This window comes from Ambystoma mexicanum, chromosome 8, assembly GCF_040938575.1.
Source record: "Ambystoma mexicanum isolate Mex_15411 chromosome 8, UKY_AmexF1_1, whole genome shotgun sequence".
In the NCBI taxonomy this organism is placed as follows: domain Eukaryota; kingdom Metazoa; phylum Chordata; class Amphibia; order Caudata; family Ambystomatidae; genus Ambystoma; species Ambystoma mexicanum.
Window position 1 is genome coordinate 1,083,825,318 of NC_090929.1, and position 288,358 is coordinate 1,084,113,675.

Here is a 288,358-nt window from a genome sequence, read left to right on the forward strand (position 1 = left end):
TCCGATATCCCCTTAGTAACCTCACCTTATGTTTGTAAAAGATGAGCTCTCCATCCTGCGTGTCTTGCAGGGGCGCGTAGATACCAGTTACTTCACTGGTTTGAAGGCGTTGGGAGAGTTCCGGTAAGCATTGACTCTGAGGTCCCAGGCGGGATTGGTAAGTATCAAGTTCAAAGAGTTCAATGTGCCCGATGTTCACTCTTATCCCCTTCCTTCCTTAAGTTGCAACTGAGTTCGTGAGAAGAAGGTCTCGTAGCTGCTGCTGGCGTTCAGGTAAGAGTCTGTGTTACCCAACGCTGTCCGGTAACTATTGCATGCCTTAACGTGTTGTTTTTCTCCCTCTTTACAGATGCAGCATATGAAGATCTGGAGAATAATACCGCCGGTGGTAAGTCAGGTAAGTCTATGGTGGTAAGAGGTATTTGTTGATTCCCTTGGCTCACCTTGTTATTCTTGTGCCCCTAGGTGCCGGAGTACGGCGAAGAAATGATGGAGACAGTGCCAGATCGAAAGATGCTGTGAGAACTGGTGAGTATGGCATCGTGCTGGAGCTGGCGAAGCGACGCGTGCAGGACTGATGTACTTTCCAGGTCGGGAGATTAAATGGATCCGGAATCAGGTGAGGAATTTGAAATAAGTTCGTTTTCTAACCTTGTCCTTTTCTTCCTCTTTATTCTAGGAGCTCAGGATTCGAGGCGGGCGTGGCAGAAGACTGGATGCTGGCTGTGGGTATGCGGGCGTGGCAGAAGACTGGATGCTGGCTACAGGCACGGTGAGAGTCACGCTGCTGGATGCAGAATAACACGAAGCATGTGCTGCTGTTCGGGCGTGGTTTAAATAGCCTCCAAAGTAGTCCCAGGAAAAAAGTTCCCCAGGACCACACCGAGTAAAAAATAGTCCCTGTAGTAAAATAGTCCCATCCAGGCCTGACGTTGGCTTGGATTTATTTGCAGCATAGTCTGCATGAGGTAAGTAATGTCTATGAGCCTGGCGCCTATGGCGCCAGGACTGATTTTTATTATGAGCCTGGTGCCTACGGTGCCAGGACCGAACCCAGACAGCCCCTAGCTGGGGCTGCTGGGGTTTTTGTAAATGCCTGGATGCCTGCTCCCGGAGCTGATGGGCTTGATCCGGATGCCCGGGGGTAGGCGTCATGACAGTTGGCTCCCCAAACCCTTTGGGGGAAAGCAGTGGTTTAGCCTTTTCCCTTTGCGCCCAGGTAGCTGCACCCACACATGTGAGGTACCGTTTCCGTTAGGACACCTGTGGGAATGCAGGAAAGTAGGACATGTGGTGTTGGCGGCGTGTTTTGGTGGGTGGGCACAAGCACAATGTCTGAAAATTGTGTTTTTTCACCACATTTCGGACTCTGCCGGGGATTGTGGGTAATACACTCTGGGGCGATTCGCGCAAGTCACACCTCTGTGGATTCCCACGGGTGTCTTCTTTTCGGAAATGCATGGGGTTCCCTGTTTTCCTTGGTGGCTGCGACACCCCAGGCCCAAATTTGTAGGTTGGCTCCCCAAACCCTTTGGGGGGATAGCAGTGGTTTAGCCTTTTCCCTTTGCGCCCAGGTAGGTGCACCCAAACATGTGAGGTACCGTTTTCATCAAAACACCTGTGAGAACGCAGGAAGGTAGGACATGTGGTGTTGGCAGTGTGTTTCGGTGGGTGGCAGAGTGAAATAACCGAAAACTGAGATTTCCTTGCCAAATTTCAGACTTTGCAGCGGGTTGTGGGTAATACATTCTGGGGCAATTCGCTCAAGTCACACCTCTGTGGATTCCCACAGGTGTCCTCTTTTCAGAAATGCATAAAATATACTCTGCCAAAAGACTTGCTAAGTACGTCTGTTTACGCCGTAAGCATAAAACTCCTGTGTACCATGGCTCAGTTTTTGGCTTGTGGTTTTGCTTGTTTGTGAAACATTACGAAAAATGTGTGATTTCCTAACTGGAAGAGTTGGGGGAATGTAGCGGGGCATTGTTTTTCTCAAAATTCACAGAAGCCATTGCCTTACCGGGCCAACCATGTCCACCACATAACCTTTTATTCTGTCATTTTTGCGATTTTTCCCCAAAGTATGGAATTTTTCCCTACATAATTGTTGCCTGACCTGCACAAATCACCCCTTTCTGAACTTGGGATTTTGTCTATTTTTAAGAAATTTATGCCTTTCTGTCTTCCCATTCAGTTTTCCTACCTTTCTCTTCCATTCCGTCCTTGCATGTCCTCTTGGAAAAAAAAGGCCAATTTCGCCCGCCTCTCACAAAATGGCTGGTCATTGTGGCAGCATTGGAGACACAGGGGACATTAGCAATTGCTGCAACGTATCTGCTGAAACAGCAGCAGCAGTCCAGTCGTTTTCAACATGGTGCCACCCGTGTCCTGCGTTCTACTTCAGTTACTCCGTGATTCCGGACAGGCGTGTCACATCCCTCCTGCTAGCTCCTGCTCGAGGTGACGCTCTCTGCTTTTTCCTTTCTTCCTTCCCGTGCCTTGTTCCTTTTTGCTTGGCTTCCATTGTCTTCCTTTCCCTGTGTTCTCCCAGTTGCTGTCAGTTCTTTCTGACCTGGCTCCCGCTTGTGTCCCCTTGACCGCTGACACTCTCTCTTCATACTGCATAGTCCTGATCCCTGGCTTTTCTGGCAAATGTACAAAAGAGTTTTGTAACGCCTTAAGGAGTAAAGGGTTGGTCTAAAGAGTTTCCGAATGATATAACCCAGGTGTACCAACCCCACGTGTAATAGTACTTTCTCTTGTTGATACAACCCTGGCTTACTCCGATAGTTTCTTCCTTTCCTACCGAATTGATTCAACTATCCCAAGTGGGATTTTTAGTCCGTTGGCTTTTCCCCTGATTTGGAGTTTTCATTTGGGACTCCACCTTGCTTTGCCCACATTTTCACACAACGGACTAGCAAGGTGGCCGCCGGACAGGATCGCCCAAATCTGTTCTCCGACCACCTGCATTCACGCAAGAAGACCTCCAAGTCAGACAAGAAGCACGGATCCAAGGTAACTGAACCTACATTGGATAATAAGTTTGAGGCACCCAACGGAAACCCCTCTTTATTTAATAAAGCCGCTTTTACCTTTTACCTATTCCCTAGGATTCCCCTGGCGTGTGCTCCAACTGACTAGGGACATGCTACGTCAGCTCACCCTTACTTGGAGGGGTCTCGGGTATGCTTAGGGTGAGTCTGGCACAACAGACTGCCTACCTAAGTTCTGGTACCACCCACACAGTGTGTGGCCAGAGGAAGGCCTCTATGTGTCGTCCCATCTTACTAGGCACCTCAGACAGGCCACCACACTATCCCATTACCTCATGCCAGGGAACCTCCTCTAAACCCCCTATTGTAAATAATAGCCATATATGTCATCCTACCCCATTTAACTTTTAACTCTACTTAACATAACCCCTAACACTTACCCCAACTCTACCCTTCCCCGTACCTAACAATGACCTTACATAACAGTAATTAAATAAATATATACATATAACTATACATACATATATATACATTAACTTACCACATATATACTACTAAAACACCATGGGGTCATCACAAGTTAGACGGATCCCGGTCGTAAATCTGCCGGGATACCGCCCAACGCAATTAGCATTACTGCAACTTGGTCCGGCGCTATTAGCTCTGGATCAAAAGTTGCAGTGGTGGGTTAAGTCCCAATTGTTTTGAGTCCTTAGGACTCAATGGGGCATTTATGGCACAATTACTGTGGCAGTAATTGTGACGCAGTAATTGCACCAAAAATGGGGGGAAAGTCAGCACATTCACCTCCAGCTCAATTCTGGAGACGAATGCTCCAAGGTTCCCCCAAACTCAGGATTCGGCAGAACGGTAATGCAGCGGTAATAGCGTTACTGCCACATTTGTACTGCTCCACCCAACTCCCGATGAGGCCCTATGTCACAATTGGGTGACTACTGCAGTCTGTCACCCCCTTCACACTACCTTTGTGGGTCTATTCTTGGTTGCACTGGCATTGCGCTGACTGGTGCAGGGCTGAAGGCAAAGCTAAACGGTGGATAGCTGGTCCTGGCTAGTCCTGGTAACAAGGCTGGATGGTGGCTGGCTGAGCCTGTCCTCTACGGATGATAGCTGGGGCCTGGCCCCTCTTCTTTCTTCAGGGTGGCCCTGTCCACGACATGGGGCCACCCGTACCCATTATGCAGCCCGGGGAGGATGCCTGCATGAGTGGGGGGACGTCCACGCTCTCTGACATGCTCCATGGCCCTTCTTTACCTTCAGAGTGGGCCACCTTGGCTGGGGAGCCCACTGCCATGACCACCACCACACCTGCGGCAATGTTCTAGTCAGGAGACGTCTGCATGTCAACAGGGGACGCCGCCGTGATCACTGCTGCGCACTGCAGCCTTCTTCTGGCCCGCCCCCTCAGCAATGCAATGCACTGTTAGATGCAGGGGCGAGCTGTGATCTTCACCTGGGGTGCTCCTGTTGGGATGCATGCCCAGCTTCCCTGTTCCCCCCAAACGGTTTAGATTGAGAATGATACGCAAGGAGTGATTGTAGATGATGACACAAGGTGGCAGCGGGAAGTGGGGAGGTGCACACCAGGGGCGATAGGATATTAGAGCTTGTTGTAAGTGTAGAGGTTGAAGTAGTTAGGTATTTTGAGCACCAAAATATATTGAACCGCTGCCATTTTGGAAGCCATGTTTATAATGGCCAGGACCCAGTTCTGGGGAATAAGAGATGTAGGCCTTAGCAGTAGTGCACATTCCCATTCCTGTTCTCATCTCAGGCAGTAGACAAGAAGGTCAGCAATCTAATGGGAGGCAGGGCAGAGGTCTGGAGCTGCAAAAACACCCATCCCAGTTTTAGGGCCCTCGTGACCCCAGACCCACAGCCATTTTATTTGAACTACCAGATGTTCACCATCGGAACCCCTAAATCCCTCAGCATTCGATTGATTAGTGTGTTTAGAGAGGGCGGCCCAGGCAGGAGGCAAATGCCAAGGGGGGAGCAGAAGCAGGATGCCCTGTGATTTGTACTGCGAGGTGCGCAGGGTGAAAGTAACAAAGTTAGGCAAACGATGGGGAAGCGTGGAGGGGGTGCCAGAGTGTCTGGGATCGGATGAAGCTCCTAGCATTTCAGAGAGCTATCTTGATCTCGAGAGTATCCACTGAGCTCATGTCTAACTACCAGGTGCACATTACATGGTTAATATTTGGGGTGAGGAGCCTTTTCAACTAATGAACCAATTGTGTTGCGAGGGCCCAAAGTCAGCAAGGCCGAGGACCACGTGGAAGATTGACACAAGGAACTGTGACCAATTACTTGGTGTCCGCTAAGGAGCAGACTATATGTATATAGGGGACAGCTAATGAAAGTGATGAGATAATATTGTATATTGTTAGCATCACGAGTGACGCTGCTGCCTTTTAAAATATCTTGTTTGCTTTGAACTAACCAGTGCGCTCCGTGGCAGTAGGGTTTGAATGCCCCTGGTGGCATTTATTTTCCTTTGTGATAGTGAAACCGTTGTTTTCCTTGCAAAAGGTGTATCAAGCTTTTTTACCCTAGAGGGTTGCATTTCTTTTTCATCTGGTTGTCTGCCCTACACTCCACTGGACGGCCAGAGGCTTTCATTCTCCCAGGCCGCTCAACGGATTAACCCAGGACTTCCTCCTCCTTCTCCTCTTCACCCAGGTTGGCTGCTGAGGCCAACCAGGGACTTAATGCTCACAGCTCCACCCTTCTGGGTGGAAATGGCTTCGCTGTTCTCCTGTCTTCAACTCCAGGGCTGCGCCTAGAATACACAGCCCGGGACGACTTCAATGAAGAGCCTGCCTCGCTGGCTATCAGACGAGCCATCAGGAGCACAACCGGGCCGCCTGCTCTGGGCCGCCCCCCAAACGTGGCCTGGGCTGATCTTTATTAGCCCAGGCAGCACTTGGCACTCTGCCTGGGGCCTGGATACTGATGTGCCTGTCCGGTCTGGCTGCCGGATGGGCCGACATCCACCACAGCCCCGGCCCCAGGCCCTGAGCTAAGCAGCTCAGCCCCCTTGGATTCATAACTGGGGGGACCCTCACGTGCCACACAGGCCCACTAGCTGGATTCAGGCCCTGTGGAGGGCCGCTTGAGGCAGCTATCCCTTATCCCCCCTGTAAGGAACTCATGGTGGCAACAGTAAAGACAGACACAAGTGAGCACAGTTCAAGGGTGTTTATTAAACTGTAAATGCAGGGTGGAAAAAGGCCTAACCTAAACCTGAATCTAAGATGGGAGCGTCGACCATCAAATGAAAAATAAGGCAGTCCTTGTGGCGTCTTGTCAAAGTAATAGGGCCTATACTAAAAAGAAACTATTGCCAAATACTTACAACTAATTACATAAAGAGTGTGCGATAGGGTGTTCAATAATGGAAAAAGTGTTAATAAATAATAAGTCAGGATGTGATTGCCAGAGGTCTCCCTTGGCCACGTTTTTAGCACAGAATGGAGCACAACACACACTCGAGCCTTCACAGCACGAGCTAACAGTTCCAATCAGCTATCAGATTCTTCCATGGTTAAGTCTCTTAGTAATGAAAAAGTATCTTGCCTTTGAGGCCCGATGCATTCAACAAACAAACACAAAGTTCTGTTCACATATACTTAGGGTGACGGCTTCACCCCTAGGTCCCCCTCTTCCCGGCGCAGACTCCTCACCAGTCGTATTCCACAAAACAACTAAACAGTTCCTTTTCTCAATGAACTTTGGGTGATGACTTTTCACCTCTGGATCTCCCTTGTCCGGGCTCGGACCCAACTGACAAGGGGACAATTCATTTCCCCTGGTCTTGCATTCACAAATCTTCAATGTCTTTTTAAACAGTCTATCAGGCTGTGCCCTTGGTTGTCGGCTTCCCTCTGCCAGGTTCCCTCTCTCCAACCTTTACCAAACAGTACAGTATGGGACTTTAGACTTCGCCCCTTCTCGTTAGCAACCCTCCGCCGGGTTCACTCTTGACAACTTTACGAAACACAGTTCATTACTGTATTTACCATGCAGGATTTATTTCCCTTCTTCACAATCATCTGTCGTTCAAAGACTTTCGGCGGTACAGGGGATTTTACAAGACCCCTGTATGACCACTTTGACCTCTCTTTGCCTCTTCCCAAGGCCTTCTGGTTATGGTAGTCTCTTTCCCCCCACTTTCTCAATAGTTCCTTAAAGCTTGCCAAAGTTCAAATTATCCATTTGCTACTTTTCATTCAACACACCCCGGTTTCTTAACGACTCTCCCCTCAACTCACCGGCTGTGATGAACCGCTTCACTTTCTTCTCTTTCGAGTCACGGTTGGTACCACAGAGACCAGCGTGTCTCCCCAGCTTGGTTATCAGCGGAGGAGGGTCTTGTGTACCACGCCCATCTGCTACAACATACGCTGGCTTTTGTTTGCGGATTTATGTTTCCATCTGGGGAGGTTTCACAGACCTTGATTGGAGTGGGCAAGGTCTCTTCTCTTCTTGTCACGCTCTCGGCATTTGCCGTCTTTCGCTTCCTCTTGATCTGCCGTGCTGAGTTAGCGCTTCCTTTGTGCGGTCTGTCTTGCTCTCCCTGTGCTCTTGTGCTCCACCTTTTATCCCTGTGGGGAAGGGCAAGGGTTGTCAGGTGTGAGTGATTCTGGTCAATTGCTTGAATTTGCCTGACCCTTGTATTGGGACATATCAAGTAAACGGCTATGGTGTTAGTCTGTTGTCTTTCGTGTTGTGCGGAAGTGTTCGTGTCGGAAAAGGGGCAGCAGTGCTTTGGAATATCCTACATGGTAGGATGGGGGAAAGGTGTTGAAAGAAGGGGAATACTGCATCTCACCCTTCAGTGTCCCACTGCCACTCCCCAAGGGCCCCCCATCCAGGTGATCCTCCCTCACTGGCCGACCCCCAGGAGCTGGATCCCATAGCGATGGCCGTGTCCTGGCCACCTGGATGACAGATCTCTGGGCACTAGCTAGGGAGACACCTTCAGTCTTTCTCAGATTCTCCTTTCTTGTTCTCTTCCCCAACTGTCTTTTTCTAACTGTCCGCCTCTCTGCATTCTTTTCACTTCCTTGCCTAGCCCATTCCTGGGCAGGTGGGTTCAATTCTATTGTTCTTTTCTTTTTAAACATTCAATCCAGCAATATGGTCCGCTGGATGGTTTAGTGCACACACAGGACACAAAGAAATAAAACGCACACTATACATTAAATAAAAACCTTTATTACCCTAGTGTGTGTGTTAAACTTTATTTCGATCTCAAAAAGATCATAGAAGTCATATACAATAGTCTACAAAATAAACAAATAAAACATAAAAATGAGAAAGAACTAGCACCGTTGAAAATACAACATCACATACTAGATTAAAGCTTCAAATGAACAGGTTGAGAAAATAAATAATACATTAAAATCGAATTAAAAGACTTGGGGCAAACAACTAAATATCCAGTACCAGGGAGTTTTCCGCTGCAGCGAAACCTATTTAAGTCTCTTCCTCCAGGCTTGTAGTAGATCATTCCCCATACTGTAAATTGCTAATTCACTAGTCCCCGCCCGACACAGATAAAGCACATCCTTATCCTGTCTCACATAAAACTGTTTAAAAAGAGGTCAATATTTTTTCCTGAAATGAAAATATTCTGGACAGAACAAAATAAAATGGATTAGACTTTCGATTTCATTTGGGCAAAAGGGACAGACCACTCGATTGCTCGGATTCCAATGATGCTTTAGGCTGCCAATGGGAGAATACCAAAACGAGACTTCATATAGAGGGCTTTCATAAGTCTCAACTGCATTCTGTCCAAATACATTTTAAACCACAGGTTCTCTTTCCATAACAAATAAGGTGCTATGTTGGCTGAATTTGCAAGTTTCGTGCGAGTTTCTTCCACTTACATATGCCTTTTTTAAATGCATTTTAAAATTTCCTGGAATTAAAACGTGTTGGGACCAATAACTTTCCATCCCCAAGATTGTCATCTCATTTCTAATTGCTGATAATCATGGCACATTACAACCACCCGGCTGAGTTAAAACGTCCCTGACAGCTATTCTGTAAGGGCCCAAATTACTATTTGACCAGAGTCTAGCCCAGAAGAACGCTGGCCTCATTTGACATATGGAGCCAATGCTCTGTAGACCCAACTCCTAGAGGATCGGTATGTTAGGTGCATTAATTGGCATGCCCAAGGCTGATTTAAACAATTTCCTCTCCACAGTCTGGGGAATACTAGAGTTACAGATGCCCCACAGTTCAGCTCCATAGAGAGCAGCCTGCCTGGGTTGACTTTTGTAAATCTGCAAAATAACATTTACCGGGTCATCCCATGGGCCGGAATAAATCTAGATAAAGCCCCACACTGCCTGGTCAACTTTAATAAAAAGGCAGAACAGGCTTGGGGCAAGAGCACAGCACTGCCTGACTCCAATATTAATTTTTATTCTAGGGGTGGATTGACCCTCCGGCGCATACCTGATTATGCCCCATTGTTGCTACAGAGCAATTAAATTGCTCTTAGCAAGCCAGGTGGCATGCCCAATTTAATCAATGCATTCCAGAGGCCTCTTCTAGGATATCTATCGAACACGGTCTTTAAGTGAATAAACACTGCATAGATGTTCATGGAGCGCAATGCTACATATTTCTCTAGGATCAAATTAATCCTTAGGACTTGATCTAGCGTGCTGATGTTACGCTGGAAGCCAGCCTGGAGTTGGTGCAAAGCCCCCACCTCCCGGCTCCAAACATCCAGGTGGCCCAACACCGTTTTAGCAAATACCTTGCCCCCTGCATCTTAAAGGGAGATGTTCCAATAGTTGACTGGGCAACCCCTATCACCCTTCTTGTGAATGGGGACAATTATTGCTTGGGTCCATGAATGAGGCACTATGTTCGCTTCCATTAGGGCAATGAATAGTTTTAACAAATAGGGGAGCCATATGAATACCTCCTGGTGATACCAGTCAATTGGGACCATATCCGGTGCCAAGCTTTCCCCGGCTTCTGCAATATAAGAGCCTCCTCAATGTCACGCACAGTCAACACCAGCGGAACGATCAAACCCTCCTGTGTCCTGTGGCTTATCAGCCCTCATTCCCTTATCATTAGAAGCACGGTGTTCTGCCTAGTGGAGATTTTCAAAGTTGGCAAACCAGGCCTCCTCCGAAATGCCGTTCTGGTTTAAATTTCTGTCAGTGGTCCTCCCAGCCCTAGGATATTGCCAAAAGCCCCCAGGTCTACTGCCAAAGAGGCCGGGAGGCGATTATCGCACAGTTGAGCCAAATGCTCCATCCTCCTGATTTAAGTAATTTGCTGTATGAGGCCCTTGCCTCAGCCAGGGCAAAAATGCCTCCTCCCCTGAGCCCCTTGGCATGCTCGATTAGAGCCTTCTTGGCAGCCTGCCATTCCCCGTCATACCATGGGATATTGCGTGGTGCCCTGCTGCCAATGGTATCGATTTATTGTTTATTTGTTTAGCGCCTATACACAATGTGTTTCAAGGTGCTTCAAGGAGGGAGGGAACATGGGAGGATACAGTTACATTCTTAAAGGTCCTTGAAACAAATCAGAACGTGTAAATAACTATCATATCATAATCAATAGTACAAGTGCATGGAACAGTAAGGGAGAGGAGAGGAAAGAAAAAAGGAGACAATACTAGCTGTAACATTTCTATGCCTGACAACAATTGTTGCAGTGCAAGAGTAACAAGAGGAGGGGGAGGAAGGGAGGTGTGGGTGAGAGAGGAGAGGAACAAACAAGTAACTATCTTAAAAGGGTCAACGCCTGATCAAGGTAGTACTGGGAGGAAGTGGGAGGAAAAGACAAGAAGGGAAAAAAGGGGGGACAGACAAGCTGTTATCAAAGGATAGAGACAATGATAAGAGTAAGTGCTAAGATAATAGAAAGGGGAAAGGGGGCAGGAGGAGGGTAAGATAGCTAACAGACGGTCTCAGAGGGCCAGTGGGGGGTACATAGAGGGACACAGGGGCCAGTGGGGGTACATAGAGGGACACGGGGGCCAGTGGGGGTACATAGAAGGACACAGGGCAAGTGGGGCAGAAAGAAGGACACAGTGGTCAATGGGGGTCCATAGAGGGACATAGGGGCCAGTGGGGTACATAGTGGGACACAGGGGCCAGTGGGGTACATAGAAGGACACGGGGGCCAGTGGGGGCACATAGAAGAACACGGGGGCCAGTGGGGGCACATAGAAGGACACAGGGTGTGGACACAGGGTTCTTTCAACATGCTCATTTGGCATGTATATACAAAAGGGAGTAGTCAGTATTTCCCAAAGGGCTTAATTCTGAGCTCTGGGAAAAGATCTGGTGAAAAGTAGTGTGGAAAGCAAACATTCTACCTCCAGTTTCCAGCACCACTACTGTGAGGTGGGTGGAAGGACTGGAGGGAAGCTGTCATGTTTCCCAGCTGCAAAGCTGAGCAAATCTCTTGTTGTGGGCCAGCGTGTATACCAATGTCACCGCCGAGCATTTCTAATATGTTTGCCACTTTCCTGATGTGCAAAAGTGTGAAACATTTCGTTGACCTTCTGTAAATCAGAAAAGTGCTGCTGACATCTGGGTAATTTCTAGGAAAGACTTGTGCAGTCATGTTAACAACACCTCACAGGTGCCCTATTTTAACTCCTTTTCTAAATAATGCAAAAGTGAGACTGCAAGGAGACTGCGCTCACAGTGTCTGCCCTGCATTACTGGCAGTCACTAGGGCCTTTGTTAGGCCGACTGTCAGGGACGTGGAAGAATTGAGGCTTTGATGTCAGTATGCAATATTCTTTCTTTTGCAGAATGCTAGTCAGAGGTCTAGACAGCCAGTGGCCCACGATATAAGTAATGGACTCTATATACCTTTACCAGTTGTTTTACATTATTAACCTTGCTAGAGCAGAAGGTCTCAAATCGGGGCTCTATGCTCCCGTATATGCCTGGTTTTCTGGTCTCTAAATCTATTGAGCACCACTTAATGGCACGCCTGGCTCCAGCCTTTACCCTGATGGGTGCGATTTTTCCTCTGCGATCACCCCCCCACCTTTAAGCCAAACATTGACCCTTTTCAGGACATTAAAATCCTGTAAATGTTCCCAAGATTCGACATTCACCATTCACCAGGATGTAGTCTATCAGGCTACACTTGGCGAAATTTCCAAAAGTTACAGCTGCTGGGCAATCGCTTGGGAATCTTCCATTGCACGCCCTGAGGCCAAGTGCCAAAAACATACTTGCTGCTGCCCCGGCAAGTCTATAGTTCTTTTTAGAACAACCCGCCACCAGTTCCCCCACTCCCCACAACCCATCCTCCTCACCAGAGAGCCCCTGCATTCTTTCAAGCGGTTCAAATTGATTTAGGTCTCCAAAGATGACAATTTCTATCTGACCAGCTTGCCTTTCCCTCCACTTAGTAACTTTTTCCTCCAAAAACGGGAACAAGGAATTACTAGCGGTGCTATCATATACAAATTAATAAGAAGGACCATAGACCCAAAAGAACAACATAGGTATATTTCCATAAGATGCCTAGAGGGAGTTGGGTGCATGCCTATTTACGTGCATAACTTCATCTTAACGCACAGGCTCAAGCCACCACTTGGACGCCCTTCCTTCCCTTCTGTTGCTGGTACATGGAAAACTGCAAAGCCCTGCAACTCATGGGCCACCAAGTACCAAGTTTCCTGCAGGGGTATTATGTCATAGGAACACACCAGTTCTAACCAAGGTGGATCTTCCCGATGTTTCTGAAGAACGGCTATGTTGCACAATTGCGTCAATTTCAACGTTTCATGTGGAGCAGACAGGGGGGTTTGGAAGTACTGTTGCAACATTAGAATCATGGGCGGCTCTCATAGGATGTCATTGGGGGACCTAGAGCGCCAGGCAAACCTAGGGAACCCCACACATTAACTCTAGTGGAGTCACTGGTGGGTCGAATTTCCTGGGATGGAGAGCGCCTGCTTCGACGTTTGTGTAATATAGGAGCATGGTGTTCAAGGGAGAAATTGTTACGCTCACCTGGTCTCTGCGGGCATGTCGGGGGTTGCTGGGAGAATGGTCATCTGCAGGACTGCTGGACTTGGTAGCTCGGGCGGTATAGTCTGTTCTGGGTCTGCTCCTAGGATGGGAAAGCGAGGTTACCTGTGGACTACTAGTACGTGTGTCCGCCCACACCTCCCTCCTTGCTGCTCTACCCCTTCCCCTGATAATATGCTCCTCACCTGGTGATAGTGTTTTGTGGGCTATCCGTCCTGCTGTTCGTGCAGGGGCGCTTGTTGCAGGGCAGAGACTCTAGTGGACCAAGTTACGTCCCTGGTCCGCTTGCCCAGTCCGGCTGCGGCTAAGACTCACCTGCCCTGTCTTGCCAAGGTAAACCTCTCCTTGTCTTCTGCTTGTTGTCTGTCTTTCTCTTGCCTTTTCCTGTTTGCTCTGTCTTCTCTTGCTTTCTTTCTTGCTTTCTCTAAACGTGTTTTAACATTGTCCTTGCTTTTAGCATTAGTTTTTGTGTGCTGTCCTTTCTCACACGTGTTTTTCCCTTCCTCCGCAGGTGCCGCAGTGAGCTGGTGTCCGGGGGGCAAAAGCGCAACCTACTCCGACATGGATGAGTTACGCGGAGAAATGGAACGCTGAGCACAGCCTGCAGGAGTAACTTGGTAAGTGTGGCTGTGCGGGGTTTAATGTTTTAGAGTGCGCGGGCATCTCTTTGATTCTGTTCTGACCTGTTATCTTTCTGTCTTTTTCTTCCAGGTGCCGAGTAGCTGTAGTTCTGAGGATTGAAGACAGGGCCTCTGCTGAAGTTCCACATCGGCGTCCGGTAACAGGTAAGTGTTGTCCTAATCGTGTTGGTTTTGTCTTCTTTCTTGCAGCTGGAGCTGGAGTGTAGCTGGAGTCAAAATAGGTCCTGATGCTGGAAAGAGCTGAGAGCTGGTCAGTGGTGAGCGTTTTGCTGCTTGGGAGCAGTGTAATGCGAAGCACAGATTTCAGCAGGGTTGGAGCTTAAATACTCAACCACACCCTGCCACTCCCAAAAGACTAGCCCGCATGCAGACAGAAGCAGTGACTCAACAACCCTCCATCTTGGGAATAGGGATGAGCACTTTCTGGTTCCAATGAGCCTGGTGTCAAAGGCGCCAGGACTGAGTCCAGTTGACTCCTTTTGGGGCACCACGAGGTCTGTTCAGAGTGGGACCCAGGGAATATTTAAAGGCTCCCACTATATTATTGGGCACGAGTGCCTTTGAGCACCAAATTGTGACAGAAATAGTGGCTATGTGAACACCCAGTGATCCGTAATACAGACTGCTGTGTCATTGTTTATTCATATAGTGAGGTTCGAGGGGCCCACCTACTGGCCTCCCGGGAACCCATGTGAAATGGATGATAATCCTTCAACAGTGATAGGCAAATTAGGCCTTTCATAGGAATGGTTAGTGGTAACATTTTAATACGAGAAACCGGGCACACAGCCCCTAGCAAAGCCCCTGGGATTAACGTCAGCATGCTTCTCAAACGGTTGCTTATGACTAGCTGAAAACCCATGTTTTGCAATGCACTAGAGTAGAGATATAACAAGGTAGTTATCGCTGAAGATACAAGCTCAATTAGAACCCATTTGTTGCACTAGACCAATTGGGGAGTTCAACACCTAAGATATCGGCACTGGCAATGGACGAGAGACCCGGAAGATGTTTCTACAAAGCTAACAAAAATTATCTATTTAAGAAAGTGCTCTCGGCTTTAGGGTTAATTTCCTCAATTTTTACAAGCTTCCCGAGGCTTGGCACATTATCCTAATCATGACATAAAAGTTTCCATGGTGCAGGTTGAAAGGGGCCCCTAGGGGTCCCTCACGTCTATGGAAACAAGGCAAGTCACCACACACGATAGATACGCCAGACACGAGGTTGTATTCCCAAAGCTAGGGTTTATTGCAAAGCAAATAGTCTCAGTTGGCCAACTCGGTCTCACGTCCCGCGTCGTGTATCTCTAGACCTCGAGGGACGCAAGAGAGCGAATTACGTACATCAGTTACATATATACAAAATGCATATTATACAATCAGCTGTGACATGTTTAACACCCCCCTTTATTGGGTTTCTTTGAACTCAGTGTGATGATGGACACTTTCGACGAATATGACACCTTCAAATATCTATTCTAGTAACAATATGCAATTTTGCAAGTGCGGAGACATCTTTTACTTGTTGAACAGAACACAGTGCTTCTGTTCTTGGAAGCAAGCTACATACGGGGGAAGAGTCACATTCCAGACCTTGCTATCTATGAGGTGCTATTCGTGTCCTGGGAGCCGACACGCTCTACAGGGCTCGGTAAAGGGGGGCCGTAAGAAGAGCATAATTCAAGCCTTTAGCTGCTTTATTCTAACATGTTCTACCATATAACGAGATTGGCTGGCAGCTGTGAAATTATTAAATGCCCTGCGGCTCTGCTTCAAGGCTACATTCGGGAGGGAGCCTGGCATTCCTTCCCGGCGCTGCCTACGTTGTGTTTCAACAAACTCTTATTAGCCTCGCGGCCCTGCGTCCTTGTCCTTTCACGTTCAGACAACAATATTGACAGTCGAGCAGTGTAAGCAGAGAACAGAACGCAATGAACAATTGTTAGAAAACAAAATGGCGATCCTTGTTACATCAAAATGGCCGCTCATTGGTAAACTCGGAAACCTGTATTTCTATCGTATCGTGCATGTGACGGTTGGCCCACGGCCACCAAAATACGTTTTCCGTCAATCATGAGAGGTGTCAGTTTTTCTAGACTGACAAACCCTCCTTTGGCCGTATGCCAAACGTCTCATTCATCTATTGTATGCTCCTCTGATGACGATAAGTCCGAAGCACTTATGTCGGAATCTTGCATGCTATTATAAGCATCATCATCTTCATTAATATCTATAGCCATTAATTCTTTCACTGTTTTTATTTCATGTGTGTCTCTGTCATCCCGGCCATAAGTTTGTTTTCTTTTTGTTATCATAAGCATACATCCCTTCGTACATCCCTCAGTTACCTCAGTGCAAACTAACGGTAGGCTGTGTATGCAACAACAACACGTTATGAATATTCCAAACACCACTACTAATATCAAGATCAACTTCCATCCCCAAGAACGCAGTATTCCCCAAAACCAGGACTCTATTCCCCAGCCCCCTTCTCCAGTAGGGAGTTTGGAGCTTAGGGCATGCATTTTCTTTATTGCTTCAAAAATCGTAGGGGAATAGTCATCTACAAATACACAGCATGCTGATCCCACAATCTTGCAAATTCCCCCACGATCAACCAGGATCACATCGAGAGCCATTCTATTTTGCAGCGTCATTAACCTGATTCCTTTTTCTTCCAATGTCATGTTAAATAGTATATCTGTCGTTGTGTTTATGGTATCTTTTAGTATTCTGGACAGTTGCCTTATGTTATAGGAGTTCACTATCTGGGACAAGAATGGAATGAATGATTTTGCTACGTCAGTCGCTATCAAAACACCTTCGCTACTCCTTCTGGTTCTCGATCTGGATAGTCTGGCCATGTCTGCTGTTTCTAAGAGGAACACTCCCGGGAACAGTAGACCTAGGTAACATGTACCTCCCCAGTTTCTGGGCAACCAAGGATATGCTTTCTCTCCACATATAAAATAGACTGGATCTCCCACATATATTGGTTCTATTTCCCCTTTTAATACCAATGTATTCATGCATCCAGATTCCTACTGAATAGGAGCCTTTCTTTTTTAGACAAAAAGGGGCAGTTCTCGGGTTATAATTCACTGTGTAAGAAGGGGGAACTGCATCTTTGTTCCCGTCTGTTCTTACACGAAACGTCATCACAGATGTTTTAACTGGTGGGGACAATCTATCTTGTCTATTTTGTCGGGTTATTTTTCGCATACTTTTTCTCGTAGGTTCTGGGATCATCACTCGCGCTTTATGGAATATGGAACAACCCACATGCCTCATAATTATTTCCTCAAACTCATTCATGTTTGTTCTGTCGAATTGACCCGTACCACTCTTATTCCATTTCCCATAGAACATTGCACTTAAAGATGCACTACATGCAGAACTTAATGGTAATGGCTGTACATACCAACCTATTCCTTTCCCAGCATGCGGCGGTAAATGGGCACATACCCAACAATTAGTTTTCTTTAGAATTGCATGCGTCATATTCATAATGAGTAACAGCGTATTGTTCCCATACCCTTCTCTGTGTCTTTCTTCCATTGGGGGCAAGGTATAAGTAATCACCTGAACCGGGCTTTCAGTAGTGGATATATTAACTATTGGTAAAAACATTCCCAATGGGTGTATAGATTCCACATACCATAACACCAACGCTGTCGTTATTGGTACTACCACACTCATAAAGCACATTATTATCGTGAAAGCCAGCATACAATTTTTTTTACGATGCGTTTTCCTTAAGTTTACAGTCTTTATAACTAACTCATTCTCAGCCGTGGTGCAGGAGGAGGCTGAAACCGGTCCCGACATGTTTCTCATCGTCCTTCTTCTTCCTAATTAAAGTTCGTTGTGGATATTTCTCTTCGTTGCACTTGTCCTGATGTCAATAAGTTCAACGGAATTGTCACAGTTCAGTCTGCCAGCCCTTTATAGCCTGGATTTGCTTATTTGTTTTAGGCTAGATCACTTGTCCTTTCTCATACTGCTCAGAGGACTTCTGATCAGTTATCTATTGCCTTAGTACCATGTGCGCCCAGCTTGTCCGCTCTGGTTCCGGACACATGTACTTTTTATGATCGCACCGAGGAGCCGCGAGTCTTGAATTGTCCGATTTGCACAATTCTCACGCTTCTCTCCTCTACACCTCTAGTTCCTTCTCCGTCCATGAGCGGAACCAGAGGTTAACATAAGCACCAAAGAACTGTGGATCACTTTGTCTTTCGAGGCCGTAAATCATATCGCCTCACTCCTGGTATTGTGTGATCCGTGAACAGTGCCGGTGCACTTCCAGATCCAGGCTCAAAGTCAGCCTGTGGTGCTACGGCAGGTGCTGGTGTGCGCTGCGCCAGTGATGCAGATTCGGTCTTTGGCGTGCTGGCAAGTGCTAGTGGGCGCCAAAGGGGTACACGTTTAGTGTCTGCCGGTATTTGCAATGCAGATTTCGTGTCAGCCAACAGTGATGTAGATTCTGCTGGGCAACGTTGGGGCACTCTTTGCCCTTCCCCCTTTTTGGCAATCTTTTCAGGCTTCGTTTTGAGTTTCACTTCTCGCTCGGGCAGATTTGGTGGCAGTTTACTGGCAACAGTTTCTTTCGTTTCTGGGACCGCTGTCTCTTTCCGGCCGTCTGGGTCAGGCAAGTCTTTCAGCGAAGATGTGATCTTTTTGGCATGGGTGGCATGGATCCACGCTTTCCGTCCATCCACCCGTATCGCCGTCTGCGTTGCCAAGAGTACTTGATAGGGGCCGCGCCACCTGGGTGCTAGTGATGATTTTCTTTCAAAATTCTTAAGCAGCACCCAGTCGCCTGGCTCCAGTGCGTGCCCCGGACCGGTGTATCTCATTGGTAGAGCCTCCTGATGAATCAAACACAATTTCTGCATTAAAAGGCCACAATAAGTACTAAGCACAGGATGTTCTACCTCGCTAAGTCGTTTTGGCTGAGGTACTCACCAAACATTTGCCGGCCTCCCCATTACGATTTTGTACGGGGAGAGCCCCGTTCTAGCCTGTACAGACGTACGCATGCATAATAGCGCTATTGGTAATGCATCCACCCAACTCAACTTGCTTCCTGCACATATCTTGCTTATTTTTGACTTGAGGATCCCGTTGTGCCTCTCCACAAGACCGGCCGAACTCGGATGTCTTGAACTATGAAATCTCTTATTAATCTGGAGACCTGCACATATCTGTAATATCACTGCGCCCACAAAGTGTGGACCGTTGTCTGACCATAGGACACGGGGCAAGCCAAAACAGGAAAAATATTCTTTAAGCATTACTTTTGCCGTAATCATCGCTGTGCTTTTAAGGGATATGCCTCCACCCACTTGCTGAATGCACAGATCACCACTAAGACATATTTTAAGTTTTGGCATCTCTCCAATGGATTACCTCAAAAGGCATAGAGGGCGGGCCAAAACTCCCTACCGGAGTCACTGTTCCCTTTCCTACATTGTGTTGTAAACACGTGATAAAGTTCTGCACCAACCTCTCTGCATTCTTCTTTATGTTTACATTCTGCCATACCGTAGACAGGTGCTGTATTATTTTTTCGCACAGATGTGAGTAGGGCTGTGAGCCATTGTGACCATTGCAGTCACATAAGAATTTGCCAACATCCAGTTTTTAGTTCCCTTGTCCACCCAACAACCCTACAGATCTAATTCAGCAAAGCCCTCAGCCCATCCTTGTATCTCATCGGCCGTGGCTTTGGCCTGCATTTCTTTGACAGTGGTAATTCCATCTTCTATCATACAGGGTACTTCCTCAGTCTGAACTGTCATCATTTTATTATTCAAATCAGTGGCAGTTTGTTTCGCAATTCTGTCTGCAAACGCGTTTCCCTTTCCTACTTTGCACGTTACCTTTTTATGTGCCTCGCATTTCACTATTGCTAGGCGCTTTGGAAACGTGAGTGCAGACAGCAATCGTACAATCAAAGGGCCATGTTGAATTCTGGCACCATTTATTTATTTATTTAAATTTATATAGCGCGCAAGCAGCCCAGGGGCATTGAGGCGCTGTTACTTGCAATAACTTAGTTACATGGTACATATGATAGCGATTGTTGACACATTATGAGTAGTACAGGAAATCATACTGTTGTTACAAAATTGCATTTGGGCGTAAATTACAAACCTAAATGATAAGTATTTGTGCTGATGTGTCGGTCCTTATGTGAAGAGGGTAGTTTTCAGTGTTTTGCGGAAGGTGGTGAGGGAGTCCTCGCCACGGATGGTGGGAGGTAGGGCATTCCAGAGGGTGGGCGCAAGGTAGGGGAAGCTGGACCCACCCGCTTTTACTCTTTTTACTAGTGGCACAGAGAGCATGTTGGTGTACGGGGATCTGGTTGGCCTGGTGGTGGAGACAGGGTGGATCCTTTGAGAAAGGTAGGCAGGAGCAGTGAAGTGAATGCACTTGTGGGTCAGTGTCAGGGCTTTGAATACGATCCTTTCCTTTATTGGGAGCCAGTGGGCTAGTTTCCTGGCTTCAGAGATGTGTTCTCTTTTAGCAATGCATGTGATGTCAAGAAACCTCTCTCTGCCCAGAGTCGACCAAAGTTATGAACCACCCCAAAAGCATACTGACTATCAGTATATATATTCACATTCAAATTTTCAGAAATCTCACAGGCTCTGGTCAATGCTATTATTTCTGCGGCTTGTGCCAAGTTGTAGGGGATTCTTTTGCTTTCTACAACGCTCTCTAGGGTAGTGATAGTGTAAGCGGCAGTTGTCGTGCCATCAGGTAGTTTAAAATAAGAGCTGTCACAAAATAACTCTCCATCTGGCTCTTTTTGTGGGGTGTCACTTAAATCAACTCTCCCCTTTGTTTCTTCCTCAGTGACTATTAAGCAATCATGGGGTGGTGAATCGTTGTCACCAATTTCTTCTGTGGGTAGTGGCATTAATTCTGCAGGATTCATAGCGCTGCACCTCATAATTTGGATATTGGGCGCGAACAAGATAATCTCATATCTTGTCAGTCTAGCAGAGGTGAGGTGTTGCGTCTGTGTCCTATTTAATAGAACATCTATGGCATGTGGCACCATCAGAATTAAAGTATGCCCCAATACCATCCCTTCCGTTTGTTTCACTGACGCAGCAGCCGCCGCGACAGATCGCAAACATCGTGGTAGGGCGCGCGCTACAGGGTCCAGCGCGGAAGAGAAATAGCCACACAGCCTATTTCTTCCACCTTGTTCCTGTGTCAAAACAGCTAATGCACATCCTTCACTTTCACACACAAACAGTCTAAAAACCTTTTCAGAATTTGGTGTGCCCAAAACTGGAGCAGAACACAATGCAGTTTTCAATTGATCAAACGCTCTCTGACATTCCTCATCCCACTGTAAAGGCATGACCGCATCCTTTCTAGTCAAGTTCACCATCGGTTTCACAATTAACGCAAAATTACCGATCCATTGTCGGCAATACGAAGCCATGCCTATTATGGCTCTGACTCCTTTCTGTGTCTTTGGAATAGGCATACAAGAAATAATTTCTATGCGTTCTGGCGTTAGCCTTCTCCCTTCTTTCGAAAGTAGGTAGCCCAAATAGGCCACCTCTTTTCGATTATATTGAAATTTCTTCAGACTAGCTTTATGGCCATGTGCCGCTAGGTGTGACAATAGTAATACAGTGCTTTCTTTACAAATCTCCTCTGTGTCAGCAGCTAACAACAGATCATCTATGTATTGCAAGAGTACGCAACCCACTGGTAATTCTAGCATGTCTAGCTGCTCTTTCAATGCTGTACTGTAAATACTGGGACTTTCCGTGTATCCTTGCGGAATCCGCGTAAATGTAAATGATCGTCCTCCTAATGTGAACGCGAACAAATATCTGCTGTCCTTGTCCACCGGAATGCTAAAGAAAGCATGTTTTAGATCAATTACACTAAAGTATTCTGCTGAGACAGGTATCATTGTCAATATTGTAGTGATGTCTGGGACCAAAGGAAATTGTGGATCTACTACTTTGTTCAGCGCGCGCGAATCAATTATGAAACGGTATGGTACTTCATTGCCTCCTTTCTTAAACACTGGAAGAATCGGGCTGTTACATGTACTACCTGTAATTTCTTCAATTACCCCTAATTTCACCAAATCTGAAACAATACTTTTCAATCCTTTCTCTCCGTTAGCTGAAATTTTATACTGGGGAATTCTTGGCAGTCTAACTCCTTCTTTCAAAACGATCCTCACTGGCTCTATCTTCAAGCATCCTACATCGTTGTCATGCATTGCCCATATACAGGTTGGCACTTTACTTAACTCTCCTGGTAAGGTTTCAAACATGAATTCTGACACAGGGGCATCTTGTGGCCAAATCGTCAGGAACACCCCGTCTGACGTACAATGTATAATCGCACCTAGCTTTTTCAATAAATTTAACCCCAACAGGTTCTCCCCACAATTTTCTGTTAGGAGAAAAGGACAATGTTCAGTGAATGGTCCTATGGTAACTGGGACTGGTTGGGACACTGGGTTTATGACTGGTGTACCTGCGAACCCTACGGAAACATTCTTTTGCCCTGACAGTGGTATATCCGGAACCAAGTGATGGTCTATTGAACACTTTTGCACTCCTGTATCTACAAGGAAGCGGTGCTCCTCATTCCCGACTATCATTTCTACGTAGGGTCCTTTCTGATTCATGGGAATAGACACTGGTTCCGACCCCTGCCCTGGGCTATCCTATTGGGGAAATAACACATCATCCGATGTATAATCACTACAATTACTGTAATATGTATTTGGCTGTGTATCGAAAACGTTCCCACTCTTCCCTCTATTTCCCCCCACTCTGGTTTCCATACTGTTGGTTTTGCTGGCCCTGATTTTGGTTTTGGGCTTGGTTTTGATTACCTCCATTATTGTGGTGCTGCTGCATACTATTCCTATTTGGTCCATTCGCTCCTTGGTGCCCTCTGTGCTGTCTTCTCTGACCAGACCCATTTCTATTCTGCAGATGTGGACATTGCGCTCGCCATTGTCCTTCCTCCTTACAGTACGCACACTGATTTGGTCCCAATGGCCTCCCATGCATATTCGAATTACTCCTTCCTTGTGCATTCCCTCTCCCTCTATTATGTCCTGCTACTTGCTGCAGTAGCACCCGTGTCTTCAGATTTACCCTATCCTTCTCCTCTTTCGCTTTCTCCGCATTCACTCTGTTCTCATAATACTGGGCCATGTGTAATACTTCGCCCAGCGTTTTTGCTTGCCATGCACTCTCTGATGTCATTATTAGGTTCTGGATTGGAAGTTTTAACCCCCTCACATATTTGTCAACAAATAGCCTCTTCCCTGCTTCTGAGCTCACATCCTGCCCACTGAAGTCTGTAAATACTTCTTCAAACCTATTAAAATAAGCTGTAGCTAACTCATCCTTGCCTTGTACACATGCAGTCAATTTGTCCCATTGAATTCTTTTTTCTGGGACAATTTCTTTTAATTTCTGTACTATGCGTGCTGCTAATGCTACCAGGTTCGCTCCCGGTGTTCCTCCAACCGCTTTATTCCTGTCTTCTATTACCAAATCCGCCCGTGTGGCGCCAAAGGTCGTTATGTCATCCACCTTTCTTATTTGCTTCCATTTGTCTGTTGGCAGGATCACTGGGAATATTAGGTCTATGTCACCCATGGTAAGCACGGATGATTGTAGGCAGGTCTCTACTTCCTTGTAAAACCCTGCAGGATTCTTTCTTATATCGGGAATCGTCTGCTTTATGTTGTTCACCTCCTGTCTGGAAAAGGGGACATGCACATATTGGGCGGTATAATGGGCTGGTGTTACCTGCGCCGCTACGGTGCCCGCTGCAGGAATTTCTACTTTGGGCACAAAGGTAGGTGGGACCCTCTCATAGGAAATGCCGCACTCACTGTCCCTCCCCCTTCTCTCATGTGCAACAATATTCCTAAGTCAAGCGATAGGGCTGTTTCTCCTGTCCCTTGCTCTCTTATATATCGCAATTATTTCAGGGGTTGGCCTTGTCGTTTTTTATATCTTTGTCTAGTAAATGTTCAGCCATCGACCGCAGTGCTTTTCTTTTCATGGGCATGGAATATTCATTGTGGAATACTGGGATACGACATCCATCTGAATGCTTCTCGTATACATACTTTCAATTTGTCGCCCCTCTGTACTGACGACATTGAATGTCGTCGTTGTATGTATGGCTCTACCGCTTCCTTCCTATCTCTCCCGATATCCTTACCCCTGTACCCAGGTGCAGTAAACATTTCAGCATAATCATTATCCAATTCATTTTTAAGCTCAAAAAGTCCATATACATGTTCCCTTACTTCTTCATCTCTTTCTCTACAGCGTGCTAATACATTCAAATCTAACAATCACTGCAGTGGTAATTTCCCAATTAACTGTTTCCATCTCTCCACCAAATATTCACCCATACATTCCAACACTACCTGTCTTTCATTGCTTCTTCGGAAGTCATACATCGAAGCCAATACTGCCGTCCCATCATTCCCGTCTATATACATTTCTGCCTGTTGCTGCAATTCCACCTTCCTTTCTTTGCTGATCGCGCTGCGAGTTACCCTTGTGCATCTACTTTGTTCAGTCCCGCCTCTCGCCCCCGTGGTTTCAACTTCAACCCCTGGAGGGACGAACAGTACCGCGTCTGTATCTAAGGCGGGAGGTGCGGATGGGACAACAGAAGCGGGGAGTGTCTGCTGTGGGCCTGGTTGGCTAATATGAAGTGTTACGTGCGCGGTCTGTGGCTGTGGGAGGGCTTGAGCTACGGGAGGAAGAGTTTGGGCTTCGGGAGGGGTTTGGGCAATAGTTACTGACGTGTTTGGCCTCGCTTCTGATCTTGGGCCTTGTTTCGTATGGATCAATATGTTTTCTATCAATTCATCTGCTATGTGCAATTCTCGTTGTGGGTATATTTTTTCTATATTCAACTGGTCACGTCTACCTGACCTCCTTAGACTCACAGTCCACTCCTCCTCCTCCTTTTCTTCCGCTACTTCACCTTTCGATTTATGCCTGCGCGCATGCTTCGCTCTACTTCTAAGTCGGAGCATTGCTTCCCTTCTCCAGTCCTTAACGATATCAAATGCTGCAGGACGCGCTTTCTTTCTTATCAACACCCTTTCCAGGTTATCTATTCTCGCTATCTCAAAACTACCATTTATCGGTCACTGATGTTCTTGTTGCTTTCTCGTTTGCCTATGCCAAGTCTCACAGAATATTATCGCTCCCACACCATACTTCACATACATCTCATACGCCGGCGTTCCCCCAGGTGGTGCAATTTGGCCATCTTCCAAAGATTGTCTACCACAGCGGAAAAACCCTGCTAGGGTGGACAATAGCCCAGGCATGTTTCAACCTTCCCCCTGGTTAATCAACCTTAACTAGGGCGTTTAATTTTGCAAAGTCAACTCTCAACCATTACTTTGAATCGGGGAATGACTCACCTGATAAATCAATTTGTCCTCCAGGACACAATTCATCTGTATACTGACGCAACCAATGACGTCGTATTGGCGTTTCTTGGCTTCTGCTTCGTTTCGGGAACCTCGCCTCCTTGTTCTCTGGCCAGATACGCCGATCAGGGATCAGATGTGTGCAGATCTGCAAAGGAATTTCTCATCACTTCTACAGGGCGACCCGAACACCTCTTGATCCCGGCTCGATCGTCCCGTCCTCGCCGTTCTCTGCCTTTACTCAATTACAACGTACACGATGGAACAAGTGGGGGAGGGTCCCTATTCGGGCGCCATCTTGAAAGGGGCCCCTAGGGGTCCCTCACGTCTATGGAAACAAGGCAAGTCACCACACCCGATAGATACGCCAGACACGAGGTTGTATTCCCAAAGCTAGGGTTTATTGCAAAGCAAATAGTCTCAGTTGGCCAACTCGGTCTCATGCCTCGCTACATGTATCTCTAGACCTCGAGGGACGCAAGAGAGCGAATTACGTACATTAGTTACATATATACAAAATGCATATCATACAATCAGCTGTGACATGTTTAACACCCCCCTTTATTGGGTTTCTTTGAACTCGGTGTGATGATGGACACTTTCGACGAATATGACACCTTCAAATATCTATTCTAGTAACAATATGCAATTTTGCAAGTGCAGAGACATCTTTTACTTGTTGAACAGAACACAGTGCTTCTGTTCTTGGAAGCAAGCTACATACGGGGGAAGAGTCACATTCCAGACCTTGCTATCTGTGAGGTGCTATTCGTGTCCTGGGAGCTGACACGCTCTACAGGGCTCGGTAAAGAGGGGCCGTAAGAAGAGCATAATTCAAGCCTTTAGCTACTTTATTCTAACATATTCTACCATATAACGAGACTGGCTGGCAGCTGTGAAATGAGTAAATGCCCTGCGGCTCTGCTTCAAGGCTACATTCGGGAGGGAGCCGGGCATTCCTTCCCAGCGCTGCCTACATTGTGTTTCAACGAACTCCTATTAGCCTCGCGGCCCTGCGGCCTTGTCCTTTCACGTTCAGACAACAATATTAACAGTCGAGCAGTGTAAGCAGAAAATGTGCTGCAAAGCAATTTGAACAAAAAGCAATGAGCAATTGTTAGAAAAGAAAATGGCGATCCTTGTTACATCAAAATGGCCGCTTATTAGTAAACTCGGAAACCTGTATTTCTATCGTATCGTGCATGAGACGGTTGGCCCACGGCCACCAAAATACGTTTGCTGTCAATCATGAGAGGTGTCCGTTTTTCTAGACTGACAAGGTAAGTAGTTCGATTTGGGACAATGGATTGAAGGTGGAGGTGTGTTTCTTTGTCATACTGACGAGATTTCCATAGCGGTAAATTCTGGGGGAGCGCTCAAAAGAGAGTACAAATTTGATCGGAGCTTCTCGTTGTTTGCAGCTGTTTGTGCTGGTGCTAGCACATCTGGAAGAACGATGGTGATGGGTGGAGGGCACAGCCATCTGTCTATTGGTCTTTGTAGGACTACCTGCCTAGTTGTGCCATCTCCCTGGTCTCTGGTAACCAAGGTATAGCCCACTGTAACAGTCGGAAGCTGAAACTCGGTCACTGCAGATGGAACACGTGGAACGGAGCAGCCACCGGACATAAATTTGTTCTTCACTTGAAGCTTCAACCATTGTTTTTTTGCTTTTACGTGCCCGCGATGGGCTGATCAACATAGATAGTTCATTGTGAAGGGCAACTAAGGCATGCTCCTCGGTTTCCAGAATTGCTGTCACAGGATCCTGCAACATAATGGCAGTGGCGTCAGCAGCAGGTAATTTTGATGCCTAGAACGGCGTAGCAGAAGAGTGTTGCTGTGCAACAGATGGTAAAGCCTTGTCCTCCCAGGTTGCTCCTGAAGAAGATGAAGCCACGGCGATCTCCAGTAATGATTCTGAGGACCCCAGATTCTTCCATTTGGGATTGAATTAGATTGGCACTAGAACCCAATATGACATCAACCGCCCTTACCAGGGTGTTTTTCATATCACATTGGTCCTGCAGAAAATTGCTGCATTACTGTAATAGGGCATCCAGTTTGGACGTAAGAACATCCAACATCATATGTCTGGAAATGTCTTCACCAGGAGAATGCACTATAAAACTCAGGTGAGTTGAGTTTGTGACATTATTTTCGACCTCAGCCTCAATCTCACTATGAAACTCTCCTCAAGTAGAAAGCCGATTTACAAGGTCCGGGCTGGCCGAGAGATTAGAGCCAATTATGTTTTCGTGGCCCATAGCTATCCCTAGAACGATTCTCTGGAATTTGCTGCATGCGTTTAGAAGGGATTCATTATTATCAATGAGGGGGAAAACAGTATGTACACTTATGCCATCATTGGTAGAGTATGCCCGTTAATGACGGGCCCGTTGTTAGCATCCTCCCCATTCCCATTGAGCCCTCTGGGAGCTCAATTGGGAATGGGGATGTACTGGTTCCGGGTCCCGAGAATGGGAATTACCGGGCCCGCTAAAGTCCGCATGGCCCGGTAATTCCCTATTTTTGGGACCCGGACCCTGGTTTGGGGGTAGCCATGCTGGTAAGAACGACATGGCTACTTCCAAACTCCTAATAAGGTCCAATGTCTTACGCCACTACAGGCAGGTGAGGGAAGGGGCCAGAATTGTTATGCTGTAAGACTGGTTTGGAAGCCAGAGGGCCCTGATAAAGTTGCTAGCAAAGGTACTTTGGGCCTTGCTTTGGGTTAAACAGTGAGGATTTTTAATTCCCCTGAATAACGGATGAGGGCTGCAGGTAGGGAAAATAAAGCAGAGAGACAGTTTTCCTGGGACAGGGGAACAGGGGCATAGAACTGCCAATTGTCCAAGCTCATACTATACTTGAAGAAATGAAATGTATTTGCATGTGCATTGCAACCAGTGTCCGTATGCAGTTACATATCGTAACTACACAAGTGCATAAACCTATCTAATATTCACTATAATATATCAATAGCGTTTCAAGCTAGGTTGTAAGTGTGTAGTGCCTAACGTTGGGTCGTCTGCCAGCCAACCAACTACAAACTGCAGCTGTCCGGCCAGAAAAATACAATTCGAAGTGGGGCACTTTCATTCCCCTAGATTCGTAAGCCCTTTGAAGTGTGCTTAGGGAAATCCTATGTCTGCCTCCTTTCCACAAGAAGCCCCAAAACAATGTGTCCAGGTGTCAGAAGAAGTGTCTAGGAATATTGTATGGTACATTTATGAAAAAGTATAACAACCCAGGGAGGGCAATCATTTTTAATAACGCAGCTCTGCCCTTTACTGACAAGGGTAATCTACCCCAGAACTCCATTGACTTTATTAGTCTGTCTAAGGCTACTTTCATGTTACAATCATGTTCCGTTTTGACGTCATGGAATACATCAACACCCAGATTGCTAAAAGAGTCTGCGGACCATTTCAACTGTAGGGCCGGGAGCTGCACCGTTATTTTACCTCTTATTCCCACCCGTGGGAATAGACATGTCTTCTCCCGGTTAATTATAATGCCCCAGAATTCCGCAAAGCGATCTAGCACATCGAGCATCTGCTGTAGATTCGCCTCAGGTCGTTGCACACAGAGCAGCATGAAACCTGCGTAAATGGAGACTACACGAGGAATGCCATCTATTCTTATCCATGTGTCTGCATGTTTTTCCCTAAGGAACGCCGGTATTGGGAGCAATGGGTATAACGCGCAGCCGTGTCTGGTACCCTTGTCCAGCTCCGAGATTTCTGATATGTGGCACCCCGTTTTTATTTTGGCCAGGTGCAGTGTTTACTAGCTTCACCCACTTCAAATATCCATGACCCACATCAAATCGCTGAAGAGTGGCATACAGCTAATCCTACCTAACTGAATAAAATGCTTTAATAGCATCTAGTGACGCCAGAGCATAGTGTCCACTCATGTATCTGCTACTGTCAATTATATGGTATACACGCTGCAGATTCCAAGAGGTTTGTTTTTTTGTTTGTTTATTTATTTGGTAATAGGCACCAAACCCTCAGGTAGCTGGGTGCAGCAGTTACAAGAATATTTGAAGCTTAGTGACAACATGTCCGTAGGACCAACGAATACAGAGGGTAAAATATACAGGATATATACAGTAATAGAGTCGACAGAATGATACATTTAGAATCAAAAGAGTCGTCCAGAAGTCAGAAGCACAGATAGGTAGAGTGGGCGGGCAACATATTAGATGTCCTTAGCTCGAAGCCAATTTAGCAGATTGCGTCTAAATCTGGAGTATGGCTGTTCCGCTCTAAATGCAGGGGGGAGTGCATTCCAAGAAAAAGCAGCTTTAACTGGGAAATTAGCCCCACCAGCTTTGGCGAGTCTAAATCTGGGCACTTCTAGGCAGTGGTGGTTGGATGATCTAGTATGGCGAGTTGAAGTTCTTCTGGTCAGTCTGGCAGAGAAATAGGGGAGTTCAGCATTATTAAGGCATTTGAAGGTGAGAGATACAGTTTTAAGGAGCATCCTGTCACTGATTTTTAGCCAATGCTGATCTCTTCGGGTGTTGGATATATGCTCTCTGCGGGGTATGTTCAGAGTTGCTCTCAGAGCATTGTTTTGTAAAATGTGCAATTTATTTAGGATATGTTTGTTAGCGCCTACGTATAAGGCGTTGCAGTAGTCTAGCTTGGACATTATTAGTGCATTGGCGAGCGTGATACAACTATCTTTGGATAGAAAGGGTCTGCAGGCCCTAATCAGTTTACAAGTATAAGCCGTTGATGAAGCATGGTGCTAACTTGTTTTTTTAGTGATAAGGTAGAGTCAAGATAAAAACCTAATGTTTTAACCTCAGTTACTACTTTGATTACGTTGCCGTCAATGTTGAATGCAGCGTAGCTGGGGCTAAGTCTTTTTAGGTTAGAGTCAGAGCCCAGAATCAGAATCTGAGTTTTGTCGTCATTCACGCAGAGACCATGTGAGGCAATCCATGCCTGAATGAGGAGGTATATCTTATTTACCAGAGCCGTGTCTTCGGGGAAGTTTCCCGAAAGGTGTCATAGCCACAGGTCCCAGAACACAAAAACCACACCATCTATTGATGGGGGCAATGGGTCACTTGACTCACTTATGTCCCTTTGGGACCCATAAACACAGGGGCCCTGGCTGGACTCAGTCCTGGCACCTTTGGCGCCAGGCTCATATAGAGATGTGAGCAGGAAGGTATTACCCAAATTGGTCGTTTACAATTGTTCGAATGAACAATTGACCGAATTTAAAGGGTCACAATTGACCAATTGACCGAATATATATATATATATATATATATATATATATATATATATATATATATATATATATATATATATATATATATATATATATATGGGTTTTGGGGGGTTTGGCGTTGGGTGGGGGTTGTGGGGGGTTTCCCCCCACATATATGGTACAATTGACCTTCACAATTCGGTCAATTGTGAAAAGGTCAATTGTCATTCGAGCAGGGCAGGAGTGCTTTTATTTTACAAGAACTTTCCCGGAGCTGAAAGCCTTTATTCCAGACAACATCCTCATATGCTGACTCATCGGGTGTGGCTCGCTAGGTCTGGTCTTCATGTGCTGACTCATTGGGTGTGGCAGGCAGGCTGAACCGGGTGGGCGTGATTTCAGAAGCTCAGCTATATAAGCTGCTCCATCCTTAAGGCCGTGCTTCGCGTTACTCTGCACTCGCATGCAATGTGACACTCACCGCCGCTTGGACCAGTTTACTTACCTTTGAAACAAGGGCGTTCTCCTGCAAACTCACCTCCAGGAAATCGGTGCTTCATCGCTTCATCTGCAGACTCATCTCCTGACATCCAGTGATTTTGATCCCGACGCCGGAGCACCGCACTCCACATCCACGAACCCTGTGAAGAAGAACAAAGACAAGGTTAGAACATCCGTCCTAGGGCCGCGCCACATTTAAACCCTGCGCGCCCCCTAGTTAACAATTTACCAGCTACTGTACCGCTGCAGCTTCGTTCCTCATTCCCTCCGGCTGCCGCCTCGAGCTCCGCAGCTTCTGCCGGGCCAGCAACTTCACCTGCAAGGGAAGAAAGCAAAAGAGCAAACATCAAAAGTGGAACGGACAGCAATACAAGACAACAAACTTTACAATACAACAAAAACAGACGAGGAAAGATAAAGGCAAACAAGAACACTTACCTGAAGTATAGTGGCTTAGTCGCAGCAGGACTGGACTACCACGTGCAAGGGACCAGTGAAGGAACTCGGTCCAGATCATACAAGTGCCCCTGCCAGAAGCAGCAGGATGCAGTGCTCGCCAAAACTAATCAACAGGTGAGCTTTCCAGGGACACCGCATCCCACGGGTACCACGGTTTGGGAGAAGGGGTATGGAAGGGGATCAGGTGCACAAGCTGGCATACTCACGCCCCCTATTCACCACGCAGGAGCAGTCCTGAGCAGCATCACCTATTACCATCAGTCACCACATATGCGCAGAGGGCGAAGTCGGACCCGAGCGACCTCACCCCCGGGAGGGCTGAAACCGTGCCCCAACGCCTCCGCAGAGACCAGATGAGCGTAACAGAACGCAAAGCCTATTCGAATCTCTGCCTGGGCATTATGGAAACTTTTGAAATGGACCAGTTGGCCATATTACTGGGAGAGTTACAGGCTGAAGATCATGCCTCAAGACAGGAAACCAATGCCCCAAGGAGGGATCTAATTGTGAACCGGGAGCGGACAGATGAACTAGCAAGGCAAATGCTCCAGGCATACCACTGCCGGGGTATACCCCTCCTGCCGCGCCTCCAAAGCCCACGCTAGTACAGGTGGTTCTTCCAGGGGGGGTTCCCCTGGCCCCAACAGAACGCTTCACAGGCGATCTGAAAAAGTATGCCATCTTTATGTCTTCTACATTTCTTGTGCAGACCTGGGGCATTCCCCAATGATCAAGCAAGAGTGGCATTTGTACTCTCATATTTGGGAGGTAGTGCAGCAGACTGGTCAATACCCTTGGTAAACCAGGATGATCCTTTGCTTCGAGACTTCTGAGGTTTCCAGCGTTAAATGGAGAAACTATTTGCACGGCATACTCAAGGGCGGGCTCTGGACAATGAACTGTTATCACTACGGCAGGGTAATCAAAATGTACTAACATATATCACTTCCTTCAATCGTCTGATAGCACAAACTAACTGGACAGAGGAGAAAAGAACTACGGTCTTTTACCGATGCTTGCGAGGGGAACTTAAGGACGTATTAGCCCAAGTGGTAAATCCCCCGGAAAGATGTGCTGAATACATTGACCTGACAGTGCAGCTCGATCACATATTGCAGGATCGGAAGATGGATCGGGCTAAGGCCGAGGGGCGGTCGGTCTACGTGCGACCCTGTGAGAATCAAAGCAAATCACACAATCAGTCCGAGCCAATGCAAATCGGATGCTTGTGGAGCCCACTCACCAAGGCAGAAAGGGAGAAAGGGAGACAGCAGCAGGTTTTTTAATTCTACTGTTGTAAGGCAGGTCACTATCTCCGAGAATGCCCGGTGAAACCACCCAGGAAAGCAGTTGGAGCAACTGACAAGGGTGAAGAAAAAGAACAGGACTCGGGAAACTCCAACGCCCGGCAAGCGTAGGGGTCCACTTGTCGAGCCGTGAAAAAGAAACTATACAGAACTTACATCTAGTCATCCCTGTGCTCCTGGTAAACCACAAGCAACCGTTGAAAATACATGCCTTGGAGGCATACATTGACAGTGGGGCTGTGGGAAATTACATGTACCATGATCTGGCTACCCGGATAGGCCTTCCTCTCTGACAGAAGCAGGTTTCAGAAAACGTCACAGCAGGTGATGGATCTCAGCTATCATCCGGCCCAGTGACGCATTACACTGAGAAGGTCACACTTCTGTGTCAGGACGGTCACCAAGAGGACATCACCTTCGATCTCATCGGCGCTCCTCAGTTCCAGATGATATTGGGAATGCCCTGGCTGGAGACCCACAATCCCAGGATTGACTGGCGTAAACGAGTTCTGACCTTTCCCCAAGACTCTGCCGACACCTGTTATAGCAATGTATTCTCATTAAAAGGTCTTACCAACCCAGGTTTGTCGAAAAAAGAAACCATACTGGGCCTCACCAGTTCACTACCACCTGAATACCTGGATTACCAAGATGTCTTTCAAAAAGAGCAAGCAAACACCCTACCTCCGCACAGACTGTATGACTGCCAAATCGATCTGGTACCTGGAGCTCAAGTTCTCTGCAGCCGGATTCACGCCCTAACACAACAGGAAAACCAGCATCTAAAAACCTACCTCGATCAGTATCTGACAAATGGCTTCATTTGTTCGTCCAAGTCCCCTGCATCCTTGCCCCTCTTTTTTGTGCCTACAAAGGAGGGAGACCTGAGAACTTGCATTGACTACAGAAACCAGATCATGGTAAAAAACTGGTACCCGTTACTGCTTATCCCCGAGCTCTTGGATCAAGTAAAAAATGCTCCGATACATACAAAACTAGACTTACGAGGGGCCTACCATCTAGTAAGAGTCAAAAAAGGAGACGAGTGGAAGACGGCCTTTCGCATGAAATATGGCATTTATGAATATCAGGTTATGCCATTTGGACTATGTAATGACCCATTAGCGTTCCAATTTTTCATGAATGACGTGCTCCTCGAACTGTTGGACATCTGTGCTCTTGTCTATATTGATGACATTCTTATCTATTCGACCACCAATGATGACCACGTCAACCATGTCCGGGCAGTTTTGGAGAAGCTGCGTCTACACCGGCTATATGCAAAATTGGAGAAATGCTTCTTTCACTTGACAGAGGTAGAATTCCTCGGCTTTATTCTCACACCACGGGGCGTACGCATGGACACGTGCAAGGTAGACGCTATCCTTAACTGGCTCTCACCGACATCCATAAAGGGAGTACAGAGTGTACTCGGGTTCGCCAACTTTTATCGCCGGTTCATTCCCGGGTTCTCCCAGATCGTCCATCCAATTACCTCTTTGCTATGGAAAAATAAACAATTTAATTGGTCCGCAGAGGCAGTGAAAGCCTTCCAGGAGCTAAAACAAGCATTTACCACAGCACCAATTCTACGGCATCCTCGACCAGAACTACCATGCGTGGTCGAAACCGATGCTTCCAAAATAGCAATGTGAGCAGTCCTGTCACAATGAGACCCCGAAACAGGTCAGTTGCATCCCGTGGCATTCTGGTCTTGCAAGTTTTCAGCCCCTGAATTGAATTACGCAATCACTGATAAAGAACTGCTAGCAATTAAGGCAGCTTTCAAAGCCTGGAGACATTATCTTCTTGGAGCTAGAGATACAGTCACCGTCATCACGGATCATCGCAATTTAAGACCGCTAAAGCGCAATCATCACTCCAACTCCGCTGGGATCTCTTATTTGCGGAATACGACTTTGTCATAACCCATAGACCCGGAATACGCAATGGAAAAGCGGACGCCCTGTCTCGCATGAGTGAGGGAGAAGAGGCATTCACTACACCAGACCCCGTGGCCATCATCCCTGAAGGACAAATCCAAGGCATGATTGCCACAACCACCATTCTAGACAACTTAAAATCTGACCTGCAACACTTGATGAGTCCACCAGCGCAACAGGAATGGCTAGGGAAGGGAGACCAGTAAACGATCATGGACAACCTACCATACTACCAAGGACGATTGTACATCCCGGATAAGAAATTACAGAATCAAATCATCGCAAACTATCACGATTCATTAGTAGAGGGGCATCCGGCAATTGCCAAAACCCAAACTAAAATAAAGAAAAATTACTGGTGGCCAACTTGGCGAAAGGACATTGTCCAGTTCATTGCAACCTGTGGCACCTGTGCACAACACAAGTCCCAAATACAAAGTCTGCTACGTCCTTTAGAAGTACCCCCAGCACCTTGGCATATGCTATCAATGGATTTTATTACAGACTTTCCCTCCTGTAACGGATAAAATACCATCTTAGTCGTCATAGATCTGTTTTCCAAAATGGCCCACTTTATTCGCCTGAAAGGTCTCCCAACTGCTTCTACTCTGGCTACCGTGTTTTTGGAACAGATCCTCTGGCTACACGGGTTCCCAACAATATTGATATCAGACCGAGGAACTCAGTTTGTTTCTGCATTCTGGAAAAGGTGTTGCAAAATTGCCAAAATTGACCTCTGGTTATCTACAAGCCATCACCCCCAAACAAACGGCCAGACCGAACAGACTAACCAGACCCTCGAGCAATACATAAGGTGTATGCTACAACAAACCGAGGATACCTGGAAGGACATACTTTGGTTAGCAGAATACACATATAACAACTCCATTCACACCAGTACGGGACAAAGCCCATTCTACATAGTGTACGGTCGACATCCACGGACATCCGTTTTTGACCCACTCTAATCATTAGAAATGCCCGCTGTAACAACCTTACACAAAACCATCACCCAGGTTTTTAAGGAAGCAGCAGAGCATCTTGCCAGAGCCAAAGAGGAACAGAAGCAGTTTCCGGATCGACACCAAAGGGAAGCTCCCACCTACCAAGTCGGAGACAAGGCTTGGTTAGCATTCAAAAACATCCCCCTGAAAGGACCACGGGCGTTCTGTCCCAGATAACTAGGTCCCTACACTATCAAGGCTGTGATCAACCCTACGGCCATGAAATTAGAATTACCGGCCCACATGCGGATCCACCCAGTGTTTCATGTCTCCCTCCTAAAACCATTGAAACCAAGTACGCGGATCGATACTCCACCGGATCCCGAAATAGTTGAAGGAGAACCAGAATACAAAGTTAAAAGGATCATAGACTCTAAGATGGTCCGATCCAAGTTATACTACATTATAGACTGGAAAGGTTATGGACCCCAAGATCGGACCTGGGAACCCAGCGAGCATGTCCACGCTCCATGATTAATCAGGCAGTTCCACTGCAATAACCCCACTAAACCAGGGCCAAGGGAGAAACCACCCATGAGAGTGGCCTTGAGGGGGAGTGCTCTCATGGCCACAGGCCCCAGAACACAAACACCACACCATCTAGTGATGGGGGCAATGGGTCACTTGACTCACTTGTGTCCTTTTGGGACCCATAAACACAAGGGCCCTGGCTGGATCAGTCCTGGCGCCTCTGGCGCCAGGCTCATATAGAGATGTAAGCAGGAACACTTTATTTCAGTGCATGAGTGCTTTTACTTTATTTCAGTGCAGGAGTGCTTTTATTTTACAAGAACTTTCCAGGAGCTGAAAGTCTTTATTCCAGAGAACATCCTCATGTGCTGACTCATCAGGTCTGGCTCCCTAGGCCTGGTCTTCATGTGCTGGCTCATCGAGTGTGGCAGGGTATGGCAGGCAGGCTGAACCTGGTGGGCGTGGCTTCAGATGCTCAGCTATATAAGCTGCTCCACCTGTAAGGCCGGTGCTTCGCGTTACTGTGCACTGGCGTGCCACATGACGCTCACTGCCGCTTGGACCAGTTTACTTACCTTTGAAACCAGGCGTTCTCCTGCAAACTCACCTCCAGGTAACCAGTGGTTCATCGCTTCATCTGCAGACTCATCTCCTGACATCCAGCGACCTTGATCCTGATGCCGCAGCACTGCACTTTGCATCCACAAACTCGGTCCCTGTGAAGAAGAAGAAAGACAAGGTTAGAATATCCGTCCTAGGGCAGCGCTGCATTTGGACCCCGCGCGCCCCCTAGTTAACAATTTACCAGCTACTGTACCATTGCAGCTTCGTTCCTCATTCCCTCCGGCTGCCACCTCGAGCTCCGCAGCTTCTGCCGGGCAGGCAACATCACCTGCAAGGGAAGAAAGCAAAAGAGCAAACATCAAAAGTGGAACAGATGGTTGCGCTTGCAGAAGATGGCCCGCTAAGTGAGTGCTCCGAGCTGGGAGGCACTATCCTTTTTGAAACCTGCTGCGGTGCGTAATAAACTCCTGCACCAACAATGAGAGTCTGCTACTGGAGACCCGAGCTAGGTTCCGTCCGAACCTCAGGCCATGAATCGGCTGTATTCCTGAGATCCAACCCTCCTAAATCGGACCGCGGGTCTGCGCCAACCCGATCCGCCCCCCTCTTCCAGAGGGGACTGCCTCCCACTCCGAGGATCTGGGGCCTGCAGTGAGGGAGGGGTGCTGGGCCCGCTCAATTATTGCCTTTTCTCCCTTCCTGCTGGAAACTGCCTGGCCCTGCGGAGGGGTGGCATCCTCCCTTTTCCAGCATGACTGCAACCACACCGGCTCCAACAATCGGATCCCACGACCTGACCCTGACACTGAGCGGGCCCACTCCGCCGCCTCTCCTGAGGCGGGGGGCTCCCACTGCGGACCTCCTGATGCTGGCAAGCCAAGTGGAGACAGTGGCTATGGATCCTGCCAAGTGGTGCACTGGCCCACCAGCAATCACGGTGAGTCCACGGGGCCTCAGGGGCCTCGCTCCTCCCCACACTGAGTGACATTCTACCCGCCCTGGTTGTTCTCCCTTCCCCGGCAGCGCGGCTGAGTCTGCCATTTTTCGCACTATCCTCCTCCACGGGCTGCCGCGTGATGGGGGCTGTGCCTTCACCCTACCCCCCACTGCCTATCGCCCATTGGAACTCCGCAGTACCTGTGTTCCCCACGGAATCCTCCACTCAACTAGAACTGATACACTACCCACGAATCCCTACCTCATCACACTGTCCCGGACTGTGTTGGCCTGCATAGGGGATGCTGCTGGGTATCTTTGGTTGCCGGATCCCTACATTCACTCACTCATTGGGAGCCCGCTACTCACAGTTCAACAGATTGCCGGCTGTGGCGCAGCGCGAGACATCGCCTACCCACAATGCATCGCATCTAAACTACTTGCATCGCCTACTCTTCTTTGGCTCGGGAGGCAGGCCTATTCAACTGGGGCCCACTGTGGGCCCCCACCTGCCGGTGTTCCAGGGGCACCCTAACTCACTTCCAACCTCCTACACTTCAACTGTTCAGCGACTCCCTAGCCACTGGGATTCCCAGCTGCCCTGCTCCGGGACATAAAGTTTCCCCACCTTCTACCCTCTCAGGTGCTCCTGAGCTCATAACACCACGGCTTGCATTACTCCGCCACTGGCCACAGATCCTGTGCTCTCATACTTCACTCATTCGCACCACTCTCCACTTTCCATCGGAGTGCTCCTTCACCGGACCCCCGGCACATCTGCATAACTGCCACCTGGGTTGGTGCCTCTAGCTCCAGTTTGTGGTTATCCCTTGGATGTTCTGCGGCCCCGCAACCAACCTGTGGGTTTGCACTTCATAGTTCACTCAAGAACTGCAGGGCATCCCAAGCACCCCTACTCGCTCCCCAGACTGCAGCCCATGACCTACCTTCTCTCCTTTATTCCTCAATACATCCTCTGCCAGCCCAAACCTGCAGGATCACCCCAGGTTAGCACCATGACTAAAGGAGCAGGGAAAAAACAGTGCCCCATCAACATGTTCGCAAAAACACTGTTCAAACCGGCCGAGGATGCACCGGAGCATGAACCCACCACTTCAACTCCCCCGGACTCCATAGGCTCACAGAAAATGTTGGAATACATCCGCAAGGGCTTTACCACGCTACATACCAAACTGGATGACATGAATGGCACCATATCTTCCGTTAAAGCTCAGATTGTGAAAACAATTGCCGGGTGGCTGAGGTTGAGACGAAGGTGAGTGCCACTGAAGATGACTTGGGCTCCCTCAGGGCAGAAGTCTCCCCACTCTCTAGTCAAGTACTCGAGGTGGAGAAAAAGAACGAGGATCTCGAATCGTGTTCGAGACGTAACAATCTCTGCATAGTTGGGGTACCCGAGGATGTCATCAAGGAACCCATGGGAGACTACGTGGAGCACACATTACTAACACTCCTCGACTCCCCAAGGCTTTCTCCACAGTTCGCAATAGAGAGAGCCCACCGTGCCTTAACAGCCAAACCCAGGCCGGGCGAACCTCCACACCCCCGCATAGCTAGTGTCTTAATTTTCCGTGATCGAGACGCCCTCCTAAGGGCTGCGAGAGCCAAAGGTGAATTATTCTTGGGGTCTGCCAGGATCCATCTGTACCCTGACTTTTCGGTGGCCATCCAACAGGAGTGCAAAACCTTCCTGGCAGTCAAAAAGAAACTGCGCAACCTGGGGGTCAAATATTCCATGCTGTACCCTGCCAAGTTGAGAGTCGAACACTCCAACCAGGTGGTGTTCTTCACAATCTCGGAAGAGGCCTCTAAATTCATAGATCATTTCCCCGGCTGACCACTCCTTGACACGCCTCTACATTAATGTTGTGTTTTTCTGTTGGACTCTCACTGGTCGGGACACCTTCCTGGCCCAGACATATAGGAGATCTACTCTCACAGTCATGTGCTCATTTTTTCACTTGCCTCAATGACGTGCTGATCTCCCCTGTATAAGGTCCTACCTATGTTATGCATGATCTTTTCTCCAGGCACCATACTTATTCTTAATTGCCCCCAGCCCGGAGCACCGGCACCAGGCCAGTTCACAGGCCCCCAGGCATTGATGCCATTGGTTTGGATTTGGTTATTGGGGTTTGGGTTTTCATTCCTCTGTTTGGTGGAGGGATGTGGATGGGGGTGGGAGGGGCTGGGTGTTATGTTAAAAAAGGCTTGATGTTCACGAAGGAAGTAGAGCATGAGACAGTTCCGGGTCAGTTGCATAATGGTTGGTGCTTGACCGGTATCGCGGGCTTGGGAGCCACCACCCCTTCACATGTTAAAATTTAATGAGTACCTCTATACGGATGGGTGATGACAGTTTAACGTTCATGAGTTGGAATGTACAGGGGTTGGGGAATTACAAGAAAATGAGACAATTACAACTTCATGCTGAGCGTCATCTACAAGAAACGCACGCTTGCACCGAACACTGTGGAAAGTTTGCTAAAATGTGGGGCCCACAAAGGTACTTCACTAACTATTCCACCCAAAGCCGGGGAGTTATGATGCTGATCCACAGAAGCCTTAAATTCAGCTGCAGGTTCTCACGGGTCGACCCTCAGGGCAGATATGTGTTGCTCCAGGGCACCCTGCAAAATAAAGAGGTGGTTCTATTGATTATTTACGGTCCTAATGTTGATGATCCCGAGTTGTTTTACCTACAGCTAGCCTCCCTCTTAGATAGCTTCCCTCTGATACCGATCCTATGGGGTGGCGATTTCAACATAATATTAGACGTGAACCTAGATAGATCGGGCTCCAGACCCCGCCAACTCTCCAAAGCAGCCCACTCATTTTGACATCACTTCCCCGACTCATGATCATTGATGTATGGAGACTCATTTACCCTGATTCCCGTACAAACTCCTTCTACTCCTCAGTACACGACTCACACTCGAGGATCGACAGATGGCTCATATCAGACATATTAATAAGGAACGTATCACACTTAACGATTCTCCCTAGAACCCTTTCCGACCATTCACCGGTGACCATCTCCCTTTGATGGGGTCAAGATCATGACCAAAATAGGCTTTGGAAAATAAAACGTCACTCCCTACTTGACACAACCTTCAGTTCCGAACTGGAGACCGCCATTGATGATTTTTTTTAAATCAACACGAATTCGGTATCGTCACAGGCCACCCTCTGGGAATCATTTAAAGCCTACATCAGGGGTATTGCTCATTCCAAAGAAAATGGCAACCTGAAAGTGATTCGGGGAGATATCATGAAAAGTGAATCAGCACTTGCCATCCTCGAGTCCCAATATGCACTACATCAATGCGTTGAAACCCTAGCCTCCTTAGGCACGGAACTGGACACCTTTCACTCCCTGAAATTCCTTGACAACCCCAGCCTCACAAGGAAATACGGGGAGGGCGAACGCCCAGGTCATAGTCTAGCCAGGCTTCTCCGCCAGGAGTTTGGATCCCCAAATATACCGGCAGTGGAAAGACGCAATGGCACCCTAGCCACACTACCACAAGACATCCACTCCGAATTCCTAGCCTTCTATGAATCCCTTTATTCAAATGCTCAGAGTGTCCTGAAAGCAGAGGTCGATTCCTACCTAGACAGCCTTCCCCTCTCGATCCTCTCTTCCGAAACCATTAGTTCACTTGAGAGGCCGTTCACCTCTGAGGAGTTCTCAGAAGCAACGATTCACTGTCGTCAGGTAAATCACCGGGCTCAGACGGCCTCCCAATCGAATTCTACAAACATTTCAAATCCCTCCTAATCCCTCACCTGATGGCCCTGTGGGAGGAAGCAGGTGAAGTGGGCAAGCTTCCCCCCTCTCTGTGTGAGGCCATAATAACGGTCTTACTAAAGCCTGATAAACCCCCTACCCACTGCGGATCGTACCGTCCCCTCTCACTCGTTAACTGTGATTTCAAAATTTACGCCAAACTATTAGCTTTACGCCTAGCCCCCTTCATGTCACACATCATCAACCCAGATCAAGGGGGATTTATTCTGGGACCCTGAACTTGAGACGTCTCTTTAACATAATAAGTAGAATTAACCCAAACATACAAGCAGTGGCTGCCACGCTGGATATGCAAAAAGCATTTGACTCTGTGTCATGGAGGTACCTCTGGCAGGTCCTCGAAAAATGTAAATTTGGACCCAGTTTCCTCTCCTGGGTTAGGCTGCTGTATGCGGACCTGGTGGCTAGGGTCCGCACCGAGGACAGATGCTCACTACTCTTTCGAATCGCCAGAGGAACGAGACAGGGCTGCCCCTTCTCTCCCTTAATCTTTGCCTTAGCGATGGAACCGTTTGCAGACATGATGCAACAGTCCCATGCACATAGAGACCTGCGAACAGCCGGCCAATCGGACATCATCTCATTATATGCCTATGATTCCCTGCTCTACATCCGCTCTCCTGCTACCAACCTCACCCCGATACAGAAAGACGTTGTCCACTTCGGTCACATCTCCGGACTCAGGGTAAACTGTTCCAAATCCACCCTTTTCCCACTCACTGACTGCACACGCCCCACTCCTGACCTTATGGGGTTCACATGGACCCAGTTGAAATTTACTTATCTCGGTGTAGAGGTGGCTCACCGGTCTGAGTTGCTATTAGAGGAGAACTACCTGAAATCCCTCATGAACCTTGCGGTAAGGGCATCGGGCTGGGTGAGACTCCCAATGTCCTTAGCAGGTAGGATAGAGGTATTAAAGATGGTTGTACTACCCCAACTCCTATATAGATTTATCAACATCCCCCTGTGGCCGAGTGAGGGCTTTTTTCAAGCATTACCCGCACCGTCAACACTTTTTGTGGCACTCAGGCTCAGTCCGACTTAAACTAGGAACGTTGACCACCCCCATGGAGAGTGGTGGCTTCCATGCCCATGACTTCCTCAGATACTGGCTAGTGGTGCAAGCTCAGTTTGCCTCACACTGGTTCAACACATCCGACCCTCCCTCTCACGTCAGACTTGAGAGATTGGCAGTCAGTGATCGAGATATCCGTTCCCTAATCCTCACGCCCATGCTGGCTGTCCTAGACTCACTTGACCCCGTAGTTTCCACATCCCTCACCCTTTCGAAACTATTAGACATGGTTAGACACTTTCCATGGTGAACTACCGCTCTGGAGAGTGGTGGCTTCCATGCCCATGACTTCCTCAGATACTGGCTAGTGGTACAAGCTCAGTTTGCCTCACACTGGTTCAACACATCCGACCCTCCCTCTCACGTCAGACTTGAGAGATTGGCAGTCAGTGATCGAGATATCAGTTCCCTAATCCTCACGCCCATGCTGGCTGTCCTAGACTCACTTGACCCCGTAGTTTCCACATCCCTCACCCTTTCGAAACTATTAGACATGGTTAGACACTTTCCATGGTGAACTACCGCTCTGGAACTTCCTCCCTGAAGTCCCACGTGTATCACCAACCATCTTGCGCCGGTGGGCCGAAGCAGGCTGCAAACTGGTCTGGGACGTCTTCAAGCAGGGAAACTTCATTGAATGGCCGGACCTTCCACCTTCCCTGAGATGGAAACCATCTGCATGGCTCCAATATTCATCTCTCCGGAAAACCCTTAAAATGAAATACCCCAATTACCCCACGATACCACCGGATGACCCTGTAGTCGCGGAGTTATTCACTTTCAACACCTCGAGGGGAAAGGTATCCAGACTGTATTCCCTGCTACAAACCAGATCTACCGCCCTCCATTTACTAAACTGAAGCATGCATGGGAAGAAGACCTGGGGGTGGAAATGACCGACGAGCGTTGGACCCTCCTGTGTGCACACACTCATAATGTATCCTTCAACTCCTGTTTCAAGTTAATCCAGTTCAAAGTATTGCACAGATACCACTACACCCCGAGCAGACTGCACCATATGTCAAAGGATCACTCCCCAAGATGCCCCCGGTGTAGTTCCGATACTTACATCCACATTATATGGACCTGTCCCCATCTTACCCAGTTCTGGAGGGAGATCGGCTCCACCATGTCAACTATCCTAGATCAGACTATCACCCCGTATCCAGCACGGCCATGACTTCCCCGAACTGGGCCGCAACTCCAAAAAACTAGCTGGCCTCTGCATGCTACTCGCTGTGCGCTGTGTCCTACTGAGCTGGCTTCGGGCCGGAGCACCCACACACGCACAATGGCTCAGGGTGGTTACATGGGCCTCTGATACAGAAGAATCCTAGTCTAACCAGCAGCCAAAACATTCGAGGCCTAGAGACATTCCATCGAAGTTCCGATCCTACATGACCTCCACGTATACTGACTCTGATGTTGAATCTCTCATCCCTCACCGTCCCTCACCCCCCCCCGCAACCGCCTCTTGAATTCATGGTTCCCCAGTCCCTCATCCGTTCTGTTGCTGGTCCCCATGTTTATAATCATAGAGCATATGTATATTCTGTACCTGTACCGTATGCACTGTATATGATTGTACTACATTTACTGCTACTCGCTTCTCTTGGTGTTGTCAAGCTAAATAAATAAAAGTAAAAAAAATGTTTTTAAAACAAGTCGAACGGACAGCAATACAAGACAACAAACTTTACAATACAACAAAAACAGGACTGGACTACCAGGTACAAAGGACTAGTGAAGGAACTCAGTCCAGATCATACAAGCGCCCCTGCCAGAAGCAGCAGGACGGAGTGATTGCCAAAACTAATCAACAGGTGAGCTTTCCAGGGACGGCACTTCCCACGGGTACCACGGTTTGGGAGAAGGGATCTAGAAGGGGATTTAGGAGCACAAGCTGGCATACTCACGCCCCCTATTAGCCATGCAGGAGCAGTCCCGAGCAGCATCACCTATTACCACCCGTCACCACATAAGCGTAGAGGGCGAAGTCAGACCTGAACGACCTCACCCCCGGGAGGGTTGCAACCGTGCCCCAACACCTCCGCAGAGACCAGGTGAGCGTAACAAAAGGGGTATGAGGATCTGGGTGTCATCAGCATAGTGTATGTGACGCCCAGCCTGTCAAGTTTGTCAAGTTTGTCAAAGAGTGGCTTGGTAGAGGTGTTATACATTGTCGGTGAGACGCATGAACCTTGTAGGACACCACAGATAATTTGGATTGGGTCTGCGGAAGCTGAGGCGGAGAACACTCATCATACGGTTAGCTAGGAAGGATTGTACCCAGGCTATGGCATCACTCGAGAAATGGGCGGCTGAGGCTAGGTGTTTGCATAACATGCATGAATCCACCAGATCAAAAGCTGCCGATAGGACGAGGAGGAGTAATATAGCTGTTTTACCTTTGACCTTCAACTCATCGATTTGTGTCTTTAAATCAATTAGTGCCGTTTCTGTACCATGTTGTGGTCTGAATCCGGATTGGCGCGATCCTAGTAGGTGGGTAGCCTCAAGTTAGCTCTGGATTTGGAGGTAGGCTACTCTGTCAATAATTTCGAGGAGGAACAGGACTGTGGTAATCGGTCTGTAATTAGTAGGGATGGCCGGGTCTAGGGTCTGTTTCTTAAGTAGCGGTAGTACCCAAGATTCTTTGGTGTTGATTGGGACAGTGCTCATATTAAAGGAAGCATTAATTAGCTAAAAGATAAAGGGTGCTAAATCTCTAGCTGCACCCTTAATTATTTGTGCCGTGCAACAGTCACCCTGGCAGTTAGAAGGCTTCTGGGATAGTATAACATTTTCAGGTATGGAGATGTTAGTGAATCTGAAGGAGGTATCAGAGCTGGGTGTTACAATGGGTAAGGTAGGATGCGTCTCAGTGGAGCGCAGGTATGCTTTTATGTTAGCTATTTTAGTCTGCACAGTAGCTATTTTGTTGGATAAAGCATTCTGGATGTTGGTGCACCATTGCTTATCTTTAGGGACATTATCTGTGGGTGGAATGGGGTTTTCCATTTCACAAAGGATATTGAATAGCTCCTTGGTATTAGAATTAGCCTTAACGATTCTGTCATTGAATGTGTTCCTTTTGGTATTATTTCTTTCTTGTACATGTTGTCAAAGCTAGTTAGTAAAACTTTGTTCTCGTCCGTAGGGGAGTGTCACCAAATAGCATGGTGTTTTCTTTTTTGGAGTCGTAGTTCTTTAAGCTGGGGCGTGAACCAGGTATTAAGGTGGGACTTTTGTTTACTTTTATGTAGTTTGACTGGCGCAATGATGTCAAGGGCCTTGGTCATAGTGTTATTAAAGTTCTCTACTAGTACGTTTGGGTCGGAATTATTAGTGAGGGAAGGGAGGGTAGGGAGGAGGTGAGGAAGTAATTTTTAGCAGTGATATCTTTTTTACTTCTGGTGGGGAGAGGTGGTGCCATGTCACTGTCTTTCTGCTTTTGGGGCTCTATTGTTTGTTTGTTTGTCTATTTTATTTGTATGGCGCTCCGAACCCAGAGGTAGAAGGGCACTTAAAGAAGACGGTTACATAATTGTGATATAAAATTTTCAATATACAGCAATTTACAGAATATACAGACATAGTTAAGCAGTGGGAGGTGTACGCACATATCTCTGTGGTACTACAGTTACAGATGCAGCAGTTTACAGGGAACACATATATGTTTAATCAGGGGGGAGTGTAGCCAGATATTTGTGGTGCTACTCTTTGTTGAGGAGCCAATCGATAACATGTTTCCTGAAAATCTGGAAGGACTCAATAGTTTTAATGTTAAGTGATAAGGTGTTCCAGAGTTGGGAGGCGAGCACTGTGAAGCTGGCTCCTCCAGCTCTCTTTAAGCGGAATCTGGACACTGCCAAGCATAAAGTGTTGGAGGATCTAGTGGTTCTGATGTCGGGTTTCATGGTGAATTTATTAGTTAGGTATGGTGGGGCTAGGTGGTTTAAGGCCTTGTACGTGAGGCAGATGGTTTTCAGATCAATTCTTTGGCGTATGGAGAGCCATTTGCATGTTTTCCTCGCAGAGGAGATGTGCTAACGCCTGGGGATGTTGAGTTCTGTACGTAATGCGTTATTTTGAAGTACTTGTAAGTGTTAGTTATAGATTGGTTAGCGCCTAGGTACAGGCTATTGCAATAGTCCAGTTTGGACTGTATGGGGGCTCTAGCAAGAGTGAGGCAGCTATTGGGTGATAGGAAGGGTCTACTGGCCCTGATAAGTTTGCCGGTGTAGGCAGAGGCTGAAGCGATCATGTTGGTTTGTTTGGAGAGGTTGGAGTTGGCATTGAGGTAAAAGACGAGCGTTTTCACACTTTTGGCAATCGGGATGGTGTGACCGTCGATGATGATGATGTTGCTGTAGTTAGGATTAAGTTTAGCCAGGTTGCTGGGAGAGCCAACAAGGAGAAGCTCTGTCTTCTCATCATGCAGGCAGAGGCCATGAGAGGCCATCCATGCCTGAATGATGGAGAATATTTCGTTGATCCAGGCGACATCGGCGTGGTAATTGCCTGTGATGGTGAGGAGTATCTGGGTGTCATCTGCGTAGTTCGTGTAGGTGACACCCAGACGGTCCAGTTGGTCAAACAGTGGCTTTGTAAATATGTTATACAAAGTGGGGGAGACACAGGAGCCTTGTGGGACCCCGTATGAGATAGGGATGGGGTCTGCTGCAGCTGTTGTTGAGAAAACCTGCATGGTTCTGTTTGCCAGAAAGGATTGTATCCATGTAACGGCAGAGGAGGAAACGTGAGCTGCAGTGGCTAGGTGACTACAGAGGATTTTGTGGTCAACCAGGTCGAAGGCCGCTGAGAGGTCTAAGAGGAGTAGGATCGCGGCATTGCCTTTGTCTTTGATTTCATCAATCTGACTTTTGAGGTCAACAAGGGCAGTTTCCGTTCCATGCTGAGGTCTAAAGCCAGATTGACGAATTCCTAGCAGCTGGTTAGATTCCAGATATTCCTGAATTTGCAGATAGGCAACTCTGTCCAGGATTTTTAATAGGAAGGGGACTGTGGTGATGGGCCTGTAGTTGGTGGGTATGGCTGGGTCTAGAGATTGTTTTTTCAAGAGCAGGAGAACCCATGATTGTTTGAGGTTGCTGGGGACTGAGTTATTGATGAATGATAGGTTGATAAGTTTAGTGATGAAGGGGGATAGATCTCTAGCTGCGTCTTTAATGATCTGGGCGGGGCAACTGTCCCCTTTGCAGTTCGAGGTTTTCAAGGAGGTGATGATTTTTTGAACTTCTATCGTAGTTACTTTCTTGAATGTGAAGCCTGATTTGGTATCGATGGACGTTGGAGGGCCAGGGTTGGTAAATTTGTTGTTAGAGAGTTGTTGGCGTTTGTCCTCAATTTTGGTTTGGAGTCCTGTGATTTTGTTGTTAAGGGCGTTTTGAATGCTGGTGCACCAAGGTTTGTCTTTCAAGCAGGTGTCAGTGGGTGGAATGGGGTTTTCTAATTCTTTTAGAATTTTAAATAATTCTTTAGTGGAGGACCCTGCCTGATCAATCCTGATGTTGTAGGCCTCTTTTTTGGTGCGTATAATCTCACTTTTTATAGTGCGGATATATTTGTGAGATTTGATTTGTTTTACGTGGAGGGGTTAGTTTTCCATGTGAGTTGTACCTTAGCTTTCTTTTTCCTGAGTAGCTTGAGTTCGGGGGTGTACCACGAGTTCAGATGAGCTCTTGGTTTGGCTTTGCGCAGCTTCAGAGGGGCAAATGTATCCATCGCCTTGGCCGTGGAGTCATTGAAGGTGTCAATCAGTAGGTGTAAATCAGCATTGGCTGGGAGTGCGTTGAGGGTGGGTAGGACCAGGAGTATAAGTGCTTCTGCAATAATGTTGCGTTTGTTCCTGGTAGGACAGGCTAGTGCCAGAGGGCACTTCTTAGGTAATACGTGATTAGTGTTAACCTCAAGGAGGATGAGGTGGTGGTCCGTCCATGCCAGAGGTTGGGGGTCCTTATAGATTGTGTTGCAGTTGTAAGTCGCTACCCAGTCGATAATTCTGCCCTTCTGGTGGGTGGGGTGGACATTGAGTTGTTCAAAACCATGTTCTGTTAGGGCATTAGCTAAGGATGCGGCAGGTGCATCATTGGGGTCGCGGTAACCAAGGTTGAGGTCCCCGAGGATAATATTCTGCGGTGATGGCTTGGAGTTTTCAGCAATGAGAGATGTGATGTCTTCTTCAGAGACCCCAGGGGTGTCTGGGGGTCTGTAAATGAGGTGGAAGGTGATTGTGCTTGTGGGGGTAGTTTGCATTTTGACTGTGAGTAGCTCACAGGATGTGAGTGATACTGACAGGACTGATCTGAAGTCTAAGGAAGATTTGGAGATGATCGCTACGCCTCCTCCTCTAGCGTTAGGTCTATCAGCTCTGAGGATAGAATAATTGTCTGGGATGGCTAGTGATAAGTGAGGTCCCGATGCTTCATGAAGCCAGGTTTCTGTTAGGGCTAGGAAGTCTAGGTCGTTGGTAAGAATGATATCAGCGATTTCTGTGGGGTGGGCAGCAAGTGATCTGACGTTGAGTAGGGCTCCTTTTAGAGGCAGTAGTGTGGGCTTATTGGGCGCCTTGTGCTTCTTGTTAGTTTTGGTGCTAGGTTTGGTAGTAGGGCTGCCGGTTGTACTGGGGAGTCTAGTGCCTAGTCTATTGTTGTGGGTTATGAGATTAGGAGGGAGAGAGGGGATCGGTCCAGGGGGCTTGGGTAGGGCAAGAGGCTTAGTGTTTAGTTTGGTGTGGTTAGGCTCAGTGCTGGGCCTGAGGTGGCTGTGGGTTGTGTCAGTGTTTGCTGGGAAGCCAGTGTTTATGGGGGATGTAGAAGGTAGGTGATGAGTGGGTGGGAAGGGGGCAGGGGTGGTAGGAATGGTGTAGGCAAGGGATAGTGTGGTGTCTAGGACATCCGAGTTTGGCTAGGCCATCCATGTAAGTTATGTAACTATTACCGCTGCACGGTACACTGTCCAACATGATGCAGAATGGGAACATGATGAGAGCGAGCCAGGTGATCATGGTCTGGCTACCCCGGGTATGTGGTATGTGGTGCTGGAGGCTTAAGTTGTAGCGCTAGTTGGATGAGCAGCCCAGGCAGTGGCTTGCGGATAGCTAGTTTGGTCTGGGTAGGGGGTAGACCTGTAGGGCAGTATCTAGGTTCGGGTAGAACCCTCAGCTAAAGTGCAGTGGGATAGCTTCTAGAATTAGGGTAGGATATTTATGCAGTGGGGCAACACCTAAATTCAGGATGGTACATTTGACTAGAAATGCAGTAAGGCAACACCTAAGCAACACCTAGAATCAGGATAGTATAGTATGTGATTAGACAGTCTGAGCATACATATTTAGGTAGGGGTAAAATAGGCATGCAATGATGGGCAGTAGGTGAGGTGGGAAGGGGTGCGCTTAGTGCTAAATTAGGTGTCAAGGCATGGCTGTAGGCTGGTTGTACAAAGTAAATGACTCGATACAACAATGGAGCTGCTACAAAATTTCAGGTATCGGGCACAGCAATATTAGGCATGGCAGTTGGCTCAATACTAGAATGCTAATGTCTAGGCACAAATGGGAAGTTAGGTGTTTATCTAGCACAGCCTTAAGCAAGATATGAAAAGCAGGTGAACAGGTGTTGCAGTGAACTAGTTAGAGGCAGAGATTGCAAAGTGGAGGTGGTCAGAGTTCCGGTGACAATACCTTATGCCAAAGTTAAGCAGATGTGGTAGTGTTTTGCTGAGCAGAGTTCCTGGCAGAAGGCAGAGTCAGGCATAGACAGGCTGAGACAGAGGTTGGCCTTGGATCGATGGCCTTTGCAGAGATGGCCGGCTCACGCCTCCCGGCGTGCTATTGGCCAATAAGAAGGCAGTGGGGGCCAATGGCAGTGATTGGTGCTGCTGCATGGAAAGAAGGCAGTGAATGGAGCCTAGCGGCTCCAGGCATCCATCTTGGAGCGGGGTGCCATGTACATCACAATGTGGGAGCACAGTGAGCGGAGTGCTTTGTGCTGGTGTTAGCACTCAATCCGTGTACATATCTCCGTGTAGAGGATGCGGCGGGCGGCGGGCACAATGCAGTGCTTTTTTAATGAAAATTAGGCGGCGCAGCAAGGATGCTGTGGGCGGCCCACGGGGTCTAACCTTGATGGAGGGAAGCTCCTGCTTCTCCTCCTCAAGGGGGGACACTGCTCCAGCAGTGTTGTTGGGAGCTCCTGCTCCTTGGCCTGGTCGGGGTGAGTGGGCAGGCTAAGACGGGAGTTGGTCTCAGGTCGATCGTCTTTGCAGGGATGGCAGGCTCACGCCTCCTTGTGGAAGAGAAGCCAATTAGGTGGTGGTCGGTCCAAGGTTGTGGTATTATTTTGGTGATATTGATATAGCAGTTCAAGATGACTACCCAGTCTAATATTTGCCCTTTGATGTGAGTGTGGGCAAGGGTATTTTGGGTCAGACCATGTTCAGTCAATAAAGTTTGGATAGATTGGGCCTGTTTGTCATCGGGATCATTGAAGCCCTGATAGAAGTCTCCTAGCAGTAGAAGCTGTGTAGCATCTTGAGTAGTTGGTGAGGAGACTCGAAAGGTCTTTCTCAAAGGTACCTATTGGACCAGGAGGTTTATATATCAAGAAAATAGTTAATGTGCTATTATTGGAGATAGGTAGTTTGGCTGAAAGTAATTCACAGGATTTGATTTCAGGGGGTGTGGTTAGCCTTAATGCCAATTTAGTTTCGGCTATAATAGCAAGGCCGCCTCCTCTGGTATTGGGCCTGTCTACTCTAAATATTTGGTAGTTATCTGGTATAGCTAACATGAGGGCGGAACCTGCTGCATCATGAAGCCAGGATTCAGTAACAGCCATGATGTATAAGTCGTCAATAGAAAGTATGTCTGCAATTTCGGTAGTATGTGCCATAAGAGATCTTGCATTAATGAGGGCTCCTGAATGGTTGTCTTCTTGTTCTGCCCTTGGAGAGGGCAGGGTCTTTGTTTAGGGTGTTTGGTTTCATTATGAGTGTGAGGAGAGGGAGGGTTAATGTGGGTCTGTATATTTTGCGGGGTTTCTAAGGCTGATATGGAGGGATTTTGATCTATGGCGGTAGTATTATGCCTAAGGTGGGAATCTTGGGACCTGATTCTGTTTGTCTTGGGCTCATGGATATGGGGCAGTCTGGCTCGGAGTCTAAGGTTTCTCTCCTGCGAGGGGCAGGGTATGAGATTGATGCAGGCCATTATTGTGAGAGCGCAGATAAGTGACAATCGGGTATTAGTCCATTGGATCTTTATGGTGTGCATAGTTCTGTTAAGACTATAATATTTAGTATTCCTCAAGATATGTGTGAAGCCAGATAAGGGCTAGGGTGGTAGCCGGCAGGGCAGGTGCTGAGCAACTAGGCTGACCCACCTTAGTGAAGTAATAGCAGTCAAATGGACTAATTATGCATGTGAGAGCAAGAGGTAGACTAGTCCCTCAAAGGTAGTAATCTGGTATAACTCAGTAGGGCTTATGCAACGCAAAAGAAATCAGCTAGTCACCCAACGGCAGAGATACATTCAAATAAGGTAGGCTAGTCCCACGTTAGCGTGATTACATTCAGGGCAAATGAGTACATTCAGAGCAGATAAGTTTGTCTCACATTTGCATAGTAGTAGTGTAAGCAGATGGGCTAATTTTAGCATATTTAAATAAATTCAGAACAAGTAGGCTAGTATCCCAATACTCTAGCATGGATACAATCAGGTCGAATAGGTAATGCTGTTAAGAAGTGCAAAAGAGTACTGACAATGCTTTGTGGGTAGCAAAGATAATGCAGCTGGCAATAGCGTGGGCACCTTAGGGGTGTTGTGCAGTATTGAGCCAATTGCTGTTCACCAAAGGTCTTAGACAAGGGGTGATAGCATAATAACAGTGATATGGCACGCTTGCAAGTACATGCTGATCAAATATACAGGAAATTGCATAAGCATTTTACTTTCAATAGTAGCAGATATCACTGGCAGTTAAAGGTCAGGGTTTTTGCGCCAAATGGGGGGTGGTTATTTGGTATTATTAATCTGGTATGGGCAGTGTCGTAACCACATGTAAGTGGTTGCTGGATGATTAGAACGTAGCACAATGTTAGGGGCGTTGTAAATAGCGGACCTTACTGCTGCGAGTCACAAGCGTTGGTTTAGTGTTAGAGTAGCTAGAAAGAGTTCCGGCAGGGGAAAGGGAGGTGTACGAAGATCCTGGGATGTGCACAGGGAGAGGGTAGGATGAGCAGATCGAGGGCACTGAACTAGTCCAGCAGAACATACCTCATTTCTTTCGTCCCTCGTCCCCCCCGGCTCCGACAGGCTCGGGACAGGGATTGCCTTTGTGTGTGTGCCTTCGTGGGGTAGGCCGGTTTACGGCTGCCGGTTTGGTTGGTTGATGAAAAGGGAGCAGAAGCCAATCGGCATCCAGGTTGTGGTTCTGTAGGAAGGTTAGAATGCTGATGGTGTTTCGTTTCGGCAGACGGCCATCTTTGAATGTAGAAACCTCGTTGTTGGCGATGGTCGGTCACTGCATGCACAGGGATTGCTCTAGGAGAAGGGTTATCTGCTGTACGGTCGCAGTTATTAGCAATATGATACAATGCTAGAGCATGTCGTTTCGCAGCGGTGGGGGAAATAATTACAGAAGATGTAATTATATATGGAATTCAGCCAACCCGGCTTACCTTGCAACAGCCTGTTGCATTAGGCATTCCTCCACAACGGATCCACTGCTGCTGCAGTATTAGGAAGAGCTCCTGCTCCTCCACGGGGTTCGGCAACGGTGTCCAGGCTCGGGACAGCGATTGCCTTTGTGTGTGTGCCTTCGTGGGGTAGGCCGGCTTACGCCTGCCGGTTTTGGTTTGGTGATGAAAAGGGGGCAGCAGGCAATCGGCATCCAGGTTGTGGTTCTGTAGGAAAGTTAGAATGCTGATCGGTGGACGGCCATCTTTGAATGTAGAAACCTTGTTGTTGGTGATGATCGGTCACTGCATGCACAGGGATTGCTCTAAGAGAAGGGTTATCTGCTGCACGGTCGCAGTTATTAGCAATATGATACAATGCTATACCATGTCGTTTTGCAGCGGTGGGGGAAATAATTACAGAAGATGTAATTATATATGGAATTCAGCCATCCGGCTTACCTTGCAACAGGCTGTTGCATTAGGCATTCCTCCACGACGGATCCACTGCTCCTGCAGTGTTAGGAAGAGCTCCTGCTCCTCCACGGGTTTCGGCAAAGGTATTCCTCCCTGAGATGTATCCAATCTGGGCTGGATGTATCAGATCTGCCAGCACACCCTTTTGTTTTTTGCCAGGAGTGCAGTGAGCATTTTGCTGTTCAGATTGACCATTGCAATCCTCCTGGGGTTTATTTTTTTTCAATATTGGTATGATAACCGATTTTCTGAGGCTCAAAGGAAGCACTCCGGTCTCATAGGACTCTATGTATTTGTTTATTTGTATATTTGTATAGCGCACCAAACCCGTATCATCTGGGCGCTGGTTACAGTACAGTACAGTAATTGAGAAGAAGTAAACTACAAGTAATTGCATAAGTATAGTGTGGGTAACCTGGGTGATCAAAGTAGTAGGTAGTACAACCCTCCTTGTTGTAGTAGGCATAGTATAGCACAAGGTGCAGGTACACAGTTGAGACTACAATTTGTTATGTCAGGGATTACAGATAGTACATTACTCTAGGAGGAGGAGCAGATACAGGAGGTTAGTAATCTTGTGAGAAAAGCCATGTTTTGGGAAGGGAACCTGCGTCCTTCAGCTTTTTGTATTTTGAATGTAGGTAGGAGCAGGTTAGATTGAGAAAATCTGGTTAGTCTATTCGATTGTTTTTTCTGAAATGTATTGGTAGGGTATTTAGGGGCAGTATTTGCTAGACATTTGTATATAAGAGTGAGGGTCTTGAAGTGAATTCTCTCCCGGATAGGAAGCCAATGGGACTTTCTTCTGGCGGCAGAGGTATGTTCTTTTTTTGGGATATTCAACATATTCTATGAACATCTCTAGCAGCTCAGGGGTAAGTTTGTCTCCAAATTCTTTATAGAATTTACCCGGTAGGCTGTCTACCCCAGGGGTTTTACCTGCAGGCAAAGATCTAATCACCTCCTTTATCTCTTCTGCCGTAATCAGGGCGTCTAGCACCGCAGCAGAATCCTTCTCCAAACGAGGCAAGTTTATCAAAGACACTGCCTCTACAAGCTCAGAGTCCCCAGTGGGGACCTTTGCAGAATAGAGGGAGCTATAGTATCTAAAGAAGGTATCAATGATTTCACCCTGCATTTTCCGAATGGTTCCCTGTTCATTTGCTATGGAGCAAATAATTTCCTGTATGGCCTCACTCCAGCAGAGCCAAGCCAGCAACTTGTCAGGTTTATCTCCACTGTTGTGTAGTTTTTCGGTGTATTTGGCATAATTAATCCTACCCAGCCTCTCCCATCATGCAATACACCTGTGTTTTAGTGCTATTAATTCTTGGGGTGTGAATGTGGCCTTAGAGTGTTCCATTTATGGCACCTCCAGCTGCCTCTGCACACTGTCCAGCTCGCGCATGATATCTTTTTGTATACCTCCCATTTTACTCAAGGCCTCGCCTCTGATTACAGTTTTGAACGCCTCCCACAGCGTGATGGCGGCCGGTGCACTGCCAGTGTTAAACTCAAAATATAACCCGATATTCACCCTAATGTGATCTATGAAGTTCTCGTCTTGCAATGCCTCTCCTCTTAGTCTCCACATCGGAATCGGTGGTCTGGGGGGCGCATTTTGCCACGTGAGTAGGAGAGGGGCATGATCAGGCCTTGTAAGTAGTCTCAACAAACTCCCCCGCCTTGTCTATCCCCGTAAACACATAGTCAAGCCTAGTGTGAACAGCTTGGGGGGCAGAGTAGTGCGAGTATCCCCGGGTTTTCCCATGTAGGTTGCGCCACACGTCTCAACTGGAAAGAGCTCAAGAGGGCGTTCAATAAGATTTCCTACAAGGTTCATCCATTTAATAACCTGTAGTTTTAAGAATTACTAATGAACTACCTTTTCCACTATTTGTTCATAATTCTTTACCTTATACAATTGTTTGTCAGTTAGTATTTATGAGGATACGTCTCCCGTTTTGAGATACTGGCCCCCCAAGAACAAAAACCTGGGGGTTTACCTTTATCGATATAACACAGTTAGTATTTATGAACTTGATTCTTAATAAATTATAGTATATATGTATTATTAAACACACTTCCATGTCTCAATAAGAGCATGTACAAGGGCCATTCTGCCTTTGTCGTCTGTTTTGCCTTGCAGGATTTTCACATGGACATTCAGCGCAATCCTTAGCAAGACACCCCTGGAATAAAGAGAGTACGTGGAACCAACAGTATATCCGCCCCATTTCCTAGCCAATGTGTTTTGACTGTAGGTATGTTTCTTGTAAAATTGCTATCCCAACCTTTTCCCTACTCAAATAAGACCACACTCTGGTTCTTTTTATGAAACTATTGAGCCCTCTGACATTCCAGGTTAGCACCCTTATACCACCCGCCATGTCCCCAGGAAATTTAGGACCCAATGAAGACCAGGGCTGCGCTTCCACCTGCATGTGCTTTCCCACACAAAGCAACTAGCAATAGCAGTAACCACCAGCATGTCAGGCAAGTTTAAAAGTGAAACATACCAACTTTCCAACTCCCATCCGACCCTATCCCAGCCCCCACCCAACAGCAGCCCAGCAACGCTCGGCCTGCTCAGGCGCATCCGCTTCTCACGCAGACATACGGCAGCCGCGAGGCCACCCAGCCTCACACAGCGGCTGGATACCATCAAACTGGTATCCCTGAATATAGCCACACAAAAGAGGGGGTTCCTGCAGTCAGTCTTCTTCACGGGCCGGCCCGAAGGAGTGCGGTACAAGTTACGTCAATGTGGGCATCCTGCAACAAGTATATGTTGCAATGCGTAGCACCATAGTTCCAAAAGGGTGCAGCCACGGGCCTTGTGATGTCATTCATCAGTGATTTACTAGCGATTGATCGCCCGGAGTTGCTGCCGTTTCGCTCCATTACATGCTGTGAGCGCCCAATGCCCTGTTCTCTCTTCTGCTAATACTGTATTTCGAGTATAACCACTCTTCAGGTGGGGAAAACTTCTTCATGTCCATCCACGCCTTGTGGATTCTGATAAAAAAAAGACATGCCTGTTATATCCGCCCTACGTCCCGCAGCGCGGTGACGTAGGGCAGCTAAATAAAAGCCCCGCCCCCTGGAGTGGGAGGCAGTTCCGGGCGAATGCAGACCAGCGTGTGTGTGTGTGTGTGTGTATCTTTAGCGCTCCTGCCGAGGCCGCGCTCAAGGCCGCGCGACCTCCTGGACCGGAGCCAGCCCCTCGTGCTGGGCCTCCGGGAGAACAGCATTTAACAATGGCGACGAGGAAGTGAGCGAGCATCCACGCGCTCCACCACCATTTCACACGCGGATGCCACACGGACGCTCCGTGTACATTTTTGGACACCCGGTGGGGGCCCCCACGCTCACGTGACCCCCACCCCCCCAAAAAAAAAAAAAAAAAAATATAAAATTTTTTTTTCTTCATTCCCCTCCCACACCTCATCCTCAGGGGGTGAAATTTTTTTTTCTCGTTTTCTCCCGGTCATCACCTGCACAACGTCTCCTGCATGGCACACAGGCCACGAAGCGCCAATCGATCGGAGCACAAGTGCCGGTAGGAACTGTCACCACGTGGGACACTGCCTCACCACAGGGTGCGCACGAACCCAGAGGGCGGAGAATCGTTGACCAAGCGCACGCAACACCATGGCGACTGGGTCATCTACCCCTGGACCCTCAACACCGTCCAGGATGGCGGCAAACCTGTCAATGGCGTCACCACCGCCTCGCACGCAGGGGAGTTCGTCGACGTTGATCCAACCATTCGACCCATTCACAGACCCATCATCCAGTGGGCCCAGATGGCAGCTATGGCTACAAAAGTTTGAGATGGCCATGGAATGTAAGGACATCACGTCATCCAGAAAGATGAAAGCTCATCTACTCCTCAGCGTGGGCGACGAGGTGCTGCGCATCTTCAACTCCCTGGATGTGGATGACGGCCAAGACGCATACCGGAGTGCAAAGGACGCTCTAACAGCACATTTTCTCCCGCAACTCAATCCAGACTATGAAACTTTTATCTTTTGCACGACCATCCAGGCCACCGATGAGACTCTCGATGCCTACCACACGAGGCTGAGGAAGCTGGCCATGTCGTGTGAGTTTACGAACACTGAAAGGGAGATTAGGAGGCAAATCATAAATGGAATTCACTCGGAGAAGCTGAGGCGTCTCGTGCTCAGTGAAAAGGGCATCCCTCTACAACGCATCCTGGAACTGGGTCGACAGAGGGAGCTTGCCCACTCCAGGGCCGCCAACATGGAAGCGACCCTACAAAAACTCCAGCCGTCACTCTCCACAGTGATGGTCGCTCAAATCTCAGACAGACAATCAACGAGAAGCGAAAGTGGCAGCGGCTACACCCAGAACAGGTGGCAGCCTCGAGCACCAGGACCAACAGAATGTGGATGGTGTGGGGGTCAAAGGCACGGAAGGCGAAACTGCCCGGCGCAAGGCACCACGTGCGGAGCATGTGGCAGGAAGGATCACTACGCGAAAGTTTGCAGATCACCGAACACGCCACTACAGCCTCCGCAGGAAAAAGGGTCATCGAAAAAAAAGAAACAAGCCAGCGCGAGGAGGGTTGCGGTAGTCAACTCCTCGACGGAAGAGGAAGGGGATGACCTCTCAGCCCTACGACAAACAGCAGGCACGGAGAACGAAGGAAAGGGCCGAAAGGTATACCTAGTATCGACACTGAACCAAGGGCCAGCACCGTCGAAAAGAACCGCCAGGCGACGAAAATGCATGGTCAACATACAAGGCCAGGACATACAGATGACCATTGACACGGGGGCCTCGGTAAACGTCATGCCAACCACCGTTTTCCAAACCCTCGTACCACCACCCGAGCTAAAATCCACAGACACTCGGTTATTTGCCTACGGCAGTCGGAGACCCTTACCAGTCATCGGGAGGTTCCGCACCACTCTTGAGCATGGCAAACAGAAGTTGTGGTTGAAGATCTATGTTGTCAAGGCGGGAATTGAAAGCCTGCTGAGCGGAGATGCGGCTGAAGACCTGGGCGTGGTCAAATTCATATGCCACATTGACGACACGTCCGAGGTCGAGAACTTCCTCAGGCAACACCCCAAGCTACAGAAGGGGCTAGGCTGTCATAAGGGAAAGACCATCAAACTACATATTGATCAATCAGTGCAACCACGTGCGGTAAGACACCGAAGGACACCGTTCCACATGAGGGAACAGGTTGAGAAGGAGTTAAGGTCACTCGAAGCCGCTGGCATTATTGAAGAAGTCACGGGACCAACACCGTGGGTCTCCCCGATGGTGGTCACCAGGAAGCCCAAACAGCCCGGAAAAGTTCAGATCTGCATTGACATGCGCCTGCCCAATGCAGCCATAAAAAGAGAACGACACATAACACCCACAATTGATGAAATCATCACCGACCTCACTGGATCTTGTGTGTTCTCGAAGGTAGACCTAAAGGCGGGGTACCACCAGCTTAAGCTCCACAGAGAGTCGCGCTATATCACCACTTTCTCAACCCACCTAGGTCTGAGGAGGTACAAGCGCCTGAGCTTCGGCATGTCATCGGCCGCGGAGGTTTTTCAACAGACCATCCAGGAGGTCATCAGTGGCATACCAGGGGTATTGAACGTGAGCGATGACATCCTAATACATGCACCGGACACCAAGGAACACATCACGAGACTCAAGACACTACTGGGCAGGTTGGAAAACGCCGGACTCACAATTCATCGAGAGAAGTGCGAGTTCCTAAAACCAGAAATAACTTTTTTTGGATACAGGTTCGACCGCACCGGCATATCACCAGTCCCCCAGAAAGTGGCGGATATCCAAGCTGCCAGACCCCCAACGACTCCCACCGAGGTGCGCAGTTTTCTGGGAATGGCCACCTACTGTGGCAGATTCATTCGGAACCTAGCAACCCTATCCGAACCGCTGCGGGAGCTAACAAAGGCCAGCACCAAGTGGGACTGGGGGCCCGAATGCCAGAAAGCATTTGAGAGCATAAAAGACTCCCTATCAACTGATACCAAGATGGCCTACTACGACACGGACCTCCCGACAGAACTATTTGTGGATGCCAGCCCAGTGGGACTTGGAGCAATCCTGATGCAGGTCACAAAAGAGGGCACAAAAAGGTCGATTGCATATGCATCCAGGGCGCTCACAGCAACGGAACAAAGGTATTCCCATATAGAAAAGGAGGCAATCGCCGTTCTATGGGGGTGTCGACACTTCCACATGTACCTATATGGGCGCAAGTTCACGGCGATCACCGACCACAAGCCCCTACTACCAATCTTCATTGGGTCATCGGCGCACCCACCAGCCAGAATCACCAAGTGGCTGCTACACCTCCAGCAATATGACTTCGAACTTGTCTACCAACCGGGCAATGGCAACCCCGCGGACTTCCTGTCGAGACACCCACGACCAGCCACCCAGCAGGAAGTGCTAGTCGCCGAAGAAACGGAGGAACACATTTGTCAAGTAGTCCACACCATGAGGCCCAAAGCGATAAACATTGAGGACATTGCAACAGAAACCCAAAATGACCCCTGTTGCGATCTGGTAAAGGATGCCATCATGTCAGGCAACTGGAAAGAATTCATGTCGCACACACGCAACAGAACCGAGGGCGCCAAGGAGTTCCTAGCAGGCATGTTCACGGTTCGACAAGACCTCTCAATCACTGAGGGAGGGCTCCTGCTAAGGGGTGACCGCATCATCATACCCCAAAGGCTGCAAGACAGGATAGTTGCCTTAGCGCATGAAGGACACCAAGGGCTCGCAAGAACAAAGGCCTGGGTCAGACACAGGGTATGGTTCCCTCACATCGACGATCGTGTCGAGGACCTAGTGAACACATGTCTACCCTGCCAAATAACGAGTGGGCCACCAGACCCAGAACCAATCCTATCGGCCGAGCGTGGCCGGGCACGATGGGAAGCGATCAGCATTGACTTTTGCAAAATCAGAGAGGGTCTACATCTACTGGTGGCAATCGATGATCACTCACGCTATCCAGAGGTCGAGATACTGGAGTCCACCGCCGCGGAAGTGGTCATTCCGGTGATAGAAAAGATGTTTGCCACCCATTGTCTGCCCACGACCATTAAGAGTGACAATGGACCCCCGTTCACAGGGGAGGAATTCAGGTCATACCTACAGGAACTGGGCATTAAATACCACCACATCATGCCAAGGTGGCCACAAGCTAATGGGGACGTCGAGCGATTCATGAGGACCATCAACAAGGTACTCAGAGTGTCAAAGGCAAACGCCAGCCCGTGGAGGATTGACCTATTCCGGTTCCTAAGGAACTATCGGGTCACCCCCCACAGCACCACGGGCATACCACCTGCTGACCTTATGTTTGGAACTATCATCAACTCATCGATTCCCCATCATCCAAGCAGGACCCCTGACGACGTCGACAATGCACGCGTGGAAACGAGGAGAACACGTGCCAACGCTCACATGAGCGCCAAGAGAAGAGCAAGGCCCTCAAACTACAGAGTGGGTGACCAAGTCATCATGTTGCGAAACCCCACGAAATCCAAGCTAGACACCAGGTACGAGGAACTGCCATGGACTATCAGCAACCGGCGCGGGACCATGATAACTGTCACCCGGGGAGATCGGAAAGTAACAAGGAACGCCTCCTGGTTCAAGCCCGTGCCCCAGCATCTCTGGACGGATTGCGAGGGGCCTCACGACGACAACGAGCAACAAAGCAGCGACGTTGTTACAATCGTTCGTCCTGCTCTCCCCGATACTAGTGCAAATCCAGCTCCCTCGCACCGTCTCAGGCATTCCACGCACTTGGCACTCGGACACAAATAACCCACAAAGCCAGAAGTGGGGTTGTAAAAGTGCTGTAATGTTAACACACACACCAGGCTCTGGAGGGCTGCATCGACTCTGCCCCCTCCCAGGCCTGGCTCATACTTATGTACAATGCAAAGCTACATATTAATCTCCTCCCATTAGCCGTACGTATTCATAACAATAGTTCATTTCGCCGAAGAAAAGGCAATCAAGTACATTTCGTAACTTCAGATTGTCTTTGCAAGTCAGGCTCTTATCAACCTTGGGACTTGAGCCAGCAGCATCCGAACTGTGTACATTCTCGAAGGGAGGGCTGTTCATGCCCGTCTCTGCGAGGCCTGCGGCATTCCACAGCTAGCTGGGCTGGTTGTGCTCTGGTGGTTCTCTGCGACATCTGCTTTCATGGCTGTTAGATGTTTAGGCCAGTCCTTATGTCAAATCATTAGGCCAGTGTTCCTGCTTCAGATGTGATGTATCTCGAACCAAAAGAAAGTGCAGAATCAGAAATGTACCACGTAACATGTGCCCACTTTTTTTTCATCTCTTCTTATTTTATCTATCAATCACTAACGAAAACCCTTGCACTACTTCTACATAAGCACATTGTAATAAAACTATTCTTACTCGATAAAGAAGCAGAAAAATAACAAAAAACATTACCAAACTAAGACAGCTTATTTATGTCTTTACTCATCTAAAGCCCTTCACTGTACTGTATTGCATAAACACTGCCACCTATTAACCTCAGCCATAATCTACAGTGCATCTAAAACAAACATAACTACATGTCCCGCCCTTTCCAGCTCTGAGCATCCCTGTCACTCTCACATTCAGCAACACCACATACATGTGCCTGTCATGTTTGTTTGCACTGTCCAAGTCAAACTCTCCCTTACTTTCCAATAGATAGTAACCCTCTAGTACCTCCCATTCCCTAGGTGCACCCGCAGTCAGTGTCAGCAGCCACTTGTCAGTGCTTGTCATATTTTTCCTAAGTAGCATCTTCCATGGTGAATACCTGGTCGCTGAAAACTCTCTCAGCAGTCCATGGAGAACAAATGACAGCCAGTCTTGCCACTGTGTGTCTTTCTCATCCATCTGTTTGAACTGCTCCTTCTTGGGCACCTCTTTCTGTTTGTTCTTCCATTGAGCCACACAAATGTCCATGTGCTCCTGCCACTCATCTTTTGCTGTGGGCCCCCAGGCCCTCTCTGTCGGGCACTGAAATGCATTGTCTTGCCCTTTCTCTGCATTGAGAAGCTGAATCATTAGTTCATCCTCTGCTTTCCAAATACCCAGGAGGCGCTCACATTTCCTTTGATCCTGCTTCTTGCTCTTCTGTAAGATAATCTCCACCACTTCAAGCTGTGGCCCCTCCATCAAATGACACTCCTTATCTTCTATGGATGCCATTAGCTCTGGTTGTGGATCATTGTCAGGTGCCACGGGCCACTCTCGCTCAGATGCAGTTACCATCTTTCTTCCCAGATGCAGCACCACTGATTGTGCTTCACCATGCTTTGCTCTTTCCCCCCCAAACACTATTAAGTGACGCTGACACTGACCACCAACTTCATATGTGGGCCTGTCAATGTGCTTCTCTGGTGGACATGCCCTGAAAGCGTCTTGTTGTGATTTGACATTCTCTGGCATGTATTCGCTTGACACTACACCTTTCACTATCATCTTGTTCAATTCCTTGTCTAAGGTGCACACTGCACAGTCACCTGTCCTTCTGAAATTCAGTTTATTTATTGCCCCTTTGTCTGGACATGCCTTCCCCCATTTTGTCAGGACCCCGTTTGCCAAATCAGTCATTGCATCTCTCTCTTCCAAAATGTCCTCCCTCCGGTATCTTCCCCCACTTCCTTCCCTTTCTCGGAAATACATAGAGCCATCCCCACAGCGTTGTGCGTCATCCACCCCAACCCCCAAAGGCACTGGTGCTGGCACCTCACATTCCTGCCCCTCTTTGTGTCCTCTCTCCTCCCCCTCCTTTACTAACACTGTTTTTTTCATTTTCAGCCATGCGTCATCAGCTGCATTCAGAATGTCTGCCCACCCCTTGGCGGATCTTAACCTTTCCTCCACATTCCCTTCAACCACCCTCCTTATCTCTACTAGCAGCTGCCATCTTGTGCCGATCATGAACTTTTGTGTAAGCATTACTTCAAAATCTGAGCGTCTCTGATCACTCTGTACCTTTTCTTGTGATTCAGCACTTCCTCCCTTGTCCATTCCCTTCACCACCCTTTGTAACTGATGTTCGTGGGCAGCCCCAAACTCCTTCTTCCTTTGTACCGACTGGGGGATCACATCCCAATTGTGCAACATGCTCTTCAGCCTTTCCAGCACAGCCCTTGCCCCCGACTTATATGACAGATCTTCACCCGCCTCTTGCCTTGTCAGTGGACCGGCATCTGCCATGTTGCCACTGAAACTGTATTCTGTAATCTGTATTCTTTAATCTCTTTTATTCCTCTTTTATTCCTCTTTTTATTCCTCTTTTACTCAACCTTCAGACAGACCTCCCACTCTGTGCCCTCTACAGCATCGACCCTACACCCACTCTCCACGCCCCGGTGCTCTGACTGTATTACAGGTGCCTAAGAATGCTCTGCCCTATCTTTGTATTATTCCTAGAGTCCCTGAAGACTCCAAATTCCCCAAATTCCACTACCGCAACATGCAACAGGGTCCGCGAAAATGTTTTCACTTACCCGTTGTATTGCTGTTATCTCAGTGCACTTGATGAACAGAAGAGCTCCCGGGTTTCGCCACCATATGTTACAATCGTTCGTCCTGCTCTCCCCGATACTAGTGCAAATCCAGCTCCCTCGCACCGTCTCAGGCATTCCACGCACTTGGCACTCGGACACAAATAACCCACAAAGCCAGAAGTGGGGTTGTAAAAGTGCTGTAATGTTAACACACACACCAGGCTCTGGAGGGCTGCATCGACTCTGCCCCCTCCCAGGCCTGGCTCATACTTATGTACAATGCAAAGCTACATATTAATCTCCTCCCATTAGCCGTACGTATTCATAACAATAGTTCATTTCGCCGAAGAAAAGGCAATCAAGTACATTTCGTAACTTCAGATTGTCTTTGCAAGTCAGGCTCTTATCAACCTTGGGACTTGAGCCAGCAGCATCCGAACTGTGTACATTCTCGAAGGGAGGGCTGTTCATGCCCGTCTCTGCGAGGCCTGCGGCATTCCACAGCTAGCTGGGCTGGTTGTGCTCTGGTGGTTCTCTGCGACATCTGCTTTCATGGCTGTTAGATGTTTAGGCCAGTCCTTATGTCAAATCATTAGGCCAGTGTTCCTGCTTCAGATGTGATGTATCTCGAACCAAAAGAAAGTGCAGAATCAGAAATGTACCACGTAACATGTGCCCACTTTTTTTTCATCTCTTCTTATTTTATCTATCTTTTGTGTAAGCATTACTTCAAAATCTGAGCGTCTCTGATCACTCTGTACCTTTTCTTGTGATTCAGCACTTCCTCCCTTGTCCATTCCCTTCACCACCCTTTGTAACTGATGTTCGTGGGCAGCCCCAAACTCCTTCTTCCTTTGTACCGACTGGGGGATCACATCCCAATTGTGCAACATGCTCTTCAGCCTTTCCAGCACAGCCCTTGCCCCCGACTTATATGACAGATCTTCACCCGCCTCTTGCCTTGTCAGTGGACCGGCATCTGCCATGTTGCCACTGAAACTGTATTCTGTAATCTGTATTCTTTAATCTCTTTTATTCCTCTTTTATTCCTCTTTTTATTCCTCTTTTACTCAACCTTCAGACAGACCTCCCACTCTGTGCCCTCTACAGCATCGACCCTACACCCACTCTCCACGCCCCGGTGCTCTGACTGTATTACAGGTGCCTAAGAATGCTCTGCCCTATCTTTGTATTATTCCTAGAGTCCCTGAAGGCTCCAAATTCCCCAAATTCCACTACCGCAACATGCAACAGGGTCCGCGAAAATGTTTTCACTTACCCGTTGTATTGCTGTTATCTCTGTGCACTTGATGAACAGAAGAGCTCCCGGGTTTCGGCACCATATGTTACAATCGTTCGTCCTGCTCTCCCCGATACTAGTGCAAATCCAGCTCCCTCGCACCGTCTCAGGCATTCCACGCACTTGGCACTCGGACACAAATAACCCACAAAGCCAGAAGTGGGGTTGTAAAAGTGCTGTAATGTTAACACACACACCAGGCTCTGGAGGGCTGCATCGACTCTGCCCCCTCCCAGGCCTGGCTCATACTTATGTACAATGCAAAGCTACATATTAATCTCCTCCCATTAGCCGTACGTATTCATAACAATAGTTCATTTCGCCGAAGAAAAGGCAATCAAGTACATTTCGTAACTTCAGATTGTCTTTGCAAGTCAGGCTCTTATCAACCTTGGGACTTGAGCCAGCAGCATCCGAACTGTGTACATTCTCGAAGGGAGGGCTGTTCATGCCCGTCTCTGCGAGGCCTGCGGCATTCCACAGCTAGCTGGGCTGGTTGTGCTCTGGTGGTTCTCTGCGACATCTGCTTTCATGGCTGTTAGATGTTTAGGCCAGTTCTTATGTCAAATCATTAGGCCAGTGTTCCTGCTTCAGATGTGATGTATCTCGAACCAAAAGAAAGTGCAGAATCAGAAATGTACCACGTAACAGACGTGCCGGCGCAAGACCCCGAGGAAGAATCCGCAGGGGATCGCAGCTGGCAATCACCGAGACTGCCCAGCAGTGAGGACACATGCAGCGAAGGTGAGCAGACTTACGAACCGAGCGGGGACAGCCCCCAAGCGAAGCGGTACAGTCTGAGAAAGACCACGAGACCGCCTGCGAGGCTGAATGACTATGCATGCTAAGCCAAGAACAGTGGCAGGAGTTTATAGTTGAGCATGTTGTTTATGTTGTTTGTTAGGTTGGTTTGAAATAAAGGAGGAATGTTATATCCGCCCTACGTCCCGCAGCGCGGTGACGTAGGGCAGCTAAATAAAAGCCCCGCCCCCTGGAGTGGGAGGCAGTTCCGGGCGAATGCAGACCAGCGTGTGTGTGTGTTTCTTTAGCGCTCCTGCCCAGGCCGCGCGACCACCTGGACCGGAGCCAGCCCCTCGTGCTGGGCCTCCGGGAGAACAGCATTTAACAATGCCTTTGCATAGTAGCTTGAGGCGAGCTGAGTAGACCATTTCAGCTGCGGTCTCCTGAGCCGCTCGTTTTTGGGGCAATACTGGCAGGGACGTCATTTCACAAAAAGGCCAGGGGCTGCGAAAGTGACTTCACACATGCCCTTGACCTCTGATGACATCACAGGAAGGGGTGTCATTTGACCCCACCCTGAAGTGACATCACGGGAAGTGATGGAACACAACATTTCACCCCTTAACAAAACAGGAAGTGGCATCACATAGCATTTTTCCTAAGTACACTACGAAAAAAATAGTTACGATATCACTGTAATTTGATATACATTTCATACAAGAATGGATCACCATATCAGTGTGTATCGGCCCATATGACCAAATTACTGTGAATGTAAGCAGATGTCCCAGACCAAATTATAATGGTGTGTAATTATATAGCACTTACGCTTAAGCACGTTATATAGATCAAATATACATACAATATCACCCAACCTGTGTTGGTGCTCATTTATCAACCTCAGAAGGATGAAAGGCTGAGTTGGCCTTGCCTGGATTTGAAACTGCAAATTGCAAACACATTGCAGCAGCAAGTGCTCAACCCACTGAGCTATCTTACCACCTGTAGCCATTTTACCGGCTATAGTAAAATGAGCAATTACGTGTCTGAATGTTGTCAAAGTCAGAAAGCAAATTACACTCTGTAGTGGATACCATTAATCTGGTAATTGAGATTTAACAGCAGGCCAATTCATCTGCAGGTTTGGTGCAAAGGTGGCCACATGTCAAGCCTGCGTGGTTCTACTTTTCAGGCTTCAGAGGTTGCCAAATTACATACCATTGTGAGGGTTCATAACTGCGTATTAAAGAATTTAGAGTAGCACAAGGAAAGCAGCTTCACATGGCATGCCGTACTCTGGGCACTCGTTACCTCATGCATGCAAACAAACACCCTGAACAGCATGCCATGGAGATAGGAGACGCATTACAACAAAGCATTAATTGTGGCACAATTAAATCAAGGGCCACTTTATGTGCTCTGGTCAAAATGTCTACACTGTACACAAGCTTTTAAGCACAAGGATTTTATCAAGTGACCAAGGACACTGAGATGGAATATCTTTTGATAATCGTAACAGAGACGACTGCAGAAAAAAACATGCTATAACTCCAACTTCCGAAAAGCAAAATAAATAGGGCCTAATTTCGAGTGTGGCGTCTGGAAATAAGGGTGCCGGTCACACTGTACCGGCACCCTTTTCGGATCGCCAAACTCCAACTCTGCCTTCCGGGGCCGTTACGCCCAGCAGGTCTGACCTGCGGGCGCAATGGCCCCGGAAGGCAGAGTGCTTACGGAGGCACTGGCAACGTTAACAACGTTGTTGGTACTTCCGTAAACCCATTCCCGTGGAGTCCTGTAGGATTCCACGGGAATGGGGACTTCCTGAATCTACCACCTGATATCCCGGGCCACCGGGACTTGTAATGTCCGGGTGGCACTGGGATATCAGGTGACAGATTAGGTGTTACGAGGACAGCGGCAACCCACTGGTAACACTGGCGGGTTACCGCCGTCCTCGTAATGAGGCCCAGAGTCCAAAATGGATGCTTATTCTACTCTAAATGCTTTTTGGACGTTTTTGTCTGCATTGTGAATTTTAGGTGTTTAGGAACAGACTAAATCAGTGGCTCACCCCCTGAAGTGTGCGTGAAATAAACCTTTAATGAGTCTAGCAATTATTGTATAGAATTCCAGAAAGACAAATTATTTGTTATTCCTGTTCTTTCTTATTTAGGGTCACTGCTCAAAGTGTTGCACTTGTGGAACGTCCTGTTATTTTTGAGAAGCCTGCATAAGAAGGCCAGCCACTCCAGAAACAAAGAGCCACATGGCATTGGCTTAAATAAAAAAAAGGATTTACTAAATTGTGTATTTTTTTTTAAGGGTTATCAAGGTTGACCTCGGGGTCACAGCTGCGACCCCTGGTTGTCCCCAAATGACATCTCTGCATACTGGGCTAGTTTCTTCTGGATGTGGAGTGTATAGTCCGGGTATATGGCCAGATTTGCAGATGCTCTATCAATCACGCCTCCATTTCTAGAGAATGCCAGAATCTTTTCGCTGTCTTTGTAGTTCATAATCCTGGCAATGATCGGTCTCGGAGGAGCACCCGGCAGAGGCTTTTTATTCATGGATATATGTCCTCTTTCCACTGTGAAGCCCTGCGTGAGTGCTCGGGGCCCTATCTTTTGTAGGAGCATGTTTTCTACATACATAGTGGGGTCTACTCCCTCAGTGCCCTCCGGGAGATCAAATCTGCGCACGTTTCTATGTCTCGCCCTGCCTTCCGCATCTTGTGCCTCGATCTTCGCTGTTTTGTCCGCTAAAAGCCAGACATCCTGTCGCAGCAGACCTACGTCTATGATGGCAGCATTAATTTTGGATTCAAGGCAATTCTGCAGGGCAGCAATAGCAGACAAGACTTGGTGGTCGCTACCCTCCTGAAGCCCTGATGTCTCAGAGGCACTTATGGGCTTCTGTCCTGCCTGTAATTCCTGCTTTCTACTGTTGGCAAGGGCGTCCATTCTGGTTTGCTTAGCCTTACCGCATCCAGACCGGCCAAGCATGTTTTTTTAGTTCAACTCACAGCCAGCGGAGCAGTTTTATCACAGGCAATATGGCAGCACCACAGCGGGAACATACTCCCTCCCCTGTGTCGATGTGTGCACTCAGTTTTCTAGTATGTAGTGGTAGAGGAATACCAATGCTATCGACACTGGTGGACAATATTTACTTGGACCTCACTCTAGAGTCTTTTGCGTGCGCTCTGCATGAGGCACTAGAGGACACTCAACTCTGCCCTTCGCCTGTGGTTTCCGAGCCAGTGATGCCGTGCTCAGCGTGTTGTTCAGTGTGTTGGAGGATGCAACGCAGCTCAGATTATAATCGGATGGTATACAGCGCAGAACATACTGTGTATAGTGTTCAAGACCTTTGTGTCCATTTTACAGGCAATTGTGGTGACCACTATGCCTCTCTGAGTCACTGACAGCAGGGCACTCCTAGCAATGGGCAGGAATGCCCAGTTGTGTCTTTGGGTAAAGTCTAATGGCAGTGATGGAGCGGAGCAGGCACACAACATTAATGCCCGATTGTTTAGGGGCTTTCAGTAGCACCGGTAATCACCACCTCACCGGGCCGCCGCCGCCCAATCCGACATTTGCAATCTCATACTTCAGTGCGGCAGCGGCTCATCAGCAGCGCACCATTGAGGCACAGGGCGTATCTGCAGTGTAGACCGCCGTCTGTTCTTCCGGTCGCGCCGCTCAATGTGCAACTTCACCACAGACCTTGTGCCAACCGCTGCTCCCACCGCCGGCTGGCGCTTTTCACCAGGAGTATCTTCACATAGAGGCAGACGGGCGGGATGTTCTCTGGGGCGGCTCCACTCAGCAACTTTCTCTGTCTGCTCTTCCACTCACCTTGGCAGATGGCCGTCTTCACCACTCAGCAGACGCCATCTTGACGGGTAGGCCGCCGCTCAAAATTTTACGAATTCCGCGTTGGCAGGTGCAGATTCACATTTCAGACCCTCTGCAATGTTGCACGGGGACCTTTCAGGGTTCCAGCGCTTATTCTGGTTGTCTGTTGAAGGTGCTAATGGCCATCTATATGCGGATCAGGCAGGAGATCTCTTGTGTTGCATCCTCATCGCATGGCTGCAGACCACGCCCCCTGAGCTCATACTGTACTTATGAGGAAGACAATTTTCATTTATGGCAGACCAAAAACCCCTGTTGGTTAGATTCAGTCTTAGAAATAGCTCTCTCCAGCAGTTACTGCTTGATTTCAAATGTATACGATATATTTGGTCGGAGTAGCTTGAACATCCATTGTTTGCAATTCTGCCCTTGCAATCAACTGTATGGAATTCATGGTGGCAACAGTAAAGACAGACACAAGTGATCACAGCTCAAGGGTGTTTATTAAACTGTAGAGGTAGGTTGGAAAAATGCCCAATCTAAATCTAAAATGGGAGCAAGCTTCGACCATCAAACAATAATAAGGCAGTCCAAGTGGTTCTTTGTCAAATAAAAGGGGTTGCCAGTCAATTCGTCGAAAAAAATTGGTCGACCAGACAAATGGTCGAAGCAAATTGGTCGAAAACCATTTCGTCGAAATTTTTTTTTTTCTATTTTAACCCTTTATTTATTTATTTTTTTGGGGGGGTCCCCCCCAACCCCCCTTTTTTGCCTTAAAAAACCTTTTTTTGCCTAAACGAACACCCAAAAAAAATATATAATTTAAAAAAAAAAATCGACGAAATGGTTTTCGACGAAATTGCGTCGACCAAATGTCATTCGACCAATTTGAGGTCGACGAATTGACTGGACACCATAAAAGGGCCTATACTAGAAAACCTATTGTCAATCCTTACGCCAAATACAAAAAGAAGTGTGGGATAATGTTCATAAGAAAGAAGGAAATGTTTACAAATAATAAGTCAGGATGCAGTGGTCAGGGTCTCCCTTCCCCACGTTTTGAGCAGAGGAAAAGTAGGATTCTGGAGCACAGCACAGCACATGCTCGAACTTTCCCAACATGAGCCAACAGTTCCGTTTTCGGGTATCAGTGCCTTCGGTAGTTAAGTCTCTTTTCTACAAAAAATCTCTTGCCACCGTGGACCTGATGTATTAAAAATAATAAACAAAAGTTATTTTCATGGGTGATGCACGTTGGGTGATGCCTTTCACCCTTGGGTCGCCCTCTTCCGGGAGCAGATCCCTAGAAAGTTCCTCAATTATACCAGGACCTCCGATAGCTAGGTTTTCTTGCTTTCGAGTGCCTGACAGGTACAAAGGATCAGAACAAAGATTCAACAAAAAGTTCTAGAGTTCTTCTCTGGTTTTATTTGGGTGATAGCTTTTCACCCCTGGGTTCCCTCTCTTCCGGCTCAGACCCCTCTCGAATCTCAGCTTCTCTTTGTCGGGTTCACTCTGGCATGGCATGCATTCAAAGTCTTTACCTCTTGTACTTTTCTTTGTTGCTTTCACGGGTCAGTCGGTGTTGGCTTCTCACCCATGGATCCCCCTCTTCATGGCTGCGATCTGACTCGACTGTTCGCCTCCCTCGATCAGTTTCACTATGGCTTTCAATGCAATTTTGTTGGTGACATTCACAAATCTTAATCGGCCTCATTATAAGTTTGCCGGTCTGGGAACGACGGTACCGGTAAGCTTGCCGGTACCGTAGTTCCCAGACCGGCAAACTACAAGTTGTGCTCGCGGGTGCCTTTCTGCCCGCCAGGTTTGACCTGGCGGGCAGAGGGGCACCTGCGAGCACAGCATGTCGGATGCACCAGCACCGTTTTTAACGGTGCATCTGGCCTCCCCATTCCCATTGAGCCCTATGTGGGAGTGGGGAGCATTCAGTTCCGGCGCTCGCGGATGGACTATTACCGGGTCCGGCAGGGCCGCAATGACCAGGTAATTGCCCATTCGCGGGTGCTGGAAATTTTTGGAAGTTTGGCGGCAGCCTGCCCGTTTTACCAGCAAGGCTATCGCCAAACTTCTAAAGAGGCCCAATGTCTTGTTATACACTTCACTGTGGACATCCCTCGGCTGGGTTCACTTTTGTCAACACACTGTATTTCAGGACTTTCGACTTCGTCCCCTCTTTATCGGCATCCCTCTTTCAGGTTCACTCTTGCCAATCTTGTCAATCGTGCTTTTCTCATTCAGCACTTATGATGCAGGATTAATTTCCCTTAGCTTCACAATCATCTGTCAGTCAAAGACTCTCGACTGTACAGAGGATTTTTCAAGACCCCTGTATGACTACTTTGACCCCCTTCTCGACTTTCCCAAGGCCTTCTGGTTGTGGTAGTTTCAACAATTGAGTAATCGCCCAGAGTTTCCTGAGTGAGCACCCATGTGATGCTGGACTCCTCTGTTGCTGGCTTTCCCCCTTTTTCATCAATCGCTCTTTATGCTTTCACAGTTCAATTAGCCGTTTGCTACTTTTCGTTCAACACAGTTCGGTTTCTTATCGACTCTCCCCTCGACTCACCGGCTGTGATGAATCACCTGGCTTTCTTTCTCTTTAGAGTCAAGGTTGGTACCACAGAGACAAGTGTCTCTCCCCGGCTTGGTTATCAACAGGGGAGGGTCTCGTGTACCGTTGGCATCTGCTGCCACACACGCTGGCTATTGTTTGCTGTCTTACAATTCCTTCTGCTGAGGTTTCTCAGGCCTTGGCCGGAAAGGGCAAGGTCACTTCTATCCTTGTCACCCTCTCAGGTTCGTGCCGTCTTTCTCCTTCTCTTGAAGTGCCGTGCTGAGTTAGCTCTCTCTTCGTGTGGTCTGCCTTGCTCGTATTGCGCTCCACCTTTTATACCTGTGGGGAAGAGAAATGGCTGTCAGGTGTTTGCGATTCTGGTTAATTGCCTACCCTGCCTGACCCTTGGGTTGGGACATATCAGGTAACAGTTTTAGCATTTGTCCATTGTCTGTCGCAATGTTAGTAAGTGTTTGGGTTGGAAAAAGAGGGCGGTAGGGTTCCTGATTATCCTACGGGGTAAGATGCTGAAAAGGTGTTATACAGGATTATGGCCTTCGTCCTAGGGGTTTGGGTGAATTCATAAGAGTGAGATTGGTAAGGGTTGTGGAATGAATGAACATGACCAGAGTTTTTACCGTGACCTGAACAGGGGAGGATTGTGGTAATGGTAGGGTGTTGTTAATGCTGTATACTGGGGTTTCGGGAAAGAATAATCAGAGGGATGTGAAAAAGAATGGTTGGGAGTATTCAGGTAAAAACCAGGAAAACAGGGTTTCTGGGAGAGGTGGTTTTTGAGTCCAATGAGGTTTGTGCTCCTAGGGGAGTTACCAGATGCGGAGGGGTTGGTAGATTTTGATAACGCAGATATTTCACGAGGAAGGGTGGTTGATTTGGAGTAGCCCATGAGAGTCTCCAATATTTCGTCTTCCTCACCGGTGCAATACCGCGTCTCACCTAGGACATTCTCCTGAACAGAACCCTGGGCTCCCCTATCCAGGTGATCCTCCCTCGCTCGTCCACCCCAGGGTTGGGATCTGAGTGCCAGCCCTTCCCTTGCCACCTGAATAAGGGATTCCTGAGGTCTGCTTGGGAGAATACCCTCAGGTTTCTTTCATGCCCTTCCCACATGCTGGTTGGACTGCAGTGTTTCATGTGGAGATTCCACCATGAAACACCCAGACTGCTGGTCAAGGCCTTCGAGCATGTAACCGGGATTGTTACCGTCAGGACTTTTAACCCCTTCCTGGTCAATCAGAGCATGCCCAGAAGATGGGTCCAAGAGTTCTCTGACTTCCCTTGCTCTTTCAATCTTCCTTACCACTTCTTGAGCTGTCTTCAACTCCTCCTCTATACTTTCAGGACAGAGCTCCCTAATGTGTCCCCACTCCCCACAAAATAGGCATTTTTCTAATGGAGAGACTTCTGAGTCACTCAGAGATATAGTGGATGTTGACCCTCGCCTATCTTGTTTCGGGGGGGCTAAAATATTTTTGGGTGATATGACTGTTCTCCAGGTTTTGCTCCTCCTGGTCAATATAGGGTTCTATGCATATCTTCCCATTTGGGTTTCTCACCTTTTCTCTCTCTACTTTTCCATTTAAATAGTGTGATTGGGGTTCTATGATTACATTTTCTGTAGGAGGGGTCTCTAGGTCTCCTCCTGATGTTTTATTAGATGAATTTCCCCCCTAGGTGTCATAGATCGGGTTCTCTCAGGTGTTTTCCAAGGGGTTTCATATACCAGGACCCCTACTCTGTCTCCCCTACAGATTTATACAGGGTTGGGTGAGAAGTTTAGGAAAACGAAGATTAATTCATCTTCACCAGAACAAAGAGGTAACCATTTCGCCTTATCTTCCTTGCAGGGTAGAATATAAAAGGACCAACCGAAGGGATATTTTATCTTTATCTGTAAAGAGAATAAGGCTTTGTCCCTTCCCTGTAGTACATAATCTTGAGGGCAGAAAAGATAATAGGTGTTACCCTCAACGTTCCTTCAGACAGATGGGATGGGTGAGAAGTCAGGGGAAGAAATTGGATTCCCATTCACTGTTCCATGGGCATGAAGGGAGGCAGCATGTTTTCTCTAGATCTTACCCCTTCGGTAGAAAAAGGGGTTTGATTGGATTTGCCTATTGACTCGAAGATTTCTGAGTCATCTCGGAGGGAGTTGTTCATTCGTTCTTTTCCGAATACTGCAGATAGGGCACAGGAATCTTCATTCGGTCTTTCGTTATATAAGTGGGCTCTCCAACTACTATCAATTGAATCATATGCCACACCTGACACCATATGTAAGGAACAAATGGTGGCAACAGAAAAGACAGACACAAGTGATCACAGTTGAAGGGTGTTTATTAAACTGTATAGGTAGGTTGTAAAAACGCCTAATCTAAACCTAAATCTAAAATGGGAGCAAACTTCGACCATCAAACAATAATGAGGCAGTCATAGTGGTGTCTTTGTCAAATAAAAGAGGCCTATACTAAAAAACCTATTGCCAATCCTTATACTAAATACCAAAAGAAGTGTGGGATAATGTACATAAGAAAGAAGGTAGTATGCACAAATAATAAGTCAGGATGCGGTTGTCGGGGTCTCCCTTCCCAACGTTTTAAGCACAGGACAAGGTAGGATTCCTGAGCACAGCACATGCTCGAGTTTTTCCAGCATGAGCCAACAGTTCTGCTTTCGGGTATCAGGGCCTTCCTTGGTTAAGTCTCTTGTCTACAAAAAGTCTCTTGCCACAGTGGACCTGATGTATTCAAAATAATAAACAAAAGTTATTCTCTGCTTGCTTGTTGGGTGATGCATTTCTCCCTTGAATCCCCCTCCACTGGGCGCAGATCTCTAGAAAGTTTCTTGATGATACCAGGACTTCGATAGCTATGTTTTCTTGCTTTCAAGGGTCTGACAGGCTCAAAGTATCAGAACAAAAAGTCAACAAAAAGTCCTAGAGTTCTTCTCTGGTTTTATTTGGGTGATAGCTCTTTAACCCTGGGTTTCCCCTCTTCCAGTCTCATACCCCTCTTGAATCTCAGCTTCTCTTTGTCGGGTTCACTCTGGCATGGCATGCATTCAAAGTCTTTCCCTCTTGTACTTTTCTTTGTTGCATTCACGGGTCGGTGGGTGTTGGCTTCTCACCCTTGGATCCCCCTCTTCCGGGATCAGATCAGACTCGACTGTTCGCCTCTCTCGATCGGGTTCACTATGGCTTTCAATGCAATTTTGTTGGTGACATTAACAAATCTTAATGTCTTTTTATACACTTTACTGTGGACATCCCCCGGCCGGGTTCACTTTTGGCAACGCACTATATTTCGGGACTTTAGACGTCGCCCCCTCTTTATCGGCATCCCTCTTTTGGGTTCACTCTTGCCAATTTTGTCAATTGTGCCTTTCTTATTCAACTCTTATGATACACAAGTGTTTCAGAGCGTGACAAGGCAAGGGAGGGGAACAGGTGAGAACAAAACAGCAATCTTACTAGGCCCAGTGACATTGAGAATGCGCAAGTGCATGGGAATGGGAAAGGGGAAAAGTGCATGGAGGGGGAAGAGGTGGAAAGTGCAGAGCAGAGGAGAAACAGATAAATAATAATAAATAAATAAAATAAATAAGTACTAAAGGCAATAAACGTTGGCCGTGCAGCCAGCAAGTTGCAAGTGCTGTGTTTAAGGCAGCAGACAGGGTAAGTCGGATAAGTGCAGAAGGAAAGAAAGGGGGGTGGGAGACTGTATGGGTACAGAAACAGACCCCAGTGCAAGGGGTGGCCCAGAGGCAGTGCAGGAGGGTGGCAGGGTAGCAGGTAGCTGGGCACGGAGGACATAGTGTGGTCAGGTGCACAGTGCCAAGGGAGAAACAGATCAGCAAGGGAGAGGGGGGGGCGAAGGCAGAAGCAAAGAGGAAGGTCTTGAGGTGCTTCCGGAACTGGAGATGGTCCTCCTCACGTTTCAGAGCGGCAGGGAGGCTGTTTTAGCTTCACAATCATTTGTCGGTCAAAGACTTTCGACTGTACAGAGGATTTTGCAAGACCCCTGTAGGACCACTTTGACCCCCTTCTTGCCTTTACCAAGGTCTTCTGGTTATGGTAGTTTCAACAATCGGCTGATCGCACAGAGTTTCCTGAGTGTTTACCGAAGAGGTGCCGTACTCTGTTGCTGGTTTTCCCCCTTTTTCATCAATCGCTCTTTATGCTTTCACAGTTCAATTAGCCTTTTGCTACTTTTCGTTCAACACAGTTTGGTTTCTTATCGACTCTCCCCTCTACTCACTGACTTTCTTTCGCTTTGGAGACAAGGTTGGTACCATAGAGACAAGCAACTCTGCCCAGCTAGGTTATCAGCAGAGGATGGTATCGTTTACCATTGACATCTGCTGCCACACACGCTGGCTATTGTTCGCGGTCTTACGAATCCTTCTGGGGAAGTTTCTCTGGCCTTGGTCGAAAAGGGCAAGGCCTTGTCACCCTCTCGGTTTGCACCGTCTTTCGCCTCTTGTTGAACTGCTGTGCTGAGTTAACTCTCTCGTTGTGCGGTCTGACTTGCTCGTATTGCGCTCTTCTGCTCCGCCTTTTATCCCTGTGGGGAAGAGAAAGGGCCATCAGGTGTGTGTGATTCTGGTTAATAGACTGACCCTGTCTGACCCTTGGGTTAGGACATGTCAGGTAAACAGTTTTAGCATTTGTCCGTTGGCTGTCACAATGTAAGGAAGTGTTGGGTTGGAAAAGGAGGGTGGTAGAGTTTCTGAGTACCCTACGGGCTAGAATGGTTATAAAGGTGTTATACGGGATTATAGCCCTCATCCTAGGGGTTATGGTAAATTCAGAAGAGTGAGATTGGTAGGGCTTGTGGAATGAACGAACATGACCAGAGTTTTTATCGTGACCTGAACAGGGGGTTTGCGGGAATGGTAGTGTGTTGTTAATGCAGTATATGTCATGAACCATCAGACGCGTCCCTTCTGGACTTCCTGGTCCCTGACACGTAGGGGCTTGCACTCAGCAGTACTTCCAACATGGCTGTCAAACACGGAACGCTGTTTACCAGATTCCGCGTCGGACGCATCACGTTCTATAAAGCAGACACGCCCCTGCGGCCCTGCGTGTCTCAATGCTACCGCTTGCAGTGGCTAGACGTGTGCTGTCGTAGTTCGCTCTTGCTAACTTCATTGATTCCTGGTTCCTGGTTCCCCTATTACTTCCTCCTCATTCATTCCTTCCCTTTTTGCCCTCACTTGCATCCCGCATCTCCGTGCACTCGCTTTCCGAGTATACGCTTCACTGTTTCCTGGACTTCCCGGACATTCTGAACGATCCAGGAATCGGACGCTGAACGCACGCTGGAACCGGAGGACATACGCACAGGGTTATACAAGACCCTCACTGTGCGCAAGAAGACTCCACCGAAGAACTCTACTAAACAACGCAGACAGGTGAGAAGGGAGGAAACCTGTGAGAGATTGAGACTCCAACAAACCGAAACTGACACGGACATGGAGGCGGCAGTCCAAGACCTCATGCGCGGTATGCAGGAGTTAACAACAGAAGTTCAGAATCTCAAAGCCGAGAATGCCGCATTAAAACAATTAGTCTTGACACGTGATTCCGCGACCAAGGAAAGTGTATTGCTGGGTGGAGTAGTGGATAAATATGATGGTTCATCAAAAAACCTTCGCGGATTCCTAGATTCGTGTTTAGTCCACTTTACCTTTAAGCCCTACTACTTCTCCACCCCCAGGGCAAAGGTGGGCTTTATGATCTCGCATCTTTCCGGGAATGCATTAACTTGGGCTACGCCCCTGGTTAATTCTGGAGATGCCCTCCTGGATGACTATGATGGCTTTGTACAGGTTCTAAAGACCTTGTTTGACTGCCCAGAATAGGTCTACAGCACCCAGGAACGCCTACTGGATTTCCAACAAGGTTCCCAGGATATGCTTACCTATGCGACACGCTTTAACAACTGGCCAAGGAAGCAGATTGGTCCTCGGAGGCCTGCTTTACCCTTTTTCGAAGAGGACTGATTGAAGAAATAAAAGATGAGCTAGCCAGTGTAGCTCGCCCAGGTTCCTTCCAGGCTCTTATGGACCTCTCTCTACAAATAGACTTCCGCATTCAGGAAAGGAAGGCGGAAAAGAAGAAGACTAAGGTGCCTTAGCAAAAGACCTCCATAGAACCTTCCTCTAAACATGAGCCCACTCCTGCCCTCACTACAGACCCAGAACCCATGCAACTGGGGGCCTTTCGTGGACATATATCCCCGCAAGAAAGATTGTGACGGATTCACACTGGGCTGTGTATGTATTGTGCCTCAGATAAACATCTTGTAAGAGAATGTCCCTTAGCTCCTCCACAGCGTTCGGGAAACGCCAGGTCCCGATCCTAGACAGAGCACAGCTTCGGGAGAGAGATGTTTGCTCCACATCTATCCTATCCTTGAACTCTCCTGGACAAAACAATCTTGTGATCTTACAGGCCTTTCTATCGCCATCCAAGAAAGAAACTTACCCCATTTTGGCATTGGTGGATTGTGGAGCCATGGGGATATTTATAGATCAAGATTGGGTCACTACCCACCACATTCCATATGAAACTCGAGGCATCATGCAACCTGTAGAGGCTATTGGTGGAAGACCTCTCTCTTCAGGACCCATAACCCTACAAACCAAAGAGATCCAACTCTCGATAAACCATCATCGAGAGGTGATCAAATTTGACATCATAAAGTCTGCCCACTATCCAATGGTACTGGGTATGCCTTGGTTACAGAAGCACAACCCGTACATCAACTGGGCAGCAGGATCCTTGTTTCTTGGTTCGGAGCACTGTATGTCTCACTGTCTATCCATGGATTCCTCGTCGACGTCCTCTGAAGGTACGCTTACAGACCAGCAGGGCCCATTCACGGTCTCAAATATTATCCTGGTCCCCAGGGCCTATCAGAAGTACACTGATGTGTTTTCAACTGCCATAGTTCAGGCCCTACCTCCTCACAGACCTGAAGATTGCGCTATTGATACTGAACCCTCAGCGGTGATTCCTTTCGGAAGGATGTTCATTCTATCCGAACCTGAAAAAAGGGCCCTCCGAGAATTCTTGTATACCAACCTTGAAAATGGCACCATACGACCATCCAAATCTCCGGCGGGAGCTTCCTTGTTCTTTGTTCCAAAGAAGGATACTAAGGAGCTTAGGCCTTGTCTTGATTATCGTGGTCTAAATCAATGCACCCTCAAGGATCGCTAGCCATTGCCCTTAATCTCGGATATCCTGGAAGCAGTTCGAGGAGCTGTAATATTCACGAAGTTGGATCTCAGAGGTGCCTACCATCTGATCCGTATAAAGGAGGGTGACGAATGGAAAACAGCCTTTAGAACACCCTTTGGTCACTTTGAATACCTGGTCATGCCCTTCGGACTCGCCAATGCCCCAGCGGTCTTCCAACGTTTCATGGACCGGGTGTTCTCCGACATGCTATTCCTCTTCGTCATAGTCTACCTGGACGATATTCTGATATATTCCAAGGACCATTTTAAGCATGAAGAGCATGTTAAGGCAGTCTTACAGCGGCTACGTGAACATAAGCTCCTGGCTAAACCCGAGAAATGCCTTTTCCATGTCTCTACTGTTCACTATCTAGGATTTGTTCTTAGTCCAGAAGGAATTGGCATGAACCCCTCAAAGGTAAAAGCCATACTATCCTGGCCTGTTCCAACTACCGTGAAACAGATTCAATACTTCCTGGGGCTTGCCAACTTTTACTGGAAATTCATACCTTCCTTTTCTGAGATAGTTCGACCGATTATTACATTGTTGAAAAAGGATACTCCCTTTCTTTGGACAGCAGCCCAAGATGAAGCGTTCCAACGACTGAAGGCAGAGTTTTCACAAGCCCCTGCCTTGCTCAACCTGGCATCGATCGACCTTTCTTAGTGGAGATGGATGCCTCCAACTATGCCATCGGAGCAGTTCTAAAGCAGGAATTCGAGGACAACTCAGAACACCCCATTGCTTATCTCTCACGAACCCTAACTTCCAGCGAGACTCATTATTCTGTCTTGGAAAAGGAACTGTTAGCCATCCGTCAAGCCTTCACAGAGTGGCGTCATCTGCTCCTGGGAGCAAAACATCCTGTTCAGGTCCGTACAGACCATCGGAATCTTCACGTTTTACAATCTCTGGAATGTAGGAATAGTCCTCAAGCCCGTTGCGTCTTCTTCGCCCAGTACCAGTTCCAAATCCAGCATGTCCCTGGAACACACAACATGATTGCTGACGCCTTATCCCGACGTCCCGACTACGAGACTCTTGAAGATCGGTCCTTCCCAAAGGTGTTTCCCCACACAATTTTTGTAGCCCAAGATATCAGTCTCCTGGAAGACATTCGGATTCAAACCCAGTCCTCTGAGATCTGGAAGGAATTTACAGGGAAGAATTGATGGAATCTTCGAACAAAGGAACGGGTTCAAGGATAATGGCCTGGTCATCCCCAAACAGAGACTGCGACAAAGGATTATAAGCCTCTGTCACGATACCCTTCATTCAGGACACCGTGGCATCACCAACACTCTCCGTTTGATACAAAGACAATTTTGGTGGCCAAAGATGAAGGTTGACGTCCAACTGTACATCCAAGCCTGTGCAGTCTGCAATCAAAACAGGCATGATAACAAGAGACCGGCGGGTCTCCTACTTCAACCAACATTACCAACAAGGCCCTGGGAATACATTGCTATGGACTTTATTGTGGAATTACCACCCTCCAGGGGATACACGACTATCATGGTCACCATTGATCTATTCACTCACATGGCTCATTTTACATTATTATATAAACTACCATCTTCCTCAGAACTCGCTGGACTCCTCCTGGGACACATATTCTGACTTCATGGACTCCCTTCCAAGATCATATCAGACAGAGGGCCTCAATACATATCCCAATTTTGGAAACACATATGCCGTACACTAGGAATCCAACGTTCCCTCTCCTCAGGATATCATCCACAGACTAATGGAGCTACAGAACGTGTGAACCAAACCCTAGAGCAATATCTTCGTTGTTTCACCACCAAGGTCCAGGACGATTGGTCACTCTTAATACCTGTGGCTGAATTCGCCTACAACAATACAGATCACTCGGCTGTCAAGACCAACCCTTTTTTTTGCAGCCAAGGATTCCACCCTTCGGTTCTACCATCCATTCTTCCACATCCTACAACAGTACCTACAGTTGACTCCTGGATTGAAACTCTCATCAACGTACACAAGGAAGCCAAGGAACACCTAGAAAGGGCCCGAACTAACACCAAGCATTATGCAGACTCCAAAAGAAGACCAGGGCCTTCTTATGCAGTGGGTGACAAGGTCTGGCTATCCTCGAAACTACTACCTCGACACTTACGACCAAATAAGCTGGCTCCTCCTCCCTACTGATGAGGTCCAACCAGACCGAAACACGTGTCTGGGGATGCTGTTGGTACTCTTGCTCAGAGGAGAATTTCCTAGCATTTCAGTGCTGGACTGCCCCAGGGCAGGACAAAGACTGATACGTTTGGGATATTTCTTCTCTGTGAAAGATAGTGAGCTAAAGACTCTGGGTAAGTCTCTCGTAACCAGGACTAATGTCTGGCAGAGGGACTCCCAGGACCCCACTTGTTAATTTGCATATTTAAGTAACTTTGGGTCTCACCCTAAGTTACTAGGGTAATCCAGATGTGGACCCCTTGCTCACTATTCTTAGAGAGGCACAGCTCCTCCCTACTGATGAGGTCCAACCAGACCGAAACACGTGTCTGGGGATGCTGTTGGTACTCTTGTTCAGAGGAGAATTTCCTAGCATTTCAGTTCTGGACTGCCCCAGGGCAGGACAAAGACTGATATGTTTGGGATATTTCTTCTCTGTGAAAGATAGTGAGCTAAAGACTCTGGGTAAGTCTCTCGTAACCAGGACTAATGTCTGGCAGAGGGACTCCCAGGACCCCACTTGTTAATTTGCATATTTAAGTAACTTTGGGTCTCACCCTAAGTTACTAGGGTAATCCAGACGTGGACCCCTTGCTCACTATTCTTAGAGAGGCACAGCTCCTCCCTACTGATGAAGTCCAACCAGACCGAAACACGTGGCTGGGGATGCTGTTGGTACTCTTGTTCAGAGGAGAATTTCCTAGTATTTCAGTGCTGGACTGCCCCAGGGCAGGACAAAGACTGATATGTTTGGGATATTTCTTCTCTGTGAAAGATTGTGAGCTAAAGACTCTGGGTAAGTCTCTCGTAACCAGGACTAATGTCTGGCAGAGGGACTCCTAGGACCCCACTTGTTAATTCCCCGGTACTATGGCCACTTTTCCATAAAGGAAATTATTAATCCAGTGGCCTTCCAACTCAAACTACCAGACTCCTGGAAGAGGATCCACCCAGTGTTTCACACGTCTCAAATGAAACCCTACGTCCAGTCCTCCCGGACTGCTGCAAGGTCTACCCCTGTAATTGTCGATGACCAGCTAGAATACAAAGTGTCCAGGATATGTGACTCCAGGTTACAGACGTGGTCAGCTACAGTATCTGGTTGAGTGGAAAGGGTACCCTCCCAGTGAACGCACCTGGGAACCAATCTCAAACCTAAATGCCCCCAGATTACTCAAAAGGTATCATCTTATACTCCCGGGCAAACCCGGAAGAACAGGCCTTCGGAGGAGGCATGCTGTCATGAACCATCAGACGCGTCCCTTCTGGACTTCCTGGTCCCAGACAGGTAGGGGCTTGCACTCAACAGTACTTCCAACATGACCGTCAAACACGGAACGCTGTTTACCAGATTCCGCGTCGGACGCATCACGTTCTATAAAGCAGACGCGGCCCTGCGCATCTCAACGCTACCGCTTGCAGAGGCTAGACGTGTGCTGTCGTAGTTCGCTCTTGCTAACTTCATTGATTCCTGGTTCCCCTATTACTTCCTCCTCATTAATTCCTTCCCTTTTTGCCCTCACTTGCATCCCGGATCTCCGTGCACTCGCTTTCCGAGTACACGCTTCGCTGTTTCCTGGACTTCCCGGACATTCTGAACGATCCAGGAATCGGACGCTGAACGCACGCTGGAACCCGAGGACATACGCACAGGGTTATAAAAGACCCGCACAGTGCGCAAGAAGACTCCACTGAAGAACTCTACTAAACAACGCAGACAGGGGAGAAGGGGGGAAACCTGTGACAGTATACTGGATGTGAAAAAGAATGGTTGGGAGCATTCGGGTAAAAACAGGGAAAACAGGGATTCTGCGAGAGGTGGTTTTTGAGTCCAATGAGGTTTATGCTCCTAGGGGATTTACCAGATGTGGAGGGGTTGGTAGATTTTGATAAGGGAGATATTTCACGAGGAAGGGAGGTGGATTTGGAGTAGCCCATGAGAGTCTCCGATATTTCGTCTTCCTCACTGGTGCAATACCGCGTCTCACCTAGGACATTACCCTGAACAGAACCTTGGGCTACCCTACCCAGGTAATCCTCCCTTGCTCGCCCACCCCAGGGTTGGGATCTGAGAGTTCCAGCCCTTCCCTTGCCACCTGAATAAGGGATTCTTGAGGTCTGCTTGGGAGAATATCCTCAGGTTTCTTTCATGCCCTTCCCCATGCTGGTTGGACTGTAGCCCATAACGGTCTCCAATGTTTCATCTTCCTTCGCGATGCAATACCGCCTCTCATCCGGGGTATTCCCCCGAACATAACCCCGGGCTCCCCCACCCAGGTGATCCTCCCTCGCTCGTCCACCCCCAGGGTTGGGAAGTGAGAGCGCCAGCCCTTCCCTGGCCACCTGAATAAGGGATTCTTGTGGTCTGCATGGGAGAATACCCTCAGGTTTCTTGCACAGCAACATAGAAGCTACGTCCTGGCTCCGGGTAGGGCACACTTGAGGACCAGATTGCTTCAATGGCTGGAGAAAACTGCTAGAATGTGAACATTGTTCAGTTGTTGTTCTTCCACAGACATGGAGTAGAAAACCCGAGCAGTTAAAGCAATTGAGTGTGATGATTTGTTGTTTACCGAGTCTCTGGCCATCTGCAGGGGAATTCACTGACATGCGGAAGAATACCCCAGTAGTTACAGAAATGGAGGGTGGTGTTTTGTTGTTCTGAGTCACTAGATGTGTGCACGAGAACTGCCATGGTAAACCTTCCCATGGCTACGTTCGATTTGCCTGTTAGAACTTGAAAGAGACTATACAAGAATGTTGGGCACACGGGTGCGAAGGCTATGACCCCACAGCTCATCAGAAAAGGTCAAAGGAGGTTTGGCACACAAGTCACGTGTGGATTGTGCATATGGCAACAGTGGGCCTAGATTCTGGTGTGATGGCTAAACACTGATAGTCGTCCACACTACTAATATTTGGAAGACAGCTGTAGGCAAGGGCAGGGATGTCATTTAGGGGTCACCAGTGGTCTCCCTTGATACCTCTGTGGTCTCCCTTGCTATCCCTACATTTTTTTTTAAAGTGTCTGGTTTTTTCTTTATTTTTTGCAAGCTCCTGGGCTGTGGCCAGCGCCATGTGGCTCTTTGCTTCTGGGGTGGCTGGTTTTCTTTTTCAGGCCTCTTTAAAAAAAATGAACAGGGGTTCCACAAGTCTAACACTTTCAGCAGTGACCCTAAATAAGAAAGAATAGGAATACAAATTGTGCCTTTCTGGAATTTTATACAATAATTGCTAGACTCATTAAAGGTCTATTTCAGGCGCACCCTAGGGGGTGAGTCATTAAGTCTGTTCTTAAACACCTCAACTCAGCATTTCATTCTTCTGAGGTCGATAAATGATTACCAACACAGGTTGGGTGATACTGTATGCATATTGTTTCTATATAAAGCGCTTAAGCGTAAGTGCTATATAATAACACATCATTATCATTTGGCCACGGGCGTCTACTTGCATTCACAATAATTTGGTAATGTACACACTCATTTTAACGATACATATGGCGATCCATTTTTGTTTGAAATGTATATCACATTATAGTGATATCGTAACCATATTTTTCGTAGTGTACTTAGGATCAATGCTATGTTATACCACTTCCTGTTTTGTCAGGGGGTGAAAGGTCATGTGCCATCGCTTCCCGCGATATCACTTCGGGCTGGGGTCCAATTACATCACTTCCTGTGATGTCATCGGGGGTCATGGGTCGTGTGGTGTCACGTCCACTACCCCTGGCATTTTGGTGAAATGACGTCCGTGAGCAAGGGGACACCAAACCCCCCTTTTCCTAAAAGTAAACAAAAGGCTGCAATGATGAATAGAAATGATGTGCAATTGTGCATCCAGGAAGCCCAGTTATGAGCCAAATATAATTGAAGGGGGACGCATGATGCATCTTTGAGAAAACTAGATGGAATTCTTGTGTGATTGGGATGAATCAGCTGCATCTTGCGCCAGTGGACTGAGGGCCAGAGGTGGGGGCTCCGTAGGCTGGTCAGCTCACAAAGGAGGATTGGCAACCCTTGACACAGGATTCCTGCAATGTAGCTTAAACGGCTAACGCACTTTCTTGGAAGTGTGAGGGCGGGGGGGGGCATAACGTGCTAAAGGGAAGTGTAGAAACCTGAAGATCCCTCGAGCCAACACCTAGTCCGGTGTAAAAGCCCACCAGACCATCGGGATAAAAAGGAGAGATTCAGGAACCGCAGGTAGCCTTGATAGTGGTCACTGCGGAAGGACATCATATGCGAGCTGTGTTTCACATAAGCATCGTTTTTTGGAGGGTGTATAAGATCTCTGTCCTTGGTTCTCTGTAGAGGCAAAAGAGAAGTGCTGACTTCTCCAGAAGCGACCTGGGAGAGATGCCAGCTGAGCGCGTTGATTGATGATGTGCCATCTTGCATTTCTGCACGAGCCATCTTGCAGCGAAACAGAGCTGCAGCAGCACACACTACCTCCCCTGCAGAAGTGATAGAAAAGCAATAAAGGACGCTGGCATGTGCGTAAATGTCCGACAATGGGTGGTGGGCACAGAAGGAGCCACAAGGCAGAGGGTGGACCAGCACAGGCATTGAACGAAAACCTCTCAGCTATAACGAGCAAGACTGCCCCTCAAATCCTTATTTTCCACCAACTTCCAGTAAGCAACCAAGCAAATCACCAGTTATGTTATCATATTACACCTTCTCTACAGCATCGTTTGCTCTCTAAAGTTTCCATGCCAAACTGGAATCAAGTTAACGCACGCGCTTTCTAGAATATGTGCGTGAGCTTTTCCCTGCAATCTTCTCACATGCGCCATTGTGCCACCAAATGACTAAGGAATGTTATAAACTTCAAAAGGGGTCATGCATGTCGAAACGTTAAGGGCACGGAGGGGACTGTCTATTTGCATTTATAAGAGATCCTTTCCGTGCAATGCTTTTCTTTTCTAAAATAGAGGGGAAATGCATAAATTATATAACACAGGCGAAATCGCAAAATCGCTTTTACTCTTCCCTTTTCCAGCACGTTTTGGAAAAAGTGTAAATGCCGGCCACAATTAACGATTGCGGGAGGCATTTACAATGGATTCCTATGGAATCCACCTGCTTTTACCAGGTGGTATTTGCGGGCACATTCTATAGGAATCCATGGATTTTTGGGGCCATGAAAATCCATGATTGCGGAAAACCATGTGTAATTTGATGCTGGAGCAAGAATGCATAGCAGAAACGAATATCCCGTTCTGTGCACCAATCTGCCTCCAAATAAAATAGCCCTCCCTCGCCCCCCTGCCCCCACTGCCACCCCCCACCCCCCCGCCTGGGTATATAAGCAAGGCGTAAACAGGGTATGCCTTGTTTTATCCCTTCCTTTTATGCTGCAGAGGTTGTGTTCAGAAGAGCAACAGCAAAGTTGGAAGGATGTACAAACGAAAAAACAAACTTGAAACATGCACTCGTGCTGAGCAGGGGGATGTCAAAGGTCAAAGTAGGTGAATGTAGAATGTGTCATTGATGTAACCCCTATATTGCTTAATCACAATCTCCATTACCCGATGTCCTGAGTTGGTACACCTGCAAATAGTGACAGCTGCGTTTGTTGCTAGCAAATGAATAACATGAACTCTATTCCAATGTTTGCTCCATATGACTTACAAATACCCATTTAACTAAACTAGGCAGCAGAAAACATGACTTGGGGTAAAGGAGATTACTATTGAGTAACAAAGCCATCGCCATTGTTGTCCTTTTTCAAGAAACACCAACGCAAAACAGTTGGCTTAGAGTCCACACATGTATTAAACAACCAGGCAACTACACAGGAACAACCTATAAACCTAGTGGTTTTATTGATCCTATAAAATGTGGGACATGCAGTGGATTGCATTATTGAAATGCATTCATTCTTTGCAAGTCCATCCACTAGACTTAATTTCTAATGGGACAAAAGGTTATTTGAGGAAGCCCACACAGCTGACATACACATGACTACAAATGAAGCACCCCAGACCTGTCTCAAACAGTTACTCTTTTAAGCCAACCCCTCTTCCTGTGTCACCAGGAACTATGGAAATCTGCAAATACTGCCATATTCTCTGGGGAAAGGTCAAGAGAATGAAGTATTGAGAAACATGTAACAAGGAAAACACGAATTCAACAGACACAAAGGACCAAATAAGGGCATTGGAACACAAATGTACCCATTTCACCAACACAAAAAGTCTACAATGGAGAGTTTACATAGTCAGAAAATGTAAGATGACCAGTAGTGATGTTCCAAAAGGTGGCAACTGCAGAGACTTGAGAACTAAAGTAAGATCCCAAAGGGAAGAGGGGCCATAGACACCAAGGGAAAGGAAACAGCACTTGGTAACATCCATGTAGCATAACGGTCTGCCCAGCATGCTCTAGATCTGTTAATATCGGTCCACTGCACCTTCATAGTGGCTACAGATAAATCCTTAACAAACCAAAAAATCCTCTTGCAAACTTTATTTGCTGGGATTGAACGGCTTGGGTCCTATGGGTGTACACCGGACCTAAAACCGGGCCAGTGCTTTGCCTCATGTCCTCATAGTAGTAGGGCTTCAGGACTATTGAATGACCACTAACTCGTGTCTAGATAATCCTACATAGTTTAATCCTAAACTTTGCACTTCCAGAAATATGGTTAAAACTGATCCAGAGTTTCAGAGGATATGGCTGGACTATGAGTGGGACTATACTTCCCAAATGAAGCCACTTCTTCATCGCCGCATCTGCCCGAGAAGAGAAATAAACTGCATCTGTCCTTTTGTAATTCTTGCAAAATTTGCTCAAACTTTGCAATTAGTACATTTGGGATTCCACTGACACCCAGTGACATACCCATACACAGACACATACACCCAGGCCACCTCTATGGGGAGTTAGGGCTGAGCATTGCTGTACTGTGATGATTCACCCCACATTACCTCTGCCTGTTTTGATTCCACAGAATGCCCTTCCCCCATGATGTAATATCATTGGGGGTGATGACTGTGTTATGTCTACCACATACCAGTCTTTCATCTATGTCATCCCTTTTATTTGCAACTTGCTTACTTTGTCTGAGCACCCTAAAGTAGTGCTTCTCCAATTTGGGCTTTAGATAACAAATAAAGTAAAGGGATTAATCTTGGCCACCAAGACATGACACCCTTGCCTCCTGATCTTGGCTAGCATCCTCAATATCATTGGAAAGGCAGTATTTAATAGTATATTCATCTACTAAAAGCAGAGGGCATCTGTCTCCAAGGGTCCCTGTTCCTGAGAGAACATTTAACTAGGTGGCAAAAAGGCCTAACCATGGTTGACTGAGCCTCCTCCAAGCTACATAAAGCTATCGTCTCCAAACTGAAATCCTGAGACGATTTGTTAACAAGGTCCCCTCCCGCACAACTGCAGAATCGTATTGGCCGAAATAGAAACATTTATTTCTGCCACCTCTCTTCTGAGCTGCCGAATATGACAGAGGTTGCCAGTTGGTTCCTTATGCCCGTTTACAAACTACTAGCTGGGGTATCCAGCGTTGCCCGTGTCCTGGTCGAGTGGTGTCTCATGTGCCCTGTAGGATGCTAGGGCTCTTGTTCTCTTTCAGAAAGTCTTGCTTCAGTTTGCTCTGGCAACTCATTTGCCCTGGAGAAAGTGTCTCATGTCCTCTGGTCGGCAAGTAGTGCTGCTGTTTGTTGCTGTGTTTCAGAAGCTCTTGACATTGATTTTCGCTTTGCATCAGATGGAGCTTTTCCAAGTGATGTCTGTTTTTTGAGCAGCATGTTTTAGTCACTCAATGGTTTCAGCACATTTCAGGAAATGTCCAAGAAAGATAGATTTGTTGCGCTCTCTTCTCCTGAACGAACTTAAGTAAACTGTAAGCTTGCCATTTCTCATATTTGGAGTGGTGTGAGAAAAAGAAATTACATTTTCTTAATTCCCTTTAAAAATGCTTCAATAAACACTTTTGAACTGTATACAGTAGTAATGCATTTCAAAAGAATAACCAACACATAAAACATTTTGCTACAGACACTTTTCAAAATGTTACCTCCTTCTAGTACCTACTGTAGTGAATTGGGGTGAGCATCAGTAAATGAGGGTGTCTACAGAGTGAATTCTTTGCATCCAAACATAGACTACAATCTTTCCCCAGACAAATGAGGAATCCATGCAAATTTTGGTAGCAGTGGGTTCAACAGTGTCGATTTGTATAGCCGGACTAACATACAGACACACATCCAAACATTTTTGCTTATAAGATTTTTGCATCCAAACAGACTACGATCTTGCCCCAGACAAAAGAGGAATCCATGCAACATTTAGTAGATGTGGGTGCAACAGTGTGGATTTGTGTAGCCGACAAACATGCACACATACATACATTCTGCTTCATATATAATTGCTCCTCAATTCCCCTTTTTAATCGGTACTGACAACACCTGCACACTAAGTACACACAGAATTGCTGCCAACTCTCCCCAGTTTAAAGGTTCTTCCACGGGGGAGCTAATTTTCTATGAATTCTAATTGGATGGCGTGTAGCCATTACATTAGCAGTGCAACGTTGTCACATCTAGACAGGGATGGCGGGTTTGGAACCGCTGGCGTTTTGGTCTGCCATAACGTTCCCATCACGTTCTTCATTCTTACCTGCATCGCTCTAGGTGTTGCACGCGCACGTAACCGGAAGTATATATTGCACCACTTCCGGGTTGCGAGCGCGTTGCAACGTTTCCGGATTCTCCTGAGGTGTTGCTGTCGCTCTCGTTCGCTTCTGTGTTCTGCTCCCTCGCCTTCCTTGTACTTTCCACTGTGTACCTCTTGTTCTCCTTCTTTCCGCTATCCTTTCCCTTTCTCTTGCCCCTTCTGCCGCCTTCAGTTTCTCTTCATCCTCTGCCTTTCCTCCCTCTTTACTTTCCCTCCTTTTCCCGTACCCTGTTTAGCCGACCCAGCCGGTCTTTCGTTATCGGCTCAGCTCCGCCCAATCTTGCCTTCCTGTCCGCCGTGTACCAGGACCCGGTCTGCTCTACGAATTGCCTTTGTCTAACCCCTTGCATCTACGCTTCCGCTGTGTACAGAACTCTGCCTGTTTGCCGGACTGCCTCTGCCTTGCCCTTGGTGCTTATCCGTCCGCTAAACACCTTCTTGCTTGTGGAACCATCTTTAGCGCCACCCATTCAGCGGCGCCCCCATTCCCTGGAACCTCCATCCACATCAAGCGCTAGCCACTCGAGTCGGAACCTCATTTCCTTGGATTGGGCCTTTTCGGGGTTTTTGTGCCTCCGGCTTTTTCCCCGTTATTGGTGTCTCCGGAAGGGTTCCCCCCGTTGCACCCTTTATTGGTGACACTGTGGCATCCTTCCCGGGACGTCCATTTCTTCACAAAAAAAGGAGAGACCTTCAGACTCCAAGAAAAGGAAATCCAAGAAGAAGGTAGAAGGTGAGGAGTCGGGGGAGGGGGGAGAACCGGAATTGTCCAGTGAAGAAGAAGATATTACAGACTACCGTGATAAACGTAAACGGCTCCCCACTGCCAAATTTCCATCATTATCATGGCGGAGAGCAAAAATGCAGAGCAAAAGACAGCATATACGTGTATATATCGCCTTTTTCCTGCTCTTTTGTACCCTGCAGTAAAAAGTAAGTAAAAACTGCCTGACATAATTGTGAGCATTTCTTGCTCACATGGCAAGTAGCGCACAAAATTAGAGTTAAATGCTGCCCGACATGCTCGCAGCATTTCATTTTCATTGTGAACACTGCTTACCAATGCACGCACAGTAAGCAGTGTGCACAATTAAAAATAAACACTGTCCGACATATATCTTCCCCCTCATGAGCATTATGTTTTCCAATGCCCTCAGTATCTCTCATTCACGTGCCAATATGTCCAAAGCATATCTTCGCACACATTTATCTTTGGGGTCTACCTCCTAAACATCAACATTATCTTTTGATGAGGGGCATGAGGAAGTATGAAGAGTAACTCGTGCTTCTTTGTGAGCGTTTCTTCCATCTTAGACAGGAGCTCCTTCAATGTCGCTTACATCAAATGTTTCCCATTTGCTGAGTCATGAGCCCCCTTTTATCTTGTTTATCCCCCTCATGGAATTGGGAATAGTTGGATGTAAGCCTTTCATTTCCCGTTTCATTGAAAAATCTATCTGTTCTTGGTGTCTCTTTCTGACAGTGTTGCTTCTCCAAACATCTATGTCCCTCACACCGATCACCTGTTCAACTGCCTTGTTTCCACATTTATAACTAGTGTGCGTTTACAACTAGTACCCTCTCATAACTGTGGAAGACAATTTTACAAATATAAATGTTCCACCATCTATAGTTCTAGGAATCAATTCCATGAGTAGGTGCACACTGAACACTAATGCTGAAGAGCATGGCCTGGATTCCCCAAAGCCTGCACATCCCCAAGGCCAATGTGTAATTCCCAAATTAGACCCTCCATCCACCCACCACCGCTGGTACCCAGCTATTACTCAGGTGCCTAGCCCTATTAGCCACTAGGAGACCATTGCATGAGCTCCCCCACCCCCAGCCCATCTAAACCTCCTTTTGATTTCTAACAAGTGAACAACCTGAAAAATATAGCGTGTGCTGTCCTCCCAGCACCTGGTGATTTCCAAACAGGAAATTAATAACACAACAACAACCAGCCTGTCTCAACGATACGAACATGGAAGTAGGTAAAGCCAAAGGGTCATCTGTAGGTCAGAATCCAGGTTTCTTTTTTCTCATTATAGGAATCCACACCATTGCCTGACTCATTAGTCAGTACAGGGCCCAGAAAGAGGCGCGAGAAGTGTGAATGTGAAAGAAAACAGTGACATGGGATAATCATGGACTGAAAACCGTTCTAAAAAGATTCTACAGTAAACTCTAGAATTGATAGTGAAAGTAGTCTGTAGATAAAGAAAGTGCTGCAGCATTTTGGACAAAGTAAACTGCAGAACGGTCTATACTGCAGTTATGATAGTACAAACGGTAGTTTAGTATTACACTTGCCATTTCTAAATTGATTGGTGAGCATCAGTTATTTCTCCATTTTGCATTTTTGTCTTTGTAATGAATTTTACGTGATTGTCAAAGTTCAGAGGGGCATGCAGTTTTGTAGTTTTACATCATAACTGTTTATGTTTCAGATAAAGAGTTAGAAAACAAATGAAGGAACGTCATTTGCTGCTAATACACAGGCCTCTTCTTAATGGAAGGGTGGGATCTGTTTTTTCAGGGTGTTGGGTACACTTCACATTTTTTGTGTGGCCTATTCGACACCTATAAGCTGAAACTATTAACATTACAGATAGGGAGAAATGGCATCTGAGCAGAGACACACTGCTTGAAGATGTTGTTTGGTCATTTTCCAAGCCATTGATTCCCTATGGGCGATGCCAATCCCTATGGCTCTTCCCACCAACTATATACCCCTCTCTGCTCAAAACACCTCCTCATCGGAACTCTTTCGGCTCGCTTTAATTAAGCCTTACGATGATACTTTGCACTCGAAAGTGCCTGCCAGTGTTTTTTCAAAGCACTCTTCTGCGAGTTAATGACTTAATTGCAGCTGTGAAAACGCTACTGGTGTAAGAAAAATGTCAACCAGGCCTGCCTTCAGCCACTCGATGTGCGTGTCTTTCATTGAAGTCCTGTTAAAACATGCATTGGCAAAGCCAATTGTTTTGGCTTGCATATAAGTGTTAGGGATTTGACAGGTACTGGTTTTAGATGCCGAGATACTCGCACCATTTTGCACCTGCTACCATCAATGATACCACTACGGCAGTGCCTGTCAAGTGCCTTTCCCATGCCTGCACAAAAGCCCAAATTGTTGGCATTGCCAATGCTTGTTTTCATTATATTGGTGTTTATATGGCAAGAGTGAATAGTGCCCTATTAGGACCATACCGTTTTATGTTAATGCCATATTGTAGAATGTAAAACTCAAGGGTGATTAACGTCAGGCAAGCATCAAACATAAGGTGACTATAAGTATGGATAACACATAGAAACAGTATCCATGGCAATGAACATACCACCCCAAACCCTCTTACACCCATTAGTTGATTGATTGCTCCTCAAAATAAAGCTGCACAAACACCTACTTTAATGCGCATTTTTACTTGGAACTACCAAACAAAAGCTTGGATTCGTCTCAAATATACTGCACAATACTGAAGAAAATATACTGCGAATACTCCATTGTATATTTCCTGCTCTATTATAAAGATTAAAAAAAATATGGCATCCAGTGATATTATCGTTACAAAAACCATTGTTGGGGAAACAATATTTTTGTACCCACTATCCAGCACTTTCCCCACATATTCTTGGACTGGAGTTTATATAATTGTGCCAGTCCTAAAATATGTTGGGTTGTGTGTTTAAACAGATTTACCCAACCATTTTTTTTGCAGCATTAATGTGGCGCTAAACCTCCCGTTCTAAGGGCTGGAACGGGGTAACGGCATGGCAGCCCAAGTTAATGGAATGAGCGCTGCCAGGCCGTTACCCACCGTTCCAGCCCTTGGAACGGGGGCTTAAGGCCATTAGCAACCCAGATTACCAATTCGGTAACCTGGGGTGCAAAAAACAAAACAAACAAAAAAATCAAAAAAAACGTTTTCAGTCATTGAATGGGACACCTTGCCCGTCCCGTTCAATGACTAAAAATACAGTCTTAAGATGGCCATCCTCATAGAACTGTGAATATTGGCTTGCGTCGCATCTAGATAGAATTGTGAAGATTAGCCCGCGTCGCATCCAGATGGGACTTTGAAAGTTGACATGCCCACACCTAGACAGATCTCTGAACATCGGCCTGTGCCACATCTAGATAGTATTAGGAACGCAAACAAGTGCCACATTTAGACAAAACTGTGAACGTTAGCATGCTAAAGGTCAGGTAACCCACTAACCAATATAAGCTCAAACTTTGCAAACTTTTCTCAGTCAAAAAACTCACACAACCATCTCTCGCACAACAAGCCGCACGCACTTCACAACACTGCAACAACATATAATCTGGAGCAACAGCACACGCGGACTGACACAGATCCAACACCCGCACTAAAGCTCATTATCTGGTGTATACCGAGCTGAAGCTGCCAACAGAACACCACTCCTCTCACTATCCTACACCCTCTTCACCTTACTAACCCATCCCACCTTATCATTTGCAGATCCGCCAGAGCGCCTGGGGACCAATTCCGTTGGTGACGGTGCACGGTACAAATACCTTTAACATTTAACATTTCACATCATGAAAAGAGAAGGCAGGGTTCTGTACGGAGCCCCTCTTCCCTTTCCATGGCAGCCTGCGGGAGCCAAGGGGAAGAAGCAGCTGTGGCAGTGGCCCGTGCCACTGCCCAAATAAGGTAAGTAGGGGGAGTGAGAAAGGAAAAAGAAAAGAAAAAGGGGACGGCGGGTGGGGGAAGATGGTAGCAGGGAAGCGACCATCAGGCGGCATGGAACATGGGCTGAGATCGCCAGTTCCAGCCTACGTTCCTAGCCACCTGATTGGCTGGCTCCCCCCACCAGGGCGCTAATATCACATATAACCTAACAACACTATAGTTAGGTTTGCACAACACTTTACATATGAAAATGAGAAACATTTTGCTCTGTAACTTTTGACCCTGTTCATTAAAAGTCATTTAATTTGGCAAGCAGCTGACCTGGCCACATCTGAACACTCGTATCAAATATTTTTAAGTTGTATGAACATTTAAATATAGAAAAAGTGTTGAAAAATGTGTTTATTTTGCATTGGGTTTTCCGTAGACCCAAAAAACACCTTTTTGAGATGAATATTTCAAAATTCTCTGCGTTATCATTGTTCACATACTCCTGGCCCTTACCAGAGATTAGTGCACGCCGGAATCTAGCCTTCCTCATTCACTTTACAATCCACTAATTAGCCCTCTCTCAGCCCATCAGATTTAGGAAATTTGGTGAAAGGTTCTTTCATAGAATTCGTCATATCTGTGAACAAGAATGGTGGAAGAAGATTAATTATTAAACATATATCACTTTAAAGTTATAGCAATCTGGTTATTTATATTGGGCTCCATGCAATCTGCTTCCAAGTGCTGCAATAAGAGATGTCATTATTATAACCCACATGTACTACTCGATTTATCGATCTTGAGAGGATGAAGGGCAATGTTGACTTGACCAAGGTTGTGAACTTGTGTTGCATGGCATTGTACCATGTCCAAAGGTCGCAGGTTCAATGTGAGGTAAGGGTACACGCGGGTGGAGTCCACCGCCTTTTTTCAGGAGTCCCCCACTTTTGACCAGCGGGCAACTTGATATGCTAATTTCTGGTGACACCACATTAAATTGGTATGTTAATGAGTTCCCCCACCTTTTTTTGTTAGGCCGTGACCAGTGTATGTGAGCTTTCTATCCGACTGCAGTTTGATGGGAATAAGTCAGAAACTACACTAGAAGCTGTATACATACATAATGGGGAAATCATTGATTAGAGTAGGTATTCCAAACAATGATGCTGTTCTGTGATACTCTGAAGCGCACTTCCACATACTGCAGAACGCATTGCAGAATATTACAGCTGCAATTTATGTGCTAAAGATTCCAATAGAAATAACTCAATTTCAGCTGTAAATGCTGTAGAAAACTAACATATACTATACACGTTTTAAATACTGCAAGGTGGAAACCATTTACCACAGTATTTACTACAATTGTTCACTTCTTTAATATTCTACAGTAAATTACTATAAAGAGCAACAAATAGTAGAATAGAGATGCCTTAAATGTACTGCAGTTTCTAGTAAATTACTGCAGTTTAGTTGTGAATACTATAGTATATGCCATTAATGCACACACATACTGCAGTGCACAAACTATATACTACAACAGTATGTATAGCAAAACAGCGTGAAACTATACAGTGTACTATAATATGCTGCGGGACACATTGCAGTATGCTGTGGACTAATTTACTATTTTTATGAGGGGAGCAGTGCAGTAGATCAGCGACAAATCCGAAATAAGAAAGTGGAGAAGAGTAAGTACAGGATTTCGTTATTTGAGCTTCAGCCAGTGAAACAGAAATGAGAATATAGAGAGCGAAAGAAAACAAACACTGCTACACCCTCAGACCCTCTTCACGCCTAAGGTGGCTCCGGGTCCAGGCCTCAAAAGGGTATTAAAAGTCTCCTTGATCCTGGACCCCAATAAAGACAGTCTAGGAAAATAATTACTAGAACCCAACTGCACTAACGCTAACAAGAACACAAAGGTTCCAATTTATTTAAAATATATAGAATTCACAACACAATAAATACTTGAATGAAAATATAGAAACACAATAAATTCTGTCACCACCAATCAACACATTTATTGTCGCAAAAAAGTCCAAACAATAACACCATGTAGGTAAGAGATTCTAAGAAACAAAAATAGCCTTCAACATATACTGACCTCTGGAGGAGTTTGAGTTTCAAGGCACTTTACACATAAAATAACATTAAAAACCACATGGTTTCACACATAACCAATGAGGGTCCAAGTTAGAGTATGCGTTTTAGGATCAAAGTCCCACCATCAGGGGTTGGTTTCTGAAAAAGTAATGAGCAAAGTATTGTAAGAAGTATGACGAATTGAGAGATTCAGTCACTTTCTCCAAGGTGGAGCCCTGTCCTGTGATGCTAGGGAGGTGAGCCCGCTACACAAAATTCCCCCCATGGTTAGCGGTAATCGGGACCTCACAGGGAGAGACTCCCCTCTTGGGGATAAAGACTCACTTTCCAAGGAGGCACTCCCTTCCCATTATCCTACAAAACCCAATGTAACATCATTAATTCACAACTCCCTAGACTCCTCTTACAGATGTTACTCTGATGCAAGGACAGAGGAAAAGTATCAGTCTAGTACTATGAAGAGTAAGAACACTGGAGTCATAAAGAATGCTTATCTGACAAACACTGAGACGAAGAAGCCAAGAGGAGTTATGACAAACACGGCCCAAACACAAAGGAAGGACTGCCTGAGAAGCCGGGGAAGCCCTAGCAGTGCATCATAAAAAAATGAGGTCCAGGAGAACACGTAAATGAAGCCCGGGAAATTCAAAGTGGCCAGATCAAGGAGGCTGGGAAACCTGGGAAGACGCTGTTCCACACGTCAATGAACAACTACTGAGGAGAAGTGCCAGCAGTGTGCAGTACACCAAACAGACTGGGGGAAGCCTGTCAAACTCCCACAAGGGAGGTGCAACTAGGGCCGGAGAAGAGACCTCACATTGGCGTGCCGAGAGGTGAGTCGCCAAATACGAACCTGAGGAGGTATGTCTACCAAAGGAGAACCCGAGCAGAGAAACCAAGCAGGAAGATTGTGGCCTGAAAGGGAAATAGGTGAAGAACCATTCCATCACTTATACCATCTTAGACACAGAAGTGTGTTGGAAGAGTGGTCCGAGAAAAAACAGAGAACAGCACTGATAAAGTGAAAAAATGAAAGAAGGAACGCCGAACCAATGGCACAGGCCCCTTGCACAGCAGGTAACGGGGAGAGTTGGAGACCCGGAGAGCAGGACATATATGTAAAAAGTGATGGAGATATCATATGCTGTAAGCAAAACAAATATAACGATTAGAGAAAGCCCCCTCGTCCAAGTGAGAAGGTTAACCACCAAAGGGGAGAGCATTATACAAAGGTTTCATCATACTTGTCCCAGTGAGGGGTATTTATATCTGAAGTGTGAGAATTATACGATAACTAATACTTGTTCGTCCCAGTGAATGGCACAATGGCCAGAAAAGTGAGGCACATTTAGGAACACACCAGACTCCCCCCAGTGAGTCATTTGGACTTTCATCCTGACGACGAGTTGTGCTAGGTAAGGAAACCTTTAGAATAGGGAAAGTTAGGCATTCTCCATTATTTTGAAATAAAAGCTTTAAAAATGGCACCTGTTGGTCTGTCTCCTCCTTCTGACCTACCAAATATGGTGTCAAGAGTGGGATGCGACACAGCAGATAAAAGTAGGGGGACCCTAAAATGCACTAAGCTAACACCTAGAGCCTCCCCTCCTACAGTAGCCACAACTGAATCAATAGGGTTCGTTCTACACAGTAGTACTGACATTACTATAGAAGCAGGTGAAAGATAACTTATCCCTAAGGAGTTGGTACTATATCCCTATCCAAGAAGCATGCCTCAGATTAGCCTCTAAATCAGGGCGTTCATGGAGATATAGCCTAGACGTCATGGCAGGGGTAATTGACCCCAACCATAGGGGTGATGTAAAGATTCTGTTACATAACCACTCAAGCCATGCATATGAAGTCAAAGTAGGGGAGAAAATAGCAGAGGGAAGTTTAGAGAAGTCTATATTCTTTGTTCCCCAGGAGGTTTCCGAACAGGATGAAACCGAAAGAGGTCACTATGATTTGGAGTGGCGGACAAAACCTCACTCAGAAAGATAAACCAATCCCTCAACGAGAAGAAACTGAGCTTATTCTGGACCTAGCTTTTGCCCAACATAATGATTGCATTTTAGTTGAGGCTTTTCGCCAAAGCGATCCCAGATGCAGTAGGTCGGGTTCAGGCTGGCCCTTACTGTTTTGTAAAGAAAGGTCTCCTTTACAGAGGGAACCTTACACCTGAGGGTGCTTTACAAAAACAGTTGGTACTTCCAAGAAGCCACCGCAGGGTAGTGCTAGAACTGGCCCATTCTCATTTGACAGCTGGACACCAGGGAGTGAATAAAATCCAGGGTCAGATTATTCCAAGGTTTTATTGACCGGGATTATATGCTGACATTAAAATCTTTGTAGTAACCTGTGAAATATGCCAGATGACTACAAGTCAGTCCATCACTCCAGCACTCTTACAACCACTCCCTGTTATAGAAGCCCCCTTCTCACTTATTGGGATGGCCATTGTCGCGCCCCTTGAACCATCTCGGTTAGGAAAAAGGTTTATATTAGTCATACTAGAATATGTTACAAGATACCCAGAAGCCTTTGCCCGCCAAAACAACACCAGTCAGCAGATACTAAAACATCTTCTGCCATCTCGGGGTGGGGGTTCCCTTGGGAACTCTTAACCAATCAACGGACCACCTTCATGTCTAAAATATTGTTGTAGGTTAAGGAACCATTACAAATGAAAACATTATGGACCTACGTTTACCATCCACAAACAGAACAGACGGGCCTGTCGAACATTTTAATCAGACAGTGAAAAAGATCTTGAAATATCTGGCAGAAGCAGACAGCAAAAATTGGGATATGATGATCCCTTGGACACTGTTCGCAGTAAGAAAATCACCCCAGGCTTCACTAGGCTATTCCCCTTTTGAGCTCCTTTATGAAAGGGAACCTAGGAACGTTGTCATGCTGAGAAAAACCTGGGAAGAGGCCGCTGTACACATTTCTCAGACCACCCAACATCTGAGGCAACATATGACCGTAGTATGAGAGATTGTTAATAAACATTTAGAACAGGCCCAAGAATCTCAAAAGACCAGATCTGTTAAGAAGGCAATTGCCCGCTCTTTCTCTGTGGGTCAAAAAGTACTAGTTCTGTTACCCACCTCGGACCAGAACATTTTATGAAAGTGGTATGGATCGTCATTAAGAAAAAAAAGGCCCCTATAACTATGTGGCTTCTCAACCAGATAGGAGGCACAAAACCCAACTGTGCCATATCAATTTATCAAAAGAGTGGAGAACAGACCCCACTGAATATTCTTCAATAACTATGGCCACTTTACTAACTGAGGTGGGATAAGAGAATGATCTGGTCTCTTCTGAGTTAACCTTAGCACAACAGGGGATGTTAAGGATCTTCTACATCAATTCCCTGACGTCTTGAGCGATCAACCCGACCGCGTGAAGAATTTTATACATACTATTAGAAGTCTTCATTGAAAAGTAGTGTATGTAAAGCCCTAACGAGTCCCTGAAACTCAGGAGGAAATAATTCTCCGAGAGGAGTAAGATATGTTAAAATCGGACATATTAGAGCCGTCAGAAAGTCATTGACCCTTGCCAATAGTCCTAGTAGCAAAACCGGATGGGTTGTGGAGGTTTTGGATTGATTTTAGGAAGTTAAATTGTGTTTCCCAATTTGACAATTATCCTATGTCTAGGATCGATTATCTGATCGACATATTCGGAAAGGCACACTACATCTCCACAATCGATCTGACCATGGGTTATTGACAGGTTCCATTGAACCCTGCTGATATGGAAAAAAACTGTTTCTTCCACTCTTCAGGGATTATTCAATTTTAAAGTGTTACCTTTTGGGTTACACAGGGCCCCTTCTACTTTCCAAAGATTGATGGATCAAGTGTTGCATCCCTTTTCCCCATTTTTGAAGTGCATACCTCAATGATATCCTCATTCATAGTGAGACTTGGGAGGAACATCTTTTTCACCTATAACAAATAAAGCCCTACAAAAAACAGGTTTTACAGCTAATCCTAAAAACTGTCATCTGGCTCAATTAGCTGTTAAGTACTTAGGATTTTTTGTCAGCAATGGTTTAGTACAACCGCAGACAGAAAAGGTTAAAGATGGCCAACAGACTCCCCCTTCCAAAAACAAAAAGAGAACTGGCGAATGTTATCTATGCTTTGCAATCCCCATGTGGACTTTTTTACATGGGTCTGACGACGCACAAGTCAGGACACAGCAAAAGTCTCAAATCTGCACACATAATCCAAGATCTGCAGTGGCTTAACATTTTCAAGAGAAAACACATTCTGTGGCCCAACTTTAATTTATTATTTTCGAACAGGTTACTCCACCTAAAAGAGGGGGAAAAGCACTGGGTTGAAACCCTCCCTTTGTTGGGAGTGGGTAATGTGTTGCACTTAGATGGAATTTGGGGGTGGGCCATGTGTGGGACTGTGGGACTCCCCCTGCCCATGGTCGGACCATCACACTATTGCCTTCAAAATCCCACACTCAGAACGCCCCAGACCAGCTCACCCTGCCAAACCTGAATGCATGGCCCGGTGCACAAAAACCCCAACCTCAACACTACCAACCCTGCACTGCTACTTGCCACCCTGGTGTAACCCCCTCCCCACCCTCAGTAACAGACCCAGCAGCACTGGTCGACCTCTACAAGCAATCTATTGCACAAGCAGTCAACACGCTTGCCCCTCTCAAACTCAGGAAAGCCAAACCCTCACTAGAAAAAAGCCTGGTTCACTCTTGAACTCCTTGAAGTCGGTGCCAATAAGCGTGCCGCCGAGCAAGCTTGGAAAAATAAACCGTCCCCTGCCTCCAAAGCCCTCTTCTCCTCCCTCGTGAAAAAAACTACAGAAAGGAAATCCACGCTGCCAAAGCCAACAGCTACAATTCCATAATCAGTAATGCCTCATTCAACTCTGGGAACTTTTCCCAATTCTCTGGGAGCTACAGACCCCCTACCCACAGCCAGACCTGACAGTAGACACTACCAGGTGTGAACAAATCTAAGACTCCCTCACTGCAAAGGTCAACTCCCTTAAGGGAAAAATACTTGCCAAGCAACTTGCTATGCTAACCAAACCATCATCGCCTACAGCACCCAGCCCCTTACCGACCCACACCAGCACACCATTCAACTTCCACCATCGCAGACATGGACATCACCAAGATCATCAAGTGCCTCAAACCGTCATGCTGCAAAGCCAACTTCCTTGAAGGAAGCATGGGTCTTAGCGCTCCTCAAGAAACCCTCCCTCCATCCGTCAATACCGGCAAACTACCGCCCATTACTATGGTATCCTACCTCTTGAAGATCCTGGATCATGTTGCCTTTATCCAGGTTCAACAGTATCTTGGGGAAAATAACATTTTGGGAACTTGCCAATCAGGATTCCCCCCCAAACACGGAACTAAAACTGCATTTGAAAATAGAGCACCAAATCCTCTGCTCTCAACTTGCCTCAACAGCGAAATTCTCTCCATCAGCCACCAATTGGGTGAGGTCCTTCCTAGCTAACAGATCTTCACTTGTCTTCATCGATGTCTTTTCCGCTGAACCTACTCCTGTCACCTGTGGATTCCCCCAAGGTTCCGGTCTCTCCCCCACCCTCTATAACATTTATACAAAACCCCTCTTCAACCACTTTGATCTACTTGGCATATCATAATCAACCTACGCTGATGGCACGCAGCTCCTTATCCCGCTCTCCGGATCATACGCCCAGGACTCAGCCACCATAAACTCTGCATACGAGGTCATACAAAATTGGATGGCTTCTCACCTACTCTGCCTCAACAATGACAAAACCGAACTCCTCATCGTCGGCTCAAACTCCACACTTCGCAACATTGATCCAGCATACAAGGAATTTTCACCACACCTGCCGCTGTGAAAACTCCTGGCGTCTACCTGGATGCCAACCTCAACTGCTCACGTCTAGTGAACTCGATCGCCTCAGCAGCAGCTTGCACAGCCAAACTGCCTTATGCCAGCAGGCCCTTCCTCTCCACTCCCAACTGCCTAACAATTGCAGGAGCTATCACTGGAGCCAAGCTCGACTATTGTGATGCCTTATTTTCCGACACCTCGGAACACAACCTGAACAAACTCCAGATGATTCACAACAATGCCCTCCGAGCGGCCATTGGCCTCTCCAAATCTGACCATATCTCCGAAGCCAGGAGAGCTGCACACTGGTTGCCTATCGGAGAAATTATTAAGTTCAAAACATTTACCCTGGTCCACCGATGTCTCTCCAACACTGCCCAACCTACCTCTCGCGCTGCATGGAGAAAGACACCCCTGCGCGACCTCCGACATCGTCAAACTCTCACTTCCTGAAGACCCCCAACTTCAACTGCCTCTCAGTAGGGGGTAAGAGCTTCCCGGTCATGGCTGCCAAACTCTTTAATAATCTTCCACCAGAACTCAGAAAAGAACAGACCTATTGGACCTTCTGCAGAAACTTAAAGACTTGGCTGTTCAACTGTGTTCCTCCTAAGACTATTCCATCCCGCTGCTGCATCTCCCCACCCCGTCCCTTGCTCTCTTTTTTACCTTACTGTAACATGTAACTTTGTACCTTAATGTAACTAGCGCTTAGATACCCAAAGGGGTTTTGTGCGCTGTAACAAATGCAAAACTAAATAAATAAATAGCCAGTCTATTACACCAGAAGTTGAATGATGTTAGCCGGTCTATTCAGCTTGGAAGATGTATTAGGATACCCAATCTATTGCGCTTAGAAAACTTTAAAAGGGTAGTCTGTCTTTTGCGCTTGGGGGATTAGTGAGGGTAGCCTGCCTATTGCGCTTGGAAGATGAATTACGATAGCCTGTCTATTGCGCTTAGAAGACGCTAGGAGACTAGCCTTCTATTGCGCTTGGAGGATTAGTGAGGGTAGCCTGTCTATTATATAGATGATCTTATCACACAGCTACATCAAAGACAAAGATCCATCTGATCCTCAGGATACATATTCATGCACCCCTTCAGTGGCTATCTGCTGGCGTTACGCCTAGCCACCCGCATACATCAGAATGCAGCGACGATCTACAACATAAATGTGGTCTAGCTGGACACACAATTTTTCGCCTCCATACACCAGACTAAAACACAAAGCACAACATCTCTGCCATTAGAATGCAGCAGCGATCTACCACAAGAAATTCGGTCTAGCTGGACACATAATGAGTCTCTTGCACTTGCGCACTCTCCTGACCACCTCAGCACTCATCCACATGCCTGTTCTTAATCGGTAGCTTACTGGAGCTCAGCCAGTCCACCTAACTCCCTATCCTGGCTAAATGTACAAGCATTCTGAACCTTCGGACAATTTTCCCATACCTTGGAATTCAGTCCCCCGAGGGCGTTCCCATCACAAGCACGTTGAGGCCATACTAATGGGATAAAGGCGCTATGTAAATGACAAACTACTACTACTACTACTACTACTACATTAAACCCTAAGGGGATGAATTTGGATTTTTATCTGGACTGATTTTTATGATGGGCCTGAAGATGTGTTTTCTCTCCACTACCGGCCATTACTGTGGTTTCTTCCCACTGGAAACAACTGCATATGTAAATAGGCTTTGATGTGTGAGCATGTGTTTGCCATTGTCTTCTCAGTGGCTTAGTAGTTGAGTATAATATGAAGTATGATTCCTTCTACAGGGTTGTGGACATATGAGGTGATTCCGTTGTTTGATTTGATCTTTCAACTTTTCGGACACCCTTGCAGGTCACTATTTTTCTTGTTAGCATTATTATACTAAATAACACCCATATGTATCTTTATTATTTCTTTACACATTTTATTTTGATAGATGTTCTCATGTTTTTCTTTACTTTATTCATGTTGATGTTGGGGATGTCTGTAGTTGTTTGGTTGAGCACAGGGTGGACTGTTTTTCATTTGCAAAGATCAACACACAGATAACCTCTCCAATATGGTATTTTCTTTGTGTTATTGATTTCTACGCCACGTACCTGGTGTGTGTGTCATAACTGTGCACCCGCCACTACTTGTAGGGTTGGGCGCCACACTTATTCGCTCGCGTCCGACACTGCTGCTGGTTTACTACTGACTGACAATTCTGGTACGCTGCGTTCCTCTCTCTGGCGGTGCACTGTTGTTGCACGGCTGTGATTTACATTCTCAGCAATAGTCCTTTATTTCTTCAGTGTTTAGACGGCACGGACCGTACTCTGATTCTCTGTCTTCTGTTCTGAATCCCAGACAGGTACTATATGACGTTGGTGCATTAACATGGCTGTTCAGTGTTTTTGAATGGGCGTGCCAATTCACGGTGACTTTTCTTTCTTTTTTCTTCCTGGTTTTCAAATGTTTTTCCTGAATTGATGACTTGATGACTATGTGTTGTCTTTAGAAAGTGAACCTTGTGTAGAGATTACAGGCCATTGGCCAATGCAGGTTAGGTTGTAGATGATTGCTTTTCAGTATAACAAGACTAATGTTGTGTATTTACTGTTCTTTGAACTGCCTTCTTGCAATACTTTACTCATTACTTTTTCAGAAACGCTTTGAGGGTATACCCCTGAAGATGGGATTTGTGTCACGAAATGCCTAGGGTAGTCGAACCTCGACCCTCATTGGATATGTGTTAAACCTTTTGGTTTTGATTGTTATTTTATGTTTTTATGGGCAGATAAAAATGGAGGTTCCACAGCATCTTGTATCATGGCACATTATGTACAGCACAAAGGGTCAAGAAGCACATCCCCTGAGTGGAGCTCAGAGGAATGGGCAGAGGAGCTCACAGCGGAGGATCAGAACCTCTCCCTCAGTTTTACGAGAGTCCTGGGGGACTCATTAACACAGGCTGATAATTCAATAAACACTTGAATGAAAATACAGAAATACAATAAATTGTCACCACTAATCAACATTTTTTTTGTCTCAAAAAAGTCCAAACAATAACACCAAGTAGGTAAGAGATTCTAAGAAACAAAAATAGCCTTCAACATATAATGATCTCTACAGGAGTGTGCGTTTCAAGGCACTTTACACATAAAATAACAGTCAAAACCAAAATTTTTAACACATATCCAATGAGGGTCCAAGTTATACTACCCTACGCGTTTCGTGAAAAAATCTTCAAGGATATACCATCAAAGCGTTTCTGCAAAAGTAATGAGTCTTTAATAGAATCAAGACTAGCCTGCGCTGCAAGCCTGGGCACTCTTCATTAAATTGGAACCTTTGGGCTCCTGTTAGCGAAGTGCAGCTGGGTTCTAGTCATTTTTTGCCCAGACTGTCTTTACTAGTTTCTTGAGGGGGTTTTCAGGGCAGAACTCTTTTCCAGTATGCACCTGCACGAATGATATTTACCATCAAATGTATTGTACCTAACTATATGGAATGATATAAACTTGGTGTGCAGTGCCCATCCCGAAACTATACTCTTGATCCTGGATCCTGTCATGTTGTGTTGCGCTGAGATTCTCATCAGGCACCCCGTGAGCCCCCCAACCAACAGAGCAAACAGGACGCACTGCTTCTTGTCTGGGCTCCAGAGGCGCATTGGCGCTCACGTGACACGCCCTCCTTGTTAACCCACATGCAGCAGAGTTACATAACTCTGTCGGGTGTGTCTCCTTGAAGGTACAGACACCACACTCCTCCTTTTTCATAATAACAAAACACAACAGGATGTATAAAACGGTATAAACGTCTGATGTAATAACATTTCACTGCAAAACATTACACCCCCACCCCCCATTCCTAATTCAACAGACACCCATGTCCCCACTCGGTCCAGTGGACAGGCTGTGCAAGTTCAGGGTTCCAATACATTGTCTAGGGAGGATAGCTCAGGGGCAACGTGCTCACCTTGGAAGCAAGACAACACGGAGCACCACAAGTTTGATCCCCGGGTCCGCGCTTAGAAACTTCTGGGTATTAAGCGCGTTATAAATAACCTATCATATCATATAATCATGGAATTGGGCAGGCTTCCCCCTTCCCACTCTCTGGGGATATCTCCTGCCCCCTTCCCGTCTCGGACTCACCTCACCTGCGTCAACTCGACCAAGGGAACTTGGCGGGTGGCAAGAGCCACCGCCGTCGTTGGGTACCTGGTCACAGTCTCTACTCAGGGTCACCTCCGGTCTGGCATTCACTGTCATCTCCGCTCGGCTGGTTTCCCCCACCTTCTTAAAGAAGCTGGCATTCCGGGTGACAGTCGAAGTTCCATCTGACGCCGTCACCACTGAGCCATTGACTGCAACAACGTCCAGGGGGTTGGGCTCAAAGTCAGGGAGAGCTTGGCTTTCTCACCAGTACCTCATCGCCGGGGCTTAGCTGATGCTGTCGTAGGCCTCTTCTCACGCTCTCACCCTCCATCCATGTCCTTCTTTCCCGTTCCACGTGGGTATCATCGATCACTGCTGGCTCCCGCACACCAGCATCAGGTGTTAGGCCCCTCGGGCATCACTGAAATATTGGCTCCGCTGGGGCCACTCCGGTCAATGCATGAGGGGTAGCTATGTACTCCCTCAGGAATTGGTATAATGCCCGCTGTAGGCAACAGCCCTGTCCGTGAGCAATTCTGAAGACTTTGTTGAGGTCCTCATAAATTGGGTGTGATCTTCTGGTGACGGATCCCATATTCCTCCATGAGCTGCGCAAAACTGTCTTCTTGGAATGGTGGTCCGTTGTCCCAGCACAGAGTCTGGGGAAGCCCATGAGTGGCGAAGATCTCGTCGAGAGCCACAGCTACCTTTTCAAATGACACTGACTCGACAAACTCGACTTCGGGGTACCGTGACCACTCGTCCATCACCACGAAGAAATTAACATCTCTGCCATTGGACCCAAAGTCTGCATGTACGATTTCCCAGGGCCGTGTTCCTCTGGGTATGGCTTCAATTAGAGGCTCCCGCTGTGCTGGGGAGGCTGCTTGGCGCCACACACAGGCCGAGACAGAGTCTTCCACCACAATACGGTCGCCGCGGAGCGGAAACCCTGACTCTATGAAAGTTATTTCATCCCTCACTCTCCATAGATGTTCTAATGTTGTCTGCGCCTCTTCGGTTCTCCTCCTTAGGTTTTCCACCACCAACCTCCATTCACCCTTGTGAAGTGCCTCCTTGAGGTCCTGGAAACACTCACCTGCCTCCGCCGCCCTCTCCAACTCCTGGAGGGACATGGAGTTTGGGGTCGCAGAGTCAACGAGCAACTGCACATGCTCATCAGCCTTATCCACATTGATGTTCTCACCTTCTTCTACCCCATACCGCGGATGTCTTGACAGGTAGTCAGCCGCATTGCTGGTACCAGGGCGATACACCAACAACACACCATATTTGAGGAGTGCCAGCATCCACCTCTCAATGTATGCCAGGGGCTTTGAGGAGGATCCAGTCATGATCGGCAGCAGTGGCTTGTGGTCCGTCACCACAGTTACCGGTTGGCGCAGCACATACGAAAATCCCAACATCCTCATAGCACCGCAAGAGCTTCCCGCTCTATCTGATAATAATGTTGCTCAGTCTCCGACAAGGCTACTCGCATAGGCAATGGGCCTGACCTCCCCTTGGACATCCTTTTGGGTGAGGACTGCACCTAGACCAAACAGGCTGGCATCCACTATCACCTCTGATGGGAGAGAGGGGTCACAAAAGGCCATGGTGCCTTGTGCAGTGAGGGCCCCCTTCACGCCATCAAACGCTGCCTGCTCTATCGGACCCCAGTGCCACGTGGCATCCTTTCTAGTGAGGCTCTGCAGGGGTTCCGACCTTGAAGCCAAATTCCCGATGAACCGACCACAGTAAGTCACCATCCCTAAAAAGCTGCAGACTTCAGTCACATTTTCCGGTGGTCTTGCTTCCATAATGTCTTTGACTTTAGGAGGATCTGAGGACACCCCTCCTTCCTTAAACAGGAACCCAAATAATTTGATGTTAGTCTTCAAGAATTATCACTTATCCTTGTGCAATGTCAGTCCCAGCTCCTGGAGTCGCTCTAGGGTCTTTACCAGGCGTGCCATATGTTCCACCTCTGTTCTGGCAAATACCAGGATGTCATTGCTGATATTCAGAAAGCCGTCTAGATCTGCCAGGTTTCCTCAGATGATGTTCTAAAAAAACTTCAGCCACTGAGAACACACCACAGCTCAGTCGCTTGTACCTGTACAACCCTTGATGTGTAGTGAAGGTTGTGATGTACCTTGAGTCAGGATGCAGCACGACCTGGTGGTACCCTGCCCTCAAGTCCAGTTTCGAGAAGAACTTGTCACCTTGCAACTCTGCAATGATGTCATCGATCGTGGGTGTGAGTTGTCGCCCGCCCTTGATCGCCTTGTTCTGTAGGCTCACATCTACACATATTCTGACCGAGTCAGGTTGCTTTGGCTTGTGAGCGATGACTATGGACACCCAAGGCGTGGGCCCATCAACCTTCTCTATGATGTCCAAAGACACCAAACAGTCCAACTCCTTGTCCACAAGGTCTTGCTACGAACGCTCCAGCGAGTGGGATGGGCTACTTACCCCCAAATGTGAAGGCGCTCCCCTTCGGCTTGTGAAACATGTATGGCACAGTCATGGCGTCATAGTGCACTCTGGCCATCACATTAACCGATTCACCTGTGTCTACCAGCACCGTCATCTCATTTACATGAACCAGGCATTTCGGTTGTCTTCGGGTGGTGGATCGGAGTGCACTTACACTAGAGATGAAAACTATGTTTTCCTCATCGTCCCCCTCTTCCACTTCCTGGGCTAATCTTTTTCCCCCCTGGTCCACCAAGGCTATGTTGGGCAGGCGCTGTTGCCGGAAGAAACCTGCCCGGATTGGTCCTCTCTGCCCCACCACCCACACCGGTGTCCTGGACATGAGTGCATAGTGGTCCACTGTTCCCCACCTTCCACATACCTCCCTTGTGCAGGACATTCCGCAAGATGCGGGAGGTTGTACCCACATTTCAGGCATGACTCAGGTGATCTGCCCCCTCTGTACCGTGGGGCACCTGTCGGCCGACGAGCACCACTCCCCCCTTGTCCTCGGCCAACGTCACACGGTGATAGTGTGCGGTATAAATATCCTTTAACATTAACATTACCATTACCACCTCCTCTGCCTTTCCTGGCTGAATAGCCGTGTCCATCTTTGACACCCTTCTGCCACCTCATGAGAGCGACCCAGCTCCAGTATGCAAGGTAATGTGAGGCCAGGTTCACGCATCACCTGATGTCTGAGCTTCCCAGACGAACAGCCCTGTATAAGCCGTTCCTGATCATGGACTGTTTGTTATCCCAAGCACACGAGACTACAATGCGTCAGAGGCGGACATAAAATGTGTCCATGGATTCATCATCTTTTTGTTTTGCAGTGCACATAAAGAAACGCTCATAGTCTGCATTGGGAAGAGGCAGAAAATGTTTGCGCAAAGAATTTTTGGCTTCCACATACGAATCATTGACCAGTTGCAGAGATTGAAAAATGTGATGAACCGCTGGGTCTGCAGGGAGGTCATTTGGGGATCGCCAGGAGACGCAGTTGCGACCCCTCTGGTCTCCCTTGCTACCACTGTTTGTTATTAAATGTTATGTTACTTGGCATTTACATAGCGCTCTATATATCATTGGTATGACCTCAAAGTGCTTGTAGGTGAAACGCCCTCGGGAACCGCAGCTCAGGTCAGCAGAGAGAGATGGTGTTTTAGGGTGCGTAGGTTTACCAGTTATGTGTGCAGCTGATGTAATTGTCGGATGGTAGCTGCATCCTAGCATTAGGTGCGGTGTCAAGGTTATTCGTTGGATGTGTACAGTCTGGTGGGTGGACATCCAGACTGAGTTTGGCTGTGTTAGGCCTGAAGGACGCTTATGTGAGCAACTTGGCCGAATTTATCATGGGCATAGCTGTGTTCTAGTTGTGTGATGGTGTGTAGTAGAGAGTAGGCATAGTGATGTGATATGATATGATGGTTCATCTTTAAAGCGCTGAGACCAGGCACGTGAACAGGATGGCAGGGAACTCATCGACACACAGACACAGTGACAGTGGGTTGGTCTTACAGTGACAGGAGGGGGCATACGGATATATGGCAAAAGCATGGGGGACAAGAAAGCAGAGTACATAGTGACACATGGGCACGGTGGGCACACATGGTGACGAGAGGGTTGGGATACACAGTGACATCACGGGAACAGGGTGGCAGGGAGCACAGTGACACACGGACACACAGTGAAGGGGGCTGGGCTTACAGCGATAGGATGGGACATAGGGATATAAAACAGCCGCAAGGGGAACACAAAAGCAGGGTACACAGAGAAACGTGCACAGTGGGCACACACAGGAACTAGAGGGTAGGGAAATTTTGTCCATTCCATCCATTCATCCCACCCATCCATTTCATCACTGCATCTGTCCAGTTCCTCCATTTCTTCGTCCATTCATTCCATCCACCATCCATTCCATCGATGCATCAATCTATGTCTTCAATTTCATCATCCATTCGTTCCATTTATCCATTCCATCCATTTCTTCCATTTCTTGATCCATTCATTCCATCATTCAGTCCATCCATCCGATGCCTTACATCACATTTTATCCATTCCATCCATCCATTCCATCCATCGATTCCATCCACTCCATATATCAGTTTCATATACAAACATTCCATCCATCAATTCGATATACATACAGTCTACTTATTCTGCATGCATCCATGTCATCTTTTCCATCCATTCATTCCACAGGCGTCCATCCATTATATTTATTCCATCCATTCCATCCATCCCCTCCATCCATTCCATCGCATCCGTTCCATCCATTCCATCCATTTCATCCTTTCCATCTATCCATTCCATTCCATCCATCTATCCATCCATTCCATCCCCTCTATTCAATTCCATCCATCAATCAATTCCATCTATATATACCATCCATTCCATCCACCCATTCCATCCATCCATTTCATCTTTTCTATCCATTTCATCCATCGATCCATTTCATCCATTCTATCTATTTCATCCATTCTATCCATTTCATCCATTCTATCAATATCATCCGTTTCATCGATATCATCCGTTCCATCCATCCATCCTTTCCATCCATCCATCCATCTATTCTATTCCATATACATATATTCCATCCATTCCATATAGATCCATTCCATCCATCCATCTATTCCATATAATGGATTTGTCATAAAAACCATACGATTGGTGTTCTTACTTCGTTGGATTTGAGTCTAGCTGCAGTGAAGAGTATTATAAAGAGCTCAGGCAGATGTTTGCCTGCATCATATTTTTGTGTTGTGCTTTGTATAACCACGTTGATTTTAAGGCACATGTTTAGACGAACATTTACCACTGCACTGTTACAATTATTGTGGGACAGTTAGTATGGATTCATATTCTTGATTAAGCCGATATCCAATTCCACTGTGTAGTGGTCTGGTAGGTGAGATCTTGTAATCAATGACTGCTGGTTGAGCGAAGAGAAGTCAGTTTCAGGCAGGAGAACGTGAAATGTCATACCAAACAGGGGGCAAAAATTCAAGTTGCAAGACACTAGCCAGCCATAAAAAAAATAATTACTAAATAAAATTTAAAAAGTACCAGCTCAATTGTATACATATACACGAAGGCCTCCAGATAAGGTTCGTACCCGGCCTTATTATACATGGAAATCTTGTAAAGACGACAGCTTAATTATTATCCTGTAACAAGAAAGCCAGCCACTCAAGAAACAAAGAGCCAGACCAGCTTTCTTGTTTTCTAGTTTAGGCCTCTTTAAAAAAACAGTGTAACAAGTGTAACAATTTGAGCATTGACCCTAAATAACAAAGAATGGGACTAACAAATAATTTGTCTTTCTGGAATTCTATTCAATAATTGCTGGACTCATTAAAGGTTTATTTCAGGCACACTTCAGGGGGTCGAGTCACTGTTTCTGTCTGTTCTTAAACACCTCAATTCAGCCTTTCATCCTTCTGAAGTCGATAAATGAGTACCAACACAGGTTGGGGGATATTGTATGTATATATGTTCTATATAAAACGCTTAAGCGTAAGCGCTATATTATAACACATCATTATCATTTGGCCTTGGATGTCTGCTTGCATTCACAGTAATTTGGTAATATGGGCCTATACACACTGATATTAGCGATACATATGGTGATCCATTCTTGTACGAAATGTATATCACATTATAGTGACATTGTGACCATATTTTTTGTAGTGTACTTAGGAACAATGCTATGTGATGCCCCTTCCAGTATTGTAAATGGGTGAAAGGTTGTGTTCCATCGCTTCCTGTGATATCACTTCAGGGTGGGGTCAAATGACGTCACGTCCTGTGATGTCATCACAGGTCAAGGGTCGTGTCACTTCTGCTACCCCTGGCATTTTGGTGAAATGACAACCCTGCGGGCCTGCAGAGTACAGCAGTGTGGCCACCTTGCTCTTCTCATCCGTCTCACCCGTGGTCCTGAAATACATGTCCAGACGGTCAATACATAGTTTCCACCTTGACCCTAGACTCTATGGGGCCCCAGAAACATCATATTTGGACATCAGTGTGAGTGAACCCTGCTGGCGCGGGACACGGTCTCCCACCGAGACTACTGGCCCTGACTTTGCTTTTCCGCCAGCTGCACCACCATCTTGCTGGAATTCATGTTGGTGAGCGCACAAGCACCACTCGTAGCCTCAGAGGCCGCAACTCACAATGGAGTCCCAAAAAGATCAAGAATCCCCCACACAAAAATTGAGCATGCTGACAAGCCACACTCCAAGCAGTGTTCAAAAATAGATAAGTAACCTTATTCTTCTTAGTCCACTGATCACAATGATAAAAGAAGAAAAAAAAAAAAAGTGTTTTCTTGCTAGGCCTTTCCCTTCCCCTCACCTTGCCATCCAGTGAGTAAAGGTCCAGAAAAACACTAATCACTCCTGTGCAGGTGAACAAAATACCCCCTTCACCATGCAGCGGTTCCAAAAATTATGTGGGAGGCTCACGAACACTCCACGAGGGAGCTGCAACCGTCTCCAGCACGTATTCACAAAATGGTGGCCGTACACGTTATGTTCGCCGACCCTGCGGTATGATGCTAACGAGCTGTGCTCGAAAATCACTGCCACACTGGTCCGGCAGGTTTGTTTGTTTTATTTGTTTATTTATTTATAATGCGTGCCAGACCCAAAGGTATCAGGGCGCAGGGATACAAGAAAACTTACAGCTTATGTTGCACAGAAATATAAAATATAAAGAAACAGGAAAAACTTTCAAATGATGTTACACAATGATATACAGAAATAACAAAAACGGCATACAGTCATAGAAGTATTAGGAAAGTATAGTTAGTGGCGGTACAGAGATGCTGATGGAAAGCAGTAATCAGATGAAGCAGGAAAATAGGACAAGAGCATACAGCTAATTACAGTGCAGGTAAGGAGAAGGATAGTGGTATTAGAGATCATTAACTTTGAGCCAGTTGATTAGGTTCAACAAAAGTTCAAGTAGGTTTAGTCAACTCTCAAGGATGGAGGTAGGGAGTTCCAGAGCTGGGCAGCTTTGACTGCGAAGCTGCTTCCGCCGATTGTGGAGAGTTTGAATCTGGGGACAGTCAGGCAATTAGCATTGGCTGTTCTGGTAGGCCTACTAGAGGATTTTCTCTTGAATCTCTCATTGAGGTAAAGAGGCGCGGTATTGTTCAGACATTTTTAGGTGAGTGAGGCAGTCTTCAGGTGGATTTTGTTGTGGCTTGGGGGCCAGTTATTTTGCCTCCTTGCATCTGAAATGTGTTCTTTCCTAGCTATACCTAGGGCAGCTCTGAGGGCATTATTCCGGAGTGTCTGTATTCTCCTGACAATGTATTTATTTGCTCCAATGTATAGGGTATTACAGTAGTCCAGTTTGGACAGGATTAGGGCTCTGGCCAAGATAGTACAACTATTGTTGGATAGGAATGGTTTACCTACTCGGATTAGTTTGCATGTGTATGCAGTAGCGGAGGCCATGGAATTTACTGGGTTCATTTAGCAGAGCGACCTCGTCGCCAATGTTGTGTTGTGCCTTGATTCTCATCAGGCACCCCGTGAGCCTCCCCCAGCCAACAGAGCACACAGGACACACTGCTTCTTGTCCGGGCTCCACGGGCGCTCTGGCGCTCACTTGACACACCCACTTTATTAACCCACAGGCGGCGGAATTACATCACTCCGCCACGTGTGTCTAAAGGTACAGACAACACATGTCAGGTTGCACGTCATAATCTGTTTTCCCTTTCCCTTCCCATATGCTGCCTTGGCTTCAGTAAGATTTAACATCCAATGACTGGAAATACTGAAAAACAAACAACACAAAATAAACCCATTTCATAAATTAACACCACACTGATTACTGATTTCAGAGTGCTGGAAAAAGGAATTGTTTTGTCAAAAAGCTTCTTCCATCTTTTTAAGACATGGGGGTTTTTAAATAATGTTTAATGGGCAGAAAATTGGAGAGAATATATATGTTGTTTGTTTTGAGGAGTGGGCTACAATAGTGAGAGTAGAACCACATCCCTTCAGTTGTTTTGGTGGAAGGATGTGTTCCTTAATTGCTACACAGACTAAGCAATATTAATGGAACTGGAAATTCTGATCTGGGAGGTAGAAGCATATGTCTGCAGCAGGCATTTAAACACCCTGAGCTATTTTACATGGATTGGAACATGCGTTCACCAATTTTGATTTCATTTCTTTTTTTTATTTTAGATTTTGACTACTCATTAATGATCTCATATTTAACACATTCATTTTTTCATATAGATTTCTATTGACAAGAACGTTTTTTTAATTAAAAAATGCACCTGTTTCTATTAGACACTCCTTTGCTTATACCGGCCACAACTCTTTCAAACTTCTTAAATACCTGCACTTCTTAGAGGGCGGCAGTTCCCAGCTCCCTCCCCCAATACGGTTTCTTCACCGGTTAGGTTCCCTCTCGATTTCTCATCCCAGATAAAGCCCAACTTCTGTACACGTGACAATAACTACGAGAAGCCATGCGTTGCTGTTCTGTGAATACACTGGTCCACTCTTCAGATGAGAGGTGCTCCCGACTGCAATAAACAACTCATTCTAAACACGTAACCGTGGATCCGATTTCACCTACCCTGAGAAAATGCAGATATTTTCTAAAGAGTGACTGTGAAAGGCGAACAGACAAAAGACGGCATCCTGGGAACGTGTTTTTTTTCTCGGCCTGTTACCTTCTCCGCACGCCACCCAGGTTTAGCCGGTAGACAAGAATACACACAGCATCTTATTGACATGTTCTTTTAGGGGTAGTTTCAGATTTCAAGTCACAACACAACGGCAGGCGAACCACATGAAGGGAAAAACCTGTGGAAATAAAGGAGACACGCGTTCCACACAGAGAAACAAATGGACTCTCAAATGCTACTCTTTTAAGCTGACTCAAGAGCATCTATCGTGGTTGCTATGCTGGAGCAGCGCCACCAGTAGGTGCTAAGGGAGGCCTTGTCGAGTGAGATGATCAATGGATATTTTGTGCAGGAGTGGAACTGTTCTTTATTGTATTATTAATGTATTATCCAAGTAAGAAAAATGCTACTGTTCTGCTTTTATCTATGGAGGTCTCTCTAGGATGGCCAATGGTGAATTAAATCACTCACTAAATATTGGGCAAAGTGCTGGCAATCATTTCTTAGTTTTCTTTTGAGAGTTTAGCCGGCGCCATAAATTTAGCCACATATCCTTGCCAGACTCAAAAGGTAAAGCTTAAATACACTGATATTTAGGAATACTAATATATTTGAAGAGTTTTTGTAATAAACCCAATAACTGTGCATATCTTTTCACAAAAGGATAGATGACAGGGCATTGCATGTAATATGTATCAGGGTAGAAGTACGTCACTCACACCATAGGCCATCCGAATCAATGTCCACGGTTGGATTGAATGTGATGAAAAAAAAGGCATGGCCACCAAAAACATACATGCCAACACTCCCAATTTGTTCGGGAGACTCCCGATTTTTTCGAGAAAAAATGTGCTATTTTTGACTTTCTCCAGCATTGGATCTTTCATAGATTCACATGCTGTGAATATTCCCTGTCTTCAGGCTGGGAATCCTCAGTAACATAGAGCAGTTTAAATTTAAACTGAAAACTTTCACTTTTGTGCTCTATCACAGTCATGTTGGGTCATACTGCCCACAGCCAATAGGAACACCTCCCTTAACTCTTCCCTTAACTCCTCCCTGCGGCCATCTTCAGATTATTTACTGCACGTTAATGTAAGGAATCCTCAAAAATCATCTCTTCAACATTTCTATGAATAATTTTGGATTTTAACATCATTTACATGAATAATTTATATTTTTCGACATCTACTCGACGACCTGCGTTGGCGGCGACAGTTCCCACCACCAGTGATCTTCAACGAAGCTTGTCTGCGCAGTTGGGCCCACCTCATGGCTGAATCCACGAGGAAGAGCCTGTTCAAGGCCTGTGCCAGCTGTGGACTGAAGAATGTCTACATAGAGGATCATCAGGATGACTGCCTCTACTGCCTTCACCCATACCATGTCATCCAAGACGTGAGATCTGCCAGTCGTTCTCCAACAAGACACTGATGGATCGACATTGTGGCTTGAGGATGCCGATGGGGCCTCTGACTCTGTGTTGGTACAGAGTCATTCTTTGTTACATCAGGGCAGGACGGCCCAGCGAACCACCTCTAGTAAGACTGCACAAAGTCCAGGCCAAAAGCAAGAAGAGGCATAAAGAGACCTCTGGCGACGAGCCAAGATCCTTGCATAAGGACCGGTCTTCACCAAAAGTCAGTGCCCAAGGGAGGACGGCAGGGAAGGAGAGCCAAGACCCTTTCCATCGCCCCAAAGAGACATCTTCATCTAAATTCACGTCTAAATCTGGTGGCCACTCTTCACCTTCGACGTCGAAAACTGGCTTGTCGTTTAGATCGGTGGCGGGTACGTAATCACCGATGACCAGGCCTCTCTCCAGGTTGTCTACCCTAAGGCCGTCAACACCTTCCACTGGCAACAAAGCCACCGTCGGCTACGACTACCGCATCATCGACGAAACCGTCAACGGCCACAACCTTGTCATCGATGAAACCGTCAACAGCCACAACCATGACTGCTGCATCATCGAGAACCTCATCAACGGTATCTACGCTGACATCTGCGATACGCTTGTCGACGGCACCGTCAACATCCCCGTCAATGGGCAAAAGGTGCATCTTCCCATAAGATTGTTACCACCGCCATTATAACTGGCGTCGCCGACACCCAGACCAGCACAGTGTCCGCATTGACGGCTCATCCAAGAGCGTCATTCCCCAACCTTGGGGTGGCCCTGCTACTGGGAGGTATTGTTGTCTCAGAGCCAAGTCCTTCCCAATCGGAAGAGGTAGAGGAAGCACATAAGGAGGCCATCAGGTCATCACCGTCGTCTCCAGCATGCAGGACATCGCCTCCCAGAAGGCAATCCAGCTCACCATGGGCTGCGGCAAGCCTGATCAGACTATCACTGTTACAGCATCTGCATTCATCTCAGACACAGGACAGTTTGCCTTTAATGCAGCCAGCTCCATTGCTGCCTCCACAGGGAAACACATCACTGGACCTTTCATCCACATTAACTTCTCTGGCGGCAACCCTGCAACAGCCCCGGTGCTGGTGCCTCCTAGGCGACAGCACTAAGATGTCCCTGGGCCCTCAAGGGAGGTAGAGGACATTCCTTGACCTCTCAGAAGGGGAGAACACCTGTCAGTACCGCAGAGGCTGTCCAATACTGGAACAGACTGATCCCGACCAGTTGGATGACGTGGTGTCCACTCACATTTCCCATACTGATGAATTTGATGACTGCATCGCAGGTGATGGGAAACCATTCCACTGAGGGACTCACCCCTTGATGAGGTAGGGGCCTTCCATGCGCTCATGTCCAGGGCGGCCAAGATGTTCGGCCTTGCGCCAGAGGAGCAGCACAAGGAAAGTGTGTTCTACCAATGCAGAGAACAGCGCAGGAAATCTGTCATGTCCATCCCTCGGTTGGAAGATGTCTGGGAGGATGGCCTGGTCACCTTGGCACACCCCGCAACTGCCCCGGCTAAGAAAGACCGATTCGACAAAAAGTACAGAGCCACAGAGAGTGCTGCCGCCAGCCTCCACACCCAACACACGCCAGACTCCGGTGTCTCTGCTGCTGCCAGGAAAATGTCAGCTAACCCATCGTAATCCTGCTCTGTCCCTCCAAACAATGAAGGCAAGCGCCTCAACGCCTTCTGTAAAAAGATCATTACCACCGCGGCCATGACTATCACAGCGACAAATGCAATGGCCATACCCGCACGCTACAATCGCAAGCTGTGGTAAAATATGGGTCCCCTGCTAGAGTTTCTGCTGGTTAACAAGAAACAATTGGCATCAGACGATCCCATCACGGTCTCTGTGGACATGGCCGATACTGGGTTTCGCTGGCTTGGGAATGAAGCAGTTCTACGCAGGCAGGGTTGGCTCATGGTCAAAGACTTTAGACCCGATGTCCACGTTCATTGATATGTATGCCTTTTGATTGATCTGCCCTTTTTGGGAAGAAGATGGATGAAGCCTTACAGTCCATAAAAACAGACACAGAAACCGCTCGCTCCTGGGGCACGCTATAGCTATGCTTTTGTTCGGGAAAAGGGTGTTATGGCAGGACTTTGCGGGATAACCGTTCCACGTACCAGTCTTCCTCCTCTTTCAAGACCCTGTACTCATCAGGGGACCAGTACAGAAAAAAGTCTGAGTCCTACAGGCGATCGCAGCGGTGCTGCGGCGCTGTGGCTCCTCCCAATCTAGGGGCCAGTCTGGCAAACAGACATGATCAGCCCAGGTCCTCCTGCTTCAGCACCCAGGTGGGAGGATGACTGTCAAGGTTCATCAAAGAATGGGCAAACATCACAACCGGCAAATGGGTGCTATCCCTCCTCAATTTGCTGGGGTTCGTGGACTATCCACCACATTCCTCCTGCACACAACCCAGAAAAGTTGCAGCACCACTTGCTACAGGAAGTATGAGCTTTGCAGCTAAAGGGCGCAGCGGAGAAGGTCCCAAAGGAGGAGCTGGGCATAGGAGTATACTGCCGCTACTTCCTAGTAAGGAAAAAGTCACTGCACAAGTTAGGGCGTTGGAGGCACATATTAGATCCAAGGGTGCTCAACAAGGTCCTAAAGGCACAAACGTTCTGCATGGTCATGCTGCGGCAGGTGTCGTCCCAGCTACAACAAGGAGACTTCTTGGCATACCTCAACCTTGAGGAAGCCTACTTTCACATCCCTATTCAATACTCAAACCAGTGCTACCTTCGCTTCATGGTGGCAGGAGTACATTATCAATTCAAGGCCCTTCCATTCGGCCTGCGGTCTGCTCTGTGGAAATGCCTTGCAACATTGGTGGCCTATATGCGTCAGAGGAGAGTTCACATCTACCCGTATCTAGACGACTGGTTAGTGAGAGCTCCTTCCTATCTGCTGACAGAAATCAACACTGCCACCACCATCCATTGTCTACAGCGACTGGGTTTCTCCATCAACTTCCTGAAGTCGTGCCTGGTTCCATCGCAACAGTCACACTATCTCAGAAAAAGACTTGACACCCAGACCTGCAATGCCAGGCCCTCAGACGAAAGGGTGGTGGCTCTTCTGCAAAAGGTGCGCTGTGTCAACGGCCCCCAGGTTCGCCAGTCCGCAACTGCAAATCCCTGCTGGAGATGTTGTCACCATGCACCCTGTTGATCACCAACTGCTGCTTATACAGGAGGCCGGTGCAGTAATTACTGCCCGCTGGATCCAAGCCTTGGGGTCCTGGGATGACGACATTGCTCTGACACTGGTTTTCAGGCGGAGCCTTCTCTGGTGGTCATTGAAGGAACATCTGGTGCAATGCGCCCTCTTCAGGTTGCCGGACCATCAGGCCACTGTCACAATGGATGCTTCACTGGAGGGCTGGGGTGCCCACTGTCAGGACCAACATACCAGAGACCTTTGGTCGGAGGAGGAAAAGAGCCAGCACATCAATCTGCTGGAGCTATGGGTGATTTTTCTGGTCCTGAAGTCTTTCCTACCCTCCTGAGGGGAAAGGTGGTACGGATTTACACAGGAAACAACATCAATGTTTTATGTCCACAAGCAAGTAGGGACAAGATCCCCACAGCTTTCCAAGGAGGCCCAAGCCCTGTGGCATTGGGCTCTTCAGCACATGTTTTTCATTCCCATTCATCTACCAGGGATTCAGAACACTGTGGCAGACTCCTGGCGATATTTTTGCATCGCAATATTTTTGCAGCGAAAATATCACATGGAACCCTCAGCAGGGAGTTGTGCTCTTGTCATGAGTGGGAACTGCACAACGACAAAGCTTCACCTGTTGTTTCAGAAGTGGGGCACTCAGGAGATCGACCTTTTTGCCACCTATGCAAACAGTTGCTGCAAGACCTTTGCCAGCCCCTTCCCCCATCCGGAGAAGTTAGGGGACGCCTTTGCATTTCCATTGGAAGGGAAGTTTCTGTATGCATTCCCCCCAATTCCTCTGGTGCCTCGAGTCCTACACACCTTCAGACTGTATCGGTGTAAACTGATATTAGTGGCCCTTGGTTGGCTGAGACAGTTTTGGTACTCCGTCCTCCTTGCCCTCTCGTCAGCGGCACCTATCAAGCTGCGCCCACACGAATTCGCTCCCGTCCAGGAACCAGGGGGCAGTGCTGCACCATGACCCGGCCCCACTCAATCTGACGCCCTGGCTCCTGTGTTCTTAGAATTCAGAGCGCTGTCCCTTCAGCAATACTGCCAGGAGGTCCTGGCACTGGCAAGAGCTCCGTCTACCTTGAAGTGCTACAAGAGCAATTGAAACGTTTTCAAGCATGGTGCAGGATCCACCAACTGTGACCTCAGACCATCTGGCTGGAGGATCTGTTGCCTTATCTGTTGTCCTTGGCTCAGTCTGGCTTGACACATTCCTCCATTAAGGTGCACCTGGTGGTGATCTCCAGGTAAAACCGCTCCACAGAGGTGCCATCCCTGTGGTCTCACCGGCTGGTGAAGGAGTTCTTGTGTGGGCGATCTTTTCCACCTGTCTGTCGCCCAGCGCCAGTGTGAGAGCTAAATGTGCTACTCGCAAGGCTCATGAAGCCGCCTTTCGAGCCTATGCACCAAGCATTCATTAAACATCTTTCCTGGAAAACAGCATTTTTCATGGCAGTAACTTCGGCTAGGCGAGTTAGTGAAATCCAAGTGTTTTCCTCAAAACCGCCCTATTTGACGTTTCACAAGGACAAGGCTATTCTATGTACTAACTCAACCTTTTTGCCTAAGGTGCTATGCTCTTTCCATCTCAATCAGTGGGTGGTTTTGCCCGTGTTCTTTGGCACACTGATGTCTCCCACAGAGCGGACCCTACACACTCTGGATGTAGTGCGCATCCTCAAGTACTATGTAACTCGTACTCAGTCATTCCGTACAACAGATCAACTGTTTGTGTTTTATTTGGGCCTTCTGGGCCCGGTAAGACACTCTCAAAGTCTGCCATTTCAAAATTGATTGCAGCCTTTATCTCATTCCGCCATCAACAGGCCATCAGCCCGCTTCCGGCAGGCCCCGGGCGCACCCCACCAGGGCAGTGGCAGCAACAACTGATGTCGGCTGCCTAACATCTGCCATGCAGCTGCCTGAAGATTGGTGCATACATTCACCAGGTTCTACTGTTTCGACAGACATTCTGCAGAAGAGTCCATAGATGGCCAATCAGTTCTGCAGAACCTTTTTGCGTGAGGCAAGTCTCCAGGGGTAAGTTATGCTGGAAGCTTGCTTCCACCCATAGGTATTGCTGTAATACTGCTTTGTAATCTATTTACAACATGTGAATCTATGAAATATCCAATGCTGGAGACAGAATAAGTTACTTACCTGTAACTCCGGTTCTCCAGCATTGGTATCTTTCATAGATTCACATGCGACCCTCCCACCTACACCGCATAACTCGTCTATTGGCTCTTACTGCCACTCACGTGCGCTTGTCAAATCTGAACATGGCCTACAGGGGAGGAGTTAAGGGAGGTATTCCTATTGGCTGTGGGCAGTATGACCCAAAATGACTGTAATAGAGCACAAAAGTAACTAGCGGTAATAGCGCCCAGCATGCCCCATAGAGTCCTATGGTCTCTTAAAAAATGCTGACTTACAACCTTACGGAAATTTGGGATCTTGCGCTAATAACGCCGGACTGAGTTGCGGTAACGCTATTTGCACTGGCGATATCCCAGCGGATTTACCGCTGGGATACTGCCATGGCTCTGATGAGGCCCTATGGCATTGATTGGAAGGCTGCACTATATTGTGAGATGTAGGAATATCCAGCTTTAACTGACATACTGCCCATCCACAGAATGGCCATATTACCAAAGGGCACACATGTTAAAGCATCTTCATTCTCATAGAATCTCATCTCACCCACTGGCAGCCATTTTCTTCTACCTCCTCGTTGGCCCATGAGCTCTTGGGCCTGTTTTCAATGGTCAGGTGTCATCTGTAAGCCTCTAGAGATGATGAGTAAACAAAAAAAAAACTCTGGATGGATATAGTAAAGAGATTAATTGAGCTGGTTTTAAAGGACTACCGGGAAATCAGAAGGTAGGGCTGGTCAGTTATACTTCAGAAGTGTATCGTATTGTCAAGATAAATAGTCATGACAGTAAAAAAGAAGGCCATTACATGTTATGGGCTTTGAGGATGGTGGCCATATGTACAGCCAAGTAGGGTTATGGCAGTTCACTTGAGAGCTGTTCATCTTTGGGACATGTAAAAACACATTTGAGTACCCAAAGATGTGATTTAAGCTCTCATGAATAGTGCTCAGGTGATCTAGTAAGAGGTTTGGTGGACCTAGTAGATTTAGGATTTATCTCACTCTAACGTTTGTCATTGAGTGGGTGATTTCCTTTAAGTTACAGTGCTTGTCTCCTCTATAAGCCCACCTTATGCTCTAACACACAACAATGCTAACCTATCATACAAATCTGTCATTTACTAGAATGTATGTGGCACATTCCTATAGATGATTCCCATGAAACCCTAGCATGAAGAGAAATCGAAGGCAGATATGTTATAGTGATGTGATATATTTGGAGGAAATGTGGTTCATTCTGCGATAATTGCCTCTTTTGTGATGCTTACAAAGGAATGTGTACCAAATGAGGCCTACACCCACTGCCCAGTCTGTTCTCGCCTTAGACACACACACAGGAATGACTCACCAGGTTCTGCTGCCCACCCTTGCAGCAAGCACATATTCAAATGATAGGATAGGCTTCTTCATAGACTAATGGCACTACTTTACTCTGTGGCCTAAGCCTCGTGGTTATCTGCTAATAAGCAGAGAGTCAAGACTGCAGAAGAGTGTACTAGTCAAGGAATGTGGACAGGTACTCTGATGATTGCTCAGCCATTTTAGGTAGTCACGTGACATCAGACTGACAATCAGCTGAGCGGCCAAAAGCTGCCAGAGGCAGTCTAGGTGCTGTGATGAAGTTGCATCCCTGCGGTTAGGAAATTGGGTGAGAAAGACACTGGAAACTGACGAGGAGGCCACCCGCTCTATAATGGCAATCTTGGAGGAGGTATATGGAGGATCCCTCACAGTCCCTCCCTCGTTCTCAACCTCTGCAGCAGGGCCAGCCGTATGACCTCAAGCCACAATTCTGATGGGCATTTGGTCAAGGCAGACGTCTCTCAGTGTATGCTTCTACAATCAAGGCTACATAACACAGAAACACAACAAAACTGTAAGTATAAGTATGGGGAGGTTTAGGCACCAACATCCTTCTTGATACCAAGAAGGAAACCCATACTTTATAGCCTCGGCCCATGGAGCCAGCAATCAGTATTCCAAACATAAGCAACTCTACATGGTTTGGATGCATGGCTTATGATGAATGGCTAATCAAAAACATTTTACAGGTATTTCTAGTGAAACCCTTGTGGCCTTAATCCCTGATATTACATATCTGTGAAATGGAGAAGGAGCAACACCCAAGTGTGGGAGTTTGGAGACAAGAAGACTCTGCCAAAGTGAGCAGAGAGAGTGAGTAGAAGAGTGGAGGAAGGAGGCACAAGAGAGGGCAAAGGAAGGCATTGGAGAACAGAAAGACCAGGAAGGAGAAGGAACATGGAGACACTACACAGAAAAGATTGGTGTTGGAGAAGGGAGGGTGAAGAAGGAGCTATGTGGGCGAGTTTGGTGTTTTAGGAAGGAGAAAGCAAGGCAACAATGGAAGAGGTTGGAAGAGAGAGGTCGAGAAAATAAGGCGTTGAACATCAGAGGGAGGGAGTGGTTGGTATTTATGTGGGATAAAGGAGGAGAAAGGAGAAAAAAAGATGACATCAGGCTTGGTTGGAGAAGAAAGGAAGGAGGAGAACATCAGAGGCAAGGAGAGATTGCAGAATGGTCACGTCGTGGAGGAGAAAAGGGGCATCATGGTCCCCAGTAGAGAATAAACATTGGCCAAGCCAGGAGGGCCAAGGGCAAAAGGGGGTGACGAAAACAGTGGGGTCTAAGCTGGAGTTCAGCCAACATACAAACACCAAACAAGTGCATAGCCTTAATTACCTGGGCCCACAGTTGGTATGGGCAAAGCACAGAAAGCAGGGGGACAGAAGAAAAGAGAGAATGATGATGATGATGAGTATGACGACGACCACTGCCAAGGGGAATTCTCTTAATGTACATATTTCTTCAGGACCCATGATGTTCATTTGCCTGCCTGGAAGGTGCTGGGACTGTTTATTCTGTTTGATGTCGAAAGCCTGGAGGCACAGACTGCTTATGGGCCACGACATTTGTGTATTGTGATCATCTGCACACCAGTTTTCATTAGGACAAATACATCCACTGTACTCTTTCAATATCAACCCATCTGAGCATGGACCTTTTTTCTTCATTTTATTTCCTTAACGGCAGATTTAGTAGCCGTCACGTGCCTAGCATTGAGGCTGGGAGTGGTCTCTGGAGGGAAAGGACGCTTAGACAGGTCTAACATTCCTTAATGCACCTTTACAGACTTTGCTTGCTGGGGGTTCATACCAACAATGCATTTTCTTTCCTTTAACAATACATTTAAAAGGCTATTATTTATTACGTGAGATTGGTTTGTAAATAAATTCAGTATTTACTGCTGTGGTGGACCAGGTCTAGGGTGTCTGCATTTTCAGGTGTCCTTTGCCCTACTACACCTTCCCAAGTCCAAAGTTCAGGACAAAACAGGCAAACAACTCTCACAACAAGCTCAACGCCCTGGAGGATTTTTGGTCACCCCGTCACCCACAGAAACATTTTACACTTTGTTTCACTGAACTCAGGGGACAGTGAGCGCATGTACACTGCTCTCACCATCTGCATCACTTGCATCAAACACCGATAATCCTTGAAATCCCTGAAGGTTCCTAGGCATGCCTCTGTAAGGGGAACAGTCACTCTGGAACAGAGTCTAAATGTCAGTGCTGTGACCAATCACAGGATTTCGTCACTTCTCCCCAGAGGGGAGCCCTTCCTTGTGAGGCTAGAGAGGTGAGCCCACTACACAATATTCCCCCTAGGGAACTCCATAACCCTCCATCATATGAGCACCTCACACATCAGGGTCTCAGGAAAGGAAATCCGACTTGAAAAAAAAAAACCTGTTATTGCCCAACTAACTTCAAGGAAAGCCAAACGTACCAAGCATAATAATGCCTGGTTTACCACTGACCTTCTTAAGCTGCGGACCAGAAAAAGAGATGCACTCTCCACCTGGAAAGCCAAACACTGTGCGCCTCATCACGAGTTGGGCGGTAGCCGTGGCGCTATTAGCGCTGGGGCTATTAGCGCTACCGACAAACCCCCCGGCGCTAATAGCGCCGGATCACGGGTATGGCGGAACGGTTGGTTCCCATTCCCCATTGGGCCCATTTGGGAATTCCTCATTCCCCATTGCGCCCAATGGGGAATTTCCGCGCTATTACCGCTGTCGGATTTCCCGTCGGCGGTAATAGTGCCGAAAATCAGCAAATCTGCGGCGGATTTGCCCCCAGCTCAGAGCTGGGGGGAAATCAGCCAAGGCCATGATCTGGCGGACCCTTAAATGCAGCGGTAATAGCGTTACCGCCACATTTAAGGGTTACCGCCAAACTCGTGATGAGGCCCTGTGACTCTGCAAAGCTAGAGTTCAACAAAATCGCAAAAGAATACAAACTAGCTATCCTCAGAGCCAAAGCCACCTCGTTCAACACCAGAATAGCCAATGCCAAATCAGACACCAAGGAGATTTCTTCCATTTTCAGGGAACTGCCCACTACCCCCACACAAACCATCACCAAAGATCAAGCCTGGTGCAACAGCATCCAATCTGACATGCTCTGCAAACTTGAAACTTTACATAGCAAAATTCAAGCCCACCAACAGCCACTATCACCAACAGTCGAGACCCACCAAAAGCAAAACCTCCCTAACCCCAACACCAGTGAAACGTCATCGCCCTCCTGAATGCCATCAAGCCATCCAAATGTAAAGGGAACATCTGCCCCTTGCCCCCATCTTCATTGCATTCATCAATGCCTCCTTTGCCACTGAGCATGTCCCAACCTGCCTGAAGGAAGCCTGGGTGTGCCCACTCCTAAAGAAACCTACGCTTGACCCAACCAATCCAGGTAACTACAGACCCATCACTACGGTTCCCTTTCTCCTAAAGATCCTAGACAAAGCAGCTTACCTGCAAGTCCAACAGTTCCTTGGAGCTAACAGCCTCCTCGGCCTCCACCAGTCAGGCTTCCACCCAGGCCATGGTCCTGAAACAGCTTTGATAGACCTCAAGAACCAAATGGACGACATCAGAGATTCTGCCAAACCAGCCCTACTCCTCCTCCTAGACCTGTCGGCTGTGTTTGATCTCGTCTATCACAAAACCCTCTGCCACCACCTCTCATCCTCTGCAAACCTCTCCCCCAACGACACAACCTGGATCACCTCATTCCTCCAAGATAGAGCCATGAGAGTCTTCTCAGACCAAGCCTGCGCACTCCGGAACATCATACAGTGCAGAGTCCCTCAGGGCTCATGCATATCACCCACCCTTTACAACATATTCACTAGGCCACTCCTCAACATCCTTGACTCACTAGGTATCACATACACACATTAATGCTGCAACACACAGTTCCTTCTGCCACTATCTGGTGACTACGAGTCCAACACCAAATCCCTAAACACCATCTACTCCACCATCCAAACATGGATGGCAGAGAACTGGCTATGCCTAACCGGAGACAAAACTGAGCTACTCCTAATTGATTCCCCAGAAACCCTAAGGAAACTCGGCAACCAATATAGTGCATTCACTATCGACAATTCACAAATCCCAGTCTCCCAAGCAGTCAAAACTCTCGGAGTCTACCTCGACTCCAACCTCTCTATGACCAGGCAGGTGAATGCTATAGCATCTGCTGGTGCCTACCACTCCAAACTTCTCAACACAGCTAGACACTTCCTCACTGAGCAGAACTGCCTAACCATAGCCAGAGCGGGGGCGTGACTAAACAGCCATGAGCTAGGACGCTTCTCTCTGAGGCTCCTGCTAATCTGGCAAGATCCTGCAAACGCACGCACGTTGATGCCACTACAAAAGCACCAGAAATGGAAATCTAGCTGTGGGAACACAGTGCACATGGGACCGCAATATCGGAAAGCCCAGCGGTGCTGAAATGCAACTAAACGAACGAAAGTTATGAAGGAGCTTGGCGGCTTTGGAAAAGAAAATGGCGGTGCACACTGAACAAAGGATCGGCTGCAGCTACTGTAGCCAAAGGACTGATACTGTTGCACGGAGGGAAGTTTGACTGCGCAGCCCTACCAATAAGGATAGAATGAGCTCGGAGAAGTCTGATGGCGGCAGTGCTCGCAGACCCATTACTCCGAGGATAAGCGAGGAGACCGGGAGAGGAGCGCCCGAACACCGAATAAATCAAGCCCAACCCGATGCATACTGCCCTCAAGCAGTGTAATATGAGGAGACCTTCAGCCACTTGTTGGACGGGTTTTAAGAAGATTCACAGTGCGACATCCCAATATTGACCCGGACCGGTGCGCGTATGACCTCATAGCGCTTCAATGCGGTCAGGTCGGGAGAGGAAGCACGACGAAAGGAAAGTACCGCCCGAAGTATCCACTACTAATGCAGATTTTGATACGAGAGATTGGCACCACCCATTAACAAGCCCGAGAAGACAGCATAGAGCTGCGACCAGTGACACGGCGGCTGCAGCGAGGATACACTGTACGGGCCAAGCTGAATGCAGCTACCAGAATACACTCCCACCTTAGACACGCAACCTGAACAAGCAACGCTCAATGTTTGTGGGTCCTGAAGTTGCCACATACACGTGAAACCAGTGGGAACAAGGACCCTGCAAGACCAGAACAGGGCAAGTGCCAGACAATGCCAACAGCAGAGTGTGAGACCATTACCCACGCAAAACTGGAAGGCATACCAGCATACAATGGTGGCAACTGCTGAGGACAAGGACTGAACACAGGCTCGACCGGGACCTCGTAGCAGACACCAGTCCCAGAGGTCAGCACGCAGGAGGACATCTGACAACCAGACCTGAGAGGACTCCCAGACTGGCAACAGGTGGGGGTAAGGACAGTACACAGGACCGGCCAAGCCAGTGTAGCAGACAGTAGACTCAGAGGTCGGCACGCAGGTTGACAACTGATCACCAGACCGGGGAGGACTCCCAGACCAATCAGCAGAACACGGTGAGGTGGCAAACAGAGAAGTGACCTGGCCAATGAATTGAAGGAGCTCCCCGGATGATCAAAGGCCCACCACGCTCATGGGCCCACCTAAACACTAGTCAGAGTGAGCACAGCCCAGCACAAGTAAGAATGAAAACTGCACTGAACGACGCCACGCAGCATACATTTTAACAGCAACATAGGCAGTTAAGGAAGGTCAACCGCGCCGGACTGAGGAGGCATAGGGGCCACGACCAAGCTTGGGAGCTGCAATAAGAGATCTCTGACACTAAATCCACTCATCTAATCAGTGCACCTCAATACGCACTAATATCTACAGACGCACCCCACACCGCAAGCGCAGCTGGCAGCCCACAATTAAATCACAAGCACCAGACAAGCCAAGGCAAGCTGAAGGATCCGAGAGACTGGCCCCAATCAGTGAATTGATGCACTAGGTGGCACCGGAATTGCATCCAAGTTGCCCAAAACAAAGGGGAAGCAATCAACAATGGAAGAACTTACGAAAACACCACAGGCACCGGAAGGTGTCAGAAATAGAGAAAGGAACCAGCCAACAGACTCTGCACCAGCACACAATGATCAACAGATCCTAGACGCGATTGCGGACCTGAAAATAGCATGGGAAACCAAACTGGAGGCAGCCATGGTTGAACTCAAAACATCACTGGATCTTAAAATTGGGGCAGTGCAAGAGGATGTAAAGCTACGGAGACAGACGTTAAGAAAATATCAGAACGGACAGGCCAACTGGAGAAAGAAGTAACCACCAACACAGCAGCTTGCACGTCACACGCTTCGGAGATCCACATACTGAGGCAACAAGTGAGCAACCTGGAAAACAGAGCAGAGGAAGCGGAAGGACGGGCCCGCAGAAACAACATATGCATCGTGGGGCTCCCGGAAGGAGAAGGACTGAATCCCACAGATTACATTGAGACCATGCTATTGCAAGAAATTGAGTGAGGATCGCTTACCGAAGGGTTCGTGGTGGAGAGAGCACACAGGGCCCTGACAAGGAAACTGCCACCAGGAGCCCCCCCGCACCCCTGAGACCGATAATTGCCAAAATATTGAACTAGAATATCCTGGAATTTTTCTGGAAAGGGGGTACAATACAAAGGGCATCCGCGTCCATTACGGCGTACCTGGACTATACACTCCTGGTGCAGAGGCAGAGACTGAACTATGGGACTGTGAAGAAGAGACTACTGTAAACGGGCCTTAAGTACATGTTGATGTACCCTGCGATACTGAAGAACCACAAGAACAGGGCACTGTTTTTCGAAACCCCAGAAGAAGTGACAGAGTGGCTGGATGCACAGAACTGCCCGTCGGGGACGAGCAAACAGAAGGAGGACGGAACAGAGAAGTGAAGCAGTGAGTCCAGAGCCCGAGGTGCTGTATAAACTGTGACATTGGGACTTGAATATAAGATAGAGCAATATAAACTGGGACACAAGCTAGAATTTAAGTAGAAGAATGCAGTCGTGCATAGTATATTGTGGCATGATGGCGGGAGATACAGCGGACTCTATATCATACCCCTACAGATAGTTTAGACAGGTTACCAGTAGTATGGTAACCCCCTGCTGAGTTCCTAGCACCGGCAAGCCGAGAAAGGACTACATGACGGACCGCCTGAGATCCAGGGATGGAGCTGGGCAACAGTTGGGGATGGGAAGGGAGAGGGGAGGGAAGGGAGTTGGGGGATTTGCTGTGTTATTAGTTAGGGCACGAGTTTACGCACATGCGCTGCTATGCTTGCAGCGGAAAAGGAGGTGGGTGGGAGGGGGGACTGGATATGGTTGAAACATGGGTGATCTTAGGATAGTAACTTGGAATGTCAGGGGGCTCAACAGTTACTTGAAGAGAAAAAAGATCATGATGTTCCTCAGGAGACAGAAAATAGATATTGCCCTAATACAAGAAACACACCTTACGAAAGAAAAATAAGAGGTGATAAAGAGAAAATGGAAGGGGACCTTTATAGGTGTAACATATTCAGTTTATGCCAGAGGGGTGATCACTTGGGTGGCACCACATGTCCCCTTCCTGTTGTTACAGTCCACGGTGGAGCCTGATGGAGGATGGTAGCAATAGGGAGATTGATTGAAAATAGAGAAATATGCATTATCAATACATACGCCCCGAACCAAGATACAGTAGCCTACTTTAAGACCCTATATAATAAGATGAGCCCATACCAGGGGGGCATGGTCATATGGGGAGGTGATTTTAACTGCACGCTGGACCCAAGGGTAGATAGGTCAGATAGGAAATACGATAAACCCACCCCCACTGCCAGGGCCCCATGGACCCTGCTGGGAGACCTTTGGCTAGAGGATATGTGGAGACTACACCACCCACATGATAGACATTGCTCGCATTACTCGGCCCCACAAAATTTGTACAGGCGGCTGGACTATATGTTCGCCTCACAGGAGATGACGGGAGAAATAGTGCGATCAGAATACAAAGCGAGGGTCCTCTCGGACCACTTGCCACTGGTAGTAACATGGCAATACGTGCCTCCAAGAGTTAGGATCCCAACATGGCGACTCAGAGCCGAAGCATTGAAAGATACAGTGTTCAGGGAGGACTTAAGAGAAGAAATCATAGAATACTATAACACTGGGAGTGTAGATTCGGCCGGTACTCTAGGGGAAGCATTTAAGGTGGTGGTGAGAGGATCAGCTATAGCCAAATCTAAAGGGCTGCAGGGAGGCATACTACAGAAGTTGCAGAAGGCGGAGGCCGAACTAGAGTCAGTCCTGGGTAGAGGAGGTAACTCCCGGGACGAGGCTGAAAACATAAACCAATTGCAGAAGGAATGTGCAGGGCACTAGGAGAGATTATGCAACCTAAACTATAAGAAATACATAGAAAGACAGCACACTGGGGGAGACAAGCCGGGGAGATTGCTGGCATGGCTGTATAAAAGCGAGACCCCTAGACCAACCATTAGAGCAATAATGGGGAGAATGGACAAATACTAGATACACAAGAGGTCGTGAACAGAGTTCCTTGAATTCTACAAACGATTGCATGAGGACGTGGGAGGAGGCGAAGGAAGCGAGATAGCGGAAATACTAGAGGATATTGGCTTACCAAAAGTAAGTGCTGAAGAGCGAGAAAACTTAGATGCCCTGATTACCTTGGAAGAACTAGAAGCGGTGGTTGAGCAACAACCTACCAGTAAGACCCCGGGAGCAGATGGACTCCCCAGTGAGTTTTACAAGACGTATAAGAGGGAAGTGCTCCCCCCACTAATGGCAATGTTAAATGAGGCATTCGAGACAGGGATACTGCCAGAATCCCTGAGAGGCGATTATTATCCCACTCCTCAAACCTAATAAACCAAACACAGATTGCGGTTCGTATAGACCGCTCTTGATGCTAAACCAGGACAGCAAGATACTAACGGCTGTGTTGGCAAATAGAATGAGACCGATCATAAGCATCCCGATCAGACCGGATATGTCCCGCACAGAAGTATATCCGACAACCTCAGACGGCTCCACCATGTCATAGAGCAAACAGAGGGAGACACGCGCGAGTTAGCAATTTTATCGCTGGATGCAGTAAAGGCCTTTGACTCTGTCAAATGGCCTTGGCTGATGGCAGCCCTAAAAGAAAATGGAATGGGACCCGGGTACCTGAAGTGGGTGAAATTACTATATAGCTCACCGTTAGCCAGAGTCAAGACGGGAGCAATCATCTCAGAAAAGTGGCAACTCAGTAGGGGCACAAGACAAGGCTGCCCTTGGTCCCCGATGCTATACATCCTCGCATTACAAACCCTAGCGATATACCTGAGACAACAATATGAGGAATATATTGATATACTTGAAGTACCCTGAGGAAAATCTGCAATACATTTTAGAAGTAATGGAGCGATTCGCGTTGCTCTCCGGCATAGCAGTCAACCCTAGCAAGTTGTGTATATTCCCCTGGGAAGGTATATAGTGGTCCCGCGGGAACAACTGCCAGTATTGCAAATACCTTGGGAGACCAGCACCTTTAGATACCTGGGGATTGACATCTATCATACAGTGGAAGTAGAATATAAACATAATGCAGAGAAAGCGGTAGCAAAAATCGAGAATAGCATGAGGTTCTGGACTAGGCTTCCCTTGGCCATGAAGGGGAGGGGGGCGCTGTTGAAGATGGTCGTATTACCCAGGCTACTACACTTGTTTGGGAAAATACCATACATGATACCCAAGCGATTCTTTGTTAAACTTCAGAGTGTATGCAGGGGCATTATCTGGCATGGAACTAGGAATAGGATAGCCCTATGGAAGCTACAGAATACGTATGACAAAGGGGGGATAAAACAACCTAATTTTGAGATCTATCATTTGGCTAGTCAACTACAATACGTGTCTAAGTGGTTAGCAGAAGACTCAACATCAGAGTCCAGACTGTTGAGATCTGAATGTGCCCCGTTTTTCTTGAAAGAGTGGATATGGCTGCCCAAACAAGAGATAAAAGGGCAGCCAGGGGTGTTGGAACTGGGATGGAAAATATGGCGTAAGGCTTGCCAGGCCATAGAAAACCCGACCCCATGTTCTCTGCAAGTGCCGTTAGTGGCACCTCCCGGAGGAGATGTGCAATTGAGGAAGATGATCCATAGGCACTGGGAACCTGTGGGAATTGCAACAATGGGAGACATATGGCAAGAAGAAGTGAAAGAATTTAATGCGCTGGTAGAAGAACGGGTTTACACCCATGGCAGTATATCACTTATACCAGATTAGTGCGGCGGGTGAGAGAGACCTGGTCTGAGATAATGCTGGAAGATCAACCCGATACGGCCAATGAAACAATGTATGATGTCGCACAGGGAGGACACAAGGTTTCCCGAATCTATGAATTGCTGATGTCCAGAGTGGGTAAGGAAGCGACTCGGCTGAGACGAGACTGGGAGGAGGAAGCAGGGGAACTCATGACAGATGGGTTGCGGTAGCGGGTCCAAGGGTATCATAAAAAAAGTGTCTAGAAATGCGAGACTACAACAAATACAGCTATATGTAACCCACAGAGCATATATGACCCCCCAGATGATAGCCCAATTCAAAAGCGCAGAATGACAAATATGCCCCAAATGCGGGGAAGAAAAGGCAGGAATGATACACATGTTTTGGGCATGTCTGGAAATTGGGAAGTTCTGCGAAGAAGTAGCCTTCAAATTAAATGAGAAAGGGATCAAGCTAAATGTGGAATCAGTGTGGGAATGCATGGTAGGGGGAGTTTCCTAGACCAGATCAAATGAAACACGTGAGCAAACTCAAGGACTTGGCTTATATACTTGCCAAGCGCAGAACTGTCATGGGGTGGAAAACATGTAATAGACCTAAGGTAGAGGTCTGGTGGAACGATCGCCAGAAATGGACCGAAGCAGAAACAGTATGGAATTAAGCGTCCAGTAGGTTAGGGGGGGGCGGAAACCCTGACGGCCTGGAAACACTTAGTGGCCGCACTAACGAGGTCCACTCATGACTGTTCAAGCGATGATACCTCCGAGAGTACTGATGGGGAGGCACCCCTAGAAGGGAAAATGGCAGAGGGCGAAGTGGAGTAAGCTCGAGTTGGGGAGTGGGTTGGGGGTAAGCAGTAGATATTTAACGGCATTTCCATGATGTTTAAAATGTTAGGACAAGTACTGCTGGGGTTGTTCAATGTTGACTGTTTGTTGTAAAAAACGAATTAAAATTGTTTTAAAAAAAAATAGCCAGAACCATAATTGGGTCCCGACTTGATTACTGCAACGCCCTCCTGGCTGGCACCGCCACAAAAAATATCCGAAAATTCCAAACTGTCCAAAACAATGCGCTCCGGACTGCCACCGGCATCCCCAGAAGGGACCACATAGCTGCCAGGAAACCAGCCCACTGGCTCCCCGTTAAAGAACGGGTCATCTTCAAAACACTGGCACTCACACACAAATGCATCCACAATACAGCCCCCCAGTACCTAACACAAAGAATCACAAAACCACACACAGCTAGACCTACCAGAACCCCATACATCAACGAATCACAGTGCCTAAGGTATTGAGAGAATGGGCCGAAAGCTCCAGATTTAATTGCCTTCCGCAAGGCAACTAAAAGTATGCTGTTTGTCTGAACCTGCCACTCCAGACATACAGGGCACCACCCACTATATTTCAATGCTATGATTGTAACTGCCACATGTAACTAAATTACCTGTAACTACTATACGCTGTCCCCATGCAACTCAACTTCGCCACACTGATGGTAACCTGTAAGCAAAGTATGCACCTGTAACTAAGACACTTTTCATGTAACAGCGCCTCGATGCCTCCGGGCTGCCAGTGCGCTTTATAAATGTAAAAATAAAATAAATAAATAAAAACTGTTTGCTATTGTGATGCTACTTCTAATACGCACATGAAAATCAACCATACTGTGAAGAAGAAGAATAGAAGAGTAATGCTGCTAACTCCACCATTGAAAATTGACAATACTGTGAAGAGTAAGAATAGTAGAGTGACTATGATCCTCCGCTGGTGTGGATCCAATTAAGCAGCTCAAAAAGATAAGAAGGGCTCTTATCAGGGAGTCAACAGCAGGAAGGAAAAGCCCAGGATTTTCAAACCTTCGAAGCAGCGATGGCAGAACGAAGCGAGGAATTCCTGTGCCCCAAGAAGGCAACCAGCTGGTGTACTGAGGACATACCGAGGGAGCTGGAACCAGGACAAGGAAGAAGACGAAAACCCCAAAACAGACAACCTGTCGTGAGTGGCGGTGTGAACAAAAAAAGGGTGGACAGTGCCGTCAGTGAACAGCGCCAAGACATCCACAACTGGGACTACGCGGAATGAGTGTCGCGCGAGCAAGTGGGTTGCAAAAGACTGTGAAGCCAACCTGACCAGAAGGAGAATAATTCCCACCATGAGAACAAGCCCTGTGATGCCAAACCCCTGGAGAGAAGGTAACGGCGACAGCGGGAGACCCGAAAAGGGAGCTCAGAATTAATGAACGTGTAAATCATACTCATCGCAGTGCATATGATGATTGGAATTCAAGAGTAAACCATAGCTGGCCCAAAGGCCGAAATTCCAATGATAAGGAATTAAGAAATAGCAACGAAGAGAATAACAAGAATAATTATCTCTGTACCAGTGAAGGTGAGAGCAATCAAGCGGGTAGTAGAAGAATAAGTGAAGAATACTTGGGGATACAGCTTACTCATCCCAGTACAAAAATAAGGGGACGCAGCCTACTCGTCTCAGTACAAGAATAAGTGAAGAATACTTGGAGACAGAGCCTACTTGTCCCAGTACCAGAATAAGTGAATACTTGGGGACACAGTCTACTCGTCCCAGTACAAGAATAAATGAAGTATACTTGGGGATACAGCCTACTCGCCCCAGTACACAAATAAGTAAAGAATATATGGGGACTCATTTTTCTCGTCCCAGTAGAAAAATCAGTGATGAGTTCTTAGCGACTAAATCTATTTGTCCCAGTATATCAATAGCAAATAAAGGAAACAAGTGGATAAAGAGTTCACAGAAGAAACGTTGGTTTGGATCAGAACAAGCAAGTCTAAATACAAGGAGCGAGAAAGAGACACTTCAAGTTGCCATCAAGGGGATGTGTCAGAACCCTCATTGGAGAAACCAAGTGACTTTTGTACAGGAAGAAAAGGGGACAACCCAGAGGTGGAAAAGTCCCCTCAAAGAACTAAAAGAACTGGTTCAAGAAAAACTATTTAGAGATAGCGTCCTAAGACTGAGCAAGCGATCCAGGAGAAGGGAGTCATTCTCATTTACCCCTTATTGATTGTTTTGTTTAGTGGTAGATTGAGGACAGATTTGTATTTGACAAAGGACGGACTATTGTTTTTGGACTACACTATTGACGACAAGCACCCTAGTTAGTGTTGTGTTACGTAGGGCAAACCCCTAGAACAGGGATAGATAGGCCTTTTTTTATTATTTACATAAAGTTGCGCTACTGAAATGCCACCACTTGGTCTGCCTTCTTCTCATGACCTACCACAGCGGACACATAGAGCATGAGGGGGCTCTCATACAGTATGACAGAGGACAGTCAGACTCTGAAACTCTTCTGTAATTGGTTTAGTTAGGTTGCGTTTGCCAGCTATAGTGCAGAAGCTTCAAATAAATCATCTTTATGCACTGCTTTGAGGAGCACTCCTTAAGAGCAAAGTTATGTTATAGCATGTTCATTGCTAATATAGCGATCATGTCTCTTTAGTGCAGATTCACAACACTGAGTGGGAAAATAAGAAAACTGGTGAGATCAGCCAGAGCTCCAGATAGGAATTTCAAGTGGGAATATATTATCCCCTTATTTTTGAAAGTGGCAGGGAATTCTTTGTTTTTCGGGAACAAAAAGATAATTCCCATCCTACGTGGGGGAAATGTTATGCGACTGGACATTTATTTAAACTCTAAAACGAATATATTTTTGTAATTATACTTCTTTCCATGTACTTAAAAAATGCTTCATGTGCGATGACCACAAAATAAAAACACATGGTGGTGTAGACTTAAAATATGCTGCAATTCCATTGCACTATTTTCACCCAATTCAAAAAGTGGGAATCCAGGCACCCAAATATGGTTGCATCATATAAAGCACCTATCCCCTTTAGTTGTCTGCAACCTTTGGCTCTGCAGATGCTTTGAACAACTTGCATCAGCATTAGAGAGTACAGTACATGATAAGGGATCAAAAGCATGGTCATTTGGAGTGACTCAAGCTGCTGACCCAGACACCCTGAGTCTAAAAAGGAGTTTTATCCACAAAGCTAAGTGAAATGTTCTTGTCTCTAACCAAATGGACCGAAGATTGCCTAGATTTAGGCAATATGACCCCCTGGGCAGACAGTAGTAACAACACCTTTGGATTTCAGCAATTGCATACAGGACCTTAACATACTAAATGCGGCTCCTTGGGTCGGCTGCTTGGCAAGAACTTATTTTAATTTTATTTATTGGTTATTTGTAATGCGCCTATACACAATGTGTTTCATCACTTAGATATTCTAATATTCTAACAAAAACCCTTGACTGAAGAGAACACCACTTTGATTGCCTTTCACCTCAGGGACGTCATTTCACCAAAATGCCAGGGGTAGCGGAAGTAAAGCAAAAAAGGGCGCCTGGCTAGGCCCTGATATGCCCAGGTGGGTACACAATAATATTTCACAATTTATCAGGGTCAGGGATCACATATGAGGTCCTTTGATGTATTATTACACACTCGTAAAACGAATAACAGAATTCTTAAGATATTGGGTCAACCAAATCTTGACCCCTTAGTTGTTTATTTAACAAAGCAGTTTCTTCATATTTTACAAAACAAACCCAAAAACTGACATTTTTTCATTTGACAATGTGGTAGTCCCACTGTTTACCATCCAATTAGATCCAAAAGGATTTAATTCAAACAATGCACATTTTCTATCATTCTTGATACAGTGTTTACATGTAAGCGGTGTTCTCGAGAGCAAGATGCAAATCTGCAGTACCAAACAATACACAATAAATTATGACATAAAATACAGAACATTATAACAGGGAGGTCGACACTATAATGTTTTGGCCAATTGAAGTTATTTCTTGAAGCTTTTAGTGAGAGTGGCCTTCTTCAGGACGGGGGGGAGTGTTCTCCATGTCCGTGGGGTATCTGTCAAGGAACAACGACAGGTACGAGTGTGTATTAGAACGGTGTGTGATCTCAAAGATGAACTATTTTCAAAACTTAAAATTCTTGTTAGATGCTCATGTGAGCCAAAAAATCTGACGTCCATATTGGAACGCTGCTTAGCAGCTTATCGTGACTCACATATACTGCGGTAAGTGTTCGTAACAGAGTCCCTCTGTCATTAGTGGGGGCTATTTTCTTAGTCAAGCTCCATGTCCAAATTGTGGGTATTGAGGAATCCTGTCTTTATCTGTAAGATTAGAAAAACGGAAGAAATAGGGGGGGACCCATATCAGTGTTGGTGTAAGGGTGCCGAGCCTCCACTTTTACTATTCTCTGAAGGGTGTCTTACCTCATAATCATGCCACTGTCCATGCCTTAGGAAATGTCCAGCCAGATATGCGGACGTATCAGATGCATATATCATGGTCGTAATATGTTGATCTAAAGACAAACACACAGGAGAAACGGTATCACCTATTGTTCTTCCTATGGTTGAAACCCCATGTAACGAGTGATAACTGCTGGTAGAGAATCATGTTTGTGCAGGTTAAAAGTGCCAGAAGTTGGCACATAATCTCCAACGCACGCATGTGGTGCGTGCTCCGTGAAGTGCTAGAGGCTACGAGCGTAGTGTCCGTTACTGATCTCATATAATATGACGTGAGAAGACATGCCTGAGCGTGTCTGTGAGAGGTTTGCCATATCCTCTGTTCCCGTAGGCATATCTATTTCGGGGCAGCGAGTGACTCTTGATACAATGGATCCCTGAGATCGAAGTGCTCTAATGTGACTGATAGTGGTGAAATTCTATACTCAAACAGATTGGGGTGTCACTTACTAATTTAGAAGATCTGCCAATTCTTGGAGCAATGTAATGTGCACGTTGCTCGGGAAGACGCTATGAAAGCGAAACTGAATCATTATAGGGAAGGCCCACCCCCACTACTGGCGTCCAATCAGAAGTAGACAAGTGTGTCAATGTAGCAGTGGGTGTGTGCGCAGTGCTGCACTGCCATAGGCTGTAAGGGTCAGCCGGTCCTAGGGGCCGGTTGAGTTCCTGTGTATAGAATTACTCATGGAAATTACCACTGTAACCACGGGGTTAGATGTCTGGGTGAACACCTAAGGACAAACATATTGGCATTTAATCATTTGTCATCTTGAGGCCTGCCACTTACGGATAGGTGCTATGTTGTCAGAGTAAAGCATCATTAGACTGCAACTGCGTTACACGTATACATGCTTGTATTGTTATAAAATATTTTATTACATTTCTCAAACTTATAGCGTAATATGTGCATTACCGTGGAACATCTCCAAATAGTGCCCCGTTTGTGGTGGTTATAATGTTTTAGAAAGACAGATGAGCATTTTTGGAACATAGAATTTCATGTGTAAATCCGTATACATTCATATGTGCAGTAAATATGTAAATTCGTCTTGTGTGAAGATACTTTATCTCACCACTTATTGAATATTGGAGAACAATATGGATAGCTAGTACATATCCCAAATCATTATTACAGGTCCAAAAAATATGACCTCGGTGCTACTATGGTCATTTAGTGCATTGGTTCAAGCCACAACACAGAAACATCCCCCTGGTAATAGAAGTGACCCGTGGATGTCACATATGTCCATTGTCACTGCATTGATTATAAGTGTCCCATGGAGTAAACTCCCCATGTTGCATGAATCACGTGCTAAACCGATGGGAGGTACATAAGCCTTCTAGTCAAACGTGGTTAGTTGTTGGATAACGTCTAAAAAGAGAGACCCTTGTTAATGGTCAGGGGACCTGGATTACATCAGCATCTAGTGAGGCTGTGGCTATATATCCAGATTGGTGAAAATTACATCTGCCTCTGTTTGTTAGTTCCAAAAATGTTTCCATTCAACTGTAATGTTTAATACATTTTTGACAGTGTCTAGTTTGTGTACCCATTGCGGTTCCAGTTTTGTGAGGGATAAATTGATGTCACCTCCTCTTTTTTGTGGGGTCAGTTGTTGGATAATGGACAAGGATAGATCCTCATCAGTATGTCCCAATCTTGTGAAATGGTCAACAAGTGGTTTGTCTGCAATCTTGTGTTTGATACATGACCTATGCTCACAGATACGTTGCTTGATTGGTCTGATGGTTTTTCCCAATGTAAATTAAATCACAGGGGCATCTGATGACACAAATCACAAACTTGCTTTCACAGTTTGTGTGGTTTTTGAGGACCCAATGAAAGTCTTTGTGTCCAAATGTTTTACTCGATTTTGTGTACTTGCAGGCCACACATTTCCCACAGCTGAAATGACTTAAAACGGGTGGTAGATTCCATAGTGTGTTTGCTTCTTTATTTGGTCCAATGAATGTGTGCACCAGGGTGTCCCTCAAGTTTTTTATTTTTCTTAAATGCAAACATGGGTTTCCTCTCCAGAGTACCCTCTGATGAGGTACCCGTATTTGTTGATGGATGCTTTTGTCAATTTGCTGAGTGGATTGTATGTGGTGACACATACTGTCTGGTTTATTGGATTCTTGTCTTTGGTTGTGAGACAGATCTCTCTGTCTGTATTGGCTGCTCTCTTTTTAGCCATTTTGATATAGCCTCTCTCAGTTAGACGAGTTTGCAATTGGTTGGCATGAAATTCATATTTGTCTGTTTCTATGCAATTCCTTCGTACCCAGTTAAATTGACCATAAGGAAGATTGTACTTGAGTCCTTCCGGGTGTTAGCTTGAAAAATGCAGGAGACTATTCCTGTCCGTAGGTTTTCTAAAGAGTTCAGTCTTGAGGCTGTTTCCAGATCGGTAGATGTGTAAGTCTAGAAAATCTACTGTTTGATAGTCCCATTGTAGGGTGAATCTTATGTGGTCATTGCATTTGTTGAGCCACTCATGGAAAGCTAGAAGATCTTCTTTTGTGCCATCCCAAATCAGAAGAACGTCATCTATATAACGTCGCCATAGTTTGATGTTTGATTTATAGGGGTTGTTGTCACTGTAGACATGGTCATCCTCGTATTGAGCTATGTAAAGGTTTGCCACATCCGGGGCGAAGGTGGCGCCCGGGGAAGAGAAAACATACCCTTACCTCAGAGTAACTTACTAAAGCGATCTGCAACAACATTACAGCAATTATAACAGATGCAGTAGGGTAGTCAATTTCTCAGGTAGTTCAGGTCCATCAAGTGGCAGCGATCCCAGTTCAGTAGGTGGAAGTACATCTTCAGCTCCGGCTCCTCAACACCCTTTTTTCAGAGAGGGGGCAACTGGGACGCCCCAGGAGGAGACCACAGCAGTCAGGCCAATACATGAGCTCCCGGCAATGGTACTCCAACCAGCCATAACTCTGCAAATACTTATTTTTAACCTATCCTCCAGAAATGTAAAGGATGCAGAAAAAACACTTTTAGAAAGAGGCCTTTCATTTGTTCCATCTACGAAAGTGTACCCTTTTCAGACCGAGGCGGAACTGAAAAGATTTTTCAGGAATTTAAGACTCAAATACTTTTTCGAAATCTATATACCAAGAAACCAAGACACCTCAACGGTTATCGATGAAACACGAGGTCAGGAACAGGAAAACATCACAGGCTTCAAACCCAAATCTATTTTCATGCCACCTCCACACATCATCCCAGTAGAGTTTGATACATTCGAAAAACTGGTCATGAAAACAGTATCTGAAGGATTGTCGCACAAGAACTTTTACTGAGACAACCTCAGCCAGGAAGAAAGAAAAGCTATCAGAGAACTTAACTCAGATCGATCGATCACTATAAAACCGACGGACAAGGGAGGGGGCATTGTGGTGATGGACACCACTGACTACAACCCTGAATGCTTACGACTGCTAGCAGATGCTACCTCATATAGAAAATTGAACAGAGACTCCACCCAGAGAATACAAGAGGAGATCATGAGCCTCACCAAGTACATGGAAGAGGAGGGCTGGATTTGCGAGGGAGAATGGAAATTACTCAACAAAACACAACCCAAGATCCCAGCATTCTATACCCTACCAAAGATGCATAAGCATGCGACCAAACCCCCAGGAAGACCGAGTGTGTCGGCATGCGACTCACTCCTCGAACCACTATCCTTATACACGGATTACTTTATGAAAGCCTTTGGTGGCAAGATGAGTTCCTACATAAAAGATACGACAGATGCTATCAAGACTCTACAAACAGTTGATCTAACATCTAATTGCATTCTGGCCACTATGGACGTGAAGTCATTATATATCTCTATTCCCCAATGAGAAGGCTTGGAAGCTTTAACAACATGTCTCAACAAAAGAAGTGATATTACAACAACACCTACGAACTTCATTTTGTTATGTATCCGCCTGGTAATGTCTGAGAATTTCTGTTTGAAAAACAAATTTACCAGCAAATAAGGGGAGCTAGTATAGGCGCCACCTTCGCTTCAGATGTGGCAAATCTTTACATGGCTCAATACGAGGATGACCATGTCTACAGTGACAATAACCCCTATAAATCAAACATCAAACTATGGCGATGTTACATAGATGACGTTCTTCTGATTTGGGATGGCACAAAAGAAGATCTACTAGCTTTCCATGAGTGGCTCAACAAATACAATGACCACATAAGATTCACCATAGAATGGGACTATTAAACAGTAGATTTTCTAGACTTACACATCTACCAATCTGGAAACAGCCTCAAGACTGAACTCTTTAGAAAACCTACGGACAGGAATAGGCTCCTGCATTTTTCGAGCTATCACCCGGAAGGACTCAAGTACAATCTTCCTTATGGTCAATTTCTCTGGGTAAAAAGAAATTGCCCAGAAAAAGACAAATATGAATTTCATGCCAACCAATTGCAAACTCGTCTAACTGAGAGAGGCTATCCAAAAAAATCTATCAAAATGTCTAAAAAGAGAGCAGCCAATACAGACAGAGAAATCTGTATCACAACCAAAGACAAGAATCCAATAAACCTGACGGTATGTGTCACCACATACAATCCACTCAGCAAATTGACAAAAGCATTCATCAACAAATACTGGTACCTCATCAGAAACAAGTATACGCTTGACAGGAAACACATGTTTGCATTTAAGAAAAATAAAAACTTGAGGGACACCCTGATACACACATTCATTGAACCAAATAAAGAAGCAAACACGCTATGGAATCTACCACCAGTTTAAGACCATTTCAGCTGTGGGAAATGTGTGGCCTGCAAGTACACGAAATCGAGTAAAACATTTGCACACAAAGCCTTTTATTGGGTCCTCAAAAACCGCACAAACTGTGAAAGCAAGTTTGTGATTTATGTCGTCAGATGCCCCTGCGATTTAATTTACATTGGAAAAACCATAAGACCAATCAAGCAACGTATCTGTGAGCATAGGTCATGTATCAAAAACAAGATTGCAGACAAACCACTTGTTGACCATTTCACAAGATTGGGACATACTAATGAGGATCCAACCTGGACCATTATCCAACAACTGACCCCACAAAAAAGAGGAGGTGACATCAATGTATCGCTCACAAAACTGGAACAGCAATGGGTACACAGACTAGACACTGTCAAAAATTGATTAAACATTACAGTTGAATGGAAACATTTTTGGAACTGACAAACAGAGGCAGATGTAAGTTTCATCAATCTGGATATATAGCCACTAGATGCTGATGTAATCCAGGTCCCCTGACCGTTAACAAGGGTCTCTCTTTTTAGACGTTAGCCAACTACTAACCACGTTTGACTAGAAGGCTTATGTACCACCCATTAATTTAGCACGTGATTCATGCAACATGGGGAGTTTACTCTAAGGGACACTTATAATGAATGCAGTGACAGTGGACATATGTGACATCCACGCGTCATTTCTTTTACCAGGGGGATGTTTCTGTGTTGTGGCTTGAACCAATGCACTAAATGACCATAGAAGCACCCACTGTAATATTTTTTGGACCTGTAATAATGATTTGGGATATGTACTAGCAATCCATATTGTTCTCCAATATTCAATAAGTGGTGAGATAACGTACCTTCACACAAGACGAATTCACATATTCACTGCACGTATGAATGTATACAGATTTACACATGAAATTCTATGTTCCAAAAACGCTCATCTGTCTTTCTAAAACATTATAACCACCACAAACAGGGCACTATTTGGAGATGTTCCACGGTTATACACATATTACGCTATATGTTTGAGAAATGTAATGAAATGTTTTATGACAATACCAGCATGTATACGTGTTTCGCAGTTGCAGTCTAATGGTGCTTTACCCTGATAACATAGCCCCTATCCGCAACTGGCAGGCCTCAATATGACATATGATTAAATGCCAATATGTTTAGGTGTTCACCCAGACATCTATCCCGGCAGTTACGTGCTTTCCATGAGTAATTCTATACACGGGAACTCGACCGGCCCCTAGAACCAGCTGACCCTTACAGCCTATGGCAGTGCAGCACTGCGCACACACCCACAGCTACAGTGGCACACCTGTCCACTTCTGATTGGACGCCAGTAGCGGGGGCGGGCCTTCCCCATGACGATTCAGTTTCGCTTTCATAGCGTCTGCCCGGGCAACGCGCATATTGCATTGCTCCAAGAATCCGCATGCACCACCAGGCGCGCATCACCGGCAGATATTCTAAATGAGTAAGTGACACCCCGATCTGTCTGAGTATAGAACATCACCACTATCAGTAACATGAGAGCACTTCGATCTCAGGGATCCATAGTATCACGAGTCACTCGCCGCCCCGACATAGATATGCCTCCGGGAACCGAGGATACAGCAAACCTCTTGCACACACACCCAGGTATTCCTTCTCACGACATATTATATGAGATTAGTAATGGACACCACGCCGGTAGCCTCTAGCACTTTACGGAGCACGCACCATATGCGTGCGTTGGAGATTACGTTCCGACTCCCAGCACTTTTAACCAACACGAACGTGATTCTCTACTAGCAGTTATCACTCGTTACATGGGGTTTCAACCATAGGAAGAATAATAAATGATACCGTTCCTCCCGTGTGTTTGTCTGCAGATCAACATATCACAACCATAATATATACACCTGATACGTCCGCATATCCGGCTGGACATTTCCTAAGGCATGGACAGTGGCATGATTACGAGGTTAGACACCCTTCAGAGAATAGTAAAAGTGGAGGCTCGGCACCAGCACTGATATGGGTCCCCCCTATTTCTTCTGTTTGTCTAATCTTACAGATAAATACCCACAATACCCACAATTTGGGCATGGAACTTGACTAGGAAAATAGCCCCCACCAATGACAGAGGGACTCTTTTACCGCAGTATATGTGAGTGACGGTAAACTGCTAACCAGCGTTCCAATATGGACGTCGGGTTTGTTGGCTCACACGAGCATCTAACAAGAATTTTAAGTTTTGAAAACAGTTAATCTTTGAGATCACACACCGTTCTAATACACACTCGTACCTGTCGTTGTTCCTTGACAGATACCCCACGGACATGGAGAATACTTCCCCCGTCCTGAAGAAGGCCACTCTCACTAAAAGCTTCAAGAAATAGCTTCAATTGGCCGAAACATTATAGTGTCGACCTCCCTGTTATAATGTTCTGCATTTTATGTCACATTGTGTATTGTTTGGTACTGCAGATTTGCATCTTGCTCTGGAGAGCACACGCTTATATGTAAACACTGTCTCACGAATGATAGAAAATGTGCATTGTTTGAGTTAAATCCTTTTGGATCTTATTGGATGGTATACAGTGGTACTACCACATTGTTAAATGAAAATATTTCCGTTTTGGGTTTGTTTTGTAAAATATGAAGATACTGCTTTGTAAAATAAACAACTAAGGGGTCAGGATTTGGTTGACCCAATAGCTTAAGAATTCTGTTATTCATTTTACGAGTGTGTAATAATACATCAAAGGACCTCATATGTGATCTCTCACCCTGATTAATTGTGAAATATTAAGGGGTAGTGGAAGTGACATTATACGACCCTTGACCTTTGATAACATCACAGCACAGCAATGTCATTTGACCCCACACCGAAATATCATCACAGGAAGCGATGGAACACGACCTTTCACCCCTTGAGAAAACAGCAAGTGGCATCACATAGCATTGCTCCTAAGTACAGTACAAAACATATTGTTACGATATCACTATTTCATGCAAGAATGGATCACCATATGTATCGTTTAGATCAGTATGTATAGGCCCATATTACCAAATTACTGTGAATGCAAGCAGACGTCCATGACCAAACGATAATGATGTGTTATCATATAGCACTTACGCTTAAGTGCTTTATATAGAACAAATATACATACAATATCACCCAACCAGTGTTGGTACTCATTTATCGACGTCAGAAGGATGAAAGGATGAGTTGAGGTTTTTAAGAACAGACTAAATCAGTGACTCACCCCAAAGTGTTCCTGAAATAAACCTTTAATGAGTCTAGCAATTATTGTATAGACTTCTAGAAAGACAAATTATTTGGTATTCCTATTCTTTCTTATTTAGGGTCACAGCTGTGGAACCCCTGTTCTGACCCCCAAATGACATTCCTGTTTCACCTTTCTAACCAGCCTACCTCTGCAAACCTCTAAAAACGATTGACTTGTAGAGTTATTAAAAGCAGAAAGTTTGAATCTTTTAATACATAAATCATTCTTTCAATTAGGCTCTCTTTAAAATGTATCTCTCCAGGTTGAAAGATGCAAAATTTTGTTGCACGTTATGGACACAGCAGCCCTTTTAGAACGTCTGTCTTGTAAATCAGCTCATCACACCGGTACACCCTAACCTTGGTATTCTATTGATTTTTTTGAGAAAAGCACAGGGCAAACGGTAGATCTTCCCTACACACGAGAGCAAAGCCACCTGGACCCCCGTCTGAAAGCAGTGCAAGTCAGCCAGTGCCAAGGCTAAATGTCTTCATTACACATTATTGAAATGCAATTGAAACTGCATTAAACTCAAACTCTTGTCCCCACTGAACCTTGTTCCACTTGAAGGCTTCCTGGATCATTGGACGAAAACATTTCTACAATGTGAAACAATACCACAGGGACCGCAATTTCAAACCATGAACACAAAAACATGATTGTGTTACCACGCCTGAGACATCCTAATCCAATTGTTCTTGGGTGCAGGCTATAATTTCAGCATTACAGTTCAATATAAAATCTTGCCCTCCAAACCCTTGCACTGCTTTCATTATGAAAAAATGCATAGAAGGAATACTTACATTTGTTACACATTTCCTGAATTCCTCACTGGAACTGGATGTGGTTCCTGATATTTTCAAACTATCATGGGGGCTCCTTTTTGCCAAAGAAGCCCTCGCTGATTCCTACATCTAAAGACCATTTGCAAGAGAGCCATTCTTAGCCAAAATAATGAATGTATTGTCAAAAAACAATCCAACATTTTGTGTAAAAACACAAGCATACAGATAGACAACCTGGTTGGGACACAGTAACAAGCCTAATTCGTGTTCGGAAAGAGCTGCTTTGGCTGATAATCATCAGGCCACCCTTCTGATCATGCTGGAGTTATCTGCTGTATTGGACACCTTGGATCATCGTATCATTCTACAGAGATTGGGTTTTGTGGCTCGGGTGTCGGAAGATGTCCTAAGGTGGTTTGAATCTTTCTTAGCTCGTGACACCTTTTAGTTGAGTGATACGTGGAGGCGCTGATGACCTGCTGTCCACCTTTTTCACATATGTTCATTAACCACTGCATGACCCTTTACCTGAAATGGATATAGGATAACATTGCTATGCTGATAACTCTCACCTTCATTTTCGAAACTTTCCAACAACGGTCTTCAAGCCAATGCAAAATTGTCAACCACCATAACTTGATTATATCTTGGATGGATTAAACTAAACAGTACAAATGCAGGACTTGCAACCATTAGCAAGGTAGCGATCACAAAAACATCACCCATCCACCTTCGGTTTCAGATGCCTTCGCTCCTCTACAGATTCTGCCCAAAGTAAAAGCCCAAGGCATGTTCTTTAACTGTCTGCTTGATAGGTCTTCCCATATCTGTTTTGTCACAAGTGTAACTAGTTACCACATCAGACCTATCAGCCACACTAGTTTACTACTTACTAAAAACCATCAAGCAACGATGGCCAGAGATATCACTTGGACCAAGGCTCACTATTGCAACTCCCCTGTATGAAGGTGCCGCCTGAGAGATAGTCTCTCGTTTGCAGGTTTTACAAATTAATGTGGCCTGCATGATCACTTACGCCCCTCCTTTTGCTCATGCGACAGTCATTTTCAAGAAACATTATTGGCTTCATGCATTGGCCAGAATAACGTTCAAGGTGGCATTATATACATTTCAATAACCTAACCTTCATGTTCCTCTTCAGATCAGTGCTCCTTTCTGTGGCTCAGTGTCGAAAGAGGGGTCCGCCTATTATGTTTTCATTGTTTCCTATTTTCATTTGAGAATATTTGTACTCCCTTTTTTTGAAGGACGTTTTTGACTACTTTAGGGCGCAAAGGGTCGCATTCTCCACTTATCTCTAGAGCTGGGAGTAGGATAGAAGGAAGGAGGGTGCATCCTGTTGCACATGGAAGTGATATATAGCAAAACATTACACCCAGATGCTGTTTCAAAAGGCTAAACTGGAAGATGCAAAAGCAAATGCAGACTTTAGAGGAAACGAAGGAAGAGGAGGAGAGTGTGAAGAAGGACGAGGAATCAGAGGTGGCAGTTAAAAGAAACAGGGCCTTGCCATGAGTTTGAAGTCAGAGAGCACAGTGAGAGCGGCACAGGAGGACAGATGTCCCTGTCAAGCTGTTCCCCTTCACTGCATAATACCTGCAGGCAGATACTCTCTGCTTCCTCTCTCTTGCTAATGGATACCTTTACCCTCACAGCCTAGAGCTAAGCAAGAGGAAGACAGAGAGATGCAGTCAATGTCACCCTCTTTCTTGGGCATTCTCATACCTTGTCATTTTCCCATCTCCAGGCTGGGAATACTCTGTAAAGATTTAACAAAAGAATTCTAAGAAAAACAGCATCACCATATGTAGCCTAGCCACCTAATTTGGGTTTATCACCCTTCAACCAATGAAGTGGGCAGGCCTTAGTCCTGCTCCCTCCATCTTCTGGCCGTCCTGAGATTATTTATGGCACGTTGTGCGAATTGAGTCCTAGGAGCATGCTGCATGTCCATTTGGTGTTTAGAATCATTTTCAACAGATACAGACGAATTTCGTATCTTTTTATTTGCGTCTACAGATAACACATTAATGTCTGAGGAGTTCAGCTGCTTACTCTTAGAGTGGGGCAAGTATTGGGGGGTAAGATACTTCTGACAGACTCTTGTCAGGATTCCTTGCCTGCTGAGCAGGAGGGATTCCTTGCACGCTTAGCAGGAGGATCCTGTGAGAAGTTTATCCAAGCCACATCTCTCTTCAGTTCCTACACCATGTCAGAGTCTGTGAACCCTAGAAAAGAAGTTCTCTAAACAGTCCAAAGTGCCTCATGGGCCAACCAGAGAGAGGGTCCATCATCTCAGCAGCAGCCGAACACTGCTATTCCACCACCTGCTCAATGTGCCATCTCTTTTGGACAGCAACACAGAAGACTAACCCCTTTTGTGAATAAAAGGTTCTGAGCACATGGGTAACTACTGTCACAGCAACTAATTCCCTTTCGGAGGTCTCCCTTTATAAAAAGGGAGCTGTGGAAAAGTATTTTTAATGTGATAGAGTTCGATAAGAGGCAGAAGCATCCTAAAGGAGGTTGAGGTGGTATCGACTCAAGCCTTAAATATAGCACCGGACATCGCTGAAACCAGGTTAAAAACAACTCCTGTGCCGAGTTTGGCTGAAGTGTACAGCATTCTGGCACTACGTGCAAGTCAAGGACACGGACATGCCCTATGTCTGAGGGCACTGTGAGTGTTCAGAAATGAGAGGCGGACACAAAGAGGCATTATTCTCAACATTAGCCATTTTATTAATGAAAAGGGGTTTGGATAAAGACATAACTTTCCCTATCCTAACAAGAATGTCCCTTCCTATAAAACTGAAACTAAAGCAAGATGACCTTGCGTCCAAACTCAATCTGACCCTCACACTAATACATACAAACAAAATGTGCAAGGTAAATTTATATCCCCTAGAAAAACTTTGTTGATGACACACAAGTCCTACTTAAAGTTACCGCCAATCACAGCCTAGACCTTGCCAACATCATTCAGCTCTACAGCATCATCCAGGCATGGATAGCTACCCATCACATGTGCTTGTAGGCTCCCCTCACCATCTCAAACACCTAGACCCAGCTTCTCCCCCTTCTCCATTGACGGCAACATCACCCCTGTTTCTAGCCATGTGAAAACCCTGGGAGTCTTTCTTGACTCAGAACCATGCAAAAACATGTAAAAGCCATTGCATCCTCTGCAGCCTATTCAACCAAACTCCTCAACCTCAGCAGAAAATCCCTGTCCCATGACAACTGCCTCACGCTAGCCAGGGCCATCATTGGTATTAAACTGGATTACTGCAATACCATCCTTGCAGGAACCGCCACAGAAAACATCACCAAATTACAACTCATCCAAAACAATGCTGCGCGGGCAGTGTGGGGGATGAAACGTTCTGACCACATCTCCCTTGTGAGACGTGAAGCCTGTTTGCTCACAATTAGAGCTTGCATTGAGTTTAAAATACTGTGGCCCTCATTACGGGTCCGGTGGTAACCGTGGCCGTAAAACCGGCTGACCTGGGTCAGTCCTTATTTGGGCATGCATTCTCCCGTGAAATGCCAAGCTTTTGCAGGCTTCTGCTTGCTTCGTGTGTGTGCGTCCAGGATGTGGGCTGGACTGTCTGGTTCCAATACACATCCTGGGTGCCAGAGAGTCTGGTGTGCTGTGAATGGTGGGACCACCGTGGTCCATGATTGGTCCACGTATAGTATGCCTGTATGTGAGCAGATCTCCCATTGGATCCTCTTTGTTTTGGCACGAAGGAGATTTTGGATAAGCGAAGGCTCCAAACACCCATACCATGTCGATCTCTAGAGTTCTCACTGAACGAAGGATAAGATCCAAGTATCCTGAAACTAAGAAGCTGAGTCGAGGAACCACTGGTGACCCAATGGAAGGTTTGGCACTCTGAGCCCTCTGTTGTCCCGCTGGACCCCCTCTGCATCTGGTCATCCTAGAAGGTCTGCGAAGATGCTTCGACCCATTGGAATAGTGGGACCAACCATTCTGAGCACCTTCCTCAAACCCTGCAAGTAAGCCTTCTCGGAAGTGTCCCTGGGCCAGCCAGTGGGCTGACCAGCTTGCGCAGGACCTTTGCTCTGAAACCGCTGCCGTTTCAAGGAGGACCTTGAAACTTGGTGCCTCGCAAGCTCTGTGTTCATGGCACTCTCACACAATTTTGTACACTTAGCGTTCCCAGGTCTGGAGTAAAGAGAGAGCGCCCGAACCAGAGTACATGCGGTTACCGTGTCGCCCAGCCGTGGTGACGAACTTTGCAAACTCATTGCAGCTGTGCTCCTCTGTGCCCTGAAGCCTGCTACAGTGGAACTGGCCTGATCCATCCACCAGGAGAGGAGAAATCGCCACTGTCATGTTTGGGAATCAACGCTGTATCTTCATTGCTGAAAGCCGCAGAGCCGCGATACTGCCGCATTTGAACCTGCAACGGAAGTGGACTCGACTGCCGAAGTTTGGTCCGCAGTGCACCGGGGGTCGGTGAGTAATTGCAACCCTAACCGGTGGCCCCTAGTGCATCCATCCATTTTTACGCACAAGTGGCACCTGAGGGCCCCACCCTCCTTTCCACTGGTAGTGCGAACTACCAAACTATTCCCAAGTCTTGGAACCTGCTCTGCCCTGTACGGGAGATCCTCCATGAATAGTGGGAACTTATTCTGCATCACTTCGCCCATCTTCCTGTGCTGCTGCAGACCCTTCCAGAGACCCCGTTTTTGCCCATCTGCATTACCACTTGCGCCAGCATTGCAAGTACATTTGAGCAATAGGCTCTCCTCTTCTTAGGGACTGGATTGCCTTTCAGTTAGGATTGTGTTTGAAGCAGAACTGCCTAAATACTCTTTGCACTACATGCTTTTTTCCCTTTTCTAGGTTGTGGACCCATTTTGTGCATTAACCCTTTGGTCTTGTATATATGTATTTTAGTAGGATTGTGTTGGTTTAGAAGTCTTTTTGTTAATAACTATTGTGTTGAAACTCAAAGGCCTTGAAATAAAGGTATTTGTATTTTTAATATGTCTACACCTGACTGGGAGTGATTTGTAAGTGTCCTTTACTCTGTGTGCTCATTGAGGTCTTTTAGTCACCCTCTCCCCTCCTGAGACCTAGCCTTGACCGCCGCCAATGCTACCTTGATTGGTCTGGCTTGTCCAGAAGGTTACCCTGTTCCAAGAAACTAGGCTGGACTCAGAAATCCGTCTTAACAGTACGTCATTATTGATTGACCGCTGTACATATCTCTTATCTTGCAGAATCCTGCTAGTATCCAGCTGTCAAATGCGCCCCCTTCCAATTCTGGTTTGAAGTCGGGATTCCCGAAGATCGGTGTGAAGGGTGATGGGATTGGCATTAGGGCCCCTCTTTTGACCGCTGTGTCCCAAGCCTCAATCCCCACCCCCACAACCTCGCTTATTTTGGTGTTGGGATGTCTAGAATGTTTATCTAGCCATAGTAGGTTAGAGAGGGGGGGGAGCCCGCCACTGCCCTATCTTGATTCGCCCAGATGTGTTGGAGAGATTGTGTAACCCATTCTTTAATGACTCTCAGTTGTGCTGCCTCGCAGTATCTAAGGAAGTGGGGAAGTGTTAGTCCACCTTGGTCTTTCTGTGCTATTAGGGTTGACATCGCTATTCTGGGAGTCTTGTGTTTCCATATGCTCACCATTTTATTTAGTGACCTAAAAAACGATCTCGGGACTTTTACTGGTAGCGTTTGAAAGTAATAGAGTAGTTTCGGTAAAACCGAAAATTTTATAACCTCCCCCACCACGAGATGTTGAGGGGGTTCCATTTCACTGGGTCTGCTTTCAGCTTAGCCAAGATCTTTGGGTAGTTGGCGTTATACATCTGGCCAATCGAGGGCATTAGTGTGATCTGTAGGTAGGTGATCCCTTCTGGGGCATTATTCAGTTCTGTAGCTTGGGCCAGTTTGGCTACAATTGCGGGATCCTCGGATAAGTTTAGGATTTCTGATTTTCGTTTGTTCATTTTTAGGCCGAATATGGCAGCAAATTTGTTTAGTTATTTTATCAGCCTGGGGAGTGAGAGTTCTGGGGTCGTCAAAGCTATCAACATATCACCTGCGAAGGACATGGTTTTATGTTCAATCCCCCCATCATTATTCCCTTTATCTGGTGTGATTCCCAAATCCGAATCAGGAGCGGCTCCAGGAATATCACGTACAATAGGTGTGAGAGAGGGCATCCCTGTTTGCTGCCTCTACTCAAGGGAACTTGTCTCAACAGGATTTCATTTAGGGATATTCGCAACAAAGGTGTATTAAAGTTGGCTTTGATCATTTGTAGGCATCCCCCCCCGAATCCCATGTTTTCCATTGTTTGAAAGAGTTGTGTCCACTCCACTGTCAAAAGCTTTCTCTGCGTCCAGGGACACGAGAATAGCTGGGGTGCGGGTGTGTTCTACTTTCTAGATAAGGTGGGTTACTCTGCAGGTATTGTCTGTGGTTTGTCTTGTGGGTATAAATCCCGATTGGTCTAGGGCCATTAGTGTCAGGAGCAGCCGTGTTAGTCTCTCCGCCAGAATTTTTGTGTACAGTTTTGCATCCAGATTAATTAAGGCTATCGGACGGCATAAGCCTGGAACTGATGGGTCTTTTCCTGGCTTAGGGAAGACTACCAGTTTCGCTTCGTTCATGGAGCTTGTTATGTTCCCATTGGTTCTGAAGCTATTAAACATGTTTGTTAGTCTTGATATTTTTTATAGAAGGCATCCGGGTAGCCGTCAGGGCCCGGAGCATTGTTTCTTGGGAGTTTTTTAATTGTGCTGAGGACTTACTCTATCTGTATATCCCTGTCCAATATCACCTTGTCTTTTTTTACGATCTGGGGGAGGGTAAGCTCCCCTAAGTATACCTTCTGTTTATCTAACATTGGTTCGCCTGATTTATATAGGGTTTGGTAATAGGCCCGCATTATTTCCCCCATCTCATCAATGGATGTCTTTTTTTGGCCAGATTTGTCTTTTAATTTCAGTATTGTAGTATTCCGTCCCTTTTCGCTGAGTTGTCGTGCCAGTAATTTGTCCGCCTTATTGGCGCTAATATAGTATTTATGTTTTAGTCGTAGGAGCGCTATTTCCACCTTTTTGGTTTGTATCACTCCCAGTTGGCCTTGTATATGTTTCAGGGCAAGTTTTGTTTTCCTACTGATGTTATTTACTAGCTTGCTTTGTAGTCCCTATAGTTTTCCTTCTAGTTCTTCCTCGCATTTGTTTCATAGTTTGTCTCTTCGTGATTTTATAGCTATTAGGTCGCCCTGTAGAACCGCTTTGAAAGTTTCCCAAACTATATTCTGGGGGTTGCACCTGTGTCATTTTCAGAGAAGTAATGTTCGATCTTTTCTTTTATTGTCTCGACTATAAGACTATCTTTTAGTATGTCTGTTGGGAATCTCCATGTCCATATTTCTCCCCGCCCCCTGTTAATGTTGAATGCTGCCGTTATTGGGGCATGTTCTGAGAGGGTTATTGGTCCTACTTCTACATTGTCCACCTTCCCCACTAGGCCAGTGGATGCCCAGATAAGGTATTCTTGATTGGGAGTTGTGGACGTGTGAGAAATGGGTGAAGCCCTGAGTTTCCCCTTTCGTGGCACGCCATAAATCGTGGAGAGTTAGATTCCCGAATGCTTTTTTCAGGGTTTTTGAGGGTGCGTTCGACACTACTTATGCCTTTGCGCTTCTGTCAAGTCTGGGGTCCCATGCTAGATTGAGGTCACACCCCAATATAATTTCTCCTGTGGTGAATCCCTCTAGTGTCATCAGGGCCCCTTTTAGGAATGTATCCTGCCCCGTGTTGGGGGCATAGACAAGGCTAGTGTCAGTTGCTTCCCTCCTATGTCTACGTTAAGCAAGAGATATCACCCCTCTTTGTTTGCTAAGAAGTAACGTACTTGTGCATTTAGTCTGTCTTGTATGGCTATTAGAACACCCGCTCTCTTTTCCTCTCTGTTTGCTTGGTAAATGTGTGTTGCCCCTCTTATTTTAACCTGGGCCCTGTCTGCCTTCTTGATGTGTATTTCTTGATACATGAGGATGTTCACTTGTAGTCTCCAGGCCCGACGCCCTCATTTCTTCCCCTTTACTGGAGTATTCATCCCTCAAACGTTATGTGTTAGGACTTTCATTGGTTTTATGTTCCCATTAGCCATATTCCACTAATTCAGTTACTCTATCCTTGCTGCTCCACCCCTGGCTGGTTCTCCCCTATCGCTCTCCTCCACCCCTTCCCCTTTTTCCACCCGCGTGACCCGCGTTCTCCTCTCCCCCAACTCCCCTTTCCCCCTGAGGAGTGGCTAGGTTCCTAGAAACGCACAGACAAAATGTCCTTCACACCTAGCCCCCAAACAGCCTCAGGTTTAACTTGTGGTGAATCCTAAACCCCACTTGAGATTCCAACGTCGCCTTCCTTCCTCCTCCCGCCAGGCCTTGGGTTATGTGAGTCCGGGTGGGTCTCCACCCCCTTGTCAGAGTTTGTTGACCTCCATACTTGTGTGGTGTCAGGACTTGGTTTATCATCATCTCCTCCTACCTCCTCAATTTCTTTTCACCACTGCTTTCCATCCCTCTCATTTCCCAGGGACTTTTGCTCGTCCATGAGTTGGGCCCTGGTCATCTCCACCTTCCTGGTTCAAGCACAGAATTTCTTCCCCTTCCTCACACGTTGTGATCCTGTGTTGTCTCCCTTCCCATGTAAACAGGAGTCCGAACAGGAATGTCCATTTGTATCTCACTTGCTTGGTCGTTAGGTGTTGGACTATTGGACGCATTCTTCTTCTTTTCAGGAGTGTGGATTGTGCAAGGTCCTGGTACAGTTGAACTTCTTGTCCTTTTACTCTCAGTGGACCCGCTGTTCTTGCCTTTCGTACGATTTGTTCTTTTTGGGCGTATGATGTTACTGCTGCCAATATATACCTTGGTCATGCCCCTGGTTCAGCTGGCCTTCTTGGACCTACTCGATGTAGTCTGTCAACCTGTACCTGGGGTCCCGTGTCCTCTACTAGAATTTTTGAGAAGAGTTGGAAAACTGTTTCAGATAGGTCTTTGTCTTCCACCGACTCTGAGAGGTTTTTAATTCTGATGTTGGATCTTCTTGATCTGTTTTCCAAGTCCTTGCATTGGAGTTCCAGGTTGCTAGATAGGTGGGATTATTGTTCCAGTACCACATCCAATTTTTGGGTGTCATCGTCTATTTTTTGCACCACTTTTTCCAGTGCATCTGTCCTTTCTTCCAATTTCGCAATGTCTACCTTTACCTCCTGCAGAGATTGTTTCACGTCCTCCTTCAGCGTTTTAAACTGTTCCTGAAAGGAGAGTAGAAACTGATTCTGGAATTCTTTGAAGCAATTTTGCATGTCCACATTGGTCATGGTATTGTTCCCCATTTCCTGCTGTTCTTGGGCAGGGGTGTCTCGAATGGACCCCCCCCCCGTTGCATTGTCGCTGTGTTGTCCGAGCTTCACAGCTGCTTTAGATTTTTAGGTTGTTTCTTTTGGGGAAGGATTGAGCTGGGGTTATGGTTTTCAGTCTGGATTTGGACATAAATGCTGCTGATGTGGTGCTGTTTTTACTCTCCCTATCAGTGATGCGTCGGATTGTGATTGTTCTGAGGTGCGTTGGTTCTTGGTGGGGACCCCCCCTCCGGACTTTCTCGCTGAATGCGTTGGTTCTATATAATAGAGTGGCGTCCTCCTCTTCCCTTCGTCCTTGCGTGTTTTGGGGGGGTGGGGATTCTTCACCCTTTTTCCTCTCTGACCACTTCCCCAGTGGTCTAACGTGGCTTTCTCTCTCGCCTGCTTTCTTTTGGGCTTCCTTTCTTTTGTGCTTCCAGCTGTGGTTTCCTTCTTTATTTTTAAATTTGTATTTATTTATGGTAAAATTAAACATTTTAGCAAAAAACAACAATCTTTACAATCATAGCCATGGTTTCCTTCTTTGATTAAACCAACAATTTTTAGACAAGACAATCCTAATGTCTCTGAGGGTCCATCAACTGGTCCTTCTTGTTGTTTGCCTAGCTCTTCAACTTAGGTTCGGCCTTTAGATCTTTTCCAAGTTAGGCTCCAGCACCTTTCAATAATATTGGACCATCGCTATAAGTAGAGGTTTCCTCCTTTATTGAGACCCCACTGTTCCGGTATAAACTGGTGCTGGTGTGTTATGGGGGACGGGGGGAGCCTCTGCCCGTGGTTCTGTAGAGGCTATGGTCCACTGCTGCATTTCTGATCTTCATCGTGGGCCTCCCCTTGCTGGTGCTGGATGCCTGTCTGTCACTTTCCTCCCCCGCGTGTGGTGTCTCGTCTGTAGCTTTGTGAGTAGCATTAATTTGTGTTCAGCAGTGAGGTGCGTATTTCTGGTGGGCCATTTCTTGTCTCAGGGGGCTTCCCTGCCTTATGCTTGCTATTCAAGCTCACTGCGCTGTGGTGCCTCTGTTAGGGGGCCCCCCACTGGGTGTCGAGTACAATTTGCTGTCGCCGGTGCTCCTTTCTCCCGCTGATCTTTCTCCGGGCGGGCGTGTCACATTCTCCGGTTCACTGGGTGCGAAGCACTTTCTTGCTGGTGGGGCTCTGCTCTATTGGGGCCAGTACCGCTTTCCCCCTGTTAGGTTTTTTCCAGGGCTCTCGTTGAGTCCCTTTTTGATGTGGAGAGGTCTGCTCTCCCTGGCGTTGCCCTGATAGCTGTCTCGGTATTCCTGTGCAGAGTATCCAGCTCCCCCTGTCCAGGTCTCCTTGTCAGAGGTTATTTCGTTCCCTGCCTTTTGCATCCACAGGGGGTGGTGGGTGTTCCAAGGCCAGGGCCTCGTGTGGCGCTCCTCGTTTGGGTCATTCTCCGCTTCCTGGGGTTCTCTTTTCTTCACCTTGGAGTGTATTTGTAGGGGGGCGTGGCCAGCACGCATGCCGTGAGGACAGGCATCCACAGAGCTCCGTCCGCGATCCTAAGTTAAATGAATAACTATCGCTAATTCTAAGCCTGCAACGCGAGGCAAAAACAGAATATTGCAGGGGAACCGACTCCCGGCACTCAACAGCAATCCAGGGCGGAATCGGAGAAAAGAAGCCAGAGAACGAGAAGCCCGAAGCCGAGCCCCTAGGAATCCAAGATGGCGGCGCCCAACGCGGAGCAGAACTAAAACAACCTCGGCCCTCTGGGCCATCCTACGGATTACCGCAGCTTGGGGCGCCGCTGCGGACGAGCCAGCCGCCTGCTCCACCAACCGCATCCCGGCCTAGGCGGGCGGACGCCTGAGAGCAGAAAACCACAGCCGGGGACCGCGGCGGCCGCGGCCCGAGGAGAGACTGGTGCGCAGGCGCGGCCGGGAAGGAGATCAGCCCGCTGGGGACGGAGGAACAGGAGAAGAGGAGCTGGGCCCGCGGCGCTGATCCGACTGCAAGCGGGTGAGACCGGGTAGGTGCACGACCGAGTGGAATCACGGGGGGCGCAACAAAAGGTGGCGAGCCCCCATATAAAACGCGGAGCTCGGAGTGCGAGGAAAACCTGCTTTAACTTGGCCCCTGGGCGGTGGGGAGGCGCCGGGGCCTGCACCTAACAATAATAAAGGCACAGGGGCGGCCTGGGGATCCCCCTGATGGACTGCATTGAAAGCGGCTGAAGACCGTCACCCCACCTGAAGCCCGGTGCCCCCCCAAACACACATTGGTCGCTACGGCAGCAATAGGACAACCAAGGGGCAACTGTTAATGCATGACAAACGGTCATAGGGAAACCCTCCACTGGAACAAGCCTCAAGTAAACACAAGGCACCAGTAGTTGGGGCACCGAGAGAGACGGGGCCCGCCCAACAACAACTAGAAGACTAGCTTGAAACACACACTATCAGCACAAATCAGCGGGCAAGAAAGTGAGGCAGAGAAGCCCACATTACAACCTAAGAAGCTGGTCACTGGCCAGAAAGGGAACCAGATCTACAGCACTAACTAACGGAAGTAAATAAGGGCCACGAAACCTGTGGATCAAGACCTGGAACAGGCCACCGAAGGGACCCGGGGAGAGAGATGTCACCCCCAAGGGAAAACTGAAACTGGTCACGATGGACTCTTTCACGACGGCCAAACCCCAGAGACAGCCACAACAGGCCCAGGAAACCTCGGGGGAACCCCCACAACAGGAAGAGGACCTTAAACACGCGCAGGTCTTACAAGCAATATCGGCCCTCCGCACATCGGTGGAGGGGAAGATAGAGGAGGTGAAATCGGACATACAATTTATGCGTCAGGATGCTCGCAACCTCACTGAAAGGGTCACGACGGCAGAAAATACACTACAGGACACTGTGGAGGGTACCCAGGAATTGAAAACGAAAGTACAAGAACTTGAGCAAAAGGTGGCGAGGCTGGAGGCGCGCTCAGAAGATGCCGAGGGCCGAGCCCGCCGAAATAATATTCGCATATTAGGAGTTCCTGAGGACTCGGAGGGCCCAGACCCGACCGAGTTCATCGAGACACTGCTACTACAAGAGATAGGCCCAGGGAATCTTTCCCAGGGGTTCTCCGTGGAGAGAGCCCACAGATCCCTTCAGAAACGCCCACCGCCAGGCTCACACCCACGGCCAATTATAGCCAAAATCCTGAATTTCCGTGATTTACGATACTCGAGAGAAGGAGGAGAAATCAAGCGGAAGGACTCGACAATAGTCATATACCCAGACTATACACCCACTGTGCAACGAGCAAGGAACTCCTTCATTCCAATAAAAGCACAACTACGGAAACTCAACCTAAAATACATGCAGCTATACCCGTCACGCCTCAAGGTCCTACACAAAGACAGAGCGATATTCCTGGAGAGCCCCGCCGCAGCAAATTTGTGGCTGGAACATAACAACCTGGCTGATGGCAAAGATGACACAGCGAGAACAGATATGGGATGATGACCTACCCGCCGTAACGAGAAAAATAAGGAGACCTCACCATGCGAGGCCACCAAAGCGGACAATAAACTACAGCGGCATTCTATAGAGACGAAAGCTGGATCGGACGAGAGCTCGAAGGATCACAAGAGCACGAAGAAGCAACCCACCCCTACGGAAACAGTGTGGGCAATCCACCTACACGCATCCTGATCCGGAAGGCTAGAAGTGGCCTGGAAGGCTCGGGAACCCCTGAGCGTTGCAAGTTGGAAGCAACTGCTGGGGGCAGTTCAAAGTTGCACTGTTTGCAGTTTCCATTCAAAAGAATGGACGTTACTACTGTTGGTAAGTCTCCGAAAGAGGAAAGAGGGAGAGGAGGGGATGAGCTGAGGGAGGGGGAAACCCACACCCTGACCCATACGGGGAAGGAATCATCAACACCAGTACCAGGCTCATGGACACAAAGAGGGGGAGAACAGAACGACCACCATACCCGCTTTAAACCACCATGACCTCCACGGCAATTAAAATCTTGACATGGAATGTGCGAGGTCTGGGGACATATATACGCAGAAACAGAATCAAGACTTACCTGCATAGAAAAGGGGTGATGATAGCGCTATTACAGGAGACCCACTGCACAGCGGACTCACTGGCCAAACTCCAAACACACTGGGGAGGGCAGGGATTTGGCACAACATACTCCAAATATGCCAGAGGAGTGTACACCTGGATACACCCGCAGCTCCCCTTTCGCCTGACTAAATCTGAAGTAGACCCGGAGGGAAGGTTTGTAATGATAAGGGGGCACATAGAGCAGACAGAAATATGCATAATGAATTCCTATTTCCCTAACAACAATATACCGGCCCACCTGGACTCACTATATCCCAAAATTGTGCAACATAGAGATAACCTGCTAATATGGGGGGGGGGGGTGATCTTAACTGTGTATGTGATCCAGCATTAGACAGATCCATTCCCCACCCGAAGGGCCCATCAGCAGCGACGATGGCACTGACCGCAATGATAGACAGGTTGGACCTGGCAGACGCATGGCGGGAAGCACACCCAACACTAAGAAGATACTCATACTACTCGTCCCCACATACGCTATACACGAGATTGGACCACATCCTCATAGGCAGGGAACATTTGCCCCAACTGGATGGAGCGCAATATTTGGGAAGAACCATATCTGATCACTCCCCACTTTTGGTAACATGGAACCACAATGGCCCTAGACCCCCGATTCCCATGTGGAAAATGCCGGCGGAAGCACTCAAAGACCCAGATTTTAGGGAGGAATTACAAGACTCCATAGACAGCTACATAGAAATTAATGTGGGAAGCGTAGAGCATAGCAGCACTGTGTGGGATGCCCTGAAAACAGTGATAAGGGGGGAAATCATTGCGAAGGCAGGGGGAATCAAAAGACAGCTCAGGAGGGACCTAGATCAGCTGGAGAAGGAGATAGAAAAATTAGAAGCAGCGCCCACAGGGGCTCGTGATAGGGAAACGGAACTTCGGAAACTCAGGGAGAAAAATTATATGGCGTGGAGTAGACTAGAAAAGCTCGACTACACGGCCAAAACGAATAGAACACACACTGAGGCGGACAGACCGGGCAGGCTGTTGGCCTGGCTATGCGGAAGGGAACACCCCAGGCACCCTACCACCTCACTGCGAGATGAGGACGGGAACACACATCACATGCAACAGAACATAAACGACACCTTTAAACGCTTCTATGCACAACTCTATTCACATGAGGAACAAGTCCCTCCAGGACAGATCACTGACACCCTGGATGAGATAGGGCTCCATAAGATGTCCCCCGAACAAGCTTTGACACTAGACACTGCAATCACGCCCGAAGACATAACAGAGGCCATCAGGTCCCTGGCCACAAGCAAGGTGCCTGGAACGGACGGTCTGCCCTCAGAGTTTTACGAAACATATGAGACATCCCTTACACCTCTGCTACATAAAGTATATCAAGAGGCATACGAGAGGGGAGTACTGCCCAAAAGCATGAGGGAAACACTGGTGGTCCCGATCCTCAAGCCAAACAAGCCGGCAGATCTATGTGATTCCTACCGCCCATTGGCAATGTTAAACTATGATGCCAAAATCTTAACCACAATACTAGCCAAGCGACTGTCCAGAATAATAGGGGACATAATACACACAGACCAGAACGGCTTCATACCAGGCCGAAACACGTCAATGAATCTGCGCAGGCTACAACACATCATAGCGCAAACTAATGAAGACGGGAGCTCATACGCACTAATGTCCCTAGATGCCATAAAGGCGTTTGACTCCATCTATTGGGAGTGGCTTGAGGCCGTGCTCAAGGGATTCGGCTTTGGACCCGGGTTTATTAGATGGGTTCAGATACTATACACCAGACCAAGAGCTAGAGTGAAGTCCGGGAAATATGTATCAGAAGCCTGGGACATACAAAGAGGGACCAGACAAGGCTGCCCGTTATCCCCAATGCTGTACATATTGGGGCTGGAACCTATAGCGATCTATTTTAGAAAACAGTTCTTTGACGCTGGTATAAGGCTAGGAGGGGTAGACCACATCATCTCGCTTTACGCAGATGACGTCCTCATATATGATAGAGATCCACAATTAAACGTGCCCACCATGCTAGAAGTCCTGGATAACTACTCCAAAGTATCCGGTATCCAATTCAGCAAGTCAAAATCCTGCATGTTCCCCCTGGCGGCCCTGAAACGCGCAGACATAGGGGCACTTCCGATGGTAGGGATTAAATGGCAAACCACCACATTCAGATACCTAGGCATCCAGATAATGCACACCCCCACACTAATGCATGAACATAACACAAAGGCAGCACTGCCGGCCCTGCGCAGGTCCATGAGCTTCTGGGCACGACTCCCCCTTTCAATGATGGGGAGGGCCTCAATATTCAAAATGATTGTATTACCGCGATTCCTATATGGGTTCCAAAACGTACACTATTATATCAAAAAACCCTTTTTCCGACTGCTGGAGTCACTAATAAAGGAGTTCATATGGGGAGAAAATAGGCACAAAATAGCACTGTCGATACTAACCCTGCCATACGCACAGGGCGGCATTCAGCTTCCTAATTTAGAAAAATACTACTTAGCAGCCCAACTTAGCTTTGTATCTAAATGGTTTTCTGACGAACCTACCGATGAAAATCCCCTGCTACAGACCATGATTCTCCCGCTCCACCTGAAAGAACTGGTCTGGGTACCCTCCAAACTGCTGGGAAGAGCACCCCACATAGTCACCCTGGAGAGGGACATATGGCGCAGAGCGAGAACACTCACTCACACGCAGAATGCTTACGCACCAGAAATCCCACTGCTTGCAGATCTATACACAACGGCCACCGACCTGAACCAAATGTCATGATGCCTACCTCCAAGGAGCCAGGTCCGACCCAGCAACCCCAGAGGCAGGCATCATTTCCCCCAGGGAAGTGCCAGCGGGCCCAAGCTGGGGCCCTTTGGACACAGTCCTGGCGCCTTAGGCGCCAGGCTCATGCTGGACCCCTGTCCTGGCGCCTTAGGCGCCAGGCTCATAAAGCTAGACATGTGTTCAAGTGTTTTAAGGTGCACTTACCTGATGCAGACCATGCTGCTACATCCAGGCACTCTTGAGGCCTGAATGGAACTACTTTACCTGTGGAACTACTTTCCCCTGGGTGTGGTCGGGGAAGGATACATACCTGATCGGTGGAAGGATACATACCTGGAACTTCTTCCAAAGCTATTTAAACCACGCCCGATCAGCAACCCACACTTCGCGTTGTTCTGCTCCTCGCAGCTGGACGCTCACCGTGTCAGCTCCTGCATCTGGACTTCAGCCACGCCTGTCAGCACCCTGGGTCACCTGCTAAGAGAGAATTGGAGAGAAAGAAGACCTTACCTGCTAAATCTGCATCACGGAGACTTCACACCGACGATCCTGAAAGGGAAGACATCATTTTAAAAGCATTTTGTTTCGATCGCTGCAGCGCTGCATTTCACTCACCTTTCCTGGGCACCTCCATCTTCAGCAGCGATCATCCGGATCCGCAGCCACTTCCCAGAGCCTAGAGAGAAAAAGACAAGAACACAAGGTGAGAGAAGGAAGGGAATAGGAAAAGCTCAGTTTCCTTCTAAGACTTACCTGTTGGGTCATTCCCATTTCATTTCGGGTCCTGCCGCTTCCTGGCATTCGGGACCCCGGCCCCTATGGGGAAAAAAGACAAAGACATTGAATGAGCTAATGCAAAGACATTACCCGAACGCTCATCCAGAACTTACCTGTCATTTACTGGAACTGCACGTTTCACTTCGGGTCGGCGCCATATCTCCGGCATTCCGAACCCCGGCCCCTAGGGGGAAAAAGACATAAGCGTTAGCGCTTGCAGCAATAAGACAATGAATATTATTATTAAGCTTGAACTTTTGAACTTGCTACAGAACTCTTACAGCGCCTTACCTGAATAGTCAAGCTTATTTGAACTCCCATCAAACCTCAATCCAGTGAAGTAACTGGGTTTCAACGCGCCCCTACATCAGAAGCAGGATGGAGAACTCATCCTTCCAGACCCTAAGGTGAGACTTCACGGGGAATCGAGGAAGGGTATCGTGGAGGGCTGGAAGGGAGTGGGAGGCTTGAGCATTATTCCGTCAGTAGGTAATGCTCCCTTTTCACGCACAGGGGAATATTCCTGCGAGCCAGTGAGTCCATCTTCAGAGTCCTGCGCTTCACCATAGAAGAAGCATCAGCACTCGAAGCCAGACCTGCGCCTCCGTGGGGATCAGGTGAGCGTGACAGAACGCGAAGCCTACCCACAATTTCCCACCCGGGCGCTATGGAGACTTCCGAGACAGATCAGCTGGCCCAACTTTTGGGGGAATTACGGGCAGAAGTGCACTCAGCCCGCCAGGAGACTAACGCTCTCAAAAGAGAACTGATCCTATCCAAGGAAAGAACAGATGAACTGGCCAAAAGGTTATTGCAGGCCCAGGCAGGGCACACTCCTTTACCTAATTCCGGAGATACTTCCACATCAATGGATTTGAATAACCCGGTACAAATCGATCTACCTGGACACATGCCTTTGGCCCCGCCTGAACGTTTTGCGGGGGATCCCAAGAAATATGCCATCTTTATGAACCAATGTCGTTTACACTTTCTATGCAGACCCGGGGCCTTCCCTAACGACCAGACCAAGGTAGCCTTTATACTATCTTACCTCAGTGGCAGTGCTGCCGATTGGTCTATTCCATTGGTAAATCAGGATGATCCCATTCTCCAGAATTTTCAGGGTTTCCAGGCCAGCATGGAAAGATTGTTTGCTCGACACTCTCAAGGACAGGCCCTTGATAACGAACTGCTATCCTTACGACAAGGTAATCAGGATCTTCTGTCCTACGTTGCCACCTTTAATAGACTGGTTGTGGAAACTGGATGGCCAGAAAACAAAAGGATCACATTGTTTCATCGAGGCCTGCGCGGAGAGCTTAAGGATGTTCTAGCTCAGATAGTAGATCCACCCCAGGTCTGCGCAGACTACATAGACTTGGTGGTTCAACTTGATCACAGACTTCAAAATAGAAAAGCAGATTGGTTCAAGTACGAAACCCGAGTACCGATCAAAACCCACGCTAACTCCAAGAGTACCGACGTATCCGAACCTATGCAAATCGGCGGTGTTAAAGGACCATTAACACAGAAGGAACGAGAGAGAAGGCGGCAAATGCAACTTTGCCTGTATTGCGGGACTTCCGGTCACTTTCTTCGAAATTGTCCGGTTAAACCACCTAAGAAGGTGGTTGGAGCCACTGATAACGATTTATTGACACCTGATTCGGGAAACGAGCTAGCCCGACAAGCGTAGGGGTCCGCTTGCCGAGCTTGAAAACAAACTCTTTGACCTCGCATTTTGTCATGCCAATGGTGCTCGTGGACCCAAAACAGCCTCAGCTGTTGCATGCTATAAAAGCATACATCGACAGTGGAGCTATTGGAAATTACATAGACCGTGAATTGGCTTTCAGGATTAAGCTCCCTCTCCGCCCGAAAGTAACCCAAGATGTCATTACTACAGTAGATGGAACCGAAATAGCCTCAGGGCCTGTAACGCATTCCACTGTTGAAATGACACTGGTGGGTCAGGATGGACATCGGGAAGCAATCGTGTTTGATGTGATCAAGGCTCCACAATTTCAAGTAATTCTTGGAATTCCTTGGTTAGAAACACATAATCCCAGAATTGACTGGCGAGCAAAGAAGATATGTTTTCCTGATTGTGAACCAACGTGTTACCCAAGAAATCCAGTTATGGGTCTAGCCTCAGCAACTTCCACCCCTGTACAGCTACCGTCAGAATACCAAGAATTCCAAGACGTTTTTCAGAAGGAACAGGCTAACACGTTACCTCCCCATCGGTCTTATGATTGCCAAATCGATCTGGTACCCAATGCTCAACTACCTTGTAGTAGGATTTATGCTCTTACAGAACCTGAGAATCTACATTTGCGTCAGTATTTAGATCAGTACCTAGCCAATGGTTTTATTCGCCCGTCCAAGTCTCCTGTCTCCTCAGCTCTGTTCTTCGTGCCGAAAAAAGAGGGCGACCTTAGAACATGTATAGACTATCGCGCCCTAAATCAAATAACGATTAAGAATCGTTATCCTCTGCCCCTGATCCCTGAGCTTATCGACCAGGTGAAAGACGCTTGTGTGTACACCAAGTTAGATCTCCGAGGAGCTTATCACCTGGTGCGTATAAAAGAAGGCGACGAATGGAAGACTGCATTCCGCACCAAATTTGGGCTCTTTGAATATCAGGTGATGCCCTTCGGTTTGTGCAATGCACCTGCCGCCTTTCAGTACTTTATGAATGATGTTCTTCGGGAACTTATCGACGTCTGTGTCATTGTTTATATTGACGACATCCTGGTGTACTCCTCTTCAGAATCCGATCACAGAAAACATGTTAGGGCAGTTCTTGAGAAATTGCGCCAGCACAGACTATTTGCAAAGCTCGAAAAATGCGTTTTTCATACCACAGAAGTGGAGTTTCTCGGATTCATCCTGACACCTCAAGGAGTCCGAATGGACTCGCGAAAGGTGGACGCCATCCTCAAATGGCCATCTCCTAGCTCGGTGAAGGGAGTTCAGAGCATGCTCGGCTTCGCCAATTTCTATCGAAGATTCATCCCGGAATTTTCCCGAACAGTCCAACCCATCACAGCTCTCCTAAAGAAAAACAAACGCTTTGAATGGACTCTTGAGGCCGAACAAGCCTTTCAGGACCTGAAAACCAAATTCACCTCTGCACCTATATTGAAGCACCCGCACCCAGATCTCCCTTACATTGTGGAAACCGACGCATCCAGTTTGGCCATGGGAGCTGTCCTGTCGCAAAGAGACCCAGAAACTAACCAACTACACCCTGTGGCCTTTTGGCCCAGGAAATTTTCTCCTCCTGAAATCAACTACGCAATTACCGACAAAGAGTTACTGGCTATTAAATCTGCTTTCAAGGCTTGGCGTCACTACCTTCTCGGGGCAAGACACACCATCACCGTAATTACGGACCACAGAAATTTACAGTATTTAAAGACGGCCAAGGCTCAATCTTCACGACAACTCCGATGGGCTCTATTCTTTGCGGAATTTGATTTTGTAATTACCTATCGCCCTGGCTGCAAGAATGGTAAAGCGGACGCCTTATCCCGGATTGGCATGGAAGAACCCAATTCGAGTTTAGAACCTGTGCCAATCATACCTGAACAAAGAATCTTAGGCCTAACTTCATTGCAAACTATTGAGGACATCCAAACGCAAGTAAAACAACTTCTAGACTCTTCAGCCTTACTGGAATGGAGTCAAAAGGGTCCTCATTACACCGTTAAGGATGACTTACCCTACTTCCAGGAGCGGTTGTTTCTGCCTAGTAAAGAATTGCAAGAACTTGTTATTGCCCATCATCATGAATCATTAATGGAAGGACACCCTGGTATCGCTAAAACGGAGGAAAAAATCAAACGCCACTTCTGGTGGCCTTCTTGGAGAAAAGACATAAAGTCTTTTGTATTGCCTTGCGGAATTTGCGCCCAAAACAAGGGTCAAAAGAAAAGGCCAGCCGGCCTACTTCAACCCTTGGATATTCCACCGGCACCATGGCACACCTTGTCAATGGACTTTATAACTGACCTGCCTCCTTGTGCTGGTTACAACACTATCCTTGTAATTGTGGATCTATTCTCCAAAATGGCCCACTTTATCCCTTTAAAAGGTTTGCCTTCAGCTTCCACCTTGGCCAAGGAATTTCTGGAGAATATAGTTCGCATACATGGTTTCCCTTCCATATTAGTCTCGGATCGTGGAAGTCAATTTATCTCCCATTTTTGGAAGAAGTGTTGCCAACTAACACAAATAGATGTGCGGCTATCCACCAGCCACCACCCCCAGACCGACGGACAAACCGAGAGAACCAATCAGACTCTCGAGCAATATCTTCGGTGCATGTTACACCAATCCGAGTTAAATTGGAAAGACATCCTTTGGATCGCAGAATATGCATACAACAATTCAGTGCATTCTGGAACCGGACAAACTCCTTTTTATACTTTGTATGGCCACCATCCTCGGACCTCTGATCTAGATCCACCTCTGACCCTGGAAATGCCCGCAGTAAATCATCTGCATTCCACAATAACCCGAGCCTTCAAAGAAGCTGCAACTCATTTACAGCAAGCCAAGAAAAAGTATAAAGAAAACGCTGATTTGCACCGAAGTAAAACTCCTCCTTACCAAGTAGGAGATCAGGTATGGCTAGCAACGAAACATTTACCCCTCAAGGGCCCGCGAACCTTCAATCCCAGATTCATAGGACCTTATCCCATCAAGGCTATAATCAATCCCATGGCCTTTAAACTGGATTTACCGTCTAACATGCGTATTCATCCAGTTTTTCATGCATCACTTTTGAAGCCAGTACAACCAGGGACCCGACTGTCCAAGCCTCCAGACCCAGTTCAAATTGAAGGGGAATTAGAATTCGAAGTTAAAGACATTTTAGACTCCAAGGTGTTAAAGTCCAAACTCTTCTATCTTGTTGACTGGAAGGGATATGGACCTCAGGAGAGATCGTGGGAGCCTAGTAACCATGTTCACGCACCTCGATTAATACAAAGGTTCCACTGGAGATTTCCGAACAAGCCAAAACCCCCGGAGGGAACAACCTTGGGAGGGGCCTTGAGGGGGGGTACTGTCATGATGCCTACCTCCAAGGAGCCAGGTCCGACCCAGCAACCCCAGAGGCAGGCATCATTTCCCCCAGGGAAGTGCCAGCGGGCCCAAGCTGGGGCCCTTTGGACACAGTCCTGGCGCCTTAGGCGCCAGGCTCATGCTGGACCCCTGTCCTGGCGCCTTAGGCGCCAGGCTCATAAAGCTAGACATGTGTTTAAGTGTTTTAAGGTGCACTTACCTGATGCAGACCATGCTGCTACATCCAGGCCCTCTTGAGGCCTGAATGGAACTACTTTACCTGTGGAACTACTTTCCCCTGGGTGTGGTCGGGGAAGGATACATACCTGATCGGTGGAAGGATACATACCTGGAACTTCTTCCAAAGCTATTTAAACCACGCCCGATCAGCAACCCACGCTTCGCGTTGTTCTGCTCCTCGCAGCTGGACGCTCACCGTGTCAGCTCCTGCATCTGGACTTCAGCCACGCCTGTCAGCACCCTGGGTCACCTGCTAAGAGAGAATTGGAGAGAAAAAAGACCTTACCTGCTAAAGCTGCATCACGGAGACTTCACACCGACGATCCTGAAAGGGAAGACATCATTTTTAAAGCATTTTGTTTCGATCGCTGCAGCGCTGCATTTCACTCACCTTTCCTGGGCACCTCCATCTTCAGCAGCGATCATCCGGATCCGCAGCCACTTCCCAGAGCCTAGAGAGAAAAAGACAAGAACACAAGGTGAGAGAAGGAAGGGAATAGGAAAAGCTCAGTTTCCTTCTAAGACTTACCTGTTGGGTCATTCCATTTCATTTCGGGTCCTGCCGCTTCCTGGCATTCCGGACCCCGGCCCCTATGGGGAAAAAAGACAAAGACATTGAATGAGCTAATGCAAAGACATTACCCGAACGCTCATCCAGAACTTACCTGTCATTTACTGGAACTGCACGTTTCACTTCGGGTCGGCGCCATATCTCCGGCATTCCGAACCCCGGCCCCTAGGGGGAAAAAGACATAAGCGTTAGCGCTTGCAGCAATAAGACAATGAACATTATTATTAAGCTTGAACTTTTGAACTTGCTACAGAACTCTTACAGCGCCTTACCTGAATAGTCAAGCTTATTTGAACTCCCATCAAACCTCAATCCAGTGAAGTAACTGGGTTTCAACGCGCCCCTGCATCAGAAGCAGGATGGAGAACTCATCCTTCCAGACCCTAAGGTGAGACTTCACAGGGAATCGAGGAAGGGTATCGTGGAGGGCTGGAAGGGAGTGGGAGGCTTGAGCATTATTCCGTCAGTAGGTAATGCTCCCTTTTCACGCACAGGGGAATATTCCTGCGAGCCAGTGAGTCCATCTTCAGAGTCCTGCGCTTCACCATAGAAGAAGCATCAGCACTCGAAGCCAGACCTGCGCCTCCGTGGGAATCAGGTGAGCGTGACACCAAATCAGATCATGGGAAAGGGAGGGGGTGTGCACCTGGGGAGACCTATACAAGGAGGGCACCTTCAGAGAATTTGCCACGCTACAGGACAAAGAAGGCATTCCCCCGGGACAGTTCCTCTGGTACCAGAAGGTCCGTGCTGCGGCACGAAGCAAATGGTAAACATGGCCGAAGAGCCGGATACTGAATCACTATTAACCTTGCTATACAACATGGGAGAGGGATGCAGACCAATATCCCTAATATACAGTCATTTGAGTGATATACCTAAACCCCGAAGCAAGGAGATGAAAAGCAAATGGGAAATAGATATAGGCAGAGAATTGACAGAAGGGGATTGGAACAGAGCGCTTACATTTCCCAAAGAGGTGTCAAGAAACCACCGATTCCGGCAAATACAGATGAATGTACTGCATCGAACTTACTTAACTCCGAAACGGATAGCCAAATTTAGCAGACAAACGCAGTCAAACTGCACCTGGTGTACGAGGGACAAAGCAGATCTAATCCACATGATGTGGGAATGCCCCAAAACGAAGACACTGTGGGAAAAAGTGAAACAGACGTGCGAGAAAACAGGCACGACCAAATACAAATGGTCGCCCGAGGAGTGTTTGTTGGGAACCTACCCCAGATTAGCCAAGTTAAAGCACACAGTCAGACTTATGGACATAGCGTGCATATTGGCCAAACGAACTATAGCCATGTCCTGGAAAAAAACAGCTGGACCACAATATAAAGCATGGCAGGGAGAGGCAGAACGATGGTTGCTGGCCGAGACTAAGGCCTGGGAGGAAAGTGTGGCCAGATCTACAGACGAGTCAAGCAGAGCCCTCGAGGCATGGAAAGAACTTACCAGGAACATGTTTCTCCCCACCGACGACAAACCACCCTGAGCCTATGCCCAGAAACGAACATAGCTGCAAGTCAGGCAAGGAAACCCAATGGGACCCAAAAGAGACAATATGAGCCCCGGGAAAGCACCCCCCTCCCAACCCCAAGAGCAACCTGAAAGACCTTTCCCATCCTCCCCTGCCCCCTGGCACGAGGGAAGCTGAAACATGCGAAAATATCAAGGAGACAGTTGTTGTTGTTTGTTAAAGTTAAAAGTAAAATGTATCACATTTGAGTATGACTAAGGCACGATGTGGAAGATATGTAACCGCTATTATTAAAAAATGCCAATAAACAAATTTTAAAATATTGGAGTGTATTTGTATCCACCTCTGCCGGCCGCCATCTTGGAATGAAGACTAGTCTCTTAGAGACATTAAGATTGTCTCTTTCTACCAATACTCTCCTCAAAGTGCTTAAACAAATGTTCTTTCCACAGTGTCGGTTTGAATAAGGTAAAGCAAAATCTTTACTATTTTTCAGGATGGCCAAACGAATGACCTTTTCGGCATAAAGTTTCATACATGGTGAAAGGCACGTCTTTTCAAAGTTTCTGGTTGACAAAAAGTTCAAAGGAAACAAGAACTTAAGATGAACAACTCTCTTTTCAACATACCGATTGAAAGTGAGTTTCCCGGTACACTCTCCTGCCAGGAAACTCATCAACTGTAAACTCTTGATATCCTGGTTTACTTTCCTGCCAGCAATATCCCCTTTTCGGCCCATTGAGATCCCCTGTGTACTCCCTGCCAAGTATCCTTGCCCAAAAAAGGTTTCACTACCTGATGTCCTTAGCAGGCTTCTTTGCACATTCACTTTCTCACCTGATATCCATATTAGGCTTCTCTGCACATTCACTTTCTCGTTTCCTTTTCACAAGCTCTCCTGACTCTTGGCAATGCTTGTTCCAAGTATCTCCCAACTGACCTCTTTAAGTCAGGAGTCTTACAACATAGTTGCCCCTTTTGTGCTTTTGGCACCGTTTACACCAAGTTGCACCTTTTGTTCTTTTGGCACTGTCTCTTGACTTAGGCAATGCTGGTTCCAGGTTTCCCCAACTAACATATCATGTCAGGAAAATTGCACCACATTCTTCTTTTCCATTTAATTCTTTTATGTCGATATTCAAAAGTACTTTTCATATGCTTATTAGCACATCCGCATGTCCTGGAGCCCCTTCACTATAAGGCTGACTCACCGGCTCTTCGGGTTGCGGTTGAGAGATGATCGCGAGGTGCTGGCTCCCCTTCAGTGAAAAAGTCCTGCTGGGTCTTTGCGTCGGCAGACAGCCTTTGCTGCCAAGACCAGCGCTGCCTTTTAGGACTGCATCTCCACTCATGGCTCCGCTGCACGCCCTCTGCTTCCTCTTGACCAGAGCTTCTCTCCGAAATCCCTGAACGCCAACACATGTCTTCTGGCGTGCTCCTCTCCCCACAGTCCGTTGGGTAGTTTTTGTTCTGCCACCTGCCACGCTTCCAGCTCCGCGCACTCTGCAATCTGCCTTCTCTCTCCATCCACGTTCAGGTTCCTATCCTGTCCTCGTCTCCGTTTCCTGCAGGTGACTAGAGTATTTAAGGCCTGTGCAGCTGATTAGCTTTAGGACAACTAGACTGCACATTGTTCTCAATGTCATATTTCCTCCACATGAACTCCTTGCTCCTCTTCCTCGTCACAATACTTGATGATTTCTGGGACTTGAGTACAAAGAGGTTTTAATAGATTTTACATCACATGTTTGAACAATTGTACCCACTAGACAATTACAATACACATCAGATTTTTCACAACGATATGCCATTAAAGATTAAGGGCCTCATTACACAGTAGGCGGTAACCATGGCGCTATTAGCGCCATGGTTGCCGCCGGTATTTTACCGTGTCCGCCTTGGTGGATGGCGGAATTACCGCCCTACTTCAAGGTGAGCGGGGGCGGTAATTCCCCATTCACCAAGGCACTTCCCCATTCCCATATTTGCCCCCATAGGGCATAATGGGAATGGGGAAGGCGCTAATTACGGTACCGCAAATTGCGGTACCGTAATTAGCACCATGGTCCCTTCGCGGCACCCCACTTTAACGGCTGGTAAAACCAGCCGTTAAGGTCGGGTTCCGCAAAGGGAACTCGTAGTAAGGCAGTAAGGGTTTACCGGTACCGGTGCCCTTACCGGTACCAGGAAACCCTTACCGCCTACCGTGTAATGAGGCCCTAAGTATTTAAGATTTCCTCCTCATCAAAGTGGGGAAAATACTGTGTCCCTCCTGTTGGTGCCATCACCCCTACCCGGTAGTCATCTCCTCCTGCATGATCCTTCATCCGGATACCACCTCCTGGGTCTGGATCAGGTAGCGGCTGCCTTTCCCTGGCCATGGAGGGGGAGATTGCCACTGGGGAATTAGTGATGATTCAGCAGGTTTCATCAAAGCACGTCTTCAGAAAGAAAACAGACAAGAACTGCAGGCCATAAAAACAGACACTGAAATAGCTTGACCACTGAGCACCGTGCAACAGAAGAAACTGCTGTGACCCCTTTCAGCAGGTCAAGGGTCAGATCAACTACAGAGTACAGATGGACATCTTGTAACTCCCGCTGGCAGTGATACCAATTTTCCTAGAAGATCATCATAAAGACAGCACTCACTACTCGGTTACCAAGAGAAGACGACCCTAACGTCAAAGACACACTAAACCAAGCAGGCCTGACTCCAAATTGACCCATCCATCCCAGCCCTTTACCACCCTGGTGGGAGGCTGGATCACCCAATTTCAAAACAAATGAGTCACAATCATATCAAACATTCTGCAGCAGGATACAACCTTGGATTTCATAGTGAAGCCTCTGAGGGCTCACCCAGCACACTGAATAATACACAGCATGGCTTTCCTCAAAAAAGAAGTCAAATACCTCGTAAGCAAGGACACCCTCAAAATAGTCCCTCTTCCCTAAAGGAACCAAGGGGTACAAGAATAAGAGAAAGAAATGGAGGCAGATAATGGATATCAGATTTCCAAACCCGTTCCAGAGAAAACAATACTTCAGGATGGTCACTTTACAGGACATGCTGGTGTGCATGGACCTGTAAGATCTCTATTTTCACATTCGTATCCGTGATCTGCCCTGGATTGCATGAGGGAAGGCTTTTTCACTTTGTCAGGGCAAATCTGCACCTTTGGAGTGCGCGCTGTCTTTTGGGCAGGTCATGGCTTAAAAGGGCAACACGATGTATCCAGCATAGGAGCTCTAGGCAGATCACTGCCTATACAGGCAAAACACAGGGGATGCCTGAGATTCCAAGTTGGAAACAATCCCTTGCCGTTCAGAGTCTTTTCTTTAGGGCTACAGTTGACATTGAGGATTTTCCGTTCAAATGCATGGTCCTAGTGGGAGCCCACTTTCGCAGTGGACACCATGTTTATCCACATCTGAAAGACTAGCTCAACCACATGTTGATGATGTCAGGAGCCCAGAGGTCCCTGAATGTGACAATGATCTTGAGATCCCTGTGACTGTTTACAATCCATGTGAAAACATTGCTCCATTTGGTTCAGGCCTTGGTAAGACTGTTAATAGAAAGAGTGATTTCTTTACAAGGCATGGTAGACTCATGAGCCCCAGAGAGCACACCTCATTGAGAAAGCACAAGTCCCTCTTGGGGATCCTTCCCTCGAGCATTGCACCAACACACCACTGAAGGATGCTTATGATACAGATTAAGGAATAACTCACCACAAGCAGGCATCCACTCTCAGGCTGGCTCATAGCAGGACAGAATCCACTTAGATGGCGAACTGAGAGCTACGGTTGTGAGGGCACATGCAGTGGTGCACTGTACTGGAGTGCAGTCCTGCTTCGCTGTCTCGCCCGCTCCTCCGGTACGAAAAAACACTGGCGTCTACGTTGCTTGGCAATGTGGGAGTCCTCACCTTCTGCCTCGCTCTCACACCGCGTCCTGCTTATTACATCCGCCGCAGGTGAAGTCTGGGCAAAGTCAGCCCTTGCTGTCTGCAGCGTCCGTGGCTGCCTGAGAGCCACATTCCATCTAAGATTGCACCTGTCCGGTTGTGAGGGTGTCTGCAGCGGCGCACTGTATTGGAGTGCAGTCCTGCTTTGCTGTCTCGACCGCTCCTCCGGCATGAAAAACACTGGCGTATACGTTGCTTGGCAACGCAGGAAGCCACACCTCTGACCTTGCTCTCATCCAGCTTCCTGCTCATTACATCCACCCTAGGTGAAGCATGGGCAAAGTTGGGCAAAGTCAGCCTTTGCTGTCTGCAGCTGTCCGTGGATGTGACGCGGCCTTCAAGCAAATCCATCTGTCACCAGGTGCCTCTGTGATTCTCCAACTTGGCCGACCATGTCATATCGACCTGATCGACCTGACATCCGAAAACCCAGCACAACCATTTCTCCAAGTTCCTGGTTCAACGTTCTATTCTACTCTGATCCTGGTAACATATTTCACCTTCACTTCTGTTTTTATCAGTATGCCTGCAGAAAGCAATCCTTCCACTTCTAGACCTACCTTTGCTCGCAACTATGACCATCTTATTTACCCTGTATGTTCTACTAATGCTGCATCTTGGATTATGGAACGCAAGATCCGTCTGCAACAAATCCTCTGCTATACTGTACCTCTTCCCAAGACTCAATTTACACTTTCTCTGTATCACAGAGACATGAATTCCTCCGTACATCACCACGGTCGCTGCCTCTCTGACCACCTCACAGACTTCTTTTTGCCATGTATCTCATCCCATTGCTTGCAGAGGGGGTATTGGCATCCTCTATCAATCTTCTTTCTCACTTATTTCTTCGTCTTTGGTTCTACCTACTTACTCTTCGTTTGAATGCTCTTCCAATATCTTTTCAAAGCCCTATCCTATTTCTTTTCTTCTTATCTACCATCCTGCTGGTCCCCTTGGATCTTTTTGTGATAATGTTGATCATCTTCTTTCCTATATTCTTCCTACCTCCACCCCTTTAATTGTGTTGGTTGGGGACTCCAGCATGGCCGCCGACACAAGGTAGACGTGTTGACGGCTGCTCCCTAGTCCCAGAATGGTCTACGGTGGTTCCCACCAACCCTCATGGCTAAAAGTGATGGAAAGGTGAAGTTCATCACCCCTTCCCCCTCCCCCCGAAGCACAAAAAGAGGCGAAGAACATCGGTTGTGCATCTGGCTGAGGGACAAGTACCGCATCGGGTGTGAATGGAGAGGCAGCCAGCGGTACGAAAAAGGGGGTGTGAGGGAGGCCAGCCCAGGAAGAGAGCCGGAGAGGGAGAGGACTCCGGCACCGAGGTGGGTGCAGCATAGGAAGGGAGGCACCCTGCTGGAGAAGCGGAGTGGAAAGAGTCCAGTGAAGGAGCCGTTGGACTCCACCTGCAAGCAGCTGCAGTGTCAGTGGGTCCGGTAACAGGAAGAGCCGACACGGAGGTGCAGCACCTTGTGAAGTGGGCCCCCCAGTGAGGTGTCATAGAGAGGCAGCGGAGGGCGGCTTTCCACACCAGGCAGGCGAGGAGGAAGATCTGCGGGCCAGTGGACCGGTGGGATCCGGAAGAGGGACGAGGTGAGCCACAGCCCCGGGCAGCAGGAGGGAGGAAAGCGGGTCCATACAGCCCAGAGGGAGACTGGAGAGGAGGAGCAGAGACCCACGGCCCCCCGTGGCAACTTCTGCACAGGAAGGATTCACTGCCAGGCACTGCGGAGAGTACGGAGAAGTGCTTGCACTCTCAAGTAAGGAGGCAGGCAGGGGGACCGGAAGCGCGGGCATCCCTCAACGGGATGCCTGCAAAGAAGAGGCAGGACCCCATATAGCCAGCTACGTCCCTGCCTGGATGAAGGAAACTACGAACTGCAGGCCAGAATGGCAGTGAGCGTGTTAAGATTAAGGGCATACATACTAGCCCCAATATAAAGTGGGGCACAATAGAGGGACCACAAGTGGGGCAAGACCAGCAAGTTAGGACCCCAGGAAGTGGGGGCCGGGAGGAGCGGGAGGCAGGCCTAACCAGACAAAGGTCCTGGGTTGCGATCAGTAGGACCAGCAAATAAGTAAGGAAGGAAAGAGGGCGCGGATTAGACCAAGGAGACTTATGCCTGGAAGGACCCGACACACTGGGAGTTCAATCCCCAGTTCCCAGGGGGAGGGGGGCAGCAGCTCCACAATCACCGAAGGGGAGGCAAGAACCCCCCGAAGGAGGGAAAGTCACAACCACCCCTCTGCAGTTGATAAAGATTGAGGGGGTGAGACCGTCCACATTGGTGACACCTCGCAGTGCACCAGGGAGGGAGGAGAGAAGGGGACCCGACGAGTTGGAGGGCAAGCCATGGAGACACAGCCAGAGGAGGTCCCAGGAGAGTGGGAGATGCTGAGGGAGGTCGGTGAAGGCGAGAAGGCTAAGAAGGACAAAGAAGGACCACACAGAGAAGTGATAGGGCTGGAGATTTCCAAAGAGCGGAGGGGGAGTGATCCGCAGGGCGGAGAAGGCCCCAACCTGACCTCAAAATCTGCGGCACACCCAACCAGAAAACGCATGACAGAGGGGACAGCGACCACAGCCCTCAATCACTACCAAGGCGAAAGGTCGACCAGCGAAAACAGCCCCACCCACTGGGGATATGTAACGCTCACCTGACTCCCACGGAGACGCTGACCAGGTCTGGACTGCTGCGGCCTCTTCTAAGGTGATGCGCAGAACTCGGAAGACCGACTGGACAGGACCCCCAAATCTCACTTGTCTGACTCGCAGGAGAATCCTTCTGCAGATGGAGAAAGGGGATTAACTACCTGCGGAGTAGCGCGTCAGCCTCGCACTTCCCTCTTTCACTCTCCTCAGACCACCTCTGAAATTCCTCGTTAACTCTCACCTTAAGGTTTGAAAGGACGAGCTCTCCATCCTGCTTCTGGTGCAGGGGTGCGATTATATCCAGTTACTTCACTGGTGTTCGGATTGGTGAGGATCCAAGCTTACTTGACTTTCCTGGCAAGGTGCCGTAAGTATACTGTTGTAAAAGTTCAAGAGTTGGCCTCCTTTTCTATTTGCCTTTATATTCAGTAGTCCGTCTCTTATCCCTTTTATTACAGGTGCTGAGTGAAGATTTCGCGTAGAGGAAACAATTCGCCGAAGGTAAACTCAGGTGAGTTTATGATGGGTGGTTCCTTTAATGTCCTTATATTCACCCACTAATGCGTGTGTCTTTTTTCCCCATAGGGGCCGGGGTACGGTACTGCCGAAGAAACGGCGCCGACCCGAGATGAGGAAAGATTCTCCCAACAATAATCAGGTAAGTCTTATGGCGAAAATCTGGCTTTCCTCAATATGTTCCTTTTGCTCACCTTTTGTTCTTCTCTTCCCCCTTAGGCGCAGGTATGCGGCGGATAGTGCAGATGGTCGCTAAGGAGCACGGAGATGCCTCGTGAACAGGTGAGTGGAACGCGGCGCTGCAGCGAGCAACGCAATGCGTCTTTAAAATAAATTTCTTCCCTTAGGATCGCCGGCGTGATGACTCCGGACTCCGGGTAGAAGCAGGTAATGTTCTTCTGTTCACCTTTTCCCTTCTCTTCTTTCCTTTCAGGTGTTCCAGGATGGAGGCGGGCGTGGCTGGAGTCAGGATGCAGGAGCAGACACGGTGAGCATCCAGCTGCTAGGTGCAGAACAACGCGAAGCGTGAGCTGCTGTCTGGGCGTGGCTTAAATAGCCCCCAAAGTAGTTCCAGGTACGTATTCTTCCCCGGTCACGCCCGAGTGGCAAAATAGCCCCACAGGTAAAATAGTCCCTTTCAGGCCTCAAAGAGGTCTGGATCTGGCAGCACGGTCTGCATCAGGTAAGTTCACATAAACACTCCCTTTATGAGCCTGGCGCCTATGGCGCCAGGACTGAGGTCCAAAATGAGCCTGGCGCCAAAGGCGCCAGGACAGTGTCCAAAGGGCCCCTACTAGGGGTTGCTGGCCTTTTCCCCGGGAACATGATGTCTGCTTCCGGGGACGCTGGTCCTGGACTGGTTCTCCGGGAGTAGGCATCATGACAGGATACCCCAGGCACACTCCCTACCATGTGGCCGGCATTAGAAGTTAGAGAACAGGGCAAGGGCTGCTCGGACCGCTCAAAGGACGGGATGGACTCTGAGAACGAGGAAGGCAGTGCCCCAATGACAAAGCAGGATTTCTGCGGCGAAATACTCTCTCTTCAAGCCACCCTAGCCAAAACTTTGCAGGATCAATTCAAACTGATGAGAGCGAACCTCAACTCAGCGCTGGACCTCAACTCAGCGCTGGGGAGATGAGGCATGAGATAGGACAACTAGGGGAACAAGAGTACCAGCTTCAAAGGGGCCTACAGGAAGCTGACAAAGAGGCTACAGCGAACAGCAAGGCGAAAGAGCACCTGAAAGTGTAACACAAAATGTGGAGATACAGCTTGAAGACTTAGAGAATAGGTCACGGAGAGTCTACATAAGAATAAAGCCAATGCCGGAATCAATACTAGATAAAGATCTTAAGGGGGAAACGCAGAAAATCTTTGAAGACCTACTGGGGGGAGGACCCAGAAACAGTGGAACTGGACCGGATCCATAGGGTGGGACGGCAGAATAACAACCCCAACGCCAGACCACGGGATGTCCTAGCGGCATTCGCTAGATTTGGGTAAAAAGAGGCGGTTCTCAGGGCAGCTAGGCAGCAAGAGCCGGTGTGATACAGGGGCCAGGAGATAACATTATTCCAGGACCTTGCGAGCAGCACGCTAACCAAGAGAAGACACATGAGCCCTATACTGAGAGAACTGACCAAAAAAGAACATTGAATATAGGTGGACCTTCTCGTTTGGACTGATGTTCAAGTGGGAGGGAGTCCAGAAATGAGTAACCGCCCCACAAGAAGCGGCAGACATAATCCATTTGGACATAGCTGAGGGCTCAGCGAGAGAGGAACCCCAGCATCCGAGAACAAAACTAGACCCAGGCCATGGGAGTGGTCCCTAGCGGGGGAACGCTGCAGAAGGAGGGCATCACTGAGAGGCCCGTTCCAAAGAGGGGGGCGGTGGCTGAAGAAGCGAGGAGCAACGAGGGATAGCGGAATCCCTACAACGCCCATAAGTGGAGCCAAAAGGGGGTGTTGGAAATTCTGATTATAAAAAAGGCAAAGGGAACAAGGGGTATAAAACATGTTGGAACCAGTAAGGGTAGTGGCACCTGAGGGAGGAGGAGAAGGGTGTACGGGAAGGGAAGGGGGTTAGGCTCAATCCAAAATTGGGGATGGGAATGGGGGCGGGGGAGGTTGGGGGACGGAGGAGGTGGCAGCAAGCATTCGGGTAAACCGGAGGGTAAGGAGGGAGTGGGTTCAGGAGGGGAGGAATGGCAACTACAAAGGACAGAGAAGAAGGGAACAGCCAGGGAGCAGGACTGGGGGGGCAGAGGGAGAGTCAAAACAGGAGAAAGGGATAGAGTTTTATGTGGTGGGGTAGAGGGGCAGAGGGCGAGACCAAATAAGTTCAAATGTATGACACACAATGTGAGAGTGCCTAACACGCCTTTAAAAGGATAAAACTAGAGAGATTCACAAAGGCAACAGGGCCAGAGGTTCGGACCTTATAGGAGACTCACCTCATGAAGCAGGATCAAGGGTGTCTCAAACTTAGAGGTTTTTCCTAGGTGTTCCTCACATCGGGCCCCACCAAAGCAGGAGGGCTGGCATTGGCCTTTAGGAACAACATATATTTCAGAGTATGGGATATTCACAGGGACACAGGGGGAAGATACATACTAGTCAAAAGGGGAACACAGGGGAACAGAATACAACATAGTATCAGCATATGCACCAAACACAGGCCAGGAGCGCTTTTAAGGGGAGCTCTTGAGGATGGTGGAGGTGTTCACAAAGGGACACAATCCCTATGGGTATCTCAATCTGGCGTTGAGTAAGAGGGGAGACAGGACAATGAGGTAAGGCCATGGCGAGGAAGCAGTGGCATCCCCTCAGTTGAGAGGAATTCGAGAATATGGGACTAAAAGATGTCTGGACAGCACTGGAGGACATACTTTCCTCTCAGGGGTACATGGCACGCAATCCAGGATCTATTATATTTGTGTTTCTCTGCGTCTTGTGAGGAGAGTAGATGTTACACTTTTCAGACGTTGGTCATGGTTACATCGGAAGAGAATATGTGGATCGATTCGTCCTAATGCATTACCAAGAGTAGGAGATTCGGAGTATGCAAGTATATGCAGTCTAGTTGTTTCACGTTCCCAATGGACGCCTGCTACGATTCACGTGATTTCATCACGCTTCCAACAGAGGCCTGCGGCGAGTCACATGATCACATTTAAGGATCGGAGACTGTCTCTGCGATGCGTCGCTACTTTGGAAGACGCTCCATAAGTTCGTATCCTAGGCTCCTTTCATTCTTCTGAGTTATTGATCGTAAACTGTACTAACCCATTCTTTCTTACTTTCACTTCAGAATTCCATTCCCGTGCTTTCCTTCAGGGACTCTTACGAGTTTGTCTCTACTTCCGGGTCTGCATACATTCCCCGTTCCGCTTCCCGCAAACATCCGTTCAGAACATTGTGGGACCACAGCGTTTCTAGTAGCAGTGAGTCTCCTTCTCTTCTGGTTTCGTAGTTTTCTTTCCTTGTTCCATTATTCACCCCTTCTCCTATCCTAGGAAATCCCGGAGGATTCAGAGTTACGCTTACATACTCCAGTCTGTCTCGAAAGGACACACCTCTTTGATCTTATGCAAACTCATCTTGGAACTTTCAGTAAGCACTTGTACTTCCTTTTTATTTCTATTTCATTCGACTTACCTTAATCCATCACTCACCTGTCATTTCTTTACTCTGTAGACACCAAGCTCCAGGCTCTCCAAGATCCCACGCGTTAAGAAGCCTTCCATCTGAAGCACCGTTCATCGTCGCCTCCCAGGGTTTTATTCCCCAGAGGGTTTCCCTGGGGTTCGTGCTCCTTCCCTGCTGGTCGTGTAGTTCCGGGTGGAGGGAGGAGCCGGGTCCTCAAGGCAATCTTCACTATCTGCTGTTGCTGCTTCCATACCGGCAAGTTTCGACCAGGTTAGTGTGCATCCATTGATAAATATCAGTGTTTTGGTGTTAACCTTAACCGAACTTATTGGCAGTTGTAACAGTAGAGGGGATAGAGGTCAGACCCTTGGGGATAGCGGACCATAAGCTGGTTTCAATGAGCCTGAACACGCCAAATCACAGATTGGGAGTATGGAAATGGAAGCTCCTGGGGGAATTACTCAGATACCCAGTGCAGAGGGAGGAAATAGGGGACAAGATCAAGACGTTTATCGAGTTGAACAAAAACTCAGAGATGAACTAAAGCATTAGGTGGGATGCTTTCAAAGCTACTATGAGAATTCATTGCACAAATGGTGCAGAGAGAGAAAACGATGAGGGCTCTAAAAGCCCAGCTTATGGGAGAAGTGGAGGAAGCATGCCAAAAGGCGGTGGATTTACCCACGAGGAAACCGCTTAAGGCATACAGGGGTGCGGTAGGGCAATTGGAGATACTCAGAACTAAGAAAGCAGAGAGTGCAATGCTATGAATATTATGCTAAAGCAAACAAAGCTGATACTCAAGGCCCGACTATTGATGGAATCGCAGGGGCAGAACACAATAGTGGCAGTAAACGATGAAAGGTGACAGAGACTCACCCGAACTGAAGAAATCCAGGAACGCCTGGCCAGGTACTATAGCACCTTATACGCCTCCCAGGACCCACAGGGACAGAAGCAGATATACTTCCTAGAGAGGGTACAACTGCCCAAGATTCCCCTGGAGGAGCAGGAACTCCTAGGATGGGAAATAACGGAAGAGGAAGTGCGAAGTACGATTGCGAAGCTTCCCCTGAATAAGGCCCTGGGCCCTGACAGCTTCCCAGCTGTCTTTTACAAAACATACGCCCACATACTAAGCCCCCTCTTAGCCCAACTATTTAGTACATTCCAGGCTTCAGACCGCATCACAACATCATGTAGAAGCCAAACTCATGCTTATTCCCAAGCCCAATAAAGACCCTGCAGAGTGTACCTCATACAGGCCCATCTCTTTCATAAACATAGATGTTAAAATGTATACTAAACTACTGCTGAAGAGACTGGAAACTCACCTCCCCTCAATGATCCATCTAGACCAGGCGGGGTTCGTCCTTGGCCGGCAGATGGCGGACAACATTAGAAGAGTGGCACATTTGGTGGGAAAAGCCCAGAAAATGGCCACCCGTGGTCTTACCTGCACTAGCTGCCGAGAAGGCATCCGACCACGTGAAGTGGCCGTTTCTGTTCAGAGCAATGGAGAAAATGGGCCCGGGGGAGACTTCCTCAAAATGGTCCAAGAGAATTACTAAAATCTGACGATTCACTTGGAAGTGAACAGGTCCATTTTGCGGCCCATCAGTCTGGGTAGAGGAACCAAGCAGGAGTGCCCACTTCCCCCCCCCCTCCTCTACGCAATATATCTGGAGCCCCTGCTACAGGCAATGAGGGAGGCTAAGGAGATCCAGGGGGTCCCCTTTGGGGGGACCCAACATACAATCATGGCTTTTGCCGACAATATGCTACTATCCCTCACTAGTCCCAAAGAATCGATAGAAGCATGTAGAAACCTACTGGCCAGGTTCGGGGAGGTGTCGGGCTTGAAGATCAACCTGGGAAGGTCTGAACTTAACGCTGGAGAAGGAGAAAGCCAGAGAGTTGAAACTATTATTGCCATTTCTGTGGCGCTCTGGGGGGATTAAATACCCGGGGGTTAAAATCACTCCTATCAGGGTGTTATGCAGCCAAATACCCATCCACACTAAGTGCAATAAGGAAGGACTACCTGAAATGGAGGAATCGTAGGGTATCATGGATGGGCAAGATGGCAGCAGTGAAAATGGTCACGCTCCCACGGCTGCTCTACCTGTTTCATGCGACCCCACTGATAAAAACTCAGGATTTCTTCAGGGAACTAGGGAAGGCAACTGGAGATTTCATCTGGGGGGCGAGGGAGAAGCCACGGATTACCCGCCGCCTACTAATGACACCAAGGAGGATGGGTGGATTGGTGCTCCCCAACTTTCAGCAATATTACGAGGCTGCGCAATTGCACGTGATACAGGAGTGGATCTCACAGAATGAAGAGGAGCAATGGACGCAGATGGATTGGGCCGTGGCACAACACGATCTGGGGGAGGTCTTGTGGCTCCCATGCCACCTTAGGCCAAAACACCTATATATGAGCGTCATTACAAAAGCGCTACCGCATACATGGGATAAAGCAGTGACGAAGCAAGGGATCACAACCTTCCCTTCACCGTTCACTCCGACTTTTACTAACACAGATTTTACACCAGAACTGGAGTGGGGGGGCCTTTAGAAAGGGTGGCTGTAGGAAGATTTGGGACATGTTCCTGGGAAATACCGAGTGAAATCCTTCCAGGAGTGCAAACAAGAATTCAGAGTGGGAGATGGGGAGAGACTTATGTACTTTCAAATAAGACATTGGGTCACGAACAGGGTTATTAGACAGGCAGCCACCCATCAGCTCACCCCATTCGAGAAATGCCTGCTGACACATGACGGATCAAAGGGACTTATCTCTGGTCTATACAGACTATTGGATGGGGCCTCCCCCCACAGCAGAATTGGTTGTACATGGCCTGATGGGAGCAGGTGCTGTGTAAAGCGGTCACTGGCGAGGAATGGGAAAGGCTTTGGAGGAAAATACAGAAGGTGGCGAGGGAAGCACAGCTCCAGGAAGCATGGTACAAATAGCTATTCGGGTGGCACTACATACCGGCTTTGCTACATTGCATATTCCCGGAGGTATCCAAGGAATGATGGAGGGGTGCGGGGAGGAGGGAACCGCAGCGCACATTTGGTGGCAATGTCCCAAAATTAGGCCGTTCTGGATGGAGGTTCTCCAGGCTCAGGCCCAGGCATTTGGAGAGGGGGCAGGAAGGGACCCTAAACACGTCCTGCTGGGACTGAAGGGAACGGGGACAGAGGGGGTAAGCGGAGGGAGACAAAAGGCAAGGGTGATATTAACTTTAGCAGCAATGACCCTCATAGCACAAAATAGGAAGGGTCCAATGGTCCCGACGGAACAGGAGGGGCTCCGAAAGGTATTGGAGCTGGTAGCCCTAGAATGGGCCACATATGCAATGAATAATAATTTGCGGAAATTTGCATCGGAATGGGGGGAAACACTGGCCTTCCCGGAAGGAGACTTTAGAGCCCAATGGTACCCTCAAAGACAAACTCCTGGACCTGAACTAGCGGAACCCCAGGGGCGTCAAGCAAACCAGAAACAGAGACTTCAAGCTGCCAAGAATGGGAGAGGGGTCAGGGGAGGGGGGGATCTTTAACTTGTTGTAAAATCAATAAAGAGTAAAAAAATACAAATTCTGTTGGGTGATTACAATGTTCACCTTTCGTCGACACACTCCACTCTCCCTCTTCTCTCAATTCTTGACTCTCATTTTCTCCACCCCCTCTCTACTCCTCCATCCCATACTTCTGGTTCCTGTCTTGATCTTATCTTTACTTCGTCCTTTTTTGGCTTCCCCGGTGTCCTCTCTCCCAGTCCATCTCTCTGACCGCTATCTTCTTTCTGTGTCACTGTTTCCTCACGTTCCTCTATTTTCTTTCCCACGTCATCATTTTATTGGCGTGACTTATGTAACTTTAACTCCTCCTCTTTACCTCCACTTGTACCTCCGTCATTCCTCCACATTCCTCTTTCTCATCCCTAACACCTGACAAAGCTGCTTCTTCCATCTCCTCGTCTCTTTCTTCCTATATTGACTTGCATTACCCCTTATTGCCTTTCCATCCCACTCGCAAACCTTCTCAACCATGGCTTTCCCCTCATTTCTGTTCTATGAACCGTTTCCTCCGTCATCTTGAAAGACGCTGACTCAAGACCAAATCTACAGCGGATCATTCCTTATTCTTTTCCTATCATGCTCTCTACTCTCTATGATGACTGTTTGTTCTTTGCTAAACGTCTATACTTTTCTCATCTCCTACACACTCACTCTACCCACCCTAGGCGACTTTTTCAAATTCTTTCTCGGCTTCTGTCTCCTCCAACCCTTGATTACTCTTTGACCTATCACGAAGTTCGACACTGTCGATCACTCTCTTCTACTGGCGTCTCTTTCTTCCTTTGGTTTTGTGGGCTCAGTTCTTTCTTGGTTTCAATCTTATCTATATCAAAGAACATTTTCTGTTTCTTGGGCTGGCAAATCATCTAAATCTTTCTTGCTTGCCCATGGCGTTCCACAATGGTCCGTCTTGGGCCCCTTTCTTTTTTCTCTTTACACTTCCCGTCTTGCTGCTGTTATTTCGTCATTTGGTTTTTCACACCACTTTTATGCTGATGGCACAACTTTTCCTCTCCTTTTCTTCTTTTTTCTTCTGAGATTTATCACATTCTGCTTGTCTTCTGGCTATTAAATCTTGGATGTCTTCTCACTATCTTACACTTAATGCTGGGAAAACTGAAGTTCTCTTTTTCCCGCTAACACCCTTTGCCTCTCCCCCCTCCTTTATTTCTTTCCCACCATCCCAGCTCTCAATCTCATCCACAGCCCGAAGTCTTGGGCTTTACCTTGACTCGAGTCTTTCCTTCACTCATCACATTTCTCTACCCTTGCACGCTTGCCGCTTTCACCTACACACTATTCGTAAAGCTCGTCCATTTCTCACTTTTCAAGCCTCTAAATTGTTGATTTCCTCTTTGATCTTTTCCAGACTCTTTCATTGTTCCTCTGCTCTTTTTGGGCTTCCTATTTCCCATTTTACCCCTATTAAATCTGTCTTTAATTCTTCTATTTATCTTCTTTGCCTCCTTCATTTCCAAAATTCTATCTCCTCTTCTCTTTCCACTCTTGGCTGGTCATCTTTTCAATTAAATAAAATGTTCTCTGCCCTGTCTTTAAATGCCTCTATGGTCTTGCTCCCAACTATCTCTCTGTTCTGGTATCTTCTATAGCCCTTCTTCATTCTATTTCTGTCTATTCTTTATTTCGTACGTCACTGAAGTCTCACCTCCTGCAACATGCTTGCTTGATTGTTTTTTCTATTTTTTGCCCACTCATGTTATTGTACCGTTCCCTGTTCGCTGTACAGCGCCTTGATTTAAGGCGCTTTATAAAACATAAATAAATACAAATACCCTTCGATGGTGGGGGGGATATTCAGCTAAACAAAGGTGTGCAGTTTCAAGACCTTTACCCCCCCCCCACCCCCTTGACAGATTTGAATGATATATCCATAGAGGTGTGGGATCTACGTTTGGAGAGCCTTCAAGTGAAAGGACATTGGTCCTCAGGAAAAATGCATCACACATAAGCATACAACAGTGGAGGGCAGTGTGATGAAGTCACATTGTTTAGGCTGGGTGATGGGGCTCACGTTAACCGTGTGGGCTGTGTACAACCACAGCAGTCCATGATGTAGGGTCCACAGGCTAGTTATGGAGGACCCCCCATTGGTGCCCCAGGCCATCACCAGCCTATGGACAAAGTAATATTACATGAGTCCCGGGTCAGAGCCCTTATTCTGAAAAGCTTTCCTCCACCTGGAAACTCTAGTGAGAAAGCATGGATCTGAGAAATAATTGTTGCATCCCCAAAGCTATAAGCATCTTGATAGACATTCCAGGCTTCCTGGGAGAGGAAGATGACACTCGGGGGTCTCAAACTACCGGTCTCTGATCCCACCAGGCACTGGAATGCTACCCCAGCTCCTCAGTATCGGTTATCAGCATAGCCATTGTAGACACAGGTTCCCCTCTCACTCACTACCCTTCATCACCATAGGCCCATACGTCTTCAGAAGGTCTGGGGTTGTGATGGTCCATGGAAAGCCCCCCCCCCCAAATGACACTGGTGTATGACCAAACGGTCTGCCCCTTCAGACATCCAAAGCTGGAAAGTGGAGAAATCAATGCGAATGAGAATTCCCGGAAAGAAAACTTGTGCTTTCTGATCACTCACAGAATAGACCCACTTTGGGGATGCTGCTGTGGACACTGCCACCTGGGAGTGGGAGACCGTACAAAAGAAGCTTGTTCCTTTTAAGATCCTCAGGTCTGTGTGCTGTGACAGCAGATGTATGCAGTGCTGGGCTCGTGCAGGAAAGATTCACCTCAGTAACTGGGACGGCAACTCTTCCAAGTAGCAGCAATCAACAAAAATAAAACTGGTGCCCAGCATTAATAAATGCTCAGACTGAGGACCCAAACTACTGTGCACACTGGAATCACACACACTCTCAAAAGTAAAATTCAAACACTGCAGGGCCAATTTGAGTCCTTGGCTGCCCTGGAGGTCCCACTGAGGGTAATAATGCAATTAGGAGAAGTCAGTGGGAACAAGTACCCTTATATGAAGGGCCTGGAGCATTTGACATACATTGGGTTGGAATTTTCAAGAGAGAGAGTGTGTTGCGCAGCAGAACAGTGATTTGTGTAGGAGAGAAAGTGAGCAAAACATTGGGGGTTAAAGTGGCGATGAGGAAAGGAGTAGGGAAGAAGAGACAGCACAACAGGGGTACAGATAGTACAGATAGAAAGTGTGCTGAAGGAGGAAAGAATTATGGGGGAGGAGGTTCAGAAAGAAGAGGGAAAGAAAGTGTAAAGACTGCAGGGGGGTGTCTGTACTTCTGCCCTCTATATGGTTGGGGTAGAGGCACAGAGCACCCGAGCCAAGGTTCTCTATATGGCAGCTTGGATGAGCAACCAGGGCTTAAGCTCTCAGGAGGTGATGCAGGCTGGTTCTTAAGTACCGCAAGTCCCCAAACCCCCACAAAGGAATGTTCACTCACTATGTTAGGTGATAACACAGCTTCTTTATATAAAATAAGGTTTAGATAAATATATACATAAACATAATAACACTTTGTACTTTGGCAATACTATTCTAATAGTGGCAATACTATATACTCTATGTGGTACCACAAAATACTTTTAGATTCAATTTAAAACGCACCCATAGCTCGCAGTTTAAAAAGTATAGCAATCATGAGCAAGGTGCAACTGCAATCAAGGGAGAAAGGCAGATTCGTTTCAGAACACAGGCAGTATATTTTCTTTAGACTTAAATTGTGATACTGTGTGAGGATCCCCCCACCTGGGCAACCTGTAAGGGAAATGTTAGGGTGTGCCTTATCTTGACTATTAGAGCTCAATCAACAACAAAAATTCAACAAAGGTCTGCTTTACTTATACAGGTTCCGCCACCCCAAAGTGCCTGAGATGCTACAGGAGAACAGGATCCAATACGGATCTGGGATCCCTCTATGATTCCTGAGGCTGGAAGATGCTCTGTCTCGTCACAGTACCTTTGGTGACTTGGCAGGCAAAGAGGTGGAGGTTCTTAGCTTCAATCGACGGGACCACTTGAGGATGGACTCCCTTTGCAAGAAGGAGTCGCTGGGATGCTGAAGTCAAGAGAAAAAGAGGAACCAGACAGTGTCAGAAAGGCAGCACTGCCAGTCTTCATGTTGGTCTCCGTTGGTGGGTCATTACTTGGGCTGAAGAGGATACGACCCATGGGGACTTTGGATGCCTTTCGGGGACAACGGATGCAGTGGCAGAAGTAGGTATCGGGTTTCAGGATTTCACAGTTTAACGACCTTTGGTTCTTCTGTGCTGCAGCCGCAGCACGGACCTCTGGGTGGCTTCTGGTGACCTGGACTCGACCATTGGACTGTATGCCTTTCAGGGACAACGGATGCAGTGGCAGAAGTAGGTATCGGGTTTCAGGATTTCGCAGTTTACTGACCTTTGGTTCTTCTGTGCTGCAGCCGCAGCACGGACCTCTGGGTGGCTTCTGGTGACCTGGACTCGACCATTGGACTGGACAATGGACCCTCACCAAGGGTGGACCGTCGGAACGTCTTGTTCATTTTTTGGTGGTGGGAACCCCACCTGCAGGCCTTCCTATGCACATGGTAAACTGGGATCTTCTTTGGTAGGAAAAAGTGGTCAGATGTTGTGTCAGGGATGTCCCTTGAAAAGTTCTTTGATCAGGTGGAACTTTGGCAGCTCTGGGTGACAAGCATCACTATGCAAGGGGACCCCCTCTTCTGGCCAATACGTGGCAATCTGGCTTCCTGCTGTCATGAACACTCCTCCGGACCCTTGCAGACACAACTGGACATCTTCAGATCGAGATGTTCAAGCACTCCTCTTCTGGACTCATGAAGACCCCTTCTCTGGACGGGAGGCACACAGGACTGGCTTCCAGGGTACTTCTGATGAAGAGCAGGAGGTGCACAATGGGCCCTCGTAGCTCAGGAAGAGGTCACCTAACCAGGTGATCTCTTGATTCCGCCCTTGGATCAGCTCAGCAGTCTTTGGATTCATTGGAGAAATGCAGCTCCAGCATCCGACTGGACCCAGGATTTAAGCTTCAGGTTTCAGCTTCAGAACAAATCGGTGAGTGAGAGGTCCCTAGTTATACACATTTGTTCCCCATTCAATCAGGCTGAGCCAGGCTCAGTCAGCCAATCATTCACGAGTGCATTCAAGCAGGTATGCAGCCAATCAGGCTCACAGGCATTCAGGCCATTCACCCAAGCCAGACACTGTAGTCTTCTGAGCCTGATTTTCCCTGGTCTTCCTTATTTGACACTGCATTTTTGTTATCTGTTTGTTCGTCTGTTAGTGCACCGAGGCCTATGGGTGTGATGTGCTTTAAAAGAATATAATAATAATACTAATAATAATAATAATAATAATAATAATAATAATAATAATAATAACACCCATAACACAGAATGTAGATTGGAGCAAGCACCCAGCCTTTCAGAAAACTACACTGCATTCACTCCAATTGCAGTCAGGACTGGCCCAGGCATTGTGTACCACAAACCAAAACCAGACAACCACAACACAGAATGTGAGTGGACTTCAGACTCCATTCATACAGGTCCCACCACAAGGGTGTACCCACATCACTCAGCCCATGGGAAGGCTCCAGTCAGTCTGACAGGAGGAAGCCCCAGAGCCATATCTGGTCTTTCCACCCATCAGTCAGGGTGGAAGGGACAGAGTCAAGACTTCGCCAGGTCTTTGGGAAACAGGGTGTAAAGGCAATAGAAACCAAGAGGCTACAGTGGCCACCTTGCCTTTGTCCAGGAATCCATTCATTCCTTTGGCAGGGCCTGGGTTTCCCAACAATGGAGGACACTCAGAGCCACTGTCAAGTCAGCGTGTAGCTGCCACCAGCCCATACCCTCCTCTATGAGAAACACACAGGTGCCCAAAAACACATGGAAAGAGTACAAGGGTATACCCTCACCCATGGTTGCTATAAGGGTATCACATGGGTGCTGTTCATCAAAAGTAAAAAAGGAGTGGCTTCACTGCTAGAGGTCCAGGCTGGACCTCAGTGGCAGAAAACATACAGAAAACACAGAGAGAGAGGTGCTAGGACAAGGACTAGGAGGCCCTGTCCTTCCAAACGGCATTTCCGGCATCACAGAAAGGAATGAAAGAAATAAGACCAATGATGAAAGAGGAACGATAGGTGGCAACACTAAGGGCCACGGGTGGGGGGAAGATGAAATTGAAGTACAGAAACGAGGTGAAGAGGACGAGGAAAGGGGGTGAATGAGAAAAGGGGAACTCTCAGATTTGACCTATATGGCAGCTCTCAGAAACCCTGAAGTCAGTACACCTCTAACACAGAGAGGGAAGGTTTCCTGTATTGTATTTACCCGGGCCCCAACCTCCGACAAGGGCGTTTTGATTATGTTCCTTGCCCTACGGTCAGGATGACTTGGATGATGATTCTGCAAGGATGAGATGTGACACTTTAGAAAAGCCTGTCAACCCTCCTGCCACCTAGCTCCCTTTTATCTGATTAAGCTTTACATACCATTTGTGGTCAAAGTGAGCGTGAGCGGTGCTCCTCTACTTTTTTTAATTGAGTTTTACTGTTCCTATACATTTATTTAAAAAAAAAAAACGTTCCGGAATGGTTTGATTTTAAAATAAAAGTGTAGGAAGAAGTTGAATCTTGCACATTCCACGCACTGCACCAACGTTCCCTTAAACAGCAGGTGCATGTGTTTGGGGGTTTGCATTGTGCGTTGGAGGGGGCATGGTGATGGAGTTTGCGGGGAGTGGGGGCAGGCCAGTAGGGAACGGAGTCCCACTACTTCTTTTCGTGCACTTCGACCACGGCATACCATAAGTTATTACTATGAACTTGAAAAGATAGAACAGAAGCTACAGATAGAACTTGACGTGATATACCTTTCCCCATATACAAAACAAAGATTTATTTTAGGTAGCCATTATCCTCATGACTTAAAATACGAAAGCAAATAAAGTCACTGTGTGTTCTGGTAATTCCAACAAACAAAGGCTAAGTACCTGAACTAATCACATACTTGATAAGTACCAAAGAGACAGTAGAAGTGGCGTCAGCGTCTTCTATTGAAGCTGCGAGACGCCAACGTTTTCCTAGTTATCTGTTATGGGCCGCTGGATATGACGTCACCATGGCACGTATTGGACGTAACGTAGCATGCATCCGATATCTTGCTTTGGGGCCCCAAAGCCGCAGCTGTCTCTATCTTGGATAGGGACATTTCCCCTGTATCGCCAGATAACGTTGGGTCCATGTAGGTTGTTAGAGGTGACTCAGCAGTAGTTGGGAGTTCCTGAAGGTCCCAGGGCATGGAACCCTGACAGGAACAGATGAGAAAACAGCAAGAACATTTGGAGGCGGAACAGGAATCTCTATGTGGTTTCATCCCCTCATATTATAAAGTGGTACGTTACTTCGTGGTAGGTTTCATTGTCTGTTTTTCTTTTTTTTCTGTTCTAACCAGGGGTTCCCTCATACATTCACTCCCTCCTCCCTACCTGACCCCCCCAAACCCTTTCCACCTCTCCACAAAGCCTACCCCTCTACATATATCCATGTTCCCACCAAAAATAAAACCTACCATCAAGTAACTTACCACTTTACAGGGAGAGGCGGTAGGGTGGCCAACTGTCCCAGATTTCACGGGATTGTGCTGCAATTCTATGGCAAGACCGGAGGCTCCTATTATGCATTCAATCTTTACTTCTGAAACCACAGCAGCAAAGAAAACACTTTTACAAACAAAAGAGTTTCAATAACAGAACTAAATAGAGTTCAATGTCAATGTATGGGACACCCCCCAATCCATCATGGAGGACAGGTCATGCCCTGCTATGAACCAATGAGCAGTGACCCTCTTATATATAAGTCCTTTGCTCTAAAACCAACTTTATAATCTTGTTTAAAAGTGCTGCAGTAGTTTTGCTCCGCATTGTTCACTTGGCCTGACATTACTTTGCAGTTTGTTACTTGGTGCCGTGGCCGTCGTGTTCATGACGAGCTGTTTTCTTTTCCTTCAATGTGTTTCCTTTGTTGTTTTTTCCCTTCCGTGCATGTCTTTGAAGCTCCATCTTGAGGCTAACGCGAGTACACTCCTTTGACAGGAGTTTATTATTCTGTGGTACGCGAGCCCCAGCCGAGGCTCAGTGTGCGTTTGTTTACATACTACAGCGCGTGCGTCCTGTGGAAGAAGCTTCTCGCTTCGGGCCGGACGCGCGTCACGTCTGGGTGCACCTCTGTTTTAAATTAAATTATGTTTATACCACGCTGCTCGCGTGTTGCTTTGTTTTTTCCTGCACCTCCCTTCCCCCTTGTTTAATTTTAAAATGATTTGAAAATGAATACTGACATGTATTTATAACACGCTGCTAGCGTGTTTGTGTTTCCTTGGGTGTCGCGGTCGCGGCCTGTCAGGAAGCCAGACTTCATGCCTGCATGCTGCTTACATGTTTGTTTTTCCCTGGGTTTCACTATAGTTTTTGAAAATGTATGATGGCACGCTGCTCGCGTGTTTATCTTTTTCCCTAGGTTTCACTGTAGTTTTTGAAAGTAATTTTCTTGCACGCTACTCGCATGTTGTTTTTTCCCTGGCTTTCACTGTCGGTTTTTTTAAAGTGTATTTATGGCACGCTGCTTACATGTTTGTTTTTCCCTGGGTTTCACTATAGTTTTTGAAAATGTATGATGGCACGCTGCTCGCGTGTTTATCTTTTTCCCTAGGTTTCACTGTAGTTTTTGAAAGTAATTTTCTTGCACGCTACTCGCATGTTGTTTTTTCCCTGGCTTTCACTGTCGGTTTTTTTAAAGTGTATTTATGGCACGCTGCTCGCGTGTTTGTTTTCCCTGGGATTCACTGTAGTTTTTTGAAAATATATTTATTGCACGCTACTCGCGTGTTTGGGTTTTCCCTGGGTTACACTGTAGTTTTGAACAGTGTATTTATAGCACGCTGCTTGCGTGTTTGTGTTTCCTTGGGTTTCCCTTTCATCACTGACGCGCACGGCCTGCCAGGAAGCCATGCTTCAGGCCAGCAGCGTGTCTCTGTAGTTTGAGTGCAAAATAATTTTGTGCCATGCTGCTCGCGTGTTGTTTTGCATTAACTTGCTTTCACTCATTATCAGTGTCTCGTGTGGGAAAGGGGGCATATTCCATATATATATATATTTATTTTAACGAATGGCAGGAAAGGGAGCTGGCACCGAGGTCACGAGTCCTTGACTTAGGGTTTTCCATGGAACTTCTCAATATTAGTTATTTATCCCTTTATTTCAGTTTATTATGTCCACCTCCCCTGCCCCAGGTGCAAACCTTTCAGAAGCCTGGCTTCAGGTTTAGCTTAGGAGGGCTGGGGGGGAGTTTCTAAGGGAAAGACCACACAGTGCGACAGGGGTGCATTTATCGTACCCGTGTTTAGAGAATAAAAATAGTATTTGTTAAAAGTGTTTAAAGAGAATGTATTATATCATTATGGGGTTTTCTTTCCGGGAGTTTATTGGCACAACCGGTTTGCCTTGCTATAGGCATACATGACCTGCTCAGCTTCAGGCTTTCCCTGTATTATGGTGCAAGGTTTTTCCCCCCTTGTGTGCTGCTGAGTGCCACACCCTGCTAGGATGGACAGCTTAGGTATGTGCTTGCGCAGTTGATTTCTGCCTATGTTTTCTTTGTTCCGACCACATTATGAGCTGTGTTGAGGAACTTTAACACTTACCTGCTAGGTTTGTGGTTATATTTATTGAGTGCAAATAATAAAATGTATTCCTCTCATAAAAGTGAGAGTTAAGATAGACCTTCCAATTAAGGTTTTCCTCTTTCCACATCAAGCTCCCTTTAGGTGCATTAGTATTTCCAATTAGGTCACAGTACAACTCCGTCCACCCCTCCTCATTTGCCCCATTCCCTTTTTCTTTCCCCCCTCCCTTGATGAACAGTATGTAAGACCTTGAGCAGTTGTCAATGCAGGTTATCCAATGTGATAGATCAGTTCACCCAGACTTTGATACTGGCTTTGCCTGTGGATGTGCGAGTGCTGCGCGACTGGGGTCTGGATATGGTGGATGCTCGGAATAACTAAACTCCTTCATTCTACAGAATGGTGTAAATTCTTTCCCATGTGTCTCAGGGGTTATCAATGGTGAATGCGTTAACTCTCCTCAGGCTGCGGGGGGGACAGGGTGTTTGCTCAAGAATCAACTGGCAAATTCGACCATTTTCTGGTTGCATCTGCAAAATGGAAAGGGTTTATTATGCTCATTACCTCCATTTTCCCGGGGGATGGTATACTCAGGTTGGACCTCAAGGATGAGTGCCGGGGGGGTTTCCTGCTTGCTTCCTCCTCATCCGGAGCTTTCCCTCTTCAGTTCCACTGATGGATTTGTACTTACCAATATCCTCCCTTTTGGTTTGGCCTTTCCAATTAGCCCTGATGCTAACTCACCACAGTTCTAAGGGGTTTTTTGAATAATTTTTTGGTTTTTGACAACAGCTAGCGGGGTCCCTTCTACAATAGTGCGGTTGCTTGTTACAAATACAAGAGTTTAAAAAAAATCTCCACATCTTTGTCCTTCATGATGGCAGTCTCCTTAGTAAGAGATACTCTGTCTTCTCCTCTTGAAGGGGAGTGTTTCCTGCAGTTAGCTAACCTGGATGGATAGATGGTCACTTCCATTGGTGTCATCATGCCAAACATCCTTCGCGTGAATCTTTCGTTCTCAGTTAAGGTTCTTTTTCTTGAGTTCACAGTGGAGCTCTTTCAGTGACTCAACCCCCGGAATGCCTTGAAGGGCTCCAGTTTTTTCCTTCCCCACTCTGGACGTCTTTCCGGGGTCAGATACCTGCAGATTGGGCTGTCGGTGGTAGGATAGGAGGTTTTTCTCAGGCAGAGGTGGTCCGCTTTAGTGATGAAACGGCAGGTCAGACTTTGGAATTATTATTAGGGAACTCTTGTGCAATCAAGAGTTTTTTCTCTAGGATCTATGCCAGATATCTCCAAGTCAGGAACAACATAATGTTGGACGAGACTCGCTCTTGCCAGGTCTTGTACCTTTGCATCCGGGTTAGTGGTTTTTCCTCTGGGCCTTTTGGCTAGCTCCCCGACCTTACAGTTAGAATGGGGATCCCAAGGCACTATTTTCGGGCGGCTTCCTCCGGGATTGGTCTATTTTTCTTTTGGATGTGTTTTTTCCTCTTTTTCCATGCTAGCAGGGCTTCGGGTTCAGCTTCATTACAGACAGCTAGCTCGTGTTGGCCTGTTCAGGGGTGGTTTCCGTCCTTTAGGATTTCCCAGGCCATATTACTAGTATTGTTCCTCTCCTCCCATACCCGGTCTCTGTACCGTCAGTTTCCTTTTAGGAATGGTTCCTGCAAGGGTTCTTCTCCCTTATTTATTGGTATATATTTTCATCTCTTTCGGGAGCTTCTGGGGTTTTTTCATACGGTTCTATCTGGTTTTCAGGGACTTCGGAGCAGCCTTTAATAAGTAGGGGTTTTTCCTTTCAGTTTACACTCGCTCAGTTAGTATTTGGTAGATTGATTTGCACTTCCGTTCTTCCCTTATAGTAGGGATAGATAGTTTTGGATGGAAGGAATGGAAAAGATAACATTACAGGTTTATGTTTGCATTTAACTGCCACTATTTCACAGAAGACATTTGTCTTTAAGGGGGAAAAACAGTAGATAGACAGCTCTGGATCCGCAGGACCTTCAAGTTCATTGCATTGGGTTTCCTCCTGAGCTAGGAGTTTTTCTTACGGGGCGTTTACATCGTATTGGTTTAGTGCGTTTTGTTTCTAATGATGGGTTGTCCGGAATTCAACTGTTTTTCCATGTTATTCAGGTGGTATATTTCTTCCTGTTAAAAATGTTTTTTCCGATATCAGTCCATTACATATGGGCAGTTTTCTTTCTTCCCGATGGGGAGAGTCTTTTTCGGGGTTGCCAATAGGGATAGCGTGAAGTTTCCTCCTTCCATTATCCAGGTGTCCAGAACATTTTTATGTATCAGCTTTTTAAGTATTCTAGAATGTTTAAGTGCAATAAAGAAGCTCTTAGTCTCCTAATACCTTTCAGTTGCTTCCTGTCGGATCACTTTTCAGGGGCCTCTTGCTCCTTTGACCTATTGGATTAAGTAAGTGATGCAGAAAGAGGGAGTTAAATTCTCCTTTGGTTCTTCATTTATTGATAATATGGTTTAAGATGTTCTCCTGGGGGGGAAATAGTATCGAAGCAGCTGATTGGTCCTGGGAATAATAGGTAATATTTTTGTCACAAGTATTGGTCAGGTGGTAATTAATGTGATGCAAGGGCTTTAAACTTGCATAATAGGAGCCTCCTGTCTTGCCATAGAATACCTAATCCCCCTCACTAACGTGAGAAGGGGGTTTAGATTCTATTAAAGACAAGGAGGTGAGTATTATCCCACCCACCCACCCTGGATGGGATATGATATAGCATTTATAATGTGCCTATTCAAGTGTGTTTCAAGAGAGAACATATTTTGGTTTGTGGTTCTTAAAACCCACCCACCCTTTTTTGGTTTGTTGTTCTTCCCAACCACCCACCCTTCTTTGTTTGTTATTATTACAGCTTCAAGCTGAGAGGTCCTGTTCGGGATTAGGTCACGGATACAAGCGGTGGAGAGTGTGCGTCATCCGGGAGCTTCGCTGGATTTCGTCTCCATACTTTATCATCTAGTCTGTGCAGTGGGCGTCCGATTAAGACAGCTACAGAAAGAGGAGTTAGTTTTAGAGCAAAGGACTTATATAGAAGAGGGTCACTGCTCATTGGTTCATGGCAGGGCATGACCTGTCCTCCATGATGGATTAGGGGGTGTCCCATACATTGACATTGAACTCTATTTAGTTCTGTTATTGAATCTTTTTTGTTTGTAAAAGTATTTTCTTTACTGCTGTGGTTTCAGAAGTAAAGATTGAATGCATAATACTCGCCTCCTTGTCTTTAATAGAATCTAAACCCACTTCCCACTCTGTCCCATAGTTTGCAGAGTGGCTGAGAGGGACGCAGGTTGTCCCGACCTCTGTCGGGACAACCCCCCTCCAGCACAGCCACTGTGCAAACTGAAGTGGGCATGTACACAGCATGGCGCTGCTGCCTGCTGCTTTCTTTCTCCGGGCGGCTCTGCAGCCCTGGATCCTTTTGAGCCTACAGGTCGAGCTGTAACGCAATGACAAATGCTAATGCTTTGTTCCTGGGGTTGTGATGGTCATGTTTGCAGTTAAAAAACGTGACCATCACCTCCCAAGGACAAACCATTTGCATTTCAATTAAGCCACGAATGAAGAGCCATTAAAATTATTTTAATTTAAAAAAGGGGCGGGCCAAACGTGAATGGCGTTGTGACGTCATCACTGCCTTGTGGGCAAGTGTCCCACGACAGACCATCACAGAGTTGGCCACCGTAAGAGGCAGTGCACGAGGACCCGCTGCTCCTCCAAGCCTGCTTTTCCTCGGGGTCGGCGCAGGCCTTCTCCCCCACGGCCGACTCCGCCGCCACTCTACCTTGCGAGTACCAATCGGCCCGTGCTATAGCAAAGCACGGGGCCCTGGGCCGCCCGCAGCTCTTCCTCATTTCTTTTGCGGCCGATGCCGCCAACGTTGCAAATAAAGAAACACACAGGCTTCCAGTAGCCCGCACACACCAGGATACGGGGCCCAGTCCAGCCCTCGTCGCCATTGTTGGCGGTCTGCCCCCGGATCACCAAAGCGGGCAGCAGCAAATGTCAGGGTCGCCCGACATTATCCATGGAGCTGCGCTCACGCAGCTGACACACAGCATGAGGCATCCTGCAGGCTCTGGATCACTGTAGCAGGACTTGTGGCAGGGTACACCGAGCCTCTAGCAGCCCCAGCTCTGGGCGGCCACCGTCGCATTTTTCACACTGTGCCCCAAGGACAGTGGGATGTGTTGCCCAGCAGGGGCACCATCCAAGTGCAGGGCCCATCCCATAGGCCTCCTGCACGCGGCGTGGCACCAGCATTGTGCTCACAGTAAACACGCCAGAGTCAGTTCATTGTTAGACTGACAAGTCGGAAACGGCTCATCCCATTTATTGAGTTGGTCACATGGCTACCACCATGTGACCTATTACACACGTCCTGGGAGCTACCATGCTCCCAGGAGGGGTGACATACAACAGTGATGAAACCACAGAATATGAGAACAAGCTTTAAGAAGGGGGTGCAAGGAGTTGAGCCTAAAGAAATTGAGGCAGACGAAGGACCTCCAGAAGGGAAGGTGAATTGAGGCAAGATGGGGGAAGGTGGGATATAAAAAACACAATCAAGAGTTGGAGAGAGAGCATGGAGAAGAAAGAGGTGCAATGAACCACACTGGAAGAAGAAGAGGACAACCGTAGATAGGAGAAAGACTTGGAGGAGGTGGTGGAAAGGGATTTCAGCATAGGAGATGGCAAGGCTTTAAAGAGAGACAGTATACAAAGAGTGTAAAAATGAGAGAAGCTGAGCACAGAGAGGGCAATTGCGCACACATGGGTTTTTGGCGAGGTTGGTGCCAGAGTTCCGAGCCAGGTGGGCCTGGACTGCCCAAAAAGGGATTGAGACAGAAAACCCTTGGGCACTAGCAGTGGTAGGAAGGCAGCGAACATCCAGGATGAGATGCAGATGTAAAACACACAGGATGAGAAGCACACATATGACATCCAGGCAACAAATGCCACACAGCCATGAAAAAAGTACAGGACATTTGAAGCCCTTAAGAAAAATGTAGGTGTCACTTGGCCAACGCAAAGACAAAGCGAATTTGGGTGAAATTGGGGCAGAATAGGAAGGATTGAAGGACTACCATCCGACAAGGAAATTTGTGTTGCCATTCATGAAAAGACTGTTCAATACATTCCCAGCAGTGACAAAGGCGCCTGCCGCTTGGGAATTAAATGCAGTATTAGCAGACCTAGTGGGATCCCCTTTTGAGCTTATGCATCAGACGAACCGCCAGTAGGTTACCGGGAAAACAGCTTTCCAATTAGTCATTACATAGGCATGGTACATAGGCATGGCATGTGGGAGAAATGCATGCCTTCCCCGTCCGTGATCTGTAACGAAAGGTCTATAATGATAAGATTTGCCTTGGAATGAACACGAAATTCTTGGCAAAGGTGCCATCTGGTACTCACCTGAATGAACCTGCCATCTCACATTCTTTCCCAATCTTATCAAACGGAGTGTTCATTGCACACAATAGATGTCAAGCGGGTACTTAAGTACTATTTAAAATGGGCTAAACGCACTAGTAAGACATCAAGTCTGTTCCTATCCTTTGGGCCAACAGGTTAAAAGCCATCTTATATCAGTGCCTCTCTAGATGGCTCATGGTTTTCATTGCTCTCTGTCCCAAGAAAGCCAACTGGCAGGGCTGCATTAGAGCACACACCACCAGGGCAATGTTGCAGACAACTGTATCCTACTCATGGACATTTGCAGGGCAGCAACCTAGGCTGAGCCTCTTACCTTCACAAAGCACCACTGCCTTGAGGTCCAAGTAAGAAGGATAACGAACATCATATGGGTGGTCCTGAAGAGCCTTTTCTGATAATGAGCGCAGAACAGGAGAAAACATGTTACTTGCCTCTAACTATATTTCTGCCACATTGGTGTCTTTCATAGATTCACAAGTGATCCCTCTGTGCCTTCCATACAGCCATGAAGGGCAAAATTCACAATATCATTATAATGGGTTATTTATAATGCGCTTACTACCCAGAGGTGTCAAAGCGTGGGCCGTGCTTCCAAGGCGAGCGTGTTGCCCCTGAGCTATCCTCGCGAGTCATTAGAATGTGAAGATGGCAGTCAGAAGAGCTAAGACCTACTCACCTCATTGGCTGCAGGCAAAATGGCCACAAATGAGAAGGCACATACTGCTACCATTTTTCTTTTAACTACTATGTTAAATCTATACCAAGGTTTCCCAGCCAGAAGACTGGTGATAGTTAAAGCATGTCAATCTATAAACGATACCAACGCTGATAAGTAACTTGTTTTTCCCCGGTATACTTGGAGACAGTCTGTGCAACTGTCTCAGCTCAGGACAACCAAGGTCTAGAAAAGTAGCCTATCCAGACTGTACCCTATCACGTGTGCTTACAATCAGCCTGAAGGACCTCCCTTCTGAGAAACACACAATGCACTTGCGCAGATACAATCGTTTTCATGAATATTACCCACGCTTGCCATATCTTCACTGTAAATCATTTCCTAGAACATAAAACCCTTAAAAGACAGTTATATAAGAACAATGCCATCACCATGGCGGAGGAAACACATTGTTCCAGGACAGCCTAGTGTGTCTTACAAAGAACAGTATGCACAATCACTATAGGCAAACAAAAACTCTTGCCGTTCACTCTTACAAAGAGCTGGATTCAGACCTTCAACGAACACAAGACGTTATAGGAACACCCACTACACTATATACACAATGATGTGATTATTCACATAGCATGTAAACACCCTAAACCTGGGCAGAAGATTACTATATCACAGCCCTTTGTTACTGAGATTTCTGGCTCTCTGTTCATAAAGGAGGCAAAAAGGAAGGTGTTTGTTCCAGACTGGTTTCAAAATGGTGTCCTTCTGGGCAATCAGTCTTGTATAACCGAGCTATCTGGGTACTCTCTATTTTTGGTCATCTTCAGAATACATTTCTAAATTTCCAAATAAGCAGGTCTGTAGGACATGTAGGTTTGATATTATTGGTAAGTGTGAATACATAGCTGTTAGAATTGGAGTACTTAGGCTTCTTCGTTCATGTGGTGATGGACAGGAATCTCAAAGCAGTGGCTACCCTTTCGCACAGGCCTGTTATTTTAAACATTTTGTAGATAATGTTAATTTGATTTCAACGAAAGAATTTTAGACCCTGTTCATGCAGGGATCACACATTTCATTGTTATAGCTCTGATTTCTTTTTGCAATTAATTGACTAACATTTTATGTGGTTTATAATATGTACACCTTGGAACATGTCTTTGGTGATACACACTTTGCGGGAAAGGTTTTATGCAAACCAACGCACAGTAATTATAAATAAAAAAGATATTACTGTCTTTATATATTTTTTTTAATGGCCTTAGTTACAGGTTTGGTGGTATTTTGGCAGTAAATCCACCCGAAATACCACCAAACGGATTTACCATTACCACCACATGGTCCAGTGGAATTACCGCCAGATTACAAGTAGTGATAGGCGTTGTAGTCCCCATTTATTGGAGTCCAGTGGTAATAACGCTGGTGGTAATTCCACTGATTTTACCAATATTTTGGCAATAAGGTGGCGGATTCAGCTGGAGGCAAAACCTCCACCTCACCCCCAAAGTTGTATTACGGCAGAGCGGTAACACAGTGGTAATGGAGTTACCTGTTTTACTGCCATTTTTTACTCCACCCCTGTACTTATAATGTGGCCCAAAGTCTGTATGCCTGCTTGTTTTACTTGGGGAGGTTCTGTATCAGCAATCATTGGGCCCCCCTCTCTCCCCCTCCCATGACCTGCCACTAAAGACTGAGGGAGAGAGAGAGATATGGAACACTCCCATTTGAAGTAAACTTGGCGACTGGGACCTGTGAATCTTAATGTCAGATATTTGGTATTACAGGAAGAAGTGTGTGTTTGGTGCATCTTCCATCCCCTCCGGTGTCACAGAAGGCTATGATAGGAATGCTGGGACTCCACACATGGCGCTGCATCTTGAGGAACCTTGAGGAGTTTCCTAAAACTACAATGAACACGTTTTTTGTTGTTGTTGCTACTGAGACTGTGCAAAGATGTGTTTTGTGAACGTGCACAGAGTGCAATCTTAGTGCAAGCATGCTCGCAGGCACAGTGCAAACTATCCTTGAAGCACTTCCAGGTATCAGCCTATGTAAAGGAATGCTCAGCCTCCAAACTTTGACCTTGAAATGAGGTCTTCAAGTGCTTCAAAGCTAAACTCTTTGGACTGCTGTAAACTCATGGATCTGCAACCTGCGGCTCTCCAGATGTTTTGGACTACAACTCCTATGATCTCACACCAGTGACTGTGCTGCATGGGGCTGATGGGAGTTGTAGTCCAAAACATCTGGAGAGGCAAAGGCTGCCGACCCCTGCAAATGATTACCCTCTTGTTGGTGAGGATCATTTTGTTTGCAGTACCTTTAGTTATTGAGCCTAAGGGCGTTTGTTGGCTGGCATTCAATTAAGTCCAAAATTACTTTGGATGATGTTAACTCTACACTTTCTGCATTTATGCACGTAGCTACCCAAATGGCAACAGATAGCTTCACAGATAACGAATACATATTATTAATAATAGTATTATAGTATTTATTGAGCGCAGACCTAGCTTCGAGAAGCAACAGAGCACTTTACAGAGGTATCCAACAGTACAGATGCTTAATGGAGCACTTTTCAAGGGGTAACAACAGAACATCTATACAGCGTGCGGGTGGGATACAGAGGGGCACCGGGGAGGGGTACAGCTGTACCGAGTGCAGAGGGGTGCAGGTGCGAGACGTGATGGCCTAGGTGTTGAGGAAGACAATGCAATGGTTGAAGATTAAACAGTAGGGGGAGAGAGGTGAAGGGAGAGTTGCAAAGGAGAGAGGGGAAGATCAAGGGCCTCATTATGATTTGGGCAGTATTCCGATGGTAAATCTGCCGGAATACCGCCCAACTGAATTATCGTTACTGCCACTTGGTCCGGCAGAATTACCGCCGGATTACAAATTGCGGTGGCGGTGTAAATCCCCATTTTTCAAGAGTCTATGAGGCTATATGGTGCATTTTTGGCAGAATTACTGCAGCAGTAATTGCACCACAGTAATTCCACCAGGATTCACCTCCAGTTCGATGATGGAGCTAAATCCTCCACTCCATGGCCATATTAATAGCATGGCGGAGCGGGAACACTGGCAGTAATTCCGTTACCACCATGCTTGTAATGAGGCTCCAAGAGATGGACAATGTAGTAAATTCGTCAATGAAAGAGGTGAGGTTTTGGCGCTTTATGGGAGAAAATGTGATGATAATCTTAAAAAACAAATGACAAAACTATCTTAGTCATTTAAAATCAAAAGGAGTTTTATTGGACACAAAGAGAGGATTTATTGGTCTCAGAAGGATAGCTCAGGGGCAACGTGCTCACCTTGGAAGCAAGACAGCACAGCACCACAGGTTCGATCCCTGGTCCACGCTTAGAAACCTCTGGGTATTAAGCGTGTTATAAATAACCTATCATATCATAAAGTGGAGCAGTTGATGTATCCCCATTTTCCAGCTGTGACCCCGGCAAGGGAGTGCACATTCCTTTCCCAGGTGAGAGGCAGTCCCCATGGGAACCACCAGGCCAGCCGGATTGGGGAGTGGGCTGCACCTGCAAACTAAAATTTATTTTGAAAGGAGATAGATTCCTAATCTTGCTTCAATTGGACACACACACACCAAGGTAGATTTTTAGGGATCCCAACAGTGACCCCTCTTTATTTATGAAAAAAACCTTAAGCCGTAGATATTAAACATTTCTATATTTCTAACAACCAATTCCCCTTCGTAAATTCCCCTGGGGTTGTGCCTCCTAATAAGGATCTGCTGCTTCATCTCACCCTTCCTTGGAGAGGTCATGGGGAGACCCATAGGTGAGAATGACGGAACAGACCCCTGTACTACCCATGGTGCCACCCATAGAGAGGGAGGCCAGAGATGGCCTCTAGGGGTGGCCCCACACTTAGGCAGCCTCAGGCAGGCCGCCAATTCCCTCACTTACCTCACACCGGGTTCTTAGCCCCACTACGTTTCCTTACACTTAATACAACGAACTTACCACTACATAACATTTCTCCACATTTTTGAATGATTTTCTTGTAGCTGCTGTCCTTCTAAAGACTCCTGTGGGATGCCCTTTATTTTTGCTTTGTTTGGATTCCTGTCCTGGCTTTTTGAAGGTTAGTTAATCCTTCTGCTTTAATTCTGTTGCCCTTTTGCTAATTCTTATGGGGGAACTGATCAGCACAGAAGCCTATCAGTACTGACAGACTATGGGCCTAATTGCAAGGATGGCAGTGCAGAAAAATGTGGCAGTGATTCCGTTACTGCCACTTTTCCCACACTAGCAAATAATATTTTTTGGAGGATTTACCGCTGGTGGTATTACCGCATGGTAAATCCACCGATTTTCAAAGGTAAAAGTGGAGGAATCACCTCAAGCTTGTTGCTAGAGGTAAATCCTCCACTTCACCTCCAAAAATCAGCAGATTTACTAAGTAGTAATGCTGCATGCTGTAAATCCACCGAAAATCACCATCCTGTGGACTCAAAAAATGGGGAATTACCACCACTTGTAATCCCGTGGTAACTCCACAGTGATAAGTGGCGGTAACAGTAATTGAGTTTGACAGTAATTTGTGTCCAAATGTTATCTTCAGGACGGCGCCCGTAAACTGTGGCGCTGCCATGCTCACCACCCTGCTGGCGGTGTTGCTGGTGCTCTCTGCTGGCTTTCTGGCAGGTCCGCCGCCTTTACATTGCATCGCAGGGACAGCTGCTTCTCTTTACCCAGGCTGCTCCGCCGTGGCAGCCCAGAACATTTCTTCACTGGGCTGCCACGACAAAGCAGCCCCAAACTTCACCGGCCTCTCTCTTCACCAGGGCCTCTCGACCCCCCACTATTGAACTCCCAGTCTGCCTGGCCTGGGCACGGCCATGTTGTCTGGTTCAGGTGCCCCCCACATGGACCCGCAACCACAATGGTTCCATGGGTGCTCAGGTTGCTCTGGGCCCATAGCCCGGGCCCACAGTTCCCACATAGGGTCACCCAGCACATGCACGTTTTTAAGGCCCTTTATTTTTCTTTCTGCCTCTCTTCATTTTTTCTCTCTCCTCTTGTTTCTTCTTTTTCTTCTCCTTTGTCCTCTAACAGTTTTTCCTTTTTAAAAAAACTCTTATAATCGTTTATCCCCTGACTCAGCCCATTCTTGATTTGGGGAGTTGTGTCATTTTGTTTTTTCTTTGCCCTTTAACATTCCATCAAGCCCCAAGGTTGGCTGGATGGATTAGTCCAGGTAAGTAAACACACACACACAACTACAAACACTAGACCTAACACACACTAGATAAAATATGTTATTAACAAAACCCAGGTGTCTGTCTTTATTTCTAGGTTTACCTTAGGGGACAAACATGTAGCCATATAAAGGTGGGCCCTTTTGGGCCATGGGCTACATTAAGGGCCTTATTACGACCCAGGCGGTAAGGGGTTAACGGCGCCGTAAAAGGTGTCGGCGCCGTTAAACCCTTACCGCCTAATTACGATGTCCCTTTGCGGGTCCCGACCTTAACGGCTGGTTTTACCAGCCGTTAAGGAAGGAACCCGCAAAGGGACTTTCGTGCGAATTACGGTACTGCAATTTGCGGTGCCGTAATTACCACCTTCCCCATTCCCCTTGAGCCCTATGGGGGCGAAAATGGGAATGGGGAAGGGACAATGGTGAATGGGGAATTACCACCCCGCCAACCTTGGAATGGGGCAGTAATTCCGCCATTCACCATGGCGGAGTTGGTAAAATACCGGCGGCAACCATGGCGCAACTAGCGCCATGGTTACCGCCTGGGTTGTAATGAGGCCCTAAGTCTCTATACTTTGAATGCAAGTGGGAATTTGTTTCTCCTACCTGTCTCTCCCCTTGCCTTTGTTGATATTCTGTTCCACCTTTCCTTCAATGCTTTTACATTCTCATGTCTTAGGTCTTCTCTGATTTGGGTCCACTCTGAGGTATATGACTTCTCTTCTCCAGTAGGTGACCTCTACTTCTCATCACCTATCACAAGCTGGTTTATTCCTTAACCGAGATCTCAGACCTTTGCTCCCAGTGACCAACACAGTCTTCCAATATCAAACCTTCTGGCTTTGGCAATATGTAATTTAGCTTCCTTTTCAGTCTTTTCAGGACTCATAATTCCTTTTGAAGACATTAAGCCAATGAGTTAGTTCCCTTTTCAGTCTTAGAATAACAAAACTTTTCTTCCAGTCTGTCATTTGTTCAGAATAAGAATGTGTCTGTCATCCTACTACAGACTTGTATCCACGGATTCACACACTCCTTCTCTCCCAGACTTCGAATAAATGGTGTAATTGTGGCCCCAAGACATCGAATAAATGGTGTTCTTCTGGTCCCAATTATACACAACACACCTTACCCTGTCGTTGTCTATAAGATTGTAAATGGACAGCACTGAATGGTTTTAATGATTATTAGACTTTGACTGGATTTCGTTTCCCAGCATGATTCCTATGTTAATGATTATTATACTTTGAATATACCCATTCCAAGCATTTATCATACTAAGTTCTCAAAATAATTAGAGAACTTTGAACAGACATCGTTTCCCAGCATGCACCATACTTAATTCTCTTACTTAATTTTGATTACACTGTTTCCTAGCATGCATTTAATGTTAAACTCTCCTCAGTATAGTTGTTAGCTTTGATTCAGGTATTGAATTGAAGGTCTCCACATACATCATATTGCTTCTTTAAAAGACTTACAAGGATTGGACTTAGTTATGGTGTTCTGTTCATCATGGGTTAAATGTTCAAGGGTCCCTTTTATACTGACTGTTAGGTTTTCAGTCCTGGGACACTGTGTCCCAGCATGCATCTAATCTATCTCTCACAATGCTTATTAGACTTGGTTTGGCTTATCAGTCTTCAATTCCCAGCATGCAATACAATATTCAAGTCTATATGCAATATACTGGACAAGGGGTCCTCAAATGCATCATGTTGTGGTTAAATTACCACTGACTATACTGATGGATTGGCGGACAATTTATTAGTAAAAAGCAAACAGGACAAAATAAACCAACGTGAGTGCAAGACTTTGGAGCAAGTGAGAACCCCCCTCCATCCATCCACCATTCTCTTATAACCAAAGGAACACATGAATTCAATGGAAGATGTGGTCCAGACACGGCAAGGAATCATACTGAAACAATATTGCAAGTAGGGAACAGAACACCAATATACAAGTGTTTGATACCAGCTGCATTCTTACATGTTGGACAGTGTTATCATGGAGGACAATTAAGTGATACCAGTGATGGAAGTGCATGAAAAGAAGTAGTGGAACTATGTTCTCTGCTGGCCTGCCCCTGCTCCCCACATACACCATTATCACACCCCTCCCAAGCACAATACAAACCTCCAAACACATGTGCTTGCTGTTTAATGGAACGTTCAGTGCAGTGCACTGAAGTGCACATTTGAAAGTCTTCCTACACTTTGATTATAAAACTAAGCCATTCTGAAACGGTTTCCTTTTAAAATAAAAGTATAGGAACAGTAAAACTTAATTTAAAAAAGTAGAGGAGCCCCGCTCCCAACCGCTCCCGCCCACTTCGACCACTGAGTGATACATTTGATGAAGTTGAATACACTCCTCAAAGATTCACACACACTCTGAGGCACGGGAGAATGCTCACAGTATGATGACTTCCATTTGCGAACGTCGCTTTTCGGAAGAAAGAGGGAACCTAAAACATGCTTACATATGTGGAAAAAAAGAGGAACACGCCAGTAGCGAGAGATGTGAAGGCGAGCATAGCTACGCTATAGACGAAGAGCCTTCATCGCAAAGTCATGCGCAGTAATTGCACAAGCAGGAAACAGTTGTTTAAACGTGGCTGTTTGCAATATCTCCTCAATATTATAATGCAGTAGTGTGCAAGGGGAGAACATACAATTTTAAATTCCAAACTTTCCACCATGCTCAGTTCTCTTATTCCCAATAATTGTTATTCACAACCTTTGGGGTGCATTGCTGGGGTACTGGACTTAGTTCCATCAATAGCATCAAATGATTTGAACTCTTTTTAGGATTTTGTTAGACCATTCACATGCCCTCTCACGTCCCACTTCCTAATAGCTCTTCTCCTGTCTTTCTTGTCTTACTTTGTTCTTTGTACTTTCCAATTTGCCGACAACGCTCCTGCCATGCTCGGTACTCGCTTCTTTGTCTCGGTCTGCTCTATATAGAACAAACTATCTCAGTGGTTTACTCCATACTCATCAGCATCTTCTGCTTTGTGTTTTCTCTTGCATTGGCCAGGTTACAATTTGGGTGCTACAGACCCACGATGAGGGGAATTCAGGTTATGGACCCTTTTTTCCTTCTTTCCAGCATGTTTCCACATTCACCTACATATATTCACCCTCTGCTCTCAATCTCGTTTGTGCTTTTTAAAGGAATGCATCTCAGAGGGCGTGGTCACAAAGTGACTGGCATAGATAGGAGAAGCAGTGCCTCAATAAGAGCAGTGATATATCTGACAACCTTCCCAATTTAGAGTTTACCACTGATGGGGTGGTATTTCTGGCATCCAGAACAGAACCACAAGACTTATCATTGGTCTCAAGCACAGGGACCGCATCTCTCCGGCACTGAAATCCCTTCACTGGCTCCCCGTGGCTGCTAGGATCAAGTTCAAAACCCTCTGCATAGTCCACCAGGCTTTCTAGGACCAGGGCCCGCACTATCTACACGGCCCTCTCCCTAAATACTCTCCTTTTACAGCCCTCTGCTCATCCTACTCCAACTATTTGCGGGTGAGCCATTTTTCTAAGTAGATATTTGGGGGTAGATCTTTATCCTCTCTGCAGGTGCCTCCATCTGGAACAGCTTCCCTGCCTCTCTCAGCCTTGAGCTGGAGCACTTTAAGTTCTGGAAACTCCTCAAGACCTCCCTATTCGCTTCCTCCTTCTCTCTCACTCTCCCCTGCTAACCTTCTCTCATTTTCTATCCTGCCTCACTCCTCCTTCCCTTCCCTAACTGTGTTCAGTTTTTGCTGACTGGTCGCCTGGTTCAACTCAGAACCTCACAGGTCCCAGGCTCCCCTTCCACTCTTTGCACTTGCCTCCCGGCCTCTGCACTAAATTCTGACTACTGCACTTTCAGCATACGTTCCTTGAGAGGGGTATCCTCTCTGCACTTAACCCAGGGCCCTCCTGGACTGGGCAAACTTACCCCCTGCCCTCTCCCTGGCGCGTCCGTCTGTAGACTTGCATGGCCTGAATTTACTAGGACTAGTAAGTTCTATCTTGTCCCCCCTTTTGTCTCCACTCCCTAGTTTGTTTACGCCTGAAACACTTTATGCACTTGCACTAGGAGAAATGCCATCAGGCCTAGTACGCTTGTATCTTTTTTGTTAGATCATTTGGAAATTTCAAGGCCTAAGAATGACTACTGTATTCCCTTGCTCCCTTCCGCCTTGAAGCGCTTTGAAGTACTTCACTTGTGTATAAGCGCTGGACAAATAAGCAATTAGAATTAGTATTACAATTATTCCAGAAACACTACCTCCATCAGTGGTAACTTTGAAATGAATCTTTTAAAACCTTTTGCCTACTGTGAGAAACCTGAGGGTATTCTCACTCCTGTTCCCCATGGATCCTCTGTGCAAGTGGCGAAGGAAAGGCCATTGCTCTTGGATCCTGACCCTCGGGATGGACAAGCAAGGGAGGATCGCCTGGGTGGAGGGTCTTTGAGGACTGGGAGTAGGATGCCCTTGGGAGAGACATGGTATCCCCCTTTTCCAACTAATGACAAACCCAAACCTTCCCCTGCCTTCATGGGTATTATAAGTCAACTCCCCTGACTTCCTCATACATGACTACTAACAGTACTGGGACGAAGCAGAGGCAACCAGGAGTAATGAGAGTAATGAAGACTGGGTGCTTTTGCCTGTCTGGTACTGGGACGGAGAAGAGGCCTTCTAAGAGTAGTGGAGGTCAGGCATGTGCCCTTAATGATAGTCAGGCAGGGCTAATTGTACATTCGCACCTGCAGCCTGTTAAGGAGCTGCAGGTGTAAAAAAGCCAATCAAGTGATGTCAAAGAGAGAAGCAGTGGCGGCAAAGGTGGAGCAGCAGCAGAGAGGCCACAAGAAGCAGCAGGGAGTTGTACATGTGGAGCACGGCAATGATTCAGTGGAGAGCGGTCTGAGAGCTGGGGCTCTGTGGAACCAAATGAACATTGAGAGGGGACCCGTGCAGGGAGGCCGCCCCTTTTTCTGGTGTATGAAGTGCTTGTTCTCCTGGGGACAGAAGCAGACCCACAAGTGCCTGAGGTGCAGGAGGTGGAGCCCTGAGGCAGAGTCCAGAAGGCTGAGAGATCTCCACTGCGGGAACATGCAACAAAGCAACCAGTGAGTTTCTATGAATGCAGAAACCCGGTATCCGAGTGTTTGATCTTACGTTCAAGTTTATTTTGTATCAGAGTGGTCGCGTGAATGGTAAGACATGTTTTCGAAGGTTTCCGAATCCCTGCCAACCAGCGAACAATGGAACTTGGTAACCATTGAACAATGGATAATACTTTGTTGCGGAGTGGTCGCATGTACATGAAAGCACGTTTTCAAAAGTCTCTGAGTGCTGGGCACATTTAAAGGAAAACTACAACGGCATATTGCAAGGAAATTAACTTAATATAACAACGCAGTGAAATAAAGGAAAACCATTGACAATTATTGAATCCCGAACCGAATGCAAAGCTTAACAAACATAACTTCATATTTATTGAATACCGCACTGAAAGGAAAGTGTTACCTATGAGGATTATAAAGAAATTAAGCTTTAGAATTCAAATAAACCCATTCTGTGTCAAGTACAAAGTGAATGAAACTTCAAATGCAAGCAAAGCTCATATATGTTGAATCTACAAATCAATCAAACTTTGAATTAAGAAACCAATACATATTGAACTTTAAAGTGATTAGAACTTTAACAATGCAAGTGAACCCAGGGGGGCCGTGGCTAGGCGGCACGCCATGCGGCTGTGCTCGCCATGAGCTCCGCAACAAGGCGCCCAAATCAAGAGTCGCCGATGGTTTAAAACAGGACTTCTTGCCCGATTTTCACCCCCAGGGCGCGGCTGAAGGAGTGGCAGTGGCGAACAGAAAGTTGTGGTGCTGAATGCCCCGAATCCGTAGTTATCCCCTGGGAAGCGGTACGGTGTGGCCGGAGAAGAAGATGGGGGTGCGCGCCAATGTGAACGAATTTTGGAACTCAGAGCTATCTGCCGAGTTGCATTGACACTCGGACAACCTACCCGACGGAGCAAGAGCTCGTCGCATCGACCCACCAGATGTGCTGTGGGGAGGAGAGCAGCCTGGCGGCCCCCAATAGGGCTTTACGAAGCTCGCGCAGCGCAGAGCGTCCCCCCACTCAGCCGAGGAGAAGGAGAGGCGGAGCGGAGGTCTGAGCAGGGCGCCCCAATGGAGGTGAATCGCTTCTTCCTGTCTGACATGCCTGAGGCTGGCGCTCCTGCTGTCCAACAACGCTCCTCTGATCTACGGCGTGGTCCGGAGGAGAGTGGACCTTATCACCTATGCTGTAGCTGGAGCGGTGAGGTGCTGGGGCGTGCAGGGATACTGCGCCCTGTTGATTACCACCCGCCGAATATCCACCTGGAGCTGGACCCTGACGGAGGTCTGTGGGGACCGGGTCTGAGCTCCATCGTGCTCGCACAACTATTGAAGTTCCCAGCGCCCAAGCAGCGAATGACAGGTGGGTGGCGGCAGGTTTTTGAGGGTGCCCACTGAGAAGCCTGCCCGGGGGTACAAAGCGGATTACCCGTCCTGGGCCCTCCACAGGACTGATGTGGACAACATGAGCTGCACAAGCTGAAATGTCTGCACAGAAAGATTAGGAGCCATGAATAAAGTTAGATGAAATCTCCCCACTGCCTCTTACAGCCCAAGCTGAGGACTTAAGATCAGCGCCTACTGGGGAAGTTCCCGCTTGCCTTCTTCTGCTCGAACACAAACCTCCGCATTGGGAGAATATTAACGCAGTCCACACTAGACCCACTGGCGATGCCTAAAGCTGCAGGAAAGAGGAAAGTACACGGTATACAGGCCTTCCTGACGCCGCAGTCTGCAACCCCGTCCGGGACACACATAGTTACAGCAGATGTTCACCCAGCCCCATCTCTAATGCAGGATTCAAACATGGCCCTTTCCAGAGAGGACATTGAGGGAATGCTAAGGTCCCTTATGCAAGACATCACCCAAGAAATTAAAATGGAAATCAAAACCTCTAAGGACTCTCTTGCCCAGTCACTTGCAGACTTGACGTCACATCTAGGGGGTCTGGAGACCAGAGTCAACGAGCTGGAAAATATAACCTGTGAGCATACGCACGACAGTGAGATCCTCACAGAGAAGGTGAGGATCATTGAAGAACAGCTGGAAGACATCTGGCCGAAACAGGCGGATCTTGAAAATAGTTCAAGGAGGAATAATATGCGTCTTCGTGGTATTCCAGCTGCCCGAGAATGTTGAAGCATTATTTAGATCCCTCCTTGACCTTTCTCCATCTGAAGATCAGAAGTTGGACAGAACTCATTGAGTATACTCCTCAGCCCAGCTTAAAAGAAATCTACTGCCGGACGTCCTTACTCGTGTGCACTTCTTCCGTCAGAAGGAGGAGATCATGTTGGCAGCCAGGAATTCAGTCTCAATACAATTCCGAGGAGCGAAGGTACAGTTCTTTCAAGATCTTTCCCTGTACACCCTAGCGAACAGAAGACGACTGCAGAGGGTGACGACTTGGCTGAGGGCTAAAAAGGTTCGATATCGCTGGGGATTTCCATGCAAGCTACTCTTCGACCTCCATAATCAGCACTACGTAATCTCCTCAGAGGATGAGGCTAAAGGACTAATGTCAGAGGCACCCAGTGAAGACTCCTTGAGGCCCTATGCCCGAGATCCGGGTGGAGCCACCTTTGACCCCATGCCAAAGAACAAGCGTAGAAAGCCCCGGGGCTGACATCGTTTGGAAGCAAACCCACACCAAGAATCGGAAACCACAGAAGCAGCCAAGGGGCAGGGTGAGCCTGTGACCCCCCTGGCGTCGGAGGGAGATAGCCTTGTGGCTAGCTGAACTGGAGAGGCATCTGATCTAATGACACTCAGTAAGGGGAAAATGGACTCCCTGTTTACTTATGCCTAACTAATGGTACTCCCCCTGGTGTGAGGCCTCCCAGGTCGCCGGATTGGAGGGTTCAGACTCATAGACCTACCTCCTCTCTCTTTATGATCCTGCACACTGCTCACCTGGCCCCTCACTGTTGAGGAGCCTGCGTAGGAGTTCATGTTGGCTCAACTTAGAATCGGGGAGGCACTCCAGGAACCATAGCTCTTGAATACTTGACCCTGGGCTGACTAAGAGTAATAGAAGTTCCTGCTGTCTAGCAGATTTGGGCACCTGAGTGGATGGCGCCCGACATGTTTAACGGTTGGTTAAAGTTGATTTGGGAATTGAGGTTGGCAAAATCCTTAACGATGTTGTTTCACCCATTTCGCTCTGATTGTTTTTTCTATGTTTTTTGTTTTCTTTTTAATATGAGGCCAGTAGGCTTGAGTTATGATCCCACACACCACACAATACCTATAAGCTGCACCACAATGAAGAGCATCTTGGGGCATCTCTTTCCTGACCCCCCCTTGCCGGGCCTATATCGTTTGCCCTTACAGGAGGTGGGATATCCCGGGGGTAGGTTCAGGGGGGCCGGGAACTGACTGTCGAGTATGGGGGCTCTCCCGGGGGGTTGAACGATTGTCACCTAACAGAACGCAGAAGCCTGAGTGAACCTGACATGGCGACCCCGAGTGTTAAGTGCATCACTCTTAAGGTACAAGGCCTAAAACGTAAGGCATTGTTCCATAGACTGAGGACCTTAGACGCAGCATTCCTATTCCTCCAGGAAACTCACCTACGGCCGGGTGATGAATTCCACCTTAAAAATAGGCTTTACCCAACAAAGTGCTTTGCTTCCAGCGGCCTAAAGAAACAAGGGGTTGCCATCCTGGTTCGCAAAGGCACCCCCTCAAGACACTGGAGGTGGTTCGGGACAAGGAGGGAAGGTTCTTGCTAGTAGTGGCCATGATAGTTGGGTGCAAAATCACATTGGTGTCTATATATGCTCTGAATGCTAAACAAGATATATTTTTCACAAAATTGTCTAAGGCTTTGTTTGATCACGCAGAGGGAGAAGTAATTTTGGGTGGTGATTTTAATGCTGTAATTAATCCCTTAGTGGATACAACCTTGCCACCTACAGCTAGTGATAGGAGTAACTTTAGAGCTCTTACCACGCTGATGAGGGAACATTCACTCATTGAGATATGGCGGTACTGCCATCAGGAGGAGCGAAACTACACTTACTTCTCGGCGGTGCATGGGGGATTCTCAAGACTGGATATGTTCTTCATCTCGGACTCACTAATCCCCTTGATGATAGACGTAGACATACTCCCTGAAGCCCTTTCAGATCACACCCCTGTGAGATTAACAATGGCCCCACTTCAGGCAACCCACCCGAAAACCTCCTGGAGATTAAATGATTTTTTACTAGAAGACCCATTATTCCGTACTCATATAAGGGAGGCCATGGAATTGTATTACAGGGAGAATGACACAGGTGACATGAACTGGGGCACGATATGGGATGCAAGTAAGGCATTAATTAGGGGGCACCTGATTGAGCAGACGGCACAGAGGGGGAGGGCCAGGAGACTGCTACAGGTGCAGCTAGAGAATGAAGCCCGTAGACTGGAAGAGATACACAAAGAAAAGGCCTTGCGGCACTCCTTAAGAGATCTGCGGATAGCCAAGAAGGCGCTTGAGGCACACCACATGGGAAGGCAGCGTACCACATGATGCTCACCAATCAATATTTTTACAAGAGGGGGAACAAAGCCAGCAAATTGCTAGCGGCTAAACTAAAAAAACAGACAAAACAAAACAGGATAGACATCTTAGGAGATGACGGAGACGGACGCAGCTACGTCTCCTCGGAAGATGGTAAGCTCCAAATTATTGAAAAATTCTTCAGGGAACAAGCAGCTCCACATGCGGGAGACCCGCAATCCTCCAAAGACTTCATGGCAAAAGCAAACCTCCCACAAGTTTCACAGGCCCTGCAAGAACCTTTAGAAGACCCGATAACCACAAATGAAGTTGAAATAGCAATCAAATCCCTTCCCCTTGGAAAGGCCCCGGGTCCAGACGGGTTTACAAACAAATTTTATAAGATATTTTGCACAGAGCTCACACCCCATCTCACAAAGCTGTTTAACTTTCTATGGGAAACAGGCACTGTTACACAGTCAATGGCAGAATTAGCTATGACCCTAATCCTGAAGCCTGGGAAGGACCCAACAGAGTGCACATCCTATCGCCCTATAGCTTTGCTTAATACTGATGCAAAATTGTTTAGCAAGGTTATAGCCCGGTGATTAGGGGAGGTGTTACCAAGAATAATAGATAGAGATCAGACTGGGTTCATTCAAGGCCGTTCTGCATGGTGATAACATCCGCAGAGCAATAGACCTGAAAGCTCTTGCCCCCACAACCCCAGGCCCTCTCTCACTGTTATCCTTAGATGCCCACACAGCGTTTGATAGCATGTCCTGGGACTATATGAACTTAGTGTTAAAGAGCTTTGGATTTGGTCCGAAATTTTCTAGATTAACCCTGTCGAACTTTCAGATTGCCTCAACCCGAATACGTTAACTCACAATGGACAGCTCAGATAGCTTTGGGTAAGGGAACCAGGCAAGGGTGCCCCTTATCCACATTAGTTTTTGCGTTGGCAATGGAACCCATAGCTCAGCAAATTGATCTCCACCCGAAGATTCAGGGGTTTGAAGTAGGGGGGCAACATCACAAAGTTGCATTATACGCAGATGATGTGCTCTGCTTCCTGAGAGGGGCCCGAACCTCAATCCCTCCCCTTATGGGCCTGCTCGCCAAATTCACGCTGGTCTCGGGATCTACAATAAAAATGGCTAAATTGACAGGCTTGAATCTGTCGGATGCCCCTGACACTCTGAACGCCTTGCAGAATGCTTACTCCCTTAGCTGGAAGAGTACAACTATCACGTACCTCGGAGTGCGCCTGACCCCAACTTTTATGGGCCTGCTGAAGGCCAATATCCCTAGCTTATTAAAAGACTCAAAAGAATCCCTACAGAGGTGGGCCTCACAAGAAATATCCTGGCTCGGATGCATCAGCTCAATTAAAATGATTTTGCTCCCTAGGCTTTTATACACGTTTCAGGCCCTCCCTATTTTGATCCCAGAGCGAGATCTCCTTGACCTACAGAAGGAAATAGGCCGCTTTGTATGGCAGCGGAAAATACCAAGAATTCAGCATAAGCTCCTCACTCGGGGAAAGCTGCTAGGAGGCCTGGGGCTCTCCTCTATCCCAAGATATTATCGAGCAACCCAAATTGCTGCCATCCTGAGCTGGACTAATCCAAGAAAGCCCCCCAAATGCAGGGCATTGAACAGCATTCCATCTGGGCCCCTCTCTGTCATCTGCCCCTCCTCCCACGAGAGGCGCGCACCTATCAGGGATCTCTCCTTCCCGCCACAGTAACTACACTTCGGTGTTGGGATAAATACTGCTGGCAGAGAGGGATCACTTCAGGTCTGGGCCCACTTTCCCCTGTCGCGCAGAACCCAGCCTTCACCCCTGGGCTTCAACTCAACTCATACCAGCTCTGGTCAAATGAGGACACCTTGAGACTACAAGAGCTCTATGCGGACAACTTGCCCCTGACCTTTACCCAATGCAAAGAGAAATGTAACCTTCCAGAAACCGAGAGGTTTAGATACATACAGCTCTGTCATTGGATAACGAATCCAAATAGGAAAAGGGCAGCTACTAGGCCCCCCACGGGATTAGAACTAATGGCTTCAGTAGGTCAGCATACCCACAGAATAGTTACCTGTTATCGCCTCCTGGAAAATGTCCCGGAAGATGAGAAACTCCCCTGTATGCTGGCATGGGAGAGGGAGCTAGGGCTAGATGTGTCCCAAGAATCCTGGCAGAGGATTTGGGATAGTGTTGTAAATCTCCCCCCCGTCTCACCTGTGATCGGGATCTCCCTTGTTCGGCCGCAGGACTCTTCCTGTGGATGGTTCGGGTCTTGAATAGGCTCTCGTGAGCCTCGTCAGGTTGCAGGACGCGTTCAGAGTTCCGGGAAGTTCGTGGTTCCAGGGTATCCAGGATTAGCGATGGTCGAGTAAGTAGGGGGGGAAATCCAGGAACATGATAAAAGGCAAGGAAGGAAGTAAGAGGATCAAGGAAACCAATGTAGAGAGTAAGCACACGTCGAGTCACTACCGAAGATAGCGTTGAGACGCGCGGACCCGCAGGGGCGTGACCAATTTATAGTACGTGCCACGACGTGAAAGCTAGTGCGTAGCACGGAGCTTGGTACGGCCATGTTGGGAGGAACAAGGAGTACAAGCCCTTCGTGACAATGACCATGAGGTCCAGAAGGGGCAATTTCGACGGGTCATGACAGCATGCCCCCTCCGAAGATTGGTTCCTCCAGGCTTGCCTGGGTGAATAAGATGGAATCTTCTGAGCAAACGAGGGGTCTTTAAATTAGAAACTGGTTCCCATGTTCTCTCGCTAGGGGGGTAGCCTTTCCACTCGACCAGATATTGTAGTCGACCCCTCCTATACCTGGAATCACATATCCTGAACACCTCATATTCCAACTGGTCGTCCACAACAACAGGTGTGGGTTTGAAGGGTTTTCGAGTAGAACTAACGTAGGGTTTCAACAGGGAAGTATGGAAGACTGGATGTATCTTCTTCCAGGAATCCGGGAGCTTAAGTCGGAAGGAGGCAGGATTGATGATCTCCTTTATAGAAAATGGACCATAATAGCGAGGAGCTAATTTGTTTGGTCGTAGATGTCGAGGTAACATTTTCGAGGCTAACCAGACTTGATCGCCAACTGAATAGGAAGGTGATGGTCTTCTCTTAGTGTCCGCATATCTTTTGGTTCGAGTCTGGGCCTGTTCTAACTGATCCTTAGCCTCTCTTTGTAAGTCGATCAGCGTCTGAATCCAAGAGTCAAGGGTAGGTACCGGAGTAGATTCTGGAAGAACTGATGGTAAAACAGACGGGTGATAAACTTGACTACAATAGAAAGGGCTGATCTTGAGAGCTGAATGATCTGAGTTATTGTAGGAGAATTCGGCTAAAGGTATAAGGAGAGACCAATCGTCTTGAACCTTGGTGGCAAAACAACGAAGATATTGTTCCAGGGTTTGATTTACTTGTTCCGTTGCCCCATTGGTTTGTGGATGATAGCCTGAAGAAAGGGCACGTTGGATTCCTAGAACACGACAGAGTTGTTTCCAGAATTGTGAAATATACTGAGGTACCCGATCCGAAATAATCTTGGAAGGAAGGCCATGAAGACGAAAAATATGTTCCAGGAAAATTCCAGCAAGTTCTGAGGAAGATGGTAGTTTATACAATGGTGTAAAATGAGCTAGATGAGTGAACAAGTCAATGGTTACCATGATGGTTGTATATCCTCGAGAAGGTGGTAATTCAACAATGAAGTCAGTGGCAATAACTTCCCAGGGTCTGGTTGGCAACGTAGGTTGTAGAAGCAGACCCGCCGGCCTCTGATTATCGTATTTGTTCTGGCTACAAATAGCACAGGTCTTGATGTATTGAACTACACTGGACTTCATCCCTGGCCACCAGAACTGTCTTTGTATAAGACGGAAGGTGTTGGTTACTCCTCGATGACCGGAGTGAAGAGTATCATGGCATAGATTCATTACCTTCTGTTGAAGTTCTTTTGTCGGAATGACCACTGAATTGTTCTTGAATAAATATCCTTCCTTGATTGTCAGACGCCAGGGATTTTTCTTCGATATGTCCTTCCAGAGTTCAGATAATTGAGTCTGAGCTCTGATTTCTTCCAGGAGATTGATCGCTTGAGCTACAAAGATTGTAGGTGGAAACATTTTAGGATAGATCTTATCCTCCAAGGGAACGTAGTCGGGACGCAGAGAAAGGGCATCGGCAATCAAGTTTAGCGATCCAGGAACATGTGAAATTTGAAATTGATATTGAGCAAAGAAATAGGCCCATCGAGCTTGTCTACTGTTCCTGCACTCCATGGATTGTAGGACCTGAAGATTTCGATGATCAGTACGGACTTGAACTGGATATTTAGCACCCAGGAGTAAATGTCTCCATTCAGTGAAGGCATGACAAATAGCCAATAACTCCTTCTCCAGAACTGAGTAGTGAGTCTCGCTGGTGGTCAGGGTTCGTGAGAGATAAGCAATGGGATGTTCCAACTTATCATCGGATTCTTGTTTTAAAACTGCTCCCATGGCGTAATTGAAGGCATCAGTTTCCACTAGAAAAGGACGATTTATGTCCGGTTGGGCCAGGATGGGGGCCTGAGTGAATTCTTCTTTCAAGCGCTGAAATGCCTTGTCTTGTGGTTTAGACCAGTTAAATGGAACGTCTTTCTTCAGGAGATTAACAATGGGTTGAACAATCTCGGAAAAGGTGGGAATGAATTTCCGGTAGAAGTTGGCAAGCCCCAGGAAGGATTGTATTTGCTTAACAGATGTTGGGGCGGGCCAAGCCAGTATGGCCTTCACCTTTGAAGGGTCCATACTAATTCCTTCTGAACTAAGGACAAATCCCAGATAGTGAACTGATGTAACATGAAACAAACATTTTTCTGGTTTGGCTAAGAGTTGATTTTCACAGAGACGTTGAAGTACTGCTTTTACATGTTCTTCATGTTTCAAGGAGTCCTTGGAGAAGATCAATATGTCATCCAAGTAGACGATAACATTGAGAAATAACATGTCAGAGAACACCCTATCCATAAAACGCTGGAAGACTGCGGGAGCATTAGTCAGACCAAAGGGCATGACTAGGTATTCAAAGTGACCAAAGGGTGTTCTAAAGGCTGTTTTCCATTTGTCTCCTTCCCGGATACGGATCAAATGGTAAGCACCTCGGAGATCCAGTTTCGTGAATATCGCTGCACCTCTCACAGCTTCAAGGATATCCGAGATCAGGGGTAGTGGGTATCTGTCTTTCAGGGTGTATTGATTTAGGCCCCGATAGTCCAGGCATGGTCTGAGCTCTTTGGTATCCTTTTTTGGAACGAAGAACAATGAAGCACCAGCTGGTGATTTTGAAGGTCTTATGGTGCCGTTCTCAAGATTAGCGTCTAGGTATTCCCGGAGGGCTCTCTTTTCGGGTTCTGAAAGGATAAACATCCTGCCAAACGGAATCACTGCTGAGGGTTCAGTATCCATGGCACAGTCTTCGGGTCTATGTGGAGGTAAGGCTTGAACAATGGCAGTAGAGAATACATCAGCTTACCCTTGATAAATCTCTGGAACTTGTACAATATTGGAAACCATGAGTGGTGTCTCTGGACATCTTGGTAGACTTATAGGAGCTGTGACTGAGGTATCCAGGTTTAAACAATGGTTCATACAGAACTCCGAGCCCAGGAATAAGGATCCGGCCGTCCAGTTAATATATGGATTGTGCCATTGTAACCAGGGCATGCCCAGAACTAAGGGGTAATGGGCTGATTTTATAATGTCAAACACAATCCTTTCTTGATGATGATTTATGGAAAGATGGATCTCCCTTGTTTGCAGAATTATGGGTCCTGAGGAAAGAGGTCTTCCGTCAATTGCTTCCACTGGCTGTGAAAAACTTCTTGCTTCATATGGAATGTTATGACTTCTGACTCAATCTTGATCAATGAAGACTCCCATTGCTCCGCAATCCACCAAGGCCAGTATGGGGTAGACCTTGTCCTTGGATGGCGATAAAAAGGCCTGTAATATCACCAATTTGTTTTGTCCAGGAGAGTTCAAGGATGGAATTGATGTGGAGCAAACATCGCTCTCCCGAAACCTTGCTCCATTTAGGATCGGGAGCTGGCGTTTCCCGAGCGTCGGGGAGGAGCCAGAGGACACTCTTTAACTAGATGTTTATCTGAGGCACAATACATGCATAAGCCTGTGTGTATCCTTCTTAACCTTTCCTGCGGGGAAATTGGTCCACGAATGACTCCAAGTTGCATGGGTTCAGAATCAGTGCTCGGATTCTTGGCAGATTCTGTCCTTGTAGTATTCTCTGGGGAGTTTCTTTGAATTGAGACTTTATTCTTTTTCTTTTCGGCCTTTCTTTCTTGGATTCTGAAGTCTATTTGCATTGACAAGTCCAGGAGGGCCCGGAATGAACTAGGACGTGCCACCCTGGCTAATTCGTCCTTAATCTCTTCATTTAGACCTCTGCGAAACAAGGTAAAACTGGCTTCCAGGGGCCAGTCCGCCTCTTTGGCTAGCTGTTTGAATCTGGTAACATAGGTCAACATGTCTTGGGATCCTTGTTGGAAGTCAAGTAACTTCTCTTGAGCACCGTGGACCAGCTCTGGACGTTCGAACATGGTCTTGAGTTCTGCAATGAACCCTTCATAATCATCCAGGAGAGCATCCCCTGAATTGAGTAAAGGAGTGGCCCTGTAAGGACATTACAGGAAAGATGCGATATTATGAAGCCCACCTTAGCCCTAGGAGTTGAGAAATAGTAGGGCTTGAAGGTAAAATGTACCAAACAAGAATCTAGGAATCCACGTAAGGTCTTTGTTGAACCGTCATATTTATCAACCACTCCCCCCAATAATATGCTGTCCTTGTTCGCGGAGTCACGTGACAAGACAAGCTGTCTTAGCGCCGCATTCTCGGCTTTTAAATTCTGCATCTCTGTGGAAAGTTCTTGCATTCCGCGCATCAGGTCCTGAATAGCATTCTCTATGGTAGAATCCGTATTGATCGTTTGGCGTCTCAAACTGTCGTAAATCTCCCCCATCTCACCTGTGATTGGTATCTCCCTTGTTCGGCCGCAGGACTCTTCCTGTGGATGGTTCGGGTCTTGAATAGGCTTGCCCGAGCCTCGTCAGGTTGCAGGACGCGTTCAGAGTTCCGGGAAGTTCGAGGTTCCAGGGTATCCAGGATTAGCGATGAACGAGCAAGTAGGGGGGAAAATCCAGGAACAGGAAAAAAGGCAAGGAAGTAAGTAAGAGGATCAAGGAAACCAATGTAGAGAGTAAGCACACGTCGGGTCACTACCGAAGATAGCGTTGTGACGCGCGGACCCGCAGGGGCGTGACCGATTTATAGTACATGCCACGACGTGAAAGCTAGTGCGTAGCACAGAGCTTGGTACGGCCATGTTGGGAGGAACAAGGAGTACAAGCCCTTTGTGACAATGACCATGAGGTCCAGAAGGGGCAATTTCGCCGGGTCATGACAGATAGAGCTCATAGATCCTCCAGGTGCACGACAGTAAGGGAGTGCGCGCTTAAGATTTGTTTCTGATGGTATTTTTCTCCGCAGAAACTACACGCGATGAATCCAGACTATCCTGACTCGTGTTGGCATGGATGTTGGGGGAGGGGAGACCTGGGTCATCTGTGGTGGCATTGCCCCACCATTCAATCCTTTTGGCTGGAAATTAGATCAAAGATATATATGGGGCTTTGCTGCCCATGGATCCACTAATAATGTTACTGGGTGATGCACCAGATGAGGGGTCTTATCCGCGGTCAGGCCCCAGAGGTAACCTGATTACCCAACTACTTATGGCAGCTCGCTTCACACAGGCCTGCTTTTGGAAACAGGTAGAGAGCCCTCAGATAGCCTACTGGTGGGTGAAGGTTTGGGAGTTGCTCGGAATGGAAAAGCTAATGGCTATGATGGAGGGCAAGACATCCACATTTTCCTGCATCTGGGTGCCATTCCTGGAATACGTAGCTGAAAGGGAACATATGTTTTTCCAGGCTAGACTGGTCAAGTACCTCCTTAAACCATGACAAGCTTTGTGTGCAGACGGAGCACTTCACGCACCGAAGCCTGAACTTGTGTGGAATATACCCCCTCAGAGGGCAACGTCATTTTAATAATGTTGTTAGGTGCGGTGAGTGTTTTTATTTTTTCCTCTGTAGTTTTATGTGATTTGAAGTTGAGTTTCTTCCCTGAGAGTGTTGAAGAAGTTATGAATAACAGATGAATTGTAACTATGTTAAAATAAAATTTCGAAGCGTTGATTAAGAGAGATGATTAATGCTGTATTTTTGTTATGTTACGCGATGAATTCCATGTTTGATGGATGTTTCAATAAAAAGATATTGACAAAAAAAAAACAATGCAATTGAACCCAATGTATGTTGGACTCCAAAGTGAAGGGAACTTTGGAGATGAACTTTAACAAGTGAACCAAAATGAATTGCAATTTTCAGCCAAGAAATTTTTGTTGTACAAAGACTAACCATATACAGAGGGCGCAAGTGTGGTGCAGAACTTTAAGAAAACCCTTCGAAGGCTTTGGAATATCTTGGTCACGTGTAGTATGTGCATAGCAATGTGGATGTCAACCACATAATGGACAAGGGGCCCAATTATAAGTTTGGCGGTAGCCTTGCCGGTATAACGGTGCCGGTGCATCCAACATGCTGTGCTCGCGGGTGCCTTTCTGCCCGCCATGTCCGACCTGGCAGGCAGAAAGGCACCCGTGAGCACAACTCGTAGTTTGCAGGTCTGGGAACTTCGGTACCGGCAAGCTTACTGGTACCGTAGTTCCCGGACTGGCAAATTTATAATGAGGCCCAATGTCTTCCATGCGTGTGGCTTATTTCGAAATAATGTTAATTTGCTTGTGGCTGCTATTGAGTGAACCACTTAGTCGCAGTGGGAATCTCCACTGGTTGGAGACCCTTCCTTTCCACACAGAGGCTGTTAATTTCTCATTGTGAGGTGCCAAAGGTAAACTCTAAGCTTGTTAGCCACCTCAATGGAAGAACAAATGGTAGCATTAGTGATAATCTGGGGCCACAACCTCCAGAAAAACAACCAATAATTGGGGCTAACACGTTATTGAGGTTAGGATAATTTATGAACAGCCTGTAGAGTAGCTTAACATCTGTAATGGACTTCTTTCAAAATGGCTTTACCGGAGCAAAGAATCGATAGTACATTCATGAGGGTTCAACAAGCCAGGGCGCCATTGAACTAGCCATCATCTTGTCCATAGCTAGCACAATTTCCTTCTGAGCAGGATATGGTTTCACATGTTTAGCGTCCTGCAATATCTAAAGATGGATCACTGCATCTACTGTTGTCACATCTAACTAGTCTGTAGCAGGAACGCCAAATAGCTCATTCAAATACTTTCAGGCATGCACAAAAGAGTAGGGCTTATCCACTATCTAGATGTTTTGCATTTATGTTGTGTCAAACTAGGCACATTTTCCTTCCTTTTTAGGAAAGTCCAATTTGGATGTTTCTGCATTTCTGTTGTGTCAAAACTGGGCCTTTTTCCCCTCCTTTTTAAGAAAGTCAAATATGGGTGTTTTCGCAGTGCGCTGTCCTCCCCTGCCCCGTCTTTCGTCCATACTGCTCCTGCATTCCCTTGTGGTGTGTTGCCTGCTTGCTGCCTCCTGTGTGCCTCCTTCTCTGTGAACCCCCCCTCTAGTGCTCCCTGTGGAGCACGGCTGTGGGCTGTGCTTCTTTTCCTCCCCCACCCCCCCTTGCCTCCTCGCACCCTCTGTGGTGTTATCAATCTCTCCCATCTTTTCAAACTGCTACTCTATCTCATCCCTCTCACAAAGTCTGGAAGGAAAAGATTCAAGAGGGATATCCTGGTCTCCAACCCAGGCCTCCCTATGGCTGATACCCACATCTGCGCTTCCTCCAGACAGACTCTCACTGACATCCTCTTTGTTGCTCCCTCTCCAGACCTATGCACCTCCCATATGGTCTTTGTTCTCTCGCCTTTCTTGTCCTCTCCCATTAATGGTGGCACCCATTGGAAGGTCCTCTTGGCCCCCTTCCAATCCTCCAAGACCAACAACAATGTCTATGTAAATGGTACTGTCATGGTCCAGGGCTCACAGACAAATGTCCTCCTCCTTGATAGGTGTCTCCCGCATCTCTTCAATTTCCTCCCTTCTCCTGCCACTCCTTCCGACACCTCTCTTGCCCCTCTGCCACCTCCTTCCTCCTCCACCGCCTCCCTGGCACCTACCTCCTCCCCCGCTTTGGCCCCTATGCCAGCTCTGTGTATTGCATCTGCCCACTCTCGGGCCATTCTACCACCTCTGCTGGATGTGCCTCACCCCTGCACCCCACCCCGGAAGACTTTCAAATGTGGCAACCTGCTCCACGTAGCTACTCTAAACTCTCACCATGCTGTCAAACATTCCTCTGACATCTGCTACCTCCCCAAAGACCTTGATCTGGATGTCCTCACTCTCACTGAGCCATGGTTCATAGCCAGCTCTGTCACAAGTTCCGACACCCTCCTCCCTGAGGTCTACAAGATCCTCTCTGAGCACAGAACCAACTGGCCCGCAGGTAGAGTGGCCTTGATCTTTCTGGAGTGGGTACCTACTTCTGTCATTCCTATGCAGGCCTACTCCTCCTTTGAATGCCTAGTCTTCAGGCTCTCCATCTTTCCTGGCCTCTCTCTGACTGTGGCCACCATCTACAGGCTACCTGACCAGGTCACCCTCTTCCTCTCTGAATGGGCAGACCTCTCCTCTTCTCTCCTTGCCTCGACTTCTCAACTTCTCTGAGACCTCAACATCCACCTGGGTGCTTCTAATCCCTCCTCTGGGCTCTTCCGCAATGTATGCAACTCTCTCCCTTTCCATACTACCCTCTGGTCCGACACTCTCTGCTGGACATACCTTGGATGCTCTCATCTCCTCAGACATCCCCTTCTCCAATCCTCTCACCACTCCTCTCTCTTGGACTGACCACTTTCTGCTCTCCTCTCACCTGAAACTTCTTGCCCCTCAAGCAAAGCCTACTACAGCACTGCCACCATCCTCCTCAGTCATTCGGCACATGAAGCGATTGTCAGTGGATGCCTTTGCCTCTACTTTCTCGGCCCCTTACTCTTGCAGCTGACTCACATCCTGACACAGCACTCTCTAACTTGCATCTTTCTGGCTCCAGCACGCTGGACATCCTTGCCCCTGTCATGAGAATCCGCCTAAAGCCTACTTCCAAGTGCAACTCTTGTTACGACTCTGACCTCGCCGCCCTGAAAGCAAGTGCAGGGTGGCCGGAAGGAAGTGGAGGACTTTGGGCGCATCCTCTGGCAAACTGGCCTGCTGCCTGCTCCAAAGGCAATACAGATTATCTGTCCTCTCCAAGAAGAGGGTCCATGTCCAAACCCTCATATCTGCGGCTGCTGACAACACACCCAAACTCTTAAAAATCTGCAAGGAGTTTGCCACTCCCAATGCAATCTCCACCTCTCATGTTCCCTCCCAGGCCCTCTGTATGGCTCTGGCTTCCCATTTCACTACTAAAACTCAAGACATCCTGTGCTCGCTTTCCTTTTCCCTCTACCTCTCTCAGGCCACCTTTGGCAGCCTCTCCCTCTCCTCTTCCCTTTTCCTTCTCCTCTCTGACAACACCTAAAAATGTCTCTAGACAAGTCCGATCTATGAAAGTGTCATCCCAACAGGTGCTCCCCTGCTCCTCCAGACCCATCAAGGACCACATTGCCACCCTAGCTCCAACCCTGCCGATTTCTGAAATCACTCTTTCACCACTGCATCTTTCCCCTCTCTCCTCAAGCACTCCCTTGTGCAGCCCGTCCTAAAACTGCCTTCTGACGATCCCACATGTCTGCCAAACTATTGCCTGATTTTCATCACTCCTTTCCTGGGCAAACTGCTAGGAAAAGCTGGCCATCTCCCAGTTTACCCTTCACACTGAATCTGTTGGCTGCCTCCATGATCATCAGTCTGGCTTTAGAGCAGCCAGAGGCACGGAAACTGCTCTACTGAACACCTATGAGATCTGCTCTTTAACCTTGACTCCAGCTTTCCTCTGTCCTCATCCTTCTTGACCTTTCTTCTGCTTTCAACAGGGTCAATCACACCACCCAGATCAACCGACTCTGAGTGAACCTGGCCATCACGGATCAGGCCCTGGCGTGGCTGACCTACTTCCTTCTGGGCCGTCCCTCCCAGGTCCAACTTGTGTCCTTTCTCTCCACCACCCCTCTCTTCTCCAATTGGGGCATCCCCCAAGGGCTCTATCCTCTTACCCTGGCTCTTCAACGTCTATCTCAACGTCTATCTGGCTCCTTTGGCCCACCTGATATCCTCCTTCTCCTCTAACCTTCAGTGCTATGCAGATGACACTCAGCTCTCTTTCAGGATTCTCTCAGCCTCCTCTCCTCCCTCGCTCATTCCTGACTGTCTGTCCGCCATTCAGGATTGGGGCGCCTCCAATGATCTTTGCCTTAACGCCAGTAAGACGGAGATCTTTCTCATTGGGTCCCCTGCTCCCGCTTTCCCACTCTCACTCTGACCGGCTTCCTTGGGCCCTCTTCCATTACCTTCCAGTGAGGCAAAAAACCTTGGCATCATCTTCGACTCCAGTCTCTCCTTCTCTGCTCACATCGCGGACCTTGCCAAAAAGGCCCACTTCCAACTGCACCTCCTAAGAGGTATTCTTCCTTTTCTCACTTTCCCCCAGAAGCTCTATGTCTCCAGAGCCCTGGTTCTCTCCAGGCTGGACAACTGCAACAGCCTCTTTCTCAATCTACCTATCTCTACTCTTCGCCCCCTGCAACTAATCCAGAACAGGACTGCATGACTTATACATGGCCTCAAGCCCAGGGCCCGTATTTCTCCAGTCCTGAACTCTCTCCACAGGCTCCCAGTGGCTGCAAGGATCAGGTTCAAGGCCCTCTGCATTGTCCACAAGGCTTTCTGGGGCCGGGGCCCACACTACATCCAACTCTCTCTTCCGAAATACCTTCCTTCTATAGCCTTTCGCTCAGCTACCTCAGAGGCTTCTCCAGGCAGAGAGTGGGGGGTGGATCTCTCTCCTCTGCAGGTGCCTCCCTCTGGAACGGCCTCCCTGTGCCTCTCAGACTTGAGCCGAACCACCTGAGTTTCCCGAAGCAGCTCAAGACCCTCCTTTTCTCTTCTGCCTTCTCTCTGTTGCTCCCTTGCTATACTTACCTGTCAGCTGCGCTGACTGGTTGCTTGGTGTCCTCAGTCTCTCACTGGGTACCAGGCTCCTACACGACCAGTCTTCCTTTGCATTGCCTCCTGGCTTTGCGAGCACTTAGGGGCTGTAACTGTAACCCCTACAGCCCCCTGCCGTCTTGCCCTTACCCAGAGCTGCGTTGCCATGTCAGCACTTATTCAGAGCCATGCTGCCCTGATCACACTTCCCCTTCTGTCCCTTGTACTTCCCCCTCTCGCCCCCCTACACTTCTCGTTGTCGCACTTGCACGATCCGAATCACACAAGGCATAGTAGGATCGTTTGTCTTGTACTTCCTTGTCTTCCCTCCTTGTCTTGTGGCGCCTAGAAACACTTGTGTACAGGTGTGTCATAAATGCCATATATTATCATATCATATCACTACATTTAGCTTGTGTATGTAGTGCAGTGTGGTTACTGTGTGGGAGAGCTGCTCCTGTAAATCACCTGGCAACTGCCACAGCACTCAGTGTATAGTACCAATCAACACATACCATTCATTAATAAATGTGACTTCTAAAATATTTTTAGTTCCACCGGTCATTACACAGGATAGCCATTCCCACTCTACTCATATACAAATCAACATGTTCTTAAAAAGAGTGAACAGTGGGCCTTTCAGCCCCACGGGTCATTACAACTTTGCCAGTGTACATCGGCATGTTTCTGCACCAGCAAAGTACAGGTTTGCTAGTAGGGTGGAGAAATTACCTCCAGCTAATAGCTGGAGGTAATCTTGCACCCTACTGGCAAAAAATAGCTGGTATTACTGGCACCCGTATTACGTTTTACGGGGGCCGGTAATAGCAGCAAATCCCCCATGGAGTCTTATGGGACTCCATGGAATGGGAATTTACCACCCTTACCGGCACTCATAAACCCGCAGTAATTCTACCTGACTGAGGACAAGCCAGGGAGGTTGCTAGCATGGTTATATAAAAATGAGACACCCAGATTAACGATTACAGCAATAAAGGGGGAGAACGGACAGATACATGACACCCAAGAGGCCGTGAACAGGGGGTTTCTTGAGTTCTATCAACAACTGTATGGAAACATTGAAGGGGGCGAATGGAACGAGATGACGGAAACACTAGAGGATATAGGCTTACCTAAACTGAGCAGTGAAGAGAGAGAACACCTAGAGGCCCCAATCACATTAGAGGAACTAGAAGAAGTAATCAAGCTATTACCTACTGGCAAGGCCCCGGGAACAGACGGACGCCCCAGTGAATTCTACAAAACGTATAGGATCGAAGTGCTCCCCCCGTTATTGTCAATGTTGAATGAAGCATTAGAAATAGGGATACTGCCAGAATCCCTGAGAGAGGCAACCATTATCCCGTTTCTTAAACCTAACAAGCCGAGTACGGACTGCGGGTCATATAGACCGCTATCCATGCTGAACCAGGACAGCAAGATCCTCACGGCTGTGTTGGCAAACAGACTGAGACAGGTCATTAACAAACGTATACATCCGGACCAGAACGGATATGTTCCGCACAGGAGCATCTCCGACAATCTCAGAAGACTCGACCGAGTCATAGAGCAGATGGAAGCGGACTCACAAGCAGTTGCAATTGTCTCATTAGATGCGGTGAAGGCATTCGACTCAGTCAAATGGCATTGGCTGATGGCAGCCCTAAAGGAATATGGCATAGGGTCTGGGTACCTGAGGTGGGTAAAATTACTGTACAGTATGCCACTAGTCAGAGTCAAGACGGTAGCGATCATTTCAAAGAGGTGGCAACTCAGCAGGGGCACCAGACAGTGTTGCCCTTGGTCCTCGATGATGTTTATCGTCGCACTAGAACCCTTAGTGATATATCTGAGGCAACAATACAAGGAGGTGGGAATCTACACAAAAGGAGGGCCACATCTAATATTAATGTATGCCAACGACATGCTGTTATACTTGAGTTATCCGTAGGAAAACCTGCAATATATCTTAGAAGTAATGGACACATTTGCGTTGCTCTCTGGCATTACAGTTAACACTAGGAAGTCGTGTATATTCCCCTTGGGGAGATACAAGGGGATTCTGCAAGAACATCTACCAGTATTAAAAATACCCTGGGAGACCAGAGCCTTCTGATACCTGAGGATTGATATTTATCACACAGTGGAGGCTGAATATAAACAGAACACTGAGAAGGCAGTGGAAAGAATTGAGAATAGCATGAGATTCTGGGCCAAGCTCCCTCTGGCAAAGGTAGGGAGGGTGGCACTGTTGAAAATGGTAGTATTGCCGAGGTTGCTACATTTGTTTGGGAATATTCCATATATGGTACCCAAGCGATTCTTTGTTAAACTTCAGAGCATATGTAGAGGGTTCATATGGCATAATACCAGGAATAGAATTGCTGCGTGGAAACTGCAGAATATGTATGACAAAGAGGGCATAAAATTGCCCAATTCTGAGGTCTATTATCTGGCCGGCCAATTCAATATGTGGCCAGGTGGTTGGAAGAGGACTCAATATCAGAGTCCAGATTGTGGAGGTCTGAATTTGCTCCGTTCTTTTTGAAAGAATGGATACGGCTGCAAAAACTAGAGCTAAAAGGGTGCACAAGGATGTTATAGCTGGGATGGAAGATGTGGCGTAAGGCTTGCCAGGCCATGGAGAACCTGACCCCATGTTCTCCACAAGTGCCATTAGTGGCACTGACCAGAGGGGACGAGGAACGGAGGAAGATGATTTGCATGCACTGGGAACCGATGGGCATTGCAACGCTGGGAGATGTATGGCAGGATGGGAAGGCAAGGGAATTCCATGTATTGGTAGAAGAAACGGGCCTACACTCAGGACAGTATATTACTTACATCAGATTAATACAGCGGGTGAAAGAGACATGCTGCGAAATAATGCTGGAAGACCAACCCGACACAGCCCTAGAAAAGATTTATGAAATCTCAGAAGGAAGGGCACGAGGTCTGACGAATCTATGAACTACTGATGTCCAGGGTGGGAAAAGAAGTGACCCAGTTGAGACTGGACTGGGAAGAGGAAGCCGGGGAATCCATGAATGACGGGCTGTGGGAGAGGGTCCAGAGATACCATAAGAAAGTATCTAGGAACGCAAGGCTGCAACAGAACCAGCTATATGTCACCCATAGAGCGTACATGACCCCACCAGAGGATTGCTCGATTCAAGAGGGCAGAAATACAAACATGTCCCAAATGTGGGGAAGTGAACGCAGGGATGATACATATGTTCTGGGCATGACCGGAAATTGGAAAATTCTGGAGAGAAATAGCCCACTGCTTAACTGAGAAGGCGATCAAGCTAGATGTGGAATCTGTATGGGCATGCATGGTGGGGGGATTTTCTAGACCGTGCAAACTGAAACACGTGAGCAAACGCAAGGACTTGGCCTACATACTTGCCAAGCACAGAATTGCCATGGGGTGGAAATAAACAACAGGCCAAAGGTAGAGGTCTGGTGGCACGATCTCCAGAAGTGGGCAGAGGTGGAAATGGCGGTATGGAATGAAGCGGCCAATAGGGGGTGGGGGGATGAAGAAGCGGGAACTTTGATGGCTTGGAGACAACTAGTGGCCACACTCTCAGGGTCCACCCAGGCCTTCCTAAGTGACCATGATACCTCTGAAAATACAGAGGGGGAGGTACCCCAAGAGGATGCAACAGCCGAGGGCACAATGGAGTAGGCTCGAGTTACGGGGGAGGGTAAGGCAGTGGACGTTGTACGGTATTCTATATGATGCTTGAAGTTAAATGTTAGGCACTGCTGGGTTTGTTTTTCGTTGATTGGTTGTTAAAAAAAAATTATAAAAATGATTTACAAAAAATAAATAATAATTCTGCCTGAGTGAGTGCGGGTAACAGTATTACCATTTGTCAGTATCCTGGTGCATTTACCACCAGGATACCGGCAAAGGTGTATCTTTTTGTATAGCTTACTCATTGATGCTGTGGTCCCATTATTTTACAAATAATCATCAATACCAGCCTCCCTTTTGGCTTGAACCCTGGGCCTCTGCCATCAATCATATTGTATGCCAGCAATCTTTCTAATGACACACAATTCTTTCATTCCTGAGATGGCATTTGGCTTGGACTGTTCTAATCTAAACGTACTCCATCCCTGTTTTGATGCATATAGGCAGTCCTTCACTAGATGTTCCTAGGGGGCATAACACATTTGCAACACTTGCTGAGGATGGCATCTACTTTATTGTTCAGATAAGGGACCTGTAGCGGCCCCCATTTACATAGGTTCTGACGTATTGGGTCACTCCCCAGTTTTCCTTACCTTGGTTTATGCAAGGAGCAAAGGGGACGTCTTGAGCTCTTCTTTCTACGCTCATGTAGCTGTTAGTTCAATTACATTACTGTGGCTACTAGAGTAGAAAAGGAATCTGGTCTGGACGCACAAGCTGATTTATCCTTCAACTCTACTGATCATCCTCTCTTCTACTGCCACCTAATTGAAAGATGTAATATACGTTTACAAATCTTGGTTACCCTGGCAATGGTCAAAAAGTGCTTCCTGTGTGGTGCTAGTCAAATCAGGCCAGCCAAACATCTTCATTAAGGTTATGAAAAAATGGGGCTCTGAGAAGTTGCAAGAGGTGTTGGCCATACAAGTGCACTACTGATCATATTAAAAATCATAAACCCCACTTTGATTCTATTGTGTTTCTTGTTTTTTCATCCTGGAAAGTCACCCTTCAGTGAGGAGAGCCTGTACGGAAGCAATGCCCACGATCCCGACAGATCGAGAAGGCTCACCATAAAATCTTATTTCAGTACTGGAAGGTGGCACTCATCCAGGCAATAACAGACATGCGGTCCGAAATTACAACTGCATGCGGTTCACTCCATCAGCGTATAGACGCCATAAAGAGCATAAATCGGCCTATACCACAGGAAGAACAAATGTGCTGCTGCCACTGCACCGGTGCTGCCACCACAGCACCAGCCGCCAGCCATGCCCATTTTACTACCATCTCAGTTTCCTCTGGCACCCCCTGGATGGTTTCTGGAGTCCCCAAGACACACCGTACCTTTATTAACCAGTGCAAATTACACTTTTTGTGCAGCGCAGTTTCTTTCCCGGATTCAACCACCAAAGCAGCTTTTGTTCTCACCCATTCAGGAGCTAATCCACAACTAGAGGCTAATAGTCTGGTTCTATATATGATTCTGACACCCTCCTAACAATTCTGAAAGATGTTTTTGACAAACCCAGCCACCGTCCTCAAGTTCTTAGCCCTAAAAGAAGGTACAACCCAACTTCTTTCCTATCTGGCTCACTTTAATCAGTTGGCTGCAGATACCACATGAGCTGAAGACAAAAAAGCGGCTGTTTTTGTAGGGATGAAGACAGGCAGATAAAACTGTCATTCATCACTTGTAGCATCTGACCCCTCCCCGCCACCATACCGCTGATTTGAAAGATGAAGACAATGAAAACAATGCCACTGCTGAGCACTGACACATGTAGGTGCATTACACACGAAGCACATACGCATCCACCACAAAGGTACATGAACAACAGGTCAAATTGCACTTAGACATGAAAAATATGCTTGCATCCACTAGGTTAGAACCCATATACTCTGTGCTGTAACACAAGATGCACAAGAATACACATAAAACTTGCTTAATACAGATCGCAATTAATATGAGTGGCCATGTAAGGCAAGATGAATGACGTAGCCACATGTGGGTGAATGGGAGACAATGGAGAAGATTTGAGGCTGCCAGGGGACCTGGCTTGCTGAATTAGCAGAATAGCCAAACTTGAACAGCTCAGAAAACAGACACATAAGTTTTGCCAAGGCTCCCAAGGAAATAAAGTTTGAATCAGCACCCAAAAGCTACAGATGTTACCAGTTCCAAGACACAAGACTCAATTCTCTCAGATTAGCAAAGAAACAAGTAACGCTGGAAGGACTGTTACGCTCACCTGGCTCCCACAGAGGCGTCGATCTGGACTGGACTGCTGCGGTCTCCACCAATGTGACGCATAGGGCCGAGATGACGGACTGGACTGGCCCACCTAGCTTCGTTTGCTTGGCCCGTAGGAATATTCTTCTGCAAGTGGAGAAAGGGAATTAACCACCCGTGGAGTTGAGCGTAAATCCCCCCACCCTGCTGTTCTCCCCACTGATCACCTTGGATGTTCCCTCTTATAGTCTCACCTGATGATTTGAAAAGATGAGCTCTCCATCCTGCATTGAGCGCAGGGACGCGTAGATAACCAGTTGCTTCACTGGCTCGAAGGAATTGGTGAGTTCCAGGACAATATTGACACCGATATTCCCGGCAAGACGCCGTATGTATGTAGTTCGTAAGAGTTCAAATGCCTGACTTTCACTCTTGTCTGATTCCTTGCAGGTTGCAGCTTGACCCTAGTGAAGAGTTCCTCGTGGCAACCGGTAATGTTCTGGTAAGGATTTGTATTATCCAACACAGTTCGATAAAATAATGTCCATATGTAACCTGTTGCTTTCTCCCTCATTCAGGCGCTGAGAGAAAGTATGAAGTCTCGGGGAATAATGCCTCCGGCGGTTAAATCAGGTAAGTCTCTAGTGGTGAGGAGGGTTCCCCTTGTTAGTCCCTTGTTTCACCTTGGTGTCCTTTTGTTTCCCCTTAGGGGCTGGGGTTCGGCTAGGATGCAGTGGAAATTGCGCCGACCCGTGAAGAAGAATAGTACCCCCGGTGGTAAAATCAGGTAAGTCTATGGGGGTATTCCTCTGTGTATTCCCTTGGCTCACCTTGCTGTTCTTGTCTTCTCCTTAGGTGCCGGAGTGCGGCGGTGACATGCAGGAGGATGCGGTGAAATGTGAAGATGCTGCGAAGGCCGGTGAGTTCAGCGCGGCGCTGCAGCAGGCGAGGCGACACACATAAAATAACTTCTTTCTTCCAGCTCGAAGGCGCGATGGATCGGGAATTCAGGTAAGGATCAAAGGTATTGCTCTTGTTCTAACCTTTTCTCTTTCTTTCTCCCTTTTTCTAGGAGCTCCAAACTCGAGGCGGGCGTGGCAGAAGACTGGATGCAGACTTGCAGGCACGGTGAGCGTTACGCTGCTGGATGCAGAATAACGCGAAGCGTGTGCTGCTCTTTGGGCGTGGTTTAAATAGCCTCCAAAGTAGTCCCAGGTAAGTATTCCTCCCCAGCCCCACCCGAGTAAAAAAATAGTCCCTAGGTAAAATAGTCCCTTCCAAGCCTCGTTTGGCTTGGAGCTCTTGCAGCATGGTCTGCATCAGGTAAGTTTGCAGCATGGTCTGCATCAGGTAAGTTTTAATATATGAGCCTGGTGCCTATGGCGCCAGGACTGACTCTCCATATGAGCCTGGCGCCATAGGTGCCAGGACTGCACCCAAATAGCCCCTAGCGGGGGTTGTTGGGCTTGCTTGGGGTAACTTGATGCCTGCTTCCGGGGTTGCTGGACTTGGTCTGGGTCCCCAGGGGTAGGCATCATGACAAGGACAGATTCCCATAGCCTCAGGCTTAGTATTGAGAGGAAAGTAGCTTAAACAAGTGTCTAGAGGCCAAAGAAAGTAGTGACACCCGCAGCAATAAGGGCTAAAATCCTCATAAATGCAGAGCAGAATAATCCAAAATGTGGTCTCCACACACGTGACCCACTGCTGGAGGATAATGTCTATTCATTTCAATCAGACACAGAGAGAGACCTTCGTTCCCATGCTGTTCCCGGGGCAAAAGATACAAGCTAGAGCAACGATGAAAGCTAAATGTCTTGGCTTGCGGCCTAGGGAATCAGAAATGGTAACCTTATTGGGACAAGCAGCACCTTGGTGTCATTCTCATCACCCCACTGTTGTGCTCACGTGCTGGTAACCTTCCAAAGCGCCATGGCTGAGAAAGACACGACTGACCAATCCCAATCTCCCATCTACGTTGCCCTACACAGTGCTGCATTGGCAAATGGCACATTGTAGAAATGACATGTATTCACCTGTAGCAATTTAGCAGGTGGTCGTAGGTGGAGTCATCAGATAGACAGTAGCCAATGATTTCCCTAACCCTTACATAAAGTGTATATAGTTGATTCCCCTAACCAATCCCTTCCCACTTTAGGTTTTTGGAAAATGAAAAATCATTCATGATGTCATACTTCTTAAAGTGCTGCCGAGTTCAAACTCTTTTGAGAGCTGCAATGATTTGTCTGATGTTCCTGCTGTCCCTGTTTTATAAGAGCATTGTTAAATAAAACAGGAGTTTGTCACATTTTTGACCTCTTATGTTTTCTGGACATGTGATTCCCCCTGGCCTACCATCTTGTTTATCCACAGGGGTTTTTCTCCCCAATGCTACATGTGGTAGCAGAGGACGGTTCACCAATGCCTTCTGTGATGTACTGCTTTTTTCCGCTGTGCACTTGAAGGCCTGCGTCGTGCCCCACGAGGCCCCGGATAACCTATCACGCGTGAACTGAGATGGTCATCAGGAGCCTCCTTGGTGAAATTCCTGGCTTCTCCCTGCAGGACGTTCCGCAGGCCCAAAGGCAGAGGTGCATATTGTGGGAGGAGTGGGTCCCAAGGCTTCGGCTGACCCACGGATCAGATGTATGTATGAGAGCACTGATCTGACAAACAAAAGTGGGAGGGGGCTGTTTGTGTGTTTTGAAGATTTTATTTGGGGAAGTTGTGGCGAAAGTGATATAGTGATTATTTATGAAATTTTACCTGTTGCCATGGTTACAGAGGAGAATGCCTTAAACTCTGAGACAGAGTGTTGAGTTTTGAGGTGAGTAAAAATAAAAAGGTATTAAAAAAAACAAAGAAATAAGTGAGTTCTCCTGTGTCCAGGGGTACAGAGGAAGGCAAGGGGTTTGGAATATTATGTTGTTTTGAGAGTGCACTCATATGTCCTACACGTCTAGAGGTTACTGGTGCTAGTGAAAAGGTGTGAGGACGAGGGGCAGAAGGGGTGTCCACCATTAGGAGGGTGTGAATAGGAACTGCAGGTGTGGCGAGAGAGGTTTTGTTTGCACATGGTTTTGAGGTCAAGTAAGTATCGGCAGTCAGAAGAGTGGCGTGCCATCATGGGAGACACGGCTCTTATGCACTTGTGCACGTCCCTCCTACAGTATAAGACTAAGATTTTTTAATATAGCACGTAATGGATTGGTGAAACTGCAGAGGAAAAGGTCAAAGCCTGGCCCCCGCAGGGCAGTCTTTCAAAATCTGTGCTTTTAAACATGATCATATATTTACATGTTGCAAATGAAGGGAAGATGTTGAGCAACAGGTTAGCAATTCTGGAACTATGGAACATGTTCGGGGGCGAGGGGGAAGATCTGTCCCTCAGGGAGTGGCAGCACAGGAAAATTATGTTAAAACTTTTGAATTTTGAGAATGAAGGGGACAAGGAAAGTGAGAACAGTTGAAGGACAATGGAGTCGGATAAGGAAAGGGAGGAAAGTGAAGGTGAGGAAGAGATGAGAGGGGCACACAGTCCTTCCATGGGAATAAGCCAAGGAAACAAGGGGCATGGTATGAGGGGGAAGAAACAGAAGGGGAAAATGATGAACCTGTGACTCACAAAGGGATGATTGCACAGCTTAGAAGAGGTTACCCCATACACACAGAGGCTGAGAATATTGCCAGGGCGAATGTGAGTGAGCATGACGGGGGCCTTTACAAGAACAAAGGGGGCGACTGAGCCTAATGTGGAATTAACCCGATTCCCATTGCTAGAGAAGTGGGAGGACGACCATAGTACATACCGTGGCCAGAGATAGACAAAGACAATTTAAGATGTAACTTACCATTGTTAACCGTAGGGGCGGGAATGTGGATTTATGAGTTAGAAAGGATGACATCAGGACTGAAATTAGCAGTGGGTGACATAAAGAGTTTGCTCGCTGCCGTCCTTGGGGAGAGAGCTGATGACATTTGGACATGGCCGGGCAACCCTGGGGTGACAGCACAGAACACAGGTCATGTCGGGCACCATTTAATAATTGTAGAGCAGCTGTATGGAAGGCTCTCAGGGTACAGTATCCCGACAAATCAAACAGGAGTGGGATTATGTCCCGCAAAATGCTGGAGGAAGAAGACCCCATTGCATACATTTAGGAGATTCAAGAGTGTTGGCGCATTAACACATATTATGTCAGGGACTACCCGAGTAAGTGCAGCGACTGTTAAAGAAATTAGTGGGAATGGAAGCAATTCCATGGTGAGAGATCCAGTTGACTATAGCACATCATTGTCGATTGTTGCAAGAAAATGCTAGATAGAAACTTGAGGTTAGAAACCAGGAAGAAGCTAAATTATTGCAGAATAAATTATCGAAATATTCAATGGAAGGCTATGTTGACAAGTGGAGAGGGACTGGTTATGCAAGACGGACAGCCCAATCAGCCGATGGCTGGAGGGAGCTTCACCAGAAGGGGAGACTTCAACTATTGGCCCCAGTGAAGGGGGAGGGAGGGTGCCCAGAGGGAGAGGGGCTGGATTTCAAGATCTGTAAGGCGGAGGAGATACCTGTGCCCTCTTTTCTTCCTACCCTCTGGTCACCCTCTTTGGGCCCTCTACCCCCACCATCTTGTGAGGCCAAAACCCTCGAGCCATCTTTGACTCTGCTCTCTCCTTCAACCCTCACAACATGGACCTTACCAGGAAGTCCCGCTTCCAGCTCTACCTCCTAAGAGGCATTCTTCCTTTTCTCACCTTGCCCCAGAAGCTCAATGTCTCCAGAGCTCTGGTCCTCTCCAGGGGGACTACTACAACAGCCTCTTTCTCAATCTCCCTCTTTCCTCCCATCCCGCCTCCAGCTAATCCAGAACAGGGCTGTTACACTTAGGGCCTCATTACACGTTGTGCGGTAAAAATCTCAAATTACCGGCATGGCGCTCTTAACGTGTCCGCCCTCGCAAGAGGGCGCTAATAGCGTACCATTACGAGTACGCGGACAAGAGCATAGCGCCATGCCGGTAATGAACCTACCGCCATGCCGCTAAAGACCCCAAAAAGTCACTTACCGCCCTCGACGAAAGTGCAGATAGCACCTCCGCCCTCACACTGCATGCAAATAGCGGTCACCGCTATTAGCGGTGACTGTTAAATTGCGGAACCGGAAATAGCGGCATCGCACAGGAACGGGAAAGAGCACGGTGGCCATCTTTACAAACACAATCCATTGCCATCCTCTGCCCCCTGGACCTGTTTGGAGTAGCTTGCAGTTGCAAATCATCAGGGACACCCTCAACATGTCCAAGGCATTGAAAACAACCAATCACCGGCAGCGGAAAGAAAAATTCACCTCAGAGGAGCTAATCATGCTTACCCAGACCCTGGCTGACAATGCCACCGTTGTCTTTGCCAAGGACATGCGGCGGGAGACACTTCTTAAAAAAAAGGCAATCTGGGATGATGTTGCGGTGAAAGTTAGTGCAGTGGGCACCACCACCCACAATGTGCGTGAGTGCAGGAAAAGATGGGACGACCTCAGACTCCGGGTGAGAAGCATCCTTGCCGAAAACCACAGAATAGCCACTGCAGGTGGATCCGGTTCACCCATTAAACTAAAGGAATGGGAGGAGACCTGTGCAAACCTAATCGGAGTGGAATGCATTGAGGGAGTCGGCACTATGGAGCATGGCGTGGCAACCACTTCAGATGGAGGTGAGTGTACACATGACAGGATGCTATGTGAATGTACTGGTCCCCCCAAATGTGAGCCCAGAATCATCCAAACATCCACACATGCATCCATCCCTGCCCATGTCAGTGTCAGACCCAAACACACACACATGCACACATCACCAGAGACAAGTGCCAAACACAACCATGCATGGATGAGGCACTGAACTGACACATCACCTGCATCCCCAACAATGAAGTCCCAATGGCCACAACTGCATTATTGATGTATTCTGCATAAAGTACATAGAAACGTAACCAATGCCATCCCCCTTCTTGTCCCTGACAGGCTCACATACAGACGGTGAGGATGCCGGAAATGCATTCCAGGCACCCCCTGCAAGTAAGAGAACAAGGGCACGGGACTCTGAGGACACCCCCACGACATCAAGGGGCAAGGGGGGAAGGTTCCACATGATGAGTGTCAAGCATCGGAGGAGTGCCACTGCCAGGATAGAAGTAGCCACACCACCAACTACAGCCCCACCACCGGAGGTGAACCCACAACCACCAATCCCAGCCACAGAGGGCCCACCATCAGCTGCGCCAAGCTCCGCAGGAGAGGCAGCAGCCACTGCCCCACTATCTGATGTTGAGGACACAACAGATGTCACAATGGAGATGCACACCCCAACCCCCCCTGGAACCCTTGAGCCATCACCACTCCAGACACCTGGGTCTGATGCCACTGGTGAGGACAACATTCTAGGTTCTATGTCCCCCACAGTGGCTTCACCTGCTGACATGGATGCATCAGAGGGCACAGCAGCCACTCCACCAGCACCCAGCACTGCCCTCGACATGGCCACCATCAGCCAGCGGCAACAGGAGCTAACTGTGCTGGTTGGCCAGCATGTGGAGGAGGCTGCCCATCTCAGGGAGGAGATTGTGGAGACAGCAAGGCACTCCAGGGAGGGGATGGAGGCCTGTACAGACAGGCTGTGTGAGGAGATAGGCAGTCTTAGGGAGGTCCTCATTCGAATAGCGACACAATGCACTGCCACTTCACACCACCAGGACAGTCAGCCACGTCGTCATACACCGGTTCAACACAGACAAGCCTCCTCCGCCGCTCCACACGCACCTCCAGGCACATGTCTAGCCAGCCTCCAAATGCTGCTGCAGACAATGGCCAATAGGGAGTTTATGGTGAAGCTTCTGCGTTCATGGCCCGACGCAAACATAGTGGCAGACACATGAGGAACTGTTGGGGGGGTGGGGGAAAGGGTGTTATGGGTCTGTTGTGGGGGGTGGGGGAAAGGGTGTTATGGGTCTGTTGTGGGGGTGGGGGAAAGGGTGTTATGGGTCTGTTGTGGGGGGTGGGTAGAAGGGTGTTATGGGTCTGTTGTGGGGGGTGGGTGGAAGGGTGTTATGGGTCTGTTGTGCTGGGTGGGTGGAAGGGTGGTGGGATGTTTGGGGACATGCACTTTTTCATCTTTCCGTTACTTAATACACTGGTGTCTGATCAAAACACAGGCTTGGACATCTTCATTGTGTTTGTGTACTTTATTGGCGACAGGGTCCATTGCGTGCTTCCAAACATACACCAGTGCATTCATACCGATATCCATGTGACAGTAAAAAACCATGTTACTCAGAATATTTGGTTGATCAGATGTTGTCTCACAGCACGTCCCTCTTGACCATCCCCTCTTGCATGTCCTGCATCCCCTTCACCTCCATCCTAATCACCATCATCATCCTCATCAGGTGCTTCCATATCAACGTCAGGGGGCAGTGGCACATTCCGTCTGATACACATATTGTGCAACATGACACATGCAATGGTGATCTTGGCCACCTTCTCATGGCCATACAGGAGAGCACCACCAGACCTGCTAATGCACCTAAACCGTGTCTTCAAAAGGCCAAAAGTCTGCTCAATCACGTTGCGTGTACGGGTATGTGCACGATTGTATTCCTCCTCTTGCCTGTTCTGTGGGTTCCGTACAGGGGTAAGGAGCCACCTCTTCAGGGGATAGCCAGTATCACCTGTATGGGGGGACAAATGGGGACCCGTTACTGTTCAGCTCAAATGCGGCCAGTTCATTTCAGGCTTTTTTAATTTGCATTGTGATTGAAGTGCACAAGTAACAGCATACATGCAGACTGTCTGTGTGACTGGAATGTGCAAAGGTAAGGGCAACCCTGCAAGTACACATGCCCCGTCAATGCCTACAACAGTAATTGACATGTCCTGGCTGAAGCCGTATGTTAGGGGTTCCTTGGTCCTAGGCAGATTTGGCATCACACTGCTGGTGTACTGCCATTCCAACATTGATGTTGCCATGCTGAGAGGCATCACTTGAGTTGTGCTATAAGTGCGTGGTGTAATGCTATGGCTAGGGGTGATCCCTTGGCATGCATTCAAGGCCACAATGCATTATTGCTGTTGTGCTGCGCTCATTTTGTAGGACTATGTTGGTGGCATGTATGAGATTTGTGTATTTTGAGGTGTGGAATGTTGTGCAATGTGGATGTGGATAGATGTTTGATTTTTCTAGACCTTGATTGTCATCTATGTTATGTAGCTCACACTTGCATGTCCATTCATCTCTGGTACGTTTTGGGCCTACCCAGATGGATGTTGGCGTACATCTGTATGTGCATTTGTCCAACGGACAACAAGCTACACCCAATCGGAGTATGTATCCCCCCCCAATCATACTGCCATGTGCTTGCCCTGCTACTCACCAAGTAGCCACGAACGTTGTCCGGCTTGTCGCTCCATGTAGCGTGGGATAGTTGAGTTCCACAGGACCATGGAATCATGGGTTGATCCAGGAAATCGGGCACAGCAATGAGTGATTATCTTGTTGGCATCACATACCATTTGGACATTGATGGAGTGGAATTGCTTCCTGTTTCGGTACACTACTTCATTGTGATGTGGGACCACCCATTCCACATGGGTACAGTCAATTGCCCCGATGCAACTTGGGATGCCTGCCAGTGCATAGAAGCCAACTTTGGTGTTTGCAATCTCCTGGGCAGTCCGTGGCATGAATATGTGTTCAGGTGCATGCTTCAGGAGGGCATCGAGTACCTGGGTCAGCGTGCGTGAGAATACTGGTTGTGAGATGCCATGCATCTGCCCCACCGTATGCTGGTAAGTGCCTGTGGCCAGGAAGTGGAGCACAGTCACCACCTTGAGTAGAGGGCGGATGGTAGTTCGGATGTCTATGAGGCTCACAATGTCGTTGTGTATCATGTCTACAATGCTGGTTATGGTATCCCGGTCCAGACGGTACAGGGTGTGTATCTGCTCCGGGGTTAGGTTAAATGGATTGGCTCTGATCCTGGGGATTGGTGGGTGCCTCTGTGGTATGATTAGGTGCCGTGGTGATGCTTGCTGCGCCTGTCTTGCCCTCCTTCTCCTCCTCCTCCTGAGTCTCCTCTGTGCTGCCTGCTGCTGCTGCTGCGCTGCGATCATGTCCTCCAGCCCATGTAATGCTGCTAGTATTGGAACCATCTTGGTGTGGGAAGGGGTGTGGTGTGCTCCTTTTGTGCTGCCTGAGCTGATTGTGTCCACCTGTGGCAGGTGGGAACACTGCTCAGTTCTCTTAACGGGTGGTTCGCGATGGCGGTAAGGGGTTTTGGGTGCTATTCCATGCCGCTATTGGCACGTCTGCCTGGCTTGTGATGATGTGCTAATAGCGGCATGGCATAAATTACGGACTCGAGGGTCACGCGCCCGCGGACTGGCCGCTATTAGCGGTGAGCCAGGTCGTAATTTGGATGGGGATTTAACGTTACCGGTATTCCATTACCGGTAACGTTAAATCCCTACCGCCTACCGTGTAATGAGGCCCTTAGTCTTGGCCTCAAGCTCAGGGACTGCATCTCTCCAGCCCTAAAATCCCTCCACTGGCTCCCGGTGGCTACAAGGATCAAATTCAAGACCCTCGGTATTATCCACAAGGCCTTCTGGGGTCTGGGACATGATATCTCCAACTCTCCCTCCCTAAATACTTCCCTGCTAGAGCCCTCTGCTCCTCTAATTCTAACTCCCTGACTGTAAAACGCTCCTCCAAGCAGAGAGTGGGGGCAGGCCTCTCTACTCAGCTGGTGCCTCCGCTAGAACAGCCTCCCTGCTCCTCCCAGATTTGAACAAGAACTCCTTAAGTTCCGGAAACTGCTCAAAACTCTGCTCTTCTCTACATCTTTCCCTGCTAATCGCCCCACTCCCACTCTGACTGGTGGCCTGATCCTCATGAATTTTACAGGATCCGAGGCCCTTCCTCCCAGTCAATATCAGCACCCTTCCCCCCACTGCACTGCCTTGTGGGACCCTCTTGGTGGCGCCATACCCCACCTTGAGAGTCACCTGTACCAGAACTTAGCCTGAGGTTCTTCCCTTAGCACTTCCCTCCCGAACCTTCCCCCAGCACTTGTCCACTCCTCTGTGTCCACTCCTCTGTTCCCTGTTCCATCACCTTCCCCTGCACTTCTCCTCAATGCACGTGCACAACCAAATGCTACAATGCCTACTAGGACCACAACTGTATATTACAGGTTTGCCATTGTTTTTATTTCCTCTGTTCCATTCCCATTTAGCCTTGTGGCGCTTTGAAACACAATTCTGTTGTATAAAGTGCCTTACAAATGCTCAATCCAAATATTTTAAAACATTGCGACTATCTTCAGGGATTCTGTTTAGACCAGAGATTCATATGGATGAGGAGGAGGGAAATGTCTTTGCACTAGAATTGGAAGCAGTTATCGTACGGGAAGAGAGAGTAATGCTTCATGGAACTGATGATGAGGGGAAATCATGTGGGTGGTAATTGCTTAGACAAGGGACACAGACTGACAGACTTGACAGATTAAGAGCTATTCCAAGTCGATGAGGAAGACGGTGAAGTGGTGTTTTTTATAAGCATAACTTACTGTATGAGGATTGAGAAAATGGAAACATAATGGACCTCATTACAACTCACCCGATATGGAAACAACACTGGCGGTAAACCCACTGCCACCGTTGTTTCCATACCGGGTGATCACAACTCCTGCAGGCGGAGGCGTCAATCCCGCCAGGTCTGACCTGGCGGGTTTAACACCGCCCGCCTGCAGGCAGACGAGGAAACGCCGGCACCATCACGAGATGGTGCCGGTGTTTCCATGATCCCCGTTCCCGTTGAGTCCCTTGGGACTCAATGGGAATGGGGATTTACACCATTCTGCCTCCGGAATTCCCGGGTCACCGGGGTTGTAATGCCCAGGTAATTCCGGGAATCACGGAGGCGGAATGGTAATACGAGTCCGGCGGTAACCAGGCGGTTTTACCGCCTCGGTTACCGCCGGACTCGTAATAAGGCCCAATATCTTGAAGAGGACTTAGCACAGGTGCCAGTGTTTCATGGACAGGTAGTCCCTATGATGTTGGCCTACACAAGGGAGCGGGGGCTGTGAAAATAAAACTGAAACCAGGAGCAATCTTACCACAAGTAAAACAATATCCCATGTCCAAAGAAGCAGATAAGGTTTTTTTTAGACGATTTCCGCATTAGTGCAGCGGGGAATCTTGGTGCCCCATGCAACACGGCTGTGTACCCCGTGACAAAATCAATGAGGGGTTATGGAGATTTATTCAGAATGTGTGCCTGTAAACAATATTAATTGCCAACCCAGCAACTATTTTATGCAACATCCCATTCAAAGTCTCACATTTTACAGTGATTGATCTAAAAAAGGCATTCTTCTCAAATGCCCTTCATGAGGAATCACAAGATTTGTCCTAGTTTTAATATATAGATAAAAAGTGGAAACATTCAAGACTATCTCAAAGGTACTGTGAGTCCCTTCAGGTGGGTTTGGGGAACATACACATGGACAGAACAGTAATTTAGTATGTGGACCACATTTTGGGGTGCAGTGAGACAGAATAACAGTTTTGGAAGGACTCAGTACAGTCGATGACAGTCTTGGTAGACAAGAGTTACAAGGTGGACAAGGTGGACAAGGCCAAATTACAGTATTGTCAGGAGGAGGTCCTATTCATTTGCCAGTTGATCTTAGAGGAAGGCAGAAAAGTGACAACAGAAAGAGCCGACAAAATCACGAAAACACCACAGCCAAAGATGGTGAGGGAGATGAAGCCATTTCTGGGTCTATGTAACTATTGCAGGGCATGGGTCTTTGATTACAGCACATACGTTAGGCCCCTCGTAGCAGGACTGAAAGAGGCTCAGAGAGATGACAGCAAAAAAGCCTGGACAAGTGAAATGATAAAAGTCTTTGACTCACACATAAGACTACCCTGGGACACAAACCATTGGCATATTACAGTGGGCTTTTAGATCCAGTAATGAAGGATCATTATCCCTGTGAACAAGCATTGGCTGCAGCAGCTTTCACAATAGAAACATCAGCAAATATTACAATGGGTTACAGCATAACGCAGCATGTGCAGCATGCCCTATTTGCCATTCTTGAGAAACCCAAGAGCACATTGACAACACAGAGAGCATCTGGGTATGAAGTGATCATTTCAAACCCAGCAGTCAAAGTGGTGAGGCGCACAGTAGTAAACCCAGCAACCCAGGTTATCATTGTGGCAGACAGACAAGAAGGGCAAGGATACTGTCCTTTTGAAGAGAAATATTCAAAGGAAGCGTGCCTTGCCTACTTGAAGGTGTTGAAGGGGGTGAAATGAATCTTGTCAGAACTGTCTTGAAGTCCCAATTTACTGAACTTGTGGTAGTAGCCCAGAATACTGAAGCTTTGGTAGTACATCTGCTTGTCAGTAGATGCAACATTGGAGAAGCCTGGACAAAGTGGAGTACTATGAAGCAAAGGAGCGTCTTCTCATGGTAAACTTGAGTAGAAGTGAAGTTGTTGAAGTGGAAGTAGCGGCACTGTGAGATCATCCTGACAAATATACCTATTGTGAATTCTAATTCTGTAACTAAAGACATTCCAACTGTTAATCAAGAATTGTGTTTCACTGACTGTGATAGTAGTTACATTTCTTGTGTACTGTGGCAAACCGTCTTGGATTGTTGGAAGTGGTGACAAAGAATTGTGGCCAGAATTACCATTAGTGCTATTCTGAGGAAGCGGAAGGTACATCTTGCACCAATGAAAAAAGATTTGCTGTTGTTGGAACTTTTGTTAGCAACATTTTGCTTAGACATTGAAACATCAAGAACTGATTTGAGACTGTCTTATCTACAAGGTGTGACAAGGCCTGCTTACAGGCCGTGTAAGGGAAGGGGGGACGTCCACCACAAACATTCCCTTGTGCTTACACAAGTGTGTACAGACCCCCTCCCCACCTTTCCTATGATGATGATGATGGAGAACACTGACGGGGAAAGCTGGAGCAGAAAGCAACAGAGGGAAGCCACCACGCAGCAGCAATTCATACTTGGGGCACCAGACAGCCAGCAGCCTAACACCGGCCATGTAAGAGAGGGGTGCAGCAAAGTCTCTATGGATCTACATGCCATTCAGAAAAGAAGACTTTATTAATGAGGTTTCCACCAGCTTACCAGAGACATTAAGATTGTAAGGCCCATCAGAAGGCCTTTTAACACGGGGACTCTAGTTCTTCAGAAGCTCTTTCACTTTCCTTCCCAGAGATGCTTCCAGAAAAGGGAGCGGGGCTTACAAGTCCTTTTTGAAGCTTCCCTAAGTATTCGCCCTGCCACACACCCTTGAGCCAAGTAAGTGATTGGACAGTGTGAGTAGCCAATCCTGGGAGGGGCTGGGGTATTTAGGAGGTGTTTGTGAGTGTGCAAGGGTAGAGTTAATTAGGTGAGGACAGGCGGTAAAGAAGGACATTCAAGAGACCAGAGAATGCGAAAGCAGACAGCAGTGCAGAAACTATTGGTGAGAGGGGGTCTGTGGAGTGTTTGTGTGTGTGAGAGAGAGAAGAGTAGGAGTAGGAGAGTAAGAGGAGGAGTAGTGGAGTAGAGGAGAGGGAGTGGCGAGTTAGTGGTAGTAGTTGGGAGTAAGGATAGAGAGTGGTAAGAGAAGATCAGAACTGGTAGAGTGGTACTCAGTAATAGAGGGGGGAACATGGCACCATATCCCTTGAGGAGGACAGTGGTAGTATAGAGGTGGTGGTAGTAGCAGAGAAAGGAAGGTAGGAGAGATAGAGTGGGAGGCATAACAGGAGGTGGTGAAGTAGAGAGAGAGGGAGGGGGCAAAAGAAGAGACGGAGGTATAGAACAGTTGTGGGTCACAAGTGGTAATAGGAATAGGAGTGAGAAAGGAAGGAAGATCGAGGGGTGGAGGTAGGAAGGTGGAGTGAGAGTTTGGAGGGACAGTGACGTGGTGGGAGGAGAATAGCTTAAAGGGGCGGTATAGCAAGGGGGAGCAGTGAGAGGCCCTGAAAGAAGTGAGAGTGACGCTGGGCGAGAGAAGGTGCCATTCCCCATTTCTTGAGACTACTAAGCGGGGATAGGAGAGGCAAAGCTAGAAGTTCCCTAGGGAGTCAGATAGCCAACGTCTTAGGATAAACACCAGAGGTGTAGAGAAGTGAAAGACAGATAGGGGTTGCCGATCGTTGAGTTATTAACAACCTGGTAGGAACGTCTGGGGTTTGGAGGTGGGTCCCAGGCCCTGGGAAGACGAGATGTCATGATCTCTGCTTCCAAAAGATCAGGACTTGCCCGGCTCCCTTGGAAGCATACCCATAACCCCGGTTCCGAGTGCCAGCCAGTCCCAATTGGGACCTTTTGGACCCTGTCCTGGCGCCAGTGGCACCAGGCTCATAAAGATGCCCAGTCCCAGCGCTGGAAGCGCCGGGCTCATAATGCTTGGGTGGACTTACCTGCAGCAGACCATGCTGCTTACTTACCTGCCAGTTGAACCCCTGATCCTCTTCTGTTTGGGAGTACTTTTCCTGTTGGGTGGGGCAGGAGCCACTCCCTAGGTTCAGAACACTGGAAATCTTCTGGAAAGCAGGAACTCTTTTCTTACCTAGGCGTGGCTGTGGAAGGAGACACCTAAGCACTACAGGAGGCTATTTAAACCACACCCGATGGATGAATCTTGCTTTGCGTTATTCTGCATTCTCTGCAGCAGAACGCTCATCGTGTCTTCTGCTTCTGATCCTGGGCCTAAGGGAACAAAGGCTTACCATCCTGGAATCCAGTCTTCAGCAGCACCTGTAAAGACAAAGAAAGAACAGGTTAGCACTACGGTCTTCAGTGGCAGCGCATCTCTTACCTGGTCCATCGGCTGTCACCAACGCCTCGCGCTGCATTCCGGCATCTGAAAGACAAAGGCTTACCTACTCTTCGCATGCTCCGGAGGTCTTCGCACTGCATTCCGGCATCTGAAAGACAAAAGCTTACCAGCTCTTCGCACGCTCCGGAGGCCTTCGGCGCTGCATCCCGCATCTGAAAGACAAAAGAAGGTGCGTTTAAAGACATTGGGCAACTTTATTACTCACGTACCATTACTCCTTCCCACGCCGAATCCAGTGGGTATTCCAGCACCCTTCAGCTTCTCTAAAGCTCTGAACTTGTACCTGCAAGATAAAAGGGACAGTTAGTGCGCATCGTGAAGCAGGCTACAAGCGCTTACTTACATGCTTCCAGGCGCTTCTATTCCTCACGCGGGTTCGATCCTCAACTCTCATCAGCCCGCCATCCGCCATCGCCGGAACCCTGCAAAACAAGAGATATCATTACAAAAGACTTTTAAGACATTTGAAGTGCCCAGAACTTACCGTTCGTGCAGTTAACGACGGACAGCAGTCCTCTGAGGTCAAGAGGCCTGCACCCTTATCCAGTGAAGAAACTGGTTACGGCACCCTGCCCCGAGGCAGATGGAGAGCTCAGCGTTCACTTACCTAAGGTGAGGGTGTTAACGTTTGGGGTTCTACAGGAGAAGAGAAAGGGAAGAGGAGAGAGGCACCCAATAACCCCAGTTCATTAATCCCATATTTTCTATCTGCAGACATATTACTCTTCGAGTCAGACATACAGTGCACAGAGGTCCAGCCCAAAGAGCCAACCGTGTGTTACACATCACCTTTGAAGATACGGCATTCACCCAGTCAAGACCGGCGCCTCTGCGGGAATCAGGTGAGCGTTACAGAACGCAAAGCCTATCGCAAAACTCCCACCCAGGCGCTATGGAAACCTCGGATACCGACCAGCTAGCCCAGTTACTTGGGGAACTAAGAGCAGAAGTGCATGCAGCCCGTCAGGAAACGAATGCTCTAAGAAGGGAACTGATTATTTCCAAGGAGCGAACAGACGATCTCGCTAGACAATTGCTACAGTCACAAGCCGGACAAACTCCATTACCCGCATCAGGGGCAAATCTTCCTTCAACATCCTCTACGAACCCAGTGCAGATCAACCTACCTGGGAATGTACCTCTGGCTCCGCCCGAATGATTTTCTGGTGACCCAAAGAGGTTTGCAGTATTTATTAATCAGTGCCGGTTGCACTTCTTATGCCGGCCAGCAGCCTTTCCAACTGATCAAGCTAAGGTAGCTTTCGTGCTTTCGTACCTTAGTGGCAATGCGGCAGACTGGTTGATCCCTCTAGTTAATCAAGATGATCCGGTTCTCCATGATTTTCAAGCTTTTCAGCGCAGTATGGAAAAACTGTTTGCAAGACATTCACTGGGGCAGGCCTTGGACAATGAGCTCCTTTCCTTGCGACAGGGTAATCAAGACCTTTTGGCTTATATTGCGTCTTTCAACAAACTGATAGTGGAAACTCGATGGCCTGAGGACAAAAGGATTACGCTGTTTTATAGAGGTCTACGTGGAGAGCTCAAAGATGTGTTAGCCCAAGTAGTGAATCCCCCGCAAGACTGTTCGGACTATATTGACTTAGTCGTTCAAATTGACCACAGACTGCAGAACAGGAAGGCCGATCGTTCCAAGTTTGATGCTCGAGTATTTTCCAAACCACCAACTCCTACCAAAGGAGTAGACTCCGGGGAACCCATGCAAATAGGGGCCCTGAAAGGACCACTAACACAAAAGGAGCGGGAAAGGAGAGAACAGCTGCAATTATGCCTCTATTGCGGAAACTCGGGGCACTTTCTTCGAGACTGTCCGGTGAAACCAGCCAAGAAGGCAGTAGGAGCTGCAGTTACCAGGGTTACAAACTCTGAGCAGGGAAACGACCTCACCCGACAAGAATAGAGGTCCTCTTGCCGAGCGTTAAAACGAGTTCCGTGACCTTGCATTTCGTGATACCTATGGTCCTCATTAGCCCTGAATATCCGGATCGATTACATGCGATTGAAGCTTACGTCGACAGCGGTGCCATCGGCAATTATGTGGATCATGAAATGGTTTTGAGGATGAATCTGACTCTTTGTCCAAAGGCTGTAAAGGACGTCATTACTACGGTGGATGGTACAGAGATAGCCTCCGGACCAGTAACGCATACCACCCAAGAAGTGACGCTAGTAAGTCAAGATGGACACCATGAGAAGATCGTGTTCGATGTGATCAAGGCCCCTCAGTTCCAGATTATTCTAGGAATTCCTTGGTTAGAGAAGCACAATCCTCAGATCGATTGGCGAGCAAGAACGGTTCAGTTTCCAGAATGTGTCTCTACTTGTCACCCTCGACCTGGTGTTGCACTGGCAGCAATTTCCTCGGAGGCTCCCCAGTTACCTCCTGAATACCTAGAATTTCAAGATGTTTTCCAGAAGGATCAGGCTAACTCTCTACCTCCTCATAGGTCTTATGACTGCCAGATAGACCTGATACCTGGATCTACTCCTCCTTGTAGTAGAATTTATGCCCTCACCGAGCCTGAGAATCTTCACCTCCGACAATACCTGGATCAATACCTAGCGAATGGGTTTATTCATCCTTCCAAGTCCCCTGCTTCCTCAGCTTTGTTCTTCGTTCCAAAAAAAGAAGGGGACCTTAGAACTTGTATAGATTATCGCGCCCTGAACCAGATCACCGTTAAGAATAGATATCCGTTACCTTTGATCCCTGAACTCCTGGACCAAGTCAGAAAAGCATGCATATATACAAAGCTGGATTTTAGAGGAGCCTACCACTTGGTACGAGTAAAAGAGGGCGATGAATGGAAGACGGCCTTCCGCACCAAGTATGGGCTATTTGAATATCAGGTCATGCCCTTCGGACTTTGCAATGCCCCGGCCGCCTTTCAATATTTTATGAACGATGTCCTCAGAGAGCTCATAGATGTGTGTGTTGTTGTTTACATTGACGACATCCTCGTTTATTCTTCATCGGAAACTGAACATCGGAAACACGTGAAAATGGTCCTCGAGAGATTGCGTCAACACAAACTTTTCGCTAAGTTGGAAAAATGTGTTTTCAACGTGACTGAAGTTGAATTCTTGGGATTCATATTATCACCTAGCGGAGTGCGTATGGATTCAAAGAAGGTCGATGCAATTCTCAAATGGCCATCGCCATCCTCCGTAAAAGGTGTTCAAAGCATGTTAGGCTTCGCTAACTTTTACCGCAGGTTTATCCCCGAATTCTCTCGAATAGTCCAGCCCATCACCGCCTTGTTAAAGAAAAACAAACGTTTTGAATGGTCTACCGAGGCGGAACAAGCTTTCCAGAATTTGAAGACTAGATTTATCTCTGCACCGATCTTAAAACATCCTCGCCCAGAACTCCCCTACATCGTTGAAACTGATGCTTCGAGCCTTGCCATGGGGGCAGTTCTATCACAAAAGGACCCAGTAACCAATCAGTTGCATCCCGTGGCATTTTGGTCCCGCAAATTCTCGCCTCCTGAAATCAATTACACTATTACTGATAAGGAACTTCTAGCTATCAAGTCCGCCTTTAAGGCTTGGCGGCATTATCTTCTGGGGGCCCGACACACCGTTACTGTGATTACAGATCACCGAAACCTGCAATATTTGAAAACCGCAAAAGCTCAATCCTCTAGGCAACTCCGTTGGGCACTATTCTTTGCCGAGTTTGACTTCATAATTACCTATCGACCTGGTACAAAAAACGGTAAAGCTGATGCCCTTTCTCGGATGGGAGTGGAAGAACATTTGATCAATCCTAAACCTGTACCTATCATTCCCGAACAAAGAATTCTAGGTGTAATCGCCACACAATCCATAGAGGAAGTTAAGGATAAAGCCAGGCTACTGGTAACTCCAGCAGACATACAGAATTGGCATCTGCAGGGAAAGGACTTTACGGTGAAGGACAACCTATTATATTTCCAAGAACGGTTATACCTGCCCAGCACAGATTTACAGAAAAAGGTAATCTCTTGTTATCACGATTCTTTAATGGAAGGACATCCCGGTATGACCAAGACCTCGGAAAAGATCAAGCGCTACTTCTGGTGGCCGTCTTGGAAAAAAGATATCAGAGACTTTATAATGTCCTGTGGAGTATGCGCCCAAAACAAGAGTCAAAAGGAAAAACCAGCCGGCCTCTTACGCCCTATTGACATCCCGCCTCGCCCTTGGCATACGCTTTCTATGGACTTGTTCACCGATCTACCTCCATGCTCCGGATACAATACGATCCTAGTAATCGTGGACCTATTCTCCAAGATGGCGCATTTCATTCCACTCAAAGGCTTACCAACAGCAGCAACTCTGGCCCGAGAATTTCTCGAAAACATCGTCCCACTGCACGGTTTTCCTTCAGTTCTAATTTCGGATCGAGGTAGTCAATTTATTTCTCATTTTTGGCGAAGTTGCTGTCGGTCGGCTCAAATTGATGTGAGACTTTCGACCAGCCACCACCCTCAAACCGACGGACAAACCGAGAGGACCAATCAAACTCTGGAACAGTATTTGCGCTGCATGCTACAACAAACTGAAAAAACTTGGAAAGATATCCTTTGGATAGCCGAATATGCCTACAATAACTCTGTCCACTCGGGAACTGGGAAGACCCCGTTTTTTCTTTTATACGGTAGTCACCCTCGAACCTCGGAGTTGGATCCACTCCAAGATCTTGGAACACCAGCAGTAGACCACCTGCATTCTACAATCACCCAAGCCTTTAAGGAAGCCGTTTCTCACCTTCAAAGGGCTAAAGAACAATACAAGAAAGGAGCAGACCAACATCGGAAGGAAGCCCCCCAATATCAAGTAGGAGATCAAGTCTGGTTATCCACCAAATATCTACCTCTAAAAGGACCACGCACATTCAACCCAAGATACCTTGGTCCCTATTCCATCACTACCATAGTAAATCCAGTAGCGGTCAAGTTGGACTTGCCCCCTCACATGAAGATACATCCGGTCTTCCACATCTCTCTATTAAAACCCGTGCAACCTCAAACCCGACTAACTACATCTCCAAAACCTATTCTAGTTGATGGAGAACTCGAGTTTGAAGTCAAAAGCATCCTGGATTCCAAGATCTCCAAATCTAAACTGTTTTACCTGATTGACTGGAAAGGCTACGGTCCCCAAGAAAGATCCTGGGAACCTGCAGAATATGTCCACGTGCCTCGTCTAATCAAAAGATTTCATCGAACATTTCCTAACAAGCCCAAACCCCCGGAGAAGCCCGGTTTGGGAGCGGCCTTGAGGGGGGGTGCTGTCATGATCTCTGCTTCCAAAAGATCAGGACTTGCCCGGCTCCCTTGGAAGCAGACCCATAACCCCGGTTCCGAGTGCCAGCCAGTCCCAATTGGGACCTTTTGGACCCTGTCCTGGCGCCAGTGGCACCAGGCTCATAAAGATGCCCAGTCCCAGCGCTGGAAGCGCCGGGCTCATAATGCTTGGGTGGATTTACCTGCAGCAGACCATGCTGCTTACTTACCTGCCAGTTGAACCCCTGATCCTCTTCTGTTTGGGACTACTTTTCCTGTTGGGTGGGGCAGGAGCCACTCCCTAGGTTCAGAACACTGGAACTCTTCTGGAAAGCAGGAACTCTTTTCTTACCTAGGCGTGGCTGTGGAAGGAGACACCTAAGCACTATAGGAGGCTATTTAAACCACACCCGATGGATAAATCTTGCTTTGCGTTATTCTGCATTCTCTGCAGCAGAACGCTCATCGTGTCTTCTGCTTCTGATCCTGGGCCTAAGGGAACAAAGGCTTACCATCCTGGAATCCAGTCTTCAGCAGCACCTGTAAAGACAAAGAAAGAACAGGTTAGCACTACGGTCTTCAGTGGCAGCGCATCTCTTACCTGGTCCATCGGCTGTCACCAACGCCTTGCGCTGCATTCCGGCATCTGAAAGACAAAGGCTTACCTACTCTTCGCATGCTCCGGAGGTCTTCGCACTGCATTCCGGCATCTGAAAGACAAAAGCTTACCAGCTCTTCGCACGCTCCGGAGGCCTTCGGCGCTGCATCCCGCATCTGAAAGACAAAAGAAGGTGCGTTTAAAGACATTGGGCAACTTTATTACTCACGTGCCATTACTCCTTCCCACGCCGAATCCAGTGGGTATTCCAGCACCCTTCAGCTTCTCTAAAGCTCCGAACTTGTACCTGCAAGATAAAAGGGACAGTTAGTGCGCATCGTGAAGCAGGCTACAAGCGCTTACTTACGTGCTTCGAGGCGCTTCTATTCCTCACGCGGGTTCGATCCTCAACTCTCATCAGCCCGCCATCCGCCATCGCCGGAACCCTGCAAAACAAGAGATATCATTACAAAAGACTTTTAAGACATTTGAAGTGCCCAGAACTTACCATTCGTGCAGTTAACGACGGACAGCAGTCCTCTGAGGTCAAGAGGCCTGCACCCTTATCCAGTGAAGAAACTGGTTACGGCACCCTGCCCCGAGGCAGATGGAGAGCTCGGCGTTCACTTACCTAAGGTGAGGGTGTTAACCTTTGGGGTTCTACAGGAGAAGAGAAAGGGAAGAGGAGAGAGGCACCCAATAACCCCAGTTCATTATTCCCATATTTTCTATCTGCAGACATATTACTCTTCGAGTCAGACATACAGTGCACAGAGGTCCAGCCCAAAGAGCCAACCGTGTGTTACACATCACCTTTGAAGATACGGCATTCACCCAGTCAAGACCGGCGCCTCTGCGGGAATCAGGTGAGCGTTACACGAGAGAGGAAAGGATTAAGCCAGCCACAAAGGACCCAGAAAGCCAATGAACTTGAGATCACCAGCCATTCTGACCATTATTTCTTTGTAATAAATACCCTTGGACTTTTTGTGAAGACTCAGCGTGGTTTTTTGGAACGGGATCACCCTATCAGAAAGGGTATTTTCTCATTTTGGTTGAGCATTGAAGAAGAATTAATTTTGAATCCTGGGAAAGGGAATCCACCCAAGTTACTGAGAGGTTGCCAAGAAACTGTGAATGTTATAAATGTTATTTGAATTTCCATATATTTTCTTTGTGTATTTGTTGTTTAGTGTGAGGCCCGGATATATCCTGTGCTAGAGTGTTTTCCTTTAACTTTGGTTAGGCATGGAAATCCTCAGCAGAGTAGGGATAGTGAGACATGTTTACTTTATTTGATTCATAATAGAAATGGCATATTTTGAACAAACATCAAATGTTGTCCTCCTCGCATTGCTGATCCCCCACACTACCCTTTTGCTTATCCATATGTGTTTTCCTCCACATTTGTACTGGGGTTTGTCCAACAAACTCAAGGACACTTTACCTAGCGTCACTATGTTGCCCTTAGATTTTAAGGAACTTTTGGGGTTAACTGTTCAGATAGATAAAGACGGGGAGAGAAAAGGTACCCACAGCTCCAGGTAATCAAGACTGGTCATCCCTCAGCTGCCTCTAGTACCGAGCCCCAGCCTATGCAGAAAGGCTTCGTCAGGGGTCCCTTGACGCCAGCTGAACAAGAATACAGAAGAAACTCAAACCTGTGTTTGTATTGTGGGGGATCTGCTCATTTTATCTGAAATTGTTCTAAACACCCCATAAGGAAGCAGGGAAACACAAAGACACGTCCTTAGATCTAGCCATCTGGGCATCCTTGGGCTCCCCATCTTTGGGTCACGTGCAACCCTTGTATCTATTTGTGTCCTTTATGTTTGATTCTTAAAGCCCTGGCTCTGATTGATTCCGGTGCTACAGGGCTGTACCTTGACATCCAGTAAGCCAAACACCATGGTTTTCCAGTCCTTCCCACAGAACATCCCGAAATGTTCAATGCTGTGGCTGGCACTGTCCTGGTTTCCAGGATGGTAACTAACCAAACAGAGGAAGTAGTTATGACCACATCTCAGGGACATAGCATAAGGATTCATTTTGACTTGATCGCAGCTCCTCATTGGGTTGATCTTGCACATACTCTGGCTACGGGTTCACAACACCTGTATCGATTGGGACAACCTGGAGGTTTCCTTCTTGTCTGATCATTGTAATGAGCATTGTATGTGGGATAACACCACTACCTCTGCCTCTCCTTGTATTGCATTGCTATCCAAGATCCCTGCAACAGGGACTGTCACTCGAACCCTTCTGTTTCCTATTCCAGAAGAGTATTGGGCCTTCCTGGATGTATTCGACAAGAAACAGGCGGAAAGTCTACTGCCTCATTGTCTGCTCGACTGTCCCATAGTTCTGGTGCCTGGTTCTACAGTTCCCTCTGGTAGGGTCTACTCTGCTGGAAGACAAGGTCCTGAAGGAGTATTTGGCCACCACCTTACATAATGGATTCATTCGGCATTCCTGCTGGCCTTCGGCCTCTCCTGTCTTCTTTGTCACCAAGAAGGAAATGGATTTAAGGCCATGTATTGATTATAGGGCCCTGAATGCCATAACCATCAAGAATCAATTGCCTCTTCCTTTCTTTTCTGTTCTCCTTGGTCAGCTACATTATTCACTCCTCTTCACCAACCTAGATCTTAGAGGGGCATATAACCTGGTAAGAATCAGAGAAGGCAACGGGTGAAAACAGGTTTCAAAATGTGTTAAGCTTTGTTTGAATATTTGGTGATGCCCATTGTGCTATGCAATGTCCTGGCCACATTTCAGTTCTTTATGAACAATGTTTTCAGAGACATGTCGGACCAATATGTTGTGATTTATCTGGACGATCTCATGATTTATTCCACCTCTTACGATCAAGATGTACAACATGTCTGATCCATTCGCCAATGCTTACATGAAAAAACCCTATATACAACGGCTGACAAAGGCATCTTTAACACCTCCAAAGTTGAGTTGCTAGGCTATGACTTGACATCCAAAGGGATTCCAATGAGCAGCACTAAGGCAAAAGCAGTACTAGACTGGTCTCCTCCGTGACCTGTAAAGGCCTTACAGTCGTTTCTTGGCTTTACCACATTTTACCGAAGGTTTAAACATTCCTTCTCCACCATTGCCACTCCCTTAACACATTTGACTTGTCTGTCCGCCCCATTCACCTGGGATGTCAAGATTGAAACAGCCTTCCAAGCCTAAAAACACGTTTTTGTTTCAGCACCTGTTCTTCAGCATCCTAACCCCCAACTTCAGTGCGTGATGGAAGCCGATGCCTCAGCCGCTGCTGTAGGGGGCTATCCTAACGCAAAAGTCTCCCACCACAGGCCATTGACATCCCGCGGTCTTTTATTCACATAAATTAAACCTGTCTCAGAAGAACTGTACAGTCATAGAAAGGAAACTGTTGGCAATCCAAGCAGTGTACGAAGAGTGGAAACACCATTTGTTAGGAGTCAAAGATACAGTTACTGTTTATACAGACCACTGTAATCTTCAAGCCCTTGTTTCGGTAAATTGTTCCACTGCCAGACTGGCAGGCTGGCGCCTATTCTTTGCAATGTTCAACTTAATGGTGACATATAGACCGGCACCTGAAATGGTAAAGCAGACACTCCCATCTCATTTGGGGTGGGGGTTATACAGAACCCAGGCACCAGGTTATAGAAGAAACCATCCTTACCCAACAGCAGGAAATATGCGCTTGTACCCCTGACTCCACCCTATTGGGACGCATTCAGCAGTGGATTCTTCTGCATCTCGAAGAGATATAACTACGAAATGCTGATATAGTTGGAGGCATTCCATGTGTCCAAAAACACCTGTTCATAATAAAAGAAAAGGTCAGCCTCTGAGCCCTTAGTTGGTGTCACGACTCCAAGATCGCCATCCACCTAGGAAAACACAAAGCCTTCAATCTGTTATGTGGGTGGTGTTGGTGACCTTTGTGATGAAATGGTACTATTCACCCCTTCTCCCCATAGGGGGGCCACCCCTGTTGAGGCTAGGGAGGTGGGCACGCTCAGCAAGACTCTCCCTAGGGGACTGGGAAAGTGGGACCTCACTGGGAATGACTCCCCTCTTGGGGACAGGACTCCCTTTCCTGTAAGGAACTCCCTGTCCAGAATACATTGTCTACCTACACGGGAACCAGGAAGACTATTGTCACTTCTTTTTTGGATTCTGCAACTAGTGACTTTACTCCAATCTCTGGCTTCAGGTAATTCTGGATCTTGCATGAATTCCACAGTCTAAGAGGAGCGACATACCCCTTTTGTTTGTGATGACGTACATAAAACAACAAGGAAGTTGTAATGAAAGAGAGAATCCTAAGCAGATGTGAGCCTCTGATGGAAGATGCACTGGAGGGGCGGACCCACGGTAGACCGTGGATCCAGTGGTAGCGTTTTAAGCAAGCTGATGCTGAAGAGATGCCAGAAGGCTGCCGTCCTGGATGATAATGAAGCCGAAGTCAAGAGAGAGACTGAGACGGTAAAACAACCATCTCTCCTGGTGGTTTAACCACACGGAAGCCATGGTGGGCCGGGGGCCCATTAACAGATGCTGAGATCGAATCCCTGCTCTCTGCATGAGAAGTCCATCAGCTGCCCAGCAAGACAGACCAAGGGAAGCAAACGCTCCCAAAGAGGCAACGATGCTGGGAGGGATAAACAGCTGTATCCAAGGCTGGGGAAGCAAATCGGGTTACGAGAGTCATGAAAAACAAACTGGCAGACGCCCAACAGAGGCTCCACTAAAACAAGCCTAATCGAGAACAAAGGACTTTGGGAGTCCAGGAAAACCAAGAGACATTGCTATCCAAGGTTGGGAAAGCCAAAAAAGTTACAGAAGCAAGGAAAACCTGAACAGGCAGACAACCAGCAGAGGCCTCGCTAAAGCAGGCCTATTTTAGGTCCAAAGGGCTTTGGGGAGGCCTGGAAAGAGAGAAATTGATATCCGAATCTGGGAAAGCCGAAAAAGGTTATGGGAGCCAGGAAGACCTTAACAGGCAGATGCCCAACAGAGACCCTGCAGAAGCAGCCCCATTTGAAGACCAAAGGACTTTGGGCAGCCCTGGGAATATAGAGCATAGAAAGAAAGACTGGGAAAAATAGGACCAGGAGGGTTCATATGCTCAAATCAAAGAAAGGAACATTTTCCAATACCAAGTCAGAAATGGTGGCATTGCATTAAAGAGACCCTTTTTCCATGTAAAGAAGGGAATCTAGCAGAAGCATATACAAATTTAAGACTAGCCGTTCAAAGCCTGCAGAGAGGCTGGAAGACTGCATTATGAAAAACGAAAGTACTTTTTAAACCCATCTTTTGGAAAGAAATCTAGGTGGTTGAGTGATCAAAACCCAATGATAGAGGCTAGTGCTCTGTCCATATTTTTGTTATGTTTTCTCAGTGGAAGGACCCTACAAACTAAAACCAATCACCATTGGTTTTAGTTTGTTAGGTAGGGAAGTTGCCTCATAGCGGTACTACTAGATAGGTGTTTTTGTAAATTATTTAAATACACACCCTTGAACATGTCACATCTTAGTTGGACTCCTTCTTCTGGTTTGCCACACCTTCTTTGGAAAAAGATGTAACAGATGATATCCTATCATGTGCGATAAGTATCCAGTTTAAATCACACTTCAGTAAACCGATTGGATTACTTCAACCAATGCCTGTACCGAATAAACCATGGCATATGCTAGTGATGGATTTTATAGTGGAACTAACATGCATCAATAATCTGTATACCATCTGGGGGGCCATCGATTATTTTATGAAGATGGTCCTGTTTATCCACTGTACTGGCTTTCCCATGGCTGCTGCCCTGGTGGGTTGATTCCAGAAACCTATATTCTGTTTCTTCGGTTTACCATCGATAATAGTCAAAGACCTGTGTACACAGTTCATGTCTCGATTGTGGCGAGGCTTATCTGCTGCCTTCGGCATCGCTGACAGGTATTCAACCGCCTACACCGGTACCAGCAACAGACTGATGGGCAGAAGAAATACTGACTGATACTCTCAAACAGTACTTACGTTGTATGTTTTTACAATATCAAAATAATTGGGTTTCCGCTGTACCCGCCACGTACTCCGCCTACAACTACTCTATTCACTCGTACCTGATATATTGTGTATCCATTAGAGTGTACGAGAACACCTCGAACGTGCCCAGTCCACTGCCAAAAGGTTTGAAGATGCACACCGTACACCTGCTCTGGTTTACCTACCCGGTAACAAGGCCTGGATGTTCACAAAAAAACCTACGTCTACCTGGGAACGAAAGTTGCATCTTAAATTCACTTTGCCCTATGATGTTCTCAAGATCATGAATCCCATTGCTATCCATTTTTGCATTCCTCCATGTTGACATATACACCCAGTGTTTCATGTTATTCTCCTTAAACCCTATCTTAATGGGACACTTTTGCCCCTTAAACCGCATCCTGTCACAGTTAACAGGGACATGAGTTGCAAGCAATACTAGATACACATATACATTGCAGAAAATGCTTGTTTTAGTTGACTGGAAAAGACACAGTCCTGAATAACTTGCATGCTCCTCCATTTTTGGGGGAAATTCCTTCTCACTGTGGTGAGATGCAGTCTTTAATAGGGGATACTGTCATGGTTTGCATCCGTGCGCGACACAATCGTCCCAGCTGGAGGTTTCCATGGCAACATGCTTAGTGACCATTATGGTGCCGCCAGCATATTGGCGCAGCCCACGTCACACATCGAACATCAACGATGTGTGACATCATCACGCAACCTGCAGAACATGGAAGGAAAACAAGCCGATTGCAGACAACACTCAGTGCTTCTCTAACGAAGTAAGTTCCATGTGTTTCTATCTTGTGTTTCCTGTGTACCTTACTTTTGTGCATCAGATCCCTTGCCTTTGTTTGGTAACGGAGGCATGGAATCACAAGAGCTGAGGCATGGAATCACAAGAGCTGCACGTTTCAAAACCTTTATTGATGGTTTAAAAAGGGTTGGAAAACTCCTATCTTGCCCTATAACTAAGATGGGAGTATTAGACGTGGCCAGCAGCCATGCGGTGAGGCAGCAAGAGCGTGAGCTCCCGCTTGATACTGTGAATAAGAACCTTAATTGGGTTAATTTTTGAAAAAGAACACCAGAATCCTGCACCGGATCTGTCAGGGGTACCCCATACACATAGACACGGCATCCTGACGAGGCATCTGTGGGCACAGAAGCGGAAGCTGCAGTGCCAGGACCACCGAGAGAGCAAACAAAGATGCCGTTCGCTAGCCCGACACACCAGCAACAAGGACCGTAGCTGTGCAGAGACCGGAAAGTGGAGGTTGCTGATCTGACATGCTGAGGGTAAGAGAGGAAGCCATACTGAGCCCTGAAGGCGAGACGGAACCAGCAGCAAGGAATGTGGCTCTGTGGGGACCTGGGAGTAGCGGTCGCCGTTCCGACATGCGGAGGGTGAGAGATCTAGCCATACTGAGCCTCTGAGGCAAGACCGCAGACAAGACACCCCCAGGAATGAGGGACGATGTTGTGTGGGGACCTGGAAGCCCTCTGACACACCAAACAGTGAGACCGGGACCTCGTAGGCTGATTGGCGGTGAGAGGCAGCCCTAGTGCAGACCTGGGATTCTGCGAAGTGCAGTGCTGGGAGGCCGGGATAGGGGAGCGACCCACCCAACAGGGAGCAATCAAAGAGGCAGCCCCACCAGGACCGGGGCGCTGCCGCAATATGGACTGAACGGAGCCAAACTGCCCAGCTCATAAGCGTTGTGAAGCGGATGTGCGAGGCGAATGCGCGCAGCAAGATGGGGCTCTCAGAAGACAACCCATAAGGGGTGAAAAGGAAAAGGAACATGGTACGCGCTAGAGCAGACTAGAGGCAAGCGTTGGTGTGCCTGCACAGTCAGAGTGCACCCAGTCCCAGTTATAACACCAGTCCCATACATTCTGTTGACCTTGGCACACAGGGGAGGCTTGAAAGGTGCACCCAAGGTTGTACATGATAGGACAACACCTGCACCCCAGTAGCTCACCTAGGCCAAGACAAGAACAGGCCCCTGGCAAGTTACTAAGCAGCTGCTACACCAGTAGATGCAGACTCTATTGCACGCTGGGGACATGCGCAGTAGACACGATCCTCTGGCCTCACAGGAGCAAACAGACTCAATCTGACGACGTGCCTCCTAAGGGACCCCGTGCAGGCTAAGAGACCCTGCTGATGCCTGCCTAATATAGTATCACAGACAGCTCCCACACCCCACAGCCCTAACAAAAAGAAGCAGAAGTAGCAAAGGGACTCGGGCAACAGTGCAGCCATCAACATCAACCCCAATAAAGGTGGAGCACACGGAGCATGCTCAAATCTGAATCAGCATCGATACGCTGACATCACGCACGTGCCAAGGCAGTGAGCAAACCCCTGAAAGCACTTAACTACACCAAGCATTGATCGCAGCTTGAGCCGGGGTCCCAGCAAGCCTTATAGAGCACAGCGAAAACACAGCCTAGATGCCAGACAAGCAATGTAGTAGCAAAGCCAAACAGATGGTAATGGACACCTATACCTGCAAGGCTTGGCAAGACCCACACTTTCCAGAAGAGCACGGAACCACAGACACAATGCCAAGAGGATGGTCCCATCCTGGCAGCCATTGCGGCACTGAAATACGGCACTAGAATAAAACATTGATGCAGTAATAGTGGACGTGGGGCTGCTGCATCACGACGTGCAGACAGAAGGGGTACAGCGGAACAGCAGGTGTGTGAGAACACCACAAACATCACTAGCACCCAAACCCAAATCACATATATGCTGGGAAGAATTCAAACTCTAGAACACAGAGCTGAAGACGCGGAGGGCAGAGCCAGATGAAAAAACATCTGTATAATGGGCTTGCCGGAGGGAGAGGAGGGCAGAGACCCACCAACTATGTTGAAAACCAGCTGATGCAAGAGGTTGGACCCAGCGACTTGTCACAGGGCTTCACGGTATAGAAAGCTCATAGATCCCTGTCCAAAAAACCGCCCCCAGGCTCACTTCCGAAGCCAGTGACAGCCAGAATCATGAACTTGAAGGACCGGGAGAAGATCCTTGCCTTCTCAAGGGAAGGCAGCATAATCATCAGAAACTCTTCATGGCCCTGCGATTTACCCAGATTATACGGCGCTAGTGCAAAAGCGCAGGGCAATGTTCAGTCCGACGAAAGAACGCCTCAGAAAAGTAAACTTGAGATATGTGCTCCTGTTACCTGCTAAATTGAAAGTGCTACACAATGGAAGATCCTACTTCTTCGAGACCACCACTAAAGCACACACTTGGATGGATGAAAAGGGTTTACCCCAATTAGCAGACAGGCGCAACAATGAGAACATGCATGCGTGATCAAAAACGGTAGGTGCCACTCTAGAGCCCAAGCCTGCTCCTGGAACCTCGCTGTGAGCAAGAAGACAAGACCAAACATGTGTAATGCAGTGGGAGAAGCTGAGGAACCACACACGCGGAACAAGCTTCCTGACTGTTGCGGAACGAGCCACCCCCACAACATTAACCATATCTTGATGCCCGTTATAAGGCAACGCACTGCTGCACATAGAGTCCTGCAATGTAGGACAGCGCTGGAAATGCAGCTAAGCTTGATCGAAGGGGGGGCTGGTGTTTGTTTACAGTTCAAGTTAAAGTTTGTTGAAAGTAGAAGATGGGGCGAGGGGGTGCATCCTACACAACCCACAGATTGCAGGTACACATAAAAGAGGCGGGGAAGGCCACTGGATGCAATGGGGCAGGAAAACAGAACCATCTCACGCTGTACGGCCCAGTGGGGAGAATTACAGGGAGAAAAACTCGAGAGCAGGAATTTGGGGAGGAAAAAAAGCAAACATTAAGGTGCACAGGAAGGGAGGTACTGAATATGGTAACAAGGAAGCAAGAGGGCTAATGGGAAAACACAGGCCCAGAGACACACTGCAATGACATGCCCCAAAGGCACAAACATAGTTGCATGGAATGTGAGGGGATTTAACAACTATGTGAAACGCTTAAGAGTGTACAGGTAGATCAACAAGACAAGAGTGAAAGTCGCATTCCTACAGGAAACACACTTGTCAAAGGACAAACAGTCCACGATAGCGAGGAAATGGGGTGGTAAAGTATATGGCTCCACATACTCCACTTACACCAGAGGTGTACTGACATGGATAGCCCCCAATGTCCACTTTCAGCTACAAGAAGTTAAAAGAGACAAAGAGGGTAGGCTTGTGATAGTACATGGACTACTTGAAAATAGAGAAGTGTGTCTAGTAAATATATATGCCCCAAACCAAGATGCTACTGGGTTCTTCAAAACGGTAGAGCCCCAATTAACACAATACAGGGGAGCGACTTACATATGGGGCAGGGATTTCAATTGTATACTCAACCCACTACTAGCTAGGTCAGACACTAAATTTAAGAAACCGGCCCCACCGCGAACCCTCATTAACCGACTCTGCCTGGCGGATGTTTGGAGAGATAGACATGGCAAGACATTTTTCAGCTCCACATAGTACACATACAAGAATAGATTACGTGTTCACTGGAACAGAGACTGCAGATGAATTCTCTGACGTAGAGTTCAAGGCAAGAACTCTCTCAGACCATGCCCCACTCTCAGTGACATGGCAGCACGCAACCACAAGAACCCAGGTACCAACATGGAACCTGTGCACTGAAGCCCTGCAGGAGAGGGAATTCCAAAACCATATGTCAGAGGTACTGGAGGAATACTTCCAGCTCAACACGGAAAGTGTAGAAAGGAATGGCACTTTGTGGGAGACCTTTAAAGTAATGGTGCAAGGTGCAGTGATTGGGAAAATGGGAGGCCTAACAAAGGAAGTAATAAGGGAATTGTCTGACATAGAAATGACATGCAAGGTAAGAAAAAGCAGCGGGCCTAGTGGCAGTGAAATCAGCAGAACTGATAGCACTGAGACTGAAATGCATTGCCATCTGGGAAAAGCTAGGGAAACTAAACTATAGAAAATATACACAAAAACTGCATGCTGAAGTAGACAAACCTGGCAGGCTATTCGCCTGGCTCACCAAGCGCAACACCCAAACAGATGCAATAAGCACAATCCAGAAGCAAAATGGGGAGACATAAACAAGGTTTTCTACAACTTTTACGAGGAACTGTACATGCTGGTACTGAGCACAGAGGAGAGAAACTTGCCTGAGGCCTTGGCACAAATAGATCTGCCAAGACTAACAGAGGAAAAGGCAGCTGTCATGGACGCCCCACTGACATTAAAAGAATTTGAAGCAGTGATAGGGGATCTCCCGACGGCTAAAACCCTGGGCCCTGACGGGCTCTCAGGAAGATTTCATAAAAAATACAAAGAACTGTTAGCACCCAGACTCTTAGAGGTCTACGAGGAAGTATTCAACCGCGGTATATTGCCAGACACCATGCGAGAACTGCTTATCATAACGCTCCTGCAACCGGGGAAGCAACCACTAGATTGCGGATAGTACAGACCCCTTTCCATTATCAATCAAGATAGTAAAATACTCATGGTGACCCTAGCCAATAGACTAAAATAGGTTATAACGACACTGGTACATACAGACCAGACGAGATACATACTAGGCCGCAACACAATGTGGAATCTGAGAAGTCTCCACCACATCATTGATCAAACTAACCATGAGCCAGGAGATAGCTCAGTAGCCTCTCTAGACGCAGTAAAAGCTTTCGATTCAGTACGATGGGACTGGCTGCACCAGGTGCTAGCATTTTTCGGAATAGGTCCCACATTCTTGAGATGGATCAAGTTGATCTATACTAAACCCCAAGCCAGAGTCAAAACAGGCAGACAGATCTCGAAGAAATGGGAGCTGCACAGGGGTACAAAGCAGGGCTGCCCACTGTCACCACTACTTTATATACTGCCCCTAGAATCCCTGGTAGCCTTCCTCAGGAAGGAACACGCTGATGCAGGGATAAGTATTAACAACACCACCCACCTAAGGCAGCCTCCCTAGATGCAGCGAAAGCTTTCAATTCAGTACGATGGGACTGGCTGCACCAGGTGCTAGCATATTTCGGAATAGGTCCCACATTGTTGAGATGGATCAAGTTGATCTATAAGAAACCCCAAGCCAGAGTCAAAACAGGCAGACAGATCTCAAAGAAATGGGAGCTACGCAGGGGTTCAAAGCATGGCTGCCCACTGCCGCCACTACTTTATATACTGGCCCTAGAATCCCTGGCAGCCTTCCTCAGGAAGGAATACACTGATGCGGGGATAAGTATTAACAACACCACCCACCTGATCTCCCTATATGCAGATGACATGCACCGGAAGAAAATCTACTCCAGCTTGCTAGACGTTGTTGCAGAATTCGCTGAAATGACAGGCATCAGTATCAATACAGTGAAGTCCAGCATGTTCCCATTATCAGCACTTAGAGAGCGGAAACCAGAACAGCTCCCTGAACTAGGACCCAAATGGATGCGCGATTCCTTTCGTTATCTAGGAATTAACATACACCATGGCCCGGGGGAGTCCATCAAAATAATACACTAGTGGTGCTCCAGAGGGTCACAACTTCAAATAACATACTGGAAAACACTGACCCTGGGGATACCAGGTAGAGCAGCACTGCTGAAAATGATAGTGCTCCCCCATCTACTTAATCTCTTCACTAACATACCCTACGATATACCCCAACAATTCTTCTAACAACTGAACACGACCATTAGAGAATTCCTGTGGGGAGGAGCTAGGGACAAAATAGCCCTAAACCCACTACAAAGGGACTACCACCATGGAGGAATAAAATGACCACAGTTCGAATTATAATACCTAGTGGGCCCATTACAGTTCGTTGTAAATAGGCTGGGAGACAAGCCTTCACAATATACAATACTCTTGCAACCCGCACTTCGTCAATATTATTTAAAAGAGATCATATGGATAAGCAAAATCCCGAGCCCAAAGACCCCGTCACTCATCGCATTAAGTCTCGCCAGGTGGAGAAGAACATGAAAGATCCTAAAAACCCCACACCCCTGCTCCATACATGTCCCCCTGGTGGCACATATAGGCAATAACCCAGGAGCACTGGATACATTCCGTAGGCACTGAGAAACCAAAGGGATCCCCCATTTAGGTAACCTACAGAAGGCAGGACAATGGGTTAAGGTTCAGGAGATGATGGCGGACCATGATATACACATAGGCCAATATATGTTATATAACAGCATGACCGAGATGTTGTACAATAGATGGCCAGAGCTAAAAAAGGGAGAGGGGACCAGCAAAGGGCTAGGCACCTCGTTTGATGTGGCGGAGGAGGGGCACACAGTATCCATATTATATGAACTGCTCATACACAGTTAAAACACCAAGACACTACCTGCATGCAGCAAATGGGAAAATTAACTGGGGAGAGCCTTGACAGACGCAGAGTGGCAAAGGGCTCTACAGTATATTAAAAAAGTCTCCAGGAACGCTAGATTCCACTTAACACAGTTATACGTGACGCAAAGAGCATACATTCTTTCCCCAAATGTGACTTTTTTCTCTCCTACACCAGGGCCTCTCGGTAAATGCAGTTTCGAACCAGTACCTATTTCAAAGTTCAAAGATATCTCTCACATCCAGGTTTCCCTCTGCCTGGATCAGACCTGACAGTTCAAGGACATCTCTCACATCCAGGTTTCCCTCTGCCGGGATCAGACCTAACAGGTCAATGACATCTCTCACATCCAGGTTTCCCTCTGCCGGGATCAAAACTAACAACAGTTCAAATCTTGCATCTCAGTTTCTTTCTCTCCTCGCCGCTTTGATGGCATCAGACATTTCACAGAGACGCTCAATTGGGCAATCTTCTTTCGGCGGACCACTCTGTTACTTTTCATCTTTAATTTACAGTTCTTTACAATGCTTTGCTTTCTCTCACTTCTTACCGGCACACGCGCAACCTTCATTCGTCAGATACTGTTGCCGTCAAGTTTCATCTAACACAGACCAGACTTTCTTTGCGTTCATCAACTCACCAGCTGTGCTAATTAATTTTCGTCTTTCGCAGCATTGATCCTGAAGTGAAGGCTGATACCACAACTGCCGCTGCACATCCCCAACTCTGCAGTTCACCCAGGAGGATGGCTGGTATCCTTGAGACACAAAAGAGGTTTGTCTGTTCTCTCTAGCTGGGCTTCCTTGCGCAACCTTCAAGGCCCTTCAGAGGTAACAATCTCTAGCCGGGTTGTCCAAGGTTTTTCTATACCTCGGTTCTGTCCCTTGGCCTGCTGCGGCAGGTTCGCTTTCACCCTGGAAGAACGGCTCCTTCTCGTGAAACGCTTTGCTCAGAGTTTAACCACAAAAACATTTCTCTGGACTTCAAGTCCCTTAATGCAATGTTCTTATTTTGCTCCCACTTCACAAGCTCCCCTGAACGGCATTCTGGGTTTTTTGGGAGCTGCAGGAGTTTAAGGGGATGATTGTTGAGGTCAGGGTCTTGCCACCTGCACCTCAAAGGCTGGGGCTTTCTTGTTTCAACCAGGGGAGGAGCTCTGGTTTGGCCACTGCCAGGTAACCCCAGCTGCCCCTTATTTGGCTCCCTGGAGTCAGACCTCCCTCCCCATACTGCAGTCTCCCTGTACTTAGAAGCCCAGTAATTTGGCAGTCCTCCTTGCTCCAGGCCTTCCAGGGTCTCTCCAGCTCAGGTTTCTTCCTCTTGGCCTCTTGGCTTCCTCCAGAATCCTCAGCTTGCTCCCTATGTGCCTGTGTGCTCCACCTTTTATACTGTCAGGGAGAATTAACAGGAGTCAGGTGTGAGTGGTTGTCCAGCCTGCCTGACTTTGCCTAACCTGGCTAACGGGACAAGATGGAGACTGCCCCTAGGAATGCATGGTACATTGGTTCCTATGGGTAATCTTCATAGCTCCAGTTTGCCTCTTCTTCGTCCCAGTGATTTTGGGGGCAAACAGTGGGGAGCAGTTATGGGAGTTGTAGTGTTTCCGAGTGGTGTTAGGAAAATTATTTTAAAAATTCTGTTAGGAGAAGGGGAACAATCTTGGTGCTGTAAAACATGGGATGATATATGTGTTCTCCTTTTCCTGGTTCTACTTCGCCTCCCTTTTGTGTTGGTACCTGTTGGGATTGGGGAGGGGGCAACGGTATAGGATTCAAAATGGTGTTTGGTAGAAGAGGGAATGTCAGGTAGGGAGGTGTCAGGTAGGGAGGTGTTAAGGAAAGGGGGACCGCATGTCTCACCTTGGGACGACTCCTCCCTCTCTGGTCCACTCCCCGGGTCCGGATCCAACAGCAATAACCCCTCCGTAACCACCCACGAAGAGGATACCAAGAGGGTTGATAGGGAAAAGACCTTGGGTTTTTCAAAGTATTATTGTAATTGCTATCAGATTACTGTTTGGCTTCGTCATTTTGTCTAGTGATTGCCTGCTGCTGACCCTACCTGCGACTTTGCTTTTGCCTGCCGCCTACTGGTTACTTTGCATTCTCTATCCTTCCTGCTGAATCTTCATGTAGAGTCTGGACCTCCCTTCCTTGGACTTGACAAACTTCCTTCTGGGATTGTGGTTCTACAGTGGTTCTAGAGTTCTTTGGAATTCATCCTCGACTTTGAACTTGGATTTCTTAATTTGTGTTTTCCTGTTTCCCCGTAGTTTCATGTCCTTGTGCTGTCGGGTCAGGTCCCTTCGAACTTTTGCTTTACTAATACTCGACCCACTGGCACCGATTTGTGGGGCGGTTTCCTGACCTATGGACTTCCTTCTCTCCAAGAGGACTATCAAGGTTTTCCCACAGATGTTCATAGAAAAGACAGGGAACTCTGAATCATTCCTAATCTATTGTGTTTCTTGTTTTTTCAGCATGGATACCCAGGCGGTGTGTTCCTGGCTTTCACCCAAATCCTTTGCCACCCATGTTCTTGTTCTTTTCCGGGGACAACCTCTTAGGGAGGAAAGTCACCCTCCATTGAGGAGACCCTGTATGGAAGCAACGCCCACGATCCTGACAAATGTAGAGGAGAAGTAATGATATGATATCATATGTCATTTATAACGTGCCTATACAAAGGTGTTTCTAGGCGCGACAAGACAAGGGAGGGAAGGCAGAGGAAGGACAAGACGAACAATCTTACTAGGCCTTGTATCATTCAGTTTGTGCAAGTGCAACGACATAAAGTGCAGGGGGAACGGAGGAGGAAGAAGTGCCAGGGAGAGAAAAGGGTATGTGCAATCAGGGACGCAATTCTCTGAGTAAGTGAGTGCAGCCGGGGCAGTGCGGCTCTGGGTAAGTGTAAGGAGGGAGGGGAATGTGGGGTTACAGATACAGCCTCTGAATGCGCGCTAGGCCCGGAGGCAGTGCAGGGGAGACTGAACATTGGGGTGCCTGGTACCCAGTAAGACTCTGAGGGTAGTTAAGCAACCAGTCAGCACAGCATACAGGTAGGTCAGCAGGGGAGCGAGAGAGAAAGAGAGAGAGAGAGAGAGAGAGAAAGTAGAGGACAAAAGGAAGTCTTGAACTGCGTCCGGAACTTCAGGTGGTCTGGCTCAAGTTTGAGAGGGGCAGGGAGGCCATTCCAGAGGGAGGCACCTGCAGACGAGAGAGATCTATACCCCGCACGCTGCCTGGAAAAGCTTCTGACCCTCAGAGAGTTTGAGGTAACTGAGGGAAGGACTTGAGAAGGAAGGTATTTTGTAAGAGAGAGTTTGATGTAGTTCGGGGCCCGGCCCCAGAAAGCTTTGTGGACGATGTAGAGGGTCTTACACCTGATCCTTGCAGCCACCAGGAGCTAGCAGAGGGATTTCAGGGTTGGAGAGATACGGTCCCTGGGTTTGAGGCCAAGGACAATTCTCGCAGTCCTGTTCTGGATTAGTTGTAGAGGACGGAGAGTAGGGGAAGGCAGATTGAAAAAGAGCCTGTTGCAGTAGTCCAGCCTAGAGAGAACCAGGGCTCTGGAGACAGTGAGCGTCTGGGGGAAAGTGAGAAAATGAAGAATACCTCTGGAGAGGTTGCATTTGTATTTGGCCTTTTGTGGCAAGGTCTGTGATGTGAGGAGAGAAGGCTAGAGTGGAGTCGAAGATGACACCAAGGTTATTAGCCTCACAGGAAGGTGAAGGAAGAGGGCACAGCGAGGGCAGCCAGAGAGAGCGAGGGAAAGTGGGAGGAGGGGTCACAATGAGAATTATCTCTGCCTTACTGACATTAAGGCAGAGATTGTTGGAGGTGCACCAATCCTGAATCGTGGACAGACAGTCAGGAATGAGCAAGAGAGGAGAGGGGGCTGAGCGGAGCCTGAAGGTGAGCTGAGTGTCATCTGCATAACACTGAAGGTTAGCAGAGAAGGTAGAGATCAGGTGGGCCAAAGGGGCCAAGTAGATAATGAAGAGCCAGGGTAGGGGAATAGGGCTTTGGGAAACCCACATGTGGAGAGAGAGGTGATGGAGAGAAAGGACCCAAGTTGGACATGGGAGGGTCAACCAGGAGGAAGGAGGTCAACTACTCCAGGGCCTGATCCGTGATGCCCAGGTTCTCACAGAGTCGTTTGATCAGGATGGTGTGATTGACCGTGTCAAAAGGAGAGAAAGGGTCCAGGAGGACCAGGACAGAAGGAAGGTTAGAATCAAGATTAGTGGGCAGATCTTCAGGGATGTTCAGGAGAGCAGTTTCCATGCCTCTGGCTGCTCTAAAGCCAGACTGATGGTCATGGAGACAGCCAACAGATTCAGTGAAGAGAGTAAGCTGGGAGATGGACAGCTTTTCCAAGAGTTTGCTCAGGAAAGGAGTGATAGAGAACTGGCGATAGTTTGCTGGACAGGTAAGATCGGCAGAAGGCTTTTTAAGGAGGGGGTGCTCAAATGTGTGCTTTAGGGGAGAGGGGAAAGATCCAGTAGTGCAAGAGTGATTACAGTAATCAGCCCAATTCTGGAGCGAGGGTGTCAATGTGATCCTTGATGGTTCTGGAGGAGCAGGGGAGCACCTGTTTGGATGACAGACACTTTCATAGATTGGACTTGTCTAGATACATCATTAGGTGTTGTCAGAGAGAAAGAGGAGAAAAGGGGAAGAGGGAGAGGCGGTCGGGGGGCGAGGGAGGTAGAGGGAGAGGTAGAGGAGAGAGAGGACAGGATGTCCTGAGATTTAGTGGTGAAGTGAGAAGCCAGAGCCGTAGAGAGGGCCTGGGAGGGAACAGGAGAAGTGGAGACTGCAGAAGGATTGGCCAACTCCTTACAGATTTTAAAGAGTTTGTCCATGTTATTAGAGGCCGTAGAGATGTGGGCTTGGATGTGGACTCTCTTCTTGGACATGACAGAGAGTCTGTATTGCTTTGGAGCAGGCAGCAGGCCAGTTTGTCAGAGGGTGTGCCGAAGCCCTTCACTTCCTCTCAGCCACCATACACTTGCGTTTCAGGGTGGCGAGGTCGGAGTCATACCAAGAGTTGCACCTTGGAGGTAGGCTTCAGACGGATTCTCACGACAGGGGCAATCCAGAGTGTTGGAGATAGAGATATGCAGGTTAGAGAGGGCGTGTCAGAGTGTGAGTCAACTGCAGGCGTAGAAGAAGCAGAGAAAGTAGCAGCAAAGGCACCTGCTGACACACGCTTAATGTGCCAAAAGACTGAGAAGGTAAGTGGCAGTGCTGGGGTAGGCTTAGCCTGAGGGTCAGAGAGTTGAGGTGAGAGGAGAGCGAGAAGTGGTCAGTCCAAGAGAGAGTAGTGGTGAGAGGGTAAGAGAGGGGGATGTCTGAGGAGATGATAACATCCAAGGTGTGTCCGGCAGAGTGTGTCGGACCAGAGGGTAGAATGGAAAAAGAGTGAGTGTCGCAGAGGTTGCGGAAGAGCCTAGAGGAGGGATTAGAAGCATCCAGGTGGATGTTGAGGTCTCAGAGGAGGGGAAGTTGAGAGGTAGATGCAAGGAGAGAAGAGGAGAGGTCAGCCCACTCTGAGAGGAAGAGGGTAACTTGGCCAGGTGGCCTGTAGATGGTGGACACAGTCAGAGAGAGGACAGGAGAGATGGAGAACCTGCAGACCAGGCATTCAAAGGAGGAGTAGGCCTGTATAGGAATGACAGAGGCAGGGACGCTCTCCGAAAAGATCAAAGCTACTCCACTTCTGTGTTGGTTGGTCCTGGGTTCGGAGAGGATCTTGTAGCAATAAGGGAAGAGAGAGTCAAAACTTGTGACAGAGCTGGCCGTGAACCATGTCTCGCTGAGAGAGAGGACATCCAGGACAAGTTCTTTGAGGAGGTGGCAGATGTCAGGGGAGTGTTTGACAGCAGAGCGAGAGTTTAGACTAGGGACGTGGAACAGATTGCCACATTTGAAAGACTTCCGGGGTGGGGTACAAGCTTGAGGTATACCCAGCAGAAATGGTAGTGGGGAGGCATGGGCTGGAGACCAGGATATCCCTCTTAAACTTCTTCCTTCCTGACTTAGTGAGAAAGATAGGATAGGAGAGTAGCAGTTAGAGAAGATGGGAGAGACAGAGAGCACCATAGGGGGTGCGAGGAGGAAAGTAGGAGGAGGAGGGAGCAAAAGAGAGAAGGAGAGATGCACATCCCAGCGCTGCACACCGCCAGATGCGCAGAGGGGGTCACACAGAAGGGAGCACACAGGAGGAGCAGACAGGTGACAACAGTACCCCCAGCGGGGTGGGGGCCTAGAGAGTAGAAGAGAGCCTAATGGTACACAGTTCACAGCACAAACAGTAACCACAGATGACTGGGGACCTAGAGAGTGGGAGAGAGCCTAATGGGAACACAGTACATATAGTACAACAGTAACCACAGTTGAAGGGGGACCTTAGAGCGGGGGAGAGCCTAAAGGGACACAGTTGACAGCACAAACAGTGACCACAGGTGACTCGGGACCTAGAGAGTAGGAGAGAGCCTAATGGGACACAGTGCACAGTACAACACTAAGCACAGTTGAAGGGAGAGAGCCTAATGGGACACAATTCACAGTACAACAGTAAGCACAGTTGAAATGGGACCTAAAGAGTGGTAGAGAGCCTAATGGGACACAGTTCACAGTACAATTGACAGTATGGATTTAAATGACCACCATTAGTGTGTCATTGTCCCACTCAGCATGCACCTTCATGAAGCTTCCCCTTCACCACCCACCATGTGCACTTCTTAAAGAACATGGCCAGCCACAGACACACCCCTCCCATTGCCTGCTAACAAGTCTTGAGCCTAAAGCTATTCATACTCAGAGCACTATCAAGCTGGACGTTTTACCTGTTTGGGAATGGGTGTTATATCCCCAGCAGTCTATTGAAATTAATAATCCCATTTCGACACCTGAGAGATAGCGCACTGCAGTGGTACACTGGCTTGATAGCAGCAAAGCTCAGGTTCAAATTCACATTAGGGATGAAACTTAAAACAAAAAGTATTTTTAAAAGAAGTTGCAAACGGTATTCTAGGTTGCACAAAGTAAAAGAACAATGATGGGTTACCCCGAAAAGTAAGGTCCCGTTGTATCCTTTAGGTCCCGCCCACTTTGCCCTCTGATTGCACGCCAATGTACTGGAATGGTGGGGAGTTATTTGACCGAAGAAGCCATTTCCTTGAAGACCTGTTTCCAGTGTACTTTAGTTTTTAATCAATTTTTTATCAAACCAACAATTTGAAATTCCAAAGTATGTTAACAGTGACATTTTCAGACTTTTTGCACAGTCAACAACAAAAAAACAAAGAAAAGACTGCTTAATTTTATTGTAGTGTGCTGGAAATGCCTATCCTCTGTGTAAGGCTCTGTTATTTTGCTGAATTCTGCTGAACAAAGTACCGATTTATGTTTGCAGTATGTTTTGCAAATCCTGGCATTTGCCCTGTACAAAAGCTTCAAAATTCACTTTTCATTTTTTGAGTGTTTTGTGATTTGCAGTTGTCTTTCACCGCCTACCTAAAGTGGTCTGACGTTGCCGGGACTTGTCTAGAAAGCACTATACTGTGCCTGCACTGTAGTCTGATGGAGCAATGGAAGCTGGGAAAGGAAGGGGAGGAGGAGGATTAGGATAGGAGACACACAAACTAAAAATGGGTACTTTCCGAACGGGTTGTGGAAGAGGGTGTGTGATTCTGAAATAAGGGATGGGTGGCTTGCTAGCAATGCTGGATCAGAAAGAGGGACAGTACAGCATCTCATTGTAATCAGCATTTTCCAGTGATGGCAGCTGGTGGGACTAGAAAACGTCAAAGCATGGCTGGGTGGTGGACCCGAGATGTGCTCAGGCGAGACATTGAAGTGTGGAGGTGAACGTTCTTTTAGAAACAGAATGAATAAAACACATGCTACGTTGTATTCTCTTCTAAAATACAAACGTTTATGATGTACCTGGACACCACTTCCTGTATAGACGATGTTGACAAAGCCCGTGTGATAAACTAGGCCGTGGGAACAGTTTTATTTTTTGTATTTTATTGGTAATAACAAAGCTGCGTATCTAGGATGGAAGCTATCCCATTTCTGGGCGCTTTGCGATTCGAAGCGGCAGGGAGTAAGATGAACATTAACCATTGTTGGAAGTGCATGGGATACATCTTACGCACGGCCGATTGTAGGGCTCGGCGTTGGCCTCCCCCAGAACAGCCTCCCTGCATCTCTCAAACTTGAGCAGGACTATCTAAGGTTCCGGAAGCAACTCAAGACCTTCCTTTTTGCTTCTGCTTTCTCTCTCCCCTACTTATGCTCCTGTCTGCTGCGCTAACTGGTTACCTGGCCACCCACTGAACCTCACGGGCACCAGGCTCCTGCACGACCAGTAGCCCCTTGCACTGCCTCCGGGGCTCTTACCCACTTAGGGACTGTACCTGCAACCCTACATTCCCCGGCTTCTCTGCACTTACTTGACCCACCACCCTGGTAGCACTTACCACATCTTGCCATTGCACTCTACCGCCCTCCACTCAAGGCACTTTTCATCTTCCCTCCCCCTTGCACTTGCACAATCTGAATGACACAAGGCCTAGTAAAATAGTTTGTTTTGTCCTCCCTCTGTCTACCCTTCTTTGTCTTGTCGCGCCTAGAAACACTTGTGTACAGGCGCGTTATAAATGACTTTGCATATCATATCATACAACAGTAGCTGCAATTGAAAGGGGACTTGGAGAAAGAAACAAAAATACAAAGTACGGCAAGTCGCTAGAGGGGAGAGCCTAGGGTTGTGCAGTGACATAGTAAATTATGTCAGACGGTTAGGTGGAAGTACACGCAAAGGCCTGGAAGTTTAATAGAGAGCATTAGTGGCTGCTCTCACTTCCCGCACCTTTCTTAACTTTCTGTCGCTCATGGTCAATGGCTGTGCGCTCGCACTCTGCACCGCTACTCCTTTGTCGCCAAACACCTGCATCGCACAACACCGCAGCCTTGTCCTTCGAGGGCTTTGCCGCAGAGGGTCCGATCCTTAGTTCTTAAAGGTTTGGATGCATGGACGTGGGCGCAACGTATTACGTACCAACTGGCAGCATCTCCTGCGCACCTGCGTCGCACAACACTGCGGGCTTGTGGTGACAATTCAACCTCCGGGGCACCAGTGGTCCAGGGATGAATTTCGGTTTCTAACCATCAATCAGCCCCACACCTCTAGTACACCAGAAGGGATCCGAACAGATTGGAAACACAAGTAAATTATAAACCTCCTTGTCCAATTTTGGTAACATGGACGGAACGGCAGGCTTATATCTGCAAGGTTGTGGATCGTTGGTTAGTTGCAACATAGCAAAAATACAATTATAGCCGAGTTATAAAAGGACTGTGCAGTCAAGGTTGTATGCAAATATCTACTTTATTATTATCACAACTGACAGTTCTAGCCCACTACAAAATACAACCCACCCTGTATGCAGAGGACAGACAGTTTCAAGAAGTAAAGGGGATGCACTCTCGATACTAACAGTAGGGTAGTTGGTAAAGTAATTAATCGCAATAGTTCAAGGATACTTGGTTTCAGCACAAAGGTAGCAATGGGTCAGAAAATGTCACTAGGGGCCTTCAGAGAAGGACTAGGGGGACAGAACCACAATGTACCCTGTGCTTGTAGAAGTTCCTGGTGCTCGACAGAGTCGTGTCGGTTTCAGGGCGCTTTGCAGCTTCTGCGACAGAGTTCAAGACGGGAGACAGAAGCAGGTATTAGGTGGCAGGCAGTTCAGCGAGCAAGGCTGGACGGCCAGCTACAGGCTGGTTTACATGGCGGCTCGAGGTCAGGAATCGTTGTCTTAGTGCTGATTGGCAGGTCTGAAGCACAGCTAGAGATGTCTCATGCAGCGTGAGTGACTGTAGCGTGACAACAGTCAGCAGTGAAGTCGGTTGCAGCTCGAGGGGCTCGACTGCCTCGAAAATGTTCTTAAAAGAGGACACTGGTATATGCTTGTCAGTGTACTCATCCTAGCGTCTTCGCTGGGCTTGTGTCATCCTTTAAGGCTGACGGCCCAAAGCTGAGGACAATGTTGCGGGCAACGGCTTTGTCCTGTGTTTGGTCCAGAGACTCTCTGGCACTTCCCACCTAAGAAGCTTGCTTGCAGAGCCTAGCAGGGCACGCAGTGTGCTGGCTGGGTACCGGTTCTGGAGCTGCTTGGAGGGTCCTCTATATTCAGTATCTCTCACTGTTCCCTGTGAGATGTTTAGGGGAGGGATGTTTCCTCCCTCATGGATTTCCTGGCTTTCCTTCACTGGTGGAAGATGTAAGGCAGACTGTACCTTCAGTCAGGGTCCCAATGAGTTCTTCTTTCTACTCCTTGCAAAGTCTTCAGATGATCTGCTAAGAGAAGGGCTCAGCCCTCTTTTAAAGCCAAATGGGCCCCAGTGATTTATGCAGGCTAAGCTTACCTTAATGAACCAATCCTGGGCCCCCAAAAACATTCTTCTGTTATGCGTGAGGTCATAACCAGGGTGCTTTGCAACAGGAAAGGTAAAGGGGTGAAAACATGTACTACTAAGTCCCACCCATCTTCCTGTCTGCTGTGGATCACAGGGTCTCTCTGGTTAATTGAGCTCTCTGTGGTTCCTGATCAAAGAGCAGGTCTCCCTCGAAGTTGCGGAGAGAACAGATTTTCTGTTTCCATCAAATCACATACTTCTACCCCCTGAAAGCCAGTCCCCCTGTGGGGGTTGCCTACTGTAACCAGCTGTCACAGACACAACATTTCTTTTATTTTATTTTTATTTTTTTATTGTATTTGGTTAACTTAACCTTTTACAATCATGCAAATATAAAACATTTCTTTCAAAGGAAAAGAAGAAAAGCAAAAATGTAAACGAATAAATTGCACAAAATTAAAATAGCTATATAAACATTAAAATTAAATTCACATGCTATTACTCAGTTAGAACTTTAACCATTTAACTAACCATCCACAGAGATACATTTCTTATTTACTATTTGCCTTTAGAGACCAAAAAATAAAAAATCCATCCCTCTCTGGTTTCTTTCCCTCGTCCCTTTTTTACAGAGTCTTTTCCAGCCGTAGAGTGTAGGGGTCCTACCCCTATCACTATCTTGACCCTAAACCCTGCCTTTCACAACACTATATTGCATCTCTCGAGCATTTAAATCACTGATATTGTCATGCCCTGCGAGTGCCCAGCAATCAGCCTCTCCCAGAATTAATCTTGCATATAGTGTGACGATTCAAAGCCGAATTTACCAAAGAGGAGAGCTCTTACCAGCTTTGTACCTTCACAGTCCAGTAATAGATGTTTAATTGACTGCACTTCTGGATTTCTACAAACCTTACACAGACTGATGGCAGTATCCCCCAACCCTCTTTTTGCAAGCACTTCTCCTGTATGGATGACATTCAGCCTTAGTCTCAGAAATGTATTTCTGATTCTCCAATCAGGGAACTTTACTGGGTATTTGCTTAAGTAACCCAATTTCCGATCGATCAGCTTTCTGCAATGGTTTGGGGTTAACCCCAGAGCACACTTTTTCTATTGTCTGGATCCAATCCATTTCATCCCATCTTCATTTTGCCTTTACCAGGTTCTCCGGTACAGAGTTCCATTCTATATCTGCTGTGAGTAGACACGCTTTCACTTGGGAGGCTAAAGTTGAGAGAATTTTTTATTTCTTTTTTTCCATGTGGACCTTTATATCTGCATATAGAGTATTTTCTTGGGCTGTACTTATTCGTTGATACAGTGAGATTATTTTCCACCCTGTCTGAGCTTTCAGTGATCTTAAGCCCAATTCAAACCTGATGTTGGGCATTGAGAGGCTCATTGGTAACCCCAGGGCGTGTTTCCACAAGGAACCTTCCCATTTTTGCCATGCTGTATTCCATAACTGGGGTTTTGCTTCTAAACCATACAGTAGAACAGGAATTACTTTTGCTTGATAGAATTTTAATACTGGAATGATGGAGAATCTACCGTACCTCATGAGTATTTTCATCATCTGGGCCGATAGTTGTTTTATTTTCATCGCAATTTCCTGTTCTACTTTGCATTGTGCCGGTAGAGCATACATTTTGTATCCCAAATATACAAGCTCTTCCAACCTTGTTATCTTCTCACCACCCATTGACCAGTGTTGGAATACCACTTTTTTGTTCTTCTGTCTGAAAACCATGATTTTTGATTTATTTGGATTCAAGGCTAGCCTATTTTCTTTTGCATAACAATGCAGACCATTTAGGAGACATTGCAGTCCGATGGCTGTCCTATCCAAGACTACAACATCGTCAGCATAGGCGAGCCAGTGTAACCTTATCCCATTCAACACTGGACTTGCCAACGCTGACGATGCCAAATAGTCTCCCATGTCTGCTTTGTAAAGACTAAAGAACATTGGTGCTCCCAGACATCCCAGACATCTCTGACGGACTCCCCATTCCACTCTAACTGGCTCAGACAGGTGACCCTCTACATCTAGCCGAACTCTGATTGTATTATTTTTGTGAAACTCTATAAGCATTCCTAGAATTCCTTTGCCTTTAATTTCTTCCAGAGCCTCCCCCTATTCACCTGATCGAATGCTTTGGAGAAGTAAACCCACGCCCCGAACAGTGAGTAATTCCTGAGTTTTCGCTCATCAGGTTTAGCACCATACCATTTAAAGCAGTGGACAGCCCATTTCTAAAGCCTGTTTGACATTTAGATAAGATCTTCACTTCTCTTTCCCACCTCTCCAACTCCTCCAACATTAACTTCATAAATATCTTACTATCTATATCCAGGAGGGGGATAGGTCGGTAATTAGCAGCCTCCGACCTATCGCCCCCCTTGAACAAAAGGATAATGGTTGCAGATTTCCACGAGGGGGGCAATTCCCTTCTTACGAAAATCTCTCTAAATAGCCAATTCAACAGTTTAGCCCATCCAGGATGGATTACTTTTCAAATCCTGATATATAAGGCCATAGGGCCTGTAACTTTCAATGTTGAGCCTTTCCTGATTAGATCTCCAATGTCGGTCTCATCAAATGATAGGCTCCAACTCTTTTGATTGTTATATTGGAATATAGTTTTTTATGGTTTCTCGAAGACCAGTCCTAGATGGTTAGTCCAGTCTCTTTCAAAGACTAGATTACATTGCCGGCTTTCTGATTTTCTCTCCAATTGATGTAGCACAGACCAGAACTCTCTAGAATCCTTTTTCCCAAATAGTTTGAGCATGTGCTCCCCATCCTGCTGGAGCCTCCCTATTTTTATGGCTTCTGACCAAGCTTTATAATTCCTAATGAGGCATCTTTTCTCTATTTGCATTGCCTCTCTGTTTCCATTGCTTTTTTTGATGACTCTTAGATTCTTATTCAGCTCTTTTTTCCTCCTCATGGTTTCTTCATCAAACGCACATCGATGAGTTTGTTTAGGTCCACCACCACTCCCACTCGGGGGGCAAGTGGACCAAACAAACTTTATGAACCCCTCTGGATAGCAATTATCAAATTGTATGTGCTTGGGCAAGCCCATTAACCTCACATTGAGTTTATTCCCCTCCAATTTGTATTTGAGGAGACGTGCTCTGCCTTTCCTACAATCAAGTATTTGTTTATCTCTCTCTTGTGGACCCATCAAGATATCTGACAATAGAAATTCCAGGCGTAAATGGTCACTTCCTCCCCCCTCTTTGATGTTTATGGAGGCCTTTTGCTCAAACAGGGAAATTGACAAAAATATTTAAACCAGGGTAGACACTGCTGAACCTTGAATTCGAGTTGGTTTCGCTGGAATATCCCCCAGAAGTTTTCCATTTGCCATCTTTAGCCCCCAGTCATTAAGAAACTCCACACACAGCCGATCATTTTATGAAATTCTCCGCCCGGATTTCTTTGTTCGTTCTTTTGAGAGATGAGTGCATTGAGAGTTGAAGTGCCCTCCTAATATTATTTCAGCCCCCGCATACATAGCTCTTATTTTTCCCAATGAGAGTGCCAAGGCATCCAGGAAGGGCCGTAGCCCTGAACACACCGGATTCCAATAGATGTTATAAAATATCACCTCCAAGTCACTGCATTTTTGTCTCAAGGTAATGTTAGATTTGCACCCCCTGAATGTTGCACTCTATAGGAGTAATAACTTTAAATTTAGAGTTTTCAAAAGCTAAAAGTAGGCCTCCACTGGGTCTACCCTTCGCTTTCTGGGAGGCTTCCTGCACAACCATGGAATACCCCTCTACTGCAATTTGATTAGTCAGCCAAGTTTCTTGCAACATCAGGACATCACCCTTCCCAAAAATATAATTTTTCATATCTTGGAGGTGAGGTTATTAGGACCCCATGTGTTCCAACAGAATATATTCAAACCAAAGGTATTAAAGAGGTTTTTGGCCTAGCCCGAGTTTCTGAAAGACCTCAGTTAAAATACTTGGGAGTAAAGATAGCGTATTCTCAGTTGTAGAATCCCTCAAGATGTCTGCTCCTTTGGATGAATTATAAGGAAGTGAAGAATTAGCCTTTTCATCACCGGGTTTGGATAGCCATTTTGAGACCACTGTAGAAATTGTTTTCACACCCTCCGGCTGGGAACTTGAGACCAGTAGATTGTATTTCCTTAGTTCCATTTTTGCTCCTTCAATTGCTATAGAAGCCTTGCTTGAAAAAAAGTAAATCTCTGCTACAAAGGCATAATCATGGTCTGGAGATTTTACATACTCAATGGGCTTCATTACGAGTCGCGTGGTAAAAACAGGGTCATTACCGGCATGACGGAACGAGCGGGTCCGTGTTCGCTTGACGCCGTTAATAGCGGGTGATTACAAGTGCGCGAACACGCGCGAACCCCCATGCCGGTAATGGCCATACCGGCATGCCGCAAAAGGCCCTCCAACCCCCAGATAGCGCCATCACGGGACCCGCCGATACCGCCACCGCCTAGGAGGAACCCCTAAGTACCGACCCGGTAATACCAACATGCTAATACCGGGCTCGTAAAACCAGACCCGGAAATAACGTCATCGCGTCGGAATGGGAAATGGGCCGGCGGCCATCTTTAAAAACACAATCCATTGCAATCCTCCCAAACCACCAGTCGATTCCTGGTGAGCTCTGTGGCAATACTTTGAGGATGTCCAAGGCTACCCGGAAGACCACCCCCCAGCAGCAGAAACAGCGTTTCTCCGACGCTGAATTGAATATGTTGGCGGACATTCTTGCTGCACATGCGCACCTCATTAAATCAAATGACATGAAGCGTGAGGCCCAGCAGAAGAAAATGGAAATCTGGCAGGAGGTCGCCCGCAAGGTGTCGGCTGTGGGAACCACCCCACGTACTGTCAGGGACTGCCGGAAGAGGTGGGACGACCTCCGCTTGAGGGTCCGCAACATCATGTCAACCAACAGGAGGGCGGCCATGGGCACAGGCGGGGGTCCCCACTCTCCTGTAAAAATGATGCCCTGGGAGGAGACCGTAAGCAGCTTCATCGATCCAGAGTCCATTGAGGGATTCGGGGAGATGGGAAAGGGTGCAGCATCAACCCCAGAAGGAGGTGAGTGACCCTGCAGATCCCTGTAGGGGAAACCATGACGTAGCACAAGTGATGTGGAAGGGAGTCTAGGCAAGGCAATGCATGTCCCAACACCCACATTAACATATCCAAGTCCAGATTGCGGGCCAAACCCTGCCAGACAGAAATGCATGCTGAGTGCCAATCCCATAACCAACACACGACCAACACACCTGGACGGTGCCCATGTAACACATCACACAAACCCCAAATCAATGGCATGCCACCTGCCATGCAGTGAATGCCAAAATGCCCCCTCAGAACACCATGTGTGACACACCTGTAAGACATGATTGCATGATTGAATGAATATTGAACAGCACAATTGTATGCTTCTGGCA